Here is a 243,793-nt window from a genome sequence, read left to right as displayed (position 1 = left end):
AAAATAAAATCTTAAAAAAAAAATGTTGGCCAAGCTTCAGTCTTCTCACAGCTGGACTAGTTGCAGGACTTCTTCCAAGCTCAATCATGAGGGCGCTGGCAGGATTTATTCCCTTTGGGTTGCTAGCCTGAGGGCCTCAGCTCCTCACTGGCTGTTGGTGGAAATTGCCCTCAGTTTCATGGCTCATGGGCCTCCCCTTACAGCACCTCACAACATGGCAGCTGGCCTCTCCAGAGTAAACAAGATGAGGCAGCAAGAGAACAAGTGTGTGCAAGATGGAAGAAGTCACAGTCTTTCATAGCCAGATTTCAGAAGTGACACCCCATCACATTTGCCATAATCTATTTGTTAAAAACAAGGCACTTGGTCCATTCCACACAGAAGATGAGGAGATTACACAAGAGTGTCAGTATTGGGAGTTGGGATCATTGGGAGCCAATTTAGAAACTGCCTACCATATTCACACTCAGGAACTTGCAAAGATAAAATAACTCCAAATCAGGTACATGCTTGTTAAATTCCACATCCTCACTGAAAATATAAGAGGGTCAGAGTCTATCATTTACTGAGTAGTGTCAAAATCTCCTATAATGGTTTTGTGCTTGTCTTTTTTTTTTGTAGTAGAGCTGTCAATTTTTGTTTTATATATTTTGAGGATAAGTTAAGTAGGGCACACAAATTTGGTGTTTAACTTTCAGTAGAACTCAGTCTGCTCTCATTATAAAGTAATACTTTTTTCTAACATGGTTTTTGCTTTAGTAGTATTTTGATAATATGGTGATGGCAGGGTTTTGTTGATGTTGTTGTTGTTTGATGTTTGCACATTATATATTTTCTACCTCTTTATTCAAACTTCTCAATTTTTGATATGTTTTTTTGTAAACATATATGTGTTTCCAGATATTTTCATACATTCAGTCCATTTTCATTTAATCTTTTTTATTAATATTTTGAGCAAAATCCACCATGTTAACTGTGTTTATTATTCATCCTTTTTCATTCCTTTCTTATTTTGGATCAATTAAGTATTTTTCCATTTTCTCCCTATGTTAGTTTAGAGGATATATACTCTTTTTAAAAAATTGAGATACAATTAAAATACCATAAAATTAACCATTTTAAAGTATGGTAGTCAATGGTTTTTAGTATATTCACAAGGTTGTGCAAACATCACCACTAATTCCAGAACATTTTCATTAACCCAAAAGAAAACCGTGTACTTGTTAGCAGTCACTTCCCATTCTGTCTTCCCTCCCCCACTTCCAGTTCCCTGGCAACCACTAATCTACTTTCTGTTTCTATGGATTTGTTTATTCTGGACATTTCATATAAATGGAATCATACAATATGTGGCCTTTTCTTCCTGGCTTCTTTCTTCCACTTAGCATAATGTTTTCAATGTTCAATCCCATTGTAGCATGTATTAATACTTCCTTCCTCTTTATTGCCAAATAACAGTTCATAATTTGGATATATCAGATTGTGTTTATTCATTCACCAGTTGATGAACATTTGGGGTGTTTCCACTTTTTGACTATTATGAATAATGATGCTATGAAGATTTGTGTACAGTATTTGGTCGAGAACTTGTTTTTAGTTCTCTTGGGTATGTAACTAGGAGTATATTTAATTGCAGAATTACATAGTAACTCTATGTTTAACTTTTTGTGGAACTGCCAAGCTGTTTTGCATTGTGGTTGCACCAATTTGCATTCCTACTAGCAATGTAGGAAGAGTCCAATCTTTCCATATTTTCCTTGATATTTGTTATTTTTCATTACAGCCATCCTGGTGTTGTAAAGTGGTATCTCATTATAGTTTTGATTTTTATTTCTATAATGATTAATGATATCATCTTTTCATGTACTTATTGACCATTTGTGTATCTTTGGTGAAATGTCTATTCAGATCCTTTTCTTTTAATTGGGTTGTCTTCTTATTGTTGAGTTGCAAGATTTTTTGTATAGTTCCTGGGCACTAGAATTATCACACATATAATTTGCAAATTCTTTCCATTTTATGAGTTGCTTTTTCACTTTCTTGGTAGTGTTCTTTGAAGTACAAAAGTTTAAAAAATTTTAAAATACAATTCAGTTTGTTTTTCTTTGGTTGTCTGCATTTTTAATGTCATATCTAAAAAATTATTGCCTAATTCAAGATCATGAAGTTACACCTATGTTTTCTTCTAAGTTTTATACTTGTAGGTCCTACATTTAAATTTTGATCCATTTTGAGTTAATTTTTGTATATGGTGAGTCCAACTTGATTCTTTGGCATGTGGGTATCCAATTGTCCCAGAATAATTTGTTGAAAAGACTTTTCTTTTCCCACTGTGTGATCTTGGCACCCTTATTGAAAATCATTGCTTATAGATGTATGGGTTTATTTCTGGACTCTCAATTCTATTTCATTGATCTATATGTGTATCCTTAGGCCAGTACCACACTGTCTTGACTACTGTAGCTTTGTAGTAAGTTTTGAAATTGGGAAGTGTGAGCCCTCCAAATTTGTCTTCACTTTCAAGATTGAATTAGCTATTCTGGGTCCCTTGCATTTCTATATGAATTTTAGGACTAGCTTGTCCATTTCTGCAAAAAAGGAGGTTGGAATTTTTTACAGGGTTATCAATGAATCTGTAGATAAATTTAGTTTTTCCATTTTAACAAGGTAAGTGTTCCAGTCCAAGAATGTTTTTCTATTTGTTTAGGTCTTCTTTAATTTCTTTCAGCAGTGTTTTGTAGTTTCCAGTGCACAAGTTTGCACTTCTTTGGTTAATTTATTCTTAAGAATTTTATTGTTTTTGATTCTATTGTTAATGAAATTAATTTTATTTTCAGATTTATTGCTACTGTATAGAAATACAACTGATTTTTGTATATTTATCTCATATCCTGCAACCTTACTGAACTTATTAGTTCTAAAAGTTTTTTGTGTGTGTGTGTGTGTGGATTAGTGTTTTCTACATATAAGATCATGTTATACGCAAATAGATTTACTTCTTCCTCTACCACCTGGATGTCTTTTATTTCTTTTTCTTGTCTAATTGTTCTGGCTAGAACTTTCAGTACAGTGTTGAATAGAAGTGGCAAAGGCAAACATCTTTGTCTTGTTCCTGATCTTAGGGTGAAAGCTTTCAATTGCATCATTAAGTATGATGTTAACTCTGGGTTTCTATAGATGGCCTTTAACAGGTTGACAAAATTCCCTTCTGTTTAGTTTGTTTTTATTTTGATGGTTGTTGGATTTTAAAAATGCTTTCCTGCATTTACTAAGATGATCATATAATTTTATTCTTTATATATATATTTTTATGTTGAACCAACCTTGCAACCATGAACTCACTTGGTCATGGTGTATCATTTTTATACAGTGCCAGATTATTTTGAGAATTTTTGCATCTATAAGGGACATTGATCTATAGTTTTCTTGCGATGTCTTTGTGTAGTTTTGGTGTTAGAACTGACCACATAGAATACGTTAGAAAATGTTCCTTCCTATTCTATTTTTTGCAAGGATTTGTGAAGGATTGGTATTGATTACTTTTTAAGCATTTGACAGAATTAATGAATGAAGCCTGGTCCTGGGCTTTTCTTGGTGGGAAGCTTTTTGATTACTGAATCCATCTCTAGTTGTTATAGGTGTGTATGCAGGTTTTCTATGTCTTCTTAAGTCAGTTTCAGTAGTTTTCATCTTTCTAGGAATTAATTCACCTCATGTAGTTAACCTAATTTGTTGGCATACAACTGTTCACATAATTCCCTTATAATTCTTTTTATTTCTATAGGGTTGGTAGTACTGTCCCTCTTTCACTCCTGGTTTTAGAAATTTGGGTAGTCTCTCTTTTTTCCTTGATTAGTCTCATTAAGCTTTTCAAAGAAATTTCCTTGATTTTTTCTATTGTTTTTATATTCTCCATTTCATTTATATCTGCTCTAATCATTTTTATTTCCTTCATTCTGTTTGCTGTGGGTTTAGTTTGCTCTTCTTTTTCTAGTTTCTTAAGGTAGAATGTTAGGTAATTGATTTGGTGTCTACTTTTCTATTTTTTAAATATAGGTGTTTTGTTATTAATTTATTATGTTTTGTTACATTGTGTTTTCAATTTCATTCATCTCTGGATCTTTTCTAATTTCTCTTGTGAAGGTTTTTTTTTTAAGAATGTGAGGTTTAATGTCCACATATTTTTCTATTTCCTAAATTTGTTGATATCTAACTCCATTCCACTGTGGTTGAAGGATACACTTTCTATGATTTGAATCCTGTTAAATTCATTCAGACTTGTTTTATTGCCTAACCTATGTTCTATTCTGGAAAATATTCCATGTGCCCTTGAGAAGAATATGTATTCTGCTGCTGGGTGAAGAGTTCTATAGATGTGTGTGTTAGGTCTACATTTTTAAATTGAAGTACACTTGACATGCAATATCTTATTAATTTCAGTTGTACATAATAGTGATTCAGTATTTTTATACATTAAGAAATGATCCCCACAATAAGTCTAGTTACCTGTATGGTCTATACCGTTGTTCAGGTATTCTATTTCCTTGTAATCTTATGTCTAGTTGTTTTATCCAGGGTGTTTCACATGGGTGATTATATATATAGTCTGTATGGATATTGATATACATCTCCCGGTTTTAGAATACAATGTAAAATTAGGAAAATAGGAATTAATGTCAAAACTCATTAGACCTTAGCTTTTAATTTTAAAAATGTTTGTATTAAACAACTTATTAGTCTTCTAAGGACATGATATGGCTCTAAGATCATAAAGTTGGCTTTTAAGTTTCCACCTCACCAAAAAAGTAACTTTTAAACCAATGTTCAAGTCCATTTTCAGAGTGTCTTCAGAGATACTGTCAGGAATGTTCTCTAGAGAAGAGAGAGGAGTTTCCTGGGATATAGTCAGTCCTTCCTCTGTTGCCAAAGATTGGGGATGTTTATTTCTAGATGCTAGTATTGAAGGTTTTGTGGACTGGTCCAGCCCCTCCAGATGCAGAAATAGTTTGTAAACCATCAAAACTCTCTAGGTAGGGCCAGCCTCCAATGGAAAAAGCCCTAAATCCCAAGCTGCCAAGCAGCCTCAAACCATCCACTCTGCCCCACTGCCACCCACAGAATCAGGTCCATGAGATACCAGAATGCACTGAGTTCTCCAGGCCACATTCCTAACCATTACCACTCCCAGGCACAGAGAAGTTAAGCTCCCTGGGTCAAATACCCCAGATGCATGGATCCCAGCCCAGGGATTGTGATTTGTTTTCAGGTACAGTCAAGGCATTAAGAGTTTTCAAAGCTTTCTAGGTGATTCTAATGTGCAACAAAGTTTGAGAACCACCACTCTACACTACCTGTAGCCAGTGTTCATCTCATTCTGATTTTGGCCAGTAAAGGCGCTGAAGGCAGGTGGGCAGGCAGCAATGGAGTGTGAAGAACACTAGCTATTCCTGGATGCCAGGCCACTTCTAGGCTGTCCTCACAGGCTGTATAATGACGAAAGGGTCACCTGACACCTCTAGTTTCAGTCTTCTTGTGTATGAACAGATGCATGCCATGTCACAGATCCTCTCCCACTCTGCAGTTCTGGGCTTTACTCCAGGGCTAAGGCCTCTTGGAGGACTTTAACCTGCCCCGAGTCTCTACTCCTGTGAAGACCAGGGCTCCCCCTGGCATGTTCTGCAGGCCTCTAGAGTGCACTCTAGGGCAGGAAAGGCATGGACTGGGCAAAGCTGGTTATGGGAGGATAGAAAGGTCAGTAACAGAGAGGCCACCGGATGGGCTAGTTGGATTTGGGGAAAGCAGATGAGACTGAGCTTCCTGAGAGCAGTGACAGACTCAGCTGACAGAGCCCCATATCCCCAGGCTGTTCCTAAGATATGTGCTTGTATTTGGTTGGTTAAGTGCCAATTCTCCTGCAATGTACACAATTTCCTTCCTTTAAAGAATAACATTTGTTCATACTAGTATAAGTGAATAAGTAATGTAGGAGTGGGTTGAAGCCTCTGTGGTGTGGCTAAGGGAGAGAGTTGGTCATGGAGGCTGGCCCCTGCCCCACTGGGCTCCTGCTTTGCCCGGAGACCTGGGCTACCCCTCCTTCACTCCCAACCGAGCAATGAGGCCGAGGAGTAGGAGCGGCCTGGCCAGGAGCTCTCCAGGCTTCTCTCCTCTTACGTAATGGGCATGATTTCCTTCAAAGATCTTCAAAGTCCAGTGTTCTTCTGATTTCTTGTCTTCACTGGTCTTATCAGAGTTGCCAGGAACTAAATCAGCCTACCAAAAGATTTGGGAGCTCTCATTTTATAGTGATTGTGTATTTATGGCACCTTAATAAATATTCCTTGGAAATGGGAGTTCCCTCAAAAAAACCCATGAGCTAATACCCAAAAGTGTTTGCAACAGTGCCTGGCACATCCTGCAGGGGACATGCTAGCTGTTTCACCCTTAGCACAGCTGAGCAATGAAGACCAAGAAGGGTTGACCCTACTCAGAGGCCTAAGTGGGCAGCAGTGCCCGTCTCTGTCCGGCTTTTCACCTCTACTTGCCAAGGGCTGAGCAGTATCTAAACCCAGCAGCTGGGAAGCACTGGGGGAGAGGACCTCATAAGCAGAAGGGAGCCTGGTTTTTGTGCATAGCTTTTAAGCTTTTAAGCATATAATGGGTATTTTTGACAGAGGTTGCTCTATAACATGATTTTTTCACCTAAGGTTTATAATACTTTATTCTTTTTTTAATTTTTTTTTAAAGATTTTATTTATTTATTTGAGAGAGAGAGAGAATGAGAGATAGAAAGCACAAGAAGGAAGAGGGTCAGCGGGAGAAGCAGACTCCCTGCTGAGCAGGGAGCCCGATGCGGGACTCGATCCCGGGACTCCAGGATCATGACCTGAGCCGAAGGCAGTCGCTTAACCAACTGAGCCACCCAGGCGCCCAATACTTTATTCTTTTTTAACAGCTGTGTATTCACTGTGTGGTGTGGCATACGCAAACTCTACTGATGAATGTGTATGCCATTTCCAGCTTTTCACTGTTAGGAAAAACCCTGAGATGAATTTAATTGCCTATGAATCTTAATTCTCATATGTCCTGCAAGAATTCATTCCTTATGATGAATCCTTATACATGGAATTGCTGGATTCGGTCAAACTCTCCTCTGAAGCTGAACCAATATAGATTTCCACCAATCTGAAGGACAGCATCTCCTGCCACCGTCACCAACACTGGGCACGGACGTCAGGATTTAAAGTTGTCAGTTCTTCCTCCTAGTTGGGCTCAATTCATGAGCCAGAAGTTGGAACATGAAAGTTTTGCTTCAGAGAAGAGGGGAGGTGGCCAACATGGCCCAGGGAAGGCAAAATCCATGATGGTGTAGTCGGATCCCTAATTTGAGGAGAACCCAACTGAATTAGTTCCCTCTTTGTAAATTCTAGGAAACAAGATGGTATAGGGCTGTGGCCAGAATGCCGGCTGTGCCACAATGACCTGGACTGAAGCCAGATCCCACCCCAATGTGAAGTATTTCATACTTCAGGTTCTCTATCTATGAAACAGCAATGAAAACACCTCCCCTGTAGGTCTGGGCAAAGAAGAAAGAAGTTCCAACTCTCTTAATACTAAAGTAATCGCTGAAGCTTTCACGTGATACAGTGTACAGTTCAGAAACAGGCAGAAGTAGGGAATGATGTAGGAATATGCATCTCTGACAGAGGAGCGAGGAGGAGACAGACACAAAGTTCAGAAAAAAATGGCAGCCTGGGGGGAGTACAGGAGACGGGGCTTGGGACGACGATACTTGTCATATTCTAGCTCCTTTCCAGGTACAGTCCCACAGGCTTACTTACTCTCTAAATTCTACAGAAGCTGTATGCCCACGGGCGTTATCTCACAAAAAAGATTAAACGTCCCCTGAGAAACTTCAGGAGTGAAGAATGAGACGAACATTTCAAATGTGTTAAGAAATATTAGTTTTATTTAACCAGTTTTCACAGCTGAATATTTATTCTATAAAAACTTTACAGATTGTACAGTTTATTATATATAGTTCAAACTACTGAACGAAAAAGTAGGTCCCACAGATGCAAAAATACTGCACCAACCAATCCAAGGTAAAGGCGGATTTACACACTGTACAGCTCCCCACATGGCTGGGAGGTGGTCGGTTCTAAGTATAAACTTCCAAACTGTACAAAAATAAGGTTTTGATTTTATTTCATTCTTCATACATTCAATATGATTGCAAGCTCAGAAGCCTAACTAATAATAGGCGTCTGTAATCAGGAATCAGTCCCCACTCCTGAAAGGAATGTGAATGTCTATTTACACAGGGCACTCTTGGACACCACACTGTACTTCGCATAGTGCGTAGACATGAAAGCAGAGACCAGGAACATTAAACATTGAATATAAGGTAGTTCTTTTTTTTTTTTAAAGGAGTTTCTGCATTTAATAGTGTGCCAAAAGAATTTTAACTTATTAAATAAAATATATTCTAAGTGAACCTAAAAATTACACTTTATAAACATAAAAATATTTTTTTTGGTGTAATACATCAATCATATCTGCAAATAGAAAACCAAAACTGTATATAAAGTAGTATTTCTCACCCAGCAACAAGAAGCACTTATGTAGTTATTTTTTCAAAAGGGTCAGAAAAACTCTTTAAACTCCACTAAGACTAACTTATAACTTAGATATTCATACTTAAGCTATTCAGTGATTCACTAATACTGCAAACAAGCTTTCTTCTGAAGAGAGTGGTTTCTTCATGTTAACTGGGTAAGAACTGGACATACTACAAAGGAAGAATCAATGGATTTTCCAGCATGAATCCTGTGTACTTTACGGGTATGTTTGTCAGTCGGTTTTTCATAAGAAATACTTATCCTACAAGGTAAGTTTTCCTTTTGATTCAGGACATTTCATCTCTGAGGTACTGTACCTTTTGAGACAGAGGCACATCTCAGACCTTTCTGTATCTCTAACTGGGGCAGGAGAGAGGAGGCTGGCTAATACCTCTTTAGATTCTGTGTTCTAGAAGGAAAAAATCAGGAAAACATTATTCCAGACCTTTCTGCCACCCAAAACCAGCAAAACACACTTCGTTTCTTTTTTTATACAGTACTAGCTAAAGATAACAAAAATTAGAGCTTCGAAGAGCAGTCTAGAGCTCACCATTATACTTTTATACTTGTGTGTATATTAAGTATAAAATAATGACGTTCGGACAAAGGAGCTTTGTAGTTATTTATTTTAAAGTTACAGTACTTAAAAACTCCTTGATAATAAATAGCTTGGACGTCGCAAGTCCTGCTTCCAAGCGTGAGCTAAGAGTGAACTTGTTTCAGGCTGTGGGGATGGAGGAGGGCAACCTGGTGCGACAGATGTCCTGCTCTAGAATTCCAGTGTCACCAGCAGGCACCTGCCAATCAGAACTCATCTATCTTCCTCTGCAGGTACTTCAGCATGGAGTCCATCCCTTGCGCCGAGCCCCAGATCTTCTTCAGCACTTCACACTCCCTCTCGTTGGCTTGCTCCAGCTCCATCTTCATGTTACAGCGCACAAGGGCTTTCGATTCTTCCAGCACCTGGACCGGACGAGCAGTGAGTTAGCAAGGGTGTGCGTCTGCAAGTACTGGCTCTATCTGTCCCCAAATTTACAGAGGCAGTTATCCATCTTGAGTAATTACCTGTTAAAATTAGGCTACCATTTTTTTTCGTGATACACATCAGGCCTGAGATAGGGCTGTGGTATATCCACACCAGGTAGCGGGCAAATTCTCGACTTCTCAGCTGTTGAGCTGTTTCAGGAGCGCTGTGCTGCTTGCACCCTGGCCCTCCCCACCGAGACCAACCAGCCTGGGCCCCGTGCTCCTGCTGCAGACCAGCAAGGCCCTGGTGCTGGGCGTCGACCCTTGGGAGGCTCCTTGAAAACTCTATGGACACCTGCTGAGGGGATCTTCTAACCAAAATTTAATCTTAATCACGAGGGCTGTTATGTCAGGAGGAGTCTAGTTGGGAGTCATGTCAGTTAATATTCAGTAACATTTCATCTTCTAATTTGCTACATGCAATTCTGTTACCAGACTGAATATTATCCAGCACATTTATCAAAAAGAAGCTTACATCCACTGTGGGGGGTGGGGGGGAAGCGAACAAGATTATGGGAAAGAGCTTTGGAACCAGGAAAGAACCATATAGATGGTGTGTGGACAGTTTTATAGGACATTCTGAAGTTCCTACATTTCTGAAATGCATTCCTTTCATTCTTAGGCCTCTGCAACCAGGAGGACAAGGTGAGCCCATCTGGAGCAGTGGAACCAATTTTAGCTCCAGTGGCATTTCACATGCAGGCGGCCATGCAGGGAGGAGAGGCAGGGGACTCCAGAAACACCGCTACATGGGTGAGCTCTCTGGAGGAAAGGTCATAGGGGGGAGAAAAAAAGGTAACATATGTAAGAGAATGAATTCCACCTACAACTGGATTACAGGAGGCAAGCTCCTTGATGCGAACCATGACTTCTTGGGTGAAGGTCCCAGGCCAAAACACCTGGGAGACCAGGCCTTTGCCGCACGCCTCCTGGGCTGTCAGCTTCCGTCCACTCAGCAACATTTCATTTGCCTGAAAGGAAGAAGAGTTGAAACTGGTATGAGATGTGAGTGGGAGGCAGGCAGAAAAGACTCAACCTGAAAATTCATCTAAAAAAATTCAAACTGAGGACAGGTGTGTGAACGTGCGGGCCCCTCTGGGGACTCACTGTGCTTCCTCCAGGGTTCCAGCTAAAGTGCACTATTCTGGAACCTGTGCATGGCGAAGCAACCCAACGAGGCACAATCAACTACGGAGAGAAGTAACATACTGACAGGGAATTAAAAAAAAAAAAAAAAAGGCCTATTTTATGATGTAATACAGAATCACGTGGGCATAACCAAGAAATCTCACTTAGAGAAGGTCTACTTGTGGTGAGCTTGAAGTTCCTGGCATGTCCCTCTCCGGCTGCCTCCTCCTTCCCAGTGGCAGCCGTTCCCACATGGGAAGTCACTCAATACACAAAACAGTATCCTGGGAAACTGAGGCATAAGCAAAGCTAGAAAATGCGTAGTTCTAGGGATTGAAATCAGTCACAGAACTACTACTCAAGATTTTCTGTATCTGAGAGGCCAATGGTGATTTCTTCTCAATATACACAGACAATGTTCTAAGGGCAGTGAATGTTTCTGCTCGAGTCTATCTTGGAAGGCCACATTTTACCACTTGGACATTAAAGTAAGCAACTATTCAGGACCTGAACGCATCCAAAATGACCACTACTGTAGTCTCCTTAGAAGGGTCTGACTATAGTTACTTCAAATGACTCAATGGAGGAAATTAACACTTATTTTTGTTAAAGAGAAAGGATATATGTATGTGTATGTGTATGTATACATACGAAATTGACTTTGTTTTGGATTCTGTATCACTTAAGGTCTCAACATGATGTACATGGAGTTTAGCTCATTCAAATCACAGGCTCACAGATATCAAAATAGGGAGAAAATCTATCTGACAAGGAAACTTTGTGCTGTTCCGATGTGACAATTTTCTCCCTGCAAGTTTATCTTGCACTGCTAAGCTTCCCAAAGACTCGTGGTCACGATGAAAACCTGACCATAATCTACTGCGACTCAGGTAAAGCATACTCTTGGGAGGTGACCTTCCTCCCAAGGTAAACTAGGTAAAGAGGCAAACTATTGTTAAGAAAAGCCTCCTGTAAATGCATTGAGACATTTGCTGCACATGAACGCACAGCGTGGACGACACCCAAATAAAAAGAGCTGGCAAAGGAAATGTTTGGCTGACTCACTACCCTTTCAACACAGGCAGAGGATGGAAAACAGGGTGGAGAGCTGGGTCCCCACAAGAAGGACTAAAGTCCTTCACACTCATGACTTATTTTGGTGCCAGCTTGGACCTGTTATTTGTGCCAAGTCTTGGACAAAGTCACAGATATTTGAAGAGTTTGGAGATGTTTTATTTGAAAACCCCTGTACTGAACATCCTCTTCTCAGTGAAAAGAAGGTCTAAAATAAGCAATGCGTTTAGAAGCCTGACTTCACTTTACTATTAGCTGTTAAGACAGCTCTTTAGAAGACCGATCCAAATGCGATGAGAAAGCGTGAGAGGAGTGCTGACAGAAGGACTTGGTGGGAAGCACTCTACGGTGTTCCTAGTTTGTGCTTCTCTCACTCCCAACACACAGTGAAGACCACACCACAACTACATCACTTAAGCGAAGTGCAAAGTATGTTTTCAAGACCAGCCTGAACCACAGGGCCTTAGCTCGGGGTGTGGATGCGAACGTGTGCCAGTAGCCAGTGGGGCGTGGGGGAGAGCAAGCCTCCTTCCCGTGTTCCCTCTCCAGCCCCTCTGTGGGCCTGTCCCCCCACCCTGTCACTTCTCTGAGTATTACTCGTTGCCCTCTAGACGTAGAGCAGAGTCCTATCACTGTTCTCTTTCTCCCTTTCCCTTTCCTTGATTCCCACATGCCTGTGCTAGCCAACTGGGCTATCAGAACAGTCTCCTGCCAGGCGGTGAGCTGCCACTGCCACCATGTCGTCCTTTTGGAACCGGGCTAACTCCGTGGCTATAGTCCCTGGAGAGTCTTTCCCTACTTAGTCTTCTCTATTCCTGATGGCTGGACGTGCAGGACAACAAAGGGCATTTCTGACTTCACCCAAGAGCACGAAAGTGGGACTGACTCAAGGTTGTTAAAACGCCTCATGTAAGTACAGGCGGTGAGTTGGTTTAAATTACAGTCAGCAAATGATACCATAAGATTAGTAAGATTAAATACACTCAGTTTGAATGAGCATGTTCCCATATGCTCCATTTCCAGTAGTTTTAACATGAGAGGTTTCTAACTTCTACCCAAGAAACAGATTGGCAAAGATACAGTCATTGGAAATTTACTGGCTGCCATTTTGTTCCAAGATGGCCAACTGTTTTTTAGAAAAGTTATAGTGTAACTACCCAGACAAGTGAGAAATGCCAGAGGAAAGTAGAGTTCCTTTTTCTTTTCAGCCCAAAAGACCACATTAAGAGGTGTGGTGAGGAAACCTGACCAGCTTGGGTGGGAGGGGTTGGGGAGCTTTTTTTTTTTTTTTTAAAGATCTGTCCGACAGAGCAAGAGTGAGAGCAAGAGCGAAAGAGAGAGTGCGTGCACAAGCGGGGGTGGGGGAGGGAGAGGCAGGCTCCCTGCTGAGCAAGGAGCCCGATGTGGGACTTTACCCCGGGATCAGGACCTGAGCAGAAGGCAGAGGCTTAACCAACTGAGCCACCCAGGTGCCCCGGGGTTGGGGAGTTTGAACCTCATGGAGGCAGTGGTTTTGCCACTTACTCCTTTGGGTCAGGCTCCCAACTCCCCAGAGCAGCCGCCTCTCTGGTAAACTCGGGGTGAGGCCATCGGCCATTCACTGGCCTGCTCTCCAGCATTGCACCATCCGGAACAAGAGCTGCCAGCTTTCTCAGTGGGAGCCCGTGTTCACCAGCTTCGTGTTCTCCTCAGTGAGGCGCTGCCGGGTATCTGTCATAGCGCTGGAGCCACGGGACCATGACCATGCAGCGTTGGGCATGCCCTGAATGTTTACTGGGGACAAGGAGGGCTAAACTGTAGAAGATACCGTCTGACACTAACTTGCACATCTTGTGACTACAGCTTCGCTCCAAAGAGGCTTTGGCAGCTTGCTCCTTTTATCCTGGGAACAGGATCCTTCCTGGCTTAGCCTTCTTGCAGAGTTGTGCACAAACCCTAGGTGGAAAACCCAGCCTGCTGTAGCCTTGCCTCAGCCTGCCGGAAGCTCACCAAGGGGACTCTGCATCTGGGGGGTCGCTTCCAACGAGCACTGTCACAGCATGCCTCACCCCTGCAGCATTTACTTACTTTCTGCAGACAGGTTTTAGTCAAATGCTCTGCACTTTGAGTTGATTTTAAACTGTCTGCTCTTGCTTCAGGGCAGGGTTTCTCAGCCAGGCACTACCGACATTCTGGTCTGGACGGCTCCGCACTGAGGAGGCTGTCCTGTGACTTGCGGGACGCCGAGCAGCACCCAGCTCCACCTCCACTGTGACCGTCAAGTCTCTAGATGCTGCAGCGTGTGACCGCAGGGAGGGGGCACCCAGCACCCCAGAGGAGAATCACGAGTGGCACCGGAGATCACAAGGAGAAGCAAAATGTGATGTGTTTTCAAGACATGTCCAGTGAGGGAAAATGCACCCGCCGGATAAGCAGCCATTCATTTCGTCACGGCTTCCCGCACTTTATGGTTCTGAATGCAATGGGCTCAAAGCATTCCACCTCTTAGCAGCTGTTGGCCCAAGGACTTCAATTTCAGAATGTCTTTGCCCAGAATGTGTTTAAATGTCAGGTTTAGGATTTCCCCCCATCTGCTCTTCCTGTGTATCTGCATCAACATCAGACACCTCCTTGGATCACGCAGTTCTTTCAGTCTCCCCTAGAGTAATGACTCAGGATGCATGTAGGCGGCTTTTACCCACGACAAGGAGTCTTCACTCCCAGAACGGGCGGTAGCTGTTAGGAAACAATCTTTTACAATAATAACTCAAAATGAACTTAATTTTCCCGACAACGACTCTACCACCAGAACCAGGTAGTAATAACTGTTGGGTGGGTGCCGTGTAGTGAAAAGAAGACAAATGACCCTGACGGGGCCCACCTCTTCATCCATGAAATGTGAAGCACCACCCTGGGGTGGACATGGATGTGCCGCCCGGACGCCTCGGCCCAGGAAACACTTGCTGCCCTCCTGAGAGAGCTCCTCGGCACGGCCACACCCGCAGATGAGGCTCTGGATGCCATGCAGCCCCCAGAAGAGCGGGGGCTGCCTGTGGGCTCCAGGGTAGGAGTTCTGCCAGGGTGGTGCATGGTTCACCCATGCCCTCTGCCCAATCCTGCCTCTTCCCTGCCCTGCCACAGAGGTGGACCCTGTGCCCTGCTTGCCCAAATCCATCTCAGCCTCTGCTTCCAGAAAAACTACCGGTTTTTGTCACGGGTGGGAATGGGAGAGAAAGTGGTGATGAGAGGGCTTTGGGAGCAAGATCGCTCCCTTGGCTGGCTGGCAAAGAGCACCCCTCACGGGCTGGTGGAGCACCCAGAGTGCCCGGCCCTGGCGGTGGTTCGAGTGTGAAAACCCTCACACATGAGGGCACAGTACCTGCTCTTTGCCACTGATGCAAGCAGAGGGGCTCCTGGGTAGCAAGAAGGCAGAGAAAGCACAGATCCAGATCCAGCACTTATTAGTCTGACAAGGTGAGTCACCCACTAGGGAGGACCTGTTGGGCTCGGTGGGGAGGGGAGGAAGAAGGAGACCCTTAAACCTGGAACAGGGACTCCAGGTGGACACCCCCAAGTTGAACCCCAGACTCCTCAGACCGCTCTGTCCCCCATCAAGAACAAGTGTTGCCGTCTTGCCTGGAGACAATGCAGAGGTCTCTCTCCGCAAGACGGCATCGCTTCCCTCAAGTCCTGCTGACCTCCTCTCCCGGCCCCTAGGCCTGTAACTTGCTTCCTCCCTCCAAGAAGCTGCAAGAAGACACAGGGAGCTGAATTTTAAGGGTGCCTGACTTGGAGCCAGAACACAAAGCCGGACAGGGGAGTTTGCTGATTTGGGAGCTCTCCTGAGATACAAGATGGAACTCCCTGGCAAGTGCCCCAGGAGATGGTGTGACCTGGCTACTGGGATGGCTCCTAGAAGCACGGAGGGGATGGTGGCCAGGCTGAGTGGAGCCGAAATGTCAGAGCCGCCAGGCCTGACTGTGCAGCGGGCGGGATGAGAGGCCTCCAGGAGCTTGGGGCACATGCCAGAGAGATGACCATGATGCAGGCCCCTGGGGTTCTGGAGCGAGGCCGCGCCGTTCACAGCAGGGAAGAATGTGCCTCTTAAAAACAACTCTGGAGTGTTTACTGAACCCTGGCGGAGGCAGAACACCTAGCCACGGGACACCAAATGACCACACATCGGAAATGTCCCCCAAGAGTGGAGTCCCATCAGGCCGGCTAGGTGTAAGGTGAGACGTAAGGTGCACAGATGGGATCAGGCACAGACAGCAGAGGGCACAGGTGAGCCGCATGGGGGGCCCAGACCCCCACATCACCCACCACTGCTGCACGAGGGCCCTGCTTCAGCTCACACCGCCGGCCACATGGGGGAGTCCTGATGAGCGAGCTTGGGGTGTGGGTGGGCTGGCTCTGTTTTCAGGTGTGCAGACTGAAACACAGCCGGCAAGTGCCTGGGAGCCTCCCCCAAAGGGAAACACTCCCCGACAGGGGATACGCCTTGTCCACCACCTGCTGTGGAAGGAGAGGTGGCTCAAGGGGAGAACACGCAGTGACCCAGGGCCTGGCTGGCTGGTCAGGGGCCTGGAAGGTTGGGAACAAGGGGTCTGGCATGTCGATGGCTGGGGAAGTGTGTACATGGCTGTGTGACATCAGTGTCCAGCAGGGAGCATGTACCACAGAGAGGAACTGAACAGCTCTGGGAGACCAGCGCGGTCGCCGGCTGCCCCAGCGCCGGCACAAGAGACAGGTGTACGGAGTGGCTGTGGGGTGTGTGGGACATGCAGCTCAAGGGCATGGGCTCTGACTCACTGAGGTTGATTCAGTTACTGCCACCGCAGAACATCCAGCCTCCAGCAAGATAGTAATGCCGAGCCACCTGCTTGGCAATACTCCTGAGACCAGCTAGTCGGCCGCTTGGTGGCCGGTTGACTGTTGTCACAGGAATAGATGCTCACTCTGGTCTGGGTTTGTTTTCCTGCCTGAGGTCCTCACAAGCACCACTCTCCGAGGCTCATAACGTGCCCGGTCTGCAGGCATAGGGTGTGCCAGGCCAGATCCCCCTCGCAGCAAAGGGGCTGGGGAGAGCGGGCCCATGACCATGGGTCCTCTGACCGTGTCATATTCGACACTTCCAGAGGCTGCTGCTGATAGAGCGCTGGGATGGCCTGAGTGCAGGCGGAGTACCAGCCTAGAGGTGGCACCCCCTTCTGAGTTACAGTGTATGCAGTGCATCAAAGACCTTGATACGGTACCAAGTCCCCAACAGAAAGAACAGTCGGGACTGGGAAACGAGGGGAGGGAAGGGGCATGGCTGCACCTGCCCCCGCCCCTGCTCCCCACCAATGATCTGAGGGCCGTTTGCCTCCTGCCTTTAAATCAGGGCTCTACTGGCCCCCAAGGGAGCACGCTTGGCCAACGGATGCAGCGGGGGTCCCACCCAGCGTAAGGCTATGAATACTACCACCGGTGCACCTGGGGTCCCGCCGGGCCACAGCCACCAACGCACAAGTGCAGCAACTCTGGGGTGGGGGGAGCAGCGTCCCACCACAGGAGGGTCGCTGAGGCCAGAGGAGGTGGCAGCCGTGGGTGGGACCGGACAGGAAGGGAGAAGACGAGCACAGGGGTGGCTCTGAGACCAGATGGGGCAATGGGGGCTGTGTGGGCCCAGTAAACTCCTTCCTCTTTCAACTTTGTTTTGGGAGTAAGTTTAGACTTATGGGAAGATTATAAAAGCAGTAGAGAGATGATAAATGCTTTACTGAGCACTCTCCCAACATTAACATCTTCTATGACATCTTATAATGATCAAAACCGGACAACTACCATCAACAGAATACTATGAGTCAAATCACAGACTGTCTGCAAAGTTTGCGACTTTTCCGAGGAAAGTCCTTCCTCTGACCCTGAACTGCGTCTGAGATCCCTGCATCTGTACGGAGCTGTCAGGCCCCTCTGTCCCCTCCAGTGTGGGGCGGTGCCGAGGTCTTCCGGTGAGTTCTCCAACCTCTGTGGCCCTTTGGCAGGGCCCTGCATCTGCAGACTGTGCCACAGTCCGGGCTTGTCTGGTACTCTCTCCAGACCCGACAGAGGTGATGCCAACGGGGCAGGACTCTGGCAGAGCGACGCCATGTCATTCTCGCTGCAGCAGGTCGGGGGCCAATGACGGGTCTTATTTCTGGGGACTCGGACCACTCAGTAAGGTGATGCCTGCCAGTCTTCTCTACTGTAAAGTTAACTATTTTTCCCACCACAAATAATGAGAGGATGCAAACATCCATTTTCTCATTATACTTTTACCCGCCAACTTGAACATCTAGGTGGTTCTTGCCTGTACAGTCATCAGTGGCTAATCCTTCTCTACATCTTTCCCCGGGAAGAGCAGCTCCCCTCAATGTGTATGAAGAGGTGGATAGGAAGGACCAAAGGGTGGACTGTGGTGGACATGGGGATGTGCTGCTGAGGTCCGTCCGAGGGTGGGCTTGCTGTCCCAGCTGTTGGCAGTGCTGTCAGCAGCCAGCCCTCAGCTCCTTCGGGGATGCCCTCTGCTGCAGAGAGCCGCCTCATCCACGGTCATGGCGCTCTTCCTGGGCAGCCCACGCTCGGTGATGATGGACATAAAGGAACCAGCTGTTTCAGTCCACTGTGGGACAACTGTGACAGGCCATACATGCCCCAGAGCTCCCCAGACGTGCCCAAGCCTTGCTGGGCCTGCCTTCCTCTGTCCAGCCCCCTAACCGCTGCTATCCTACCAACAGGTGTGGACTATGGAATATTGCTCCACCATGACAAACTCCACCTCAGTGCTGGCTTTTGAAGACCCTAACCTGTGACACCTCTTGCCCTACTTCATGGAGTAAGAAATGCAATGTGCGTAATTGCTTGAAAAAAATCAAAAGCTACAAACATTAATTCTTATTATGCATGGCTTAAACAGTTAAAAAAAAATAAAGCTCCACAATCAGATGAGAAGACTTCTCTTATCCTAATCAACTTAGCTCCTTCATTGCTTTCTCTTAAAAGTGCAGCTCTTAGGTTCTTACGTCAAGAAACTTTTGGTGGCATACTCTGTTGTTTGGATTACAAATTGGGTATTTACTAATAACGGATATCAGTGTCAATTATGCAGAGAGAGACTGCTCACTGAATAAGGTCCTTCTCTAGAAAATGATGCAAGCCAGTGTCAATAAATGTTCTATGAACCAAAATATGAAAAACCTCCTATGATTTCATGAATTAAGAATATGAGTTAATGAAGAGAACTGAACTACAAGTGCATTTGGTAGGAAGTCTCCACAAAATGACACCCTATATATATTTAGAAAAACAATGACCAAACTAGATTTCTTCAGGAAGTCTTCTAGAATAATTTTAAAAAATAGAGGTACTCACAGATGCTCCTCCCATAATCTTGGGAAACATAACGGTGGAACAGCCATCTGGACTCTGTCCGAAGGTAGTATAGGGTGTTTGAAACCAAGCCTTTTCATTGGCCCAAACCACATCACAAAGAGGCAATATGGAGGCTCCTAGTCCAATGGCTGGGCCATTTACTGCTACAATTATAGGCTTCTTAAACTGAATGAAAGTATTCACGAAGTTTCTAAAATGAAAAATAAATGGGAAATTACTCAAAACATTGTGTATGTGAGCAACAGAAAAATCTATTATAGATTCAATATACCAAGAGGTAAACTCTACAGAAATCAATGTAAGTTGAGATTTGTTGAAGGCTCTCCCAGAAGTGGGCCATGGTCTTATTTACTGTGTGTTTAAAGGCCCGATGATTCCGTGGACGCTATGCTAGAGTGCCTACAGGACTTGTGTAAAGACTACGGGTGAAGTCCAGTCAGAGGCTGCTCTTGGATTTGCAGCTGGCTCCTGGGCTCTAGGACTAATCCATCTTTCTCCACAACCTTTTTTCCCTTTAAGACATAAGGAGCCCAATAAACACTGTGGGCTTCCGATGACCAATCTAGAAGCTCTCCCAAAGAAAACCTGGCACGGGGCCTCCCAAGACTGTCTGGTGTTGAGCAAAGACCAAGAGGTTGGGGTTATGACCCATAGGATCGGGGTCTGGACTTGGTATGTGATTTCAGGCAACTCATTGACTGGACACACCAGAGATTTCCTGAGTTTGTCCAGAATTAGATGGAATGACTTAGGGATGTAGAAACAAGAAATTTCCAGGCTGGTTTAAGACTGGAGATCCAAGGAAGGCCAGTAAGCAGCAGAGACACTGCCTGTACACCCCTGTGTACCGCACTGTGTGCTGGAGATTACAATTACAGCAGGATTGCAAAGGACAGCATGACTAGGGGTAGGGCAGCCTTCACAGAGGATGTGGATTTCAAAACCACGCCAATGCTCTTTTTGGATTTGTTTTAGGATCAGACTGGAGAGGCTGCTTTTCAATTTAGGGTAGGTTGGTGCCATGCCATACTGGGAATGTGCATCTTCTTCCTACCACTAGAATCTAATTTTATGTTCAGAGGTTGCTGCTCGTTATGATTTAACATGGTGAAGAAAAAGACAAACATGCACCAACAAAAACAGAAGGTAATTCCTTTAAGGCAGTCAGAGTTCTAGCTCAGAATTACAGAATTCTAAACCTGACCCCCATCTTCAGTACCAGAAATAACAATCTGGTTGCTCTCTGCAATTCAGCAATTTAAAAGCTACAGCAGATCTACTCAGATTACCTCTGGAAATCAGGACTTAACATCTTAAGTGGTCTCCCCATCTCCCCAAATAGTGACACTGAGGGATCATATAGTTTTTGGAGGGGGAGCAGGTTAGGGAGGTTTGGGGTTTGTGTGTGTGTGTGTGTGTGTGTGTGTGTGTGTGTGTGTGTTAGGGAGGTTTGGGGTGTGTGTGTGTGTGTGTGTGTGTTAGGGAGGTTTGGGGTGTGTGTGTGCGTGCGCGCGCGCGAAGAACAGAAGAGAGGACGCACTGCAGAATTTGGCAGTTTGCATGCCTAGCTCCAGGGAGTATTCTCAAAAGTACCCTGCAGCCAGTGCAGACCTCAGCCCAGCCCCCAAGGTTCCCTATGGTTGGTGGGCTCTTTACACTATGGTTGGTGGGCTCTTTACATTAAGAACTGACTCATTCAAATGAATGAGTTGCAGTAAGACTTTCTAAATGAGAGCCTAAGGCGTTGTTAGAAAGATCACACTGGGTTTTAATGATACAAAGAGCCAGACAACCTTTTAAATAGGTTCTTGAAATAATATAGACAATTTACATGAAGCTACTTCACTTGTGCCACCTTTTGAGGATTCTGGGTCAATGACATGATGGAAATACATTTACTACGCTCAGTTACTGATGACTCTCGAAAAGGTCTCCATGATACAGAGCAGACGTTTTCAAAATCTGTCCCCAGGTGCCCTGGAGTCACCCTGCTTTCATCTGCCTCATGTGAACAGGGGCTGAGGGGGAGCTGTGCTAGTGCTAACAACATCTGGAAACCATGAATGGGATGGCAGAGTAACATGAAAGAAATGAGCAAATATTGCAGTAAGAGAGTCACTTTATAGAGAAATGGTGAAAGGAATCAATCACTCCACAAGGCAGTGTTCCTTCTCACGTTATATGTTTGTATAAAAGAAAAAAGATGCTTCTAAAATAGATACTGCAAAATCAAAGCCTGGAGAATTGTTTGAAGCTGATTCCTCAGCCCCCCTCCCCAAGTTATTTTTATTTTTGCCTGGAATGATAACTTCATCCGAAATCGGTGGCTGCTTTTGGGAGGGGTAGGAATTCACTGGCTCGCTCAGCGAAGATCATCTTCCCCTTTCAGAGGACACAGCCGAACATTCGGGTATGTGAGCTCTGAGATGTCAGAAAGGAGCATGGCCTACAGAAAAATTTTTTTTTTTTTTAAAACAACAACAAACTTCATAGAAATACTTTTTTTTCTGTTTAGTAGAAACTTTGCAGAGCCACAAAGGCTTGGCCACACTGCGACCAGAGACAGGGAGGCGGGGGCTGCCTTCGGGCCCCGGGACGCCTCTCAGGAGCCTGGCCTTCATGGAGGGCTGGGCCACTGCTTTTAGGGGGTGTAAAGGCAAGTCTATTTCAGAACTTAAAATCAAAATGCATGAATGTTCCAATGTGGTCAATGCAACATACTGAATTTAATTTTCAGCTTTCTGGGAACTGTATGTGAACTGAGCTATAAAGTCTGTGGTGGGTATGGCAGGGAAGGAAAGAGGTCATATTTGTCATAGAAGGAGTTTAAAAAGACTTCTAATCTAATTAAACAACAAACTTCTATCCATTCTTTTGAAGACTATTCACTACTTCATGGATATCACCAAAAAAGTTAGAAAATCACCTACGAACAAGAGTGTAGGAACTGTTTGGGGAAAACAAAGCCAGCAGGATCTGCAGTTTCAATAGCTAGAGTTCACTGCAGGTTTTCAAGGGAGCTCTCCTTTCACTGTGAAGGTCTGGACAGGACTGAATGGGGAGAGGTCAGGTGCTTGTCAGCTTTGCTGTCTCCCCACATCTCTGCTTCTCTCACTCCATGGGGGAAGAAGATGCCTGCCTTCCGGGGCAAGGAGGCTCCCAGTCCTTCAGACACTAACAGGCAGCGACTGTTCCCACAGACTTCAAAAGCCTAATGTTATAGATGGATTTATTATCATTTTGTTTTTATCACTAATGTGAATGTTTTTATTACAATGAATCTGCAAGCTGGTTATGACCAGTAGTCCTGATAATGGAATTAGCTGTAGTGGACACCTGACAATCAAATTCAAACCTCATCTTCCGATTTCCCACTTTTTATGGGGGGAAACTTGCTCTAGCGATGTTCTTTGCCCCAAAGTTTTAAGAAATTCAAGACAAGACACACAGAAATAAAAAACATACAGCTTTATGTGTGTAAAGCCGATCTTACACATGTAAAAATTAATTTAAATGCAAATGAACAAGAGCAAAGGTTAAGTGAATCTGGTATAACTCATTATTTTTGTATCTTGCCAGAGTACATGAAGAAAAATTCACACTGATAAAAATATATTCATTTAAAGAAGAACCAACTGGGCTTCCCTAAAAATTTGGCCTTTTCCTAGGAAAGCTACTTTGTGGGGGGCAAGGAGAGTGACCGGGGAGAGGGAGGGTCTGGACAAGGGATGGGAGTGGGCGGCTGCTGAAGCTACCTAAAGGTTCCCCAAATGCGGTCTCTCCAACCATCTTTCCTCTGAGGTTTCTAATATCAACAATGCAAGCCTCAGCCACTGTCAAGGGCAATTCAGCTTGGGAGGAGGGGCCAGACCAGGGCTGTGACCCCGAGGTTTAGGAGTGGAGCTGAGGGAAGTGCCTCTGGGGAGAAAAGAGCCAGAACGCAGAAGGCCCGGGCAGATGAATCTGATTCTCTATTACAGCAGAACTCCCCCAAATCACAGTATTATGTGTAAAGTCAAGGTGAGCTTACAGAAAAATCTACAAAGTCACTGCCCGAGGCACAACAGTTTGTATTTAAAGAATGAAAATGAAACCCATGGTAATTCATCCTGAAAGGATGGGATAGGTTAACAATCAGGAATACCTACACGGTGTCTTAGAGGTGCTGACTGTCAAGTTAATTGTGTGTATTGATCAAGCACTTTAATTTGAAATTGAGTAATAAGATGGTCTTATCCAGTAAACTACAAATTTGAAATTATTTAGGAGACCAGAGACAATACTTAATTAAAACAGATTATAAAATTTCAAACTATTTTTGAAAAAACAATGATCATATGATAACCTAAAAAAGGAACCTCTTGCATGCATGCATACATCTGTACACAGTGACAAAATATATAAATTCTGAAAATTGTTAAAAATGTTATAAAAGGCCAAGGCAATGCCCTGAAATCCCAAGGTATGGGGTTCCAGGACTCCTCTGATGGGCTGATTAGGGCAGCAACCCATCAGAACCATCTTGGGGAAGTCTGTCAGAGAGATGCCCTGCCTCACTCTGCACCACCAACACAGAACTTCCACTAATCCCAACATGCACCTTTAAGGATGGTTTGGGGTCTAGGCAGCCCCATGCCCCAAGACCAGGTCATAGGGTCTCAGCCACAAAGAGCCCAATAACCATCCAAAGAAGCTCAACTTCAACTCTCCAGGTATGTGGGGATTTGGAGAAGATCCGACCAAGTTTACTTTGTACATCTGTGCGTCTTAAGTTCCTGTCCTCCTGTACCTCACCAAGACAAACGCATATGCAAGGGGTTCTTAGGGGTCACCCAGGGATATGTTATTTTAGGGAGGTGGGAAGGGCAGTACAATGGTCTTCCTGGTTGGTGACTGGGTTTCATTTACTTCAAATAAAATTAATTTCTAAATAATTAGATCTTTTTAAATTATACTTACAGTGATTAGCATGAGAAGTGAGGAATACGGAAACAGAATATGTCCCTGGGTATGCTTACAGCAGAGTTACGTGATTCTGGGGAAGCTTTTTGCAATGTTATAACAGTGGAAAATCCCCAAACAGAAGAAATGGAAATCTCTAAAGTCACACTGTTAAATGGAAAGGTAAGTTGCAAGAGAACACACAATATAATTCCATTTATTTAACAGAACTAAAAATAAATCTATACTATTTCTAATATGTATGGAATGAATATTTGACAGTGTTTAGAAAAAGCCTGGGAACACATAAATGAACGGTGGGTCCCTGGGGGAGGGGAGCATGTGAGAGAAAGGGAACTCTTACTTTTCACTCTACATGATCGAGTTTTATGGGTAGTTGGAACTCGGGAACTCGGGATGAACTTGAACAAGAATGTGTACGGCTTGTACTAAAACAAACTTTTCATGTGATGTTATGGAACCAGCTTGTCATAAAGCCTGGCCAATTTCTTTCAGAGTCAAGCAAATGGTAAGTTATTATGTGAAAGAGAACGCATCTTTATTTAAGGGCTAAAGACAGAACACGCTCATAGTACAAATAATGGAAACTCTGGCTATATGCTATTGTCCACGCGAATCATTAGAACATTCCCCGCGTACTCACTGGGTTTGAGCCAGCCCTGAAATCAGTTATTTGCTCAAGGCAAGTAGTAATTTATGCCAGGCCCACAGAAAAGACAGATGATTTAATTAATTTTGATACTAGTGTCTCTCAGTGGAAGGAGACATGCGTTTTACTCACAAGGCTTGCCGGAGCCTGTTCTCCCAGGGATGGATCCACTCAAACCAAGACACTCAAACCCACCATTAAAAAACACCATTTATGCATACCTGATAGCTTCCGCCATTTTAGTGCTTTCTCTTTTTCTGTCATCTGTTAACCGCCGGATAAAATAAATAAAGTCGAGGCCGCAGCAGAAGACGCTGCCCACCGCGCTGAGCAGCACGAGTTTGCTGTCGTCGGCAGCAGCTGTGCTCAGGGCACTCTGGACTTCTTTCATTACCTGGAAGTCACCAGAAGGGAAAGTGGCAAAGAGTATTTCTGATACGGAACCCTAAAAGCATTTTGTTCCTGGATAATCTGGACCCAGAGAAAGTGCAGAAGCCGGATACCGTCTCCTCTGTCTACCACAATTTAAATAATTCACAAACTTCTTCTTTTCTATAATCAGAGAGGGGGAATGCTGGGGATAGTGTAAGTTACATAACTAATTATGAACAGAGCATAATTAGAAAGACACGTAAATCTGAGTTACCGTAATATTCTAATCATTGGGACTCTCAGTAGATGAGGCAAGTTACACAGGATATCCACTTGGCATTTCTACAGTTTGGACAGCAGGTGGCACATTCAACCAGTTGAAAGAAACTAGGGTTCTCTGCCCTTTTTTTTTTTCCCCCCTTTTAACACTAGCCTACCACACATGGGACAGAAACCCCAGAAGTTTGGTGCATAGGCACATTAGCACGGAGTCGTTTTAGAAGGGCGTAAGACCACCGAAAATGATCTCTATAGAGAAGCATTTACAAATAACCAATGAAGGGACTCTGCAGTTTAAAAACGTACCAGGAACTAGCCCCGAACTGGTTTGTCATGTGACTTTGGCCAGACATATAAACTTTGTGTAGTTTGGTTTTCTTGTCTAGAAAAAAACTTGACTGAGCTGCTCACAAGTGGAAAACAACCGCCAGAATGTAGAATCTTATGGGGGCACAGCTCGGGTTCCAGTACTTCCCATCTTAGATAGTTTAGAGTTTGTTCTGAACCTCTGCAAGCACCTATCTCCTGGGATCCCTGAAAGCCAGCTTTGCCTGGTACTCCCGGCAACGAACATGTGCCCAGGTCCCTGCAGCGGGAACGAAGTTCCACGACGATGTTGAAGATCCGTAGGAATGAAGGGCCTGGGACCCCGGCCGTTTTAATCTTGTCTGAACAAAGCTAAAGAAAAGCATGTGCCCACATGCACTTCATATGCGAGTCTGGATAGGCCCCCGTGGCCCGCAGGCTGAGAGCTGGTGACCTGGAGGTGGCCGCTCCCCCTGCCCAGCACAGCCCCACCCCGGGGCACGGAGGTAGACCCCAGGCACGCTCGGCCCCAGCTGCACTGGCACGAGCATGCAGGCGCAGTGCGGTAGGGAGCAAGCCGGCCCAGCCTCACCCCTGCTTCCTACCTTCTGGTGGGACTGCGCAACCGCCCAGAAGGCGAGTTAGAAAAGGCCCAAAGAGCACTGATTCGGCAAAGCAAGCCCCGGACACAAGGGCGTGGAGAAACATGAAGCACAAATCAGCTCAAGGAACGTCTCTCACCTCTGGGTTTAGTGAGTTATTCTCTGATGATTTTGTTGACAACAAGATGTGGGTGAAGCCATCCTGCTTCCTGACGACAATATCTCTGTATCTGTAGGCACTTTCTGTTTGCCTCACACTGAAACGCAACCGCTTGTCAAAAGGCTGGTCTCTTCTGTCGTCAATAAATTTCCTTTTCCCGGCTGTCACTCCTGTAACAGATGTCTGTATGTTGGTTGTTCCATTGGCTGTTAACGCATCCATAAACGGAGACGAACCTGCCGAGAGTTTGAAATCACAGTGGTCTGTGATGTCCAGCTACTAAGTCCCTCCCCGGTGTCACCTCTGAATTGGGTAAAAGTGCTTATTATGAACCCCCAACTTCACGTATTAAAAGCGAGGCTGTTAAAAAGTCTACTTTTATTTTTTAAAAAGATTTTATTTATTCATTTGAGAGAGACAGAGACAGTGCGAGAGTGAGAGAGAGAAAGAGAGAGCAAGCACAAGCAGGGGGAGGGGCAGAGGGAGAGGGAGAAGCAGGCTCCCCACTGAGCAGGGAGCCCCATGCGGGGCTCGATCCCAAGACCCCAGCAACACGACCTGAGCCAAAGGCAGACGCTTAACCGACTGTTCCACCCAAGTGCCCCTAAAACGTCTGCTTTTAAAGGCTTTTGTTTTCCTTCAAAGTCTGACAAGGAAATCATCCTCTTGCTTATTTTGCCTAAAAAATAAAGATAGAAAGTACTTGCTGAAAAGAAGCTACAAAATTTGAGACCTCTCGAGAATGGGATTAAAAAAGAATGGGTCTCACGAAGAGTACCTATTCCAGGCTTGAGAAGTTGAAGGAAAAAAGGAAATTGGTTCAAGAAAATATTATTATTCGAGCCACAGCCATTCAGTTGAAATGTCTTTTTCTGAATGCAAGATCGGTGTGTACAGATGCGCCACGTGACCACCTGTTTCTGCTGGTCCACAGGTGGTGGTGCTGTAGCTGCCACTGCAGACCACGCCCCCTTGGGGGGCACTCAAGCCTCTCAGTTCTTTCTTCTGATGCCTTGGGATGTGACTGCTCTCTGCCCACTGGTCCCAGTTCCACATTTTCAAACAGTCTTCTAAGTACAATTTCAAGACAATGCTCTTTCCTGCCACATAAAAGTGTTCTGCTAATTTTCCCTCCTATGTCAGTTCTCAGCATCAATGTGGTTGTCTTAAACCATGTCTTAAACACATGGTCTCCTGATCTTAATATTTCTTATAATAAAGGCAAGAGATTCATTTAATGCTTTCCTAGAGTTATCAAGTTACATCAGAGTAAGAATTCAAGTATTAATGAATAATTATAGTCCTAGTCACATGAACCGTCTGAGTATTATCTCACCTGGTAATGAATATACAGAGCCTTCGGGTAGGAGAAGAAAGGGAAAGAAATGTAAGAAAACTGGATCAAGCTTTATTAATAAAATTAGCAGAGGTTCTTGGAGGGTCAGAAGTATTTCCTCCACAGCGAAAGAAAATAAGCCAAGGCCACCAGAAAACACTCAGGAATGGACATCTAGAGAAGTCAAATAATCTCCTTGGTAAAACAAGAGGACTTTCATTCAATTGGTAGAAATACTTCAGAGGTTTTTTAAAAAAAAAAATAAATTCAATTTTCTGAAATTTCGGAAGAGGCTATAGCCTCTAATATGTGCATACGGTTCAAGAATCTACAAATGTAAAAAGATCTATTAATGGTAAGAGGCCTCCCACCACCTCTGCTCTCCATCTGCCCAGGACCCTCACCCTCCAGTTAGCTACTGAGTCTGGTTTGCTGGGATTCTTCCACAGTGTCTTGACGTATACATAAGCAAGTAAGAATAAAAAGATTTCCACCCTCCTTTAAAAAACACAAGTGGTAGTTCACTAGACATAGTATTTTGTCCTATCTTGCTTTTATCATTTGACAGTATCTTAGAACTTGTCTTAATGGGTCAGTTTCCTTGTTCTTTTCTAAGGCCGCATACCAGTGCACTGAATGGATGTTCTATAATCCATTTTACCGATCCACACTGCAATAAATGCTAATACTACCTTGGCCTCTGTCATTCCAATGCTGGCAAGTATTTCCAATTGAAAGAGCATTTGATAGGCTGCTGTTACCAGGAACACAGGGTATCCTGAATCTGAGGAGGCTAGCAAGGATCCTTTTTCTTTAACTTTCAACCTCTCCTTCATCAGAACCTTCCTCATCTGTGTTCTCTCTGTCCACCATCCTCAACACACTCCACTGCAGCTAGAGGCAACATGACCAGAGGACTTCTTGGGTAACAGGGAAATGGATCACAGATATCCCTGAAACCATTAAGCCTGGGTGCCCAGGAGATGGGGCACCACAGGGGAGTCTCACATAGCCAGGGGAGGAGAACAATTTTATCTACAGCTATTATTCAGGTGTAGATGCCCCAGAGATCAGAAGTGAGGGCCAGAGAAGTCAGGGTGGAGATGAGTACTTGGGAGCTGGTGCCTGGAAATGATGGTTGAATCGAGAAGCAGGAGCTCCAAAGGGAAGAGCGAGGAGCTGGAGAGCCACGTGCAGGGCCAGGAGGCAGCGAGGAAGCAGAAAGGCAGTAAGAGGCTCCCCTCAAAGGAAGGGGAAGATGCTGTGGCCATGAGGATGTGTCAACGGTGGCATATGCCACAGAGAGGTGGAGGAGAATGGAGGCGAGGCAATGGATAGGAGGTTAGAAGCCATTAATAAACTCGGGCAAGCAGTGTCACTGCAGCGCTAAGGGTAAAAAAGCCAGACTGCAGGATATAATGAAAGACAGATAAAAGTTGTTAAATAAAAAAGCATGCCTGTTCAAATCAAGAATCTGTTAACATGCTGTTTTAAGGAGCACAGAACTACAACTGCCAGGTGAGAGGACGCTGACCTGGAGGAGGGGACAGCTGACGATGATGACTTCCCTGCCTAAAAAGAGACCCCACGGGGAGCCATCCTGCGCAGAGAGGCAAGCCGGTGGCCGTCTGACTCGGAGGCGAGGGTGATGGGACAAAAGCGAAGTGAGTGGGGACGGACTGGAGGCTGCAGTGTGCCCAGGAGGAGGGGGTTCTGGGAGACAACACAGGCCAGTATGCTCGGAACAACAGGTGAGAGTGTCTGGATTTTTAAGAGTTACTAACCCCGAAATGAATTAATTGGCGCTGTATCAGAACACAGTGAGAAGGACCCAGCAAACAGGGGAAGGGCTGTTGAGGGCTGGGTGGCTGCGTTCGGCCAGGACAAAGCCTGCTGACTTTGGATTGGCCCCCTTTCCCCCTGAACTGCTCTTGCTTCTCTCAGTCTCTTTTATTTCCCTGTTTAAAAGGCACTCATTCCTTAACCCTAGAGGCAGATTTCCTGGGGGCTTCTTTCCACAGAAGCAGGATTTCTAGGCTATGGGGTCCATGTCCCCTTTATATGTGCACTTCACCATAAGCCCATTTTCTTTTCTTCGAGGCAACAGGTCTTACGGAGCTATCCGTGGTTCTGCAAATGTGGAAATGGATTCATGCTGGCTCATGCTGACCAGGATTGTTGAACTTGGCCTTCATCTCCTTGTTAAAACTGCCCTGGCTCACTGCTGCCATCATGGTCCCTGCTGATTTCAGGCCCTGTGACCTTGCCGGTGCCTCAACAGCACACCCACCCCAGCAGGACTCCTGGGGCCCTCTGTTATTTCCCTCTGGGGGCCACGTGACATCAAAATGTGCCCTATGTGGGTAGAGAAGTGTTCACAGCAGGGCCTAGTCTTGGAATCAGACTGCCAGCATGAGCCGGGTCCTGAACCCCCCCCGAGTTCCTCCCCCACTGTCATTTGTACCCCTTAGCCCCTCACTCATGACAACCCAGCCATGGCGGTCTTTCACCCATTCCGGGTTTGTGCTCACCTCAACGCCTTTGTACTTGCTCCTCCCTCTGCCTAGAATGTCCTTGCCCTACAGCCTCAAACAGCTGGTTCCTCCTGCTCATCTGGATGGCAGCTCAAGCATCACGTCCACAGACGAGCCTCTATGGAGCGCCCCCCTAACGTGGGCCCCTCCCAGCACCACTCACGTTGCCCCCATTTGTTTTCCTCATAGCCCTCCTCACCAAAGGTACGTCTTCCTCATTTGATTTTTGATTCATGGTGTATATGTTATTGCCCTACTCCACTGAGCTCCGTGACAGCAGGGTCCCTGTCTCCTTTGCTAATGTACCCTCAGGGCTTGGAACACTCAATATTCACTGAGGAAATGAATGGAAGGGCCCTTCAAGTCCCATCAGCCCGGCTCCCTCCACGCAGCGATGAGAAGTTAAGTGGCTTGCCCAACGTCACACGGCTGATCACCTGGTGCCAATCTGGGGACAGCAAGCAGTATGCTTTAGAGCAGAATCAACTGCTAATGACCAACCTAAAAGGTAAACACTGAGATTCAGGGAAAAATGCCCTCCACATGTAAACTGTGTGAAAATTTACTGTGACTCCCTAGAGCAAAAGCTCTGATGACAAAGTGGAGCAAATGTTCTCAGTGAGCTGACTGTTCCTTCAGGATCTGGATTCAGAGACTACTAAATGCCTTCCTAGGATTTACTGGTGAAAAGCCAGCAAGGAACAAACCCATTTTAGTGCCTCTCCTAATAAATGGTATTCTTTTAACATGCTTGAGAGCACAAAGAATCCCCTCAAACATGTGTTTGTTAACCTGTTAGAATTCACTGCTTCAAAAAGCATGTCTCTCTAAAAATGAAACGTGCCTTCTGCTTCTAACCCTAAGAAATAGTAGCTGCATTTCTAGCAAGAAGTAGAAAACTGGGGAAAAAAAAGAAAATCTACCTAACAACTGTTTCAGATGCTGGACAACAGGCAGGGCAGGACCATGTTCCCAGCATGAAGGGGACCAAGCATGGTGAGCCCAACGACGTCCCAGGCTTCTGCCTGGAGGCCATTTCCACACTGTAGGTACAGGCAAGGGACAGCCCAGCAAAAGTCCTAAAATCAGGAGGAGCTCAGGAGGCTCTAATTTGTGGGGTGGGGTACTGAAAAGGAGGGAGCTCCACAGAAAGTTCCAGAACTGCCTAGGGATCCTCTTGAGTCCTTCTTGAACACCAATCTGAGTATGCACGAGGTGAAACTCCACAAGGTTTGGCAGACAACAACTTTTGAGGAAAAAATTACCTATAAGCCATATAATAGCCAAAGTGCACGTGGGGCTGGGAGTTGTCACCAGCCAGAGTGGAGAGACTTCACTGAACACCCCGGACACTGGATTGAGATCCCGGAACAGGCACATAACGGTAGTAGAACTAATCTAGCTCTAGAACAAAGGATACTCTAGAACTACACTAACAACACTTAAAAATAAGCCTTGAAAGGATCAAATTGATTTGCAAGTTAACAACTGGCTGTCAGAACAAAACTAACACTTTTAAAAGCGTACAAAACCAGTGCCCCAAAATGTAAAAGTCACAACATTTAGCAGCCAAAAAATTACAGACATGCAAAGCAAAAAAATCGGACCTATGATTAAGATTAAATCATTTAATAGAGATCTAAAAATGAGAGGCGATGGAGTAACAGAAAAGGACATTTCCAAAATGGTTGTAAGTCACCTCAGTGTGCTCAAGAATTTAAATGACAACATGAACATATGAATTTCACTGGTATGTTTAACAGATTAGATGCTACACAAGGAAAGATCAGAGAACGTGAGAACTATCACCGGATTCTATCCAAAATGAAGCACAGAGAGAAAAAAGAAAAACCAAACAGTAGAACCCAAGTGCCCTTAGGATGACATCAAACAATCCAGCATATGTATAATTTGAGTCCAAGAAACAGTGTGTGCATGTGTATAAAAAACATTTGCAGAAATAATGGCTCAAAGTTTTCTATATCTGGGGCTCCTGGGTGGCTCAGCCGGTTAAGCATCTGCCTTCGGCTGAGGTCGTGATCCCAGGGTCCTGGGATCGAGCCTCGCATCGGGCTCCCTGCTCAGCAGGAAGCCTGCTTCTTCTCCCTCTCCCACTCCCCCCGCTTGTGTTCCCTCTCTTGCTGTGTTTCTCTCTGTCAAATAAAATCTAAAAAAAAAAAAAAAAAAGTTTTCCATATCTGATGAAAACCAGAAGCTTACAGACCCAAGAAGCTTAACACATACCAACCAGGATAAACACAAAGAAAACAAAAGTAAGGCACATCATAATCAACCTGCAAAAGCTAGTGATAAAGAGAAAATCTTCAAAGTAGAGAGAGAGAAAAAGACCTACAGGTAGAACAACCTAACAACTGCATATTTATCTTTGAAAGTAGAGAAGACCGTGGAAAAGGCATGGCATCTTTAAAGTTCAGGAAGTAGGGGCGCCTGGGTGGCTCAGTGGGTTGGGTATCTGCCTTCAGCTCAGGTCATGATCTCAGGGTCCTGGGATTGAGCCCCACCTCGGGCTCTCTGCTCAGCGGGGAGTCTGCTTCTCCTTCACCCTCTGCCCCTTCCCACCACTCATGCTCTAATAAAATCTTAAAAAAAAAAAGTGCAGGAAGTAAAAAAATAGCATACAGCACACATGCAGCATATTTGTCCTTCAGAAACAAAGGAGAAATAAAAACTTTTCCAGACAAAAGCAGAGAAAATTGGTAGCCAGCAGACCTGCATTACAAGAAATGCTAAAGGAAGTTTTTCAAGGAAAATGAGAGCTGACAGAAGCTTGGACATACACAAGAATGCAGAGCACTGGAAGTGGTAAACATATGGGGAAAAGTGAACCTGCACAGACTGTAGCTAGGTTTAATTAACTACAAGTAGGAGGCAATAACTGGCTGCCTCAAAACCACACCAAACTGGGCGCCTGGGTGGCTCAGTTGGTTAAGCGACTGCCTTCGGCTCAGGTCATGATCCTGGAGTCCCGGGATCGAGTCCCGCATCGGGCTCCCTGCTCAGCGGGGAGTCTGCTTCTCCCTCTGACCCTCTTCCCTCTCATGCTCTCTATCTCTCATTCTCTCTCCCAAATAAATAAATAAAATCTTTAAGAAAAAAAAAAAAAAAACCCACACCAAACTAACCAGAGTGAGTAAAAACCACTCTGTGTGCACTACATAATACATGATAGTATCCTCAAGAAATCGACCACTTTCTGGAAAAATATGAATTCTCAAGGCTGATCTCGGACACAACAGAAACAAAGAGAAAGAATAACTGAGGAAAGATAAAAGTAAAGTTGAACAACTGCCTCTGAAAAGCGCTTTGGGACTGGGCACGGTAGGAGCCATGGACCACAGAGGAAAACGGCTTCAAAGTTCCGAGAAAAGGAGGAAATCTACCAAATTCACTTTGTGAAGAAGAGAATTTAACTCTGATGTCAGGACTTGACACTGATGACACAAAACAAAACCACAGGCCAATTTTACTTATGACTTGTGACACCACAGTGCCATTTTATTAACACCAAATAATATAAAGTGATCTATTTCGATTTTAATTCTAACAGACTTCCAATTGCAATCTCAGTGGCTAAGATTTGGCTGGAAGACAAGCTAAGAAATTTTTGAAGAAAATGAGTGAAATGCACCTTGCTAATTATATATTTATAGCTATTAAGGGCATGGTTTTAGTGTAGAAGATGACCAATTAGAATTAACCTAGGACTAGTTCCTATGATGATGACAATCTATGGCATTACAGATAAATAGAAGTCGGTAAGGATCATTCAATAAGTGGTAATGAAAAATCAAGTAGTTAATTTTCTTAAACAGTCTATGTCTTTACTCAAAATAAAACACAGAGATGAGAACAGAAAAATTCATTTGAAGGAATAAAAACGCCAAAACACAAAAAATTGATCTCATAAATAAAAAATGAAATGACCTTTTCTACCTACGGATTAGGAAACCTTTTATTTTTTTAAGATTTTATTTATTTGAGAGAGCGAGGAAGAGAGAGAGAGAACACGAGTAGGGGAGGAGGGGCAGAGGGAGAGGGAGAAACAGGCTCCCCGTGGAGCAGGGAGTCCAATGTGGGACTCCATCCTGGAACCCTGGGATCATGACCTGAGCCGAAGGCAGACACTTAACTGACTGAGCCACCCTGGCGCCCTAGGAAACCTTTTTAAATATGGCAGTTAGATCAGGACTGGTGACGAGCACACATACATAAATGGATACACTTCTGGAGAGTGATTTTTATAAGGTGTGTCCACCAACCTCTGCCCTTGTAATTCCACTCTTAGAATTCTATTTCTAACAAAAGAAAAAGAAATTAGATGAGGGCATGTTTTCACATATAAAAGCTATTCAAATAACTTTTTAAAATGGAAAAACTGTAAAGAGCCCTAACTTTAATAGTAAGGAAATGGTTCAATGACCAACCCATCCCCCTGACACATCATCAGGATGTTCATGAAGCCTGTTAACATCCAGGTCCATAAGTGTGTTACAGTAGCTACCATTTACATTATATGTTACATATGCCAAGCTTTTAACATAAATCTGATTTAAATCCATCGGGGGACACCTGAAAGTGGGGCTGTATCTGCAGATCTGTCTCTCAAGCTTGTGTTCTTTTACTTTGTTACTCCCAAAATTATACAGCACAGAAATGAAAATGAAAGATATCAAAAGGTGTAAGTGTAAAAAAAAGTGTAATCAACAATACTTACATGTGAGTTTATTAGAAATGCAAATATGTGAAAATGTTAGTAATGGCTCTTTCTTGGTGACAGAGATATGGGTGATTTTTATATTCTTCGTACTTTGTAAATTTCTACAATATACTACTGACGTCAGGGGAAGGACTACTTGAAAACAGACTATAGCAACCAAAATCCAGACAAACATTTCTGGGATATTATTTTTAAATAGGTAAAGATTTATTGTTATTTCTCTAAGTGTATTATAGTTTAGGGTTGTTTAATCCAAAGTTCGTAAACGTAGTATGTTGTTAAGGCAGTGATGGGTCTGAGTTGCAGGAAAAGTTAAAAACAAGCTGTTGCTTTCTTTAGTCTAAAGTTACAGAACAAGCACTACAGTGTCTATAGAATTATTAACCCTCCTTTACAGAGTTTAACATTTCAAAACACTGTCCTCCACATCTGCTAAACCTAATCCTATTTAGCCATACAAATGCCTACCATTTTATTCAGATTATATAATCTGCAAACTGAAATCATTAACAGAAAACTTTTCCAATGAACGTGGAAGTAAAAGGGAGGCTTTAAACATTAGTATCCCTTTTACCCATACCCTGTTAAATGAATGAACACTTTATAAATAATTATAAAAGTCTCTTTGCTCCACTTCCTTCAAATACAGGTCCCTGTCTGTAGGGAATCTCTGGGTCTAAGGCCATATATGCTTATTCTGAGCTGTCTTCATAAAAGACAGTAATGCATGGTCAGGGCTGCTATAATGTTTTGCTCCAACATGGCGGATCTATTAGGAACAATTCTGAGCATATTGCAAATTTCACCTTCTGTTTATGCCTGATTTTGTCGGGAGACAGCTGAATGTACGACCACAACTCAGGTGACCCTAGTTGGGCAGGAACACACAAAACCCACACCTCCACCAGCCACCCCCGCTTTCTGTGTGCTTTCAAGATGCCCCTTCCACTGCCTCACAATAACCCTTCCCACGCCCACTTCCACCAGCAAACTGCACGCCTCTTTCATGATAAAGTGCCACATTTATTGTAGTATTTATGTTTTTCTTAACCATTTCATATGTCCAACTATAGTACCACTTTTATTAGGGTCCTTCCTTATTTTTAAACATGCCAATGACACAGTTTTTGAGTGCTGGGCTCCCATCCATTTCCCACCTAAGTCTGGTGGTTTTTAGTGCATGATTTTGCATAGAGTCGTGATTTTCAAGAATGCATACGTTGCATTAAGCAGAACTGGCTGTAGGTCTTCTTTCCACTGCTCAGTATCAAAGTTATTCTTTTTGCCTCAGTCAAGAAAGAATTTATTCACAGTCACGTTTTAGACCTGGCCTTAAAAATAAAGCCATCGACTAACGATGTGCTTCAAGAGGCCGTACATAAACCAACAAGCAACTGCTCAATGGGGAATGAGGATGGAAATGTGTACAATCAAACTCCACATTCAGAGATCTTTGGTCTTCATTAGTCCAATCCTTCCCGGAAGAACTTCCTATGCCATGCAGGGGCTCCGCCCAAACGCTACTACTGTTGTCCTCACCCCACCAGAGTGGGCTTCCACAGCAAAGGGCCCCAAGGTTTCCGGAGCTGAAGGGAGATTCTCCAACTGGAGACAGCAAAGTGTTGTGTGTTTGTGTTCCAAAGCCTGTAAGTGTGCTCAGCTTTCTCTGTGTGATCCATTCCTTTTTTCTCAACAGCAGGTTGCTCCCAAATCTCTATCTCTACCCACGAATCCGTCTTTAGAGCTTCACGTTCACTTTCAAGCTAATTACATCCCTTTTTGTTTCAAAGAGCAATACCCGCCACCACAATCCTCCCCAGGAGACCTGTGTTTAAGGGCAATGGTACCTGAAAGGCCATCCCAGCCACCCTCGATGTGAGGAGCTCCTCCCCTCCCCTTCAGATCACATTGCTGGCCACAGCCACATCTTTCTCGTCCCACGTCAGGGGACATGTAGTCCTCACCTGTCACCCTGCAGGAGGGGTTAGGAGAGTGCAAATGGTCTTTAGAATCTGTCTACACTTGTTCTCCTGTGACTCGAAGCCTACCTAGACTCTCCCTGGTAGGTCCCTCAGGATTAGCCCACAGGACAGGTCCCTCACCACTGGTAAGATGTGCCTGACGACCACCTGCAGCTCTGGATTTCGGATTCAGAGATCAAGTGCAAGCTTACTTTTACATCACCACTGAGGCCCCTAAGTGCTGTGCTTGGGGATGCTTTATTTTTGTACAGTGTTAGGACAAACCCTAACTTAGAAATGTAAATTAGCCACTTAAGACATGGAGCCTCTTCATCATACACATTTAATGTAATCAAATTGAAATATAAGAATCGTTATCATTAAGAGTAAGTCTGGGGGTGCCTGGATGGCTCATCGGTTAAGCATCTGACTCTTACGTCAGCTCAGGTCATGATCTCAGGGCTGTGGGATCGAGCCCTGCGATGGGCTCTGCTTTATCCTCTCCCTCTGCCCCTCCCCCAGCTTGTGCTCTCTCTCACAAATAAAATCTTAAAAAAAAGAGAATAAGTTGGTTCAATTTCTTTCTTTTTTTTTTAAGATTTTATTTATTTGACACAGAGAGCACAAGCAGGGGGAGCAGCAGAGGGAGAGGGAGAAGCAGGCTCCCGTTGAGCAGGGAGCCCGATGGGGGACTCGATCCCAGGACCCTGGATCATGACCTGAGCCGGAGGCAGACGCTTAACTGACAGAGCCACCCAGGCGCCCCAAGTCTGTCCAGTTTCTGCTGCACAAACACATCTCCCTTGTCCTGTCCATTCCCAATGTTTGGCTATGCTGTGGATTCACCAGATTCCCTGCCTCCCCAGTGCCCAGCCCCGACCATGTATTCTCGTCATTACGTACTGCTGCTCCAGCCTCTGGACCCTGAAAAATAGTACAAGGAGCAGAGCAAATGTGAGGGAAGGCCAGACTATCCTTGGTGACCACCACCACACTTTCCACAAATGTGCTGGAAACCACAGCAATGTTCTCCCAGATGAGCTACTTGCCCAGGCCAGGCGAAACTGCCAGTCATTCCACGATCCTAATGCCCGAGGCAGGCGCGTTCCTATTCCAGCGGTTGCAGCGACTGTCGTCCACACTGGGTCTAGATGAGAAGGCCCCTTTCTCCTAACCATTTCAGTATGGGTACCCTACACCTAGACTGTTCATCAGCTCTGGGGTTCTTTGTCGAGGGGTAGACGGGTGGGTGCTGTATGACCTTCCCCCGTTCTACACAGCAGTGCTTTGCAAGCTCTGGGACACAAAATCCATTTCGTGGATACCAATCAGTATTCCTGTATTTAGAAAAGACTAGGAGACACCAGAGACCGTGGCCTAGCGGCACCCAGGCCAGCAGATAACATGTGTGTCTTAACTGCAGCTACACTGGAGAAGTTTGGGAAGGCTGCTCAGACTGCCGAGCACCGTGCAAGCAGCAACCATCCAGAGAGAAAGCCTGGGCAGTGCTTCTGTGCATGGCCCTCACAAGGGGTCTCCCTGACGGCCCCAATCGGGCCATGGTGTCGCCTGTTGAACCCTCTGGCACTTGTCACACTGGGCTGTGAGGAGCTGACTCCCCTGAGGAGGACACCTCTGTGCCTGGACCCCAGCATGGCACGTGACTCCTGGGTAGCATCTGATAAATGAATAAATCTGGGATCCAAGCACCCACCAATCTGATCTGCATGCTTCTGCTTTCTCAACAGCGTCACCAAGGTCTCCCCTCCCTGGCCTGCTGCCACCCTGTGCAGCAGGACACTGGGTCACTGTCCTGACTTTGGCTAGAGACCTGCAGGGTCACAGGCCTCTAGGGTCATGTCTTCCCTCATGTGGCAATGGGAAGAAGGGACAGATGCATTATCACCCTGCACCCTCACATCCAGTTTGTTAATGCCTCCTCAGCCCTGCCCCTGCATTGCTCTGTTGATTTGCCTGATTTTCACAGTGATTATTCTGTATCCTGACCACTCCATCAGCCTCACTGCTCCCTGGCTTCTAGTTTCGCGACCATACACTAGCCACGGCCAACTCTTATGGCCACAATGGCTTTCCCCAAACCTTTTTATTGGGTATTTGCCCTGTAAGACAAGAACCAAAAAAACCCTCAAACTTAAAACTTATCAGGCGAATAATTAAGGTTTTCCAGAAGTTGGGGCTCTTTTGCATCTCTGACATTATCTCCTAAGAATTAATCAGGCACTCTGCTCCAGGTTCCAGGCACAAGCATTTGCATCCCAGCTATTTAATATGAGCGAGGGCCACGCTAGCTGGCCGAGCGGGTTCCAAAACTTTGTACTGAGAGGCTACTGGCACAGTATTAGCACTCAGAAATACTCCGAACAACTCATTCTCTAAAGAGCAAAAGAATACTTAAGAATGGAGGCTGCATAAAAGGCATTTTAGCCTGTGAAGCATACAAATTATTTCCGTGAAACTACTAAATAACTCACAAATGCTAGAAATATACTCAAAGCAGATGAAGGGAAAACCATGAAATGAATTAGTTAAAAAAACTGAGAGTACACAGAATTAGGAAGCATTCTGAAAATCAACAGAAAAAAGAACATAAGCTGTGGTTTCTTCAATTAAAATCATCCTGTGTAATAATTAACTTTTTGAAAGAACCAACCTAAAAATATTAGGTATGAAAAAGCAATGAGGAGACTTAAAAAGAAAAATACTATTTGGGGATAAAAAGTAGCAACTGATGAGACTATGTAACTTTAAATAACCTTTAGTTGATGCCAGTTTTCTAAAACCTATATGAGATCAGCCTGATTAAACCAAAGAATTCTGAACCAGGATATACACAACAATATAGTCTTTGATATGGGAATTACAATGTTTTGCCATTGGTAGCAGGGGTTCTCAACAGGACTAGGCAGTAGAATCATGAGGCAGGTTTTTACAAAATGCTCCTTGGGCCACATTCCCAGCTCCCAGGGGCTTCTGGGAGTGGAGCATTGGCGCCTTTCCCATGCGATGCTGACGCACACTGAGGGCTGAGGACCGTGGCTGCAGGGTAAATGGGTTTGGTGTCTTCCACTGATGTAGCATACTTGTGGTCTGAAACAGGACATTCAGGGTAACCCAAAGGGAAACGCCTAAGTCAGAAGATGGAGACCAGATTAGCAATAACATTTCCTCCAAATCAGAGGAAGGGTCATTAAAGTCCAAATAATTGAAACAAATAAGGAAATGGGAAAAAAGAAAAATAATATGTGATTCTTAGAAGTAAAGAACACTGGCAAGAATATAAGGAGATGCTAAAACAGATTAAAGAGGGGCATTAAGAAATGTATAGAAACTCGAAATACTCAAAGATATTCAACGTGACTGGTTTTTCTCCAATAACAAATTTAGTAAGTCAAAGGAAACAGTAAAAATCCAGGATCTGGAAACCAAAAAGGAGTTTTCAGGTGCTGGTCAATACAGACAAGATCCTACTGCTTTCCTCTTTAAAGACTGCATTTTAGGAAACATGCTCACAATGTCACAGTTGAATAGCCTCAAACAGCCTAATGGTTGGTTCTTGTATTACTTGGATTTATAATTTTTCAGTAATATCATTTAGGAAAGGTAAAATGTCCATATTCCACTTAATCACCTTCCCTCAAAGTGGATTCCCCATTCACTGACAACTCTTTCTTCTTATTCTTCACCAAAAGCAAGGGGGGAACCCCAGCGATCAATCAGACCACTCTCTCAGAGGGAGGTAAGAGGTCAGAGAAACAAATGGAGGCTGAGGGACCACAACGGACACACACAGGCTCATCCATACTTGCAGGGTGCAGTATGGGGCTTGTCACTAAATCCCCCTTTACAAGATGAAAACTCAAGATCCAGAGCTTAACAGTCTTGCCTGAGGTCACTGAGTGGTGAGGAAGCAGAAAGTGGAGATCACACTGAGGCCCGTGCACTCGATGCACAAATGTGGTCTCCATCATGCCCAGCTTCCTGCTGTGGCATAAAGATACACAGGGGGAAAGCTAAAGAGCAGAAGGTAAATGATGTAAATGAGTGATTATTGACAATGACTGTCTTAAATTTCTTCCAGAAGATGAGAAAAATTTCCAGTAATGTTATTTAAGACTTCACAGAGTTGGATTTTAACTGGCTCAAGTACTTTTTGCACATAATAAGTGCTCAATAAATGTATTGAAGATACCTCATAAAAAAACAGAATATGGACTATTAGGGTACTATGCTATTAGCAAAGAAACGGATGGCCAGATATAAATTCAAAGGACTCTGATGAAGGTTTGCCATTAAAAAAACCAAGATGGAAAAGAACTGGCTGAAATCAGCCTTTTAAGGGGTATACCAAGTTAAAAATAAGAAGTTAAAAAGAAAATAGACTGAATGCTGGAGGCAATGGAGAAGGCTTACAGGGGCTCAACAGCTCACCTACCTGCCTGTAACACCTAAACATCCAGTTTAGAGAAAGAGGAACGTAGAGGACCTTCCAAGGGGCCAGAGAATGTATTCTAAGCCAGCTGGAAAAAGAAAAAAATCAAGGGCTGTTATAATTATAACTCCCAACACATGTCTAATCCATTGCTTATTCAGTGGTAAGGGTTCCAAACTAGAGTCGTCAGGTTACTGGCACCAACCTGGGAGGAAGGGTAGAAGGGACCGCTTCCTCACAAACGGAGAAAATCACACCGTGAGTCTAGTCATGTGGGCAGAGAGAACGCTGGGGAGGAGAGAGCCCATGCGCCTGGTAAATGCCTCCTCGCTGCGCTTACCACACACCCGTCTCCAGGCTGGAACTTACGTTACCTACTAACTCTACCTACAACAGGATCGCCTGAGGTCGGCACCACTCTTCAGAGGAACAGTTCAGGTATGTATCATGCCGGTGTGATTATCAAAAGGAAAAAACCCACCATGTACACAATTTAAAAACTGACCTATAATTTGGTGAAGAAACTGGCTTTGCCATTTCACTTGAACCACTCCTGCTTTCACCCCAAGTACCGTGGGAAGTTGCTGGGGGGCAGCCAGGAAAGGTTCTGCCTGCAGCACCCCCAACTGCTCCCAGGGCATACCCACGACACCCAGAAGCAGTTCTGCCTCCACGGGTCATCTGTGGACTTTGTGCTGCAGAAAACTACATGCCACACCGTGGGGCTTGTTCAGACAGAAACGACAGAGCCCCACATGGAGCCCCTATCCAGCAGGCCAGAGGGCTACCTACAACCCCCTTCCACTCCCACCACCTGCCCGCCATAAGAGAGGAGCTCCTATTAAAACAAACCTCTCCACTATACGTTACCATCTCAAAATTCTTACTACCTAGCCAGGCATGGGAAGGGGCATTCTGATACCTCAGAAATAGCCTAATCTTAATTTTGCTTTTATGTATCTCTCCATATCTTTTGCAAAAGTCTCAAATAAAATATAAGCAAACAATTTAAAATATTTTTTTTATCGTGCATATATCAAAAATTTACCATTTTAACTATGTTTAAGGGCATTAAGTATATTCATACTATTTGTGTAACCATCACTACTATCCATCTCCAGAATGCTTTCCATCTTGCCAAACCAAAACTCTGAACTCATTAAACAAGAACTCTCTGTTTCCCAAAAACCATCATTCTACTTTTTGTGTCAGTGAATCTGACTACTCTAGATACCTCCTCTATATGGAATTGTATGAGTTTGTCCTTTGTGTCTGGCTTATTTATAATGCCTTCAAGGTTCACCCTTGTTGCAGCATGTGTTAGAGCATCATTTCTAAGGCTAAATGACATTCCATTGTACATATAAGCCATGTTTTGTTTAGCCATTCAGCCATCAGTGGGTATTTCTGAGTTGTTTCCAACTTTTTGGCTACTGTGAATAATGCTGCTATGAACATGAATGCATAAATATTGGAGTCCCTACTTTCAATTCTTTGGATAGTTCACCTAGAGGTGGAATTGATAATTCTATGGATTATATAGAAATATCTATATCTGTTGATATAGAAGCAGATCATTTGGTAATTTCATGTTTGTTTTTTTTTGAAATTATATTTACTCTTTCCCTAAATTAGTTAGAATGTGTTTAATTAGTAATTATAATCAAAGTCCTGGAGAAGATCCAAATCATGGACTGGATGGTGATTACTTCCACTTCAGTGCTATTTTTTGTTTTGTTTTCCTGAGATCAGAAACCAGAGAATACAAGGATGTAAAATCCTTTACATGTTGAAGAGGAGTTAATATAATCAAAGATACATTGCACAAAGATCCATAGCCAATTCTAAGGGGCTTAGTTTATAGACAAAACCCTCATAAGATACATCATTTGTTTCTTTTTATGGCCAGAAATTGTTTTCTGCTAGCCAATCTTGCAGTTTTAATGTACATAAAGTGGTCACGTGCTTCCCTGAGGTTAGGATCCAGGCCTCATCAAGCTTGTGCCTCTGGTTCTGAGCACTAACCTTGTTATTAAGGTCACTCAGAGTTTGCTGAATGACACTGTGACAGAAGGAGAATAAGAAGAACTTAGGGATTTTTGTTTTTTAGAACAGAAACACTCCAATAAGCAATGTCACTGTAAACTATGCAAACATCTACAATCAGTTCAGAGTATAACTAGAGGCAATCAAGTGTCCTTGGCCATGTTTTAAAGTTCTGAGGTATAAAGGTCAGTATTCTATAGCATTATTATATGCAGAATAATCCTCTGTTTTAATCTTCATTTTGAGTTGTGTTGAGCTCCTGAGAGAGCATTAATCTCTGAAGGGATTTGGATTCCTAAATCTAGAAAAGCAATGAAGTCCTTAATAGACCAAAGGAAATTTAGGCGTCCATCTTTACTCAGCTCTTCAACACATATGGTGATAATATACAAAGCTATCAGCAACCAACATTTTAAAATGAAAGTTAAAAACACTGAGGAAACTGAAATCCTTAAAAGTGAAGTATATTATTTGAAGAGGTTAATGGGAAACTTTATTCAAGCATGATCAATCTTGAATTACAAATGCAAATTCAAGCTATTAAATTTAGTTTTACTACGACACACCAAAACAAAAAATGAAAAATTACTAGCAATATAAATCCTATTATTCTAACTAAGCATATCAGGATAAGTTCAAAAATAAATCCAGTAAGATAGGTGATACTTTAAATTTAGTATATTTTATTTCCTCATTAACAGCTCTGACAATAAGTCAAATATTCGAAAGAAAAAAACTCACCGAAAATCTGTACACTATAATGTCACCTTGAAATACCAAAAAAAGGAATAGAAAATACTGAGATTCACCTTCCTCTTTTGTGCTGAGAATAAAGAAGGACTGGCAAGAAAAACAAAATATAAGAAGGGTAACAACTATCTACAAGGTATAATTCTCCACCAGTGAAATCTTATTACTTATTACATACAGAATTTTATTGCCTGCAATAATGATTCTGCCTTATTGACAGAGGACTGAATTCTCTCAACACTTTTCCTCATAATCTTTACCTTGACTTTTAGGAACAACTAGTTTCTGCAACTATTGCTTTAGGAAGATAATGAATCAATTACAATCTAATTTTTCTATTTTAATAGTGCATGGCCATTAATTTCAAATCCTAGATACTAAAGGAACATACTATCTTGCTTAGATACCTGTAGAGTATAACCAAATTTCTACTCCAAATAAAAGGAACTGTCGTGCTCCCACTTCATCTTGTACCTTCCTACAATAGCCCAGAAAGAATTGAGTGGGGGCGCCTGGGTGGCTCAGTTGGTTAAGCGACTGCCTTCGGCTCAGGTCATGATCCAGGAGTCCAGGGATCGAGTCCCACATCGGGCTCCCTGCTCAGCAGGGAGTCTGCTTCTCCCTCTGACCCTCTTCCCTCTCTCATGCTATCTCTCATTCTCTCTCTCTCAAATAAATAAATAAAATCTTAAAAAAAAAAAAAGAATTGTGTAAAAAACCAATAGAAATCTTCCTCTAGGAGAGGGGCAAAAGTGTGGAAAGAGGAGTCCTCTATGACTCAGGCATATAGAGACAACTGAAAGCTTACAGAAGAGCACACTGAGAAAAATCTTCCAGCAACCACAGCCAAGGCAAAACCCAAACCCAGCTCAACTCCTGAGTAAAATGACTCAATCCCCAACCCTAGCTGCCTGAGAAGAACCATGCTCATTTCTAGGTGTACATATTATTTATGTCAGTCGCTCCTGTTTTTACAAGATGTCCAGCATTCAATAAAAAATTATAAAATACACAAAGATCAAGGAAAAAATACAACTCATAGTCAAGAAACAAAGCAATCAACAGAAATAGACTCAGAGATAACCCAGATAATGGTACTATCATATAGGGCCATTAAAATAACTACGATACATGTAAAAGAATCTACTAGAAAAGGTGGACAACGTGCATGAACAAATGGGGCAATCGAGTAAAGACCAGAAACTCTTAAGAAAAAGTCAGTGCTAAAACTAGAAATAACAACAATCCCTGGAGAAGGGAAGAATCGGATTTCCAGAGTTGCCATATTGTTTTAAAAGTCCTGTTTTTAACAAGTCACAAGACATGCAAAGATAAAGAAAACATGACCCATACCACAGGGGGAAAAGCAGTCAACAGAAACCATCATTGAGGAAGCCCAGACACTGAACTTAACAAAGATATTAATCAGCTATTTCAAATATGTTCAAGAACAAAAGAAAATAGTATCAAAGGATCTAAAGGGAAGTATGAGAAAAACACCTCACCAAATAGTATCAATAAAGATAGACTATTTTAGAAAACTGAAATCCTTGAGTTGAAAAGTGCAACAGAAATGAAAAAAAAAATCATTAGAGCAGCTCAATAGTAGATTTGGGCTGGCAGAAGAAATAATCACCAAACCTGAAGATAGGTCAATTGAGATCATCTAGTCTGAGGAACGGAAAAAAAAAAAAAAAAAAAAAGGAAAAAGAATAGAACCTCAGAGACCTCTGGGACATCATTAAGTATACCAACATACACATTATGGGAATCTTGAGAGGACAAAGGCAGAAAAGAATATTTGAAGAAATACTGGCCAGAAACATCCAAAATGTGATGGAAAACATTCATCTGTATATCCAAGAAGCTCAAGGAATTCCAAACAAAATAAATTGAAAGAGATCCTCACCTAGACAAATCATAATAAAAATGTTGAAAGATAAAGACAATGAAAGAATCTTGAAAGCAGGAATAGAGAACCAATTGTGTCATGTTCAAGGACCCTTGATAAGATTAACAGCTTAATTCTCAGTGGAAATTATGGAGGTCAGAAGGCAGTAGAATGAAATATAAAAAGTACTGAAAGAAAAAGACTGTCAACCAAGAATCTGATATCTAGCGTAATAAATACTTGGAAGTAAAGGAGAAATTAAGACATTCCCAGATAAAAACAGAGATTCAGTGGCTAGCCGACCTATTTTATAATACATACATACATACAAAACTACTAAAGGGAGTCCTTCAGGCTAAAATGAGAGAACACTAAATAGTAAATGAAATCCACACAAAGAAATAAGACACTGACAAAAGTAACTAAAAAGATAATTATGGAAGACAGGGTAAATGTGTTTCAGTTCACAATTCTCTTTCATCTAATTTAAAAGATAAGTACATAAAGCAATAATAATAAATCTGTGTTGATGAGCATATAAAGTAAAATGATGGATTTTGTATGACAATAACAGCACAAAGGAGAGAAGAGAGAACAATGTAATGCAAGAGTAAAGTTTTATGTAAAAATGAACTTAACATTTTCATAGACTAAAATGTAAACTGTAATCTCCAGGGCAACAACTAAGAAAAGAGCTAAAAAGATATTGTAAAAAAACAATAAAGGAATTAAAATGGTACATTAAACAATACCTATTTAACATGAATAATGGAAGGCAATAATAGAGTAACAAAGGGGAAAAAAAAGGTGTGGGCTATCAGTAACTACAAACACTCAATTTAAAAGGCAGAGATTGGCAGAAGGATAAAAAGACCTGGTTTAACTCTATGCTGTCTATATAAGAAACACTTTATATAAAAAGACACAAACAGGTTAAAAGATTGGGAAAGATGCCTGGTGCATAAACGATAACCGAGAGAGGCCTGGAGTACCTATTCCAAAAGAGGCAAAAACAGACTTAAAACAAACAGGGGTGCCTGGTTGGCTCAGGTCACAATCCTGGAGTCCTGGGAAGTGAACCCTGTGTTGAGCTCCTGCTTCTCCCATTCTTGCTCACTCTCTCTCACAAATAAAAAAATAAAATTAAAAAAAATTAAAACAAATAGTTATAAGAGAAAAGGAAGGCTATTTTGTAATAATAAAGTGTGAAACCATCAAGAAGACATAACAGTTATAAACTTACATGTATCTAACAAGCAAGCCCTAAAATGAAGCAAATCTGACAGAAGTGAAAGGAAAAATAGACCATTCAACAATAATCACTGAAGTCTTTAATATCGCACTTTCAATATGGATACTGAACTAGATAGGACAGAAAATCAGCAAGGAAAGAAGACTAAACACCACTATGAACCAACTAAACCTAAAAGACATCTGTAGAATAACCTACTCAACAACTGTATGACCTACGAACACAATGGAACGAAATTAGAAATCAGTAACAGAAGGAAATTTGGTAAACCCTCCCATCAAAAAAGATCTCAAACTATTAAGCCTAAGTATCCACCACAGGAAACTAAAAGTCAAAAAGTAAACTAAACCCAAAGCAAGCAGGAAGAAGGAAACAATAAAATTGAGAGCACAAATTAATTAAATATACACTAGAAAAACAAGAGCAAAAATCAAAGAAGCCAAAAGTTGGTTCTTTGAAAAAAATCAATAAATTCAACAAACTTTTTAGACTGACCAGGACAAAAAAAATATTCAAATTACTATAATCAGGAATGAAAGAGCAAATAGCACCAATGACCTTACAAAAATAAAAAGGATTATAAGGGAATACTATGAACAGCTGTATGTCAACAAATTAGATATCCTAGATGAAACAGACAAATTCTTGGGGAGGGGGGTGGTGGGATGGGTTAGCCCGGTGATGGGTATTAAGGAGGGCACGTACTGCATGGAGCACTGGGTGTTATACGAAAACAATGGATCGTGGATCACCACATCAAAAACCAATGATGTACTGTATGGTGATTAACATTATAAAATTAAAAAATAAGTAATAATAAAAAAGAAGAAATAGACAAATTCCTAGAACAATATAAATTACTGAAACTGACTCAAGAAGAAATAGAAAATTTGAAAAGACCTGCACCGAGAGATTAAATGAATAATCAAAAAACTTCCCACAAGGAAAAGCTTCACTGGTGAAGTCCGCCAAACATATAAAAAAGAATTAAAACCAATCCTTCATAAACTTTTCCAAGAAAACAGGAGAGGAGAAAACACCTCCACACTCATTTTATGAAGCCACTCTGATACCAAAACCTCACAAGGGTGATACAAGAAAACTAAAGACCAGTATCCCTTATGAATACAGATCCCAAATCCCCCCACAAAATATTAGCAAGCTGAATCCAGCAGCATACACAATTGATTTATATACCATGACCAAGTGGGATTCACCTCAGGAAGGCAAGGCTGGGTCACTATATGAAAATCAATCAATGTAATAAACCGTAAGAAAAGAAGAGAGGACAAAAACCACATGACCATTTAAAAAAATACAGAAAAAGTATATGAGAAAATTCACTACCCTTTCACGATAAACACTAAAAAAACTAGGAATAGAAGGGAACTTCCTCTACCTGATAATGGGTATCTGTGAAAAATCCACAGCAACCATCATACTTAGTAATGAAAGACTGAACACTTTCCCTGTAAGATCAGGAATAAGACAGATGTTCACTCTAGTCACTTCTATTCAACGCTGAACTGGAGGTCCTAGCCAGGGCAATCAGGTAAGAAAATATGAAATGAAAGATCAGAAAGGAAGAAGTAAACTATTTATTTGCAGATGAGACGTAACTATAAATATAGAAAATCCTAAAGGAATTCACATAGATATACACAATTATTAGAACTAATGGATGAGTAGAGCAAGACGGTAGATACAAGATCAATATATAGAAATTAACTGTATTTCTCATATAGTAGCAATAAGAAACAAAATGAAATTAAACAATTTACATTTACAATAGCATTAAAAAGAATAAAATATGTAGGCATAAATTTAAAAGTGCAAGACCTGTATACTGAAAATAACAAAAGCTCACTGAAGAAATTAAAGATCTAAATGAAAAGACATTCCATGTTCATGTATTAGAAGATTTAACATTAAGATGGCAGTTTTCCCAAAATTGATCAATGCAAATCCCAGCTGACTTTTAATAGTAATGGACAAGCTGATTCTAAAATTCATGTGGAATTGCAAAGAACCCAGGATAGCAAATGATTCTGAAAAAGAACAAAACAGGACTCATACTTCCTGATTTCAAAATTTACTACAAAGCTACACTAATCAAGGCAATGTGGTATTGATATGTGAACAGACATATAGATCACTGGATTAGAATTAAGAGTCCAGAAATAAACTCATATATCTGTGCTGACTGGTATCTGACAAGGGTACCAAGGCCATTCAATGTAGGAAAGAATACTCTTTTCAATTACTCGTGTTGGAACAACAGAACAGCCATATGCAAAAGAATGAAGTTGGATCTGTGTAGTGTATACCATATATAAAAGAAGTAACACAAAATGGATCAAAGACCTAAATGAAAGGGCAAAATCTATAAAATTCTTAGAAGAAGAAGGGTATAAATCTTCCTGACCTTGGATTAGGCAAGGGTTTCTTAGCTATGATACTAAAAGCACAAGAAGACAAAGAAAAAATACATTAGATATCATCAAAATTAAAAGTATTTTTGCTTCAAAAGACACTATCAAGGAAGTGAAAGACAACCAACAGAATGTGAGAAATGTCTGCAAATCACATGTCTCAGAATGTCTTGTAATATCCAGAATATATAATGAGCTTGTAAAACTCAACAATTAAAAGACACACACACACACACAAAAACCCAACTTAAAAAAACAGGCAAAGGATCTAAACAGACATATCTCCAAAGATATGCAAATGGAAAATAAGCACATGAAAAGATGCTCAACATCATTAGTCATTAGGGAAACACACACCAAAACCACAATGAGATACCACTTCACACCAACTAGGATGTCTATTAAAAATGAAACAAAACAAAACAAAACAAAACCCCCAGCTATAATAACAATGACAAGTGTTGGTAAGAATGCAGAGAAAGTGGGACCCTCCTCCACTGGTGGCGGAGATGTAAAATGTTATAGATGCTTTGGAAAAGTTTTGCAGTTCAACTTTTAAACATAAGAGTTAATATATCACCCAGTTATTCCACTCCTGTGTATAGACCCAAGAGGACCGAAAACATATGCCCAAGCAAAAGCATGTATCCAAATGTTCCCAGTAGCATTATTCACAACAGCTACAATGTGGAAGTAATTCAAATGTCCATCAACTGAGGGGATATAAATAAAATGTGGTATGTCCATACAATGGAATATTATTCAGACATAAAAAGGGGATGGTGTACTCATTCATGTTACGTGGATGAACTCTGAAAACATTATGGTAGGTAAAAAACACAGATACTAAATCCATTTATCTGCTTTCATTTATATGAATTGTCTCGAATAGGCAAACTGATAGAGGCAGAAAGTAAATGAGTAGTTACCAGCATCTGGGATGAAGGTGGAAAGGAGAGTGACTGCTGAGTATGGGTTTCTTTTCTGGAGTGATGAAAATGTTCTGGAATTAAAAATATTGATGGGGGGGGTGCCTGGGTGGCTCAGTCGTCTGCCTCCGGTTCAGGTCATGATCCCAGCATCCTGGGATGGAGCCCCACATCAGGATCCCTGCTCCACAGGAAGTCTGCATCTCCCTCCCCCACTCCCCCTGCTTGTGTTCCCTTGCTGTGTCTCTCTGTCAAATAAATAAATAAAAATCTTAAAAAAAAAGTCGATGGTTGCATAACTTTCTCATTTTTTGTAAATGCAACAAAAAAGCACCTATCAAATAGCAGAGCCTCAACAGACAACTGTTGATATAAATAATGTTTGCATTTTGCTAAAAAGGTATTACAAGATTAAAAATAGTGAAAATTAAAAAAAAAATGAATAGTCAGATTACTATTACATGAAGGGAAACATTAGAGGTCAATGTCAACAATGAACTAGAATCCTGTATCTATACCACAATTTTAGTAAAACAAATCCAGCCACATATAAAAAATATAAAATATCATGACTAACTTGGGTTCATTCCAGGAATGCAAGGTGACCTGGTGTTTTGGGTGGGGCAAGGAAGAGAATCCAATGCAAATTCACCTGCTTAGTGGAATAAATGAGAAAATCAAAATCTCAAAAGATGCAAGTAATTCAATATCCATTCACGAAAATTTTTTTTAACAAATTAGAAATAGAATGGAACTTCCTTAATTAGTGATGGCCCCAACTGTTAACTCTTCTTTGTATCCATATGCCTTCTGTCATGTAACTGTTTTTCTCTCATTGTGGACTGGCTGACTGTCGCCAGTGAATCTGGAAATAGAAGTTTGAAATGGGCTTTGCACAGGAGCTTGCTCTCTTGTATCTTTGATACTGCTGTGACAATATGATTGGTCTGGCCTGCTGGAGGAGGAAAGAACCAATCTGAACCACCCCAGCTGAGGCCATTCAAGATCAGAAGAGGATTTTAAATATTTACCCTTATCTGAAGCAGTATAGCTTGGGGTCCTGAGTTGGATTATTTCCAGTTCCTTTCCTAGCTCTGTCAACTAACTAGCTATGTGTCCTTGAGCAAGTTGCTACCTTTGCCCATCAACATATGGGAATGATAACAGCAGCAATGGCACAGGGCTTTTATGCAATCAAATCACTGATGTTGGTAAAGCACTTACAACAGTCTCTGACATACATTAAACAGTCAATGGGGGCGCCTGGGTGGCTCAGTTGGTTAAGCAACTGCCTTCGGCTCAGGTCATGATCCTGGAGTCCCTGGATCGAGGCCCATATCGGGCTCCCTGCTCGGCAGGGAGTCTGCTTCTCCCTCTGACCCTCTTCCCTCTTGTGCTCTCTATCTCTCATTCTCTCTCTCTCGAATAAATAAATAAAATCTTTAAAAAAAAAAACAACAGTCAATGGACACATGCTACAATTATTACATGCATAATATTCTAGTTATTCTAGTTTGCTCTTTTCAAATCTCCTTTGGAATTGAAGTTATTTCTCATCTTCTGGACTCTTTTTCAGAACAAATATGTTCATCTTTTATAACTCTAGAATTAAAAAAAATATTTTTAAGAGACTATCACTGTATTTTTATCTTTGGATTATACCTTTAGAAATGAGTCAAATTCAATACTAATATGTCCCTATAATAAAAAAAAGTAGGTTCTAAAGACAGTAAGTCCAGTGGAAATTTTCAGTACTTCATTGTCTTGTTGATCTCAGACAGCCAAACAGACCTGGAAGGAAGCCCAGCTGAGATCAGAGCTGCCCATCCAACAACCTAAGATGTGTAAATAATGTTATATGCCACTGAGGTTTTGAGATAGTTTGTTACACAGCAGTATTATGGCGATGGATAATTGATATGCCTGATACACAGTATTTGAAATCTCTACAGCAAACATTATTCTTAATGATGAAATCTTGCAATTTTCTTTCAGAGATTAGGACGAAGAGGACAATAAACATAAAAAGAAAACAAAATTTAAAAGACACCATTTATAATAACATCGAAAATATATTAAAAAAAAAACAACCTGAAGGAATCCATCTAATGTAAGACATGTAATAAGGCCTCTAACTCAGAAAATTTTAAGACACATTCATTTTTTTGTAACGATGCCAAATTCCCTAAATGATCTGACTGAATGTAATCTCAATCAAAATTCCAGTACGTTTCTTCCTGGGGAGTGGAAAATGAAAAGCTAGCTGCACTGTATAGCGACCTGGAAAGTGACAATAACAACCAAGGCACTGGAAGAAAACCAAGTAGGAGGGCTTTCTCTACTAGGTAACTACAAGATTTAAAGATACTGTAATAAGACAATGGAATCGGCGTTAAGGGCAGAAAACAGAACAGAATCCAGAACAAAGTGACCTGTATACAGACAGTCCCTGGTTTTATGCCTAAGGTGGTCATGCAGCAGTGGCAAAAATGGTGTAAAACTTGACTCCTACACATACAACACCAGGGCAAATTACAGATCTAAATGTGAAAGCTTCTAGAAGACAATTTAAGAGAATGAGTTTGGGGATTAGGGAGGATTTGTTAAGCAGCATAATAAGTAAAAGAAAAGACAGATATACTGGAGTACACTAAATTAGGAACTGTGTTCATCAAAAGACCTTCAGAGAATTAAAAAAAAAAAAATATCAAGCAAAAACTGGAAAGAGACCTTTGTAACACTTCTGACAAAGAGACCACACCAGAGACCGGTGCAGAGTATGCAGGGCTTATTTTCAGATTATGTTTGGAACTTTGACAAATCAGTAAGAAGCCATTCAAATAGCAACATGCATCCTGTTCATGTAGATGAGAGACAGAAGCAAGGGAGTCTAGGGTATTTGCAAGATCGTTAGGGCTGAGTGCCCTAGTTGTTGGATATCAAAGTATCCTTGTGAAAGTGGCTTGTGGGGAAGGAGATGGGAAAGAACTAGCCAATAGGCTAGATCAGGGGCCGGCAAACGAGGGTGTGTGGTCCAAATCCGGGCTGCTGTCTCTATAAACAAAGTTTTACGGAACACAGCTATACTCATTTGTTCACATGCAGTCTATGGCCACTTTCCTTGGCCACAGGGTAGTGACGAATAGTTGTAACAGAGACCGTATGGCCTCTGTTTCAGGCCCCCAAGGCCTGAAATATTCACTATCTGGCTCTTTATAGAAAAAAGTGTGCTGATTCCTAGGCTGGACTGTCCTCTCATGTCCAGTATCACTGTAGAAAGGAAGTGGAGAGAGAGTTCGGTCCCTGGAAGACTTGAAGGAGGTTAACAGTCCAGCTATTAGCAGGATTTTAAAGCAAAGATTATTTTTTAAAGGCTAAATTTGTTTTGTCAATGGGCAACCAGACTTTCTGTTCTCTGTTAAAAGCAGAAAAAGTGTGGCAATGTCATGGAATCACTAAAGTTAACAACTTATACCTAGAATTAGGGCTTGTATTTAAAAACTATTAACTTAAAAAGGGATTATGGGACTAGTTTAAGGAAATCACAGCGGCTCCGAAAATAGATAACCTCTGACTGACCTCTTTTCTTAAAGCAAGCAAACACAGTCAGGAGCTAGTAATGTTACTGAGGGATGAACCACCTTCCATTCAACAGGTAATTCAGTAATCTGGATTTTGATAGGACGCTGTTTGTACTTTGTGCTTATGCCTACCTGAGGGGCAGGTATGAAGTCTGTGTTCAAAACAATTCCCTGTCCCCTTCACAGTCCCAGAGCAACAAAGTTATTCCTTTTCCCACACTCCACCAGTATTTCTCATCCCTCCCTACTTTTTTAAACAACCCAGGTGCCCTTCTCAGTTGTCCTCTTAATTATATTAATTATATTTGAAACTTTAATGTACTTGAAAACCATTAGCATGATTAAAAACAACTGAAATTAATGGTGATTTTAAGAGAAAAACTGTATCTTGAAAACCATATAATTTTGACTTTGATCATATATCAGTGTGAATACAGGGTCTGCTTACTTTCCACAAACTTAAAAAGGAAAAAAAAAAAAAAACCCTGGCTCGAAATCAAATGTGTTTTTGCTGCTTCTCCCCACCCCAGTCCCAACAAGATTCTGATGTTTCTGGGAGTGGAATAAGTTCTATGCTCTCAGAATAATGAAGACTAATCTCATACCGTTCAAGATTCCTATAAATCTTCTCAAAAGCTCTTTTCCCACATCTTAAGATTTTTTCCACATTACATCCATCTTCAGAGCTTTCACCACCTAGATGTCCATTCCAACAATCTTCTAATATATAGTACCTTCCCCAAAGCCTACTTCAAAGAGGTGGGCTTCCTTTCTGTATACACAGAGAGAAGACAAATCAAATCAGTAATTGCTTATCTCTTCATACTAACAGGCATGTCATCTTTGAAAATAAATCCACTGCCTGAAAACTAAAACTAAGAGTCTATGTGATGTTTGAAAGAGGCTCTCCCACTCTTGATTAGAAACTAATTCTTCGTAAGGACTTGTAAGAAATTTGGCATGCATCAGCAAAATTCACTGAGCTGGCTCTGAAGTCCACCTTGACTGAGTCCTTTGATGGTAAAGTTCTGAAATCAACAATTTTGAGATATTTATGTCTGTCACGTGAGATTTAAAACGCTGATTTCAGTTTTTATTTTCACATGAAAAGCACACAATCTAAACAGTATTTTAAAAACTATGCCAACTTTAAGCTGAGAAGCAAAACAGGTGGCCACCAGACTCCAAAGGCCCCCCTTCTGACTCATAGTGTCTCCCCCAACACAGTTATCTCCCCCAATTTTAAGCAATGCCACATTTTTGGAAAGGATAATATCAGTCCTACTTGATAGTTTCCAAAAACCCAACACTTATGGTTAAAACAACTTCTCATTCATAAATGGGGCAGTACAGTTAACTTTCAGTTCTCCGTGGTAACAGGAGTTCTGCACAATGCTAAGAGCCTGAAAACAGGAACATAAAGAGGAGCCTTCTCCTTACTCCCTCACTGGTCTTATGCATGGCAATGCGAGGAGGCGTTTGGCAGTGTTAAAATACTGGCAGTGTTAAAATACAGGCACACCTCGTTTTATCCCGCTTTGCTTTACTGCGCTTTGCAGATACTGTGTTTTTTTGGTACAAATTGAAATTTTGTGGCAACTCTGGGTTGAGCAAGTCTATTGGTGCCATTTTTCCAACAGCATTTGCTCATTTTGTGTGTGTCACAGTTTGGTAATTCTTGCAATACTTCAAACTATTTTATTATCATATTTGTTATGATGACCTGTGATCAGGGACCGCAACTCGCTGAAAGCTCAGATGATGGCTAGCATCTTTTAGCAATGAAGTATTTTTAAATTAAAGTACATACACTGTTTTTTTTTAGACATAATGCTATTGCATTAACAGACTACAGTGTAAACATAACTTTTACATGCACTCGGAAACCAAAAAAATTCATGTGACTCTCTTTACTGCGACACTCACTTCACTGTGGCGGTCTGGGGCTGTACCCGCAGTATCTCTGAGGTGTGTCTGTACACCATGTCTTGTGGTGCCAGTGTGTTTTATTATTTAAATTATTCTGGTTGTTTCCATTTGGCCATTCAAGTCTGATATGCTTCCATTTCTTCTGTCTCCCATATACCATCATCTCTTTAAAGGCTTGTCCCACCAGGATGACCCTAGGAAGTCCCAGTTTCTGGCCTCCTGGTCCCACGCACCCTGAGATAAAATGCTAAAATGCTTCTTGCTCACCACAGTGTACGGCCCTGCTAAGTTACAAGAACCAGCAAGGTGAAAGCTATGGGAATGCTTCCTCCTGTTTTAAGATCTCGAGACTCTGTCCCTGCGCCCTCCACCCATCACCCCGCCCTTCTCACTTGGTTGCAGACTGGGAATGTCTGGCCTCTTACTACTTTGGAGAGAACATTCTCTCTCTCTTCACCTGTGGGTGGGCAGGCAGATGGCTGGATCATCTTTGCTCGGTGTGGAAGACCAGGGGCAGCAGGCAGCCACTTGCCTTCAACAAGGCTTTCTCTCTCAAGGACGTAGCTGAGAAAGGGCTCCATGTAGCCCCTCCCCACTCCTCCAAAATACACTGAAAACAACTTCCTTGGACGCCATCTTGGTTTGATCACCACCCAACCCCATTTCCTAGTAAGAAAGTAGCCTCTGCCTACAGAAAGGTTGTCTCATACTTCTGGGTTCCTGTGTACGGGGGGTGGGGTGGGGTGGCGGGGGGAGACCTCCCTGGGAATGGCTGTTTAACTTGTCATATGTCTGCACTGGCCCAACTGCGCCGCTGACACTGCTCTATGTTAAGTACGTTTCTGATATTCATGGGTATTTCTGGTCCATACTGCTCTGTTCAACGCAAAGAAACTAAAGGGCTTCATGAACTCCTTAAAACCATGTCCTTACGCACATACAAATATGACCATCAACTGAAAGACATAATCGCTCCTCTTGAAAAACCACCATTAACAACAACAAATAAAACAACACCCGACAGCTATCAATCTTCAGGTGAGGTCAGCGATGGAGAGGATGACTGAATTCTCAGCACAAGCTCAGATATTTCTTTTGTTACCTTGGGAGGCTGCTCTGGTTGGGATTTAGGATTTGTTTCTTTCCACCAGAGTGATTTTATTTTATGACACAGTGAAATGGAACCTAGATACAGATGTTGCTTGGTTTTTCAAAATGTGTAATCACCAAAACCCAAAACAAAACACCAGGTTGGCCACAGCCTCTCCCCTGGGGGCCCCTCCTCCACATTCAGGCCAATCTGGTAAGTGTTCTTTGAACCTAGCATGAAAGGCAGGCTATGGATGGTGGAAAGTCCACTTGCCCTGTTGTACACTTCCTGCACTGCTTCTGCTAGGCCAGTGTTCTTTGTATGGTGGCTGGCCATTACATCTTACCATGAGCTCCTCAGAGGGAGGGAAACTACACAGCACGCCTGCACTTTAATTCAGGTGCTAAGGGTATAAGCACAAAAACCCCTCTTTGTGGGAGTTGGAGGTCTGAATGGTGTATCACCTCACAGGGTCAGTGCTGAACACAAAGAACTCATTCTTCCACCATCACTCTCTCCACACAATACCATAACTAACTCTTTAGGGTCTTTTTGATAATATGGGATGTTGGTGCCTTTTAAATATTATTTGCATAAGCACTGTATTTTGCATATGCCACTCTGCTAAACAGAAAGCTTTAAAAATGACATTTAAAAGCAACTCTGAAATAATTCTTAAGTAATAAGGAACAGTGTCAAAGACTATAGCACACTGCAGAGATTTTCTTTCATTTATAGTTAGCAATCAATGTCAAAATGTCAAATTGTTCACATCATGTTTCCACTTCAACCCCTTCACCATACCGAAAAAAATCCAACCTCCTTTACCCTGCCCTACAAAGCCCTACATGATTTGGCCCCTGACGATCAGCTCTTTCAACCAGCACTTTTGGTCTCTTCCTTTGATGAACAGGATGCTACTTCTCTCATAAGCATCCCCTACAGAAAACAGATGACCCTCAAGGCCACATACAGATGACGATGGGCTGGAGCTGTCTGTATAAATGAGAGGTGGCCCTGCTATCCATTTACTCCTGGAAAGAATGGATCAGATCAAATTCTCCAAAACCAAAGCCAACATTTTTCATAATGGTCCGAGGGGGAAAAATCTCCAAACTGGAAACAGGCTGAAGGCTAAAACAGGATGCCCATGTATTATCTCAAGGTCTTGCTGGAGCACCGTGCGATGTGTCCACCAAAGATTATGGCCTTCTCTAGGGCTATGTACTTTCGTTGACTTAAGAATTTGGCATTGATTATGATATTCTATAACTCTGTAAGGGTAGATGTAAATTTTTGAAAATGCATAGTGATATACAATGAATAGCATGGCTTAGAGATTCAAAGGACAACTGCTCAGGAGAAGAGAACCCAAAGGCTGGCTTTATGGCCCTGAGGGACAGTCACTCGTCTTGTACTTCACCCTGTGACTATTCAGGCATTCTTTCAGTGACTATAGCCAGTCTCTTCAATTTTCTCTGAACCAACTTTACCATCATTTTGATTCCCGAAACAAATATTTGACACATATTCATTCGGTATTTAAAAGTCATGTGTTGACTTTTGGAAAATATTAATTTGACAGATGTCCCATAATAGTTACAGGTTTAAAACTAACAACACTATATACGGCAAGTTACTACAACTGGGAAGTTACTTAACAAGTTCTTTAAATTTTTTTTTTTTAACTAGGCTCTACACCCAGTGTGGAGCCCAAAGCAGGGCTTGAACTCAAGACCCTGTGATCAAGACCTGAGCTGAGATCAAGAGTTGGCTGCTTAACCAACTGAGCCACCCAGCTGCCCCAAGAAGTTACTTAAATTTAAATGCATCTTAACATTATGGATTCCTTCCTGATATTTTATTTTTGTTTCAGTGGGTTTTTTGAAACACCATCCTCTCTGACATGGAACACTGAGCCTATGAGCTATCGTTTTTCTCTAGAACAGATAACCAAATTGCTTGGGTTTATGCCTTTGGTCACAAATATCACCCTTTAAGAAACAACCCTGTGAACCTTATACTTACTGTGAAGATGGTGGTGTTCACTAAGCCAGGCAAAACTCTTTCAGGTCTTACAACTGTGCCTAATTGTACTGTGAGCAACGTGTGTGTGTGTGCTTGCACGCACGTGTGTATAGGTGTGCATGCGCTCTGTGAATCTGATTCACCTGCTCACTCTCAGGATATGCTACTAAGCAGCTTGAAGCCACATCTGTGGCCCACTGACAATGTTCAGTGTCATGTGTGCATTCTCTGTATTATCACACTCTCAGCTTCATCATGTTTTCGTCTCCATTTGTCTTGATGTCTTCACTTGGAAAAAACAAACCTTGTAGTTCCAACCTGTAAACTGTCTTAGGTCTTTTTCAAGTCGTGTATAAATCACCAGGATCACTCCACTACTGTCTCTTGGTCCTTTGCCCATGTTTTTCTACCTAGACCACCCCTCCCAGTCCTGCTGCCATTTAACAAAACCCTACTAATCCTTCCAGGTCCCCGGAGGCACCTCTTCCCTCTTCACTAAATTTCTGTTGATCTCAGCCAGACACACAAGCATTTGTACATTGCTTTATGTGATAGCTTCTGTAGCTGGCTTCTCATCCTAGCAAACACCAGCTCTTGGAGGACTGAGACTAGTTACATGTATGTCACCAGTCAGAGGACCTCCTAATACTTGCCACACAGTATGCAGGATGTTTAATCAATCAAGTTGAGGGAAGAAAACAGAAAGTACAAAGGTAAATGGTCATTAAATGCAGAGCATTAGAGATAATCTGGTAGGAAGAAAGACAAGAAAATCCAAACAGCCATTTAACAAGCCTAGGCAGGTAGCCATTGTCTGGTGCTGTTCTGGATTCTGAAGATATAGGGCTGAATAAGTATATCAAGTGACCTCCAGCAAATCACATTAATAGACACACTAAGTCTGCAAGTATAATTGTGGATGTCACAGAACACAGATGGTCTACTCTGGAGGTGGGGGAAGGAATGTGGGAGAAGATCAGGGAAGGCTTCTTGGAGGAAGGGCCGGGGGCCGAGGCCAGGAGGATAAGGAATTAACCAGACAATAAAAGAGAAGTACACGCGAGAAACCCTGAGGAAGGAGAGAGCTTGGCAAATTCCAGAACCTGGAGGAAGCCTAGTGCACCTGAATCAGATGCAGTGAAGGGGCAAGCCATGGAGGGCTCTGCAGATCACAGTAAGAAGTCTGAATCTGATCCCCAGTACATGAGGTAGCCAGGAAAGATATTTCAGCAGGACCTTAGTATCTCCAAAAATCCTTCTGGTGACTGAGTGAAAAATGGATTGAGAAAAGACAATTAAGAAAGATGCTGGGGTTGCCTGGGTGGCTTAGTTGGTTCTGTCTGACTCTTGCTATTGGCTCAGGTCATGATCTCATGGGTCATGAGATCTGAGCCCTGCGTTGGGCTCCGTGCTCAGAGGGGAGTCTGCTTTAGAGTCTTTCTCTCCCTTTGCCCCTCCCTGGCTAAAATAAATAAATCTTTAAAAGAAAAAAAAAAGATATTGGTCACCTGGACTAGGTGCTGGCAATGGTCACAGGTCAGGGAAAGAGATGGACGCAGGCGCACTTGGCTTAGAACAAGGTGGGCGTGGTGGCGGGCTGGGTGGTAAGGATGAGGGAGAGGGGCGGGCATGGCCGACCTGCGGCTTGCGGCTTGAGCTATTAGAGAGATGGAGGTAGCACTCACTGAGACGGGAAGACGGAGTTCCCTGTTCTCCCTGCCAGGATGGAGGAGGCCAATAATTAACTCAACTGTTTACAATGCTCACGGTAAACAAACTCACTGTTTGCCATGCTCATGATGAAATTTATCACTTTAAAAAGCGACTGCAAGGGCATAAGTAATGGCGTGACAAACACATCTTTCTTCCCCCCTTACATACTTGCTTCTCCTCCCTTTCTTGATGGGTTCCTTTAGGAGATTTCTCTTACTCTCACGAATGACAAATGTTTTCAGACGACTGAGAGCCTCTCGCGGCTCCGGGTGGTGAGGAGTGGGGTGTGTCTGGGGTGGTTAAGTTTGCTCATGCATACTCTAACACTCTGTGCACGGGCCTGTATCTGTCATTTAAGGCACAGAACCCTTTGTGGATTAATCAGGTGAGCAGAACCCAGTAAAGAACTGGGCATCTAGACAGACACAGAATGTGACCACGTGCCCTGAAAGGCGACCCCCCTAAAGAAAGTGTCACGGTATTAGTTAAAGACACACACAGCACATTTCCGTGTGGATGGAAAAGCTGCGGGTTGGAAGATTTACGGTGGGTCAAAATGTTAAAAGGCTGTGTGGGCTCCTGGTGGCCCCATCAGAAGTAAAGTTTCACTTTTTTATGGATGGAGAGGGAAAAACGAGGAAAGACCATGGTAAGCTCACAGGTCAGGCACTGTCTTTTAAGTAATAGCTCAAAAGTAACAGAGGGTTTTATGCTTCAGGAATCAGATCCTGCAACCTTGGGGAGCCAAGGAGGAAGGCCAGCTGGTCCACAATTCCAGCATGTGCCACGCGCAGGGGCCACCACGGGAAGACAAGTGCCTGAGGTTGTGCAATGCTGGCCCATGGCACAAGACCAGCCTCAAGAGCTGCCCGAGTGGCTCTCCTGGGGTGTTGTCACTAAGCAGCTAGCTCAATCTGCCAAGTGAAAGGCTAAGCAAACTACACCGAAATTACATATCTCCTAAAGCAAATTTTTAAGACAAATATCCAGCTTTAGTCCAGATGACCATTTCTCAAACTAGGGTCTGAGGACATACTACGAGTCTATGCAGTGAACAATTTTTAAATCCTATGCTTTCACCCTCGTGATCATCTACAAGGACTGATGGGACTCCCACCATGGGGCTTTCAGGCTCCGTTCCCAACAGGTGTCATCAGGCTGTTGCCAAGGATCGCCTTCCTCAGCTGTGATTCTGAGCCAGCCTTCCATGACAATCCCTGAGGAGGGGCGACATCCATCTCTGCCAGTAAGCCCAGGTATTCATTCCTAACATGTAGCCAGGACTGAGAGATGCAGGGACTCTCAACACAATATTCCTCCAACTGGGGTAGAAGTATTTTCTCAAGGGTGCTCCAAGTGTTTGGCCTTGAGAGGGGTCCACACCCTGTGCACACTGAAGAATGATGGCCCTTGGACCCCTTGACAACAGGCAGGGGCGTTTGTGTGTCTTTTCAATTAGGGATACCTACCAGGGTGGCAGGGGACTCAGAGCTCAAGACAGAACCACACCATAGCATGGACCACTCACTTGACAGACATTTTGGCTGAAGATTAGAATCACATGCTGAAATGCATGGGCTCAAGAGAAAACATTTAATGCATCATTTTACAGATGAGGACAAAAGCTACCTCAAAGGTCAAGATAGAGAACTGACCGAACACAGCAGACTCGAAATATACAGCAAAAACCTGAAATTTTAGAATCCAGTTTTGAGCATCGAGGACTACTTCAAAACTGTCCTTGAGCCAAGTTCCAGTAGTCAGCTTTTCTTTCAATTCTTCCAGAAATCAAGGAAACAGATACCGGAACTGCCACTGCTTTTTCTGCATTTTCCAGGAGCCCCTGCTTTCTGTGTAGGGCATCCTGGGGACATGCCGTCCCTCTGGTAATCAGGCTCTCAGGGGCCACCCTCGGACTTACTCAAGCTCCCGTTTCTAACGTGGACTGGTTATACTCAGTAACGCGAGCAACTCTGGAGATCATGGCAGGGTGCCACGCTAGGCGGTCACAGGATTACCCAGATGAAAGCAGCAGAAAACCCGGTGTGCAACTGCTCATTAAATGCATATCAGAAAATCCCTCGTGAAAACGGGATTACTTTGCAAGTGGAAAATTCACTAGGGCAACCCCTCCTTCCCCAAACAAAACAAAAACCAGACTGAGACTCCTCTTACGCCACTCCTCCTCACTTGCTGTTATAAAGCTGAGGCCATCCTGCCCCATCGGGTGAGCTTCGCCTGAAACCGCGGAGCACACACGTGTGATGGGAAAAGGGGGCATGCGTCCCACTTTCCCTTCAGAGCCCATAAAACAATTGGAATTCTAGGAATCAGAAACAGTGTCTCCAAAGCCACACTCTGGGTGAGACGTCACCTGTTCCAAGGCTGGTGTGGGCTGTGTGGTCCTACATGTGAGCCGCTGCTGGGAAGACATGAGGTGACGATGCTGGCAGACCTCACTCAGCTCTCTGGCAACACGGCAATTAAACAGCGTGAGCCCCCGTAATCATGTGCCTAATGTTCACATTACATTTGCACAGTGTTCCCACAAAACCAAAATGGCATTTAACCTTCACAGGGAATGCCAAGTATAAGAAATAGCTACCAAGTTTTGCTGAAAAGTGTCATCCAAAGAAGAAAGTGCTACAATTATGATACTAACACAGAATACATAATTTAAAACTGTATCAGCAAGACGATAAACAATCTCTGTCCAGTTTAAGGGCTTCCGGTAACGATGTGTGTTACATTTAATAAAAGTCACCCTGCATATCCAGACGACAGGCAGTGTCATTTACTGGATAAAATGCAGAACCCTCCCTCCGTTAGCAATATAAAACTTAATTAAAATTGAGCGTTCGCCTTCTCATACACCATGTCATCTTACTATTTGACTTTAAAATTTAATTAGAACCCACTAAGTTTTTTTTAAGGCTCCAACCACCACAGAGACACAGGATTCCCAGGACAGTGACTGTTAACACTAGAAACGGTCCTGTGAGTCTGAGGACGGGGGTCTTCAGCGTGAGGTGTCTGACACGTAGACACTGAGCTGTCGAAGAGTGATTAAGACAGCACTTAGGTCACCAAGGACTCCAGAGGGTTTAATATTCTTAATCAAGTCTCAAGGGGACTGAGAAGACAGAAACTCAGGTTAGTATCCCAGTCATTTAAACTGGCTTCATTAAGAGACTGTGATACACATCATTTTTATAGCCATGCTAATGGGGCTATTTTTTTTTTTTTTTAAAGATTTTATTTATTTTTTGACAGAGAGAGACACAGCGAGAGAGGGAACACAAGCAGGGGGAGTGGGGGAGGGAGAAGCAGGCTTCCCGCCGAGCAGGGAGCCCGACGCAGGGCTTGATCCCAGGACCCCGGGATCACGAGCCGCAGGGAGACGCTTAATGACTGAGCTGCCCAGGCGCCCCGGGGCTACTATTTTTATCCAACATCTACTTCTGAAATTCAGGTAATCTGGGGTGGGTGGTGCGTCTCAGGCTGGCAGGGGCACAGTGGATGACCTGGGGGCTGAGGAGACCTGCTAGGGATTACTGCCACTATTTCAGAGCATGGACTTTGTGACAACTCCTTCTCAGCACAGAGGTGGAGGGGGCCATCTACAGCGCACAGCTGAACTCCAAGTGTCTAAGACGGTCCTAAGTCCAAGCTGCGGCTCTACGGTGGGAACAGATTTACATCTTTTCCCTGACAGCGCACTTCCCACCCTCAGCTGCACATACATAAATAAGAACTTAAACTGCAGACAAAAATTAGAGCGGGCCATGATGGAGATAACTGGGCAGAAAGGAGGTTGTTTTCAGGTATTCTGAGAGCCTAGTATGTTCCTATTAAAAAAATATTTTAAGCAGAGTCAACTCTTAAATAATGAAGTAGGAAGGGCAGACCTGATGTTATCATAAATAAACGGATGATAAAGGCTCATATCCCCAAAAGGTGGGGAGGGCGGTGGCATGGAGAACGGAAGTGCAAATACACGGTTTGGAAAATAACCCGGAGGAAAAAATACCCCGGAGGTTAAGATTTAAAGTGTTTTCTTAATATTTCGTATTTTGAATGCCTTGGCAGAGCCTGTTTATGGTCCTAGACCAAGAGGCAGTTACATTAGATCCTTACCACTAGGGGAGATGGGTATTTATTACATGAGGGTAATCACTTTTTTATAGAGATAGTTTATCTCATTAGATGTCATCGTTTCAGCAAGAACAGGTCTGCACAAGGATTGGTTTATTATAATCTCCTTTTCAGTAGTCTGGTGTACTGCTCTTGCCTTAAGGAATGTTGCCTATAACCCTCAGGCTGGACTTTCAGCACCGTGGCCTGGCCAAGAGCACACTATGGCTCTGTGCACTCTGGACCATTTCACCCTTGACTTCAGCAGGGAGGCAGTTTTACCAGTATTGCTACTTCCTGTCAACTGCAATGCCATTCAAATGGATCCCTAGAGTCAGAAACAAAGGCTCTTTCACGGACACCGGTCCTACCAAGCTATGAGCTCCTAGAAGTCAGGGGCTGTCGTTCACTGGGCTCTGGATGATCAGCATCCAGCATGGAGCCTGGCACACAGCAAACGCTCACTAAGTGCCTGATAACAAGGCAGGGACCTTCCAGAAACCCCTGTGCAGAGGCTGTGATGGTCAGAGAATGGCATGGAACGTATTCACTCAGAAATTCAAAGCAAGGTTTAAAATGTGCCTTAAAACCAGAGGAAAAACTATTTCAGGAACTCAAAGTCACAGAAGACAGTTAATCAGGAGCCAGCAAGCACGCTTGGAGCCACGTAACATGAAGCAAGCACAGTTGTAGGGGCCAAAGCCCCTACAGAGCCCCTGAGAAGTGGGAGAGGTGGGGTGACCCGAGAGCCGTAGGGAACCCAGGCTCCTAGGGAGAAAGTAAATTAGAAGCCTCTTGTCCCCAAACACTCAGATAACGGCAAGCAGTTGTATACGTTTTACAGTACACAGCGCATTCTTTTATTACTGCATTTGTTCAGTGAAGTTGAATGAATTCCTTAACTAGATTTTGCCCAGATAAAACAATATTGTATTATTCTTAATACACAGTTAAAATGGTAACTTTGAAATTCAGTAACATCAGAAAAACAGTAATTATGAAGACACGTTAGGATGAGCCACGAAGGAAGAGAAGGCTTTATCCACCTCCCACATTTGGTGGCCACCTACTGCGAGGCAAGGAGGAGAAACCTCTGGGGACAGAGCTGTAAAGAGGAACGTGTCAGGGTGCCTGGCTGGCTCAGCTGGTGGAGCATGCGACTCGATCTTGGGGTCATGAGTTCAAGCCCCATGACGGGGGTAGAGATTACTTTAAAGAAAAAAAAAAAAAGAGGAGCATGTCAACTCTACTTAAAAGGACATGTGGAAGCAGAGGAGCTCAGGGGAATGGAGCAGCCTGCTGACCTTGACTGGGAAGAAGGACCTTAGTGCTTAGGCAGTGGGGGGGTGGGCAGGGCAGCTGGAACCCCCAGCGGATGGCCCTTGGCCTCAGCTGTTGCCGTCAGCATCCTCCCAAAGGCCCTGTGCACCAAATAGATATCCTTGTGCGCATGTGCCCAGCAAGCAGTCTTGGGGGCTGTGCCTCTTAAAGGGGGGGCAGAAGAACAGCCACAAAGGTGACTGGGAAAAGAAATACCCAGAGAGATAAAAGGTGTACAAAAAGTAGTAGTGTTCCAGAAACAAGTACTGGGGTGAGGATGTAAAGTGTGGCAGGAAAGTAACATGGTGCAGCTGCTACAGAAAACAGTATGGAGGCACCCCAAAATCAAAAACAGAATTACCATATGATCCTACAGCTCCACTTGTGGGTATTTATCCAGAAGAATTCAAAGCCAGGTCTTGAAGAGATATTTATTGCAGCCATATTCATTGCAGCATTATTCACAACAGCCAAGAGGTGGACGCAACCCCACATCAGCTGACAGATGAACGCATAAAGAAAATGTGGTTTATACACGCCATGGAATATTACACAGCCTTCAAAAAGAGGGAAATCCTGTACCAGGCTTCAACATGGATGAAGCTCCAGGACATCCCGAAGTGATATAAGCCTATCCGACGTAGTCAAAACCACAGAAACAGAAAGAGGAATGGTGTTTGCTGGGATGTGGGGGAGACAGGAGGGAGCATTAGTGTTTAAAGGGTAGAGTTTCAACTGTGTCAGGTGAAAATGTGATCGAGCCCAGGAGCACAGCAATGTGAATACACTTGTAATGTTTCTGAACTATGCATTTAAAGATGTTTAAGACGGTAACGTCAGGTGTATGTGTTTGCTGCCACAATTAAAATGAAAGCAAAAACGACATGGCGCTCATATTAAATGTGGCGGGGAGTGGCCTAGAGTGACCGTGGCCCGGGGACCAAGAGCCCCTGCAGTGTGGCAGGAGCCACACTGGGGGTGGGTGGGAAAGGAAAAGAGCAGGCAATCCTGAACGAAATGTCCCACAAGTGTGGCCTAAAAGGAAAATCAGAATCAGGGTGGAGACAAGTGGAACCCTGAAGAAAAGGTGCTCATGAGTTCTAGTCCTTCCCGTCTTTCAGCCTGGCGTGATCAGTAAAATGGGCATCACTCACCAGTCCCAGCTGGGGTGAGCAGCAACACACGCATGGAGTGAACCCAGGGACGCAGGGACACAGTAAACGCTAGCTGCCACCAGGATGAGTGATGTGGCTGTCGTGGCTTCCACGTGGAGATCAGTCCTCTGGGGTGACAAGGAAGGGTGGGACCCTAAAGCCTGTCTTCTGGGGAATGCTGACAGAGGACCAAGAGGTCAGTGAAACGGACAGTAAGGGGGGGAGGAAGGAGTCAGAAAACACAGGCCTCAACAGGGCAGGGTGTTCATCTAGGTCTGGAGGAGGATGAACGCTCTCCACTCCAGAGACTGTGAGGGAAGGCGGAGGACCCGTGAGCAGGGCAGGTGTCTGGTTTCAGGGAGGGCAGGAAGGTGAACGGGAAGTCCTCCTTCAGGAGGTTGAACTTGAGGAAGACGCAGCTATGAGCACTGCAGGGGTGCTACTAAGTTAGGCGCAGATGAGAAAGGGGAAGAGGCAGTTCAACTGGGAAGAATTATAGAGAGAGGCTGCAGGGCTTTCTTAGAGGCTGTAGCTTGGGAATGACAAAGAGGAAACGCACAGAATCACACAGCGAGGTTATTTTCATCTTAAAATGACCAAAAACCTAAGGCACTGGAAAGGCTCTAGTGGTCTGAAGCTCATTCTAGTGACACTGAGCTCTGGAAGTGCATAAATCTGGGTGAGGGGCCCTACTTATTACCCATAAAGCTGCCTCCTGGATACTGTCATAGAGAGCAAAATTATTCACTGATATTTTTAAAAGATGTTCTACACCATTAACCTACAGATGTTTTCTTGAGTTTTTCCAGCTCCAAGAATTACACATCATTCCATATTTGCAAGCAAGCTCAAAACTTGCCCCGGCTCTTACTTCCTCAGCAATTTCTCCCAACCACCCCCACAAACCTCATTCTTTTTCACACAGAGCCTTTTTTAGAAGACAAACACTAATGACGAAAGCAGAAGTGAAGAAAACTGCTCTGACAACTCACTCGCTCACATACAAATGTTAATTTAGCACCTATTATATGTAAACAACGGGACTAGACAATGTCAAAGATTCTAAAGATGACAATGTTTGCTACAGTGCTTTCCCATTCTACCATCTAAAGTTTTATTGAATTTGTCTGTTCTGGATCTTTTTCTGGATCTCTTCCGCCAGATTTTACTTTTTTGGCGATTCCCCTAAAGAATCAGTGCTCCTCTACATAGCCTAGGTGTCCAAGCTGCTTAAGACTCCACCCGAAGCAAAAGCACCTTGGGGAACAGCACTCTGTAGGGTCTTCTTTTAAGAGGTCCCTAATAAACTGACTCAAACATAGCCTTTCCTCATTTGTAATGAAAAATGTCACTGCCTTGGAAAAGGTGACACACCAACTTACGAGACAGACACAGCACCCAGTCTCCCCCCGCTTCAAACACAGGACTCTAATAGCTATGAAGGAAGAACAACACACAATGACACACAAAAACAGAAAACGAAAAGGTGAACACAGAGCTCAGTCTCATGGTGAGCAACATCTGGGTGTACTGGGAGAAGAAGATCACGTACGGTTTGAGAGGACTGCCCAAAAGCTAAAACATGAATTGAAATTACTATTCATTTACTATTCCATATTTAACACTCATGATATTCTGTAACTTAGAAAAGCACTGTTGTATTTTAAGGGTAATCTTAATTGTGTCAAGACTGTCAGGAGTTCAGTCTCTTCCACTCCGACTGGTAATCGTCCTGGGTTGTGCTTGGGTAACCAGAGTTTGGAGGAAGCCGATCTCCTCTCTTGGAACTTCTGGGTAAGAGAAACTCTTTTCTGCCTGGTTTGCTGTGAGGGTTGGGATGCCAGCTAGAACTGTAGATAGCATCTGCCTTCCCCGTGGGATGGGTTTGCCTGAATGAAGCCTAGAGGTGGAGAGAAGGGCTGGGGCTTGGTTACTTCCTAGGCAATGGAGCCACCTAAGCCTGGATCTTGCTCACTTGAGTCAACAGATGGCACTTTTGTTTGCTTGTTTGTTGAAGCCAATTTGAGTCAGTTTCAGTCGAGAGAGAGAGAGAGAGAAAGTCTCAACTAAGAGAGTACTGGCAACACTATGAATGAGGCTTATAAAAAATCCCTTTCACCAGTGTGACCAAGTGAGCACAAGCAGCGGGAGGGACAGAGGGAGAAGCAGACTCCCTGCTGAGCAGAAAGCCCAACATTGGGCTCCATCCCAGGACCCCGGGATCATGACCTGAGCTGAAGGCAGATGCTTAACCGACTGAGCCACCCAGGTGCCCAGAGACAAGTGAGATTTGTAACAGGTATTCGGTCCTCACCAGCAGGTGCTAACAAGAGCAAATATTTTCAAAAAGGGAATTTCACTTGAATCAGTGACTTGTTTTTATTCTGCCCCTGTGCCAGTTATAAAGTTCAAAAGGAGCAGGAACTGTAGTCAAGATTCTTTTCTGACATATGACCTAAAGAACCCAAATTTCTTTTAAACTATAAAACTCCAAGTTAATAAAATACACTTTAGTATATTTGAACCTGAGCAGGAACCGTAAGATTAATGCAAATTAATCTGAGGTTTTCTCATTAAACTGTTGTAAATCCCCTAGGGTGGGGACTCGATGGCACTATTCGTTCTAACCCCTGGCATGGAAGTTATCGTCCTGGAGTGGGTGCTGGGAGAGCCAAAGTCAGTGAGCTCTTCTGAAATGCTCCTGTTGAAAGGATGTACTTTCTGGCCCCAACACGCGTGATCAGTGTGGTCCTTGGGCGAGGAGGACACACATGTTCACAAAGTCTTCACAGTTTGAAAAGGTTGAACGACTATGTCCCCCCCCTCAAGAGGCAAGATATATAAAGGGAATTAACAGAAAAATAAATGCAAATAATTCTAACCTGTGAAACCAGAACTTCCACATTTTAAAATTAAAACAAGGAGATACCATCTTCTACTTTAAATATCTGACAGGTATTTAGAAGTTGATTAAGAATAATAGGAAAATGGGCACTCACAATCTTTACAGCTTGCTTAGAGAGCAATTTGGCAGCATCTAGCAGAATCTTCATTATAGCCCTGGCCTCTTGTTGACAGCAGCAAGTGTCCAGCTAAGGCTCACACAGGTGGGAGGGGGGTGCAGGGGGCACGCACACGCACATGCACACATGTGAGCACATGGACAGACGCACACCTGCAGGAGGGAGGACGTCAGTGAGTGAGGCTGAACGTGGACAACTGGGGAGCGTGGATGAAGCCTATGGGTTCTTCTTGGACTGATTTTGAAACTTCTCCATAAATATGAAATTGCAACCAAAAAGACAAAAATCAAGTTTAAAACTTCAAAAGAGGTAGAGATCTATGTCTTAAAATAGAAAGCTCTCCACAACATGATGTTAAACGAAAGAGGCAGATACCAGAACGATGTATATAGTATGATTCCATATCAAAGAGTATAAATATGTACAAGGTCTGAAAGGAAAGCTGTCAAACTATTAATGTTCCCCTTGGGGAGGCGGTAATGGTAAACTTTCCTATTAGGCTCAACGTACTTCTAAACTACTTGCATAAAAATTCATAGTATTTATGGATTACTCAGGTTTAAGACAGGAGGTGCATTAACATTTCTGCTGTTGCAACACTGATAAAATGTATTCATCTGTGTGTAAAAAAAATTCTTAATGTCTACGCTGAGGTTCTCACATAGTGGATGCACCCAGACACAAGCCCGGCGCAGGTGGATGGGAAGGACAAAGCAATCTGTCACGATGCCTGAGGCCATTACCAGCATCTTAAGGGCAGGGCCCAGGATGCTAAACCGGTAAGCATCCAGGCCCAAATGCCAAAGCGCCCCCTGCTGAGAAATACGGACACTGAATTGGGGGAGGGGGAGCAGGTACGTAGGCTATATACTCGCACAATAAATAGCCACAAACATGTTAGAGGAATGAGGTAGGGCTACTTGTGTGGATATGAAAATATATCCAAGATATATCAAAATTAAAAACAAAAGCCTAAGTTGGAGAGCTGTATGACAAGTATGAACTCACTGATGTATTTAAAAAATATGCATGTTTACAAAATTTCTGGAAGGAAAAAACCGTTAACAGCAGTTCTCTCTCTCTGGAAAGGAGGAGGCGGGGCTTGGGGGGGTGCTTCTATTTTTCTTTTCTTCTTTGAGATGCTTTATTTTATAATGCTTTCCTGCCATTTAAAACTTCTAATTATAAATATTTATTAAACCAAATCACAAAAGCCCGAAGACAATTTTAAATCAAGATATACTAAGGCTAACAAGCAATCTCACGAGAGAATAGGATCTAACCATAAGAAATCTTAAAATATACTATAAACAGAAGAATTTAGTAGTGTTTTTATTTATGTCCCATCTTGCTCTAGAAAACCAAATTTAAAATAAAGCATGGTACAGGGGGGTCGTTGCGACACTTTGGCAAGTACCAGAGCCACCCGGAGGGCTTGTGGGAAATAGGCTGCTGAGCCCAGGGGACACTGCAATTCAGGAGGCGTGAGGGGGGCTTGGCTGGGAACCTGCATTTCTAACAGACCCCCAGAGTCCCCCTGTCGCGGCTGCTTGGGGCACCACGCTTTGAGAACCACTGGTATAGGAAGAAATACTCAAGAGAGTGGAGATGAAAAGAGAAAACTAAACAGTCACAACGGCTCTGAAGTAGGTTCGCTGGGTCACCCCCTCCCCCAAGCCCTCATCACCTCTGAACAATGCCATCAGACCCTGGAAATGTAGGGGCTGGGGGGTGTCCTCTGGTAGCAGGCCAGTGTTGCTCCTGCTGGGATATGTGCTGGTCAGGAGCAGGCTGGCTTTATCCCCTGAACTTAAGCCAGCTGAACGGGTTATCATATTTAATCATTTTTACATAAGATCGGAGATATGATTACAAGAGGTGAGCTGTGGCCTCAAGGGAAATGATGTCTAATGCTCTGGAAAGGCTCTAAGTGAAAATAATTGTTGAATCAGGTATAAGTGAGGAAATGGGAAAAATGAAAAAAATTTTCCAGGACTGTACACTCAGATTTGTAAGCACTTAAGTTTCTGCTCCACTCAACGAAATCTGCAATGGCAACAGCAGATGCTGTGTTATGGATGCACTTCCCACACAACCGAACTCTAGTCCATGGATCCATACCCAAAGAAAAGGGCTTGACTCACCAAACAAATGGCAAAGCAAAGTACCCCATTCTTTAAAGGCCTTGGCTCTACATCAGTGGCAAAGAGGTGCCCATTTTTAACTTTTTAAAATGAAACGATTATGGTTGGTATGTCCTCAAAGATTCCTGGAGGTGACCAACTTTTTACGCTAACAGACTGCTGCTGGATGAGTAGATCTTCTCGAAGAGCTTTGTGCCTAAAACGCCATTCGATGCTTAAGCAGAGAAGAGTTCTGCAGCCCACTGAACTCCCCCTCACGAAGAAGGAACAATCTTGTCTGGGCCACCACATCATTCTGCCTGAGGCACCCCAGTCACCGCTTTGTGCGGCGCAGAGCTGCTATCTGCTTGCCTCAAAACTTGACTCCACTTTGGTTCAATTTTAGCTTCTGTAATCTTTCTACGTATAAGTAGGTTTGTTCCCGGTGAGATAAGACACACGGAAGTATCCAGCATGGAACCCATTTTACAACAGGCTCCAGAAAATGTTTGTTGGTTTCCAATGCAAGTCCTTTGTGATCAACCCCTCACTGGCATGGTCAATGGACTGCTTGCTAGGGACAGCTTCAACTGTGCTCTTTTTCCGGGTAGACTTCTCCTGTTGGGGCCTGCTGAGCAGCTCCTGCCACTGGTCTCCTGATTTCTTAACTTTCCCTGGAGCTAACTTCTAATCTCAGCACATCAATCATAAATGGCCCTAGGGGACCATGGGCCTCTTGTGTGGGTGGAGCTACTGATTTGGAACAACAACTTCCCCGATAATAACAGAGAAGGGAGACAGATGATCAGCTTCATATTCTTACTAAGGGGAATTTACACTCCAGCTCCTCAGAAAAAACCAAATTTTCCTGAACAATTTCTCCCAGGAGCCTCCCTGGATGGAAATGCTCACGGGATGAAAGACTTGTGGTATGTTAAGGTACCTCTTCACTTTCTTCCTGAATCTGCTGGCTTTGGCTTAATCCCTGGCAGCAACCCTACGCAGTAACACTGATGGGGTTTAAGGCCTCATTTTTTTAAAAAGTGTGTTAACAGTGTTTTCTCAAGTATCATACTTGTCAAACGATGAACAATTATATATTTGAGTTCATAAAAGAACAAAGTAACAATAATCCAGTTTTTAAAAGCAGTTGCTTCTTTTGTAGGATTAATTTGTTAGGCAATTAAAAGACCAAGAAAATACTATCATTAACTTATTAATATAAAGAAGACAACCATATCACCTAGGCTTTAAAATTTTTCATATTTCTGAAACAATATAGTCATCTTTTTAAACCTTTGTTTCATACTTAAAACAGTTACAAACCAAATATACATATGGTTATTCTGTAAAAGCAATCGTGTGTGTTAAAATTCTCCAGAAACATTTACTCTCTTGGTTAACAGATATTTAAATATCTGTTGTGTTTGGTGGCAAAAATATCCCTCATACACACATGATTAATGTTTTGAATAAGATGATTCATTTCCCAGTGACTCCACAAGTATCTGCTTCAATTAGTTTTAAAAAAACAAATCAGTTTTCTTATGTAGCCCTAAAATTGATGTGGAAAGTAAAAACAAACAACTACTTTAAGAAATTATGAGTGTGGACCAATAGCCTGACACAGCTTCAGTACCCTCTCTCAGGAAAGAAACACCCCAAGGGCTAGTAATAGGTTTTGGAGAATGTTCCTATACTTCTCACCTCCATACTTGGTCACTTCAATAGCATTTCTTCCCTCACACTGAGTGTGACCCAGCCACAGGGCTACAAAGAACTTACTACAATCCTTGTCTTCAGGGAGCACCCATTCTCCTGAATTGTTCCCTCCACAAACATTGGCAGAGCACCCACTATGCACAGGTACTGCTCTGGACATAGTAGGTTTTAGCCCTGGCAAAACAAAATCCCTTCCTGGAGCTTACTTTCCAGAGGAGGGAACAAAAGCATCTTTCTACAAAGGGAAAGGGTAAGGAGAAGCAAAGGCACTGCCCCACTTAAGCATCTGCCCACAGGTGGCCATATTGTCTAAGACATCATTTGCTTTTGCCATCATATTTCATTTAGAAAGGACACTCCAATGGGAGGCTCCAGAGGGAAGAGGAGATGGTTCTTTTCCCTTTTAATCTGCAAGCCTGATTTAGATCATGGCCATGTTACTTACCACTGTCCTAAAAAACCTTCCTGAGTGGCTTCCATTCTTCTAAGTGGAGAGAGTATTCTCAACAGTACATAGGACTCAGGGCCAGGAGAGAAAGGAGGTCACGAGGGCTTTGCACGTACAGTGGTACTCCCAACCTAATCAATGAATCTAACTCCACAGAACAAGATAAAATAATTCAAGAATTTATGTTTATGCATCCCTGGTGGTTTTAGCCAAAGCCACCTTTATGGACATGAAAAAATGTTTTCAAAATGGGAAGAAGAATAAAAAAGGAAACCACTAACTCCTTATTTAAACAGAAGCCATTACCCTCCTTTTATACGAAACAGGAGGCTTTGCTGAGGGCAGCCAAGCCTGCACGACTTGGTAAAGACAAAATGTGGAAATTTTAGGGTCAAAAAAGCTTTGAAAATCATGACCCCACGCCACCCATAAAAGTGTATATACACACAACTATTGTGGACAAAGTGGAACCACAGATCTTCTGAAGCCTTTTGTGTTCCCTTACTTTCCAAAAATACGGCCCTAGGACTGTGACTTCCTAGAGCAAGGATTAGCAAACTTTTTCTGTAAAGGGCCAGACTGCCAATTTTTTCAGCTTTGCAGGCTACACAGTCATAATGATTCAACTCTGTCCTTGTAACTAGAAAGCAGCGACAGACCAAAAGTCAATGAATGAATGTGGCTGTGTTCCAATGAAACTTTATTTATGGAGGGACTCCTGGGTAGCTCGGTTGGTTAAACGTCTGACTCTTGATTTCGGCTCAGGTCATGATCTCAGGGTTGTGAGAGGGAGCCCCGCTCTGGGCTCCACACTGGGCGTGGAGTCTGCTTAAGAGTCTCTCTCCCTCTGCCCCACCCCCATCTCTGTCTCTCCAAAAACAGAAAAACAGTCTCTGTCTCTCCCCTCTCTAAAAAGCAAAATAAGACAAAAAAAAACCCCTAAAACTTCATGGATACAGAAATTTGGATTTCTTATATTTTCAACATGTCATTACATATTATTCCTCTTGATTTTTTTTCAAACATTAGAAAGTGTCAAAGCCATTCTTAGCTTGCGGACTGTATAGAAACAGGCGGGGCGCTGGGCTTGGCCCATGGGCTGGCTTGCCAACCGCAGCCCTGGAGTCAGCAGACACCCAGCCCTTATCTGCTGCACACAGCCCAGCGGAGTGCCTGGCCCTGAGTCATCAACAGAGAAGTAGATTCTCCTCATCCAGTGGAGGCAGCAAGCAAAGCTGAGAACACGGGAGTAGGAAGTAAGGAACGTGTTCTGATTCCATCTCTGCCTTCAGTTCTCTCTGAACACCACAGTCTCCATGGACTCGACTGCCCTCTTTGTGAAACAGAGCACGCAATTCTATGGCTAATCATCTCTTCTGCCTCTGAGCCTCTATGATCCTTCATTTATAGTGAGGTAAAAGAAGCAGGCCAACAATTTGCGACGTCAACTCAGTAATAAACAAGCTCATACAAGTTCCAGGTGAGGGTGAAACTTCTGGAGTAAGGAAGAAAAGCAGCATTTGGGTAAAGTGTTATCTGAAAAATACTAGCCAGGGCGCCTGGGTGGCTCAGTTGGTTAAGCGACTGCCTTCGGCTCAGGTCAGGATCCTGGAGTCCCGGGATTGAGTCCCACATCGGGCTCCCTGCTCGGCAGGGGAGTCTGCTTCTCCCTCTGACCCTCCTCCCTCTCGTGCTTTCTATCTCTCATTCTCTCTTTCTCAAATAAATAAATAAAATCTTTAAAAAAAAATATTTGAAAAATACTAGCCAAATGGCAATTTATTGTCCAAAGGGAAACCCCAGATTTCAGTTTAGATCCCTCCCTCTTCACTGCTACACAAAAGGTCTAAACCAAAACTCACTGATGCACCACAACAAGATGGATAGAGCAGTGTCTCAGGTGAACAGTTCTCCTTAAGGGAAATAGCTCCCCTCCTTCCAAACCAACATCATTTTGTTTTATTTCACTAAGGGTGAGTTGGCGGGGACACTCAGACAGATAAAATTACAACACTGCAGCACAGAGGACACGGACGGCGTATGAGACCAGGGGATGCAGGAGCACGTGGGTCCTGAACCAGAAGGGAGAGTGGGAGCTCCAGAGAGGACCGAGGCACAGGGGAGGCATGATGCTCCTGGAAGAGAGGGAGCTGAGAGCGGTAAGGGCCAAGCAGAGACCAGGAGCAGGCCTGCTAACTAAAACAATGGTGGCCAGATCGGACTGCTGACAGGGATGCCCCTGCCCCACCACCCTCCAAGAACTACAGAAAATGGACAGAAACCATCAACAGGCAGGAAGCAGGGAGACCAATGAGAAAACTATGGCAGGTAAGAAATGACCAGGGACCAAAGTGAGGCCAAACTAGGGGGGCTCACATCAGAGAAACCCCTAATAGAACTCTATAAAAATCGGTGGTTCGCCGAGGCATGGGGACAGTCAGGGGAAGGGGGCTGTCTGTGCTAATCCCAGCTGTGCAGTCTTAGGAACTGGGGAGGCTAGGGCTCAACCAACTAAGCTGCAGAATCCAGGAGCCGAAACACAACAGAAAATACCCACCCCTGCTGACTGGACTCCTACTCTGAAAAAGGGACAATGGGATCTGAACAGTTGATGATTACAGATGAACAAATGAAAGTCCCGTAGGTTCTATTAGGTGACTGGTACCTTCACCTGAAAGGCATTTCCAGTTATTTAAATACGTCAGCAAAATAAGGCTCGTGACTTCTAATCAATACTGGTCACATTTAGAAAATTCAGATGGACCCTTAACCTGAGACTTTATACATACTAAGTTGTATGAAGGTTCACAAAGAAACCTGCTATAAAGGAAAATACCACGTGTAACGGATTTAGAGCGAGGAGCCACTGTTCAAAGCAAGTCGATGTGGTGGGACGGTTTGTGGATACAAATTAAACAGAGACAGCTAGTGCTGACTGAAGAGAGAAATGCCGAAGGCTTCAAGTAAAGAAAGAGGCTGCACCGGCTCTCCGAGGTTCCAGGCCACAGCCTCCCCAGACTTCCATCAGCCTGCCCTCTAGGGTAAGACCAACATGTAAGAAAGGGGTGCCTACACACCTTGAGAAAATCGCCAGCATGCTGAGAAACAGCCCGTGGCATCGACAGGGCCGCTGCCTGCTGAGCAGCTCACCTGGACACTCACCTTTTCCGTTAACAGCTAATCCCGTGGCCATGGCTGCAGTCACGGGGCCAGACACCTGAGGCACTAATGGGTGTATTCGGGGCCTGCTCCCCATTCTAGCTCGCTCTGCACCAGGGCCCAATAAGGCTCCGACTGGCTTTTCGGCTGCTGCTTCTGGTGCTACTGTGTCCTCCTGACCCTGTTCGACGGGGTCCAGTTTCTCAGGGCTCTCATTCTGAAAGCCGTCCACTGCGGTCCTGCTCTTAATGGGACTCTTAGGCACAAGTATCTTTATACCTGATTTTGCTAGGTCCATGTTCTTCCGGTTTGAGAGAGATGGAGCTGTGTTTTTCCTGAACTTCTGGCTGGCAGCAAATAACTGACTGTTTTTGGACTCGTGGTCTTTGCCAATCACTAGTGACTTAGGAGAGGTCTTAGAAAAGTTGCTGTTGGTGGATCTGGAGATCTGTTTCCTGGCATTGTTTGGAGAGGTCCTATTTGTTCTGGTTAGTGTGCTTTCTTTCTGCTTTTCGGTGTGGCGTCTGTTAAAATCATGAATGTATTCCTCACAGTTCACAAGGTGCTGCTCTGGTTCCCAAGTGTCGTCCTCACTGTCATAGCCTTTCCACCGAACCAGATATTCTATCTTCCCTTTTTTGTTTTTCCTTTTGTCAACGATCCTTTCAACCTGTTTATAAACAGAAAAGAAAGAGGTGTCAATGTATTATCTGGGAAAAAAAGGGGCAAGTTTCATAAGGAAGCATCAGAAATAATAAAAACCACAGATAAAGAAAATGACCATCTCTTTCCTAAGCTGAAAAAAGCATATGAACAGAACATTGGGGATTTTAGCAATTTCCCTGAAATTAAGTCAGACAAGATGCTAAAATTTTATGCCCAGAATACATGGATGTACATTAAGTAGCCTATTTTACTGTGATTCAAAGGGGGCTCTGTTTTTATTTTTACCTCAGACCCTGACCGCCTGAGTTGGTTCTCAGTTACAGCTGGAACAGGACTAGTCATCTGCAGCCTTCTGCCTGGTCATCCTCAGGGTACCAACGGCAGGCCCTCCTTGGGCACTAGCTAGGCTGTGGTAAACACGAGCTACAAAGGGCTCGGAGCCTCTGACGTGTGGAACTGGCTCACGGAAGAAACGGTGAGTATTGCAAGTATCAGTGAGAAGCACTCGGTTAAAACGGAGAAAGGTCTGGGATGCCTGGATGGCTCAGTCGTTAAGCATCTGCCTTCAGCTCGGGTCATGATCCCAGGGTCCTGGGATCAAGTCCCACATCGGGCTCCTTGCTCAGTGAGGAGCCTGCTTCTCCCTCTCCCTCTACTGCTCCCCCTGCTTGTGCTCTCTCTCTCTCTCTCTGACAAATAAAAACAAAACAAAACAAAAACAAAAAACGGAGAAAGGTCCATAGAGAATGTGATGCTGTATCAGTAACAAAATGGTCTGGAATGGTCAGTTATTTATTTACCTCCAAATATTGGTTTGAACTAATTTTATTATTTTATTTTTTTTTAAAGATTTTATTTATTTATTTGACAGAGAGAGATACAGTGAGAGAGGGAACACAAGCAGGGGGAGTGGGAGAGGGAGAAGCAGGCTTCCTGCCGAGCAGGGAGCCCGATGCGGGGCTCGATACCAGGACCCTGGGATCATGACCTGAGCCGAAGGCAGACACTTAACGACTGAGCCACCCAGGCGTCCCTGAACCTAATTTTACACTAACATCTTCAAAGGAAGATGCTGCTAATCTTTGAATTTGATGATCAATATATCCCATACCTAATTTATGAATTCACTAATTTATGAATTTGCCATAAAAGATAGTTACTGTGACATATGTACTACCTTCACATTAAGTGTAAATGGGAGATCTTTGATGACTCACGTGAACAAAATCTATTTGACATAATAACCCCATGTTATTGGGGAAATATTTAGAATCTGTCGGAACCTCTCTATAGTTAAAATAAAAACCATCAGTCTGCTTCCCCGGCGGCAGCATGCATCTCTGTACCTTGCAGGGAGAGGCCTACAGCCACAGAGCAGCTCTTTAATTAAGGATTCAATGTCTAAGCCCATTAATTACCAAGAACATCAATAAATTTCTGGCAAATCTACAGGTCAGGTCAGATGCCATAATGGTATACCTAGTTCTCCAACATTCCAAAATAACAGAAGGTAATTTAGAGTACAACAATAGACACTTTTGGAGAATGGGAGAATACCTTACCTCATCATTTCCCCCACTCTCAAAATCCACCCCCATCAAAAAAAACTCTCCAATATGTCTACCTGGGATATAGGGAATTAAAGCCCTTAACTACAGAAAAGCCTAAAATTAAATACACATTACTGCTTCCGTGCAAAAAGGACTAAGGGTAAAGAAAGGACTTGTTTCAGCAGGTGGCAGATTTCATGCCTAACAGGTCTCTACAGAGATAACTAATAATCTCTGTAGATTATTATCTAATAACTAATGTTGGATCTGCATATGCAAGTCCACACAGTCCATAATATAGCATGGAAAACTTTAAAAGTGATTTTTTTCCCCTGCTCCTTTGCTTGTGAAAAGTTTTATATAAGGGCTTAAGTATTTCAATATAAGTAAAAGACGTATTTCTGGAAAATTCCACATGAATCAATTTCATAGCAGAAATAGTTTAAAAGTTTTAAAGACAAGGTGTAAACAGATTCTCTCCTAAGAGGAAACTACATTTTAATACTTGTTTTCTTTCTAACTCAATTTCCAGTCCAGAAGCATGAAGTACAGTTGACAGATGTCCTTCTTCCCCCCTTTGAAAGCTTAAAGGAAAAGTCCTATTGATTCTTAGTCTGAGTGGCTAAAATAAATTAGTCTCCCAAAAAAAGGCATCATTACCCAGATTCAAAAATATTTGACCGTACTATTAAGCCTAAAATTATTTCCAGAGAGCTTTTATGGTGGTGAGGGAGGAAAACCTTGATTCCAAGAGAAACACATAAATAAATTTTCCTTCAGGTTTTCGGTCCCTTCCCCTTGTGTTCTTCCTCTCCTTGCTAACACAGCCGTTTCTGAAAACGAGTTTCAGTAAACAGTCTTTTCAAAGTATATGCACAGGTATCCACCTCTAGTTACAGAATTTCAATGCAAAGAATTTTATATAAAACAAACTTATTAACACAGAAGTATAGAACCGCAGACAAGTTCTACTAAGATTCTTAAAAGCCCAAGACAAAATGAAGAAAGGCATGAAAATCTTATCGAAATTACCTAGATTGTTTTGCTATGTTACCCACAATCACATGTGCCGTAAAATTCTGGTGAATCCAAATCACAATAGCCTTGACTACCTGTGGCACAGTAAACTGACCAAAGTTCTGTTAGGATTTCCTTCTAAAACTCAATCTAAAAAGCCAAGAAGTGACACAAATCAGACAAGGCTTTCCTTAACACTACAATGTCCTCTGATGGTTTGCAAAACTGTGAAATTAATCAAAAGATCATTCCAAACACCTAATTCATTTCACCTACCTCAGAGCACATCCTAATATCTGTGGCCCCAGGAATGTGCTGAAATGTGCTACAGAGTCACAGAAGCCAGACAAGGATGGACAAAGGTTCCCTAACACAGAAACAAAAACCCACAGAGAAGCCCAAACTGGTTAAAGAGCTCAGGATGAGTAGGAAGAAAGAGTAACTCTGCTATTGCTACATTAAATACCAAATAGCCTAGAAATTTTATCAGGGCAAGGCATGCAAATATATTGGCTTATAGGAAAAGACCAAAGTTGCAAAATACAGTAGGAAAAGTTTGGCACATTGTGTTATCATCGATAACCTTGTCAGCGATACTTGTTATGATTCCTCCCAGCCAGAACAGTGGGAGCAGGCTGCCAGGATAACTTTGAAACCACAAGAAATGCTGAAAGGTTTTCTCAGGTTTGGGTCTTACACCAATGGCTGGAAAATTTGGAACAACAGAGCATCACTATGGAAAAAATGAATAAACAAAAACCCTGCTTTTATCAAAGAATTCTACAGGACCTTTGAAAAGCAACAGCTCTTTATATGAGGAAGATAAGTGTTTCACCAGCCGTTTGAGAGTTGTGTTTACTATTAAGAAAAGTTGCCTGAAATACTAAGAACATTTGTTAACCATTAAAAACACAGGCAGACAGTTCCACTGCAAGAAGTAAAGGAGTAATATAAACATAAATATTTGACAACACTAAAGAAACCAAAAGCTGGTAGACACTGGAGCTTTGAACAAGGGAACCCAAGGGCTTCTGCACTCCCTGGTTGGCTGCTGGTAGGACTCACAGAGAAAGTACAGTCTTCCAGGGCGCCTGGGTGGCTCAGATGGTTAAGCGACTGCTCTCAGCTCAGGTCATGACCCTGGAGTCCCGGGATCGAGTCCCACATCAGGCTCCCTGCTCAGCAGGGAGTCTGCTTCTCCCTCTGACCCTCTTCCCTCTTGTGCTGTCTCTCATTCTTTCTCAAATAAATAAATAAATAAATAAAATCTTAAAAAAAAAAAAAAAAGTGCAGTCTTCCAGGCTTTGGGGGTCAGAAGGTCCGAGTCAGGAGTTGATAGAGTGCTAGAAATCTAGTGGAGATCACAGACAGAAGGGCCCCACAGAAGGGGGGAGTCCCCTGAAACAATATTATAAACCCTCTCAAATCCCAGTCGGACTCCTGAACTACAACAGGCTAGTGGAAAACAACAATGGGTGTGTTGGGGGCACCCAAGTCCACCTCCAGGTTTGAGGATTCACTAGAACTCCGAGGCCTCTGCATGCAGTTTCACTCATGGCTATGATTTAACACGGTGAAAGGACACTAAGCAAAATGAACAAAGGGAAAAGCATGTGGGGGAAAGTCCAAGGGAAAGCGAGCGCAGGCTTACAAGGGTCCTCTCCCAGGGGAGTCACAGAGGATGCGCTTCATTCCTCCAGCAACAAGTTGTCACAACATATGCAAAATGTTGTCTACCAAAGAAGCTCATTAAGGACTTCCTGCCCAAGAGTTTTGTGTTAGGGGCTGGCCACAGAGGCATCCTCTGCCTAGCATGGGTCAAAATTCCAGATTCTTGGAAGGAAGCAGGTGTTCAGCGTAAACCATACTAATGGACATCACAATCAAATCTAAACAAACCAAGACAAAGGGTAACACCAACTAACCAGTGAATAGAGGATAGGAGGAGAAGACATCACAGACAGCACCACAACAATGGGGGCCAGGAGACAAAGGAAACATATTTAAAGCACTGAAGGAAAAACCTGTCAACTCAGAATTCTTTATCTAAAAAAAAATATGCTTCAAAAGCAAAGGTAGAGTTCCAATTCTGGGATGGCAGTATAAAATGAGCTCTGTAAACACATTCTTCAACCAAATAAGCAAAGCTGGTAAACTATTACCAAAAAAACCCCAAAACAAACAAAACCCCCCAAAACCCCAAAAAACATAAAAAAAAAATCACAAAACCCTAAAGTCTCTGGAAATTGTCCTAAGGCCATAGAGCAAATGAAGGAACATTTATTCAAGAAAGTCTACTAATACTCGGTAAGAACAGAGAGTTCATGGCATCTGAGCCAAAACCCACTTCTTTCCCCACCTACCCTCCAGTTAGTGTGACAGGAGCTCACTCTGAGTGTAGCTAAGAATACAGGCTTTCTCTTCCCTCTCTCGGCTACCAATCAAGTCTTCTCAAATGTCACTAGGACAGATAGGCTACCAGCATTTCTCCTCTTTCACTCAAAGTAGAAGAGGTAAAAATCTCTTGTGAGTATGACTGAGAGGTCAGGGACTCATTTCCTCTACCTGACCCCTATCCATAAGGAGGCTTTATCCCAGGGGTAACAGGGCAAAAATATTGGGGACTGCGACCAATTCTGCCCCGAGTCACTCTTAGGGAGAGGTTTTATGTTGGCAGAGGCAAGCTGAGAAATCAGAGGCTACCACTCTACTCAGCACCCAGACTAGTGGTTCAGAGATTTTGCCCTGGGGGAGAGGTAATCCATAAGAAAAAAGAACTATTTCCCAAAATAAAATGACTTTGTTTGAGACAGAGTATGGGTAAGTTTAAACCCAAGGATGTTCTTGAAAATGATAATGAAGGGCAACAAGCTAAACCATAACTCACCCAGTCACCAGGGAAGGCCAGCTAATAAGAGCCCCCCCTAGGATACGTATAAATCTCAGACTGGTCTCAGAAACTATTCCTACCCAAATTAATTGGGTCAGACTGCTAAGCAATTAATGTACCAGACATTGTAAAACAAAAAAACAAAAAACAAAACAAGAGAGTAGCTAACCAGTAATCAGTTGATTCTAACAGGCTAGGTGTAATACCAAATAAAGCTAGCAGCTTAGAGAACCAGGGAAGGAGATAGCCAAAGAGAGCCTTATGAAAGCACTATTATTCCAGGACTTGCTCAAGACTGTGCCCACTGAGGAGTCCATGGAAGTCTTCACAGAGTAGGGGTAATGGATTTCACTAAAATAGTCAAGTCACAAAACAAACCATCAAGCAAATAACAACAAAAGTAAGTCCCAGAGAGGGGAGAGACAAACCAATATCTAGAACTGCTGCAATATATACCCTAAAATGTCCAGCTTTCAAAAAATTACAAGACATGAAAACACAAAGGATGATCAAGTGGCCTATACAACACTGGGGGAAAACAGGCAACAGGAACTGCTTGGGAAAAGAGAGATACCAGCAAAGACTTCAAATAAGGACACCATACTTAGAGAAGTAAAGTAAGAAGACGGTATTACCTTAAAGAATATCATTAACAAGCTAGAAATGCAAAAAGAACCAAATGGAAATTCTCGAGTTGAAATGTACAATGACCGAAAGAAAAAACTTTTTTTTTTTTTTTTTTTTTTTTTTTAAGAGGATGTGGGGCTGAGGCAGAGGGAGAAGGAGAGAGAGAGAGAATGTTAAGCAGGCTCCATGCCCAGTGCGGAGCCTGACATGGGGTTCGAGCTCACGACTCTGAGATCATGACCTGAGCTGAAATCAAGAGTCAGATGCTCAGTTAGACTGAACCACCCAGGGGCCCCTGAAAGGAAATACTTTTTAATTCTGAGTGCTCAACAGATCTGAATTGGCAGAAAAATCAATCAACTTGAAGAAAAGATGGATGGAACCACAGAAATGTGAGACATGCATCTGCACACCAATATCTGTGCAATGGGGAACACAAGGAGATGAAGCAGCAGAAATGTTTGTAAAAATGGCTGAAAACTTCCCCCAAGTTTAAGATAAATGCAGAGATCCAGAAACACAGGTAGTAGTCAAAATACCAAAAATCAGGGCAGAGAGAAAACCTGGAAGCAGGTAAAGAGGAAAATAACTCCTCAGTTACAAGGGAATTTGAATAAGATTAACAGCTAACTTCTTATCAGACATAATGGAAGAAAAAGGCAGTGGGACAACATTCAAGGTACTAAAAGAAAACCATGTCAGTGAAGAATCTTATATCCAGCAATGCTCTTTTACAAAATTGAAAACAGAAAAGGGTACATACTGTGTGATTCTAAATGTCTGACAATTCTGGAAAAGGCAGCACTATAGAGACTGTAAAAAGATCAGTGTTTGGGTTACTGTGGAAAGAGGGATGAAGAGGTAGAGCACAGAAAAGGTGTAGGGCAGTGAAATTATTTTCTATGATACTATTATGGTGGATAAATGTCATTATAGACTTGTCAAAACCCACAGAATGTACAACACAAAGAGTAAACCCTAATGTAAACTATGGACTTTGTGTGATAGGACTCATCAGTGCAGCTTCATCAGTTTTAACAAATGCACCATCCACTCTGGTCGGGGATGTTCATGATAGTGGGGGAGGCTGTTCTTGCACAGGGGCAGGAAGTACATGGGAACACTCTGTTCCTTCTGCTCCATTTTGCTGTGAATCTTAAAACTGCTGTAAAAAAAGAGTACAAACCACCCCCTCTCCTAAAATGAAAACAAAATAAAGATACTCTCAGATAAATAAAAGCAAAATTTGTTGCTTGCAGACCTGCTTTACAAAAAATACCTAAGTTAGTTCTTCAGGCTGGAAACAGATCAACCAGAATTCACACACAAAAACCCAAAGAGGACTGGTAAAGATAATTATGTAATTCTAAAAGTTTAAAATGCATATTTTTCTGCATTCTTCTTACTTAAAAAGCAACTGTATAAAACAACACATATGCAATTGTGCTGCTGGATCTGTAACATATAGAAATATGTAACTGTTTCAAGCATATCTAATAAGAACCAACAAAATACATGAAGCTAAAACTGACAAAAGAATAAGCAGAGAAATGACAATTCAACAGTAAGAGTTGGAGATTTCATTGTCCACATTCAGTAATGGATAGTGTAAACAGAAGATCAACAAGGTTACAGAAGTCCAGAACACCACCATATACAAGCGAGATCCAGCAGACATCCAGGGAATTCTCTATCCAGCAACAGCAGAATATAATTCTTCTTAAGCACACATGGAACATTCCCCAGCATAGACCATATGCCAGCCCATAACATGAGCCTCAATAAATCTGAAGGGATTGAAGTCATACAGTCTTACTGCCAATAAAGTTGAGTGAAAATGAAAATTAACAGAAAAATCTGAGAAATTCACCACTGTGGGACAAAGAAGAAATCACAAGGGAAATTAGGAAATCCCAAAAGATAAATACAAAAACACAACATACAGTGATGAAAGGGAAATTTATAGTTGTAAATTGCCTACACTGAAAAAGAAGAAAAATTTCAAATCAGTAGCCTAACCATTCACCTTAAGACACTGGAAGAGGGGCCTGGGTGGCTCAGTCAGTTAAGTGTCAGACTCTTGATTTCGGCTCAGGTCATGGTCTTGGGGTTCTGGGATTGAGCCCGGGGCCAGCTCTGTGCTCAGCATGGTGTCTGTTTGTCCCTCTTCCTCTGTCCTTCCTCCTCTGCTCAAATAAATAAAATCTTAAAAAAAAAAAAACCACTGGAAAAGAGCAAACTAAACCCAAAGCATGCAAAAGGAAGAAAATAATGAGAATTAGAGTAGAAGTTCATGGAACAAAGAACAGAAAAGCAATATAAAAAACAAAACAAAACCAAACCAAGTTTCCTTGAAAAGATCAAAATTGACCAAACTTTAGTTATATTAATCAAGAAAAAACAGAACACTCCAATTATTAAAATCAGGAATGAAAGAGGGAACTACCAACAGCACAGAAATAAAAAGAATTATAATACAATGAACAACTGTATGCCAATGATTTGGATAACTTAGATGAAATGAGCAATTCCAGGAAAGACAGAAACCCCTGAAACTAAATCTGAATAGATTTATAACAAATAAAAAGACTGAATTTGTGAAAAAACAAAAACAAAACAAAAAAACCAAACCAAAACAAAAACTCCCCACAAAGAAAAAGCACAGGACCAGACTGCTTCTCTGGTGAATTCTACCTGGCCTAACATGATCATCCAAAGCTGTAAGCAAATCTGCCCTAAGGTCTGAAGGGAGACACTATTTTTATCTCCAAGACTGTTGCTATACCAACATTACTGAAGAGAGCCAAGGACAAATGCACAGTCTCTGTTCCCAAGACATACAGAAATGCAGAGGAAAATGCATACGGAGATCCCCTGAGAACTGTCCCCCCAACAGTAGCCACCCCTTGTATTCACAGTGTCTTGGCTTCTGGCAAATTTTCCTGAGTATACCACTCCATCAGCTGCTGTGATCAATCTGACCATTAGAGGCTGGGACCAAATCCATTCAATTTGTCTCATACAACATTTAATTAAAGCTACTATCTGCAGGACTCCAGGCATCAGAATGAGCTACCCTGCAGTCCTGTCTTTAGCCATGCCTCCAGTGTCCTGGACCCAGCTGGCTGAACAAATCCCATAAACTCTCAGGATCTATCTCAGAAAGCCAGATGGCTTTCTCCTTAGGTTTCTGAATTGATTTTTCCTCTTGCTCTGGGGCATTAATACAGGTACAACAGGATGCATTAGTAATTGCACGAGCTCTGTCTTGGCCCACAAGGAGGAAATCCAGAGTAAGTCTAGCATTTATACAACCCTGACTAGTGAGTTGAGGCTGACTATCTTCCAGCCAAGGCATTTTTACTGCTCACTTCAGAGAAAGGCAGCGACAAATTTCCTACTGCCCTTTCTATGGTTCTGACAGTAGGGCCGTCTGCAGGCTGTATACACAGTAAGTCAATTATCCCTCCAGCAACCTGCTCTGAGTAATCAAGAGGAGCCTCATTTTGGAGATCTCCACGGTCTTATGAGGGCTCTATGACCTACTACTGGCTGTTTTCCTTAAACACCTCAAGGTCTTCAGTGATCACCCTCAGGGTGTAAGTCACCATGTTTGTGGGAGAGAAACACGCTAGTTTCTGGATTTCATACAAGCACAGTTGCAACGGTGCACATGTTGGTCCTGGAAAGTGTTGTTTACAGTGACTGGGGTTCCCCCAGTGGCCCTTCTATCATGGTGGCATCGGCTGAAAGTGCCTCCAACATAGCTTTCCAGCTGGTTAAGTTCAAGTAACTGTCTTGTCCTTGTTTTTGGAGGGGCTGCCTGAGAACAGTCAGTCCAACCTGTCCAGTTTGTCTAGTCAACCAGCCAGGTGGCAGTCATCTGCACTCATGGAATGACAGTGATGGCCCTAAGAATGGAGGTGGGCTGACATCTGAAGGTGTTAACAGGTGTTTTGTGGAGCAGGAACTGTTCTACGTGGCTTCTGATATTCCTCGGTTACGAGGAATGCACCAATTCATCATAATATGTTCTGGCCAAGGAAGGCAGATCCAAAAGTTACACTTAAGTCCCTTGCAAAAATTTGGGAGAACCACACCAAGGCTTTTCCATTACTGAAGACGACTCTAGGGGTGGTTCTGAAGGACAAGGATCTTTAATGTCCTTCCCTTTCCGGTACCTCCGGAGATGTAAAGTGCTCTCTCCCCACGTGTCAGGACTGGTGCCTTCTCTCCAATACCACATGTTCCCATTACAGCACCTGCTTGCCAATCACACTTTACCCACACCCAGTCCTCTGCAAGGTAGGGCCATGTGCTGGAGAAGTGAGGGCATTTTTATGCAGCTTACACAGATCCACTATGTCCTTCTACGTTGGCCAACGTGTGCCCTGCTGGGAACTCAGTGGCCAGAGGACTAAACTAAGTGATCATTATCCTAATAATCTAGGCTCCCCCTATCAGTCCAACAAGACAATTCAGGGGACCACAGCAAAATTAAATTCAAATTCCCAAGTCCCCACTGGCTGGGCTGTCACCCAGAGCAGTCTGTGGTTGCTGTTATGGGAAAAAATATACCCAGGAATGATCAGGATGGAATTCAGAATTTTCAAAATGGGTGTATATAAAATGTCTCACAACTTCTGTCCTAGTCATAACCCAGGAAGCAGCTAAGAGGAAATGATCCCTTCCTGGGGAAAGCGGTATTCAGTGACCGAACTGCTTTGCTATGTGTAGAGGAGGAGGGGATGAGATGAAGGAAGCCGAGTCAGAAACCTTTCTGCACGGGTTTCCGAGGAGGCTACTCCAGGGCTCCGTGATGCCACACACCATCTGTGGATGGTAGGGAACATGGAAGGCCCACCGAATACCTTAACTGAAAGTCTACTACTAAGTGGCATTTGAGATAAAGGTGCATCACTGCCAGGCTGCACATGGTCTGGACAGCTTGGAAACACGGCACAGATTAGTTTCAGGGGTCACTATGGTATGACCAGAGCTGGATGGTCAGTCTAGAACAGCAATACCATAACCTGAAAGTGTCATCAGTGGGGAGGCACCTGTTAGCTATGAGGAAGGCGCAAAGGTCTCCTGTAATCAGCCTGCCAGTGGGGCAGGTGGGACAAAGGCCCACGTGATGTGGCTCCCCTCTGTCAGGGAAACTGGGTAAACATTTGGCAGGAATCATACACTGGACATGCAGCAGTCAGGTGTGCGCCAGAAACACGGAAGTCTTTACAAGGAGTCCGGTCAGTGACGGTGGATGTGCGGTCATGTCTGGTACAAGGACAGCCTGGACGGTGCAAGCTCACCTAGCAGCCGGATGCCAGCCAGTCTCATCAAGAGCAGGCACTTACCAGGGGCGTCGACCTGAAGAGCTCAAAACAGTCCATCACTTTCCGAGCGGCAGACGGAAGGCTAGGCCATGCCCCAGAGTCCGTCCAAACCTCACGGCTCACCAAGGGGAGTACCGAGCAGAGCGCGAGCACTGCCCTGAGGTATGCCTAATGAGCAGAGAGGCCACGTCCCATCTCAAGAGCAGGTGCAGCAGCGGGACCTGATGCACACCACTGGTTTTCAGCTCAACTGAACCATTAGTGAACCAGGCCTGGCATCTCAGGGAACCCTGTGAAGCAAGGGTCCCACTGAGCCAGTGGCTCAAGCTTAGGGTGAAGGAGTGGGGGATACAGACTCCTCCCACTTCACATAAAGTTAACATGCCACTGGGACCAGGCATTTAGTTCTTCAACATGGCATTTCCACTTAACAATTGAGGCCTGCTGGGTCCTTCCCGTTGGGTTAGTCACTGATTCCAAATTCACCACCTCAAATTGAGAGTACCGGGCCTGAGAGTCACAAGACCTCCAGGGGACAGGCATTCAATTTCGACAAGAGCCTGGTAGCAAGGTAAGACAAGCTAATAATAGCTAGCTGCTTTTCAAAAGGGGGGTGCCTGCAGCCAAGACAGCTGCAGACCTCTGGACAGCTTCCAACACAACCTGCTAGATTTGGCCTCAAAGGATGCTGATTTGCAAGTTGGCCTATATAAAGGGCCAAGGAGAATAATGCCCAAGTGAGGCGCACACTGTCTCCAATAGCCAAAGCCCAATAAAGTGCTGGACTTCCTATTTCATGTGAGGCTAAGGAGAGAAAAATTACTGTCGAGTGCATACGGGGTTCCAGACCACGAGTCTGCCCATGGAGTCCTAAAAACCTTTACATAGCAAGTAGATCTCTCAATTTTGTTGGGGGCAAATGAGCCACTCTTGCTGGTGATGAGAACCCAGACAGGGCTTTGGAGACCGAGGCTTCTGACATGCCTGCCAACAGGACACCACCCACTGTGATTTCAGAGGGCAGGATCACTCAGTCTAAATCCTAACCCACCCACTACTGGGAAACTGTGGACAAACTTACATACCCCCAAAGATGTACTACATACAATCTACACACAGTTCTGTCTGATTGGGAGAATCCTTGAAACTTACAAGGACAGGGAAGTCCAAAGTATATAACAACACATCAATTCCTACTATACATTCGGATATATAGCAACAGTACACTGAATTGACCCAATGGGCTCTACCCAGGAGATCATGTTAACTTCTTTCCCCACTGTACAAAGCTTGGCGAAAGCCCATCAGTTGATTCAGATACCACCTACTCCTGCTAGACTGGAAAGGATGGTGACTTGGGTGGCCTTACCCAAGAGAGTCACAAATGTTTGAGCTCCTCCCCTTTCCAAAGTTCCCTAGAATACCAGGATGGGTGTGTATGGCCTGCAGTCCCCTTTGGGGACAGGGAAGGCTCAGCCAGACCTCCCTAAAGCAGCTGGGGTCAAAGCAGAGATGGAGAGAGGGTCAGGTGCTGCACCAGTAAATAAGCACATTCACCTTCCATTCAAGTGGCATGGTGGCTGCTCCTGGCTCAACCACACTTCCAGTGTTTTCAGTCCACTGTAATTAAGCCCTGTGTCAGGTGGCAGGCCATTACTGTTTCAGCAGTCTCATCCGGCTGGGGCAATAGAGTTTGCACATTTTGGTTGGTTCAGGCCTGACTTGCTCAGCAGCAACTTCATGGCGTGTGACTAAACTATGGGTATTCGATGCTCCACTGTCCTGACACCTCACATGGTTTTAGCAGAAAGGCCAGGGGAGAATTTTCCAGGCAGTGGGGCGAATGGTAACAATTTATCTCAAACTTTTAGGATTTCTCTTTCTCTAATGCATCACCTTCATCAGCATTGGAAATCCAATGTGAGGCAGCAAAAGCCCAACGAGTACTAATCAATGCATCATCAGTGTTTTCCCACTGGTATTTGTCTGTCTCTGGGGAATCTCTCTGAGAGGGCCAAACCTCTCTCCTGGCAGCCAGGACCCTCTGCAAAAAAAACCTGAGCCTTTTATTGTCATGTCCCAATGGACCGGAGGTTGGCATGACACAGTGTTGGAGAAATGGAGTAGCAAGGCTGCCCAGCTGTTTCTGCTTTAACAAGTCCCAGCCCCTCATCTCCCAAGGAAACCAGCCAAAGTCCTAACAATCTGCCTGCTTTCTGCCCATTGTGGTTGTGACTTTCCCTCCTTTAGCTTTTTGCCCACCAAACCAATGAGGATGTCCTCCTGCCCAGCAAGGAGGTACCATAACCAGAGTAGTGTTTGGCAGCCATGTTCAAACATGACCATGTAGTCAGGAGTCAGTCTGCAAGCATCTCCCACTTCTTCCTCATTATCACACAATTAAAGGAGACGACCATTTATTGCCAGGTTGAGGATTTGGTCAACATGTCAAGCTACTGATATTCCTGGATTTTCCTCAAATCTCCTCAGTTGACCCAGGAGGCTTTCATTTTCCCCTTTGAGAAAATCATAGCCTTGTCTGTGTCCTGTCATCATAACCGAAACTGTTAAGAACTGTGACCTGTGATTTTACACTATTTGCAAGCTAACAAATGAGCCTGCCAAGTTTCATGGATATGGCAGAAAGCAAGAGACTTGGAGTCCTAGATAACAGGACTCTGACTACTCACAGCAACTGGAATAGTCAGAGTACCAGCATCTTATTTTACAGTTCCCTGAGCCCCCAGTTCCCTCAGGACACATGAGGGCCATACAATGGATTATGGTACAGGAGAGGACACTGAGCTAAGAAAGCTCAATTTTTTAGGACGGTCAGTGAGTGTGCCTGCCCCAACCCCTGGCAAGAGAAACTACTGCTGTCCTCTACACAGACATCCTTAAATAATGTTCAAGGCAGGGGGTGAGGGAGGTGCAGGAACTGGATGAAGGTCGTCAAAAGGTATAAACTTCCAGTTTTAAGATAAAGAAATACTGGTGAATTAATGTATAACATGACTGTGGTTAACACTGCTGTATGGTATATTTGACAGTTGCTCAGAGAGTAGATCCTAGAAGTTCTCATCACAAGAATTTTTTTCTCCTTTTTTGCATCTACATAAGATGATGGCTGTTAACTAAACTTACTGCGGTAATCGTTTTGCAAAATAAGTAAGTCAGGTCATTATGCTGTGCACTTTAAACTTATACACTGCTGTATGTCAATTCTATCTCAATAAAAGTAAAAGAAAAAATGTTCATGAATTAAAATAAATAAATATTGTTAAACAATACATTTTCTCAGATTCAGACAATCCCAATAATAATCCCAGCAAACTTTTGTGTGTAAACTGCCAAAAAGATTTTAACACTCACGGAAAGGCAACACACCTGGAAAGAAACCCTAGGAAATCTTGAAAAAGAAAAAGTAGCCATATGTCATCACTTCAAGACCTACTACCATAAAGCAACAGTACAGTCCTTGATCCAGGGTCTACAGAGAGATCAATGAAACAGGGGACAGCAAGGGAGCCCGAAGGAGACTCTCACTGATAGATCACGGCCAAAGGATTCGTTTATTTACTTTTGGTGAGAAAGGCTTCCAAAGCAATCCATTTGGTTGAGTCCTTTCAGTATTCAGTGCTGGGATACTGGTTATCCACAAGTTAAAAAAAAAAAAAGTGAATCATAATCATTATCACGACTTTTATATACAGAAATTGATTCAAGATGTATTATAGGCTTAATTATAAAAGCTACAGGATGTCAACTTTGCATCTTCGGGAAGGCAATGCTTCCTTAGGTGACAAAAAAGCACTAACATGAAAGAAAGAAAACTGATAAACCAGACTTCATCAAAACACAATACTGACAAAATGTATAAAACAAGCCATATATTGGGATATACTATCCATTAAAGATATCTTCAAGGACTGGTCCCTATGTCTAATAAAAAAGTCCTAGCATTCAATAATGGCAATACAGAAGTAAGAAGTGGGCAAAAGATGTGGGCACACATTCCCAAAAGAAGACACATGAATGGCCAATAAACACATTGAAAAGTGATGAATATCATCGTTCTTGAGGAAAATACAAATTAAAAAATACAATGAGATACTACCACACATCCATTAAAATAGATAACAAGAAAACACACCAATGATGAGCAACTGAGATACTCACCCATTGTTGGGAGGATTTTAAAAAGGTACAGCCATTTTGGTAAAAGGTCTGACAGCATTTTATAAAACTAAACAAATACCTTACCTATAATCCAGTAATTCCAATCCTAATTACTTGCTCAAAAGGAATGAAAACATATGTCTACAAAAAGATCTGTACAAAGCTATTTATAGCCGCTCTATTCATAACGGCCCCAAACCAGAGACAGCCCAAAGTTCCAACAAGTGACTGCACACAGTGTGGTAAGTACAGACAATATCACATAATAACAGAAAGCAATTAACTAGTGATACATGCAAGAACATGGCTGAGCCTCAAAAACATGCTGAATGAGAAAATCTTACTCAAAAGAACACTCATTGCATAATTCCATTTAAATGGAAATTCTTGAACAAGCCAAAAAAACCCTACACCCCTTTAAACAAAAAAATGGAAACAAAAACAAAGGTTGGTAGGGAATTGACTGGGAGGGGACATCAGTGAACTTCCTGGGCTGACAGCTTTCTAGCTTAATAAGCACTTCTGGAATGCACAGGTATATGTGTGCCTTTGTTAAGCTCAGCAACTGGTATCATATTTAAGACCTGTGCATTGCCTTGTTGGAAAATTTTGTATCAAAAGAAAAAAGCTATAAATAATATGGAATTCTAGTTAATGACACGCATGCTAATGAAATTTTTTATGGGGAAGTGCCCTGAAGTCAGCGTTTACTTTAAAATATGTCAACAAATGAGATGATGGATGGAAACTGGGCTGAAAAATGGAATGTTCGTGGAAGAACATGTACTGGGCATACGAATGTTCACTGTAAAATTCTTTCAATTTAGATGTTTAAAATTTTTCATAATTAAAAAATGGTGAGGTGACTTTTCAGTCAATATTTATTCTTGATTTTAAAAACTCAGCAATAAAGGAATCTACAGACAACTGCTAGGAAAAATAAGTGAATTTAATAAAAGTCACAGGATTAAATTTTTTAAAAATCAAGTGAATATCAAAATTTTTTTAAAAAATCCGATCAATTTTTATATAATGGTCCTAAATGGTTAGAAAATGAAAAAATTTTAAATCTCCATTTATAATATAATCAAAAAGCAAAATATTAGGAATATAGTTAATAAAAATGCCTAAAACATCTACACTGAAAATGACAAAACACGGCTAAGAGAAACTAAATACCTATAAATTGAGTGACATATCATGTTCATAATTTGGCAGACTCAGTATTATTTAGTTGTCAATTTTTCCAAAATTGATATAGATGCAACACAATTCCAATACAAACATACCCAAAGCTTTTTTTTAAATAGAAATTGAAAACCTGACTCTAAAATTTTACACCTAAAATAGCCAGAACAATCTCGAAAGAGAAGCCCAAAGTTGGATGGCTTATGTTAATCTAAATTCAAGCCTGACTCTAATGGCTAAAATGAAAACAAGAGTAAACGTTGATGAAGATGCACAACACCTGGGACTCTCATGCTCTGCGGGTGAGTGTGGAAAATGGCACAATCTCTCTGGAAAACTGGCGGTTCCTACCTCCGCAATTCTCTTCCTAGGGATTTACCCAAGAGACACCAGAACACAGGTCTACAAAAAGCCTTATACAAGAATGTTCACAGCAGCTTTATCATCATCGCCAGAAAAATGCATCAGCCCCGGTACCCGTCAACAGGAAAGTGGATTAACAAAATCCAGTATATTCACACCATGGACTGCCGTTCCCAATAAAAAAGCACTACTACTGACTCATGCAACAACGTGGATGAATCCAAAAACCATCATGCTGCAAAGGACACGAGATGCCACGGGATCTGTCCTCTTAGGATTCTACTTGTAGGAAGCCCCAGAAGAAGCAAAACCAACCTATGGGTCAGGGGCCGCCTGTGGCTGGGGTGGGGGCCATGGTGGGGTGTGCAGCGAGGCGGGGGAGGAGGGGGATGGAGGCACAAGGAAACTAAAGTGAAAATGTTCTATCTTTAGCAAGACGGCAGTGGTACAGATGCACACGTTTGTTAAAATCTGTCGAGCTGTACATTTATGCCTCTATTGTATGGAAGTCGTACCTCACTGAACAAACTTAACAGGAGAAAACCTAGGCGGCTCTCAGCCTGGGATGAGTCAGGGAATGAAGAGATGCTTCTGGCAGATAACATCTGAAACTGCTGCTGGGCTCTCAAAGACCCACATCCTCCTCACAGGCAGCGCTCCCTGCCCTGCACAGAGCCCGCGAGTTCCTACAGCAGAGGTGTGTGGAAGGCCTTGCCAAGCCTAATCCCAAGGCTGGCAGCGGTGGGTCTGAGCAGAAGCACTAAACACATGTGACTATATATATATATATATATATACATATATATATATATATATATAAAGAACCACCATCAAATAAAACTGACAAGCTATGAGAAGTACGGATTAAGAGGCTATTAATCTCATTGCAGAAAAAGCCCCTTCAAATCGGTAAGGTCAGCATTGTGATAGAGCAGGTGCAGAACTGTGAGTAAGCAATTCGTGTAAGAAAATACAAACGGCAATAAGCCTAGGACAACGTTTAACCTCACCAAAGTAAGAGGTCACTTTGTCTGTCAGGCTCACAAGGATGTTTAGAAGCTACTTGCTTAACTGCTGAGGGGCTGCATGCATTATTCTATGGAGGGCAATTGAACAATGAACATCAAGGAGGGTTTAAAACAACCTTACTCTGTACGTGAGAATTTAGCTAAGGAATAAACTCAAGGAAATAACTTGAAGAAATGCTCACAGATGCTCACAGGCACACACAGCGGAGCAGATGAGATGCAATCTGCAGGCTGTGGAGTCTGTGACCACACCCCCTGGAGAAGGTACCTACTCAATGGCTTCAACCAGGTTCTCAGAGCCCTGCTCACTGGAAGATGGGTACCTGCAGGCACACTGCATCTCAGCTCTGAATTCTTTCAATAATGACTGGTAGAATCCTGTTATGAGGTCTTCATCAATTCATTCTTGAGGTAGGTGACAGAATTAAGGTATAGGAATTTTCAGTGGCCATGTTTTCCAAAGGAGTTAAATGGTAAGTTAACTTTCTAACGAAAAACAAAGGAGAAATGCATGATTTAGGTTATTAGCAAATGTGGATTTCCACCTGCCCCGTGAAAAAATGCACAGGAGTATCATCACTATCCATATCTTCCCCCTCCCATAAGAACACCAGATACTTGAGCAATGTAATGCCTCTCGGTACACACACACACACACACACACACACAAGTGTGTGTGTGTGGATACCATATCTACTATTTTCTTCCTCAACATGAGATTCAGAATTCTACCTGCATACAGAGTAAAGGGATTCCTTTTACTAGAAGTGGCAACACTCACCATATCTTATGGTGACTTCTTATGTGACTTACACAAGTAAACATGGATTAAAATTTTTTTTAAAGGTTAAGCCATTTAGAAATCTTACCAATAAGTCACATTTCTGGTGTTTTGTTCTGAATAAGAGTAGGATGGTATCTGGTACAAATAAAACCACTTGCTTCTTGCATACTTGACAAACAAATCACAAATTGAATCAAATCTATATGTGTGTATTGTATAAACAAGGGTGAATCAGAACTTTTCCTGCACAGCTGCTACAACTGAAAAACTATGAAAACATATTCATAACAACTGTATTATTCTTCAGATACCTCAAAATAGAATAAAGCATTTGCTGTTTTCACTGACAACACAAACCAAAAATGCTAAAGAGGGAGCTTGAAGAAATAATAAAGAAATTTCTGTTCGGAATCAGAATGTTTGCTGCTATGCTTTACTGTCTGGCTTTATTAAATGAATAGAGACAAAGATGAAACTGTTCAGGAACTGAAAATAGATAAACCAAGATTTCTGAGGTTGGGAGTCTGGTCCTATTTTCATAACAAAACAGCAAAGTTAGAAACTACAATGCTACAGGCAAGCCTCCACATATTTTAAATTATAAAAACCTTGCCAAAGTGTGCACTTTTAAACCTTAAATGCTCTATCAAAAAAGCCAAACTTAAATGCCAAGACATGCCAAAATTAAGTTAAATACGTTTGGAATATACCAGGCACACAGTAAAAGTAACATCTGTGACAGATTTCACTGATGCAGTTTGATGAAAATCTTTCTCATAAATTACAAGCTGACTCATCAAGAGGGTACCTTTGTGTTGAAAACCTCCTAAGTCCTCTGCTAACAGGAATGAGTACATCCACCACAGGAATAAAACCCATTCTGGGATGAAATGCAGCAAACTGTTCTATAGCCCACGAAAGACTATTAAAACTACACAAGAATACTCTTGCACACACATACTCAGACCAATGAAAAACAAATAAAGCATTTAGGAACCAGAATATAATTGCTCTGGCCAAAACCCCAAATCTCAACTCCTGCACAGAGATCCCAGGTGCTGTTATGGAAGTCATATTCCAACTCCACAATGTAGGCTCCTAGCAGCATCTGTCATAATGCCAATGAGGAATTCAGGGTCAGTGTGGGAAGGTAATGGGAACCTTGGTTTCTTCCATTAGCATGAACATTAGAGACAGCATGAATGTTAGAGACAGCATGAACCAGACTTGGGTATCGAGTACTTTCTGTGAGAAAGTACCCCTTTATATTTCCTCCAAAGCCCATCTAGGTAATACTATTTAAGGGGAGAAGCAACGTTGGCAAATGTAATTTTTACACAAGCTACAAACTATCATGGAAGTAGTAGTCAATATTTGCAGATTCTAAGTCTGACAAACTAGCTTTGAGATCTGCCAAATAAGAGATTCTGATCTCGAGACCGTGACAATCTGGCTGGAGGCCCCTGAACCAGATGGATTCTAAAATCCAGTTCCACTAATCACAGTCAATCCCATCAATGCCACCAGTACATATGGAGACCCTACATCAGGCTGTTTCTTTTACTGGGGATACAGAAGGAAACAAAAACAGTATTTCTCTCTATTATCTTACATTCAAGTGAAAAAGTCAGACTAAATAAATAGATACGGAATATATTACATATATATAAGCACTAAGAAGAGAAAACCACAGCAAGAGGACAAGGTAATGGCAGAGAGGGTGCTCAGGAGGAGGTGAGCCACTGCAGTGTGAGTGACGAACAGCAAGAAGGCCAGGGAGGCTCAAGTGGAGGTAACAAGGGACGAATGAAGACTAGGTCAAGAAGGCTAGAGTTGGGAGTGGAGGGTTGGAGGGGGTTACGTAGTGCCTTGTAGCCATTGTATATTTGGGGTTTGCTCTCAGTAAGATGGAAGCTATGGAAAGGTTTTGGGCAGAAGAATGGTATCTATTTTACATTTCAGAATCATGACTCCAGCAACTCTGTGGAATTAGGAAGAACAGCTGGTAGGTACTGTGATAACCCCAGTGAGAGATGGTGTCACGTGGACTAGGTGATACGGTACAGCTGGATTTGGAGTCTATTTGAAAGGAGTGTTAATAAGATTTCTTGATGGACTGAATGCAAGATATGAAAGAACATGAAGAGTGAAGGCCAACCAAGATATCTGGCCTGAGTAAACGAAAAGGGGGAGCTGACATTTACTGGGAGTGAGAAGACAGAAGAGTTCATTTTAAAGACATTCAGAGGAGATGTGGAATAGGCCACTTGATTCAGATATTTGGAATGCACACTAAAGAAAGAAATTGCTCTACATGCCCTGCATACAGTGGACACTCGAGAGAACTAGCACAGAGTCAAACCTAAGGGCAGCCCTGAAAGCTGTCTGAACTGTGAATGTACGCCCAAACCAAACATAAATCTAATGCAGAGGGTGGAAGCCTTATAGGCTCGAGGTATCCAGACCAAAACTTGGCTCACAGATAAACTATGCAGACAGAGGACTGACCCCTAGAAAGTCTGGCCAAAAAATAAAGATAAGAACTGGGAAGGAGACAGCTGAGCAGAGAAATCAGTGGCCACACAATGTAGGGTTGATAAGATTGTTCAGATTACATCCAAACAAGCGGCTTAAAACACACACACAAAACCAAAATGACAAAAAATTCCCAGAAAAAAATTAAAACCCTGAAACAAATGTAAAACACCAGGAAAGTATGAGTCACACTCAGGTAAAAACTGCCAAAGGAAACGTCTCTCAGTTTACCCATAATTTGGATTTAGCAGAAAAATACTTCAAGTTGATTAAAATACATTTAAAAAGTTGGAAAAAAAACATGTTTAAAGAAAACATGATGAAAATGACTCAAATAGGAAATAACAAAGAAAGAGACAATCAAATAAAACAAAAATTCTAGAGTTGAAAAACAACTGAAATGAAAAATTCATTAGCAGATTTGAGATGGGAGAAGAATGAGAGATCAAACAGACTTTATCCAAACTGAAGAAGAGAGAGAAAAAACGATGAAAGAGACACAGAGAGAGATGGTGCACAAAAATATTTTTAAAATAATGGCTGAAAACATTCTGAATACGATGGAAAGCAATTATTTACAGAGTCAAGCTCAACAAAGCCCAATTAATATACTATATCTCCAAAGAGCTCCTTAATTGATTATCAGCGGATGCTAAAGACAGAAAAAAAATCTTGAAACCAGTTGGGAAAATAACAAGGAAAATAACAAGTTAACATGTATAAGGGAAGAATAATACAATTAATGGTTGGCTTTTCATCAGAAACAATGGAAAGCAGAAAACAGGGGAATGACATATTCAAAGCACCATAAGGAAACCAAGAATTCTATATCCAGCTAAATTATCTTCCAAAAATGAAGGCAAAACAAAGAGATTCCCCAATAAATGATACCGAGAAAATCCACTGCTGTCAGAACTGCCTGAAAAAAATACTCAGAAAGTCTTACAGGTTAAAAGGAAGAAGACTCTAGACAGAAATGCAAAACCAGGAAAAGAAAGTAAGAGCACTGGAAACAGTAAATATGTGGGTAAATATAAAAGACTGGTTAAAAATTGTTTCTTTACTCAATTTCTTTAAATGAAAGAAGATTGTATAAAGCAAAAATTATAGCACTACACCCACCTAACAAATTAGATACAATTACATATGACTGTAACAGCACAAAGTGGGGGGGTGGAGATATACCAGAGTACAGGTGATATGGTTGATTGGAATTCAGGTCGTATTAAACTGAAGTAGATTGTGATAAGTTAAAATACATATTATAATCCTTAGAACAATCAAGAAAATAATCCAAAGACATAGTTTTAAAAATCATAGAAATTAATATGGTACGGGCAAAAAAAGAGTTTAACATAAGAGAAAATAGGAAAGGAGAAACAAAAACAAAACAATGAGATGAACAGAAAACAACTAGCAGATTGATAAACTAAATCCAGCCAAATCAATAATTACATGAAATGTGAAAGAATTAGACACTCCCAACAAAGAGTAGAGGTTGTCAGAGACCAGATTTTTAAAAAAAAAGCAACTATACACTATCTGTAAGAGATTCATTTTAGATTCAAAGAGAAAAGAGCTTATAAGTAAAAGGGTAGAAAAAGATATATCATGCCTACAGTAACCATATGAGAGTGACTGTATTCATATTCGACAAAACAGACTTTTAGCTGAGAAATATTACTAGAGACTAAAAGGAACATTTTATAATGATAAAAGGGTCAATATTTCAGAAAGATATAACTATGAATGTATGCGTATATCTGAAAGTCTTGAAACAGATAAAGCAAAAATGGATATAAATGAAAGGAAAAATAGAGAATTCTACATTGATAGTTAGAGATTTTAATATCCAACTACCAATAACTGATAGAATGAAAGAGAAAATCAGCAATGGTGTAGAAAATTTGAATGCTATCAACCAGTGCTATATGACATGACATTTACAGAAAACTCCATCCAGGAACAAAAAGATACACATTCTTTCCAAGTGCACACATTTACCACAACAGACCATGTTTGAGGCCACATAACAAGTTTTAATAAATTGGAAAGGATTCAAGACATACAAAGAGATCCTTACTGAAGACACATAACAGTCAAACTACTGAAAGCTAAAGACAGAAAAATCTTGTTCACAGACCACAAGGGATTAAATTAGAAATCAGCAATTTTGGAAATTTCCCAAAACTGGACATCAAACAACACACTTCTAAAAATAGGTCAAAGAAAAAAGTACAGGGAAACCAAAGTATTTGGAATTGAAAGAAAATGGGAAAAATAAAGACTTACGGGATACAGCTGATGTAGTGCTTAGAGGAAATTTTATAGCTTTAAACACCTATTCAGAAAAGAAGTTAATAAAGTAAAAAAAAAAAATCAATAATCTAAGATTTCTACCTTGGGAAACAAGAACAGAAAAGAAAACTAAACCCATGGCAAGCACAAGGTAATAAATAATAAAAGATCTGAGCAGAAATCAATGCAACAGCAAAAACAAGAACAAGCCAAAAAAAAAAATCAATGAAACCAAAAGTTGGTTCTTCAAACAGATCAACAAAACTGATAAACCTTTAACTAGACTAACCAAAAAAAGAAGAAAGAGAACACAAGTAGCATCAGAAATGAAAGAGGGGACATCACTATCTATCTGGCAGAAATTAAATAAAGGACTACAAAGGAAATACTGGGTATTATGAACAATGCTGCCAACAAAGTAGGAAACTTAGATGAATAGAGAAATTCCAGGAAAATATAAATGATCACAACTGACTCCAGAAGAAAGAGAAAATCTGTATAGATTAACAAGTAAATAAGTACATTTAGTAATTTGAAGTCTTCCCACAAGGAAAAGTACAGGCTCAGATGGCTTCACTTATGAATTGCACAAAATGTTTAAAAAAAGAAAAAAAAATCCTACAAAAATATTGTCCAAAAATAGGAAAGACCACTTCCCAACTCATTCTATGAGGCCAGTATTACTCAATAGTAAAGCCAAACAAAGACATCATAAAAACAAAACTAAACAAAAAGCACCCTCTAGAGAACAGTATTTCTTATAGGCATAGACACAAAAATCCCAAACTAAATTCACCAACATATAAATAGGATTGTACATCATGTCCATGCAAAATTTATCTGCCAAATGCAAGGCAGGTCAGTTCCAATCTGAAAATCAACGAATGCAATACACCATACTAATGGAATATAGAACAAAAGCCACATGATCATCTTAATGGCCACAGATAAAGCATTTGACAAAAAAAAGACATGACTAAACTCTCAACAAAGCAGAAGTAGAAGGGAAATTTTTTAACTTGATAAGGAAGTCTACAAAAACCCAGCTAATACCACACTTAATGCGGAAGGCTGAAGACATTCCCCTAAATATCCTAGGAACTAAAAGCAAGATTTTCATTCTTAGCACTCCTATTGTCCATCACCCTGTAGGCTCTACATAGCACAAAAGAGGCAAACACATATGGACTGGAAAGAAGTAAATAAAAGCATCTCTATTTTTGCAGACGATATGATTGTGCAGGAAAAAACTAAGAAATCTACAAAATAACTATGAGAACTAATTAAATGAGTTTTGCAAGGCTGAAGGATATAAGACCAATATATAAAAATCAATTGTATTTCTATGCGCTAGCAACGGACAATCCAAAAATGAAAATAAGCATTCCCATTCAAAATATCAAGAAGAAGAAAATACTCAGAAATCAACTTATGAAAGAAGTTCCAGAATTTTACACTGAAACCTTCAAAACATTACTGAGAGAAATTAAAAATGGGGCCTATAGGAACTGGACAGATCTGTAAAGTGATGGGTCCTCCCGTGCCCAGTGGAAAACAGACAACCAGTACTCTGGGTGCCTCTTCAAAGACTGGAAGCTGGGAGAGGGAAGGGTTTAAGGTTGAGGACTGCGGTGATATGGAAGAATTTTAAATACTTCTTATGCAAATACAATGTGGTATGGGGTCATGATGTTGCTGAAATCTGTGACTAGTCACAAACTGCAAAGCTGCTCATTCTGGGGAAGCAAGCCACAGTGCTTTGTGTCTTTGAAACACTGCTTCAGACTCCGATTTCTGTTGCCTTCTTGTGGACCAGGTATACAGCTAACACGCTGGAGAAGAATACCACCCTCAAGCAGCACTAAGGGTTGGTTAGTGAAGATTAGATCGTGAAGATAGTGAAGAAGCGAAGATTAGCATTAACCATACAAGTTTGGCAGTAAAAGTGGAGAATAGCACCATTTGATTCTAGAAAACCCATAGGTCAACACAGGTTCAGGACTTGTCCATGAATAAGCCTTAAGTTTTCTCTTCCAGGTGAATTAATCTGATTTTGCCTTATAAATATTTTGCTCACTTGCAGGACCAAAGCCAACCACATGCTAAGACTGGCCCCCGCTCGAGTAAGAAGCACAGAGAATACAGTCTGAATGGGACCAAAAGAAAGTTTGAGTATTTTCATTTTGGCTTATGTCCAGGAGCAGTTCCTGGCTGTGGAATCCTGCTTTACCAGTAGCGACCCCTTAGCTCTGGTACCGGTGATGTAGTCGTGTGACATTCCAGCTGCAAACAGATTTATACTCCCAGCGCTTGCCCTTCAATAATGTTTTAAAAGTCTATACTTCATTAGGAGTATTTCTTACCAGATAGACTACCCCTGCTTCATTTCACGGCAATGTTTTCTCCGGCCTCCCCAAAAGTAATATTTCAATCATACAGAAAAATGGGGGGGGGAAGGGAATGTATTATCTATTATTCTGACTGCCCATCTAGCTGATCAACCCTAACATTCTGCCGTATCTGACATAGGATTTGGTTTTTTTAAGTAGTATGATACAGTTGAAACCCACTGAACATCCCTCTGTGACTTCATCTCCCATCCACTCCTCAGAGGTAACCACTATTTCAAATCTGACGTTTATCATTCTCATACATTTTTGAAGAAGTGTATTACTTGTGTGTGTATTATTTTGCATAGTTTCAAACTCTATACACTTTATAATCTTCATCAGTTTTTGAAAGTAATCCATATTCATACATGTACACCTAGCTAATTCATTTTCAAGGCTGCACAGTATTCCACAGTATGAATAATTGACTCAGCTACATATCCATTCTCATGTACATTTGTGTTGCTTTCAATTTTTCTCTCTATAAACAATGTAACAAGTACTTGTTAATAATTGTTATGCACATGACTATTCTCCTAAAGTATATATCTAGAAGAAAAATTATTAAATCAGATGGTAGAAGCACTTTTAAATCAACTAGGTATTATCAAATTGTTGCGTGAAGTGTTGATTATCCATTATTACTCCAAATCAACACAGTTTCCTCACCCTCACCAGCAAACCACTATTTTAAAATCTGACTGGTATAGAATGCTAACTTGTTTTAATTTGCACTTCCCCAATAACAGCGGAGGACAGAATTCTTATAAAACTTTATTTTCTATTCTGGTTTCCTTTTCTGTGAAGCCCAGTTCACATATTTTGCCCATTCTGTGGATTATCTTTTTCATTTTGTTTATGGTGGCCTTTATGAGGTTTTTGTTATTGTTTTACTTTGACTAAATTCAGTTGTTTCTTTATAGTGTTTGGTTGGTTCTGATGTCTTGCTTAAAAAATTCATTCCCTTCCCTAAGGTCACAAAGATAGTCTTTAATACACATAGAAATGGCTTCTGTACAGTGTGAGACAGGAAATCTAACTTTGTTTCTTTCTCACAAGTTTCTACATGACTCACTTTTATGTTCTGTTTGCTTCCAACACCAATATCATACTGTCTAAAATGGCCTTATAATAAGCATTTTGTTCATTAAGTCATTCTACCTTGTTCTATTTGAAAACTATCTTGGCTATTTCTGGCACAATGTTCTCCCATATAAATTACAAGATCAACTAGTATCACACAATGATAACCCAAAAAAGGGGGTGGGGGGGGGAGAAGGCAGCAAAAAACAAGAATAAAACACCTGACTGGGATTTTCATAAAAATGATTCCAAATTCATAGATTTATTTGGGAGAACTGGACATTAGAGTAACAAGCCTTCCCATCCACAAGCATGGAACTTCTCCATTTATTTGGTTCTCTTTAATTTCCTCCAATAAAGCTTTATCAGATCTTGCATATTTTAAGTTTGTGGTTGTAGTGTTGATGTTATTGTAAATCTTTTAAAATTATGTATTCAAATTGGTATTCTGATATAGGTATGCAGTTGATTATGTTTGTCTACCCTTACTAAACTCTTAAGTTCTAAAAATCTATCTTTTCTATGAAATCATATTTGTGCATAAGTTTAGCTTTGTTTCTTGCTTTCTAGGGCTTCTACCTTCATTTGTTCCCAATTTTAAAAATTAGGATACTTCCAACATTCTGTTATTACTATGTTTAGAGTAAGGCTGGGTAGCTAATCTTTATCACTAATTTCCTAAGAGCTCTTATCAAGAAAGGGTGGTAGATTTTTTTAAAAAGTGTTTAACCTATCAAGATGCTGTTATGTTAACTGAGATTACATTAAATTTTCAAGTGTTGAACCATCTTTGCATTCCTGAAATACATTCAATTTGGTCCTGATCTTTCCTTAATATATCACTAAATTTTTAAATTCATACTTTGGAAAATTTTGTGTCTGTGTTCATAGCTATGATAACACCTGAATCTACTAATCAACCTTAACATTACTACGAGTGGGACAATGAGACATCATGTGCCTCCTGATATGATACAATAGGAAGGACACAGTACCATTTCTTAAGTATTCTTGCCCAAGTGATTTACTCAAATCTAACAAGCCTCTAAATCTAGTAATTATCAGTTTGTAGTAAATATAGGGGAGGTGGAAATGAATTTAAATGATACAACAAGGATACAATCTACAAGACCAAACTTGGGAAATTCTGCAAGATAAATGACCTGGTCCCTTCAATAAATGAGTAGGATGAGGGAAAAAGAGACAGGGAAAACTGAAAAATATTTAAGAGCCATGTCAACCAAATGCAAAGTAGAGTCATAATCTGAATTCTAATTCTAATTCTAACCAACTATAAAAATGGCATTTTAAAGTCAATCTTTAGTCAGTATTGTTGGTACAGTAACAGTATTATAATTATGTTCTTAAATCCTTATAGATTAAGATATTTACTGAAGTATTTATGAAAGAAATGACAAATCCTGGGCTTCCTTTAAAAGATCCAGAAATGGGCGCCTGGGTGGCTCAGTCGTTGGGGGTCTGCCTTCGGCTCAGGTCATGATCTTAGGGTCCTGGGATTGAGCCCTGCGTCGGGCTCCCTGCTCAGCGGGAAGCCTGCTTCTCCCTCTCCCACTCCCCCTGCTTGTGTTCCTGCTCTCATGATCTCTCTCAAATAAATAAGTAAAAATCTTAAAAAAAAAAAAAAAGATCCCAGAAATGACAAACAAAACTAACCAAAAAGGTATATACGTGAGGAGTTATAGACAAAACATGAACGGCAAAATATTCTAATTGTTGACTGCAGGTTTGTTTACCTTTGGTAGGTAACACAGCTTCAAAATACGCAGAGGAAGACAAATCTGATGTAATCTCAGATCTGCGGTCAGGGGAAACTGTTAAGTGACCGCCCCCGCGCCCCCGCCCTCCCCCCCGCCCCCGGCCCCCATAAGTAACTAGTCGATCAAGCAGAGAGAAATTGGAAAGGTTACAAGATTTGCATACTGGAGTTTTGTTTGAGCTAGTGAACCCTGCCTTTAGTAAGTAGATATGTTCTTTTAAAATATGAGACCTATTCTTGTATGATGAATGATGAATGATGGATGATGGGTTCACAAGAGCTTCTTATACTGTGATACAATTTGAAACTTCTCATAATAAACAGTTTAAAATGGAAAGAAAAAACCAGACCAGAAGATCAATCCAGTCTCTTTTCTCTGGAAATATCTAAACAAAATGTAGAGACTCCATTTCTTTGAATTTTTGGTTGAACACATCAGTGAGCTCCCTGGGCCTGGTATCAAGGTAGGGTGGGAGGTGTACAGATGGTTGTGACTGAATTTCTTTAATGGTTTCCTACTCTTCCTGAGTCCATTTCAAATTACAGATTTTCTAGGAAATTACAAAGCATTAGCTTCTCACACTTGTTGGCACACAACTTGTCTGTAGTTTTCTATATTAAAAACACCTGTAGACATAACCACGTGCTCATTCCTACTGCTACTGCATAAATTCTGTCACATGTCATGTCTTCAAAGAACTAACTTTTGGACTGGTATTCTTGTTTGGAGTTAGTTTCTATTCTTATTTTTATCATCCCCTTCTTTTTCTTTGACTTTTACTCTGCTGTTCTTTAACTCAGAAGTTGGACACTTCACTCATTTCCATTTTTTTTTTAAAGATTTTATTTATTTGACAGAGAAAGACACAGCGAGAGAAGGAACACAAGCAGGGGGAGTGGGAGAGGGAGAAGCAGGCTTCCCGTGCAGCAGGGAGCCCAATGCGGGGCTCGATCCCAGGACCCTGGGATCATGACCTGAGCCGAAGGCAGATGCTTGACTGAGCCACCCAGGCGCCCCTCAATTCCAAAATTTTTGATCACCATTTATTTCTAGGTGTTCTCTTAATTCCACTGTGATTTCCTCACTGACCTGTAGGTTATTTAGACAATTTTTAAATTTTCAGAAAGCACAAAATTAGAAATGTAGTTTCTAATTTAATCAATATTTCTAATTTAAATTATAATAAACTACTTAATAAATTATGAGAGCACATGGTACAATGTAATTTGGCATTGGTTCCTCTTTGCAGCTTTGTGGTTTATTATGTAGGCAGCTTCTGAATATGTCTCTTGTATTTTAAAAGAATGTTTATCTACTTATTAAAGGCAGAGCTCAACCGAAACTCTAGTATGCAAATCTTCTAACCTTCCTAATTTCTCTCTGCTCAATCTACTAATAACTTATGGAAGAGTCACTTAATTCCCACTGACTGCAGATCTAAAATTACATCAGCTTTGTCTTCTATATTTTGAAGCTCTATTACCAAAGGCAAGCAAGTTTAAAATTACTATAACTTCATGGAGAATTGTTCTTTTTATCACTGTTATACAATGACCCTTCTATGTTTGTCCCTTTATTGCCTTAAAGTTATATTTTCCAATCTGACAAGCTCTGACTTTTAAGACATGATCCTCTTTTATTTATTGTGATTACACATATATTTGTATTTATAGTTACTTTGACCATGTCATTCTATTTGCCCTTGCTTTTCCTATCATTCGTTCCCCCTTCTTTCCTACATTCTGTATATTTTTAGTAGTTACCCTTAAAACTTGAACATGCTTATCTGTTTTATTAAAATTTAAAGTTACTTCCTCCCTCCTAAGTAATAAAAGGGCAGAAGACAGCATTAGTTCTGATCACCTATCTTCTTTTTGAAGAATAACTTCTGATGATCTTCTTAGTGAAAATCTACCAGTGGGTAAAACTTCCAGGGCTTGTTCGTTTGAAAGCGTCCATTTCATTTTGCTTCTTGAATGATAGTTTGCAGTAGTAAAGCAGGGCAGGTTGGCAGCTCCGTTCTCAGCTCCAGCCTCTGGCTTCACTAATCACTTGTTGTCAGCGTCTGTGCTCAGTGCCCTGGTTAGTCCTTCTGAGGTCATCTTTCCCCGTGCGTTCTCTGTGTTTTTTCAAGATCTTCTCCTCTGCCTTTCATGTTCTGCAGTTTACTCTGTCAGAGTCTGGGCTCAATTTCGATTGGGTTTTAATGCTTCAATCTGAGGAACTTTAAAAAAATATAGTAATAAGGGACACCTGGGTGGCTCAGTCCATTAAGTGGCTGACTCTTGATTTCAGCTCAGGTCATGATCTCAGGGTCCTGGGATTGAGCCCTGCACTGGGCTCCCCACTTGGCACAGAGTCTGCTTGAGGATTCTCTCTCTCCCTCTGCTCATGCTCTCTCTCTAAAATAAATAAATAAATCTTTAAAAAAATCAATACTGATATCTTCTTGGACATTACCTTTTCCAACTTTTCCAATATTATTTCTCCAGTCCCTCAGTTCACTTTTCTGAAAAACATATTTGACTTAAGTTGGACCTTCTCTGGCGTGAGACAAGGCTTTGGGGGGTCTGCATGAGGCAAGGAAGTAAGATCTGAATTTATCCCAACACAGAAACATTAAAAACCAATTCAGTTTGAGACTGGCTTCTGTGTTAAATATTTGTTTCACAGACCTATAAATACTTGCAAAGTGTATTGTTTTCCTAATTTAGATGTTTGTGACACAAAATGGCTTTTTGGGAACAACATAACCTTATGCTTATAAGAAGTATCATTTTGCACCAGGAAAGGGTTGCATTGAAGCAATTTGTAGAAGAATGCCACTAAATGTAAATATCAAGCAATACCTAGTCGCTGCTAATTCCTTTGGGAGAATCATCCTTTATGAGCATAAAATTGACTTTTTCTAATCCAAAAAGCATAAGGAATCACCTGACTCAATAAAGTAGGGAAAGATGTTTTTACTAAAAGCAGTCTATCTGAAAAGATGTCTCACTCAGACCAAGAGACACTGACTAGCTGAGAACTGCTGGGTCTATAGCACCAAGTTAAACCAGAGTTGCCATAGATAATCTAAAAAATTACCATTAGGGAATTTCTCTTTGAAGCCAAGAATGATAAATGATCTAGGAATTATAAACTAAGGATGAGCGAATTAGGTTAACAGTCCTGATCCAAAAACTTAGTCTACTGAGCATAATGCCTGATAGTACATATTCACATGTATTAACTGGACTGCCCCCAAAAGCAGAAAACTTTGAGATCCTTATTTATTAGATCACATTTATAGCTATAAGCTACTTAGTTACATGAAACAATGCTCTGATATAATACTTACTATTATACTGTGCATTTTAAGTTTACATGGACAGAGTAAACACAATTAGGGTAAGTTGTCACCAGATGAATCTTGTTCATGTCTTATTCATGGTCTTATAGCCGACTTTATAAGTTTAAACCAAAATCAGAATAAGCTCACCCCTCCACACACACACACCAAACAAGAACACAAACACTTAACATTTCTTTCAAAGATAGTATGTACAGACCACACCAGGAAATCAGATGTAATTGCAGGGAAGGGGGACTTTTTACTTCCCACCATATAGGTTTTTTTTTTTTAATCGAAGGATAATTACAGTGTTATATCACCTTACTGTGTTTTGTTTAACCTGAGATATTAAAACAACAACACAGACCAGGCACAGACTCAGACCTGCTTGGTAACCAACCCAAGGAGGGCTATCCAGCACTCTGACAGTTCTTTCGTCTCTGGTTCTTAAGAGTTCCCTTACTTTCTGTTTATTACCAGAGCTATGGAAAGCTTGTTGTGACTTAACAGGGGAATATATACTAAAGTGTTCGTTGCTGGATTTTAAGAGATGGTCAAGATAACTTAACCAGATTCATGTACCTGTAACCCAGGAGCTTAAAGTTTTGTTGAGTGGAGGGACAAAATTGCTTGGGGACAGAAACACACCAGGGAGCCACTCCGCACTGAGCACAGAGAGACAGATCTCCAAAAGCACACCGCAACAAACCCAACTCAACAGAACAGTTTTCAAGGGCACCCAGAAGCATACCTTTCCTTTCTACTCTTTTTAGAGAGCAGTTTCATAAAACTAAATACCTTCAACATAATGTAGTAATAGCTTTATTAATGGAAATATATCCTTAGACACATTACACAGAGTGTGAACTATGTCTGAAGATGTAGGTTTCCATTTCTTATCCTACGAGCTTCCTCTTATTACTGGAGAAAGAGGGGAGTCATAATGTACTGGCCCTCTTGGTCCTCAAAGGAATCAGATGCAGAAAAGTGGAGCTCAAATGTGGCCAGGGCCCGGACAGCAGCCCCAGCTCAGGTACACGCATGACCACAAACACCACTAGGGATGGGTGACACACCAAGCTCCAGGAAGGAGTTCTGAGGTCACCTCCTCTCTAGCACCTGCCTGGCCGAGACAACTACAACCCTGTTCACACCTTAGTGCCTTTCAGGCCTGGGTGAACGTCCTGGAGGATGCTAATCAAAGCACTGTAGAAGCCACTGATACACATAACTAGAAAGAATACATATATTCTTCCATAACATTTTGCTCATAGCACTACGTTCTTCATTGACATTTATAGGTCTTAACTGTTTTGTATTTTTAGGTCCTCTGTGTCAGAAAAATAAGTAACTGCTGCTAATGAATTAATCCCACTCTATACCATTCTAATTACTGGCAACAAGCTCCTAACCACCCATATGCTAACACCTGTAGGTTACAGTATCATGAGCCCTTAACGTAAGCTCCTACCTAGTAGGTGGGGGGACAGGGAGGGAGGGAGAATGTGGTTGTAAGAGTGGCAATAACAGCCATATGCATTAGGTATGTGTCATAAAACTTGAAAGCTATAGTTCAAAAGAAAAAACAGGAAGTATAAACTTGTTATTAAGATTCTTACTAATTTTGTGTCTACAAAAGTCATAGTATCAGTCTAGCCCTGACACAGACATTTAGGACCTTCCTTTGCTCCCTGCAGTCAGAGCGTAAGGTGCTAAGAGGACAAGCAAAGCGTCAGGAGAGGTGATGCTAGTGAACAGATAGATACCCTTTTGTTCAGCGAACACCAAACTTAAATTTTGAAAAGCGCTCTATAAATGGAGACACCTAAAAAAAAAAAAACGATCTCCTAAATAAGGCAGAGAGTCCCTGAAAATGCAAGTTTTCAGAACTAGCACTAATCAAAATCATCTAATAAAATCCATAATAAAATGGTCCTTTCATGTAACAGGCACAGAAAAGAGCCACCATGAAATCAAGCCTCCCTTACAGTGAGAAGAAATGTGGTAAAGGGGAGGGAGAAAGCTCTGGAAAGCAACACCGGTTCCACCAGGAAAGCATGGCAGGTGCATAACCCTGCCCATGTCCTCATCAATAACATGAGGACGACCTTCCCTCTCTTGCTGTGTCTCTGTCAAAAAAAAAAAATCATTAAAAAAAAATAACACGAGGACGACCAACCCGAGGTGCTGAGGTTAAATGAAGTGTATCCTACATTAAGCAGTGCACCCAGAACACAGGACCCCCAACACACGAGAGCAAGTCATCCGAGATGACTGTAATTGGAAGAAAAGACTACATGTGGAAGCATACAGCTCACAGAACTGAGCTCACAACTGCAATAAAATTATCCTGTTGTTGTAATCCAAGGATAGGTCTGTTCCACAGAACACGCCTTTTATTGTGTGACTTTTGTGACTCAATGAAAACATCACAAAAGAGAAATTATTAAGTGTAACAAGACACTGCCCAGTAACCAAATCAAACACCTAAACAAGACTTCAAGAAATTGCATCATCAGTAAAAATATGTACAAATGTACTTGAACTCTGGCACTAGTCTGAGAGCACTCTAACAAATGATTCCCTAGTGAGTAAGCCCCGAATGATGTGAGCACATAACATACTATTACCATCGCAGGTAATTAGCATTTACCTACTGCTTATTTGGCAATTGCTATTTTAAGCGTTTTACACATATTTACTTATGTAATTCTTGCAAAACCCTGGGAGGTAAATCTTATCTACCATCCCCTTTTGACAAGGAAGGAACTGAGGCAGTCCTAGTGTAAACCAAGGCAACCTAATTCCAAAGTCTACGCTTCCCACCTTCAGGCTGTTGGCCTTAAATTTTAAGTCAATGTATAAACAGTGAAAGAATTCTACCATATCCCCAAATTAAAAAAAAAAAAAAGGCAGGTTACACAGAAACATGTATGATATGTACAGACACTCTGTAGGGGGCAACTCCATAGACAGTGGCTGGAGGGGCCTGGCTGCTCGGCGGGGCAGGTGGGTAGCAGTGGGTAGCTACCTTCCAAGGGCTGCTGTGGGGAATAACTGATGTGTGTGGGTGTAAAGCATTCTGGTGCCTGGCACCTGCTGAGACCGAACTTATGTCAGTCATTGTTACATATGAATAAGGAGATCATTGGGAAGAACGATCAAGGAAACAAACAGTGGTTGGGTCTGATTCAGAGTTTACACGAGTTTCCCCATCCCTGCTGTAACTTACTTTACTGCTTGAATTTTCTATGTAAGTATGGCTTTTTTTTTTTAATAAAAAAAAAAGCTATTTATATCTGAGGGAGGAATAAAAGTCTCACTTTGGATAAGGAGCATATTTTGAGATAAGAGGAGTCAGGAAAGAAACTGAATAAGGCTTCTAGATGAAATTTTTGCATTAAAAAATAAGTGTAATTTTTGAAGGAAAACAGTGAAGGGTACAAGAAACAGTGAGCTAGTACAATACAAAATAAGGAAATGGGACCAGCTGATTTGTGAAACAGACAAGTATTTAGATGAACAGATATAAACCTGTATTTTTAAATCATGCCATTTCACCAGAGAGGTGGTCTTTTTTTAAAATTTTATTTTAAATTCCAGTATAGTTAACATACAGTGTAATATTACTTTCAGGTGAATTACTTTCAGTGATTCAACACTTACATACATCACCCAGTGCTCATCACAACAAGTGCCCTTCTTAATCCCCATCACCTCTTTCACCATCAGTTTGTTCTCTATAGTTAAGGGTCTGTATCTTGGTTTGTCTCTCTTTTTTTCCCCTTTGTTGGTTCGTTTTGTTTCTTAAATTCTACATATGAGTAAAATCATACAGTATTTGGCTTTCTCTGACTTATTTTGCTTTAGCATAATACTCTCCAGCTCCATCTATGCTGTTGCAAATGGCAAAATCTCATTCTTTTTTATGGCCAAGTAATATTCGTGTGTGTGTGTGTGTGTGTGTGTGTGTGTGTGTGTGTGTGTGTGTGTGTGTGTGTGTGTGTACACCACATCATCTTAATCCATTCCTCAGTCGATGGACACTTGGCCTGTTTCCATAATTTGGCTATTATAGATAATGCTGCTATAAACACAGGGGTACATGTATCCCTCTGATTTAGTATTTTTGAATTTTTTGGATAAATACCCAGTATTGCAATTACTGGATACTGGATTGCAGTATAGTTCTACTTTTGAGGAACATCCATACTGTTTTTCCATAGTGGCTGCACCAGTTTGCATTCCCTCCAACAGAGCATGGGGTCCTTTCTCTCCAAATCCTCACCAACATCTGTTAATTTTTCTCCAACTCAGTAGACTTCCTCCAGGGTGGCTGAGAAAGGAACTGCCAAGAATTTAGCCCCAAATGAAAGCATGGAGGAATGCCATGGACAAAAAATATCATGACTATACTTGTCAGAAAGGGTTTATAGTTTCTCTTTCAAACTATAATGAGGAAATACCTGAAAATTAAACAACTTCTTGACTTTTCCAATTGGTGTAAAAGGCATATTAAATTTTCACCTGCCCCAAACTGAGCTCCTGATGCTCCCCGGACCTCCATCGACCCCAGCCGCAACCTCCAAGCTCCCAACTTGGTCACCAATTCCTCTTCTGGTTGGTGCCATCCTCGGCTCTTTTCTTTCAGAACACTTCCAGTCTTTCCATGATCCAAGCACCTCTCAACGTTCCCGTGGCCATCATCCTGGTTCATGTTACCACCTGTCTTCCTGCTTCTGCTCTTGAGACTTTTCAGGTTACAGAGCTTAAGTCCTCCAATGGCACCCCTCACTCTTCTCCTGATACCAGGCGGCTCTCGGCTCTTCCCACATATCAGGCATTTTCTCTCTCAGGGATTTTGCACTTGCTGTTGTCTCTCTGTAGAGTCCCGTCCTTGAATATCTGATGGTTAACTGCCTCACTTCCTTCATATCTTTACTCAGAAGTTACTTTCTCAGTGAGTTTAATACCCCAGCTATGCTACCTAAAATTTCAAGCTGTATCTCAACCCTTCATATCCCCCCATTTGCTTTATTTTTTCTCCTTAGCATTTATCATGACCTGACATACCACATATTTTAGTTTATAACCTTGTTGGTTGCTTATCTCCTCTACAGAAGGCAAAAATTTTTATTTGGTTCATTGCTATACCCTGATGCTTTCTGTATATGTTTGTGAGCACAGAGGCTGTGTGCTCACGGAGCAAGTGAGATTCCTACGGCCTATATGAATAATGTGGTTCAGATCTCAGTACTTTTAATCAGTCAGAAATTAAATTTTAACTCTCTTCTTCTAACTGCCTAAGATAAGCATGTGGCCCAGGCCCAACCTGTCCTTCTTAGCAACAAATGGACAATGGGCATAAAAGCGATGTCTCAACAGGAGACACTCTAATGCTAAACTTGACTATGATGAAACAAGGGTTCTACAACTTGGCAACTTTGCACACTGAGAGTTATATTTTTCTAACTGCAGGTGGGGACTCATTAAATCAATTCCATTGATGACCTTTTATAAAATGAACCAGAATAGAACAGAGTATGTTATACACAGAGAGGTTAATGTTCTTTGAAACTTTACATTTTATATACTTATATATGTGTATAGTGGAATGTGATATACAGTTCTAACTGTGGTTTGTGGTCAAGAAAACTTCTGAGAAGAAGGGTCCAGAAATAACTTTCAGAGGGGTTTGTGACTTCTCTGACTCTACCCCCAAAGCAATAAAAAGTCAGTGTGGGTGCCTCAGACATACCTGCCTGCTACATACACCCTGAGGGTAAACAGATCTGGGGGGTGATGACCTCCTGGAACTGAGTCTTCCCTGTTCTGCCACTGAGAGGCCAACCTTACCTTTTTAGCAGATACATGCTGAATGGAACAAGCTTTCACCTGCCAATCTTAGAACTACTTTTCTACTCACAAAGGGCCGTGAGAGTGCTTGGCATTTTATCCCAGGTGACTCAGTTTCTCACCACTTGAGAGCACTTACCATGCTGGAAGACTTGGTGTATTTATTCTCTAAAACACTTCTAAAACGAGAGCACACACACACACAGCTCCCAGCTGAGTATGGGCCCATGTCACCTCCTCAATGGAAATGATTCACTGGGGGCCTATGGGGTACACAGAGTTCTTTGAAATGGAAAGAACTTTCACGTTACAACTGTGAGATCTGGTGAAATATCAAATTGTATAAAATCACATAAATAGGATGGTGGGAACTGGAGATGCTGAGTTTTTTAAGAAAACTGGCATAAAGAGGAAAAATGTCTTGAAGATGAGCTCTGAGCTACACCCTGCAAGATGGCAGTCACTTGGAATAAACAGAGGCCAAGTGACAATCCCAGTGAGGAGAACCAGAAATAAATCTGCTCAAATGTGTATCAAGGGTCTTCTGTAGTGAGGGTTAAAACACCCAATTTGCTGGCTGGAAGAGCTGGGCTACAGGTCAGGCAGAGCTCTGCTCTCCAGTGGCCCTGCTGGAGGAGGCCATGTGCACAGAGAGGGCTGCAACCAAGGGAGACACTTCAAGGGGCATACTAGGAACAGACACACCTTGCACTGAGAATCAGGAAAACACATTCCCAGCAGGTGCCCATCTGTGCCAAGTTAAAAAAAAAAAAAAAAAGGAGGATTCCAAGGAGAAGAAACCAGGTGTGCAAAGAAAGGCACAGGAGTGAGCAAGGGTTCTGAGAACTGCACGCTGCTCTGTTCTGCACCTGTGCATGCTGTGGGCGGGTGGTGGTGGGGGAAAGGCCTGTGTGGCTGGCTCAGGGGATAAACCTTGAAGGGCCAGTGTGCCAGGCAGAAGAGGTTGGACTTTATAAGCAGAAGTGACAGTTGCCTTTGGAAAAAAAAAATGCTTCTGGAAGGAATATAGATATTGGAAGGAGAAAGGCAAGATCCTGGCAGAGAGTCGATGCAATAATCTAGAAGGACTCAAAGCAAGAAAGTAATCAGACTGATTAGACAAATGATTCAAGCAATCCTCTGGTACTGCACAGGGGCAGGGGGATTGGATATGGACTGACCTGGGTCAGTAACACACGATTTGGTTGCTTTGGAGGCTTTGATGCTGGAAGCGTGGATTCAGATGCAGGCTCTGCCACTTAAAAACTGGCTCTGGATAAATCATATCACCCTTTCTTAAGCTCTCTGAGGTCTGAGGTGCTCCTTTTACAGAGGAGAATAAATGTACCCATCCTCAGGGCTGCTATGAAGTTTGCATGAGGTAATGCTTTTAAAATATGAAGCAGTACCTCACATACAGTAAGTGCTCGGCAACGGTTATCTACAATTACTGTCATCAGTTACATGGAGGAAATGCAGGGAGAGCCGTACTGTGCCAAAATGCAAGGAAAACTCAAAGACTAATGAGGGGGTGTGGGCAGATGTCAAAAGAACAAAGGAACCCACTAGAAACAGTTCCTGCTGGCTGAAAATTGGGGCAATCCAAACAAAAAAGAATGACTGTATCAGAATCATGGAGTAAAAATCCAGAGCCCACAATGAGACCCACAAGAAATTTTAAACCTGCACTTATTATCAATGAAGCTAACTTTTACACCAAATCTAAACTTGGAAAATTGGTAAAAGAGAATTAAGCCTTGCCTTTTCCAGGAGAAACTGTAGTTCACCCCAGTTGAGGAGAGAAAGCTCTTCTTTACAAAATAATTCTACCTATTAAATACAGAAGAAATGACAGGATTAGAAAGTCATTATATTGCAATACCCACGAAGATTCAGCAAGGACCATCAGGGGATGCCAAATTCATAGGCTGAAACATTAATGGAAATGGGATTTCTGCCTGATGCCAAGTACGTTCCTGCCAGGTTATGTACTAAGAACAGAGGGGAATGCATCCCTTTCTCAATGGCGACAAGCTATCAAGGTCAGCATCCACCAGCGGGACAACCTGTCACTGGGGGCCTGGTAATGGGATGTGACAGCACAGAGTAGCTAGCCTTTAACCCAAACTTCCAATTTACAGAAAACACAAGAGGTAGAGAAATGAGTTACAAAACACCAACAGGAAACAATCAGATAAATCCAAGAGGCAAGCCATTCAACAAGAAACTGGCCTGAGCACCTCAAAAAGTCAATGTAAAAGCAAACAAATAAAAGTTAGGGGGACTGTTCTAGAAAAGGGTATAAAATAGCACTCTGTTCATTAGTATCCCTATCACCACAGCTTAAGTCTAACATTTCAGTTGCTGGTGGGTGGTTTCAACACTGTCTACCCCGCTATCAGACCATTCTCTACATTTGACTGTTAAGTCTCTCACGGTTAAATATGAAGAATGATGGCTGCGGGGTTCTATTGAAACAAGGCTGAGAAAGCCTGACTATATGCAGAGCCACATTCCCAGGTCTGTCGGTATCAGTGACTGTCCAGAGGCAGGTGGATGCAAAGCATCAGTAAAGGCAATGAAGAGTTCAACAGGGATTACAGTTTCCTGCTTGGTCCCGGGGGTGGGGAGTGCAAACAAATGATATCTGTGTTTCTACCTTCTCAAAGACCCCGTAGTAAGAGACAATCCCCAGACTCTAGCTAGCTTCCTGCACCCACAAGACAGGAGGAAGTGCCGTGAATCTTGCCTGCCACGGTGAAGGCAATGCAAAGGCTCACTCCAACCACAGGAAGAGCCTAAACCCTTCCAAGAGCAGAGCCCCTACAATATGGTGAAGTGCTCACACTTCGGAGAAAAACCTTCAGCGACACCAATACTGACAGCTAATAATCATTGTGCACCTCATGTATCTGTATGCAAACACTGGGTTAGGTCTTGAATCACCTCCAAGGAGTCCTACACTCCTGTTAATATCCATTTCTTAGGAAACTAAGAGCACCAAGAAGCTGGGTGACTTGCCTAACATTAGAGAATTAGCAACTGAGCTCACTCACAGGTGCTAGGCCTAGGTTACCTTCTAACAAACATGATGTCCTCTGGCTTTGAAAGTGAACCCCAAGTCCTCTGTAAGAACTATGCCCACGCATCCAAATAAGTGCTGTCACTGTCACTCATGGAGTTATGTCCCCCAAAGGAATGTCAGCATTTTGAGTCCGTGAGCAGACAGTGCCGGCTGCATGAAATCTGTAAGGGCCTCAAGATTAAATCACAAAACCTAGTCAGTCAAGTCTTCACTAGCCAAAGATCCTAGTACACAGCTGATCTTAATAAGTCATTGTGACACTGCTTGATTCCTATTACTTTTCCCCCAGTAATCATAAGGTTTTTCCCCGCCAATCAGCAGGATTTTCTAGTCATTCAATTAAGAACTCTGTATTGCCTGTTAATGCAAATTACTCCTTTTTCAAACATTTTAACTCTTGATAATCTTTTAAGTATCCAAATTACTTGTATCTCTTCCACTCCTTTTTCCCAGATAGAGAACTATTTACCTCATTTACCAGTCAGCATTTCATCAACGTAGCTAAATTCCAGTGTGTGATTTTCACAACCTGACTGCTTTCAATTATCAAATGACATATTTCTACTTCCTGATCTATACTGTCATCACAAAATTATATTTACTGTTTTTACTGAACACCATTATAAATTGAGAGCTACAGAATTTTTATAAGGAAAGGAATATAAGAAACTCCATGAGTACTTTTAAAATTGATACTTACCGAGCAAAAGCAATTGCTGTTTTAAGTGGTCCCAAGACCAATTAATGGGAAAATGAAACCACACTGAGTTTCCTATCATAGCCTTCACTAAAATATAAACTTTTCTGTTAACTGGCAAAAGATCGCCAAACTGAACTTTTAAATAAAATATACAATAGCAATTGTGAGAGATACTAAATGCTACATCTCTTCAACTACACCTCAACTAGAATGAGGGCAGAGATTTCTCTATTGAAAACCTAGCTTATATCACTAGTGTCTAGAACGAAGACACTCAGTAATAATCTGCTGAATTAATCAAGGAATTAATCACAATGGCACTAGATTACACACTGTAAGGACTCAATAAACTAATCCTAAAAAAAGGTTACCAGTTATTATATGAACTACTGATAAGGCCTTTTCACACTATTAATATTCCTTCTACCCACACAATCTTATGAAGTAGGTTGAACATAAACTATTTTTGTAGCACCCTCTCTCTCCATCATGGAATGTCTTTCTTCCTGATCCTGTGGGGTCTACATGTGAGCTTTATGAGGGCAGGCAGCCCACCTGTTTTGTATCTTGCCGTATCCCTTAAACTTTTAAGTGTCGAGCATTTAGCAGGTGCAAAATCATAGGATTACCTAACTGGTTAAACTCAGTGGGAGGGACTTCGTTCTGGCATGATCGATTTTATCATTTGGGGGAAATTTTATATTAAAAATAACAAATAAATGGATGAAGTTCTTTGAATAGTGAAGTTTATGTCCAAAAGCACTGATGTGAGAAAGAAAATAAGAACACTTATTTAGATGACTGCCCCAAATAAATGAGTAACATACCATGCAGAGAGCACTTGATTGTTGAGAATCTTCGAAAAAAACATACTGCATAAATACCATGTTGCTCAGTACTGACCTTTCTGTAGTTTCCTGTTTATAATTTTGTTACCCTCAAAAAGCACTTGTACTTGACAGATAATCATTAATATACGCTTCCAACGAAGACTCATTTTGTCAAAAATCAGTGTTATCTGTTCTAGTAATTGGCGTATCACCCCACATTTTAAAAAAAGCTTCAACACTATTACAAAGCCCCCTCACCCATAAAGTTGTGCTTTACCCAATTATTGATTTTAAGAAATACCAATACTTGGCTAGGGGAATTCAAAGAAAAGATTAAGAGTAAGTCAAACAGAGTTTTATCTAGATGACCCCAAATAATCAGGACATTCTGAAATAAGACCACTTTTCCAGACACCTGGGTGGCTTAGTTGGTTAAGAATCTGCCTTCAGCTTAGGTCATGATCCGGGGGTCCCAGGATTGAGTCCCGCATTGGGCTCCTTGTTCAGTGGGGAGCCTGCTTCTCCCTCTGCCTGCCACTCCCCCTGCTTGTGCTCTCTCTCTCTGTGACAAATACATAAAATCTTTAAAAAAAAAAAAAAAGACCACTTTTCTAAGGTAAACATGATTAAATTTAAAATTTGATCAATAAAAATATGGACACAATACATTAACAACAACTAGGGCCTAACACATTAAAATACTATCTTTTTAATATCTGAGGTTACAAAGAAAGGTTGGGGAAAACCAGTCAAATCTTAACAAAGTAAACAATAAGCTTCAGATATCCTATATGCAATAATCTTCTGCCCCTTGCCCTAAGGGGTTTCAGAGAGAAGCCTCAAAGTAACTGTCTCAAACTGTCACCCACACAATTGAGGCTTAAGACCCTCAACACGTAGTGCATCCTAAAAATCAAATAAAAGTGAAAACACAAACCACTGGGAAGATATAAATAGCCACAACCAAAGCTGTCCTGGGCTATTTATATACGCTATAAGAATTCTTCTCCTGATCAAAATATTTGCCTTTTCATTGACTTGAATGAAAAATTCAGGCCAGCCACTCATGATGCAAATGCTTTCCTGCAGGGAAGACCTTCATTGTTATCATTCTAAACAAGAAGCTGCACATTGTTCTTACATGCTTGCTCATTTATGCATTTGTCAAAGAGAGAATATTCTCTAAATCGTAACAGGAGGTATTAATCTAGCTCTAAGTACTAGCAACTGATTTCAAACTGATGGTTTAAGAAAGGATACCACAGATAATTCTGGCTATTTAAACATTTTCACAAAACTCTCCAATTTCTGTAAGAATTTGCCAGTAAGAAAAAAATTAAAGCATCAAAGAATCAATTTACTATACTCACACTTTACCATAAAGTTCGTTTATTCATTAAACAAATATTGAGTGCCTACTATTTGTCAGATGCTGTTCGAGATCATGGAATATCATACACCCCCTACACCCAGACAAAAAAATCCTATCTTATACAGATTGCTTTTTTCCTGGAGAAAGCCTACTGAATTTAGAAGGATATTAGGTAATCATGGTTAAATTTTACGAAACTTTAATACCGGTAAGCAACAGCATAAACAAGTAACGGAAATTTGCAGTTCCAACACTGGTTATTAACCAGACTCTTACCAGAACTTAATTCAAACTGTGACACATATCCCACTGGCACAGACTCTCAGGAAAGCTTGAGCAGATATTCCCTAACCAACCTGACAGCAACCCTGACTTGCGGAAAAAACTCAAGAACTCCCGCTGACAGCCCCTGTGCTATCCCCACAGGGCTGGAGGCTTCCAGCATTTTCCAGCCGTCATTGCTGAGCCCTATCCTGCATGTGGAAAGACATAGTTGCTATTACATTTTAAGATAAAGCAGCAGTTAACATTTAAGGGTGTTCATCTGCTCTAAAGCACAATTTTTAAAGTCTGAAATTAATAATCAGCACACTGATTAATCTTGGGGAAAGCTGACGTTTTAAAGGCAGAACTTGATAAGTACAATGAGCTACGTGAAGTAACTACACAAATCCTACTTTGATTCACTCTTAACTTTCAGCTCATGACAAGTGAACAACGGAAAGATCCTTACTTTGAACTTTATACCTATAATCATCATCACTAAACAGCTGCCAGGAGTTTCAGGTGTCAGGTTAAGAATACGGGAGGGATTAGAGACGTAGAACCTGCCATCAGAAGATGCTCAGTCTAGAGAAAAATGGAATCAAAAAGCAACGGACATAATTTCAACTCAAAGGTGTATGATAACAGCCCTCCTGGCTGATGCAAGAGTATGAAGAGGATGTCCAGGTCCATGGAACAGGCACAGGTAACTACAACATCTGAGTGGTTTCAGACTGTGGCACTGGAGGGCAATGGGAGGTGAGACTGAAGACAGGCTGATAAGGGCCCCAACTTCCCACAAGCCAGTGTTTCCCCAAGCGGTCCTGAATCGAAGTCTCTGGGACAGAAACCAGACATCTGCAATTACCCTCACATACTCAAGACTGTGGTGCACACAATCACTGTAAGACCATGAGTAACATCCGTGGGTAGTCAATGCTAGGTTTCTAAGCATGGGATAGACGTGACTGGGCTTGGGTCTTGTTAGCTTGCATGGCTGGGTTGTATAAAAGTAACGTGTGGAATAAGTGGACCTTTTTAGGAAGCTACTCTGCTGGCCAAACTGGGAAAAGGAAAGAGAAGAGCCATCCAAGTTACAGAAAAGCTCAATTTATGTATTGAAATAGGAGAGCCATATGTTCTGGTTTGCTTAAGACTGTCTTGGCTTACGCCTGTCTCAATGTCCAATCTGGTTTCGCATATATCCATTTTTCATCTTTCATTAAGTATTACGGCTCACCATCATGTTAAAATAATCCAGTTCCGGTTCAATATACCTCTATTTTCTGTATCTTGCTTCTGCTACAATCTCATCTAGTAGAATGCAAGACACACAGGCAGTGAACAGACTTCCCATTTTACCATGTGGCTGCACATGAACGTCAACCAGCAGGGGCGCCTGGGTGGCTCAGTTGGTTAAGCGACTGCCTTCAGCTCAGGTCATGATCCCAGGATCCTGGGATCGAGTCCCACATCAGGCTCCCCCTGCTCTGTGGAGAGTCTGCTTCTCCTTCTGCCTCTGCCTGTCACTCCCCCTGCTTGTGCTCCCCCCCCAAATAAATAAATAAAATCTTAAAAAAAAAAAAAGTCAACCAGCAGTAAACCACCTATTTTACAGACTCTTTTCTAGGTCTACAGTTACTGCTTCCTTTAAAGCATATGAGGCACTCACGGATGGAACAAGGTATACTAGTGTCATGACTCCTGCACATGAAGTTTGTGGGAAGGAGTTACATACAGACAGTAAGTTTGATCCTTCTTATTACAATGATTCTGGCATTCACTAAATGGTGTAAATAATTTTTTATTTTATTGATGACGTATTTTGCAATAAGCCATTTTATTAGCAATGAACTAAAAATTAAATATAGATTTAATAAAAAGATCTCATAAGTATTTCATTGCCACTTAAGAAAGTTCACGATGAACGTGTGATTTGCAAAGGTGTGCCCATATCTGTCATGCTCCATGGGACCAAACTGGGTGTTTAAAACACATGTGCAGACATATGCTCAACAAGCAATAGCATCCACTTGAGAAGCTACCTGTTTTTTTTATTTAAAACAAAGAGTGCCCAAAGAGAGGTAATTCAGGAGCAGCGTTACAGAAGAACTTCCATTTATGCAATTACAGAAAGTGTGCTTCTTTCTGAAGCATGACTTTTCATTTAGATCAAATAAGTATTCTAATTAACTGTCCTCATTTTTTCCCTAAATTTTCTCCTGGACATAAAAAAGTCAACAGAACACCGGTTCATTTAAAAGCTATGGGAGGACTTTACAAGTAGTAACCAGTTTTCACACAGAAAACCAATTTCCTTAGTGGTTCTATTTTTTTTTTTTTTCTTAAATCCAATTCATGGCACAAAGTTGAGCAGAGTGTGACCTGCAGGCCAAATGCAGCCTGCCACCTCTTTTGTCATGGACTGCAAGATAAAGACTTTTTTTTTTTTTTTCAGTTCTCAGTGGTTAGAGAAAGGTCAAAAGAGGAGTAATAATTTGTGATATGTGAAAATTATAGGAAATTCACATTCTGAGGTACATAAATAAAGTCTTATTGAGACACGGTTGTGCTTATTTGTTTATATATCATTTCTAGCTACTTTCAGGTTACAGCCGCAGAACTGAGTAGCTACAGCAGACCTTGGCCCTACAAATATGAAAGGTTTACTATCTGGCCCTATACAGAAGAAAAAGTTTGCTGAATTTTACCTAAACAACTGGTATTATTGTGAACAATACTGTAAAAGCTCAATGTAGAACACTTTCTGATTTTAATATGAATACAGATTTTTATATATACACAGTGAAAACAAATTTCTAAAAGGCTGAAGTTGAATTAAAAAATACTTCACCATGGCACCATGCATTCTCTTTTTGCTGCTTACTTGCTTAAACCTTTAAGAAGCTACCTTGAAAATCAATGCAGTATTACAAAAATGAGACTTTTTTTTTCTGGTGAGAATACAAAATTTTGGTTGCATTATGCTCAAAATCAGCTGGATATCTTTGGTCAAAACCTTTACCAAACAATTTTTTTTAAGTCAGCTTTTGAAGATTTTGGCAAACTGCAATTATTGAGCAAAACTTGCAAATAAGACAATGAAATTAATCCCTAATTTAAAAAAGCAAGGGATTAAAAATATCAGACATTCTGAGCTTAAGAAGGTGTATAATAATTTTGAAATTCATTGAGTGCTTTGGAATATATTAATTTATACAAAGAATCATTTTATAGAGCTCTCATTTTTAATTAAATTCATATTCTGTAAAAAGAAATGGAACAGAATAAACAGAGTAAAAATTTTATATCTAAATTTCACAAATACAATCAAAATAATCAGAGGCCATTTATTTGACAATTTTTATCTCATAAAATTATTTGCTGAACAGAGGTATTCTGAATGGAGGTAAAAATAACTGTTCTTGTGAAAGTATTTGAGCTGAAATATTTCTCATATCAGTTTTTAAAAAAAGACTGAAAATATCCTTCCTTCAGTACAAGTTGCTCTGAACTTACTAGCTACCTTAGTACCCAGAGTATTATTTCAATTAAAAAAAAAAGTATGGTACATGGAAAATAAACTCAAAATGTTGGCAATCTCAAACTTATTACTGAAAAAACAAAACAAAACAAGAAACAAAACTCTGAAGAAGTTTGCAGGCCATATAATGAGAATTTGGAAATAAAATCATGTTGGTGAAAAATAACCTTCAGCATAACATCAGTAACACAGTACGTGATAAAAGTATGTGAGACTATACCAAGAATAATTACTAACTCTTAAAATATTCGAATGATCAATTTAGTTATTTAACAAACGAAAGTTTACTTCAGATAATTTTATTTTTGAAAATAGTTTTTTCAACAGAACTATTTTACAGGCCTACAATAAATTTGGTCAAAAATATTTAGATGATTATATAACAATTTCTAGTCCCCTTTTCCTCTCACGCACCTCCATCTGAACGATAAATTATACAGTTGCTCTAATTATAAAAGTCTGTGAGGAGTATGTACGGAGTCAAATTGGTAAAATAAAATTACCGCCAATTTATATCCCGGAACATGTGGCAGTGCCTGCTCAGGTGCACGCCTCCCAGAATGGCTCAGCTAACTGATCTGGATACTGATCTATTCAACAAGGGAATGTCAAGACACTGGGGATAGAGAGGTGAACAAGCTGAATGTGGGCAGATGTGTGAGCAAGCACACGCACACACCCACGCCCCCCACTCCATGCCAGGGGCACCGTAACACAAACCCCATTTGTTCCATCAGGCTTTCTGGTTTCCAGCTCTAGTGATACATCCAGGACAAGGTCTATAACCTCCCAGGGCTGTCTCTAGCAAGGAGCCAGGAGCAGAGAAGGTGCTCCCCTTCTGTTCCTCACCTTGCTCCCCACATCCAGCACTAGCACCTTCTCAGGTGGCATCCCAAGCTTCTCTCTCTCAGGCACACCAACGACCAAACCCGCCCTGAAGTCACTAAGGGTAGTTCTTGCTGCCTTCCATCCTCTGCATAACATACGTACGACTTATTTTTTCCCTGCTGCATGGTGGCGTGCAGAGAAAAAAGCCTCTTATAGTTAACAGATTTAAAATATTTTCTCAATGGGAAGCCCTTTAAAAGACTTGTAAAGAACAAACTGTACTGCAGAAACAGGAAAGGAGACAGTGAGAGCCATGCTCCATAGTGAATGCGCGACAAGTGATATCATGGGAAAAGGGAAGTAGAAGGCCCAATTCCTAGGACTCTTGAGGGAGATACACAAATGAAAAAAAAAAAAAAGAAACTAAATCAAACTGAGAATTTATTACACCGGTTTATCACACCAACCCCTCGGCGGGGGTGGGGGGGGTACATGCATAAAATAAATTAACTAAAACCTCCTTTTGGTTCCATAGTATTCTTTTCTACTTTACATAGTTATGGGTAGCATTTGTAGCAGACTTGGAAACCTAAGGCTATGAATAACATCGATTTATAAGTTCCCAGATCCAGGGGCGCCTGGGTGGCTCAGTCAGTTAAGCATCTGACTCTTGATTTCGGCTCAGGTCATGATCTCAGGGTCGTGAGATCGAGTCCCGTGTTGGTCTCTACACCGAGTGTGGAGCCTGCTTATGATCTTTCCCCCACCTCCTTCACCCCTCCTGACTCCCTCTTTAAGAAAAAAAAAAAGTTCCCAGATTCAAAAGCACCAATTTAAAAAAGTTTAAGACCACAAAGCATGCATGAGTCGTTAAGTGTGAGTAAAGGTGGCTGTCGAGATATATAACAGTGCAGCCTAATCTAGAACGCAGCAGGGGCTGATGAAACAAAATAGCCAGTGCCATCCGAGTTCCATATGGATGGTAGGGAAGTACTTCCCAGAGCATAATATATGTCCTATGGAGGCGACCCTAGATAATTTCTAGGTGGCATAAGGATGACCATTTCAATTTATTAACATTAATATTTCAATGTGTATCAGAAAAGCCATACCTAGCGCCAACATAAATTTAAAGGGGTAATGTGGTCCCAACTTATACGGGCCCTTGCGCTGTAGAGACACTCTTGTGCACACCTTGAACATTTAAAATCTTGAGTGACTTTCCACCATAACCATTCAGAAGTACAGACAGGCTCGAGAAAATGCAGAGTAGGCAGCTCTGACTTTTCATCCCCCCAGAGAAATAAAAAACAAGCAGAGACTGTTAAAGCCAAGTTTGTCAGAACTCTGGAAAGAAGGCAAAGGCTTACAGCAATTCAGTGACACACCGAATAATGAAGAAGGTTAACTTCAAAACAGAAAGCTTTGTGGTGTTTTCACCTGGTCTTGCCCCACCCTCTCCCCAGCATGGCAGCAGTTTTAACAAAGGCAGCTTGCATTCCTGGTGTGGTCCCCGGTTTCTGATTCTAGACAGAGCAGAGCAGACTTTCTTCACAAATTATCATGTAGGTATGGTCTAATCTGAGAGGGTGGGCTGCCTAAAGGAGTGACACAAGAAGCTTGAACTTAGGCCAGAAAAGTGGTGGTCACTGCTCAGAAACACTGCAAGGTAAACCAACAACCCCACAGAAACCCAGGACAAAAGTTTACAGTTGTGACACATAACAAACTCCCCGCTAAAGCGTAGGGAAAAAAAAAGCTGGGGGAGAGAAATCAGGAAAGTCAAAAGCACTGTAAATGGGGAGACAGAAAGCCATGCACAGGCGCAAGGCAAGATGCATGCTCAGAAAGACCTAAGAAGACCTTTAACTTTCACTTCAGTGCAAAACTATTTAAGTGTTGAAGGAGTGCCCTATCACAGAGCCAATAGGCCAAGACTAGGAGTGGTGGTGCTTTGTCTGAAAAACAAAGCTCTCTGGTAAAGGTGTGTATATAAGCCAGTATTACTGTATTTTGGCGTTGTATGGTCTACTTTTTATTTCACACATGATTTAAAAGACAAATGCAAAAAACCCAACTATATATCTATTACTAGAGACACAATGAATAAAGATATAATTCATAACATCAACATAAAGCGGGCTGAGGAAGGTGCATAGAGGCAGACATTTGCATGTTATGGAAGTTGGTAACAAATCAAGCTACAGTATTATAAATTTAGAATGTTAAATGTAATCCTTGTGATAAAGAAAATACCTAAAAAGCACATACACAAGGGCGCCTGGGTGGCTCAGATGGTTAAGCGTCTGCCTTTGGCTCAGGTCATGATCCCAGGGTCCTGGGATCGAGTCCCGCATCGGGCTCCCTGCTTCTTGGGAGCCTGCTTCTCCCTCTGCTTCTCTCTCTCTCCCTCTCTCTCCGTCTCTCATGAATAAATAAATAAAATCTTTAAAAAAAAAAAAAAGCACATACACAAAAGGAAATGAGAAGAGTATCAAAATCATTCACTACAAAAACAATCAACTAATCACAAAGCAATAATCAAGGAAATGAGGGACAAAAGAGGTATAAGACATACAGAACACAGCACATGGAAGAATTAAGTCCTTTCTTAGTATATATTTTACTGTAAATGAAACTTTCCTATCAAAAGGCAAAGACTGGCAAAATGGATATTAAAACATGATCCAACCATATATTATCTACAAGAGACTCACTTTAGATCCAAGGACACAAGACTGAAAATGAAAAAAACAGGAAAAGATATCATATACAAATAATAACCAGGTGGTTACAAAATATCAGATAAAACAGATTTTAAGTCAAAACTGTTCACAAGAGACATTGGCAAAAAGGATAATTCATCAAGATACAACAGTTATACACATATATGCATCAAACAACAGGGCACCAAAATACATGAAGCAAACATCAACAGAAGAAAGAGCCAGCCAGACAGTTCTACAATAATTGGAGACTTCAATACACCACTTTTCATAAAGAACATCCAGACACAAGATCAATAAGGAAACAGACTTGAACAACACTGTAAACCAACCAAACCTAAGAGACATTTATAGAACACCACCTAACAGCAAAACACTCCTTCCTCTCAAGTGCATATGGAACATTCTCCAACACAGATCAGATACTAGACCTTAACACAAGTCTCAAATTTTAAAAGATCAAAGTCATACAAACGATCTCCTGGAATGAAGCTAGAAATCAATAGCAAACAGTAAACTAGACGATTCACAAATACGTGGAAGAAGTTAAAACAAACAACAAAAAAATCACAAAGGAAATTAGAAGTTACTCAGGAACAAATGAAAACAAAATCACAACATACAAAATGTATCAGATGCAGTGAATGCAGTACTTAGAAGTTTAGAGCTCTAAAAGCCTACACTAAAGAAGAAAAATCTCAAATCAGTAACACCTAACTTTACAAAACTGAGAAACTGAAGAAGATTGAACTAAACCTGAAGATAGCATAAGAATGAAAATAAAAAGATACCAGAGCAGAGATAAATAAAACGAACAGAAAAACAACAGAGAAAGACCAATAAAACCAAGAGTTGGTTCTTTAAAAAGAGTCAATAAAATAAACAAACCTTTAGTTGGACTGACAAAAAAAAGATTCAAATAAATAGAGTGCACTGTATTAAAATCAGAAATGTGGGGACATTACCACCAATCCTCCAGAAATCAAAAATATTTTAGGGGAAAACGATGCACAATTATATACCAACAAATTGGATAACCTAGATGAAACAAAAAAAAATTCCTAGAAACATACACAAATTACCTAAACTGCTCAAAAAGAAACACAATACCTCAATCAACAGACCTATAACAAGAGACTGAATCAGCAATCAAAACCTCCCAACAAAGAGAAGTCCAAGACCAGGTGGCTTCCCTACCAAACATTAAAGAAGAATTAGCAACAAACCTTAAATTCTTCCCAAAAATAAAGAGGAAGCACTTTCTACCTCATTCTATGAGGCCTGCATTATCTGATTCCAAATCCAGATAAAGAAGAGACAAGAAAAAAAAATTACAGGTCACTATCTCTTATGAATATAGATGCAAAAATCCTCAACAAAATACAGATTATCAATATTCACAGTAGTTATGTTTTATGAAGTTGCCACAAATACTGAATTAGTGAATACTGAACCACTGTTCCTCCAGAAGTATAAACACACACGTACCCTTCCCATAGATTATAATCTTAAATTCTAAAATGACTTTTCTTGACAGATTTTATTTTGCCAAAGAGAAAGTAAGGTTGAGAAGTGTTAAGTGACTGGCCTGAGACTACACAACCAAGTGCTGGAATTAGGATTCAAACTCCAACTGGCCCCAGAGTCAGAGCTTCTTGCATTATGTTGCACTGCCCCCTACTGTTTCCATCCTCCGGTCATCTCTATAAGAGCTGAAATTAGAAGGCATTGTCTCCTTGGTCAATTTCAAATGGGAAGGTACAAATATAGGCATATCCATGAATAATCATGAAAATGCCCTATATTCATTTTGGGGTTACAAATAAAGTTTATCAGAATGTAGGAGAATTCACAAATGCAGAATCCATAAAGAAGAATTGACGGCACAAGCAAACTGAATCTAACAGCATATTAAAGGGATTATGTACATGACCAACTGTGATTATCCCAGAAATGCAAGGGTGGCTCAACACAGAAAAATCAATGTAATATGTCACATTAACAGAACAGAGAAAAAACACATGATCATCTCAATCAATGCAGAAAAGACACTGACAAGATCCAATACCCCTTTAATGATAAAAAGCATTCAACAAACTAGAAATAGAAGGTAATTTCCTCAACATGATAAAAGGTATCTATGAAAAAACCACCGCTAACTTCATACTCAATGTTGAAGACAAAGTTTCAGGAACAAGACAAGGATGCCCCACTTTCACCACTGCTGTTTAACACTGTATTGGAAGATCTAGCCAAAGCAATTAGACAAGAAAAAGAAAAAGAAAAAGGTATCCAAACTGTAAAGGAATTAATAAAGCTATCACTATTCACAGATGACATGATCTTGTATAAAGAAAATAGATATAAAGAATTCATAAGAAAGCTACTTGAGCTAATAAATTCAGCAGAATTGCAGGACACAAGATAAACACACAAAAATCAATGTGTTTCTATACAACACCATTAGATAATCAAAGTGATCTACAGATTCAATCTCTATCATAAATTCCAACAGCCTTTTTTTTTTTCCCCCAGAAATGGAAAAGCTGATACTCAAATTCATATGGAATTGCAGAGGGCCCCAGAGAGCCAAAAGAATGTTGAGAAAGAAGGACAAAGTTAGAAGGCTCAAGCTTCCCAATTTCAAAACTTATTACAATGCTATAGTAATCAAAACAGTGTGGTCCTGACATAAAGGTAAGCATAGAGACCAATGGAATAGAATTGAGGCTCCAGAAATAAATCTATACATCTATGGCCAGTTGACTTTTTTTTTTTAATTTTATTATGTGATGTTAATCACCATACATTACATTATTAGTTTTTGATGACTCATTGGTTGCATATAACACCCAGTGCTCCATTCAGTATGTGCCCTCTTTAATACCCATCACCAGGCTAACACATCCCCCCACCCCCTCCCCTCTAGAACCCTAAGTTTGTTTCTCAGAGTCCACAGTCTCTCATGATTCGTCTCCCCCTCTGATCTCCCCCCCTTCATTTTTCCCTTCCTACTATCTTCTTCTTCTTCTTTAAACATATAATTAATGTATTATTTGTTTCAGAGGTATAGGTCTGTGATTCAACTGTCTTACACAATTCACAGCACTCACCGTAGCACATACCCTCCCCAACGTCTATCACCCAGCCACCCCATCCCTCCCACTCCCCACCACTCCAGCAACCCTCAGTTTGTTTCCTGAGATTAAGAATTCCTCATATCAGTGAGGTCATATGATACATGTCTTTCTCTGATTGACTTATCTTGCTTAGCATAATACCCTCTAATTCCAACCACGTCGCTGCAAATGACAAGATTTCAGTTTTTTTGATGGCTGCATAATATTCCATTGTGCATGCGTGCGTGTGTGTGTGTGTGTGTGTGTATACACACACCACATCTTCTTTATCCATTCATCTGTTGATGGATATCTTGGCTCTTTCCATAGTTTGGTTATTGTGGACACTGCTGCTATAAACATCGGGGTGCACGTACCCCTTCGGATCCCTACATTTGTATCTTTGGGGTAAATACCCAGTAGTGCAATTGCTGGATTATACAGGAGTTCTGTTTTCAACTTTTTGAGAAACCTCCATACCGTTTTCCAGAGTGGCTGCACCAGCTTGCATTCCCACCAACAGTGTAGGAGGGGTTCCCCTTTCTCTGCATCCTCGCCAACATCTGTCATTTCCTGACTTGCTAATTTTAGTCATTCTGATTGGTGTGAGGTGGTATCTCATTGAGGTTTTGATTTGGATTTCCCTGATGCCAAGTGATGTTGAGCACTTCTTCATGTCTCTGTTGGCCAGCTGACTTTTGATATGGGTGCCAAAGTCCATTCAATGGGGGAAAGAACAGTCTTTTCAACAAATGGTTCTGGGATAACTGGACATGCACAAGTAAAAGAAAGAAGTTGGAACCATATCTCACACCACATACAAGATAATTCAAAATGGATCAATAATCTTAACACATAAGAGCTAAAACCATAAAACTCTTAGAAGAAAATACAGATAAATCTTCACAACATTGGATTTTGGCAATGGATTCTTAGCTATGACAACAAAAAACATGGGCAGTAGGGAAAAAATAGACACACTGGACTTCATCAACTTTAAAAATTTTTTTTTAAAAGATTTTATTTTCAAAGGACATTATCAAGAGAATGAAAAGACATCCTACCAAACAGGAAGTATCTGCAAATCACATGTATGTTAAGGGTTTAATATTCAGAATATACAAAGACTGCAACAAAGACAAGGCAATTAAAAAATGGGCAAAGGACTAGACATTTCTTCAAAGATTCACAAATGGATAATAAACATATGAAAAGATGCTCAACACCGTTAATCTTTGGGAAAATGTAAATCCAAACCACAATAAGGTACCACCTTCATACTTATCAGGATGACTATAATTTTAATTTTTTTATTTTTTTTAAAGATTTTATTTATTTGAGAGAGAGAGAATGAGAGATAGAGAGCACAAGAGGGAAGAGGGTCAGAGGGAGAAGCAGACTCCCTGCTGAGCAGGGAGCCCGATGTGGGACTCGATCCCGGGACTCCAGGATCATGACCTGAGCCGAAGGCAGTCACTTAACCAACTGAGCCACCCAGGCGCCCAGGATGACTATAATTTTAGAAAAGGAAAATAAGTGTTGGTGAGTGTTGATGGAAATGTAAAATGGTGTTGCTACTGTGTAAAATAGTTTGATGGTTCCTCAAAAAGTTAAACACAGAATTACCATATGACCCAACAATGATCCACCAGGCAACCCTTATGATCCGCTCCTAGATATATAACCAAAACAACTGGAAATAGACTCAAACATACTTGTACATTAATGTTAATTGAAGCATTACTGACAACAGCCAAAATGTGAAAACAACCCACATGACTAACAGATGAGTGAATAAAATGTGGAATATATATACACAATGAACTATTATTTAGCCATAAAAAGGAATGTGATTCTTACACATGCTACAACATGAACTTCCAAAACAGCAGGCTAAGTGAAGGATGTCAGACACAAAAGGACAATTATATGATTTCCACTTATATAAAATGTCCAGAATAGGCTAATTCATCGAGACAAAAAGTAGAATACAGGTTTCCAGAAGTGGGGGGAAAAGAATAGGAAGTTATTACTTAGTGGTTATGGTTTCTGTTGGGGTGATGACAAGTTCTGGAAATAGTGGTGATTGCTGTACAACACTGTGAATGCCGCTGAGTTGTACACTTAAAATGTTTATAGTGGCAGGGGTACCTGGGTGGCTCAGTCAGTTAAGTGCCTGACTCTTGATCTCAGCTCAGGTTTCAATCTCAGGGTCCTGAGTTCAAGCCCCACGCTGGGTGTGTAGCCTACTTAAAAAAAATGATTATAGTGGCAACTTTTGTATTATAGTTATCATAAGAAAGGGGAAGAAAAAGTACACATAGATGGGACACTCTGTATGCCCAAAGGCCAGCCAAGATTCTGAACACTCAATCTCACAACATGTATGAATGCACTCATCACTGATACTGCCGACTTCTAGGAGTAACTTTCGGTCTACTTTATTATGCAAGTATACATAATTGGGAAATGGAGTTGGCACTGTTCTTTGAATATCTCTTCTTTCTGTTAAACTTACTATGGATAAGATTAAATTATTAAAAACAATCTTAAAGGTAAAGGTCATCATGAAAATATGAACACTTGTGGGAACTTATGAAATCTACTCCATGTTTAGACAGAGAAGCAAATTCAAAATGTTAACACTTATTAAAGAAAGATGCTGAATCCTCCTGTCTCTACTTTCTACAGAGATGGGTAGTGACTCCCACTGCCATTTAATACTGAAATTTCAAAGCTCTGAAAAGTCTACACTACTATACTCATTGCAAGAAGAGAGAGACTCACTCCGGTGGACAGATAGGTCCATGTCAGCCTAGGCACAAATAAGCAAAACTTCACAAATCATCATACCCTGCAAAGACATTGGCTCATTTAAGCCATCTGGATTTATCCTTACCTAAGGTAGTATTCTACATGTAAGATGAAATGAACTCCCCCGTGAGCACAGAAGTAGAGCTCTGGGCCTAGAGACTGATAAAAGCATATGGGGATCTTTTGTTATCTGTGTGATCTAGAGATAAATTGAAAGACCCAGTAAAAATATTTTACATATTAAGAGAACCAGAAAGACATAATAAAGGTTTCATTTTCCATACCAGAATGGCAACAATGAGTGACTATGGGACCCCCTTCCACTGTCTGACTGCTACCTGGAAAACTTGACACATTCAGACTATTTCATGGAGGATGGCTTCTTGTGGCTCCTTGAAACCAAAGTCACTTTCATCACCTGTTTTAGAAATTCTTGGTATTCTAACTCTATCAAAGAAAATGGTTAAATATCTTACATACTTCCAACTGTGTACATGTGAACCGGCTCTAAGTCTGGCTGACAAAATTACAAAACTATTAATCATTCAGTAGTATTACTGACACAGAGCATCTCACTTTTGCTCTCACTAGGGACTACTAAGCATTCTTATCCCTTTATTATTGACTGATTATGAAACAACTATATTCCCATTGATAAAAAACATCTTCAGGTATACATTTTTGTAAATAAATTTGCTATGGCTTTTGTATTTTTCCCCCAAACTAATATTGTTGCTTTGTTTTTGTGTTTTTATACTTCTACTTAAGCTAAATGACCCCGGCATGTATGGCAGTGAGAAAGTTCACCTTTAAAAGGGAAAGTAAGCTGATTTAAAGAAACAACTGTGTTGGTGGTACACATGTATTGCAAAAACCAGCTAACAAGTAAAGTTTGGGAAGTTATGATATGGCTGTGATCACCTAATGGATGATCCACATGCGTATTTTAATCTGTATAATCCCAAAGGAGTGTGCTTTATCAAGTTTTGTAAACCACACCTTTTAAGAACACATGAAAACCCAAGGAGCACTTTTATATAAAGAATTACTCTATGATAGTGATCATCCCCTCCCCTCTGTGATTCACATTTTGTCTTTCTGACCCTTCCCTTGGCCCACAAAGGCACTACAATTCATTAAGATGAAAAGGTGAGAAAGAGATGAATAGTGATAAGGTAAAATGAGAATCTACATTACATTATTAATAAGATTAATACAATCAAAAGAAAGATAAGAAAATTTTTAAACTGCTTCAACTGCTATTAACTCTGAGTATCTATTCTGTGCCAAGAGCTAAATGAGATGTAAGGTAGTTCTCACTATGGACTTTACATTCTGGATGGGAGGTAAGACCTTTTGGATTTTATTAACTTTCTTTCCTCCCTTTCTTTCGTTTTTTTACACAGATTTTAGGATGTTTCATTATTCTGGTCATTTGGCATATTCTAAGCCAGCCTCTGTATCTTACTACCTACTGCATTTTTATCTTCACAGGTGTTTGAGGGGACAACGTCCATCCATGCAAGTAAGGCAGCTCAGCCACCCCGTGGACATGGTTTCTAATCACCTGCCGATGCCCTCACCAGGGAATTGGTGGTTTAATTTGATCTTGTCTTCCTTCACCTAGCTCCTGAAAGTCTCCCTGTCTACACAGCCTCTTCTTAAACTATGCAGAGCCCTCGAGAAAGGACTGCGCAGAGTGCTAAATGCTCCATCTCCCTCACTGGGGAGGCCCAGTGCCTGATCTCAGCACCCTGAGAAGTCTGACGCTACCAGAAAGAGAAAAGGGAACAGCAGAATACAGCCACCAGAGGAACTGCTCTTTATTTCCACGATGAGGAATGGGTTTGGAATACTGAACTGCTAAGTAAATGCTGTCAGCCTGGTATGTAATACGCACAAGGTCACAGTGTGTGGGAAGGGAAAATCCCTGGCGTTAGAGCCAACCACTGGTGAAGGTTTGTCTTTAACATCTTTTATTTGAGCCCCACCCCCCCCCCCCCCCGCAAAGAGTGGACTGGGTATCTTTAGTAATCACTTCCACGTCACAGGTGTATATTCAAGGGCCCTGGAGCAACAGGGAAAGTGCCATGACTTGAAAACTTCTCATCCACTTCTGGTGGTGTTTATGCACTCTCAGGAAATATCTAGATTGTACATAGGTTACTGAGGTTCTTGGAGGTTTCTGTATATCTGTACGATTGCAGGACCAGCCACCACAGAGAACATAAGAGGGAGGCAATAACAGTCAGCCTGCCGTCCCACCACTACTCACCTATAACAGTCCCTTCTCCTCAGTCTCCCTGCCTACAGCCTTAATATTTTTTTAATTTTTATTGTTATGTTAATCACCATACATTACATCATTAGTTTTTGATGTAGTGTTCCATGATTGTTTGTGCATAACACCCAGTGCTCCATGCAGAACGTGCCCTCTTTAATACCCATCACCAGGCTAACCCATCCTACCACCCCTCTCCCCTCTAGAACCCTGTTTGTTTTTCAGAGTCCATCGTCTCTCATGGTTCATCTCTTCCTCCGACTTACTCCCCTTCATTCTTCCCCTCCTGCTATCTTCTTTTTTTTCTTAACATATGTTGCATTATTTGTTTCAGAGGTACAGGTCTGTGATTCAACAGTCTTGCACACTTCACAGCGCTCACCATAGCACATACCCTCCCCAATGTCTATCACCCAGCCACCCCATCCCTCCCACCCCCGACCACTCCAGCAACCCTCAGTTTGTTTTCTGAGATTAAGAATTCCTCGTATCAGTGAGGTCATATGATACATGCCTTTCTCTGACTGACTTATTTCACTCAGCATAACACCCTCCAGTTCCATCCACGTCGTTGCAAATGGCAAGATCTCATTCCTTTTGATGGCTGCATAATATTCCACTGTGTATATACACCACATCTTCTTTATCCATTCATGTGTCAGTGGACATCTTGACTCTTTCCACAGTTTGGCTACTGTGGACATTGTACAGCCTTAATATTAATACCCCCTTGTCCTGCTCACCTTACACTGGACCTCCCACTCCACCACTGATCTCTGGTACATTCCCATAACCTGGGTTTTATCAACCTCAGCATGACTGGCATACTGGGCTGGGGAATTCTTTACTGTGGGGAGTGTTCTCTACTGTCCGATGTTAAACAGCATCCCTGGCTTCTACCCGCTGGATGTCAGGAGCACACAACCCCAACCCAGTGAGGACCATCAGAGATGTCCCCAGACATTATCAGATGTCCTCTGGAGAATAAACACGATCTGCCTCCCTCCTTGAAAACCACTGGAATAAACACTTGATGCTAGATTATATAAGAGGAGAAACGAGAAGCAGAGGTGAAGGAAGAAATGGCATTGTGACTAAACTCTCTGATACTTATCTATAAACTGTGTCCATCTCAAACCTCATGATGTTGTCATGACGACACCTTTAAAGGGAGGAGCTCCACTACATGGAGGTTATCAATTAAGCAGCAAGAAAAGGGACAGAAGCCACCACTATGTGGGGGATGTCACAGGAGCTGGGCTCAGGTCTCAGCCTGACCAGTGTGACTCTGGGCAAACCCCTCAACCGGGCCTCCAATTCTCTCTGTCCAACGGTGAACCACGAGAAGATCACGTCATCTTCCAGCTTGAAAACCGGTATTACCTAAGCAAAGGAAGCTCTAGACCCAAAATGAAAAAATATAAATAATTCCATGTATTTCTATTAACTGACCATAAACAAAGCATCACCAAATCTCAGAATATGACCGAGATTTATTATAAAACACTAAATCCAACATGAATAACTCCCCTATTCAGAAAAAACTCTGAAGACCTACACACACCAAAAACAGAAAACCTTAAAGAAGAAAAATCCAGGTAGTACTATGATGACCAAAGTATATTTAGATTTAGATTTAAGGACATTTTTGTAGGGGTGGGGAAGCTGCATTCCCAACTCACAGGGATGGACACAGAGAACACGGCAGTTATACAGCACTTGTGTTAATCTTCAGACAGACACTTGGGACTTAAAGGCAGGTGGGGATCAATCCCTAGAAAACAAACCACAAACAACAAACATAGTCCTGGGGCCCCGTTCCAGCCACCTGGTAAAAGAATGACACTCAAGTTAATATGATTTTTAAAATCTGTGATTTTAATGCTAAAAACCTGTGGTAAGAGTTTGGTTTTATTACCTTCCCAATTTAGTGTTTTTACTAAAGAATACAACTGCTTTCTTGCTCTTGAAAAAGAAAAGTTAATATGGTAATAAAAGCCCCTAGATAAAGTACAATAAGCAGAACATGAGTAGGAAAACAGGGCACCAATAAAAGAAAGATCGGTTTGCTCATGGAAGACAAATAAATTATGGCTGACGGTCAGTAAACTCTGCAAGTCTAATGAACACATCTCCAGCCTCAGATTTACACTAGAGAAAGAAGTAGCACCCCCACTGAACACACAATCCACTAGGTGTAAAAGACTGCAACTTAATTCACCTGCATACCGTCCATAAATTATACATTATATGCAGGGAGGAAGGTCTCAAAGAGTCCTTTAAAAGGCTTCAAGATTCCCTCCCTTTCCTAGGAACAAATGCTCTTTCCTAGAAAGGTTTATCAATATCACCTATACTACACACTCCCTTTCTTGGTGTTTCCTATTTTAAATTTTAATAGTTACTACATTACTCAAAGATATAAAGGCTGAGAAAAGGTAACATTAGTGGTAGCCATTAGACAAGAACTGACAGTGTTTAAATCTACACTTCAAAATATTACAAAGATATTTTTTCAAAGTTCCTTTAGAGAAATGCTTTGTCCCAAGAAATGAGACAGATAAATTCATCTACATCTGACAGCAAATCAGTCCAAAAGATTCTAACACACACGGAAGCTTCAACTTCTGGTAAATGGGCATGAGGCATAAATAACACTGGAAATATTGCCTAACTGACCGAAATTTAGACCATCAAGACACAACATAGGGCAAAATAAATTCCAGGTAAATTATAAACTTAAAGGTTTAAAACTTGGGGCACCTGGCTGGCTCAGTCAGTGGAGCATTGTGACTCCTGATCTCGGGGTCATGAGTTTGAGCCCCAGGCTGGGGACAGAGACTATTTAAAAATAAAGCTTTAAGATGATAAAAATAGAAATTTTACACTTGGGAATGAACTGTTCAAGTTCAAATTATAAAGAAAAAGACCATGGATCTGCCTACATTTAAAAAAAGTAAAACTCAAATAAAAAGCATAGAAGTATAAAGAAAACGGAGAAAATATATTTGCCACAAAAGGTGAATGTCCTTAATACGAAGAGTTAATAGAGAAAAGATATTTTAAAATCTAACTATAAAAGGACTGCCAAAATTTTCAAAACCATTTAGCTTCCAGGGATTTGAGAAATACAAACTAAAAGACAGCTTTTCTATCAGGTGAGCTACGTTCTTGACTTGACTTGACGTGTAATACCCAACACTGGTAAGGAAGTGCTGGGACACCCTTTCAGGTCCTGCGGGGGGATGGATACTTGACTCCAACAAAAGCTGAAAACGTGCCTGGCTTCTGATCCAGTAATTTCACACAATTTTCAAACAAACAAAAACTTCTCTTAAAAGGGGGAGGACAATCAGAGAAACTGTGTAACTTTAATTAAGACTTTTACGGAAAGGGGCGCCTGGGTGGCTCGGTCGTTAAGCATCTGCCTTCGGCTCAGCTCATGATCCCAGGGTCCTAGGATGGAGCCCCGCGTTGGGCTCCCTGCTCCGCGGGAAGCCTGCTTCTCCCTCTCCCACTCCCCCTGCTTGTGTTCCCTCTCTCGCTGTGTCTCTCTCTGTCAAATAAATAAAATCTTTAAAAAAAAAAAAAAAAGACCTTTACGGAAAGAGCATACAGTTCCATACATGACTGTTAGAAAGGCTCTCATTGAAATTAGGTAGTTCCCAGGTGTTCCCATGATTGTTACACTCCATAATTCATATGTGACATACTCTTTTGCAGGTATCATAATTAAAAAATAAATTGCCGATAAGGGGTAACTAGATTTTGAAATATTCTAAGTATGATATAAAACACTTATTGGTTACATTTATAAAATTACTTTAATGATATGGGGAAATGCTCATAATCTGCAGAAAGCAGAACACAGATACAAAGGACAATCATGTTAAATGTGGCTGTACGCAAACTGGATGGGCACATGGAGGGAGTAAGACTGGAACCTCGGCAGGTCTATCTCAGACCTATCCTTGTATATCACTTATACTGTCTCTACTAAAATATACAGTTGTTGGCTTGTTAATGTTTTCTCATTACAGTCATTCCATCAGGCTAACTTTCTGCTCACTGAGAAATGAAGGTTGTTAATTGCTTCTCCGGTAACAGTATTTGCAAAGCACTTAAAACAATATCCAGCCCATGGAAAATAAAAATAAATCTTGGCTAAGTATTAGTTTCTCAGGGAGCTTTATATTTTTGTCTTTGTAGAAGATGAAACGCAGCCCCTTTACTACCTACAAAACCCGAAATAAAACTTTTTTTTAAAGATTTTATTTAATTTGAGAGAGAGTGAGCGAGTGCACGAGCGGGGGGAGCAGCAGAGGGAAAGGAGAAGCAGACTCCCTGCTGAACCGAGAGCCGGATGCAGGGCTTGATCCCAGGACCCTGAGATCACAACCTGAGCCAAAGGCAGACACTTAACCGACTGAGCCACCCAGATGCCCCATTCCAAAACAAAACTCTTAAAATGAACTTACATACACATACAAAAATACCCACAAAAATGCCCCAAAGAATTTTGACCAAAAGGAACAAAGTTGAGGGAAACTTGCATACTAGGTTATCAAAACATACTATGCAAGCAACTCTGTGAAGCTGCTGCAGAACAGATCAATTATTTAATGGAACGGAACAGAAACTTCAGAAATTTATGGAAACTTAATATATGCTAATTGGTAGCATTTTCAAACAGCAGAAATTCAACAGCCTAGCGGGACAACTGGCTATTTCATATGGAAAATATTTTAAGTGCAATCCTTGTGTTCCCAAACTGTAAATATTATTCCCCAATACAATAAACTAGCTAAAAGAAAAACCAACCTATAAAGATATTAGGGAAAAAATACAGGAGGGTGTTTATCACGTCGCCGTAGGAAAAGGACTTCTTGACCAAGACAGTTAACTATCAAAACATTCTGTAGAGCAAAAGATACATATATCTAAGTTGTGACAGATAGCAGGTTAGGAAAAGACACTGTCAACACAGGACTACTATTTATAACATGAAGAATGCCTACCAACTGGTAAGAACATTAACGAGCAATGCCTTGGAAAAGAAAAAAATTTTAATGACCAAAAGAAAAAAAACATGCTAAATCTCATTATTAAAACAATCACAAAGCAATTTTTTGTCCATTAGATTAACAAAACTTAAAGGCTGGTAATAATCAACATTGATCTACCTATAGGGAAATAGGTATTCAATCTGAGTGTGCACAGCTAGACTGTGTGGAAGGCAACCTAGTGAGCTAATGCAAGTATGCTGTGAAAGTTTAGGAGGGAGGAGGAGAAAACAAATGTCCCCCTTTCCATCTGCAAACATTTATTATGACTAGTGTATATGAGCGAGTACTACCCAAACTGGAGTTCCTACTGACAGGCTTAAAACGGTGATTCTGAGATCGAGGGCTGGGCAGATGGAACAGTGACACAAAGGGGAAACTGGGAATGTGTGTCAAGTACGGGACTGAGGTCTGTTACCACGGACCTGGCTGCTCTCTTCATTCTCTCCCACTTCTTCAAATGGATTCCACCTCAACTCCAGAACAAGCTGACATGAATCCCACATGGCAGATCCAGAGGATCTGCTCCCAATCCTAAATCTGCCTGTCTGCCCTACTCTTCTAATATTAAATCGTCATAGCTAGCTGAAGTAGAATTTCCTTGAATTATAAATTCCTTTGCTGTCTCTGGTTAGCACTGTCTGTACTTGATAGGACAATAAAACCCCAGTTTCATTTTCTAACAGGTTCAAGTCAGTTCCTTAAGGGTTGTTTTCTCCACCAATTTATTTCAACTCTAAAATAATTCACTAAACATAAAAACAGTTGTTTACACGAATTTTAAGAAAATGTATTACTCCAACATTTTCAGGAAATGCTGTTTTATTCCCAAAGCTTTGCTAAGAAAAATTTATTTCCACTAAATGTGGAAATAAAGATAATTTGAATGCCACACAGATCTGCCAAAAGTTAATGCTCATTGTTATTAGAAATAAAAATACTTAACGAACCACAGCACTAACAATCCTGTTTGAGTCTGGGGCAGAAATGTGAAGACAAATTCCACCAAAAGGTCAGAAATCAAATAATTACATTCTATGAACAACTGGTATCAAACCAAACCTGGATAGCACAAAGAAAAAAAAAACGTGTGGGTCAATCTCACTTATAGCAGAGACTTAACCTTTCTAAACAAATAATTTAGCTAACAGAATCCATCACTGGCAAAAGAATAAACGGTGACCAAGTAAGAGTGTGCCTCAGGAATACCAGGATTAATTCTGCATTAGAAAATCTATCACTGCCATCAAGACGCAGGAGAAAACATATTATCAGTGAATGCTAGAAAAGCATACCATCAAATTAAAACCCACTCATAATTTTAAGAAGTAATAAAGGCCTCTTTGCTAGAAAATCTGGATAGAAGAATATCTACTACAAGGTATTTTTGGAAACTATCATACTTTAATGGGGAATTATCATAAGTACTCCCAATAAGTGAAGAAGATGACAGCAGTGTTATCTTATCATGCTACTATTTATTCAACACTGTCCTGGCAATTCTCAGCCTCCATTAGATGAGAAAATGAAAGGGATGTATAAATACTAGGAAAAAAGTATAAAACCACAATTAATTAGAAGGCATATGATTGCCTACTCAGAAAATCCTAGAGATCTAACAGATAATTAAAACTATTAGCGTCCAGCAGAAGAAGCAGGTACAAGACTGACATAAAAAAAAAAAAAAACACACCTCCCACAGATAATTTTCTATACACTGGGAATCAATTAAAAATCAATTTTTTCACAGGGATATGGTTGATAGTACTTTAATGGCATTGCATGGTGACAGAGGTTAAGCTACCCTTGCGGGAAGCATAGCCTAACAGACTTGTTGAATCACTATGTTATACATCTGAAACTAATGCAACATTGTCAACTATACTTCAGTAAAAATATGTATAATAGACAAATTCAAAATAAATAAATAAAAAATATTTTCAAAAATCCAGCTCATAATACCTAGGAAAATTAGCAAAGAATAAACCTAAAAGAAAACAAGCAAAACTATAATGCAACCCACACATATGTATACAAGCATACATATATGCAACCAGTAATAAGCTTTATTAAAGGACTTAAGGATGCAATAAATTGAGAGAAATACCATGTTCAGGAATAAATATCAGAAGGCTTAACTTCTCCACCCAAATTAATCTAGAAATTCAATACAATGTCTTGTCATGGAAACTCTAAGAGAATTTTTCATAGAACTTGACAAACTATTTTACATTTCCTATAGAAGACAAATTTTAAATTTCTTTTAAAGCCAATATAATTTAAAATTACAATAAGAGGGGGAATTGGGCAACTTGATATGAAAACATATAAAGCTGCAGTAATTAAAACAATGCTATAAAGAATAAAGACTATGCAAATTGACACTGAACAAAATAAGTCAAATTGATAGAGCCACTTTGCAAGGCAAATTTAGCAGGATCTTTTTTTTAAGATTTTATTTATTTATTTGACAGGGAGAGACACAGCGAGAGAGGGAACACAGGCAGGGGCAGAGGGAGAGGGAGAAGCAGGCTTCCCGGCAAGCAGGGAGCCCGTGGCGGGGCTTGATCCCAGGATGCTGGGATCATGACCTGAGCCGAAGGTGATGCTTAAAGACTGAGCCACCCAGGCGCCCCTAGCAGGATCTTTAAATTAAAAATGTTCACACCCTTCCATCTAGTTATTTCACTGACACATGCACACCAGATATGCCCTGGAGAGTTCACTGCAACACTGGATGTCTCAAAAAAACAAAAAGCTGCAAACAACCTAAATGTCCCTCAATGGGGAAATGACTAGCCATTTAACAACAGTACAGAAGGGAAGTCAGGCGGCAGCTAAGAAAAGAATGAGACAGGACTACCATAACACCAACGTGGAGAGACTGTCTCTAGGGCACCTTGTTGATGGAAAAATGTTACAGCATCGGGCCATTTGTGTGAATTTTCAACACATACTGGCAGCATTTTCTATGTTCATTAATACAAGTAACATAAAACCACGTACTTCCAAAAACCCAAGGATCCTGTTAAAAGGCAGATTCTGGTTGACAAATGTATACAGTTCATATATCCCCTGCAGCGGCACTCCATTGTTGGATATGCCATATTTCTGTTGTTTCCAGTTTTTTTGCTATTATAAATAAAGCTGTTATGTTAAAAAAAAAAAAAAAAAGCAGATTCTGGTTCAACAGGTTTGCGGTGGTGCCTGAGATTCTGCATTTCTAACCAGGGCCCAGCGAGGAGCTGCTGCAGCTGGTCTGTTGACCACACTGTGTAGAGAAAGGTGCACAGATGACCTGGAAGGCTCCAGAGGAGCTGGAAACCAATGATGACTGACTGAAGTGGGATGTGGTGGGAGGGAGACGACAGAGAGCAGTGAGATCATGAGCAGGAGTAAAAGGGGCTTCAAGCCTTACCTACAGCATTTTCGATTGTTGAACAAGAATAATGTGGTTACACGTCCTGTGTATTAAAAGCTAGTAGACCATTTCTGAGTATACAGTTAACTGACTTCTAGGAATCGCAAGGTGGCAAGTACACAGAGAGGGTCAATTACCATTGGCCACCTCTGCTCTTCAACTACTACTCAGTAATTGGTTGGAAGAGAGCAGCAGCTGAGGGAAGTTAATTGATAACCTGGTGGTGACAGCCCGCCACTACTGCAGAGGTACTTTTAAAAACACCATTTTAAATCTGGCGTTCTAGTCTTAAACTTTTTAAGTCTAATAAGTTTATTAAAAATAAACAACTGCCATTTCTACCTGAAGTAATATCCATGCAACATAGGAGTTTTTCACATGGCCTACTAGGCTTCATCTCTACCACATATACTTGCTAATTAATCCCTCCAGAGGAAATCCTTCTTAACCACTAAAGAATTACTGAACATGCAGAAATGTCCTTTCTGTAATGACAACTATGAAAAAGTCTCCAGGCCTGGCCCTTGCAAGTGAGGGGACCTGAATCTGAAGCTTCATTAGCTCCCAGGAAACTGGCCTCTCTATGGCTGACCTGACAAGAGATGGTATGCACTGACTAACCATTTCGCTATTTATCGAAGGAGCTGTCTGCAATAATTGAATGTACAGAAATGGCCATTCAAGTTAACATCGGGACTTACAAATTTTATTATACCTTATAAATTTTATTAAGGCAAAGAAAGATTTTGGTGGAAATACATTCATGAGATCATAATGAATTGGGAAAACTAAGTCTCAAGTCTAACAGTTAATCATTCCATACAGACATGGCAGTGATGAAATTTGAAAGAAACTCTGACTTCGTTAACTAGTAGTAGTCACATAATCACAGAGAATCATCAAAGGGTACTGTGAGGATCAAATATCTTTTAAAAGCAGCACCCTCTGAGAAAGCAGAAGATAATTTCTTTCTTTAAACTAACTCATTCTAGTTGAGGAATCATTTGGGAGCCAATACCTGAGTTGAGACTTTGTTAGGAAGTACACTGCAAACAGGGTACAGCAAAGGTTTAGCAACTGTGTGTTTAGAGAACAGTATATTAATTAAGACCTCAACCCCTAGGAAAGAGGGAGTCATTAGGGTAAAAATAAATGCCATAATCAAAGTCAAAAGACAATGTGTCTGTTGGGGGGAGGGGTTGTTGACAAAAAATATCACCAAAAGGGCTGACATCCCTACAATACAGAAAAACTCTTAAAAATTAAAGGACGTAGAACCGAACTCTGATAGAAAAATGGGAAAAAGACAGGAACAGGCAATTCACATAAAAAGATATTAAAAATATTAATGTACATATTAAAAAGTCACTAAAAGATACAAAATATCAAATTTGAAAAATTATTGAAACTCATTATTAGAGAAATTCAAGTTAAAAACATGGAGATAACACCAATAAAATAATTAGAAAAAAGTATGACAATACATTCTGCTGGTGAGGCTGCAGGGAAACAGGCCCTCACAGACCCTGACACTGGGAATGCACAGTGGGGCAATCTCCTTGAAGAGAATTTGGCAACAGCTAACGAGATCACAACTGTGGGGCACCTGGGTGACTCAGATGGTTAGGCGTCTGCCTTCGGCTCAGGTCATGATCCCAGGGTCCTGGGATCGAGCCCCGCATCGGGCTCCTTGCTCAGTGGGAGTCTGCTTCTCCCTCTCCCTCTGTTGCTCCCCCTGCTTGTGCTCTGTCAAATAAATAAGTAAAATCTTAAAAAAAAAAAAAAATCACATCTGCAATTAGCTTAGCTTTCAACCCAGCAATTCCTCTTCTAGGAACCTATACTGAAGGTTTATATGGCTGAGGGCCACATAAAACTACACACGCAAAGGTTATTCATTGAAGCACTGTATGTAACTGCAAAATACTGGAAACATTCTAAATGCCACACACAGAAGGGTGCCTGAATTAACTATCAAACATTCACACAATGGAGCTCCTATACAGGTATTCTAAAAAGGGGAGATGATCTCTATGAACTGATTTGGAATGACTTCCAAGATGTACTGACCGCTAAGTGAAAAAACGCAAAGCACAAAGAATACCTATAACACACTACTCTTCTTGTAAGAAAGATGATGTAAGAAAATACACATGTATCTGCTAACTTGTACAAAAGACATACATGAAGGAAAATCAGAAACTAAAGAGACTGGTCACCCACAGAGGGTGGGTGGAAAAAGAGTAGACAGCATGGCAGAATGGGAATGGGGTAGCAGGAATGAGTGGGGAGGGCCATCTCTCAGCATCCTCTTTCATACAGCTCCCACTCCTAGAGCCAAAGTAATGTTTCATACACCCCCAAAATAAACAATTACAATCAACTAGGATATGGGGGAACCTAAAATGGAATACGTGCAGGAACAGATGAACCTAACTATATTACTAATTATTAACCTATAACTTTACTACACAGAAAGAGATGGAAGGGAAAAGTCACTTTGGAAAACAGTTATTCTTACTAGGACACTGTAAGGACAAAGACAAAAAGAACTGTATATAAAATCCATACATGAGTTTAGAAGTCAGCAAGCTTTTTCTATAAAGAGCCAGACAGTAAATATTTTCAGCTTTGCAGCCCATATGGTCTCTCTTGCCATTGTAGTGAGGAGAAAGCAGAGATGATATACAAACAAATGGGCAAGCTGTATTCCAATAAAACTTTATTTACAAAAACAGGAAGTGGGCTGGATTTGGCCCATGGACCATAGTCTACCAGTGTCTGGTCTAGTTAGTAAAGCTGTTTCTCACATTGTTTGGGCTAGCAATTCCAAACTACTAAAGTTGAGTGAATGTATTATAAAGGAGGACCAGGTTTCTCACTTTTGGAGGAAGAAGCTACAAATAAGGAAAGTATAGTTACAGTGAATGCTATGATGCTGGATTGGAAATGGAGGTTATCAGTATGAATTTGTTTTTTTAATACACACACAGATCCATGTAAAGATGTGTGGGTCTGTTGCGCAAGTGTACAAACATATATATATATAATATATACATTATACATACACATACATATACAGCTCTGTCCACTAGGAGGGTCTAGACACAATGATGCCTCAGTAGCAACCAAGCACATCTTGTACCCAGACCCAGGTTTCTAAATGTCATTCTCCAATGAGACTAAAAACAGGACTCTTTGGAGAAGTGGCTGATTCCAATGCGGGGGCAAGGAAAATTCAACATGAGCCTTGAGCATCTTGTGGTGGCTGAAAAGTAAGGAAGTGCTCAAAAAAGGAAGGAGGGAGGGACCGTGACAAAAGAACACAGGAGCCAAACACAGGAACTTCCAGTGGCCAAAACCAGAACAACGGAACAACGGAATGGGAGTGTAAGATTATAGCCCATGGAATTTTTAAAATATGTGTGATTCCATAAAGACACAGACAACCGAATGTATACAGGGGGAAAGCAACAGCTCTTCCTTACAGAAAAACTCCCAACTAATAAATGGGAAAAGAAAGAAACAAGGGAAATAGAAATCACCATTAAACACTGCAGAAATAACCACGGCAGGTAAGAATCACCAATGGAGTGTTCAAGTCAGTGGGCAACAGTTCCATTTGCATAGTCTCAAAGTGACCTCCCCCAAAATATGTATTAATTACAACGTACAAAAGTGTCACCTGGCAGCCACCACCTTAGCAAGTGATCAATTTTAGTATCACCAGTAATAAGGTAACAACATCACATACCCTCCTCCTGATGTGATGATGCACTGAGAAGGTGGTATGGGCTGAACTGTGTCCCCCCCCCCAAATTAATATGGTGAAGTCCCCAACCCCTATAACTTCAGAAAGTGACTGTATTTAGAGACAGGGCCTTTAAAGAGGTAATTAAGTTAAAATGAGGCTGTTAGGATGGGCCCTAATGCAATCCGACTGGTGTCCTTGTAAGAGCAGGAAATTCGGACCCAGAGAGAAAAGCCAGGAACATACATGCACAGAAGAAAGACCGTATGAGGACACAGAGAGAAGGCAGGCATCAGTAAGCCAAGGAGAGAAGGCTTAGAAGAAACCAAACCTGCCGATCTTGGACTTCAGCCTTCAGAGCTGCGAGGAAAAACATTTGTAGTTTAAGCCACCCGGTCGGTAGTATTTTGTTATGGTAGCTCCAGCAGACTAATACAGAAGGACACAACATTCTTCATACGGGATCCTTGCCAAAATATGCACTAACCTGAATTTAATCATGAAAAAACACACAGAAAACTAGAATTTAGGGACACTCTACAAATAACTTACAAATACTCTTCAAAGGTGACACGGTCAAGAAAGGAAAGACTATCACAGATTAAAGAAACCTGACGGCGAAATACAATGCCGAATCCTAACAGAAAAAAGACACTCATAGGAAAACTGGCAAAATCTGAATATAGTCTGTAGTCTGTCCCAATGCTGGTTTTGATAACTGTGCTGTGGTTATGCAGTTATGGAAGATGTTAAAATTCAGGAAATTGGGTGAAGGGTATAGGAGCACCCTTGACCATTTTTTGTAACTCTTCTGTAAGGATCAAATAATTCCATAATAGAACGTTAAAAAGAATTTTTTAAAAAATGTTGAGCCATTAAGGTATTTGGGTAGGGGAATGCTAGGAACAGTTTTAAATTTTAGAAAGCTCACTCGGGAGCAACGTGGAGGAGTTATTAACTTACTGTCACTCTCTGCTCTGTCCTGTTTTTCTGACGCTGGAGCTGCATTCCTCCTCCGCCGGCTGCTGTGCTCGGGCTTTGCCAACAGAGGGAGCCGAAGGGCCACTGCCGGAAGGTACCCTTCCTCTTCCCATCTCCTCCTCCTGCTGCGGGGGAGGCACCCGCTGGAGAACAGGGGGTGCACACCGTTCCTCAGAGGTGGGCATCAGGCCAAGTTCCTTCCATGCCCTCCTGGTCAGCCCACGGGGCAGGAGCTGCTTTCTGCCACGGCTGCCTCCCCGGGCACTGGTCGTCCTCTCCACCAGCCCTTACCACTTACTGATGGAACTCCTGATGAAACTCCCCGCCCCAGATGACCCCTGCGACTTCTGAGTCCTGGCCTCCTGGCCTCCTGGCCGAACCATGCCTGATACAGGTCCTAGCACCACGCCCCCCAGCCGTCACACCAATCACATTCCTTTATCCAACCATATTTCTTTTTCCTAAAGGAGCGGAATACATCTGTACTGCCACAACAGCTGGATTAACGGCAGCATCAGACTTGGTTTTAGAAGTTCAAAAAGTAAAGCAAAATTAACTCATCAGTTTAAAGGGAAAAAAAAAGCTAATTCGCTGGCTGATTTCGCATATTAATAGTTTTAGTGTCTTGTGATACGCATTAGTTTAGATACGTTATTCCCAATCAAAAGCACTTTCTAGTCTACTTTTGTGTGCAGTCTGACATTTTGATTCAACTCTTTATTCTAGCTAAAACCATTGTTAACCAATTTCTCTCTCTTTAATCATATTCAAAATAAATAGAACTTGGGGGGATGGGTTAGCCTGGTGATGGGCATTAAAGAGGGCACGTTCTGCATGGAGCACTGGGTGTTATGCACAAACTATGAATCATGGAACACTACATGAAAAACTAATGATGTACTGTATGGTGATTAACATAACATAATAATAAATAAATAAATTCCTAAGAAGCTACTGCAACTAAAACAAAAACAAAAAACTAATGAATGTAATGTACGGTGATTAACATAAAAAAAAAAACCAGAACTTAAACTTAATGTGCAACCCAATGTCGAATGAGTACAAACTACCTTCAGAATAGTCAAGGAAAATCTCTATCATCCCTTTTCTAAAAGGAAACTAAAAAAACGGTAGGAAAAGAGAGTATGGAGAATAACTTGGACCACAGGATAAAGCATGGAAATGAGACAACTATATATGCTAAATGGGCCAATAGTTCTATAACATTTTTCAATTTTATGTTTTCATTTAAGTGATGAACTAAAAAATAATCCAATTATTAAGTCTAATTAATCTTCTTGAGGGTTAATTTGCCACTGAAAGACATTTTCTCAAAGGACTGGGAATTTCTATAATTAGTAAGGGATGGAGAATGTATCTAGAGATGAACATAAGAAATTCTTCTTTTACCAGCTGTTTGGATGTTAGTCAAGTCTGAGAAACAGTGCCAGAAAAAGATCAGAGGGAGCGAGTGCGGTGTGTCATTTACAGGGATGGGGAGAGAGTGATGGGTAGGTCCCACTAAGATTAATCATGGGAGACACAATTTGATTTTACTAAAAATCTGAACAAATCAAGCAGCATGACCCATCACCTCCTTGGGGGTGAGTACGCCTACAAGGTACTAGGGGTCAGAACCCCATTCTCCCTGGCTCTCAGACCACTGACCTGGAGAAGTAGAACGGTGGTATCAGGGGTCTCTGAGAACTGAGCTGTAATTCCATTTCAATACTTAACTCTTTGCTTCAGCTCTAAACAGAGGTGATTGACATCTGCCTTGCAGTGATGTAAGGAACCTGAGGTACCTTCCTGGAGTCTTGCACTTCATCATAATTCAACAGTTAGCTTCTCAGTGTCAGTTACAGTATCCTTGTGTGTAAAAGTCAAAAGTGGATGAGGCAAGATCATTGCCAAAGACCTTTCTCGCTATGATATTCTACGAACTCATGAAACGTGGGGAGTGACCTGTATTTTCCTAGATCTAATAACACAAGTGTTATACTTCCTCTCTCCCTTTTATCTGTACTGGCTAGTCTGTAAGTGACCAAAAACCCAAGCTTCATGAAAATTACAGATCTTGCACTGGTTTCTTAAAGGGGAAGACAGCAAACTCCTAGAACCTGAACAGAAAACAATGGTATTTCAAAAACCACAAAGGTTAAGAGAGCAAAGATGTATGCTAAGCAACCAGACAGACAAAACATGGAAAAAAGAGACTAATTTCAAGAAAAAAAATGAAACTTTCATTTTCAGCAGAATGGTGGCAAAATACCTTACGAAGGCCTTCTCGAACAATAAACATACAAACAGAAAACTAAGACATTTTAAGAATACTTTTTAGAGTGCATCACTCACAAGTTGGCAAGAAGAGAAACCTTCAAGAACATAAAGATAAGAATCCAAAAACCAAGAAAGGTAAGCCAAATCAGAAGCCAGATAAATCCCCAAGGGCATCCACTGATGCCTGGTGATCTAGAGATCAGGAGACAGCCCATGGGAAGTTATGTCAGAGGCCCACATACAGAGGTGAGATTGCAGGCTTTCTCTCAAGTGAAAGAGTGGCTCGAGAACAGAATAAGGAAACACATCTTCATCAGTCTCAGCTGGAGGAGGGGACAGGAGTCTCACCCACATTCCAGCCTTCAGAGCAGGATAAAGCCCTGCTTCACCTCAAGATGGAAGGAACTATGGCAGAATGAGGACAGGTTTTCAATCTCCCCAATGCCCTAATAAAAACCAAAAATCTTCAGTTATTAGCCAAAAGAAAACAAGGTACCCCACACCAACTACAGAATACTATTGAGAAAGGACAAATCACCAAAAGCTGCAAGACTGAGATGTACCAGGATCCGCGCAGGAAGAAAGAGAGGGAAGCAACAGGGCATCTGACTGATGGGAACAGAAGAACCTCAACCCTGTCAACAGGTACTCACTGGAAAACATGGAGCCATGGTGAGAACAGCAGTCAAAACTGGAAGAACTTCTGCACACTCGATCTGCAGGTGAACATAAGGAATCTAGTCACATCCGAGGGGCCTAGAGCTGTCTAGGCCGAAGAGCTCTTGAAACCAGCAAGCTAAAGTTCCCCCTCTACTAAGGAAAACTGCTGGGAATAGAATACAAATTGAGAGGGACAGAGACAGTGGGGAAAATGAAAAGAGAAAGTCCAGATGATAGTGGAAGGATAAGGACCACAAAACAGAGCCAGACCTCAGGAAGTCCCAAGCCGTATTTTCAAATATGACAGAAGAGGGAGCTCTGGAGCTGTGACGTTAGAAAACCTCTCCTGACCCATCCCCCTTCCTAAAATACAGAATGACTAATTTCAAATAAAAATGAATAGAAAAAGGATGATAGCTGAACTTCATACAAATTACAAGAAAAAAGAAAAAAAAAGAATGATGACTACAACGACCCACCAGCAATGAAAGCACAGCAGAAAGACATGCTCATAAATCAGGTAAACTGTACACTAGTATTTCAAAACAAATGAAAAGAGTCAATTTTCTATAATGGGAGAAAGAGTGAAGAGGTCTTATGAACACCCACAGATAACACTCATGAAAACTGAATTAAAAAAAAAACTATCTAAAGACAGTGTTTACAAAAGCTAGGGAAAGGGTAAATCTCAAGTGCTATAACCCTAAGAGGTAACAACTGTTGAGTATGCGGTTTCTTGACTTCAGAGCACCGCAAACCCCAGAACTATAACTGCAAAAGTGGTGGCAGAAAAAAAAACCCAAAGCCTTACTAAAGGTGCCAGGTATCAAGAGTTTAGAGTTGGGGAAGCAACCAGAAATTTAGAGTTTTCTGACAACACAAGAACTGCAAAAATGACACTCAAATTCAGAGCATAAAATGCTAAAATCGCCGGCTGACAGCTGAACTACATATGCTCAGAGGAAACCACAAACAGCATGCTGAAAAGGCAGTCAGGGACCAGAAAGAAATCTTCTTTTGAAAGAGTAACATGGAGCCAAATCTGTGAATCTGATGCTTTTTCCCAATTGTGCTCAGCTAGGGTAGTAGAAAGCTTGAAATATGAGAATGGAGCCCAAAGCTGATAGAACAGTTAGAAACTAGGGAAATCCCCTAAAGAAAGAAAACCTCAGAGACTAAGTCCATCTCTATCCATATGCTTGCTGACTTGTAAATCTTACAGACACGGGAGAGACCCACAGAGCATCAGGCTAAAGAAACATCAGCAGAAAGACATAAGAACAGAGATCTAAGCAGCTGCATAACACAGGGAAAACTAAGTTTACAATTTGACTCCAAACAAGTTAACTGTACAATAAAACCCAATAATCCTCAGAAGAACACAAGAATTCAGAGTCACCATAACATACCTAATTTTCAACTATACAAGGAAAACAACAGGAAAGTGTGACCCATGAGCAGGTAAAAAGACTGTCAATAAAAACCAATTCCAAGATAGCTTGGACGTTGTATTTAACAGGCTCTGAAGCAGCTACCATAAATATTTCAAAAATTTTAAAAATCTGATGAAGGAATTGAAGGACAATATGGTATCAATGAGTAAACAGATAAGGCAGTATCAACAGAGAAATAAATAAAACATTTACTAAAATGAACTCACTAGGTTGGCTAAACAGATTGATGTGTTCTTCTGCCATCTGTTATGAACGTGAATATAGAAGAATCTGAATAAAAGAAAAAGAGATGGATGAAAAATGAATAGCATTCAAAACCATGCATGACAATAGAGGGCAGCATGATAACTGGAAGCCCAGGAAAGAAAGGAGAGAAAAGTATGTGAGGATGTAACCTCTGAAGCCCCCCCCGGAGCTCAGTGTACCTCAAACAAAATAAACACAAATAAAACTACTCACACACATCTTAGTCATACTGCTAAAATTCAAAGACAATCTTGAAAGCAACCGAAGAAAAAACATGTCATATACAAAAAAAAAAAAAGAAAAAGAAAAAGAAGAAGAAGAAAATGACAAAAATCATTAAGAATATGGTCTGACTTCTCATTGGGAACTATGGAAGTCTGAAAACACTGGGACCATATACTCAAATTGCTACATGGGGTGGGGGGCAGACCCTATCAACAGAGAATCTAGTATCCAGGAAAAAAAAAATATATATATTTTTAAGATGTTATTTATTTATTTGACAGAGACACAGCAAGAGAGGGAACACAGGCAGGGGAAGCGGGAGAGGGAGAAGCAGGCTTCCCGCAGAGCGGGGAGCCCAATGCGGGGCTCGATCCCAGGACCCTGAGATCATGACCCGAGCGAAGGCAGACGCCCAACGACTGAGCCACCCAGGCACCCCAGAAAAAAAATATTTTAAAAATGAAGGTGAAATAAGGACATTTTTTCAAATAAAAAACAATTTATCACCAGCAGATCTGTACTACCAGAAATGCTAAAGAAAGTTCTCTATTCCAAATGGAAATTACACTAGATGGCAACTTGGATCTACAAGAAAAAAGAGAGCCAGAAATGGTAATTATGTGGGCATATATAATATGTAATTTCTTAGTTTCTATAAAAGATGACAGCTTAAAACAAAAATTACAACACTACTGTCGGGTTAACAAGGTATATGGACATAACACACAACAATACTGAGGATAAGAGAAAGAAATGGAAGTGTATTACTGGATATAATACAGTATTAGGACAATAACACTAAGAATAAGAGAAGAAAATGGAAATATACTACTGGGAAAATCCTGTGTTTTACTCAAGATGATTCAATATTACTACTAAGTAGACTGGAGTAGAGCTAAGAGGCATACTGTATTCCCTAGAGAGCAACATACACCACCCCCTCAAAAAAGCAAAGAAAACCAAGAGAAGAATTAAAATAGAATTTAAACACCTTAATACAAAAACCAAAAAAGGAGGGATAATGATGAAACTCTCTCCCTAAAGAAGCACAAATGAAAGACCCAAATACAACCATACCAATAACTATTTTAAATATAAATGTATTAAACTTTCTAATCAAGAGACAGATGTCACATTGGATTTAAGAAAGCACAAACCCCAACTATATTCTAGTTCCCAAAAAGCCCTTTAAATATAAAGACAAAAACAAACTAAGAAGCTGAATAAACACATACCAAGACTGGAATTAATATGTTAACATAAAACAAAGTAGGGGCACCTGGGTGACTCAGTCCGTTGGCTGTCCAACTCTTGATTTTGGCTCAGGTCATGATCTCTTGGTTGAGGGATCAAGCCCCATGTCGGGCTCCAGGCTTAGCAGAGTCTGCTTCTCTCCTCCCTCTGCCCCTCCCTGAGCACTCTCTTGCTCTCTCAAATAAATCTTTCAAATAAATAAAGACTTCAAGGAGTATTACTACAGACAAAAAGGGACACTGCATAATGACTTAAAAAAAAAAGATTAACAGGCAGATATGCCAACATTATAAACATGCATGCATCTAATGACAGAGCTTCGAAATATACGAAACAAAACCAAAAATAAAGGAAGAAATAGGCAAATGCACTTTCATAGTTGGAGATTCTCTCAATGGACAAAAACCAGTACAGATAAAGATGATCTAAATGACATCAACCTTAATTAGCTGATACTTATAAAACACTCTGCCGGCAACTGAAGAATTGCATAACCTTTTCAAGGGCACACAGAACATTCAACCAAGATGGATTATATTCTAGGCCACTACACTTGTCTACGATTCCAAAAGACTGAAATCTTACAGAAAATGTTCTCTAACTACAACAGAATGTCAAATATCAAAAATCAAAAATAAAACATCTAGTAAACCCCCAAATATCTAAAAATTAAATATCCAAATTCTAAACAACCCAAGGATCAAAGAAAAAAAACACAAGGGAAATTAAAAAATATTTTGAACTCAACTAAAATAAAAGCAGATCAAATTTTGTAGGATACACCAACAGGGCTTTAAGGAAATGTACAGCACTAAATGTTCATCTTAGAAAACAAAGTCTTAAACCAATGGCCTAAACTTCATCTTACAAAACTAAAAAGAAAAATTAAAAGTGGAAGACGAATAATAAAGAGCAGAAACTGTTAATAAATTCAACACTTTAGATAAAGCAAATTCCTTTAAAGATGCAACACCAAACCTCAATATAAAGTTTGAATACCTTTATGTTATTAAAAATAGTGAATTTATAGTCTAATTTACCATAAAGAAAATTTCAGTACCACATGGTTTCACTGATAAATTCTAGTAAACATTCATGTAAGAATCAAAACCAACTTCAGAAAATAACACAACCAATTTCAGAAAATAAGGAAATGCTTCCTAACTCCTTTTATGAGGCCAGCATAACTCTGACATGAAACAAGGAGAGAAAATTACAGACCTATATACCTTATGAACACTGACAACAATTCCTCAAGGCATAAACATTAAAAAGACTAAACATACTCAGATCTAAAGTATATCACATCTTCTCTTAAACCCACTGTAATAAAACAGCAGAATTATCAAAGGTAAGAAATCTTAAACTACCAGAAACTCAAATGACCTATAAAGGAAATAAAGATTTTTCATCAGCTACAAAACTAATAAAACTTATTTGTCAACCAATAAAACTTATGCCCAGCTAAAAAGCCATCAAGAGTGATAACAGATTATCTTCAGACATACAAATACCAAGAATTTACTATCTCAAATCTTCATTAAAATAATCATTACAAAGACTTGATGGATATGCACTCAAGAGAACTGAAAGTATTATGTCCATGTAATAACTTCTACATGAATGTTCACTGCATTATTCGTAACAGAAAACAAGTAAAAACAACTGTGTGTCAGTTGATGAGTGGATAATCAAAATGCGCTATGTCCACAAAACAGAGTATTATTCAGCCATAAAAAGAAATGATGTACTGATACATTCTACAACATGGATGAACCACGAACATATTATGCTAAGTTATTAGCGTATTATGAAAGAGATCAGACAGAAAAGATGACATACTGTATGATTCCATTTATGTGAAGTGTCCAAACTCATAAAGACATAAAGACAATAGACAAATTCATAGAGACAGAAAGTAGATTAATGGTTGCCAGTGGAGATGGGAATTGACAGCTAATGAAAATGTTCTGAAATTAGACAATGATAATGGTTTCACAGCTCTGTGAATATACTAAAAACTACTGAACTGTATACTCAAAGGAGAAATTCTATGGTATGTGAAGTATAGCTTAAAAAAAAAAAAGATAAAATTCAGGGGGGGAAAGCCCACAAAGAAGGGAAGGGATAAACAAGTATTCAAATGTAATGTTAGAAAATTTAAATAACCTGGGATTTACAAAAAAAAAAAAAATTGGTGTATTTTTCAAGGCTAGAATAAATACAAAACAATCTTAATCTAGTGGGGGTGAAATTGGGAGATTTCAGTAGTTAGTAGTGTGTTGTGTCCTTGCTATATTCTCAAAAAAGACTAACTATTGAATATAGATCTCATTTTTGGTACACTGAGAAAAACCTTAAAATTCTGGATGAGCATAAAATGAAGTAGATATATTCAAAAGGTAAAGAATGCTGACATCCTTGTCACATTTCAGACGATGAGAAATTACTGAATAATTTGATTATTCAGGAAAACAGTTAAGCAGAATTTAAAGAAATTAATGGTAACCACAAGGTCAAAGAATCTGTATCTTCCAAACCAGCAAAGGAATAACCAGCAAATCCATACAGAATATTCTCTCAAACTAACAGCTGAAAAGAAAAAAATACACAAAGAAGGATAAACAGCAAACATTAACAAGTCCAAATATTTCATAAATCGTAACAAATATATGAAACTCATAAAAGACATCACACTGAAGTTTTTAAACTTGCTATGTGTTGCTTACAAGACACTTCTAAACAAAACCAGAGTTTTTTTTAAGTTAAAAGGGAAAAAAGATAACTAGTAAATACTAGCCAACATTAATACAATAATTAAAGCAAGCATATATAACATATAAAAACAAATTTTAGGGGCGCCTGGGTGGCTCAGTCGTTAAGCGTCTGCCTTTGGCTCAGGTCATGATCCCAGGGTCCTGGGATCGAGCCCCGCATTCTCCCTCTCCCACTCCCCCTGCTTGTGTTCCCTCTTTTGCTGTCTGTCAAATAAATAAATAAAATCTTAAAAAAAAAAACAACTAAAAACAAATTTTAAGGGAAAAATTCATTAACAGAGGAGTACTACATATTGAACAGTATAGTCAATACTTAATAGAACCCTGAACCAATACTGAACTCTAATCCCAAAATAGTTTTTTTTTTTTTTACAAGATCACAAAAGGAAACCTCCCTGATTTTCAAGGATTCATAAAGACCATTCTCTGATCATGATGCACTTCAATTAGAAACCAATAATGAAAAAGGTCTTCACCTTTAAAATATTTAATACATTTAAGTACTCAAATACACACAAAAATGCTCCTGGCTAAGTTTTTTTTTTTTTTTTAAATACTTTTTGGCTTTCAAAACATATGAATAGGGGTGCCTGGGTGGCTCAGTCCATTAAGCGTCTGCCTCTAGCTCAGGTTGTGATCCTGGGGTCCTGGGATTGAGCCCCACGTCAGGCTCCCTGCTCAGCAGGGAATCTGTTTCTCCCCTCCCCCCACTAGTGCTCTCTCTGAAATATTTAAAAAACACATGAATATAGTAATCAAAAATATGTTTTAATAAACAAAGGGAAAATCTAAAGAGACTTCAGATTGAAAAAATAAATGAAACTTTTATGATGTGGCCAAAACTATACTATAGGTCATTTTATAGCCTTCATTAAAGAACAAGTGAGCTAATCGTTCAACTCAATAACCTAGGAAGAGAATCTGATAACCTAGAGGCAGAATGAAATAAAGAGCAAGAAATAAAGTAGATGACAGAGATATAATCAATAAAACTAAAAAGTGGTTCTTCTGAAGGTATATAATCACAGAATCAGTACAATTTTTAAAGGTCCTAAGAATATTCTAATATAAAAAACTTTAGACCACAACTGACTTAACAAATAGCATTACTAATCAACGAGAGCTGATTTTTTTAATGGATAATCAAATGGTTCCTCTCCTATCTTAAAAGTCTGAACAGAGGCCCAGATGATTTTATAGGCAAGCAAACCAAAATCCTCAAAAAAACAAAAAGTCCAAAGATTCTGCAACTGTTTCAGAATAGAAAAAAAATAAAGTTGGTTACCTCTCCTTCAAGTGACTATTCCAACACTGATTCTGAAAAGAATGTAACGATGTACATAACGTAATACACTATGACTAAACTGGGTTTATCTCAGAAAGCCAAAGATAGCTCAACATCAGAAAATATATTAATATACCATATCAAATAGTAAAAGTAAAGGAGGTAAAATGACAATCTCTAATAAATGCAGAAAGCACATTCAATACAATTCATTAACCATGTATGATTAAGAACTCCTCACAAACTAGAAATAAAAGAACTTTAACCATATTTTTAAAAAGCGTATCTAGCAATGACCTACAGCTTTTACTTAATAAAATTTTATAGGACTTTTAGGATTAATAATAAAGTCAGAATGCTTGTTGTTTTAACTTTTTATTCAAACTGTACTGGATGGCCCAGGCTAACGTAATAAGAGAAAAAGTAACAGGTATGAGTGTGAAAAGAAAAATATAACTACCACTATTTGCACAATATGATTACATATGAATCTAAAAGAATCTACAAATTTTCAAACAACAAGATAGTTCAACAAGGTTGCCAGATCTAAAACAGACATAAATAGCCTTTCTGTGAACAAGTATTAATTTAAAAAATGTAACTTTAAAGAGATTCTATCAACACAGCGATTAAAAAGTATGGTTTCTAGGAATAAATCCAAGAAAGTCTGTGCAAAACTTTTTATTTTTTTTAAGTTTTATTTATTTATTTAACAGAGAAAGCGCAAGTAGGCAGAGCAGTAGATAGAGGCAGAGGGAGAAGCAGGGTCCCCGCTGAGCAGGGAGCCCAACTCGGGATTCGATCCCAGGACCCTGGGATCATGACCTGAGCGGAAGGCAGAGGCTTAACCAACTGAGCCACCCAGGCGCCCCTGTGCAAAAACTTTTTAAAAAGTTCGTAGCGTTACTGGAGAACGAAAAGGAGGCGAGAGAGATCGAATGACAGAACGTGTGTCCCGCCCCATGCTCTTGAATCTGCTTCCCTCCTGCCAACTGGGGAAAGCGTTCCAGTTAGTGCCCTCCCTCCTGCTTCCGATTTGATTCATTCATTCCCCCCTTCCTATTAGCTCTTTCCCATCATCACACAACACGCTCTAAGTGCTCCTATCTTAAAAACAAACTGGGCCTACCTCACCCTCCTGGCTCCCTTTTTCACAAAACTGGTCATGAGAGTTGCCTACAATCATCAATTCCTCCTTTCCCTTTCTCTCATCAGCCCAGGCCAGGCTCTCATCCCCAGGACACCCCCAAACAGATGCTGCCAAATCTTAATCAATTCAGTCCGTAGCTGCAGCACAGAACACACAGGGTCATTCCCTCCTTCTTAAAATGCTCTTCACGTGGCTTCCAGGATGCCTCTCTCCCGTTTCTTCTACTTTCCTGGCCACCTCACTTCTCGGTCTCCTTCTACTTTACCTTTATCTCCCGTAAGCTCTACACATGATTGCCCCCAAGATTCAACCTTCACATCTCTACCTACGCTCTACTCCCTGAAGATTCAAAACCACATACATACACTGATACCTCCCCAAATCCCCGCCGAAGCATAACGCCCTCACTTCTAAACTTGTAGAGCCTGTTGCTGCTCAACCCCTCCTCCACCTGCACATCTATAAAGCATCTCAAACTTAACATGTTTAAACTCCAACTCCCATTTATCCAACACCAGCCCTCACCCCCAATAAAACCAAAGCTGCAGTGACACCTGCCTGAATAAATAGCAAATCCCATTCTTCTAGTTACTCAAGCCCCAAAACCCAGGTTCTTCCCATTTTTCTTCTCATTCCCTCATATTCAATGTCCAATCCAGGAATAAATCCTGCTCAGCTCTACCTTCAAAATACACCCCCAGTGCAATCACTGCTCACTTACCCCCTTCTCCCCCATTATCCCAGCACCCAGGCTTCAAACTACCATCATCTTTTGCCTGAATCATTGTGCCAACCTCCTAATCAATTTCCTGGCTTCCTCCTGGTCCCCCTGCAGTTTATTCTCTATATGGCATTTTAAAAATGTTCATTTGATTACATCATTCCTCCAATGGCATCCCATCTTAGTAAAAATAAAACTCAAAGTATTTAGCATACCTGCAAAGACCCTGCACGGTTCCCACTACCACCCTGACTTCATCTACCAGTCTCTCCCTCCGTCTTCAGACACACTGGCCTCCAGGTTGCTGCTCAAACTTACTAAGCACATGCCGACCTCAGGGGGGAATTCCTTTGCTTTCAAGTCCCAAGTGTCACCTTATCAATGAGGCTTTTCTCTAACAATTTACATAAAAATAACACACACCCCAAGCCACCAGCAGTACCCTAATCGGTCCGCTGCCACCACTAGAATATAAGGTCCTTGGGGCAGGGACTGTATCTGTTAGGTCCACTGCAGCATCAACCCCAACCCCAACGTGGCTTCTTGTGTAATTCAACGTGACGATTCCAATGTTTAAGTGGAAGAGTGTGCCACCAAGAAGAGCTAAGACATTTTTTAGAAAAACAGAACAAGATAAAGATATTTGGTAGGGCAAGTTTCCAAGACGTATTATAAGCCCATACTAATTATGGCAGCGTGGTGTGATCAAAAAAAGCCAAATACCAACTGAGCAGAAAAAACTAACCCACACGTAAATGAAAGCTTTACATTATGGCAGAGGTGGCAAACTAGTGGGGGAGGGATGGACTATTTAATAAATGGTGACAATAGGTTACCCACATTTTAAAAAGAAATCAGATCCCATTGGCTCAGGTCATGATCCTGGCATCCTGGGTTCGAGCCCCGCGTTGGGCTCCCTGCTCGGTGGGAAGCCTGATTCTCCTTCTCCCACTCCCCCTGCTTGTGTTCCCTCTCTCACTGTGTCTCTCTCTGTCAAATAAATAAATTTTTTTAAAAAAAGAAATCAGATCCCAACTTCATATCATACAGAAAAGCAGGTGGATGTTCACCCTGTAAGTAACAAACTCTTAGATGAAGATAGAAGATAATGAACCCGGGGAAAGAAGGATGTCTTCAATAAGAAACAAAATGGGGAAAATAAATGTCTACTTTAAAATGTAAAGCTTAGTTAATACGTAACTTTGTTACAGACTCAAAATTTTTTAAATGAAGACACATCACAGATGAGAAAATGTCCTCAAGATATGTAACAAAGATAGCATCCATTACAAAGAACTCCAACAAATCAGTAAGAAAAAGGCAAAAGAAAAATGGACAAATGGGGAAAAAAGGTGTTTATATAAAATTCTACAATTCCTTCATATTCCTTTCTTCTACTGAAAAGCATGTATAGAATTCTATTTTTATGAAGTAACTGTTCTCTGTATACACCCATTCTTCTAACTGTACTTATGCATATAGATGTCCAAAATGGTGGTCCTGATTAGGGTGGTAGCTGATTAGGGTGGTAGAGCAAAGAGTAACTTTTCTTTCCCTCTTAGACTTCCCTCTTCTTTTCTCAGTAAACATACGTAGGGCCTTCACACACAAACCACAAGTTAAGGTGAGGAGACCATGTAATTTCTGACACTATGAAATTCAAAGGACCTGTCTGCCAAGCGGATGTCAGCTGGTTCAAGTACTGACTTTAAGAGGCCACACTCTTATTTCAAAGAGGCAGTTAACACAAAACATTCCCAGAACTTTCTGTCTACGACTGCCCTCAGACACAGTCTTTTGAATATCCTTCATGGCGCCAATTCTTTACTCCCTAAGGGAGAAATGAATCTTGGAATGAACTAACATAATTCAGAACTATAAGTCTAGTGAGTTATGCTGATGATATGTTGTAAATCAAAAGTGGCTGCCCACAAACAATATGAAGCATCCTAATAAAGAAACCCATCACTCAGGCCTCAGGTTTGTTCCCTCTGCATCTCATGATTCTCAAACTTTCTAATTTCCACATATTAAATCTATGTGGATCCCTATGGAATCAGTTATACAATGAACGGTGCTATTGGTGACAAAAATCACATTTATTTGACATTGTTCCTTTCTTGTTTCTGAGAATGTTACTGCTTTCCAGTGTGCATGAGTCTTTTAAAGTTTATATTGGACATGTCTTCTTTAATGTAGTCTCCAAACCCTTTACTTTGTTCTCTTTCTTTAAAAAGCATCATAGCAAACGTCAAATCATCGTTTACATTCATCTTTGAAGAAACTTTCAAATTCTCTTCCAAAGTGAACACCTGCTTATTTTTTGTGGACAAAAATATTGGACAAATGGAATCTCTGATCTTTTCTGTTTTCATCAATGTTTTATGCTTCATTATAAATACGTGTTTAACTTGAAATCTTTGATGACACTCAAAAATCACTATCCATGATAGAGCAGTAGGTTCATTCTCCTCGCAAATTTATTTAATCTCATGCAAAGCTTATTCATTTTCTACCCTATAATTAGCCCCTCATTTTTTAGGCCCATACAGGAGATTTTCAAGCAGCTGGGCACAGGAAGCCTATTGGCTGCCTTTGAAATTACAGGTAATTAGTTGAGCTTTCCTGTTCGGCTTCCACAAACTATCAGAAAATGTCATTGCTTTAAGTCACATCTGCTCTATGTTCTGCTTAATGATCTCAAGTATGGTGACCATGGAAGAAAAGGCAGATTAAAATATTGAACAGGATCCTGTCTATCTTTTACAATGGAGCTTCCATCATCTGTTAACTTATACTATAAAGAGTTTAAGAAACCTTATAATTTTAGTCCTCATAGCAAGGAAAATGAGTGGGTTTCTCTTGGTTAAGATGCAGCTGTATGTCTTATAGGACAATAACATCTCCCACAACTTAAAGTAAACCCTAAACCACAGAGGTAATGCCTCCTGAACTCGGAGAAGTTTTTATATAGCATGCTAATACAAAAGGTCACCTACGCATACTTAAATACAGTATTGAGTCACACTATCAAATGCTCATTAAAATTTATTAGGTAGAAGATTTTTTAATTTATCTTCCTATTTAAAAGATTTCATGAGTATCATTTGTAAACTTTCTTTAAGAAATCTTTCAAATGCCACTTCTAACAAACAAATCATTTAAGGATGTTTACTAGTTTTTTGCTAACATAGATCCAAAACAGATAAGGAGGGTGAAGACATCTTTCTGTTTGTTGCTCTTTTGGCTTTATTGATGCTTTATATATGATACATAAGCAAAAACCTGACTGGATGGCATGTCCTAAATCGATAATGATGTATACAGCAGGAGTGAGAAATCCATTTTCAAACAAACCACAGGGAAAAGTGGGGGGGAGGGGCAAGCAAAGAGTAGCTGAATTTAGTTTGAAAGTTTACTGTTTTAGAAAGATAGAAGGATTCTATGTTCACTTGGCTTTTTCATTAAGAACAGGAAACTAAACTTTTCTGAATAGTTCGATTCCATATTACATGGAGTGCAGCTGGGTAGGGCTCTCCAACAGGGGTTGGATGAGAAGGACAGAGTGGGCAGGTGGTAAAGATAGCAACTCTCAGTCTCATTGCCCTTGACCCAGAGTTAGAAAAGGCCAAAAATGCAAGAGAGCTAAAGAAACAAAAGAAAAACTAATCTGGAAACAAATCTTGGATCATTAATTTATCCTACAACCATGCTCAGTGACAGGAGCTTCTGACATACACCTCCCCCCGCAAAAGCTGAGAAATCACTGCACAGGGGTCTTAAGCCACTCCTTCTCTGTAGCTAGTAGGTATTACAGTTTGACCCACTAGAGTTCCTGTCCACAGGGATTCAGAGAGATGCCTGGAGGGGGGATGGAACCAGACTGGAACTAACTAGTGGCCCTAACAGGTGGGCGCAGGAAGGGAGCTCCTGTTTGTATGGTAGAAGGGCCCTGGAGAAATGGGGGGTCACGTTTCTGAGTGGTGGAAGTGGTGAAAAAGCACATGAAGGATGGAAATTTCCACCTTACTTTTAGTTCCCACCCCAATCACCCAGGAGAGTGAGGGGCTCAGCTGCCTATTGCCTCGAAGGAAAAACTGAAGTTCTCAAAGCGTTGGTCACATCAATGTCCTTACTTGTTCCAATGTTTCCTTCTCAAGCTCTAAGGGAACACTCTTCCTCAAGGGGAGACCTGTTCCACGATAGGTAAGGCTTTTTAAAAGCTTACCAACTTCAGGGTGTCTGGGTGGCTGAGTCGCTAAGCATTTGCCTTCAGCTCAGGTCATGATCCCAGGGTTCTGGGATCGAGTCCTACATCGGGCTCCCTGCTCAGCAGGAAGCCTGCTTCTCCCTCTCCCACTCCCCCTGCTTGTGTTCCTGCTCTCGCTATCTCTCTCTCTGTCAAATAAATAAATAAAATCTTAAAAACAAACAAAACAAAAGGCTACCAACTTCTAAGGCATGTCCCTCTACTGCAACAGAAATCAGCCAAAACAAAGACTTCGAGGTTTTAGCCTTCCTTCCAGTGGGATTATGCATATAAGGGACTTGGATTTTAGAACAATCCTTTCTCCACCTGACCCTCCACTTCCTGGTTTTGGTCTTTTTCTCTCCCAGGCCATCTTCTGACAAAGGCAGGGGTGCAGCATTGCTGTAAAGCTGTCCACTCGTGACCACAATCTCTTTTCTGTTGGTTTTATCAGGTTCCCGGGAAAACTGAACGTGTCTGGTCTTAACACATTAACTCCCTCCTGCCAAGGTGGACCCACACATCTTGATAAGATCTCATTCCACAATCTTGTATTTATTTTAAATACTTATTTACTTAAGTAATCTTTACACCCAACGTGGGGCTCGAACTCACAACCCCGAGAGATCAAGAGTTGAATGCCCCTCCGGCTGAGCCAGACAGGCGCCCCTCATTCCACAATCTTTTAAACTCATTCTACATAATCATTGCAACTTCATCATTTTTAAGCAGTCCCAACCTACAGTTACTTAGGATTGTCCCCCCTAGGAATACATTTTTAGATATGTATCCATCAATTTAATCAAGACATTCTCAAAAATCTCATTTATGAGCTGAAGCTAGTGGTGTTGAATGATGGCATATAAAATAATTCTGGAGAAAATTTTTGTCACATCTACACTCTGAGGGAAGACTGCCACAAATCATATTCTAGTTGGCACCCTCTGCCATATTCACTCTCTCTCCATCCTTAGAAATGATAATAAAATGGGGCACCTCGGTGGCTCAGTTGTTAAGTGTCTGCCTTCGGCTCAGGTCATGATCCCAGGGTCCTGGGATCGAGCCCCACATCGGGCTCCCTGCTCTGTGGGAAGCCTGCTTCTCCCTCTCCCACTGTTCCCTCTCTCGCTGTGTTTATCAAATAGATAAATAAAAAATCTTTAAAAAAATGATAATAAAATAATCATTAACCTCTTGCTTTAAACTCAAAAGCTCATCTGCATACAAGAGAGAAGTTAGAGGATTAAGACAGGGGACCTGTTTGCTGGCCAAGGGGTGGAGAGGTGGCTAACCTCCACCAGAGATGTCTGAGGTAAGACGGACAGAGGATTTCCCTCTGGATTGCACGCACAAAAAGCGAAGTAAGAAAAAGTGAGCAGCCAGACTACTGCTTCCTGGGCCAGAGCTTTACCAAGGCAACAAGCAAGTATGGAGGCTGGGGTCAAGAGTCAAAACAAACGAAGCCTCAACTCAAAGGGGATGTGGCAGAGGGATGAAAATGATGAAGGCACCAGAGCTGGCCATGCAGACAAGAACATTCAAGAGGGAAAGAGGAGATGAAAGACAGGAAGTTTACTAAGGGGGTATTGGCCTAGCCCATGGGTAGGGAAGAGTTCTACAGCCAGACAGGCCCCCATTCCAACAGAAATAATTCTTTTATCTAGCGTCATCATGGAAGATAACACAGCAAGCCCCCACCCTGCACTGGATGCACATGCCCAGCGGGAGATCAAGAGTTGTATGAGAACACTAACTCATCTTCCCAAAACATCAACCTGACCCAAAGTTTTATGGAGAAGTATGTACTGGTAGATACGTTTAAGACATTTAATATCAAACCAAAAAATTTTCTATGGCAGACACTGTTAACTTCACAAAGGTTTAGGTAACGTGAAAATCTGAAGACAGGCCAGGACTACAGCAGGCCATTCAATCCCCAACTTCCACCTCCAACTCTTATGAGGCTGTCTGATCTCTTGCTTCTGTTGTTAGGAATAGTTGGGTGGAATCTTTGGGAAAAAAATTGCCATTAAAGTAAATTGAATTTTGTTACTTACATGCCAAAACTTTTTAAAAAATCATTTTTGACAGCTCTTTTCAACATATGCCTTTTTTTTTTCATAAGCATGCCTTTCACATACTCTGTGGGGCTCAGGAGCCCCTGCTTTCCATGACCCGGAGGTGCCATCACCAGCTCATCTCACAAGCAATTTTATTACTGTCAACCCACAGGCCTTTGACAGCTCTGCTTCTCTTACCACGTATCTGTTCCTAACATGATAAGGAAGTTGGTGAAGTCCAAGCATATCATGCCTAAAATAAAGGAAAACAGTCTCCAAGAGAGACCCAGAGCTGTTCAATGTCTAAGGGGTGTGACCCCATTCTACAAGCCAAGAAGACTTTTATTTCGTCCTGGTGCTTGCATTCTAAAGAACTGAGGCACCCAAATTAGTTACATGTTAAAATAAGAAATGCTTCTGTATGCAACTCTATGATGCCCTAAAATCCTAAACATACTAATCCTAAACACACTACTGATGAAAAATGGGTATATTGTAACCAGAGATATTCATTACCTGCACATCAACATTGTTGGGCTTTATCAACAAACACTAAGAAAATATCAACCTCTTAAAAACTTCACATTGCAGTCCATTATAAACGAAAATAAGACAAAATACAAAGGCATTTCCTAAATATATTGTGGTTAACTTCTCCAACTGGAGAGTATTTTTGGACATCTCCCCCCAACACTTTTCACCAACAGCTAAACACAAATACTATGACGAACATTATTTTCCTCCAAAACACCATGTAGAGTTTTTTCCAAACAAAATGCACAATTCTCACATATATGGAATAATTTCAAACAATAGAACTCCAGTCACATTCAGGTCCTCAGATTAAGTACTGCAACAAAACAACAAATAGCCAACCATTCCTGGAAAAAAATACCTATGATATTATTTAATACCTAGAGAAAGTAACACTTAAAGTGCAAATTAGTAAGTCAATAGTGCAAAAGAAAAAAGTACATTATTCACACAGAGTTTGGAGGGGATGATTCCTGCTAGTTGTGAACTCTAATGAGGTCCTGAATGAGGACAGACACAGAAGCTAGCGAGCTGGGTGATCCACCTATTGGAAAAATGGCAACACAAAGGTAGGAAGGGATGGGCCGTGCAGGTATGGACAAATTAAGGCGACAACTATGGCTTTAGTATCTCAGACCACATGAACAGGCCAACCTCAGATTAAAAAAAGTTAGAAAAAACATGCTTATATATCAAGGCTGACAAAACAAAGATGTTGAACATTTTGCCTTAGAATCATTAGTTCTGTAACTATCATATCCATTTTCATAATCAGTCCTGTTGAAATCTAGTTTATAATTTATTTGCATTTTCAGTATCTCTAGGTAAATCTCAAGTGTTGGCTCTAGCCTTCTATCCCCATGCATGACACCACATATTCAAAAGCAATAAGGTTTCTTCCAATTCTGGCAAAAAAGCTAACAAGATTCCAAAAGGGCATTCTCACTACAAAAATAACTAGATCTTCAATAAAGTGTATTTCTTAATGCTTTATTGAGCTTGCAAGAAGCAAGGAAAATATCTAAATGCCCCGTAACTCTCTCCAACCCAACCATAAAGAATGATTCAATCATAAAAGTAGACAAATACCAAAGACTAAGAAAGCAAGCTACAGACTTGGGGTAGGGGAGCCCCAGATAATGTAGAAGTAAAAAATATAATTGTTGAAATTAAAAACTCAATGGGTGGGTTAAATAGCAGATTAGGCACACTTCATCAGTGAACTAGAAGTCAGATCCAAGGAAAAACCCAGAATGCAAACAAAGCTAAAACAAAAAGATGGAAATGAGAGGGTTCTTACCCCTTGATAGGGAGGAGAAAATGAGAAGACCTTATAAATAACCACTTGGTGAAATTCCAGAAGTGTATAGAAGAACAGCAGTATTTTATGATAAAATGGACAACACTTTGAGCACCAATAAGGCACAAATTGCCCAAAGAAGCACAACGTATATAAACCTTACCAACAGAAAGTCTCACAGAGATACACTATAATAAAACTAGAGAACACCAAAGTCAAAGACAGGATCTCAAAAGCAACCAGAGACAGAAGACAGATTTCTTGTAAGGTAACTACACCTAGACTGACAACAACCTCCTCCACCACAATGGGAAAGCCAGAACACAATGGAAAAGTATCTTCAAAATGCTTAAAGAAATTAACCAATTAACTGGTTTTATTTGGAATCAATTCTATTGTCCTGAAATGAAGGCAAAATAGAGACATGTCCGCACAATAAAAAAAAATAGACATTTCCACCAATAATACTTCACTAAAGAAATCTATAAAGGATATACCCAAGAAAGGAATCCCAGATGTTCTGATGATCAAAGAAACTGGTAAAGATATAAGTAAATCTAAACAAATATTGTCTGTATACAATAATAATGTCCTATTGTTAAGGTTTTTTCCATAGACACAAATAAACACTGGAAAATAACAGCATGTAAATAAACTTGGGGGGGATGGGATCAGAGTTAAAGGATTCTAAAGTCTTTATACTGTCAGAAGTGAAGCTAAAATACTGCTTAACTTCCTTTTTAACTGAAATACAGTCAACACACAATGTGACATTAGTTTCAGGTGTACAATATAGTGACTGGGCAAGTGAATACATTATGCTATGCTCACCCTAAGTGTACCTACCATCTTCACCATATAACGCTATTACAATACCATTGACTATATTCTCTATGCTGTATCTTTCAGACCTGTAACTCATTCATTCCATAACTTGAAGCCTGTACCTCCCACTCCCCTTTGGATTAACTTTAGACTTCATGGATGTAAAATTTCTCGAGAACAGCCACTTAAAGAAATAGTGTACAACTTCCAAATCCAATCAGTGAAGTTTTGATAAGATTTTACTGTGGACTCTGGCTAAGGCCGAGCTGAGTTTGGCAAAAAATGTCAGAACAGTCAATGAAGGGCAGTCAAAGTGAAATCTTAGCTCAAAGATCTCAAGAACAATTTTAATACTTGTTTTGGGCCACAGATCCCTTTGAGAAACAGAAGCAAGCTACTGATCCTCTCCCTCAGAAAAACGCTCACAGACTTGTACAAGTTTTCATACAAATGGGAAAGACTTTTCCCAGACTCCCAGAGAACACAGATCCCCAAGGCCTTGCACAGCTTAAAAGGCTAAAGAGAATTAAGTTTGTGTGGGAAAGTTAGTAAAGTTAGAAGTTCTCCTATCCAAGAGTTGAAACCACATATGCAGAGGAGGAACCAAGTGTAAAAGGAACAGCACAAGGCATAACGTCTGGGGGAGGAGGGGGAATTCTGGAGGGAAGAGGTCAAGAATGGAGAGTCAGTCCTATAATTCACTCTTTTATTGAAGTGTAATTCAACAATTATGCAATTACTGCAATACATGAACTTTGGAAAATAACGAGAAAAAAATTCCTAGTTTTAAAGATTGTAAGCATCAATCTTACAACCTGATGGACAAGTATGTCATACAATGAAGACACAAAATAGACATTAAAGCACCCTTAGCTAGCTACCTAGTGTTTTTAATACTCCCTTCGTGGAATGACTCAGTTAACAACCAGCAACAAAGAGCCTGCAAAAAGGACTCGTCTGGTCCACCTGGAGTTCTTCTGCAAAGGAAGATCCCAACCCCTCCCCACCTCAATGTGTAGTGTAGCCTCAGTGTCAGAAACACAGACCATTGCAATCGAAAGGCTCCTACATCCACCTGCATTCCATAAGGCAGCTTTTTGGAAATATAGATTCTGGTCTCCACCCAAACATTGAAAACTACACTCTCATGGTTTGGGCCCAAGAATCTGTATTTTAAAAGGACCCCAGATGATGCTGTTGCACCTAGAAACACACACACAATATAAAAACTACTTATTCACAAAAATTTGACTCATACTGGCTTTGTGCATCACAGATATTCAAAACTGTGAATCAGAACAGTGCAAATAAAGTATTTCCTATACACCATGAAAATATCTTTGATTACAAATTATTACAGAGCATGAAAAAAATTTAATGATTCTTAGATATTATAGCAAGAACAGAAAAACACTTACTCTAGTACACAGGAATTGAAAGCAAATTCAGAGGTTAAGCACGTGGGATGTCGCCACACTGTTTAGGCAAATAAATAATATCCTCAGCAATTCACATTCAAGATGTTAATTTTCAAAATACACATTTGACTTCACTGCCCCACAATCAACTCCAGAAGTCAAACAACTCTCTTTTCTTCTTCTTATCTTGGCCAATCTTTTTAAAAGCCAGCACACACACAACAGATGTGGGTTTATCTTGACCAACATCCACTGAAGAAGGTCTCTTGATCTTTGTGACTTCCATTTGAATTACACAAGCAGATTTTATTTATAACTGTGCTTTTGGTCAATGCATAAAATCCATGTGGTGCATAGGAGACAGAAGCAATGATATCCCAAAGCAGTAAGAAAAATTCAAGACTTACCTTTCCCCCAAATCCTGATTATCCTTCCAAACTGATCAACTTTAAGACATTTTTTAAATAAGCCAAATACAATTTCGTTCTTAAAAACTTACTTCCATTTTTGATAGACTGGAATATGCATGTGTTAGATAAAAATTTCTCAGAAGGCCAGGACTAGATCACTGAGATCTTACTAAAATTTAAATTAGCTATTATAATAGTTTTCAAGGGAAAAACCCCACATCCACTGAGAAAGAAGGAACTATTAAGATATACATATAAGGAGAATGCATCTCCATTTTCCCACAGTGTGGATTCCTTATTCAGTCCCACATGAATGAAGTCTTATGGTGGTAACTTGACCAGTAGGTAAAGTCCTTTTGATCTCAGTTTTCTTTGGTGATATAATCAATTTACCTGATTCTTTGAAATCCCAAATATCAAAGGAAAATACGCTTGGTTTCAGGTGTGAGAGCTAGATAGGTTTTTTTTTTTTTCTTTCTTTAATTAATAATGGAAGATAGGGTGCCTGGGTGGCTCAGTCGGTTAAGCATTTGCCTTCAGCTCAGGTCATGATCCCAGGGTCCTGGGATCGAGCCCCACATCGGTCTCCCTGATCAGCGGAGTCTGCCTCTCCCTCTCCCTCTCCTCCCTGCTCATGCTCTCTCTCTCAAATAGGTAAGTAAATAAATAAATCTTAAAAAAAAAAAACAACCAGAATGGAAGAACATAAAGATGTTTCCTTGAATAATATAATCATTTAACCCTTGGGTATAGCACTTTATCAACTATAAATTGCTTTTACATGCTAAGGTCATATAAGCGTCACATCCTACTGATGAGAAGTTCAGGAGAGAGAGTTTCTGAAGACACATAGCTATTACCTTCATTATACAAAAGGAAAGAGTGGAACCTAGTCTAGAGCTGGGATTGGAGCTGGGAGGACTTTCATTACTCCACAATCCACATGCCTCAACCTCAGTCCCTGAGCAGTTGGTCATCTAAAGCAGAGGTGAGAAAACAAAATCCAGCCCGTGGATTTTATGGAACCCATTGGCTAAGAATGATTTTTACATTTTTAAGTGATTGGGGAGGGGAACAAGATTATGACATGTAAAAATTACATAAAATTTGAATTTTACTGTCCATAAGCAGTTTTATTGGAAAATGGCACTCATTCGTTCAGGTATTGTCTACGGTTGCTTTTGCCCTACAACAGCAGAACTGAGTAGTTGCAACAAAGACTGCATGGACTGCAGGGTCTAAAATATCAACTGCCTGGTCCTTTACATAAAGTCTGGACCCCTGATCTATACGATGTTTATCTTTTTGTGAAAGTTGTGAAGTACTCAGCAGGAGTAAGTAAAAAATCTGTCTTTCCTAATCCCAGATGCTAGAGATACAGTTAGTAAATCCATTCTATCTTCAACAGACACTCTTCCAGTTTTGTAAGGCTTATTCTCCACCCCATCTTGTTCCCTTATTTTTTATTCACACAGTTACAATAACCACTTTAAACATTTACTGAGGACCTATTACCATATACCAGGCACCATGCTAAGTACTGGAGATCTCATTTCTTCTAGGTGACAAAACCTAGAGTTTTGCAATCAAATAATTCACCCCAGTTCACACAGCTACTGCAAACCTGTGCTCTTACTATACCAGGTTACATCAAGAAGACTTTGAACTTCCTCCTTTGTCAATATATCCCTACAGAATTGTAGAGTTTGAGGCCAAACATGAAACTTCTGTTTTAATTTAGGCAGAACCAAACAAAACAAGGCAACTAATGTCCATGACCTTATTACTAATGTACCTTAGTGTTCTTCCCAGCCTTGTCAAATAGCCTGTTAGACTGTAGTGTTTATTTACAATTGCATATCATTTCTGCCTCACAAGTAATATTGCCTCGATTAAAACAATACAATTCTCTATCTTTAGAAACAAAACCAGGCCTCAGGGAGGCATGTTAGATCAGTTAAAATAAAACAATAACCATCACTTACTGAGTGTTCACTATGGGAACTGTGGAGTATGATTTACATTTTCTTTCATCTAAACTTCACGGTTTTGTGAGGTAAGCACTGATCCCAATTTTGCAGATGAGGAAACTAAAGCTGTCAAGGTAATTTACCCAAGGTGACAGGGTTGGAATTCAACAACTAGGTTTTCTGACTCTAAACCCAGGCTCTTAACCACTATGCAGAACTTTCAAATATCAACTTTCAATTGTACTATAGTCATAGTGAAGTCAGTGTTGCCTACAAGTAAAGATCAAGAAGTTAGAGAACTTATCCTGAAGGATACCATCACAACATTTACTATCACTTCAACTATACTTCTATAACACTTTTTTTCAAAACTAACACAAAACCCAGAATCCGAAGGTCAATTGTACGCGAGTATCATTTCTTTGCAATGTACTTATTTCTTCCCCAATAAATGTTGAGGACAATGAACCATCCTCATACCTTAGGCCTCCCTATCTCCCCTTATGGAATCACCATAGAGAAGACAATGAACATGCTGAATGAACACAAATTTTCAACAAAATGTGACTTATACATGAATTCTGCCAGGAAAGTAGTGACTAGAAAACCTGAAGATAAGAATAAAGAACTAAATTTAGTTCATAAAGCACTGGTGGTAAATGTACTGTCTTCAGGAACACTTCTACACACATTAGATACAACTGATGTATAAGGTGCTACCCTCACCCAAACACTAATGGAATGACTTAAGTGATTATGTGTTTATAATCACACAAATTAATACAGTGAATACTCAAACCTAAACTAGCAAAGAACAATCTAATGTAGAAACCAAAATCCCTCATCTGTACTTTTCCAACTGTTTGTCAGCCTGGAAGACCTGCATCTATCTTAGCCTCTGCTTATGGACCTTCCCCATGCACACCACTTTCCCTCCTAGAAGGGAAACTTCTTGACAAGATTTTTTTCCCCTTTACTAAAATAGCCAAATGACCGAAAATAGTATCTTGAATACACTAGGGCACAGCTAATGTATAAAATGGCTGGAGAACGGAACGTTTTCAGTGCCAGCTAAGGTACATTGACCACATACAATGTAAGGGGAGGCAACAATCTTACCATTATTCCTGCAGAAGGCAGCCTCCTCCTGAGAACTTCTGCAAACACTTGCTTTTAATAAGCAACAAAAAGTTGCTAGAAGGCTATCATTGTCGGGAAGAGAGTGCCATTCTATGCCAAATGCAATAATGACACCTCAGAAGGTTCACCTGGTACGTATTAGGGGTTGACAAGGGCCATGGGGCTCTACTTGTTACATACGCTAACTTAAGCCCCTAAACACCCAGGTCCCTAAACGCATCATAAAGGTGAATCCAGACAGTATACGGAAGCTTTAAGTCTCTTCCGAAGATATATTTATAAATATATATAAACAGAAAATCATTTATCCAAAAGAACAGAAAGCCTTCCAAGCTTCTGTACTCCCAGGAAGTCTACTTTGAAATACGTCAAGAAGTTACACCGAGGCATACAAAATATGTCTAAAGATCCAAACAGATAACTCCAAAACTTGAAGCTGAAGCTGGCAAACCTATCGTTCATAACTTATAGGTCTGATTGTGCCCCTTCTTACTTGCAACGCTGCGACGCAAATGAATGACGGTGTATCAGCGTTAAATTTAAATTTCCTGGCTCTGGCCACAATGCTAACCTAATTAAAGCATGTGGTCAACGTTTAGCATTTTCGGTGCGTTATTATGCATCGCTTTGGCTAGCAACAGAGTCGAAGACAGTTGCACTCTTCCTCTCGGCCCCCCACTCCCCAAACCGGAGGCAAAACCCTCTCCAAAATGCTTTATTAAATGGACAGGAAAAACACCCCCGCACCGCCTACAGACCCCGCCAAGCTGTAACAGGGGCTTCACACCCATTGCCCTCGCCAAGAACACTTTGGGCTCAGTCTGAGCAAGTCACTGGTGTCAGCGCTACTTCCCCACGGCCGGAGCCCCCCCAGGCGCCCGACAACTCCGGGGAGCCCCCCCGCCCGCCGGGCCCCTCGGAGCAGCGTGGCTCGGGCTCCCCTCGCACACATTTCCCGTCCAGCAAACTGCGGCCGCGGAGGGGGAGGGGGCGAGGCGGGCGCCCGCGGCAGAGCCGGGCCGTCGGGCTGGACGCGGCCGGGCCGGGGAGGGGCGGCGCGGGGCGGCGCGGGGCGGCGGGCGGGGGCGGCCCGAGGGTCCGGGAGGGGGAGGGGAGGTACCTCGTACAGCTCCTCGGAAGCCATGGTGGGCGGCGGAGTTGCGGGCGGGCGGGAGGGGCAGGGTCGGGGCGAGGCGCCGCCGCCGCCGGGCGGCCGACACTTTGTTTCAGTTGGGTCCCTGCGTGGCCTGCGCTTCCTGCTCCCGCTCCCAGCGCCGGGAGCTCAGCACGGACGAGCCTCTCACACTCACTGCCAGTGCGGGCCGGCGGCGGCGGCGGCGGGGTTGTGCGCAGGAGCAGCTGCGCAACGCGCCCTCCGCGCCCCGCGCTCACTCCCCGGCGGGCCGGCTCGGGCTCGGGCTCATCGCGCCCCGCCGCGGGGCCGGGCCGGGCTGGGGCGGGCGCGGCGGCGGTGCACGGCAGCGCGGCTGGCTCCGTGGCTCCCCCTCTCCGGTGTAGTGCAAAAAGCTTCCTACTTGCGACCAAAAAACCTGCCCCGGCTACTGAGCATGCCCAGTGCGGCCGCCCGGGCCCGGCGGAGCCGCGCTCCCGCGCTCCGGGTTTTCGGACCGCCCGCGCGGGAGGGGCGGGGAGGCAGGCGGGGCGGGGCGGCCGAGGGGAGCAGTGGGCTCCGCTCCGGGCCGAGGCGGGCGGGCTGCCGCCTAGGGCGAGCCGGCAGGAAGGGGAGGAGCCAGGGAGCGGTGGGCGGGGCCGAGGCGAGGCGTGGGCGGGGCCGCGGGCGCGGTGGGCGGGGCCCCGACTTGTACGAGTCCCCTCCGGGGGGTCGGACTCGGCGGCCGCGCTGCCGGCCGGCCAGCCTCGACGTGGGTGCCGGGACCTGGGCCGGGCGGGACTGGGCTGCCTCGAAGGTCGAGGCGGACGGCGGTGGTGCTCAGTGGGGCAGGCACTGGCGGGCCCGAAGTTGGGCAGGGGGCCGTGGGAGCAAGCTCCTCGCGTCTGAAGCCCACCGCCCCGACGGCAGCGGCTGAGCCGCCAAATGCGCAGACTCCCTACAGGACAGCGCAGAGCTCCAGCTTCCGTGCGCCAGCCGCGGACGCCCGTCCCGGGCCAAGCTAACGCGCAGGGGCGGGCGGCGTGGCCAGGTGGAACCCCCCGCCCTAACACGTGCCCGCCTCCCCTGCGGCAGCCGCCAAGACCCGGAGCCCGAACCACGCGCCCCTCCGTGTGGCCCGGAGCGCTCCGGGCACGCTCGCTGGGCCGCAGGCCGGGGGTGGGAGCCGGGGGCGGGAGCCCGGCGCAGTCGAGGGCGGCGCGAGGGCGCGGCTGCCTCCACTCTGCCCGCAGCTTCCCCCACGCCAGGCCTCCGTGTTCCTCTTGGAGCGTCCACCTCCTCGGACCGAGAGCTGGGAGGAGGGGCCAGAATCCGGGCTCCGGGGAGGTCTGAGTTCTAATGGAACGAAGCTGTCAATGGTGGTTCTCCTTGGGGGGGAACGGTGAGGACAACAGATACGACACTCCCTTGGGTCAGAACAGCCATGGGCTGGCCCTTCCTCCACTTCATAGGAGAGATGGGCAAAGTGGGGACGGCCCGCATGGCTAGCTCCCAGGGCACACCTGCCGGGAGACTGGACGTTTCCCCGTCCGTGCTGAATGAGGAAGGGGCTTCCTGGCCTGACTCCCCCAAACAGCCGGCAACTCCAAACCGTCCTCCCGAACTTCTCCACGGGACACTACAGAGACATCGTTTCACATTCTCTCCTACTCCCTACGCCTGGAAGCCACCTCCAGAGCCTACATTTTCCCCAAAGGGTCCTCTGCTGCCACTGCGTTCCTGGTGCTCTATCTAGCGCTGGTTCCTAACCGACCTTCCACTCACCGCGCTCCTCCCACATTTTCTTCTTAAAACCCAATTCGATTGGGCCCCAAACATACAGTTTAATAACCACAGGGCTTTTCACAGACTCCGCGGAGTTTCCTTGCCCTCCCCACTCCCGGGAACAAGCACAGCACTTGCCCTTAAGTCACTTGAAGTCGAGTCACCATTCTCTTCCCGCCGGTGCCTCTACCAGCAGTTCCCTGGGCCCGGAATGCTCTCTTTCAACCTTAAACTCCAGCTCCGACGTCACCTCAAAACATAGCCTTCTGCCTTCCAGGGCAAAATCAGTTACTCCCTCTCCAGGGGCTCCTGAAGCCCTCAGGTGTGCCCCAGGGAAGGGTTCATCTCAGTGTGTTTTAACTGTTCCGTCCACTCTTCACTCCCACCCTCATTTCTAGACTGTGACCTTCTCCCAGATCTGCAAACTTGACTCTCCAACCCTAGCACCATTCTCCACATACGAAATAAGTTTTATTCAGTGAGTTGGAATTCCAATGTTCACAACAAAGTCTGACACCCACACATCCAATTTCCATTATCAAATGCTTTGATAACAGAATCACAAATTAATGGCCTACCCTCTCAAGCTCTGCCCCTTTCCCTCATGGCCCAGTCAAATTCTCTCTGTCTCCTCCAAATATTTGCTCCGTTTTCCTCTCGCTTAACATTGCCAGTATTTGCTGCATTTAATTGTTGTCTCTCTGGCCACACAAATTCATCAATGAAAGTTGTAAACTCCCTGAAGGCGAGGACTAGGACTTTAAATATAATCTGTGAAGTCTCAAAGCAATTTGCTCACCTACCTACCGCAAGTGCCCAGGTACTTGGCAGGAGATCGTTAAAAAGTCACACAAGTGTAAGAAAATATAAATAAAAAAGGGATCCTCGATACAAAATGAACAGACACATCTCACATATATAAACCCATATGCAGTGGGATGATACAAATATAAACATAAACATTTCTTCTCTCAGGGCCACCACCCTAATTACTGCCACCATCCAAACAAAATTTGTTAAACATTCTCAAGTTGCTCCACCAAGTGCTTAAGGGTCTGTAATGTTAAATACATTGTCTCTAAAGTCTCCCATACTACCACTGCTACCCAGGAGAAGGGAAGAAGAAACAAGGACAGGAAGACATCCACAGCAACCATACTCAGATATGGAGCTAGTGCATTTAGCGTATATATACAATCATAGTGCTAAGGTGACTTCCGTCAATGTGGAGAAAAAAGGGGGGGGGATTACAGATTTAAGAAAGGTAACTCCAAAAAGCCAGTTTACAGGGAACTTTAATCCTGGTGACCTGGATTATTTATGCTGCTATGATTAGTCATCAATATTAAAAGAATAACCACTGGGTAGAGATCACCTCCATAACAAAGTGAGAGTAAGCCATTCTCCTAAACTCAGCTCCCTCTACCTCTCTCCTCCAACAATTAGTTGCTTTCCATCGTAATTAAGAACATTGGCGGAGGGGACCAGTACTAAGATATCCAAATCAGTGACTGAGAACTTGAGCAAGTTTTCTACTGTCCATTTTGTTCCTTCTCATCTGCCCTCCACAGAAAACACCCACCACTTTATTGAATACTATTTTCCTTATGTATCTATTTTGCCTCAATTAGTTCAAACTGTCTTACTTTTAAGCAGATTTTGCTTTCTTCTTTCATTTTTTCAAATAATCAACATTTATCGGTGCTCATAACAGAAGTAAATATATCCAAGACCATATAATGTCTTTGAATTTATACAACCTTTCATGAAATAGTGAATCTTACAGTAGTTACCATGACCACGTGTGTGGGTGCTGTGAAAATAGGTTCTCAGTGAATTGAGAATAAAAGTGAAATCACATCCCCAAAACACATCAAGGAAGATATCTGCATTGTACCAAAAATACATGCAGCACAATAGTATGTACTGGTAAAATATATAAATCTTAAGGATTATAGATGTGGTCAACAAGTGAGATGACATACACACATGATTAAAATACACATCTACGACAATAAGCCTCAGCTCTTACCTGACTCGAGCCAGCGGTGGAGACCAACATAAGGCAGTTTACTCCTTTTCCAAATTTATCTGAACAATTGGTAATAGATTATCAGCATCACTTAACCGAAGGCTCTTCAGATCCAGAGTCGAAGCCATTTCCCACCTCAGCCGGACAATGACTAATCTTAAATTGGAGGGTCTCCTCTTTTCCCATTCAACCAACCAACCACTTCTTCCATTCTCCCAAGAATCTGCATTTCATCTACATTTGAATTCCAAGGCGCCCAAGAGGGGGTGGAGGGAGGGGCTGGAAAGACAAAAGAAGCCCAAATGTAGCAGTTACTACTACTCTCAGCCCAAGACAGGTTGGGTGGCTGTGGAAAAGCTGCTGCTAATGATTCCCTTCATTAATTTTGCACCCCAAAAGCATAATCTACCTTGGCTACCTTCTCCAAAACCCCAAATTTAACTGTGGTTTTTATGAAGTGACCTATGTTTGTGCACACTGTAGCCAAAGAGAAATTAAATACCATTCTTATTATAGAACATTCACTCCACAAAACATGGGGAAATTCCTAATTCAATCACCGACTCAAAAGTAAGTAAGAAATTTCAAGCCCGCGAAGCAAAAGAGAAACATAGAGAACCAGTCATAAGATGAATTCAGATGCTAGGTCCCTTACTGAACTTGGAGCCAACCAGTTCTTCCTTCCCCCAAAACTTAAATTGGATACCATTGCCCTTTTTCTTTTCTGGACAACCAATAATCTCTGATTCCTGGTTTCAGCTCCTGTTTCCTCCCCTGGCCAAATAGTCAATGTCCCCATTCTCCCTTCCGCATCCATCTTGGTCCCAGGTATTATTCTCTCTGGTATGTAATCCAGCTGCCACACTGTTGTTTCCTGGCCCAATGCCACCATTTATTTAATCTCTGCCCTAGTGATATCAATCCTGAGACTTCCTCACATTTGATTCCACCAATTTCTTCTTAGGCTAAAGTTCCACCATTGCCCAAACATCAATTCACAATTAAGGGTTATTTTCTTTCTCAACTAGATCTGGGGTTTAATTGCTGTCCCCCCCCCTTTTAAGATTTTATTTATTTGAAAGAGAGAGAGAGCACAAGTGGAGTGGAAGGGCAGAGGGAGAAGGAGATGCAGGCTCCCTGACGAGGGAGCCCGACTTGGGCTCAATCCCAGGACCCTCGGATCATTACCCCAGCCAAAGGCAGACACTGGACTGAGCCACCCAGGCGTCCCATTGCTGTACCTTTTTCTATTTAGCTAATGGTGATTCTACCAAAAGAACCCTTCTAGTATGTATTTGTTTTACCTTCTTTTGATTGAAACAATCAAGATTGAGAAAGTTTTCATTTATAATGTTATATATTACCCTGCCTTCTGGAAAAAGAAAATAACCAAAAGTCATAGAGAGGAAACAGCCTTGAGGTACTAGCATGACATTCTGGTCGACTTTTTACCAGGGCAGTAACTAATTCATTTTGGATTCTTCAAAAAAGCATCAAATGTAAATGTCCCTTGAATTCTTGTGGTGGATAATTATGTTTGTCACTCAAGTGAGACCATCCCAGTAAACTCATTACCTTCTGGCCTTTTCTAGGGAGAGAAATCATCAATAAGAGAGAGCCACTAAGCAGGAGATGAGTGTGGACATTCTGGCTCAAAGAAAATAGAAACACCGGGCCCATCAAAATCAGTAGAACCCAGAATTAGCCCAGGACCAGAAGAGGTGGGGGTTGAATCTAAAGCAGAGATAAGAGATTCAAAATGAACTAGAAAGTAAAGCTGGGACCACACAAGCATATGGAACCATGTATTGGTGCTTGTTTTTTTTTAATCACTAGTATTGTGTAGTGCAAAGGTTTTCAAACTGTAGTCCCCAGACCAGTAGCAACAGACTCACTCTCCATTTGTTAGAAGTACAAATTCTCTACCTACCACCCACCTACTGGCACCCAGAAATCTGTTTAATATGTCCTCTAGGTGATTTTGATGCATGCTAAAGTTTGAGAAGCAGTGGTTTAGAACAGTTTTGTTTGTTTCTTTATTGTTATTGTTTTTATCAAGCTACAGATTTCAAACCATTAGCGGATCTTTAGATCATTTTAGGAGATCTTGAATAGCATTTTTTAAATGAGACAAAATGGAATGGATAGAATGGAATGGACTTGGAAAAAGAATCAGAATGCATTCATTACCCTACTAGGGTGACTAGAGTGACTATTGTTTCCATTATACATACACACATATTTATATATATATACATATAATGTATATATATAAACACATGCATACACATACACACGTATACATGCATATTATTACATACTGGATCATAATGTAAAATATGTTTCTTACATTTTCATCCAGATCAAAAATTTTGAAAACCAATATTTGGGAGATGGGTAACAGACCCTTGCATGGTTGGATTGCTAATCATATATGAATGGTATTGCCAAAAAACCATTTTATTACATGGTTTAATGATCCCTTTTTGGTAGTACAAATTATTTCTCCATAAATACTACAAAGGTGTTCAGACCAGGTTCCTTTCTGAATTATCACATATTCTAGAATAATATATTTGGAACTAATGAGGATTTATAGTATGTATTTTAGGCATCTTCTTTCCAAAGACTATGAACGCATTTCCAAAGACTATCGCTAACAGATTGCACAAAGTGAATGCAGTTTAATTTGGTCAACAGCAACATTTAAAAAAAAATAAACACAAACAAGAAGCTGGGAACTGTTATAAGCATTTTACAAATGTTAACCTTTTTAATTCAACAAACACCTAATAAAAATTATAGCTCATTTGCAAAGAACCCTAAGCTAGCATGTCCATTTGTAATGTACTTTTGGGAATAGGCACTATTATTGGCCTGATTCCTAATAAGTGGGCAAACTGAAATTTGTACTCAGGCCCAGGTAACTCTAGGGCCTGAGCTTTGAACCATTAAGTTAAAGTCATTCATTCACCCAATAAATATTTATCAACCACTTATTGTGTGCCAGGCCCCTTGCTAACCAAGGTATATACAATCATCCCTGCTCTTAGGCAGCTAATAATCTACTGGGATGGATAGACATTAAATTGTCAGGTAAAAAGTCTCAATTATAAATCAAGAAAAATTTCAGGAAACTGTGAGCACATATGATCTGGAGATGAGCCTGGTCTGCTGCTTCCCCAAAGACAGAGTCATCATCCCTTGGCTACTCTAGACATATTTGGATACCAGCAAAGCAGGATCTTTGAAAAATTATTTTCAAATAATTTGATACCTTAAAAAAAAGCATCTAAGTAGCCATCATAGGAGAATCAACATCTCAACTTCCATGTAATTGCTTTATAATTTAGCATTTTAAAAAATGAAGTATTAAACTTCCAAATGACATAAGAGAATACAACAAAAGCCTATGTATCTACTCCCCAGCTTAAGAATAATATTTCTATACTCAAGCCAGTACTTGGCAAACTTTTGAATAATTTATGGAAGGTAGAGAGTATACTATATTCCATTCAGTATTTTGGGATTTTTTTCATTGTTGTTTTTGTAAACTTTTAAAAAAATAAATGATTTAGATTTACAGAAAAATTGCAAAGATAGTATAGAAATTTCCCATATACCCCACACTGTTTCCTCTGCTATTAATATCTTACATTAGTATGATACCTTTGTCACAATTAATGAGGCTAATACTGGTACATCACTATTAACCAAGGTCCTTACTTTATTCAGATTTCCATACTTTTTACCTGATGTCTTTTTTCTCTTCCAGGATCTCATTCAGGACACTCTATTACATTTAGTGATTGTATCTCCTTAGGTTCCTCTTGGCTATGACAGTTTCTCAGATTTTCCTTGTTTTTGATGACCTTGACAGTTTTGACAAGTACTGATTGAATATTTTGTAGAGTGACCCTCAACTGGGATTTGTCTGATGTTTGTTAGATGTTTTTGAGAGGAAGACCATGGAGGTAAAATGCCTTCCTCATCACTTCAGATCAAAGGTATGTACTATCAACATGACTTACCACTGTTGATGTTGACCTTGATTGCCTGGCTAAAGTAGTGGTTGGCAGATTTCTCCAACGTAAAGTCGCTCTCCCCCCACCCCCTTTCTACTCTATACTGTTTGGGAGGGAGTTACAATGGAAAGCCCACATTAAGTAATGAGGAGCTATCTTCCTCCTCCTCCTTGAGGGCAGAGTATCTACAAAAATTATTTGGAATTCTGTGTAGGAGATTTGTCAATTTGTTAATTTATTCAATCACTTCTATTCATATGGACTCATGGAAATTTATTCTATACTTAGGATTACAAATCATAAGCTTTGGCCAGTAGGAGTTCTTTCAGTTGGCTCCTGTGCCCCTTTGACATACCCTAATCATGGTTGGGGTATGTAAGTATGTGTACATGACCAATTCCTTACTTTCTGACATTATAAGATGTTCCAGCCTCATCTTGTATATTTTCTGCCTCAGTTCTAGAATCAGCCATTTCTCCATGTAGCTCTGGTTCCTTTTACTAAAGAATCATCTTAGAAAGCAAGATATGGCACTAATGTGCTGATTGCTACTGTGGCATCTTTGGGTTTTGACTAGGTTATACCTAAACTAGTGAGATAGCTAGGTAAGAGGATGGAGGAGGTGGTCCCAGCCTGGGGTAAAAGCCTGTGGAAGGGCCTAGATATATAAGGAGCCCATCTTTGAAAATCTGAAAAAAGCTGGCAGGGCTGGAATGTAAAGAACAGGAAGAGGGACATAAAATATGATTAAGAGGCAGGTGACTTTGGTGGGTCATGACAATGTCCTTGGTGTCTTAAGCAATAATCTAATTGGTATTTTTAAAAAGCACAGCTCTATGAAGAACAAGTGGTTGGGACAGAGTAGTTAGGGAATTGCACTATTGCATTAATTTTGATACTTTTTTTTAAGATATCAAATTATTTCAAAATAAATTTCTCATGAATGCTTTGCTGATGCCAGACACATTTTCAGCATGCCCATGTGGTTGTGGACACTGCCTTTATTGCCAATGCAACATTAAATAGAAATGGTGAGAGTGGACATCTTTTTACAAAAGGAAAGTTTTCACCATTAGAAATGATAACTGCTAAAGTAATTTTGTATTCATATTTAACCAGATTAAAGAAGTTCCTTTCTAATACTAATTTTCAAAAAGTTTAATTAAATCATGAATGGATATTGAATTTTGTCATCTATTGAATTGATCACAAGATTTTATTACTTCATTTTGTAAACATGTTGACTTTATATTATTATTATTATTTTTTAAGATTTTATCTATTTATTTGGCAGAGAGAGAGAGAGAGAGAGAGAGAGGGAGAACAATCAGGGGGAGCAGCAGAGGCAGAGGGAGAAGAAGGCTCTCCGCCGAGCAGAGAGCCTGACGTGGGGCTCGATCCCAGGACCCTGGGATCATGACCTGAGCTGAAGGCAGACACTTAACCGAATGAACCACCCAGGCACCCCTATTATTTTTCATTTTAAACCAATTTTCCTTTTCTGGAATAAGCCACATTTTCTTTGGTGCATTATCCTTTTTATAATTTGTTAAATTTGTTATGCTAATAATGTGTTTAGGATTTTGAATCTACACTTATGAGAAAGGTTGGCCTGAAATTTTCCTTTCTTATGTCCTTGTTGGGTTTTGATTTCAAGTTATACACGTCTCATAAGAGGAATTGGTATATACTTCCCCTTTTTCAATTTTTAGTTTGTTTGTGAATGCCATTATTTCTTCCTTTACTATTTGTGTGCATTTGCTTCTAAAACCATCTAGTCCCGAGGCATTCTTGTTGGAAGGCTTTAAGTTATAGATTCAATTTTTTTCTTTTTTTTGATTGAAGCATAATTAACATACAGTGTTATATTAGTTTCAGGTGTACAATATAATAATTCAACAATTCTGTACATTACTTAGTGCTTATCATAAATCTACTCCTTTTTTATTATGTTATGTTAGTTATCATACAGTGCATCATTAAATGATAAGTCTATTCTTTAATCCTCTTTTATAGATTCAAGTTTTTAATGAACAAATATTCAGGTTTCTTTCTATGTCAATTTACCCGCTTTATCTAAATTTCCAAATCTGATGGCATAAAATTGCTCAGAAATTTTAATATGGGTAGGGTCTGTAGTAATGTCCCATTTCCATTTTTCAAATTATGTGTGACTTCTCTCCTTTTTCTTTATCAGTCTTTCCAGAGCTGTATTAATCTATGAGGCTTGAAAATACCAGTTTTGGACATTTTGATTCTGTGTTTTGGAAGTGTCTATTCTATTTCATTAGGCTCGTGCCTACCATTATTTCTTTTTTACTTTGGGTTTTATTTATTGTTATTTTTCTTAGTTCTTTAAATGACTTTATTGACTTTGTCTTTTTTTTCAAATGTATGTATATAAATCTATAAATTACTCTGTCCCACAAGTCTTGATATTTTACATTTTCATTATCATTTCTTCAAAATATATTTCCATTTCCACTGTGAATTCTTCTATGACCTGTGGATTATTAGAAGTAAGTTTCTTAGGCTCAAAATTTTGGGATTTTTCTCATTATTTTTTGTTATTTGATTTCTGGCTTAATTGCACTGTAGTCAAAGAACATGATCTGTAGAACTTCAGTCCTTTGAAATTTGTTGAGACTTATTTTATGTCCCAAATATCTTAATTTTCTATATGGTACTTCAAAAGATTGTATTTTGCAGTTGTTATATACAGTGTTTTATATATATATATATATTAGTTATATATAAGTTATATATATAACATAATTTATTAGGTAAGTTATATAATGATCTATAAATTATATGTTATATTATTTATATAATACTATAAATATATATAATAATAATATAGTAATAGTATAGTATATATAATAGTAATATAGTAATAATAATGTATTTTTATATATAAATATACATTATAATATACTTTTATATATGGAGATATATCTATATCTATATATTTCAGTTTATTATTTACGCTGTTCCATTTATGTTCAAATCCTCTGTCAGTTACTGGAACTGATGTGTTCAAAACTTCCAATATAATTGTGAATTTGTCTATTCTCTTTGGTTCAGTTAGTTTTTGCTTTATATATTTTGACTCTATTTATTAGGTACATACAAGTTTAAACTGTTATATCCACATATATTTCAGTTTACAATTTACGCTGTTCTATTTATGTTCAATTCCTCTGTCAGTTACTGGAACAGATGTGTTCAAAACTTCCAATATAATTGTGAATTTGTCTTTGTCTCTTTAGTTCAGTTAGTTTTTGCTTTATATATTTTGACTCTATTAGGTGCATACAAGTTTAAACTGTTTAACCACCTGGTAAATGAAGCATATTGTCATTATAAAGATATTAATAATACTTTAGTATTATTAATACCAGTGTATTAATAGACAATATACTAGCCTCTTATTGATATATTAGTATTATATTAATAAAATACATTAATGCATTAATATAATACTAATATATCAATAAGAGGCTAGTATATCAATTATTGCTAGTATTATTAACACTAGTAGACTTTAAGTCTACTTTGTCTGATATTAAGATATTTACAACCAAATTTCTTTTGATTTGTGTTTGTATGATAGATAAATCTTGTTCCATCTTTGTGTTTTTAAAGTTTCTGTATCATTACATTTTTCGTATGTCTCTTATAAACAGGATTTTTTAAAAATCCAGTATGACAATCTTTGTCTTTTAATTGGGGTATAGTCAATTTACATTTAAAGTAATTACTGATATACGTAGTAATATTATTATACTATCATATTATTCAGTATTTTCTATTTATCCTGCTCATTCTATATGTCTTTTTTTTCCCTGTCATCAATTTGTTTCAGATTGATTGAGAACTTCAAAAAAATGTTCTGTCATTTTTTCATTATCTTGGAAGTCATATGTTCTTTATATATATAATGGTAACCCTAGAAATTATAATATTCATCTTTCTCTTAACTAAGTGTAGTATCAATACATTTATCCTTTTCCTGGATAACACAATAATCTAAGAACACTTTACACCATTTATTCAATATCCTCCTGACCCATATCTTATGCTAATTGTAGTTTTGTATTTTAATTCTCTATTTCAAATGCCAAAAGGCATTATAATTATTGGTTTATATAGCCAATATTTATTTAGATTCACACACATATTTAACCATTTTTATTGCTGCTTTTCTTTTTTTTAAAAAAAAAACTGTTGTTCTAACCTTCTATCTGGAATCATTTTCCTTGTGCTTAAAGAACAACTAATATATTCTTTATTGCAGATTGCTGATGATGAATTCTCTCACTTTTGTTTGTCTGAAAATGTCTATTTTACCTTTTTATGGAAGGCTATGTCACTTGGTATAGACTTCCAGGTTGGCAATTGCTTTTTTATATAAAATCATCAAGATTTTTTTCTTCCAGTTTGATTAAGATATGATCTACATTGCATAAGTTTAAGGTGTACAACATGATGATATGATACGCTTATATCATAAAATGATTACTACCGTAAAGTTAGTTAACGCCTCTACCACCTCACATAAATACAGTGTTTTCATGACGATAATATTTAAAATCTACTTTTAGCTACCTTAAGATATATAATACAGTGTTGTTAATTATAATCACCATGCTGTATATTAAGTACCCCAAACTTATTCATCTTATAACTGGAAGTCTAAATCGTTGAGATGATTGGTTTTGATGATGTTACAGTTTAGTTTGAAAAGGAAAGATTACAAACACTTGACCATTAATAGATATATGAAGTTCATAGGTCATATGTATTAGGAATTTATAAGTCTTACACATGTGTGTTCAGTATTAAGAATATACAAAGCAGAAACTGGTCTATTGTTATATAGGAGCTCCTTAAGAGACCTGATTTATTGGACATATTAGAATGATTGGTAATTAGTATATTAATTATCTTAAATGGTTCCTTTTCAATTACTAAGGGCTGTATTAAAGTATAGCAAGAACTTGATTAATTGGAGCCCAATTAACAAAAAACGCTCAGATTGTTTTGGGGCTTTACTTTTAGAAGTATGGGAATAAATCAAAAGACCACTCAAATGAGAACAGTTCAGAGCTGCTATAGCAAGGAAGTTAGCCACGATCACTTGTATGGGGGAGAAACTCAAAGGCAGTCAAAGGAATGTGAAAACTTATTTTGAGAAAAAGGGAAGTAGTCAGGTGTGCTCTGATTAGAGGTTGTTGGCATGGGGAAGTTGGAAACGGGCTAGCTAGAAGCAGAGCATCTTATGTGATTGGTTTGGAATTGGTTGTTTTTCTGGTTTTTCTGGTTGTTCTGTGTTGGAAGTGGGGGGCAAAATGCAGGGATCTGGCAGTCCAAATTCTGACTATTCTGGGACAAATGTTGTGGAAAACATTATTTGGCTTGGATTTGTTGTTTGACAGAGTGTTTCTTATTTTGTATTTTCTCTCAGTATTTTACATATTTTTTTGTCTTCTGATTTCCATTGTTTCCACTGAGAAATCTGCTATATTTTTCTTCTTTTGAAGGGAATCTGTCTTCTCTTACTATCTTAAAAATTTTCTCTTTGTCTTTGGTTTCCAGCAGTTTTACTATGATGTGTCTAAGGATTTGTGTATTTATTCTTCTTAGGGTTCAAAAGATTCATTTAATCTATGGATTGACATCTTTCACCAGTTTGGGAAATTTTCTCAACCATTATCTTTTAACATTGCTGCTGCCTCAGTCTCTTTCCTTCTTGAAATTCAGTGAACATATATTAGAATTTTTCACTGTAGTCCTATATACTTGCTATTTTTTCTGATTTTTCTATTCTTTTGTTTTTCTACTTCATTCTAGACACTTTCTTCTGACTTATCTTTCAGTTTACTAATTCTCTCTTCATTTGTGTCTGACCTGCTCTTAATCTTTTTGTTGTTGTTGTATTCTTTAATCCAGACTATCCATTTGATTTAATAGTTTCTTTGTTTTGGATAAAATCCTCAATCTTGTTTGATTTGTAAAAATCTCCTTGACCGTAATAATACGGTTACTTTGAAGTTAATGTCTCAAACTCCTATTTGTAGTCTCTGTGAATCTGTCTCTATCGTCTGCTCTTTCTATTGATTTCAGTTCATGTTATTTTACTCCTTACGTGTCTATTTCTTATTATGGATGAGATATGGTATTTGCAAAATTGTAGAAATGTTTGAAGTCCAGGATAATGCTATCTTTCTCCAAGGAGGATTTATCTTTGCTTCTGCCACCTCCCTAAGTGCTCAAATACTTGAAGGTCACCCAAAGCCAATATCATGGATTGAGATCATTCAAACCTGAGCTTCAGTCTCCAGGAGTGCTTTTTCTGCATTATACTTTTTTTTTCTAAAGTCACTTTGAACATCTCTATAAAAGAGAGTTCTAGCTTAATATTATAACACATATTTGGAAATATAGTCAGAAGGGTGAGCTAGATCCTGCAATTGCATAACACTTTACACCAAATTGAGAACATGTTAAATTTCCACATCAAGGAATGGCACAAGGCCAGTGGACTTTATTTATGAAGGGTAGGATAGGGATGGGATTTGGGTTGGTTGGGAGAGAATTACAGCAAAAAGCATAAAGTGAAGTTTTGCTGATTTATTTGTTTTTTTGAAAGTTAGCTTATATTTGATATTTCCATCTATAGTAAAGCCATGTTTTTCCTTCTTTACTACAAATCTTTTTACCAGGTATTTTCCATTCTTGCCAGGTTTCTTTTTAGACTCTTTGTGCTAATTTTGTCATAGCTTAGGTTCAGATTTCTCACCCTGAATAGCTCAGTTTCACATATACCTTCCTCTATACTAGAAATGGATGGCCTGTCCTCTATTTTGCCGAGACTTCTCCTTTCTTTATGCATTGCCGTGAATATTCCTCTAAATGAAGCAAAACTTTTTTCTGACCAATTCGTGAAGAACCGATGACATCAGTATTTAGCACTAAGCCCATCAACACTGCACAGTCCTCTGAAAGCAGCATAAACATTTATTCTTGGTATGTTTACCGCTTGAATAATCTTTTTTTTTTTTTTAATTGCCATGCTGTTTTTCATGCCTTTGGCCTTGTTGATGTTTGAATGCATCCCTTCTCTCTCCTTTGGAGAGAGAGCTCCGAATGAAGTTTTAGCCAATTATACTGTGAACCCATTGAGCTCCCAGTATAGGGTGCAGCGAGGATAGTGAGGCCAAAATACCATCAACTCTACTGGTGCATTCTTTTCTTTTTAATTTGTTTTATTGAGGTATTAATTGACATACAAAATGGTAAGATATTTAAAGCATACATAGTGGTGATTTGATAGACATATTTGATATGCATACACATACATTGTGAAAGGACTCCCCCACTCTACTTAATTACATACACATCCAATACTTCACAAATTTGTCTTTTTTAAATTTTTGTGGGAATATTTGAGTTCTATTCACTTAGCAAATTTCAATTATACAATACAGTGTTATCAACTATATTCACCATACTTTTTACATTAGATCTCAGTCCTTGTTCATCTTAAACTGAAAAGTTTGTTCTATTGGTGCATCCTTACAGTAGGTTTTTACAGTGCACCTAGGGGAGTGGGTATTCTTTCTTGAGAGAATAGGACTGTATCCAGCTGAAATCAGCTCATGTAGACAAAAGATTGTTTCAACCCCAGGTTGACTGACTAGCTTCAGTTGAAGAAACAATAGATTTGCTTTTGGGAATAGAGGTAAAATAAAACTGATCTGTTCAAGGAAAGTTATTGTTAAAGCCTTATAATGTCTAAAACAAAAAAGATCAATGATTCATTTAGTTTAAGCTATAGGATCTGCAAACTTATTAAAAATAAAAAAATGAAAACAATTTTAATGTGTAATATGTAAGCATGACTAAATAAATTATGGAATATCTACAAAATAAAATATTATATAGCCCTTAATAATATTTTTTAAAAAGCTGAGGAAATGCTTATGTCTTAATATGGGATGAAAGAACCTGAGCATAAGCATAAAATATTTCTGAAAGGATACACATACCAAAAATTTAAAAAAGTGGAAATGTTAATATTTGTTAAGGAAGAGAAGTAGGTGACTGCGGGTTAGGTCAGAGGAGAATCTTCACTTTATAGCCATTTGTACCTTCTGAGCTTGAAACTATATGAATGTATTACTTATTTTTTAAATTTTAAAATAATTAAAATAAAGAACCCAGAAATATAAATATTGCACATGGAGTATAATTTCTTTTTTTCTAAGATTTTATTTATTCATTTGAAAGGGAGAGAGACAGAGAGAGCACAAGCAAGGGGAGAGGCAGAGGCAGAGGGAGAAGCAGACTCGCCGCTGAGCTGGGAGCCTGATGTGGGGCTCAATCCCAGGACCTGGAGATCATGACCTGAGCTGAAGGCAGATGCTTAACCATCTGAGCCACCCAGGCACCCTGGAGTATAATTTCAACTATACAAAGATGTACATAGAAAAATATATAGCAGAGGGCTCATGAGTGGTTCAGTCGGTTGAGTATCTGACTCTTGATTTGGGCTCAGGTCATGATCTCAGGGGTTGTGAGATCAAACCCCATGTCATGCTCCCTGCCTAGAGGGGAGTCTGTTTCTTTCCTTCCCCTCTCCTTCTACCCCTCCCCCAATTGCATGTTTTCTCTTTCTCTCTCAAATAAATAAATAAATCTTAAAAAAAGAAAAATATATAGCAGGAATTATGCTCAAATATCAACATGATTCTCTCTGGAATAATACAGTTTTTATTCCTTCTTCTTATATTTTCCATAGTTTTTATGTAAGAAAATTTATTTTGGGTGGAAATAAATTTTATTTGAAAATAAATGGAAAATATGAAATTTTTAAAAACTTGGGAAACTATTTTAAATATCCTTTAAAGGTTTATAGCTTATCATCAAGTTTTTTCCATTTAGGGATAAAATCATCCTTTGGGAGGATTTTAATAAGTTTATTATAAATGAATAAAATTTACACAATGCATTTTCTTCAAAAGTCAAATGGCAAATAGTTTCCTGTTTCTATCAGTAGAAAAGATCAATTTTCACTTAAAGGATGAGGCACATTTTGAGTTCAGAGAGTTGAATTCTCACAGTGGGTCTGCAGTAGGTATGTGACCTTGAACAAGTAACGTAACTTCTGTAGGTCAAATAATTTTTAACTCTGAAACAAAGAGCTTGGGTTAGATTAGGGTTTCTAAGCATTTGGGGATAACCTGGACCTGTAACCTTTTTAAAACTACTGTGGAAATCATCATCTGTTTGCCAACTTTCTGTTTCATCAAGGAAAGTCATATCAGTCACCACAAAACTCACAACTGCTACCCTCTACTATGTATCATCAACATTGTTTTATAAAACAAAGGAATTTTAACGCATACATGAAGTAGGAGAGTCATAATCACAAAATGTAGGGTAATCCTTTAAATTGTATTATTTAGTTTTACCAAAAAAAATCATTATAAAAATGTTTTTCTCAGGGCATCTGGGTGGCTCAGTCAGTTAAGTGTCTGCCTTTGGCTCAGGTCATGATCTCGGGGTCCTGGGATCAAGCCCCGAGTTGGGCTGCCTGCTCAGCAGAGAGTCTGCTTCTCTCTCTTCCTCTGGCCCTCCCCCTGCTTATGCTCTCTTTCCCTTTCAAATGAATAAATAAAATCTTAAAAAAAATGTATTTCTCATTTTCTTGCAGACCTGTGTTGGGGAATCATGGTTTAGATGAGGACCATTTCCACTCTAAAATAGTATGATTCTAAGTATAGAAACATGCAACAACCTTATTTTTTTTACTATAAAAATAATTGACTTTATTAAGGATAGAGAAACTGCATATCTAATGACAAAAAGTCTAATTGACCAGGGAGGTCATTAGATACATAACTTTATGCACCTAGTTCTATACCCTCAAAATACAAAAAGCAAGAAGGGGAAGAGTGGCAGGGGGAAACTGACTAGTCATCATGGTGAGCATATTTCTATGTAAGTTCCTATTAACAAAGCAACAAACTTACTTGAAATAGTCTGAGTTTATATTCTATATATTTATTCATGTCAATCAATTATAGATACAGTTGTGGCCCAAACTAATAATTTATGCTCATACAGAGCTTAAAAAGACAGTGATTCTCTTCAGCTATCAAATAACCATAATAATTTCATTTTTCAGTACACACTGATGGCAGGTACTGGCATACATACTCTATACTTCACTGAATATCTAGCTTATTGTATTATATAGCTTATTGTAGCTATGAGGTAGACAGAAGTAACTTCATGTTATTAAAGAATTTGAAGTGATTGAATTTGCACAGTTGATTGGATTGGAATTCAGGTGTTATAAATTCTAAAATCCATGTTTTTTTCATTTCCTCTATCAAAGTAATTTGCTTTCCTTGAATATTATATTGTTTGTAGATGATTTATATAACTCATTCCAAACCTCCAAACGATATAGGAGGTGTTTGAAATCCATCCTTGCCCTCTAGGAATTTAAAATCTGACCACAGATTTTAAACACACACACACACACACACACACACACACACACACACACACACACACGAGAATTTTCCTTACAACATAAGGCAACATAATTGTGCTGAATAAGTAATAATAAATACAGTAGGCAAATTTTGAGGATGGTAAAAACTGCAGAACCAAATCTAAAGCTTGAGTTAGGCATTTCAAGGGCAAGAGGTGGAAGAAGAATATTTCAAAGTGGAAAGACTGTGAACAAAATTTAGAAGGAAAATAAAATGCCTACTTCAGGGAGAATGAAGAGAGCAGAAGATTGAAATGAAAATAAAATGAAGGCTGATAAAAGTGTAAAAATTGGTTGAATTGTGGAAGTCCTACCCTGTTGGGCAAAGGACCTTAAGACAATGTGGTCATCTGAAGGCTTCTTTGGACCAGCTAACGACAAGGCAAAGGCTACCCTCTGGAAGGTTCAACAGTAGTGAATCAGGGAAGGAAGGCATGCACGAGAGCAATTTATTGGAGACATTAATGAATAAGTCTGTGAAGTAGAGAAAGGAAGAATGGAAGAAAGAAAGGCTAGAAAGAAGCAACAGGACAGACCTTGGTGATGGATTTGATATGGAGAGTGATAAGGAGGGGGAAGACCAAATAAGTATCCAACGTTTTATGCTTCTATATTTAGTAGGAGAATTACGGTACTGTAGGCAAAAATAGGGACATTCGCAAAAGTTTATTTTGGAAAAAAAAAGAGAATTTAATTTTAGATATAAGTTTGGAAGGCGGCTTAATGTGACAGACTGGAGTTCAAATTTTATTTTTGTAATGTTGAGAAAAACTTGGTGAAAGACCAGGGCAAGCTTCTGTATCTCTTTCATTCCCAGTTTCCTAATAGATAAAGTGAAGGTCATAAAACCCACCCATAGGACAGTTCAGAGGATGGAATGAAATTTGTTTTTAAAGCAACTACTGTAACATGTAGTATATACAATCAATACAAAAGATTTTTTTTGTTATTGTTAAGTGTAATGATAGCACTAACAAAGTTGACAGTAATTATTAATGGCTGACCCAATGAATTTGAAGTGTCAGTGGAAGTATCCAGTAAATAATCTGAGCTGAGCAGTTGGAACTCAAGTGAACATTCAAAGTGAGAGTCAGCTGTTAGGAGTGATAGTTGATGCTTTAAGAAGGATTAGTTACACTAGCAAGCGTGAAGAAGGAAGCGGTCAGACCGAGTGCTGAACTTGGAAAATTCTTTCAGTCCAAGGGTGTTAGGAGGAAGAGAAGATGCTTGACAAGACAAAGACTTAATCAGAGAGGGAACAAGACAAGAAAGAGGATGCGATATTACAGAATTCCAGAGAATGCGGATTTCAACAAAAAAGTAGCAAATATCTCCAAATGTTTCAGAAAAGGCACCTACCATGTATTACTTAAATTTTAGAGCAATTACAAGAGCTGACATGATTGTCAAGACCATACATATTAGAAACGTTCTGGACATTTTTCAAGAGTACAGATTTATCACCATCAGTGTTAGACTTTCTAATTAGAGTAATCAATTATTAATTTAGTAAATAGGAAAGGTTTGTAATCAGCATATCAAAGTACTAGCCAGACCAATGCTGGGTTATGAAGGTAATCTAATGGCACTTTAATATGCACATAGGAATAAAAGTAGTTCAGAAATAACTCTTTAATATTCAAATATTCCTTCTTACAAGTTATACTCATTTGTTTAAAGTATCCAGAGAACAAAAAGTAAACTTCAAACAGTCTTTGTCCAAATTGTCACAAAATCCAAATGATACAGTCCAACAGAGATTTTACTATTCTGCATGTTGATGAGGCCAAGAGCTAAATGTCAAAGGCCAAGTGCCTTATTTAACCTTGAATATCTGATTATAAGTTCAAGAGATCTTATGGAGCTAAATACATCTTCTGATATAAAAATCTGTCAACTTCATGGTCTTGGAAATGTGATCTATTTACATTCATGATTTATATATGCTTTTGAAAAATCATAGTTGAGCATCATCCCCAATGCCCAGCTGCTGCAAGTACCTCGAATAAAGATTTTAGCTGAGGCTTTATTGGCAAATGATACCAAGGACTCAATTCAATCCAACTGAAATTTACAAAGTTACCACAACAGAATTATAAAAGTGAGTTGGTTCAGGGGCACCTGGGTGGCTCAGTCGGGTGAGCGTCCGACTCTTGGTTTTGGTTCAGGTCATGATCTCAGGGTCATGAGATCGAGCTCCAAGGTGGGTTTCACACTTAGTGGGGAGCCTGCTTGAGATTCTCTTCCTCTCCCTCTCCCCCTGCCTGTCCCCTGAACTCTCTCTCTCTCTTTAGAATAAAGAAATAAATCTTTAAAAAAATGAGTTGTTTACAAAACATAGGCAATACAAAGAGATAAAAGAAATTGTCAAAGACAGGACGCCTGGGTGGCTCAGTCGTTAAGCATCTGCCTTCGGCTCAGGTCATGATCCCAGGGTTCTGGGATCAAGTCCCACATCGGGCTCCTTGCTCAGTGAGGAGCCTGCTTCTCCCTCTCCCTCTGCTCTCCCCCTGCTTGTGCTCTCTCTCTCTCTGATAAATAAATAAAAATCTTAAAAAAAAGCAAAGAAATTGTCAAAGGGAAAAGAGGGTAAGGAAATCAAAGCCAAGAAGAAATTATTACAGAGCAATGTATTCCACTTGCTAAACAAATTTGGCTCTCAGTTTCCTAGTGGCCTGAGCAAAGAAGAAAACACTCCCAATTATGAAATCAGTGCTTCTGTTCATAAGATAAAAGGATGTTTAGTATAAGCCATGGTTCTCCTGAAGCTGCAACCCCAGGGGAATTTCTCTTCTGGGTCCTTGTAAGGAGGAATCCAGCAAGGCGGCAGACTAGGTTATCAGTAAAAATTCTGTGTTAAATACAGTGATACATTTCTTTGGGTTGAATCTGATAGCAACCCTCTATGTATGCACAGTTCATTCAAGTCCATTCTACAAGGAGGCAAATACCTGTGATCTGAACACAAAGTACTCTGACAATCAGGTTTGGTCCCAACGTAAATTTTAGGGTATCCGGCAGAATGAATAATTTGCATACCCTACAGGTAGTCCCATAAACACTATTTTTTCAAAAATCAGTATTTGCTAATGGCCTGGACAGTAGGGAGTTCGAGATTGTATTCTCCAGCACATGTGCCTTGACCACTGGCAGATCGAGGGGAAGGACAAGTTTCTTTTGTGAAAATGATCCAGTCCAGTTGAGCTCATGGTGGGCGATCACCTCTAAGGGGGAGTTCAGCACCTAGTGACTGTGGAGCCTGTTTTCTTAGTTTAAAACAATAACAAAGGGGCTCCTGGGTGGCGCAGTCAGTTAAGCATCCAACTTTTGGTTTCGGCTCAGGTCATGATCTCCAGGTCATGAGATTGAGCCCCACGTGGGGCTCCAGCTCAGCACAGAGTCTGCTTAAGTATCTCTCTCCCTCTGCCTCTGCCTCTCCCCCACACTTGAGCGCACTCTCTCTCTATCTCAAATAAATAAACAAATCTTTCAAAAAATATTAAAATAATAACAAAGATCACTAAAAATATTTATTATTTTAGTTTGTGGAGTTTCAAATGTAGTCTCCCATCCTGTCTGACTTGGTCCTTACTGCACGATGATGAGGCAGGCAGCTACAGTCCTCTCTTTATAGACCATTTCCCTCAAAAGGGAGAGGGGAGCTCTACAGATCTTCTTTGAGGGCTGAGATTCCATGATTTTCACTATGATATATCCTGTCTATCTGACCTTTCGGGATGGCAGCCTCGATTGTTTAAGATTCCCCCATGCTTTTTGAAATACAAAATTCTAGTGGGCAGGTGATGGCTTATGTTAGCGGAGCACCAAGAAGGTGCTTAGTCAATTTCATCTTGATTTCAGCCCACACCTACACTGAAATCTTCCCTGTTCTAATTCTTCTTCACCGAAGTTAGGATGAAAGCCTGCTTAACTGCAAGTTCAGAAATGTACATTTTTAAAGTTGTCCTACCAGCAGGCAAAAGAGACTAGGACTGAGTGACTTACAGCTTTAAAGAGCCATAAAAGACCTTCATTTGGAGGCACTCCCAACCCCCTCATCACCCTTCACAACATTCATCTTGGGCAGGAAGGAAACGAAGCTCTCACCCCACAGTTCCCAGCCTCAGGGATGGTAATGGGGCATTAGTGGAATTCTCAGAAGCACCCCGCCCAGGATACATTGCACATATTAACATGGGCAAGAGGCTGCTAGGAAGGCCTGGTGTCCCTGAGCTAATTGCCCTGCCCATTATTGTTGCTTCATTCTACAGGGGATTCATCGGGTCACATGTACAGCAACACATGCTGGAGATAGGAGAAGCGATTTAATGGCTGCAAAAATAGAGATGCCACGCAGGCCGGCACACAGCTGTGGCCTTGCCCAGTATTACCAAATTCACGCTGGGCCCAGAGCCAGCAAAGCAGTCGCAGGAAAGATGAGCCAGCCACCTCCATAGCATGTGACTATTCCTTCAACTTATGAAAAGATAAAGCCTCTGTGAAGCATTTACAATGAACGAAAGTGACGATCTCCCGGATTAGTTTGCATTTCCAAGAATGCTCTCCTCTTCTATCATTTTCCCCCTCTTACTGAGAGAAGTTTTAAAACCAGAATTGGTTGAGTGATGCTAAAGCTGGTCTTGTACCAAAATGGAGCATTTTGTGAATGTGAATGTTTTCCCTCCTCAGCCCTGAACAGGAGAGTGCCTTTGAGGGGATAGAGGGTGTTTCATCCACAGTTTTCCTGTTTTTTTTTTTTTTTTTGTAAACAACAGTCCTCTCCTCATTATCATCATCAAAGTTCCAGACACTGAAATGGCTGAAAAGCTAAAGGAAGTACACTCTGAACACATTTTGTAAAGGGAAGCAGGAACAAAGAAGGAAAAATGTATTGAAATGTTTAAATAAATGTTATTCTTTTGGAAGGATTAATGCGCTGTAGACCAACGCTTCTCAAACTTTAATGTGCCTACAGATCACCCAACGACCTCATGGACAGGCAGAGTCGGACTGTAGGTCTGGGGTGGGGCCAGAGAGTCTGCATTTCTAACACATTCCCACAGGATGCTTGCGCTGCTGGCCCGCAGACTACACTTCACATAGGAAGGGTGTAGACCTACCCATGTTAGCAACACTTCTGTCACTAAAAAGAGACTTCTGCACTATCCTCATTTGACCAGTAAAAAGGGCATTTTGCTCATTTTGCTTCTGTAATTAAAAATGCTAGAAAGACAGTTTTGATTTTTTCTGGTGAGATAGCAAACTCATCTCTACGGTTGTATGGCACATACAAAATCTCCGTTTCATTCTTTCTCTAGTCTCTGTCTCTTACATGCACTTTTCACAGCCATCTAGTGTATCATGCTTATTCATTTTAAGAAGACAAAGTGGTAGCCACGCTTCACTCTCAAAAGGGTTCCAGTTTAAAAAATAAATAATAGAATCACTCTACTTATAGCCCGTACCTGCTTGTGGAGTTATCTGGCATTTAGCAGACTGTTGTTCTGTACTTCTACTTGTGTCTACATCTTAGGTCTTTGATGAGGTTATAACTTATCTGAGAGCATCCCATTCATTCACTTTATCAATATATACTGAGTGTTCTTTAAAACAACCTGGGGTCATTGTCCATACACAATTGCAGATTGATTCAAATAGCTCATAAGATCAGAAAACATGTCTATTCAATAAATATCTGGGTAGCAGCGGCAGTCTTGGTAGAACACATTCATCCATCCATCTATCCATCCACTCATCTTTCTGTCCATCTGTCCATGCCTCCAGCCATCCATTCAAACCTTATTGAAAATCACGCTGCCAGGTGCTGGGCTAGGTCCTAGAAGTACAATAGCAATCAAAGCACAGCTTCTCCCTCCTAGACCTCTTGTTTATTTCTTCACGTGGAAATGTTTGCTGACTCATTTTAAAAAATAAACGTTCTTTCTTTCAGTTTATTCAGATGACAGAGATGTCCTATGTTGGGAGAAATAGGAACAGGAAATGAGTATCTATTGGAATGGGCACAGATCTGGAAATACACAGACGGCGCTTTTGGCTCAGGCTCCAATAATGGCCCAACCCTGGGGGAAGTAACTTCCATCCCCCAGGCCTCAATTTCCTTATCTGCAAATTGAAGGTACTCGGTGATTGCTAAGATCTCTGCTAGTCTTACAGTTCTACTAGAGAAGTTAGAATGTTTTCTGCTTTCCTATTAAAGACTTCTAGGAAGAGAAGAATTTTAGAAAGTTTTGAATAGCAGAGGGAGTAAGATTGTAGAAGCCTTTAGGGATGGTTCATCAAAGCCAAGAGACTTCTTGGCTTTTGGCACATTTTCTTTTTTATCTTTCTCAGCTCCATCATCAGTTCACAGTTTACCAAGTTCACATCTTCGCCATTAATCTCTCCCACCCAACCACATACTTTTTCCTTTCCCAGCTCCCCCTCCTGTGCTTGTTCATCCTCTTGACTTTCTTTCCTCACATCTCTCAATGCCATCCTACCTCAGTTTTGCTTCTAAATTTTCTTAAAAAAATGTATTGAGGTCTAACTGACTTATAATATTATATTTGTTTCAGATATCTGGCATAGAATGTATGGGGATAGCATGATTTGATGTTTGTATATACTGTGAAATGGTCACCACTATGACTAGTTACCATCTCTATTTCAACTCTTGTGATCAATTTCCATTTTTGTTCACTCAATCCTCTTTCTCACCAGAAGCCATTTGATATTTGCCACATAACATGTGTTATTAGTACACATTTTTCATACTTTTTTCCCAGTGGAAGGTGGACTGGTAGAAATCGTCTACCTCCTGGAAAATCTGCCCATGTGATTTGGTGTATCAAGAAGCTACCTGACATGCTCTGAAAGGCTTATTTTTCTGCAGATTCATTCATTCATTTGCTCAACAGATAGTTTTTAAAGATTTATTTATTTTAGAGAAAGAGAGAAAGTGTGGGGCTGGGGGGCAGAAGGAGAGGGAGAGAGAGAATCTCAGGCAGACTCCCCACTGAGACTGGAGCCCAATTCAGGGCTCAATCTCATGCCCCTGAGATCAGGACCTAAGTGGAAATCAAGAGTCAGATGCCCAACTGACTGAGCCACCCAGGCGCCCCTCAACAGATACTTGTTAAGCACCTGCTATAAACAGCATTGTGTCAAAGCACAGGGACAGGGATTGCAAAGAAGGACAAGATATGATTTTTCTCTTCTTGAAACATAACATATAAGAAGAAAGATTTGCAAACAGAAGAATTACAATGCAGTATGAAAAATGAGATAAGAACATGGGGTAGGAGCCCCTAATGGTTGCTGTACCAAAGCTTCTCTGGGGTATCGCATTTGACTTCCAAAACACCGTGGTTTCTTCTCTGCCACTTCCTGCTGTGTTTCTAACTTACGGGCCTTGCATTGGTGGAAAGTAGCTGCATGTTCTGATTGTGTTTTGGCAATGTTAAGCACTAAAATAGCCACAACCTGAGTTGCCATTTTGCAAATAAATACAGTAAATGCTTATCCAGGTTCTTTTTGACAAAAAGGATCAGGATTTGGAAAGGCAATTTATACCTGTGCTTTCAAAGCAAAAAACCAAATACTCAATTTTTGGCAAATCCATGGTTGAGGAAATGGGAGTTACAGTGGTAGTGGTGGGGTCCTAAGGGGCAGTACACCTCAGTAATAACCACCTATTCAGAAAGAAAGAAAGAAAGAAAGAAAGAAAGAAAGAAAGAAAGAAAGAAAGAAAGAAAGAAAGAAAGAAAGAAAAGAAAGAAAGAAAGAAAGAAAGAAAGAAAGAAAGAAAGAAAGAAAGAAAGAAAGAAAAAGAAAGAAAGAAAGAAAGAAAGGGAAGGAAGGAAGGAAGGAAGGAAGGAAGGAAGGAAGGAAGGAAGGAAGGAAGGAAGGAAGGAAGGAAGGAGAAAGAAAAGAAGAAAGAAAGAAACTTCTGAGATTTCTGTGGATTCAAATCCTATTGATTCTCTAATTAAAATTCAAAAATGTTTCAGGTAATAATTCATTAATGTCTATGAGTTTTTACCATTAAATCACTTATTAGAGTAGCTAGGAGAGAGATCCTGAGACAAAGAATCTAATTTTGGGTATGGATCAGGGCAACTTCTAGAATGGGGTAAGATTCCAAAGAGTAGACTGGGTGGGGGGCCACCACAGTGGGAAGACCTGGCTAGTGTGAGTGCAGCACAAGGTAAGGAAGGCCTGTGACATCTTGCAGGGAAGAAGGTCAACCTTACTCTCTGCATAAGCTCATCCTTTCCCTGGCTTTAATTACTGGCATGCACACAACCATACACCTTCTTTTCCTGGCCGGATCTCTCTGGTGAACTCTAGGCTCCTGTGACTTCTATTTGATATTAATCTGTCCCCAGACCTGCCCCTCTTCTTCCTGTCCCTGGTTCCACTCACCCACCTAATTTTCCAAGTGGAACCAAGTATGGAGCTAGACTCCTCCTTGTGGCTCACCTGCCATCCGTAAGCAGGCATCCAGTCCGCAGTCTTCCCCTCTACAGCAGCACTTTGGTGTGTCTGCTGCTGCCCATTCCTGTTGTTACACCTGAGACCTGGTCATCACCATCTCAACACTCCATCAGCTTGATAGACTACTCAGTGATTTCTCCACTTAACATCATGTTTCAAACTGTCCTCTACCCTGAAACTAGAGTGAACTCTCTAAAGCACAAATTGGTTGTATCCCTCTTGTGTTCAACATTCCATTATCCTTAGGATACAATCCAAACCGGTTAGTGAGGCACACCAGGACCTTCAGGATTTGAACCCAGCCTCAAGCTGACTCTTCTCCCATCCCTACTAGTGGCCTCTAAATTTGAGTTATACCCACCAATGCCCTGAATGCATGTTTTATCTTGCTTCTGGGCTTTACACATGTTGTCTCCTTGGCTGAGGTGGTCTTCCTGCCTGCCAGCACTTGGCTAACATCTGTTTATCCTTCTAGGTCTCTGCTTGGGCAACTTCTCCTAAAGGAAGGCTTTTCTCCTCCCATTGCCCCCCAAGACTGGGCATGACATGCCTCTTACGTGCTTATGCGGCACCTGACCCCACCCTTCCCAGCACTTAATGTCCTGTTCTGGGAGTAGAGCAGGGCTTTGAGCCTGGTGACATTTCCAGTCATAAGTGCATTAACTGGCACAGAGAGGACACTCAATATTTGATGAGGAAGGAACAAGGAAGAAAAGGGGTTTCTGAGAGTAGGATGAAAGGTGTTCAAAACCATACTTGGCCTATTTATTCATTTTCTTAACCTTTTGCCTCTCCCCTTCTGCTCATCAAGACCATAATACATAGTTTTAAAATATCAGTTAATCATCTGGAGCTGGAGTGACTTTCCTCCTGATGAAACCAGACTTATTATATAGGTGATGAAAGACTGTCTAGTACTGAAAATTTAACATGCTTAAGAGTCATTCCTTCGAGAAAAAAACCCTAAAACCTCAAAATCCCTCAGGAACAATATACCACAGTGGTCAAAGTCTACCTCTGATCTCTGAGAGACCTGAGTTCAAGTCTTGGCTCTGCCATTTGCTATGACCCTCAGTAAATTATTTAACCCAAGTCTCAGTTTCCTTATCTGTAAAGCGGTCATCATACGAATATCATAAATTTTTGAAGATTATGGCATATAAAGAACTTAATACATTGCCATTTACTACACAGTGTCAAAAAATGTTGGTTATTATAATAACCAGTGGCAGCAGGACTCTGAAAGACTGATTTATTTCAACATCTCTCTTTTTCTCTCACAATTTAGCAATTTATAGTCAGGTTCTGAACTGATGGGCTCCAGCCACCTCTCTCCTTCCCCTCCCCCCAATGTGCCCCTTCCAATTCCCATCTGACCTTTGTCCTGGGCATCAATGACGATGTCTCCCACCCTTCCATGGCCAATCTGTATTGGTCTGAGTCAGGAATTAGTCTACATAATCATGAAATCTTTGGAGTTCTCCTTATGAGGAACATCATCTCAAATCCTGTTCCAGCTTGAGAAAAGACTTAAAAATTATATATAGGAAAAGGAGTTTTATCTAAGTTCTATCTAAGTTATCTAAATCTCAGGTTTATGTTATTTCTAGGAACTGTTACAATTAGTAAGTGAATATGTATTACTTATGATATTCTACATATGACTAGTCACATCTTTAGGTGTAGCATCTTGTTCTATATTTAAACCACTTTTATTTTGCATTTTAATATTTGATATAGCTAAACCTCATCCTTTATCAATATGAGATGTGGCACCGGGGAATTGGGTGATATAAGCAATAAAATCCAACAGCGTCTTTGGCTTCGTGGAGAAGGGGAAGTTCAGGTATTGAGCAGTGATGAAACGGATATTGTTGGCTGAAAAGTTAGTGACTCTTGTTATGCTGTAGCAAATTGTTTGATCCAACTGTCACCTGCTGAATCATGTAAAGAAAACATGCAAACTGAAGGTGTAGCTAGGTGAAAACTTAGGAAATATAAGACTTCGGTTTGTATTGTTTGCTTCTTGTGGCTTTTAACCAACTACTACAATAAAGATAGGAACATGGGCTGGAGCTATCCTGCCTGCCAGCAGAAATGGAAGGGAATACAGCTTTGCTAAGGGATTGTCTCTGCCCGTGATCTAAATCGATTATGAGTCCTATAACTGGGAGTCTTGCCGGGGTGAAAAATCCAATTACTTTTTTGCCCAGACTGAAGCAGTAGTAAGAAGCAACTGCAAGCTCATCCAGCCTTGGCAGGAGATAAGAACATGGCCACAAGCCCTTTTCAAGCATCTTCCCTATGTATTCAGTGCCAAGTCTGGCCATAAAGACAGATGAAGGGTATTGCCATCCCACCCAACTTTTTCATTCTTTGCTTTGAAAGGTCTCAAGAAGAGTCAACTTCAGTTTGAGAAGGAAGGGTTGGCAGAGCATAAAGACCTATAAATAAAAGATCAGAGTTTTCAGGCATAGAGTTTCCAGACACAGTTTTAGGCTGTAGTAACTCACACTTGGAACTGACTGGAAGCAAATAGGTTGGAAGCTTCCTACATTTGGACAGAAATCTCTAGCTTGGCTTGCAAAAACTTCTAATTATTCAATTCTTAAAAGAATCCCTGGGTCCCTGCACCTGCACAAGAGAGAAATGGCTGTGGAAACCATGCAGCTTCAAAGAAGATCATATCTTCCAACGTCCATGACTCAAATATAGCTATGGAGGAAAGTGGACAAGGAAGAATCTCCCAGAGGGCAAAGCCAGAGGTCATGGTGGACATTGGACAAGGGAGTTCTTCCAAAGCAGCAGCTACCAGCGGGGCCAATCAAAGCATGTACTCACTGCCAGGAAGGGAGTGCTTGTCATTCCTATCCAGCAGGATTCAATAATTGCTATAGATCCATATCCATAGGACTTCCTTTTCCTACCCTTTCTGAAGGGAGTTTTATCGTGGTTATTCTGCTCCTACTTCAGCAATTAAATTGCATGTAAACTCAGATCACTTATTTTTTGGTTTGTGATTTATCAGACCATGAGGAGCCACATCTGGTTGTGATGGAAATGACATTACCCAGAGATTCTGGATTTTGAGTGAAATGCAATAACTGGATGAGACTTCGGGATCATCTCTTTTGCAGATAGAGACGCATGTGTCTATGTAGGGGAAAAGGCATATGCATGATTATTTGGGAAGCCAAATTGTTGGCTGCCTTCCACAGTCCACTCTTCTCTTCTTTAATAAAAAAAAATCCTGATTTATAACTTGGCACATTGTTGCCCAGCTAGAAATCTTTGTATCCCTGCCTCCCTTACCATTTAGGTATAGCCAAGTATTTAAGTTCTGATCAAAGAGATAAATAGTTGAGCTGCAAGGAACCCTCTGGATGTCTCCTGACAAGGGAAGGGCCATGCCCATCCCCCTTCTCCATCGTGCTGATTCGAATGTAGATGTTCTAGTTGGATCTTCAGTGGCCATCTGGGACTATGAGAAGGAGGGCCACAGAGAGCTCAGAGAAGCATAATGATGTCATGAAACTAGCAAATTAGCCCTGAATTGCCTTACCTTTAAATCTTTTAAATGTGAAAGAAATAAAGTTCTATCTTATTTAAGTGATTGTATTTTGGGGTTTTGAACTATGAAGCTGAATTTAATCATGATTGATATACTCTCTATGTGTGATTTGGCCAGTTGAACTTTAATAGAAAGTAGTTGGTTTAGTGTTGTGGATTTGAGGTCTGGCCAACTGACCAGCTAAACTATTCCTGGGAAGCTGAAAAGAAATGCCTATGTTGTTTTAGCTTGGAAGCAGCCAGGGTTGGACTGCATTAGGATGCAAAGCTGATAAATTTTTAGAGTTGGAAAAAAATTCCATAATGTTTTGCCCAATTAAAATGATTATAGAGAGTACACTCCCTCTGGCAGATGGCATCTTGCCTACTGTGGAGACAGAGGAAAAAAATTAAGGGTTATGGTCTGGGGAGGAGCAGCTCTGGTACCCATGCTCTCTGATCTAGCCCTAGTGTCCAGTATTAGAAAGAAGGAGTGGTTTCACAGGTCTGATAATTTAGAAAAAAAAAAAAAACTCGTCAGAAAAGTAGTCAAATTTAATATATTCAGTTCGATGGATATTTATTTTACTTTCTACGGGCTTACATAGGGTTTCTCAACCTCTGCATTATTGACATTTTGTACCAGATAATTCTTCGCCACAGGGGGCTCTCTTATGCACTGTAGGAGGCTCAGCAGCTTCCCTGGCCTCAATCCGCTACATTCTAGTTGCAATGCTCCCCATTTCAGTTGTGACAATCAAAATGTCTCCAGACATCCCCAGTGTCCCCTGGGGGTCAAAATTGCCCTCAGTTGAGAGCCATTGGATTAACATGAGGCTCAACACTAATTTCATGTTGTTTTACAAAACACGGAGCCTGCCATTAGCTGGTGTGCTGGGTGGGGAAAAGCTACCAGCTTCCTATAGTTGCGACACAGGACCAAAGTACATTTTAGTTACCTGTACCGATAGAAAATTTCAAAAATTGCTATAATTTAATAAGGACTTAATAAATAAAGGTCATGCACTCTCTTTAGTACTTTCCATTTACTACTTTTTTGGGGGAAAAGTGTTTACAAAATATAGGAAAATACAACAAAACAAAACCTGGAGCACAGAGATACAGAAAAGAGGTTAGTGGTTGCCAGAGGTGGGGGATGGGCATGGGCAAAATGAGTCAAGGGGGCCAAAAGGTACAAACTTTCAATTATAAAATAAATAAGTCATGAGGTTGTGACTTATTTATACAGCATGGTGACTTATACAGCATGGTGACTATAGTTAATAATACTGTCTTGCTTATTTGAATGTTGCTAAGAAAGTGGATTTCAAAAGTTCTCATCACAAGAAAATTTTTTTAACTATATGTGGTGATGGATACTAACTAGACTTATTGTGGTGATCATTTTGCAATATACACAAGTATCAATTTATTATGTTGTGCATTTGAAACTACCCTAATGTTATATATCAATTATACCTCAATTTAAAAAAAGTATGGGAAAGTACAGTAATCATTTTTCTATATTTCCTCCCCGATTTCCTTTCCATTAGAAATTTGGTATGTATCCAGTCCATATATTTTTTAAAGATTTTATTTATTTTAGAGAGAGAGAGAGAGCACAAGCAGGGGGAGAGGCAGAGGGAGAAGGAGAGAAAGATCTCAAGCAGACCCTGCTGAGTGCGGACCCCAACACAGGGCTGGATCTCATGACCCTGAGATCATGACCTGAGCCAAAATCAAGAGTTAGATGCTTAACCAACTGAGCCACCCAGGTGCCCCAAGTTCATATTTTTATACTTTTACTATGGAGATGTGCATCTCTAGACAATATTCAGTATTGTCTAGTATTTAAGTATTTAAGAATATTTACAGAAATGGTATCATAGTATATGTAGCATTTTTGTACTCAGAGTTATATTTTTTGTGATTCCTTATGCTACACATAAATCTGGTTAATTAATTAATTAATTAATTTAAAAAATTTTATTGTTATGTTAATCACATACATTACATCATTAGTTTTGGATGTAGTATAAATCTGGTTAATTTATTTTAACTTGCATATAGTATTCCATTGTAGGCATGTACCTCAATTTATTCTATTCATCCTTCTACAGATGGACATTTGAGTTGATTCCAGTAAATCTCTATTATAAAACAAGACTATGGTAAACATCTTTATATGTCTCTCTGTGCACATGGGCAACATGTATAGGGGCTTCTTCAGAAGTAGAATTATTGGATCGGAGGCTGTGATTATTTTTAACTTTACTGGATAATGCCAAATTGTTCTCCAAAGTGATTGAATCAATTTACATTCCCACTAGCAGTGCATGAAAATCCCTGATTTCCCACAATCCTCTCCAGTGCCTGGTTTTATCAGAATCTAAACATTTATCTAATCTTATGGGAGTGAAATGTTTCACTCTGGATTTGCATTATCATGTTTTTGGTGCAATTGCACTTCTTTTCCTCTATTTGTTGGCTATGGCGGTTTCTTCTGTGGGTTATTGTTCATGCCCTTCGCTCATTTTTTCTATTGGGTTTTCATTAAAATGTTTGTTTAGAAGAATTTTTGTATGTTCCATACTAATGCTTTGCTTATTTTATATATTACAAATATCTTCTTCCAAGTTTTTGTTTGTCCTCACTCTTTAAAAGATATCTCTTTTTGTGTTGAAGTTTTAAACCTCAGTGTAGTCTAACTCAGGTATATTTTCTTTGATCATTTGTCTTTTCTTGGACCTTACTTAAGAAATCCAAGCTCATAAAGACGTTAGCTTATATTTCAAAAAGCTTTCATGTTTTATTTAAACCCTTATCTCTTTGAACCTTCTGGAGTCTTTTTGTATATATGCTATGAGCTAAGGATCTCACGTGTTATCTCATGTTATCTACCTTACAAGAACCCTGTGAGGTAGGCATTATTCCCATTTCACAGATGGGAAAACCAATATTTAGATAAGCAACTTGGCCAAGTTTCATAGGTAGTAGAAGGCAGAAGAGCCAGGACTTGAATCCATTTGTTTGGTCTCCAAAGGCCATTCTGTTGAGCATGTGGTATGATGCCATTCCAGAAAGCCAGATTCTAATAAACATAGCATTTTATTTCTCAAGAAATTTTCTTGCATCCTTTTGGAAGGATATCACCTATCTCTAGGTATATCCTAGATGGGAGATTATGAGATTAACTTATTTTCCTTCCCGTGTAGAAGTTCAGGTCCAGTTTGGTCCAGGGTTCTCCAAGCCTTATCTGCCTTGAAGCACCAGTGGTCAGTAACCAAATCTTTTTTTTTTTTTAATTTATTTTTTAACAGAGAGACACAGCGAGAGAGGGAATACAAGCAGGGAGAGTGGGAGAGGGAGAAGCAGGCTTCCCACCGAGCAGGGAGCCTGATGTGGGACTCGACCCCAGGACTCTGGGATCATGACCTGAGCCAAAGGCAGATGCTTAACAACTGAGCCACCCAGGCGCCCAGTCAGTAACCAAATCTTGGACTGAACTGGGAATAAAAGAGAAGTGGAAGTGGCCTCAGCCACCATGGAATCTTGGGATTTCATCTATATATTTAGGATTCTCCGTAGGTGGATATGGTGGAATCAGGGCAGAAAGAAAAAAGGGTACTGAAAAGTCCAGAACAGCTGTTGATAGCACGTGACTATTTTTCCCATCGATTTCTAAGATTGTTTCATAATATAAGACTATTATCTCCTTTTCTGTAATTTTTATTGCAAATATTTCTTCAAGTTTGTGTTTTTTTCTTTTGGCTTGTGATATCGTTATGTTTTCCCTTATCTTTGTGTGTAGCCAAATCTGTCAATCTGCTCCATCATTTTCCTATTACTTTTATGCTTAGAAAATCCTTACCAGCCTTAGATCAGTTCAAATCACAAATAGTTTCCTTTAGAAAAAACATTTAAAATTTGCTTTAAAGTCAGTTTTTATCATATAAACAAAATATCTTAAACTTTTTTTCAGACAGTACTAAACAGCTTAATATGAAAAGTAATTCCCTTCCCTTTATCCCAACCTCCACCTCCACTCCCTGGAGGTATTTACTCTTGACAGCTTCTTGGGTACCAATCCCAGAATATCTGCATGAATGTAGAACATAAACTACACTTGCAGCAACAGGTCAGGTAGTGGACTTGTTCATGTCGATTTGGAATTATGTGTCCCAAAGCTGACGACTCTTGGATTTCATTTTCTCCAATCTCAAGGGAGCTGCAAGCCTCACCAAAAGGCCACCAAACCGGCCCTGCAGCCACCTCCCTTTACCCTCTCTGACCTATATAAGCAGAAGGCTGTGGGAGGAGGGTTCTCCAGACCAGGAGTCCCCATCCAGGGCAAGATTTCCTGATCTGGAGTCCTAAGGGATTTGTGGATAGAATTCAGGGGGTTTATGAACATGCATGGGGAAAATGGCCTGCTCTTATTTTTACTATCTTCCGGCTGAAATATAGCATTTCCTTCCGTTATGAATGTAGGCAACAGACCACAGTAGTGTGGCAACGAATATAATTTTGGCACCAGTAGAGACCATAGATGTTTTCATATTATATACAGTTGTTGCAGATACCTCAAAATATCATTTATATGCATCACCACTTACAAATCACTGCTAGAACTTGTTACATAATGTGTTAATAAAGCAGCATACATACTAGAGTACAAATTTTTAAAATGTTTTTGCAAGCCGCATCTAAGAAGTTTCCTTTGTAATACTGCATATTTTATTTTATAAATTTAAAAACATTATTCTAAGAGGGGTCTGTAAGTCTTTTGACATAAGACTACCAAAAGAATCCATGCCTAAGAAAGACCTAGAAAGAGAGTGTGTGTTTTGGGGTGCTTCACTTACTGGTCCGTTACAGCCAAATGAGAAGCTTCAAAGTTGTCGCTAGTAGAAACTGAGTTTTGCCATCTTGCTGGTGCCCCACCCAAGGTGGCTGGTTGGGGAGGAGTCTCCTATCCCCCACCCTCAGGCTGGGATGGGCATCGCTGGATAGGAGCCTGGGGGTGAGACCATGAGAAGAGATTACCCTGGGTGCATCTCCAGGGTCAGACAACAGTGCCACGGAGAGACTCCTGGGCCCCCAGAAGAATTCACGTGGGTGGGCCCTCTAGGCACTTGAGCACCAACTACCAGGATAGGAGGAGGCTGCAAGAGTCAAGTGAAAGTGCTTTTGCCCTATTCTAGCCCTCCATCCCCCCAACTCCTGAGGGGTTAGAAGCAGCAGGGAGAGGGAGAGAAGGGGAGAACCATGCAAAAGGAGAACTCCCCTCTTCCCTCCCAGATGGACCCTGGGGCCATAAGTCTAGCCCGGGATGGATGGAGGGGAAAAGTCTTTGGATGTGAATGGATGTGAAATTACTCTTTGACTTAGCCTGGCTTTAATACACAAAATAGAGTCTTAATGACCAGAAGGAAGCTGCTCTTGAAGCTGAATGACTAAAGAGCTGTGTGTTCAGACCAAGGAGTCAAGAAGAGACAGGAAAGGAAGATTTGAAGGCAGAGGTTGAAGAAAAAAAAAGCCATTTCATGGTGTCCACCACACAGTTTAGACTGTCTATTGTACTGGTCTCATGCACCTATTTATCCATTTGTTCTTTTTTTTTTTTTTAACACAACTCACTTGTTTTACCTTACTTACCTGAGTCACATACATTTTTACGGTTTCACTTTTTAAAAACACGTAACTCTTTAACTCAAGTGGAATTTTGCCATGCTGGGGGTTGGGGAGAGGGTGGGGGAGGAGGGAGCATGACTTTTACCCTGAAGTTAGGAGTCCCTTTGTGACCAAGAAAGTCCTGGAGAGTCTGCACACCTACCTGGCCGGTTTCGCTGGAAACATGTCGCCATTCCTCCTGAGACTTGTAGGGCTCTTGTTGATTATAGTTTGGCAGGCTGCTGCTCAGGCCCTGGGGGAGGGAAGGAAGGACAGCAGGCTGAGTCACGTGGGAGACACTTAATGCCTACCAAGAATCTGCACCAGAGCTGGGAGGGAACGCCTGGTGGGACACTTTGGCAGGACCTTGGCTCAGTGCCTCCTGCCTGTGGACCATGGTCTAGGCAATAGGGGGAGGTTGACTACCTCAGATGGCTGAGGCCATTAGCCAAAGGGTGGGGTGAATTTGCTGAGAGCTTTTGGAGGATCTGAGGCATCTTCCTGTTGCTCCCAACCCCCATCTCTTCTCAGTGGTGTGGATACTTGGTCATATTCATCTGCCCATCTCCTGCCTCCCTCTGTGCCCACCAGCCAAACAAAACCTCCTCCCAACCCCACCATTTCCGCCTGTCTTCCCAGCTTCTATCTTTTTTCTCACTTTCTTTCTTTCATTTACTTTTTCCATCTTAAATCTTTTTATCTTCCTCTCATTTTGCTTATTTAATGCCTTCTCTCTCATTTTTCTCCACTACCGCTTTCTTTTTAAACTCAAAACTGAAGGAATATTGAGAATTTTCTTCCCACTTTAAACCAACCCCACATATCCCTTTTAAGTTATTATATACTTAAAATTTTTTATCATGGAGTACTCCATACATTACAAGAGGATATAAAATAAAAGGGTGTCCTTGCATTTGACACCCAAAATAAATATTACCATCTCCCTCCTTCCCCTCCACACATTACTGCTACCCTGAATTTTTTTACATATTCATTTTTGCAAGAGGTAATACTCCAAGGAATATTTTTGTGGATTAATGATGGAAGTCTGGGAGGTAGAGGGTGCCAAGGTCAAAAAGCCCCTCTCTGCTCACAAAGCATATACCTTAGACTGATGCCTGGCCCAGACCCTGGTTTCTCATCACTTGAATTAGATCATGACAGCCCCCTTTAAAAGCCATGCTGGTTGTTTAAGAAATCTAATACATTAGTACCCCTTACCACTGTAGGAAGGACTTATATCTAAGCTATTCCTAAAAATGAAGAGAGGATGGGAGATTCATGATTTAACAGCACTTCATGCAATAACCTGGGAGCTTTCGTTAACTACAAGGTTTATATCAGCCAAAAGTGTTAAGTGGCTTTGAAAGAAATGAGCATAATCACAGATTGTATTAGCGAAAGTGCAATGTTCCACACACAGGAGACACCCGCAAATGCTGCCTTCACAGGACAGCCGGAAGAGCACCCGCGATGCAAAACATCAAGTTGGAATGGTCAAAGTCAAGCTTGGTCAATGCCCAAACTTGGAAAACACACGATGAAGAAAATACCCCTCTCCGGTAATCTCACAACTGCGAATAAACACATGTAACATTCTGGGGAAATAACCTCCCAGCAGGTTTGCCAAATAGGAGCTACAAATGAAGAGGGGCAGCACCCACCACGCAGAAGCGCCGTCAGCCTAGGGTGAGGCATGCGGGTGTTTCCCTGGCCCGCCTGGGTCCGGAGAGCTGCTGGCCTGGATTTTGCCGGAGGCCCATTTCCTTACGTGGTCTCCACGTTCTTAGCTCCTCTCCATTCCCACCCTCCTACAACGTGGTCACCAGGTTTCTTCCTGTAGCACTGATGGGATCATGTCACGTTCCTCCTGAAAAACAGATGCAGGCTCCTCTGACTTCAGGGTAACCACGAAACTTCTTAGCCCAGCATTAAAAGTCCTGCATGGCCTCGCGACAGATTCCAATCTCCGCTCAACTCCAGGGACATCTCCAGCGACAGACATCTCATGCACGCAGGGGCCTGATCAGAGAGCCTGCGTCTCTTCTATCCTGTAGAACGTGCATTTCGCAGTCCTTTGCTCTTACAGAGCCCATGACCAGACTGATTTTCCTTGCCTTCTGTCTCATTGAATTTTTTTTTTTTCTTTCTTCAGCATCGGATTCACATGCTACTGCCTCTCTGGAACCTTCCTTCCCTGAGTCCTCTGGCTCAGGTGATACTCTTTCCTTTGCTCTCACTCAGCAGTTTGTCTTTGACAGAGGCATTGGATTTGCACATCTGTCTGGATGTTAAGTTCCTTAAGGTCAGGGAGTCTGTGAGATATATATTTATATAACATATAAATATAATATATATTTAAATATAAATATATATACACTATGCTAGATATACTATATATTTTATATTTTTAACATATATATTTTGTGTATTACATATTTTTATATTCTTTTTTAAATTATATGCTATATATATATAATTTTTTTGTAGCCCCTTTCCTCCATCTGAGGACAGACACACTGTGAATGCACGTTAGCTTCTTTGACTGCCTAGTGGAGGAGAATGTCTACAGGAAACACAATGGATGTTTCACTGACTTTACTTCTGGCCCCCGTAATCCAATCCAGTGTAGCTCATGAACAAGACTTAAAATTGACTCGCTGGACAAGAAGACATTTGGTGCCAGTGCCAAAGCCACTCAGCTTTGTCTCCCAAAGAATTTCCTTCCCTCACTCGGGAGCATTAAGTTATATTATCTGGACACAGTTTTGGAAAAACACAGAATTAAGTCTCCATTCTCAATTCTAGAGTTTACCTTCAGCAGATGCTTTTTATCTCATGCTGGTTTCACTGTGCCACCCAGAATTCTCCTTGATCATTTTGTAGACTACCCGTGGTTGTAGAGACTTATTCTAATAACATCTCAATCCAAACATCATCAGGAAAATATGTTGGTTGGAAGAAAATTGGCTGATGCTTTCAGACCAGAAAAGCTTTTGGATTTTTGGATGTTTCAGGTTATCTGTACTACTATCTCTACCTTTTAATCCTAATGGTCAAAAGGTGATTGGGTCATTCACCTTTTTCAATGACGGATCCATAATTCCTGAAGGACTGAGTCTTCTGCATGTTGATATTTACGTCTTGGTGTGACAAACATTCCTTCCTCCAAAACAGTGAACAGACTGAGTAACCCTGTCTGTTTGGACTATGGATATACAAGAGGTCTGAGAATAGTCTGGAAATATGCATATGGGTTCCATATTCTCAGCATGACTTGTTGATTCTGGTGTGTTTGCATATGAGCATGTGTGAGTGTGTGTGTGAGCATGCATGAGTGCACCCACGCAAAATGAGCTTTCAGGGAAAGTAGATTACACAAAGCTTGAAGGAGGACTGAGCAAGAAGAGGCAGCAGGGCCTCTTTCAGATATTTGATCTAGGCTGTGTGCCAGCAGAAGGGAGAGTCTGGTTTGGGGACATTCCAGGGGTGGAAAGAAGGATGCTACAGAGGTGGGGTTCTTGTGTTTGGAGAAGAGGGAATTTTGTCCCACTTCAATCATTCTGATCACTGTGTGTTATAATTTATGATTTTACGTGGCTGACTACCATACTGGACTGAGTAGCTGCACAACAGATATTAAATAAAGTTGATTTTCAATGGACTTGATACTTCGAGGGAGATTGGGACTTAGGAGGAAAGAAGAGCTCTGGGAAGGTTCACAGCTGGGACTGGGCTTGGGAAATAGAACTGAGACCAGGTCCAGGCCTGCGTACATATGGGTTTGTACTAAATTAATGGGATATCCAAGTTGTTTAAGTCACTTCTAGATTGTACCCAAGCCTGCTTTGGATTGGAGAGAAATCTTTTTTTCCACTTCAAATGGCCACCTGACCTTGTTGCTTTGGAGTGGACAAGATGTGAAATGCACGGAAAGGTCCTGAACCCATGACATCTCTTTAAAGATGAATAGCTCTTGGATCTCTTTACAGTTGGAAGCAGAAAGCTGTCCCAGCGGCCAAAGTCTTCTGTCCAAGGGCTTGCTGGAATTCCTGACAAGTCCTCAGTGAAATGTACTTCCTTTCCCTTTATAAGCAAGAGTCCAGGACTCCCCATCAGGAGTAGAGTGGACAATGTCCTTTCTCAGACCTTCGGGTGCAGCCATTTTTTTTAGTTCAGCCAATAGTTAGCTCAGGACCTTGAAGCAGAAATAACTGGAAATGTCCAGAAACCACAAGGGATAAGGACGAAGGCAGTGTAAGGAGAGGGAGGGAACAGAATAAAGCTGGGGTGAGAGAGACATATGCAAAGATGCCTGTCTTTGAGAGCTGCCACCAAGCCTAGGGAGGGGACTACAGAGATGGGAAAGGTGACATATGAGGGGCTGAGCTTGAGACGGAGTCCATCTTACCAGTGAAGCCACTGGGATGTTGAGCGAGCAAATGTGACTCAGATGTGGGTCTCTGGCTAATCATATGGACACACGACTCATTTTCCCGTGTGTGACTGGAGATAAAGAAGGAGCAGTCAAGGGACATTTCATGTGAGGTGGAGTGATAACAACCTAATGAAGAAACATTTTTTAGCTAGTTGAAAAAGAAAACCCTTAAAAAAAAATAAACATAAATTCAGAGCCATGGACTAACTGTGAAATCAGTCCTCACCAGTAGTCTAAAATATAAACCTTCTACTCCACAAATGGCTTCTGTCAACAGCACAGAGCTTGCTGCCAGGACCCTGAAGGGGAGGCAGTAAGAGGCTTTAAATGTGGAAAAGGCTGGTCACACGGAGGGAAGAGCCAGCAAGACTGAAACCAACTAGTCCTAAACCACAAACACCAGAAAAAACGTCAACATACCATTTGTCACCATTTCACCACTAGCCTTGCTTAAATAGCTTTCATTGAGTGCACTGAGCCCCCAGGTGGCCGCTGAAATCCTCAGCAAACACTGCATTTTATTGTGGTGGCGTCCCACCCAAGAGGGCAGCTGGAAGCAGTTTGTCAGCGAAAATTCAAGAAAGAGAATCCATGACTACTCAAGGCTTACGTTGAACACAATATCAAATAGAGGTCCTTGAAAATTTTAATTTCTTTTGGTGGGGCTGGGGGACTGGATGGAATGGAGAGAGAAGGAGAAAAAAAAAACACCAGGCTTTGGAAAAAAAAAACAAACGATATTTGGTCAGAGGGATGACTTGGATGACTTGGCCATTTTCCTCATTGTTCTGTATTGATTCATGTTCTCCACAGCAGGTGAGCTTGAGTCTCTGAAGGGATGTGTATTGCCAATCTACCTCACAGATGGGCAAGAAGTTCTTTTTGTGTCTGAGAGGACCCCTAAAATTTTCTTCTCAATAAATATGTAAGATTTCTGCCCTTCCCCCCATCACCTGAATGCGTGTTGCTGGGCTAAACTTCATTACTTGGGTTAAAACAAAGAAAACTCATACTTCTCTGAAAACCCTTTGTTCAACGGAATGTCCTACTTGTCTCAACTCATCCCACATATTTGCCGATGGCTACTCAATGTCAAAGAGCAGAGATGAGCAGATAACATTCAGAGATTCTATGGCATACATTTCTTAAGTTACTAAAATATAAAGATACTAAAATTCTGTATCTAAATGTATATATAATGTGTAAGAGGATAAGGCAGGGAGTGTGAGTGTGGACATCAGTTTTGGGCCTACTTCCTGTCAGGTGTTTTTTGAAATTATGTTACTCCGTAATCCTTACGACAATCATTGAGTTATCCTTTAGTTCCCTCATTTTATGAAGGAAGGAATGGAGTCTCAGAGTAACCCATTCAAAATCACGTTAAGGATAATGAGCACCTTGTACATGAGAACTCGAGGTCTTTTCGAGAGACATTGGCTGCCATGATGCTGTGATTGTGTGAGGAATTTCAGCAGTTTGAATATTACCAGAATGAGAGCTAATTTTATGATATATTCATTGTTTTTTTTTAAATTTTTATGTATTTATTTGAGAGAGAGAGAGCACACATGAGCGGGGGGAGGGGCAGAAGGAGAGGAAGAAACAGACTCCCCACTGAGTAGGAAGCCCGATGTGGGGCTCTATCCCGGGACTCCGGGATCATGACCTGAGCAGGAGCCCCCATTCATTGGTGTTTTAACCTCTAGAAATTGGACTAATGGTGACATAGGGGATAATACTAGAGAAGCATTTTGGGGATCACATTGGTAATGATTTCCTGTAATGTTTCTTCTGTAAGCCTAAGTTGCCACGTAGAAAAGTGATGCTGCAGACAGTATATAATACAGTTATTTGCATTACTGGGTGATCTGCCCATTTGTTTCCAGCTTTGACAAGAATGGACACACTTTGGAAAAGCATGAAGACTCTCACTTTCAATAAGAGCAGGTTGCTTCAGAGTAAAAATGTTGGCAGAATACTGTAGAGCCAACCCAATGGTGTAACTCCATGCCACCCAATAGATACCCTCACATTATTTTGTTGGAGTTATTAAGGGAGCGAATAGATGCACGACTCAAACTCAGGCCCAATCATGAAAGTAGCAGAGGTAAATACTTTAATATTTAGACAAATATCTCTTTAACTCTTAGGATTCATTCATTTTAACTTAACTAAAGACAGACCAAGCCCAGAGGCATAAAGAACTAAACTCAATTTCTATTTACTTCAACAAGGACTAGTTAGATCTCAAAACTCAGTTTTTTGGTACTAGCAAGTTATCTCAGGGAAATGGTATGCGTGTGTCTAAAATAATGCTTTAAAGGGCATCTGGGTGACACAGTCATTTAAGCTTCTGACTCATGCTTCCGGCTCAGGTCATGACCTCAGGGTCCTGGAATTGAGCCCTGTGTTGAGCTCCTCACTTAGGGAGTCTGCTTGTCTCCCTCTCCCTCTGCCCCTCCCCCCTCATACTCATTCTCTTTCTCCTCTCTCAAATAAATAAATCTTTAAAAATAAAATATAATAAAATAATAATGCTTTAAGGGGCGCCTGGCTGGCTCAGTCAGTAGAGCATGCTATTCTTAATCTCAGGGTCGTGAGTTCAAACCCCACATTAGGGTTTAGCCTACCTAAAATAAAATTCAACAAAAAACAATGCTTTAAGATTTCTCCCATATTTTAAAATCTAATTTTTTAAAAAGATTTTATTTATTTACTTGAGAGAGAGAATGGGAGAGAGAGAGAGAGAAGCAGACTCCCTGCTGAGCAGAGAGCCCAACGCGGGGGCTTGATCCCAGGACCCTGAGATCATAACCTGCGCTGAAGGCAGATACTTAACCGACTGAGCCACCCAGGCACCCCTCTCCCATATTTTAAATTGCTAAAAGCAGAGACCAGGCTTATGTCTCTTTGGACCCCTGCAGACCCACTCTCTGTTCTGCTCCATGGCCTGGCATGTTGACAGATGAGAACTCCATCTGAAGGCTTCCTTCCTCTGCTTTCTAGTTGGATTCAGACAAGGGGAGGCATTGTTGCAAATCTGGAGGGTGGGAGCAGAGAGAGGTTGAGGTTCCCTTCCTCCTGGGTTATGGTGAATTCAGGAGGACTGCCCTCACTGAGCAGTTGCCTTGAGTTCTGATAATTATTCCCTCCCTTACCTCTTCAGGTCTAGCGTCTTGCCACTATTGCTAGCCCAGGATCCTGCCCGACATCTTGTTGGGTTCCCTAACTCTGCCCATACCTCTGTACATAACCTCTTCATGAAACTCTCCTCAAATCACCCTGTTTGGCTGTACCATCTGTCACTTACTTGAACCCTGACCAGCTCCTGTTCAGCACGGGGCTTTATACACAGCAGGGCACTCAATAAAGACTTTTAAATTCAGTGAAAAAGAGTGGTCTTGACCCTTCTGATATTTGCATTTAAAGATTATTTATACTACAGTGACCAATTGTCCCTGTTTGGGTCTCAGGGGAGCTCCCAGGATGCGGGACTTTTTGTTTTGGGCAAACCAGATGAGTTGGTCACTGTAGCATATACTCTTAAAATTTCCCATTGGGGGGGCGCCTGGGTGGCTCAGTTGGTGAAGCAACTGCCTTCAGCTCAGGTCATGATCCTGGAGTGCCAGGATCGAGTCCTGCATCGGGCTCCCTGCTCAGCAGGGAGTCTGCTTCTCCCTCTGGCCCTCCCCCCTCTCATGTGCTCTCTCTCTCTCATTCTCTCTCTCAAATAAATAAATACAATCTTAAAAAAAAGGAAAGAAAAAAATAAAATTTCCCATTGGTTTTGAAAAAGATTACCTTATCTTTGAAAAGATTTCTAGAATCATATTTAAGCTAAAGTTATTATACTAACTAGAGTATTTCCCACTAATGAGAAAATGTATGTCTGAAATGCTTCTCTTAAAGCACATTGGTATAACATGGACAGAGGATGCATTATTTTGTTTTGTCTGTTCAACTCTGTTTACTCTCCAGAGGAAGTCACCCAAGGAACTAGTGAGACATCAGGAGTGATGTATAAATGCTCACTAAGAAGTTTTGAGTGAATAGAGTGGCAAAGTACATTGCAGTGAGAAACAGGGCTGTTTGAATAGGGTTTCTGATTTAAAAAACACTTTTGGGCATTTTAAATGATAGTGTTCTGTATCCCCATCCTTCCAGTGTGCTGTTATCTTGAGAACATAGGAAGATATTTGCATATTATGAAAAGCATATTTTATGGATTTGTGTAACTAATTCCATTTGTTGGTATATTTTAATTCCTAACAGAATTAAGGAAGAGAATTCCTAAGAAAAGAAAAGCAACAACCTCAAACAAAGCTAACATTTTAAGAAGAAACCTTTATTTACGTGTTGGAATATAGTTGGATTATTTTATTTTTTTTTCCAAGAGAAACGTGTTTATTCAATGACAGTATGAACAGCTCTCACACTGCTTTAGTAAATAGGCTACCTGGGAGGAGGAAATTTAATAGGGTTAGAAATCCACCATGAGCTGAATGCTTTTCAATTCAAGATATTATTTTCTGGTAGGAGAGCTTTTGACTATTCACTGCAGGAAGCCAGAATTGCAAATATGTATCCCTTTACTCCTGCCATTTACTCTCCGTTTTCTTGATCTACTTGTTCCCTAATCGTTGTTCCCTTCTAAGAGTTGGACAAGTTATTTAAAACAAATTGGTAATATTGGCTGTGGTTAAATTAGAATTTAATAATTTACCTCCAGTGTCTTAGGAGAGCTCCCTTCGGTATTACCTCTACACTGAAATGGCTGTTGTCAACATGGTTTTCCAACTATAAACTATTATCAGGCATGTGTGAAAGATATCGACCTAAGTGTCTGAACTTCAGCTCATTGTAATAAACATTTATTGAATGCCTACTATGTGTAAGATGATAATAGAAAATCAAATTTCACAATAGGAAGGTACGAATTCAAACATCAAACTAATGGAAAGAAGACAATCAGTAATCACTCATTTTGGTTACATTTTTTTAAGCGTATAGATATTTTTAGACTGAATTTTCAGGATCGAATTCCTTTTTTCTTTCGTAACCTTGTGAAATTGTAAGAGTTTTACTCAGTGTTCATAAGTAACATTTTTTTTTCTTCAGAGAAAGGTGAGAACATGAAATAAGATCCTAGAGTCCCACAGTAAATTTTCCATAGCTCCCATGGCTTGCCCACAGATGTGCTTTGCAAGATTAATATGTGATGCTTGTGGCTGAAATGCAGCGGAGTTTAGCTTTACTGGACTTAGTAATTATTGGGTCATAATCCTGAGTTGTTATTGTCATTGAAATGGACTGCAGAAAGGAACACAGAAGCCAAAGAACCTATGCTTCTGTTGAACAGAGGGGAGGATTTGGTCCAAATCCAAATTTTCTTTGGTGGCAGAGACCGTTTTCTTTCTTCATAATGGCAATAGAAGGTATGTTGGGGAAAATGACAAAAGATCTTGAAAATGGAAATTTTGGTGACCATTTCAGTCAAGAAATTGTGCTAATGAAAGATCAAGAAAATCTCACATTGCAGATGGACAGATTATCTGATCTTAACTCAAAATGCCTCATCCTGGCTAATAATGGTGTGCTTTGAGGTTTATCAGCCAAGGGTCAGCCCATCAGAGTTCCCCTGGCTTTGTTGTCTTCATTACAGCATCATTCCTTTGGCTCCAGATGTCATTTTCATGTTCACGAAAATGGGTCTTTAAAAGCCATACAAAGTGAATATCTTATTGATTAAAGTAATTAGGTAATAGTCAGCTCAGGTCTTGTAAGAATGGAGGTCAAGATCGGTGTATGGATGGGGCCTGTACCACCTGACATGTGAGGAGTTCTTAAAAGAGGCAAGATGAGGACAAAGTGTAAACTGATGTTAAATTTCATCCAAGGACAATATGTATTAATCCAGTGACACATATCTTTTGATCCTGGAATTCGACTTTTAAAAAATGTATATTAAAGAAAAAATGCCAAAATACATGCACAAAATTGTATGCACAAGGATGTTTATCACAGTATCATTTAAAAGCAGTTTAAAAGTGAAAGTAACCTGAGTATCTATCAATAAGGGGTTGGAATTCTCTGCCAGAACCCTAAATGATGATGCAGTTGTGTATGTCAAGGAAGACCAGGGTGTATTATTTACAGAGTTAAAGAGGAAATAATTCCAAAAGTTATGTCTAACATCATCCAATTGTTTTTAAAAAATATTCAAGTAGGGCGCCTGGGTGGCTCAGTGGGTTAAGTGTCTGCCTTCGGCTCAGGTCATGGTCCCAGGGCCCTGGAATCGAGTCCCACATTGGGCTCCCTGCTCAGCAGGGAGTATGCTTCTCTCTCTGCCCCTGCCCCCTGTTCATGCACCCACTCTCTCTCTCTCTCTCGCTCTCACTCTCTCACAAATAAATAAATAAAATCTTTAAAAATATTCAAGTAAAAAACCAATTAATATGTAGATATTAATTTGCATTAATTGCATTAATTACATAGCAAACTTGGTACTTTAAGTTATATTATTTCTGGGTAGTAGGAATATGAATGAATGACTTTTTAAAAACTTGTTTGATACTTCTAAGATAAAAAAATTGTACAGGTATTACCTTAAAAATCAGAAATACAACAAAACCAAAAAACTTTCCATTTTAAAAATTGGAAGACAACTGTGCCTAAGCAGAAGTCCTTGACTGTAGGTCATGGGTGCCTCAGCCGCAGCAGGAAGTCTCTCTGGTAGGAAAATAAAAGCCCCAGCTGCACATGGGCTCTGGAAACTGTAGCAGTAAAAGCATCCCTGTAGTCCGACAGGAGTCAGGGAACTGAGAACACATTCTTTCCAACAGGACTTTGGACTCTACTTCTCACCCACCCCTCTCTTCCTGGTTTCTGACTCATGTCCCCACTGCCTTCTGGTGCTTACATCTGAATGCCCCACTGATTTCAAACTCAACATTCCCCAAACTGACTTGGATCCCCACTCTTTTCTGATGGGATGCAAGCTCTCCCTCATTTGACCTCCCATAGTTCTTTGTAGCCTCTACTGGGACACCTGTCTCCGGCAACCTGTATCATATTGATTTGGATACCTGTCTTATTCCGCTTGCAGAATGAAAGCGCCTTGAGGCAGTGTTTTTGTTTTACTCTTGGCTGTCTCCCCTGAAGCCCCAAGGTCCATGCTTTTCTGATGGGAGGCACCCAAAACCATATATAGTAAATCAATGAAAGAATGGACAGATGATTTCTGCAGGTGGCTAGCTCTCATGGCATCAGGGCTTGCTTGTTATTTCTTAGCAAGCTAGAAAACCACTTTCTCATTCTATTTTGCCCTGTCAAAAAATCCAGGCATGTCTTAGTGGAGATAAAGCAGAAAGAATTAGTGCTGCCTTCTCTAATACTTGTAAACACAGGGTGTAGGATGTGCTATCATTTGACTTGGAGGAAGTGGAAAATGGAACCCAGCCAACTATTTCTTAGGTCATTAAAAGTTATTAAAGAAAGCAATAAGAGACATTAAAGTAACCATTGCAATAAAGTGGAAGCTCTAGCTACAAAAAAAAAAAAAATTAATTTAGAGAAGCCAGATGGGAAAAGATTCGGAGAATGGAAGGAGAAACGCAGGAGAGGAGTCGGCGCCGGAACAGCTCCGGAATGACGGCCATGGAATAACCAGAATGCTTCTGTCCAGCCATTTCTGCACAGGTACCAGTACAATGACTATTTTTAAATAAAAGGGGTCCCTCTAGGAGTTCTGCCCTACTGCATCCGAACCACTTCGGGTGCTGGAAGGTCTTACCATTGTTTCTCCTCAGAAATCTCTTCCTAGCAGTACTCCCTGTATTGCCCGTTCTTATTCCTGCTTTTCCCCAGGCTGGTCTGTGTCCTGCCTGGAATGCCATAAAATTCTTCTGGGGTCTCTGCGTTCTCTGATCACCACCTGCAATTACAAACCCCACAAGGGGAATTTACTAAAGTAATTGGAAAACAAAGTCTTACAGCATCTAACTACTTTCTCAAGGTCCATATTGAAATTGAGAGTGAGCCAGCATTCTGTGTTTGTGTCGGCGGAAGCAATAAATACCATTAAGCACTGCATCAAAGTAGCAATGCATTTAAAATGATAAAGGATAAAACACAATTTTCAAAATTGTCAAACCTGCTCTTCTTCACCACAGTAGATGTCAATATTTTGCTTGCCTGCCATGTGTAATGAAGTATTGTAATATATATTGAAGAGTTAGGAAGCCAAGTGGCCTGATATTCACCATGAGGGTCAGAAGGCTGCCATTTGCAGTTATGAATATTTGTTGGCATAACACCTTAAGGACCAACTCGGTGCCTCTCTTTACCTTTTCTAATAGACTAGTGGAGGTAACGATGACAAGAGATGGCCCCTGTCCTCAAGTGTAGTAGGGTGACAAAGACATGGCTGAACATCTCACACAAAAGTTCTGAAAATGAGGAAGTCAACTGGTGTTCAAACAGCGAGAAGGAAGTGCGTCATTCTGAGGTAGGGAGAGCAGTAGCAAAGATCCAGGGGCATGGGCAAGTATGTTGTGTTTTCAGAACAGGGAGTGGGTTGGCATGCTTGTGGCAGAGGGTATATGGAAACATGTAGTCGGAGATGGTGCTGGAAAGCCTATACCCTTTGGAATCGGTTTTGGATAAATAGAAAAACCTGAGGTCATTCCCCTCGGCTTTTAAGACGCTCATCTTGAAAACTATTTTAACTCAGGTCATATAGAGCTGAGCAGAACCCTAACTCAGATGGTACATTAAGATCACTGTTGCCAACACGGGGAACTGGGAGAAATGAGGTTTCCCTAAATTAGTAAGAAGGCTTAAGGAATTCAGTGGTAGTCCACGCTGCCCTACACTCCTGGCTGGTACTGAGGTTTGGTGAGAAATGTATAACAATGACCTTAATGGGCTAATATCATCCCCCAACTTGTCCAACTGTCCTGACTGGGCTCCATATGAATGGCACCTAATCTCTCACGTCATAGTTTAATTTGAGACCAAATCGTGCTTTTCTTGGAAGCTGCCTTCCCGCTCTAAGTCAGGGAATGTTCAGCTTTCAGCTGAAGGAGGTGATGGCTACAGAGCATGACCCCTCCCGCCGGGATTTATCAGCAGCAAAGCTGTAAAGGGGCCCAGATTGGTCTTTGGCCTCTTGAACCATCATGATAATACATTTATTGAGAGCTTATTATATACTAGGCATAACATGGAGCATTGCATACGTATTCTCTAATTTAATCTTCAAAACAGCTCTGTGAGCAAGATTCTATAATTCTTATTCGACAGATGAGGAATTGTAGTTTATAGAAGTGAACTTCCTTGAAGTAATGCTGTTAGTGGTGAAGCTGGGACTTGAATCCAGGCACTCTGATGTTTTTACTCTTATCCCCCCCCTTCCACTGTCAAAACCTGATTTCAGAAAAGGCATTAGAGACATACTGAAGCCAGGTATAGGTACCTATGGAGAGGCAATGTGAGGTTGGGGTTCAGGACATGGACCGTGTGGTTAACCTGACATGAGTTTGCGCACTGGCTCCCTGTCTTCCCTGGGTGACCAGACAAATGACCTAACCCTGCAGGCTTCAGGATCCACATCTGTAAGATGCTGCTAAGAGCTGCACGTCCCTCATAGATTGTCCGAAGTGTGAAATGAAATGGCATACCTGCCCTGCCACATGGTGTGTTCTCAAGAAACGTGAGCTCTTGTTGTTATCCATGAGGAGTTATGTATGCATTGTCCACCACTGGGATTTTTGTGTTTTACCAATCAAGTACTACTTAAGCTGAAAGAAATGACTCTAATGGTAGAAGTTGTAAGAATCTGTACTCAATTATTTTTTTAATTAAATAATATGCAAATATCTACTCAATTGTGAGAAACTCAAATAATACAGATGACCAGGTTGTCTTTAATCACCCACATGGTGGAATATGACTCTTCCTCAATTCTGTGAGGGAGCCCTGTGAAAGGGGCAGAGAGGTCCTTCCTTGGCACCTGGGAGTGATGCCATGTAGTCTGCCTTCTTGGGGGCTGGTTTTCCTCCAGCCATATTGTTCAAGGATCCTTCTCTCACTGCTCCTATTAAAAGCACAGCTGGGGGTCATGTATGTAAGGAATGGAGGTGTCTGGTAGGCAGAGAAGTACCAGATTTGAGGAGGCAGTTCCAACCCTGCTCTGTCTGCAGCTGGCTATGTGATCTGAGCCCTCACTTCCTGACTGTAGAATGAGGGTTTGAAGCTAGAGAATCATCAGTCCCGCCTCCAGGGGCCATTTTGCTTGATGTCGTCACGTGATAAATGCAGGAATGATGAACCACTTCCACACTAATGGAGTTTCCCAGGGTCACATACTTAGTTAGTGGTAGAGCTAAGACTAGAAAGAACCCCTTACTCCTAGTTCTCAGGGCCTGGATAGCTGTAACAAATGAGTGGTGAATGCTGTTCTTTGTTCTCTCATCCCATTTCTCATAAACGGGAGTCATTTTAAGTTCTCCAACCCTCTGGTTTTACCACTCTAAAACTTCTCTTTCTCTCTCTCTGAGACAAGCAGAGTTGTCCCAGGCATGAGTGAGTATATAAATAAAGCCTCTTTCTGCCTGGCTTGGAGGATCCCAGTGTGACAGGACACAGGGCATGAGAGAACCCACCTTCAGCAGCTGTCTTGGTCACAAGTGCCCTTCAGCTGTGCCTGGGAGGGCGGCCCTACCCATCCACAACTGTCCTGGCTCTCTAATCAAACCCATCAACTGCTGAGAATGGGGATAGCAACCACTTGTGTAGACCCAACCCTTTCTGTCTTCTTCACTCCCCTTCTTTATTTCTACCTTCACCTGAGACTCTGCCAACAGCCTTGCCCAGGAAGAAATTCAGAGGAATTTCTGGCATCTCTGCCTCCCCCTTGCCCCTCCCCAGGAATGGAAATTACTTCAACATCTGCCAGTGACTTGGGATAACAGAGATATTATTGCTCGAGTGCAGAATTCTGGTTCTCTTGCTGCCACACGCTCCTAGCCTGAAATCTTTCAGTTTGATGGCAGCAGTCTCTTTCTACTAAACTGTTGTTTTCAAATTTTCTACTGTAATGATGACCTGCCTTCCTATAGCCTCTGCTGAAGCCTCTCACCAGGCCAGCTCAGGTAAGTACTTCCTCCATCCTCCCAGAAGACAAACCCACATACACACAAAAAAATGATCAAAGAAGATTTTCAGAAAATAGTCCCAGTGTGTGAATTACCCTGAGCACTGCGGTTCTGGGCTGTTCTCTGGGCTCTGTCACCAAATCTACTGGGTGAATGACCCACTCCTGAGAAAGACATAGGAAAGACCCACCCCTGAGAAAGACGTAGGAATCTGAGGAGATCCTAATGTGACAAGACACAGCAAGGAGGGAACCCAGGAGGAGAGAACAAGGAAACAGTCATGATTAAGCAACAACAAGAGCTATGGGGCTCAGTAGGCTTGAGTAATTTTTATCTTAACTCTGCCATTTACTAGGTGTGGGACCTCTAATAAATCACTTTCATCATTTCCTCATCTGCAACAGGAGAGGGTTGGGTTAAAGTGGCCCTTCTAGAGAAAGCATTCAGTTAGCACACCATCTCTTCTCCACACAGGCTGGGGGCTGGGGTAGAGGGTGGAGGGGAGAGAATCCTCGGCTGTGGTTCTTGGCCCTGGGGAGTTTGTGATCTTGTCTCGGAGACCAGGACATGGACTAGCAGTGGTGATAAATTTGTTGTGTGGGATTTTGTGCTGAATCGCAAGGCTTATTTCCACCATGGGAATTTAGAAAGGGGTGAGAGCAGAGGTCTGGAAAAGCTTCTTGAAGGAGGTAAAATGTGGGAAGGGCCTTGAAGCGTGGTTAGAATGTAAGGAGGAGAAAGGAAAGAGGAGAAAGGAAACTTCCAGGTGGGAGAAGCGAAGAACAAAAATAGGAACAGAGCATGTCTGTGGAACCGAGGGGAATGTGTGGAGTGAAGAAGAGGTGCCTACTGGAAGAAGTAGCTGAATATAGTATACAGATGGGGCCCATTATGCAAGGCTTGAAAGCCATTCGATTTCTTCCTTCTTTCATTCATTCATCTATCTTGATTGAATATCTATTATGTAAGACATCTATAAGTCTTTGGCTGGGGAGATTTAGGAGTAAAGTGTGCACTGAGAGTTCTGTTCTTAAAAGATTTGTTTCTGGTATCAAGGTTTAGAGGTAAATTTGATTAAATTAAGAGGGACCAAACAAGTAGTGGTTCTCAACCTTGGTGGCACATTGAAAAATTATGGCTCCCTTGGCCCCTTCTCTAGAAATTCTGATTTATTTTGTCTGGGGAGAAATTCTGAGCATAGTCCCTTCTTTTCCTATTCCTGCCTCCCTCCTTCCTTCCTTTCCCTCTCTTTCTTCCTGCAGCTATTTGAATGTGAGGGGGTGAGGGCCTGAAATAAAACAGTAGCGACTGAAATGGAGAAGAAATTAAGATAAAGACATATTTTAAAGGTAAAAGTGCCAGGTGCCATGCTAATGAAACATAGGGAATTAAAGAGAGATTCCATTCATTTCTTCAAAATATTTGTTGAACACTTACCCATATACCTCATACTGAATCAGAAGCTATAGGAAAATCAGATGGCAAGACCCTGGTCCTGCCTTCAAGGAGTCAATGTCTAGTAGATGACAAAGAAAATAACTATAATACAAGGAGAATAGGGAAACGGGATGAAGGGAAATGTTTTTAAGGTGTAAAGATATATAGAGAGGAGAGGGGTAGAGGGTCCAACTAGCAGACACAATGAAGAAAGTTCTCCACAAAGGTCCCATTTAGTGGCAGCTTGACGCATCAGCAGGTGGGGTTGGGGGGAGGGGTCCCCCAGTGGGAGTCACAGTGAAGGAAAATGTGTGAAGACAGCTGGGTGTAATGAAGGGCAGAATTAATGCATGGCCATGAGCAGCCTGATCCCTAAGAGGCATGTGGTGTGTGGAAGGCTTGGTGAAAAAGGTAGATTATTGCTGGGAAAGACTAGATTTTTTGGGTTGTTCCCTCTTGATTTTTAAATGTTGGCAATGTTTTATTTCTCGTCCTTAGTTATGGTTAAATGAGTGTTCATTTTATAAGTATTTCTTTAAATGCACATAAAAGTTTATCAGTTTCCTGCTTGTATATTATCTTAGAGCTTTAAAATGTTTAATTAAAGAATAGTAGATATAATCAATGTGATGTAATTATTATAAACATAGATGTACCTAACAGTACAATCTTATGTACTGTGTCAAGTAAATAAACAGAAAAATATACATAAATTAACAACTGTAGTTGAAAATGTATTAACATGCATCTCTAGGAACTGTGGATCAAATAGAAATAAAAATAGCATGATATGAATGAGCTGAAAATACAATTTAAATAGGACACATGTATCCAAAAAAAACCAGACAACACATTCTTTTTAAATATACATGGCACATTTACAACAGGAGACATGTATTAGGCTGTAAGTTCCAAAGAATCAATCCCATTCAGACAATGCAACTGTGGAATTGTTTTTTGAAAGATAGCTAAAATAAAATCCCACATATTTAGAAACTAGGTGACATATGATTAAGTGACACTTGGTTTAAAAAATAAATATTTAGGACTAAATAAAACACTAATGATAGAAGTTGTGTAACATAGCTAAAGCAGTACTGAAAACCCAACTTATAGCTTTAAATAAACACATTAATGAACAAGAAAGTTTGAAGATTAATGAGTTACTACTTTACACCCATTAGGAAGACTACTACCAAAAAAGCAAATAACAAGTGTTGTTAGAATAATATTAACTTTTTAATTAAGGTATTATTTGTATAAATAAAATTCACCCATTTAAGAAGTCAGATTTTTTTAAGGTCTTGAATGCCAAGATAAGGGATTTGGATGGCCAGAGCTCATATAGTGCAATAAAAAATCCAACAGACTTGGCATTGAATTGTATTGCCAAGTATGTTGACCATGGACAAATTACTTGATCTCAGGGTCTCATTTTCTCATCTTCAACCATGATAGGACTACATCTCCAGGGGAATGTGAAAAGGATAAAATAGTGTCTATAAAATGTTTGGCACATAATAAAGACATAGGAGGTAGGAGTTCACTTTCTATTTTACTCATCAGAATCTTCAAGGGAAGGACCATATTCCAAGACATAGGGGTATGAGTTCACTTTCTATTTTACTCATCAGAATCTTCAAGGGAAGGACCATATTCCCTGAATATTTGAAAAGTATCTTAGGTGGTTCTGATGTACAGCTAGAGTTTCAAATCATTGGTGTAGGCCCTGGGGGCCATGGCAGGCTTTTGATCAGGGAAATGGCATGATTAGGGCTCTACCTGGGGACTGTGAGTCTACAGGAGCACTCATTGGGCCTAGAAGCCTGGGAAAATGTGGAAAGGCAGAGTGTGGAGACCAGGAAGAAGATTTGATTCAGAGCGGACAGTGATGAGCTTGGTTTTAGTTAATGTTTGTTTATTCATCAACAAGCAAACATTGATTCAGGCCTACTTTGAGTGAGCCCCTGTATTTCATACAGAGATAAATGCATCTCCACTTCCCTGACTCATCGTTTAAGGAACAATTCCTGGAAGGCTTTCTGTGGCCTCTCTCTTCTTTGTCTTCTGGCTGACTCAGTGGTGATATTGGTAGCTGCAATTTAGGAAAGGTTAGGGGTTTCTAGCTGACTGTGGGATTCCACTGTGGCAGAGGCTGTTCGGATAAAAGCTTTCATCTTTCTTTTAGGATCTTCTAGCCTGAGACCCACAACCACTTCTTAGTCTAGATCTCATTCTTAATACAAATCCCTAGACTCAGGTGCTGATTCTTCTTTTTTATAACACCAGGAACTGCCAGGCAGAGTAGAATAAACATGAAACCATGATATCATTCATTTAGCATGATTAGGTAGCTGGAACAATGGTCACCAGAATGGGCTGCACCCCAGTTTCTGCTCATTTCCTGGACAGGCAAGTTCTTGGGGCACATACATGCCACCACAGAAAACTTATGCTTAGCTACCTATCACATTATCATGAGAAGATAACTGTCATCAAACCTCGAAAGAAGGAACAAAATATTCCTTGTATCTTATTTATATCCCCATTTTGTCTTGACTTTAGGTACATTGTCCCAAGATAGGGGGAATTAAAGTAGGCAAGGTGGTTCAAGAGGGTCCCAAGGAAGAGATTATTGATGTCATATTGGGAGGGAGAATGGAAGCTAACGCTGGCAGGGTTCGGGGTTGGAGATTGCAGGGTGGGCGGAGAGCGTTCAGCCTTATAAGCATGGAAATACTCAAAACGTAACTAGCACTGTGTAAGGGGAGTTTGGAGAGATAGATAAGGAATGGAATAAGGCATCTAGCTAGCATAACTTTATCTTTGCCCTAAGATCAATAAGATGGTATTGAAAACTTTTTAAAGCAGGGAGGTAAAATAAATCAGATTTTCACGTTGAAAGGATCACGTAACTGCTGTGTAAAGACAAGATTAGAGAAGGGATTAGTTCAGGAGAGAGATGACGGTAGCTTGGGCTATGCGATGTCCTAGAAATAGAAGTAAACCAAAGATTTAGGAAGCAGATTTGATCGTCTTCGGTGACAAAATAGAAATGACGATGTGAATCAATGAAAGTGAAGACTGACTGCCTGTAAGTGGTGACCCTTGTGTCCTGTTGTCAATTCAACTCCATAGACTTAAAATAGGCTGCCTCATCTTTTCTCCATGAATCTCCACCTGGCTTGCTGTCCATGGAATATTTGTTTCTCCATAATTCATATTTTGAAACCTAACCCCTAATGTGATGGTATTAGGAGGTGGGGCCTTTGGGATGTGATTAGGTCAATGGTGGAGTCTCCTGAAAGGGATCAGTGCCTTTATAAAAGAGACCTCAGGGAGCTTCCTTTCCCCTTCCACCATGTGAGGGCATAGCAAAGAGACAGCTGTCTGTAATCCAGGAAGTGAGCTCTCTCCAGACACCAAATCTGCCAGTGCCTTGATCTTAGACTTGCTAGCCTCCAGAACCGTGAGAGATAAATGTCTGTTGTGTAAGCTGTCCAGTCTATGGTATTCTATTATAGCAGCCTAAGTGGTCTAAGACATGACTTGTATCTGTTAACGACATTGTCATTTGATCTAAAATCTGGATGTAATTTTGGACTTGTACCTTTTTCTCCAAATCTATGATGAATTGGAGTCCAAAATTTTCTCCTTTTGGAATGTCTCTTTCATTTTTCTCTCTTTTTAAAAAAATTTCAGTTCAGGCCCTTACGAAATACTTGTCCTTTGGTGCCTACATTTTATCTCCCAGTTCTGGTCTCCACTGTGAACACTGTAATGCAGTTAGTCTCTTTTAAAACATTGCTCTCCCCATTCTATTCCTTCCATAGAACTTTGCAGGGATTCCCCATTGGCCTGAAGTGAAAAATCTCAGTGCCTTGGTTTAGGATTCAAGGCTTTCTGCAGTCTGTTCCCAATCTACTTTGCCACTTTCTGCTTCCCTACAATAGTAGTTTTTACAACTCTTTTAAAGTTACAGAACCTTTTGTTCAGATGGAATCTTTTGTTCAAAAACATGGCAGCTCCATATGTATAGCATGTGAGTGGAGCTTTTGGTTGAAGTAGGGATGGGGTTGATTTCCTCTCCCTTCCTCCCATTGCCTCCTTTCCTTCCCTACCTGCTTTGTCCCCTGAGATGAGTCTGTTCAGAATGTTGTTTGAAATCCATAGCCTTCCAGGAATGCTCTTAGGTAGAAATAGATGTTCTCCTCAAGGAACAAGTGGGTCACTAAATTCAACATGTGTTTCCCTCTGCTGAGCCTCTAGTCTGCCTCTCCTCTGGTTGTTTCCTCATCAGGCAGGGACTCTGCCTCATAAAAGACCCCCTCTGTGATGTAATATGAGCATTTTAACCACACCGCTGTAGTGAGCACAAGAGCAGTTTTGACTAGGCTGCTTCTTGTAGCATCCTTCGAGAAACTGAGACCATCACAACAAACATAGTCCTGCAAAAGCAGTTTTATAAGGACTATCCAATGTGCTACCAGCACTCCCTGGGTCTGATTGATTTAGAAAATGTTATATCCAGAGCAGTGGTTTCCAAACCTGGGGATGGGGCCTTGGAACTTGTGTTTATAAATAGCCTCCTGAGTTGAGAACCAATAAAATGAGCACTAGGAACAGTGAAGGAGGATGGAGACATTAAGCTAAGTCAATGGTGATACCCAGTGATAATACTATGATAGCTCTCTATGTATATATCATAATTCACAATATATTTTTCTTATGAAGAAATGAATTAAAAGAGTGGAAAAAGAACAGGTTTGCAGGGGATTGTCTTTCAATTTTGAGCAGATGGAATTTAAAACACCTGTGAGCCAGCTAGGTGCAGGTGTCCAGCAGGTAGATGAAAATTTGGGTCCACGACTCAAGAATGAGATTAGGTCTAGACTGATGTGAGTTTGAGAGTCATCTTTACGGGGGAGATAGGTAGAGCTGTGAAGGGAGGTGAGATTTTATTTTTAGAAGATTGATTAAATAAATAATAGTTTATTCCTACTTTGAATTCTATGCTTCTATTAAGAAAGAACAAAAAATATTTCTATGTGGCAATAGAAAAAAATAAAATCCAGGATAGCATGTTCATGTGAAAAGAACAAGGGGTAGAGCTGTAAAATAATATCTTTTGTCTAAAGAGGTTGGGAGAAGGGGAAAAATATATATCTCTATGCATAAAGGAACTACAAAAATACTGCAGAGGTAGGTGGGATGCCAGGGAGACCATTCACTTTTTCCTTCTTTATTTTTAAATTGTTTAACAACATGAATTATTGTCCATATAAAAATTAACTTACAACATGATAAAAATGAAGGGGAGATTGTAATAGTCCTGCCATGTTTACATTTTCCTGAGTGATAAAATAAAAAAAAAAACAACCTTACCATTTATTACAATTGTTACATCATAAAAGAAAAGAAAGATCATCTTGAAACAAACAAAAAGCAATAAAGAATTACCATTTTTAAAGAAAGTCTTTTAAAAAATTTTTAAAAATATTATTTATTTATTTATTTGAGAGACAGAGACAGAGATAGTGACAGAGATAGTGAGAGAGAGGGCAGGAGCAGGGAGAAGAGGGAGAAGCAGACTTCTCACTGAGCAGAGAGCCTAACACAGGACTCGATCCCAGGACCCTGAGATCATGACCTGAGCCGAAGGCAGACACCTAACCAGCTGAGCCACCCAGGCGCCCCAAGAAAGTCCTTTAAATCAATACAATATCACTGTGTTTTTTGTACTTGTCTACAGACCAGTGGACACTTCATCACTGCCTGGCTGTGGTCCTGAAGAAGTTGTGGGAACTTCCAGTTAATAAAGTAGTAAATACAATTTTCTTTTTCTTTTTAAAACTGAAGTATAATTAACCTGTGGTGTTATATTATTTTCAGGTGTACACTATAATGATTTAACAATTCTGTACATTACTCAGTGCTCATCAGAAGTGTACTCTTTAATCCGCATCCCCCCACCCCCATCAGTTTGTCCTCTACACTTAAGAGTCTGTTTCTTGGTTTGTCTCTCTCTCTTTTTTTCCTTTGCTTGTTTGTTCTGTTTCTTAAATTCCACATATGAGTGAAATCATACGATATTTGTCTTTCTCTGACTGACTTATTTCATTCACGTAGCATTATATTCTCCAGCTCCATTTACATTTGTGGCAAATGGCAAGATTTCATTATTTTTTATGGCTGAGTTATATTCCACGGTGTATATGTACCATAAAAGGGGGTGAGCCTTTTAAGGAAGAGGAGATTGAGTCTTTGTGAAATGCCTGCCTTAGGTCTCTGGAGGAAGGAAGCAGGGTGAGTAAAGGAGGTGGAAGATGTGGCCAGAGAGATAGCATATGCTCAAGTGCAGTCTCATGGTCCAGGGAGGGAAGAGCTTCAAGAAGGAGGGAGTGGGTGGTCGATGGGGCTGATACTGTTAACTGCAGTTACTGAGAAGGATAAGGGGTGAGCAGAGGCCAGGGACTATGGAATTCAGGATTACCTTGCAATTTTTTAGGGGTATGTATCCTGGGGAGAATTGTTTTTGCTGGCCTGAGCACTGATGGGAAGTGAGAGGTCCCCTTTTCCCTTCAGGGATTCTGCAAAGAGAATTTCAATCTGAAAGCCTCCTGTCCATCTTCCTCCTGCCTTATAAAGAAAATACTAGTTTTAAAGGGATCTAATCACCTAACAAAGATGGGTGAAACCTAGAAACACGGATTATTGTGGGTGATTCTGAGAGTTAAGGTCCTTCAAAGGGGAGATTCAACTCCTTTTCTAGGGAAAAGAATTACCTTGAAAAAGAAATCTTTCAACCTTTAAATCTTACATGTAATTGAGGTTCAGATGAAGAATTTACTTCTGAACTTTTTAGTAGTTTAGTAGGTACTTTCAAATTACCATTTCTTTTGATGTATGCTTACCAGCAAGAGGAATGTCTCCAGAAGACTCAGAATCTGGTGGGTTGATCCCAAACCACCTAGAAAGGCTTGAAACAACGGATTCAGAGTGAGATGTTTTTGTGAAAGGAATGTGAAAATAGGTCTGTTCAGGAGCTGATGTCATTTTCTATCTATTGGTAACTTGGTCTTTTTTCTCTTTTTCTGTGCTTAGTACATATATCTATACTGAGAACCACCTGACCAGGACAATTTTATCCTCATATTAAAAATATTGTGTATATGTATGTGTCAAATATTTGCTTAATTGAAAAATTTTTGATTGTATTATTTAGCACTTCCATTATTTTTTTGCATTCTTATCCTTCTTTTTAATTTTTTTATTATAAAATATTTCAAATGATACAGAAAAGTAGAAAGTAAAGTACAGCGAGCATGCATATAATCTATACCTAATATTTGACCATATTTGCTTTATATGTAAACATTTTATATGTATATGCACATATATAATATTTCTCAAGACTATTTAAAAGTTAAGTTACATCCACGCAGAAGCTTCACCTCTAAATACTTCAGCATACCTCTCTAAAAATGACATTCTTCCACATATCCACTATACCACTATTGCATCTAACTAAACTAACAATTTTCCAGACTATATTTAAATTTCCTCAGTTGTTCCCCAAATGTCTTGTTATATCTGGTTTGTTCAAAACAAGATCCAACCAAGAACATCCCACTTTCTCTAGAACTGTCGTTCCTCCCCCTTCTCCCAAATATATTGATGTGCTGAAGTGATTGGACCACTTCTCTTAAGAAGGTCCCACATTGTGGGTTTGTCTGATGGTTTCCTTGTGGTACTGTTTAGCTTGTTCCTCTGTTCTCTGTATTTCTATATCTGGAAATTATAAAGATGAAAAGCTTGATTAGATTAAAATTAAACAGGTTTGTCAAGAACACTTCATGAGTGATGCTGTGCACTTCATATTGTTTCAGAACAGCACACTTCCAATACCTCTGAAGAGTCTGTGTTTCCCTTTCCAAAACCACCCCTGCCTTTTCCCACCAGAGACAGTGATTATCCTGAATTCTCTATTGACCACGTCCTGGATTTTCTTTACAGTTCTATCACATACCTATGTATCTCCAAACAATATGTTGTTTAGTTTCAAACTTGTATAAGTGAAATCATAGTGGATATATTTTTTTGTGAGTTATTTTCATTCAGTGCTAATTTTGCAACTTATCCATGTCAATAAGTGAAGCTAGAGGTCATTTATTTTCATATCTGTATAGTATTCTCTTGTATGACTATACCACAACTTATTTATTCATTTTACTCTTGATGGACATTAGATTGCTTCCAGTTTCTTGTTATTAGAAACAATGCTGCAGTAAATATCCTCATGCATATTTGTGGTCTGGGTATCTATGATTTTCTCCAGGGTGTATATCTAGGAGTATAATTGCACAGATGTATGGTTTATGCAAGTACAACTTTGCTAGGTACAGTTCAAGGTACAATTACAAAGAACACAATACACCCTGACTCATTAAAAGAGAAAGGGATTTGCTATAGGTTATTGATCATTTACAGAATTGTTAGGAGGGTAGAAGGAACAGATTGTAGGCTGAGCTTTTTGGAATGATTTCGTAAGCTACACCAAAAGACTTGGCCACCAAGAAAGCTACAGCTTATCCCATCAACAGGAAGCTATGTTTTGAATCGAAAGCTGCCAATGTAGTTCTGGCTCCAAAGCCATACTGCCTTAGGTACAATTAGGAAGCTACTTCAGCTAAATCAGGAAGCCACTGTTAGAACTGCTGGCTCCAAAACCAAGCTGCCTCTGCTCTGAAACCACCTTTTTAAAACTGAGAAACCACCATTATAATTCCTGCCAACAAAACAAATGCCCCAAGCCCCATCTTTCCCCCACTGAACTCTGTTCAGGTCTCACTGAGCACATGGGTCATGTCCAACCTCAGTCGTATCTGGAATCCCAGCAATAGAGGTGTCTTGGAAATGTAGATTTTAGGATTCTGCCCTTTGCAATGTATGGTGGCCACTAGAAGGAGGTTGGAACAAGAGTTGAGCAAACTAGTTCATAGAACGTCAAATTGTTCTCTGTTCTGATGGAGCCCGCGTGTGCTCCTGCCAGCCCCACATGAGAACCCTTGTGCTTCTACATTCTTGCCAGTTTTGGCTTTTGTTGGGTTTTTGTGTTTGAAAAGCTATTTTATTGTCATCTTAATTTGCAGTTCCACGGTTCATTATGAGGTTGAGCACATCTTCGTGTATACATTCATATGTATTGGCCATTCATGTTTCCTTTTCACAGATATGCCTGTTTATGTCTTCTGTATATTTCCTGTTCTTTTTGTTTCTTATTCATTAGGATTCTTCACATATTCCGGATAAAAATTCTTTGTTTGTCATATCATACAATTGAAGCTTGTCTTTTCATTTTTCAAATGGTGATTGTATTGAACAGAAGTCCTTATTTGTCAATTTTATTAATTTTTTTCTTTAAGGTGTGTGCTTCAATTGCTTGTTTAAAAATCTTTCCCTATCCAAAGATCATTAGGATAGTCTTTTGTATTGTTTTAAAAAGTTTCCAAGTTTTACTTCTCCTGTTTTAGTTCCTGATCCCCCTGGGATTGGTTTTTATGTATGGTGTGAGGCAGGAATCCATTTTCATTTGTAGGATAACCGTTCTGATCTGCAATGCCAGATTTATCATAGATTGTGTTTTAAGTGTGGATTAGTTTCTGGGCTCTCTTTGTTCCATTGGTCTGTTTTTCATCCTTGTATTATTAAACACACAGTCTTAATTAGTGAAATTTTATAATACATCTTGATTCTGGTGGAACACATTCACCTGTCTCAGGTGTACTTGGCTTCTGGCTCTTCTTTATATATTTTAGAATTAGATTATAAAATTCTACAAAACATCTTAGTGGGATTTTTATTGGGATTTCATTGAATCTATAAAATAGCTTGGAGAGAAATGAGATCTTTGAGATACTCAATATTCCTATCCATGGAAACATTATGTCATTCTGCTTATTTAGGTCTTATTTAATGTCTTTCATCCAAATTTTATATCTTTTTCCAAAAGGTCTTGCACAACTTTTGTTAGACTTATTTCCTAGTACCTTATTTCATTGTTGCTATTGTAAGAATTTTTTAAAACTTCATTTCCTAACTTCTTTTTTTGCTGGTATGTAGAAATGCAGTTGATTCATATTGATCTTATACCTAGCAAACTTACTAAACTCTGTAACTCATGCTAATAATCTATAGATACTTGGAGTTTTCTATATAGAACATAATGTCTGCAAATAATGACAGTCTGGTTTCTTATTTTTTGAATCTGTATTCTTTTCCTTATTCTTGCCTTAGTGCACAGGTTAGGATTCTAATACAGTGTTGAGTAGAAGTAAGGATGGTGTGTAATCTTATATTATTCCTGATTTTAAAGAGTATGTGTTAGTATTTCACAAATGAGAACAAGGTTTGCTTTTGTTAATTTGAAGATATCCTTTTTCATATTAAGGACATTTCTTTCTCTTTCTAGTTTGTAAAGGATTATCATTATTGTTATTTGCTTTTTGTCTTATGAATGCTCTTTTGAGTTTTATCAAATGCTTATGCTACATCAATTCAGATCACAACATGGTTTTTTCTCCTACTAATGATATAAATTTAATCAATATATGTTCTAGTGTTGATCTAACCTTTTACTTCTGGAATAAACTCAATTTGGTCATGAATTTTTTTCATTTTTTCAATTGCTAGATTCAGTGTGCTAATATTTTGTTCAGGATTTTTTTCATTCACAATGGTGAATGAGATCAGTCTTCAATTTTCCTTTCCAATACTGTCCTTCACTGAGTTTTTATTCCAAGCTTGCAATAGCACATAAAATCAGGCTGGGAAGTGTTCCTCTTTTTTTCTGTCCTCTAAAGATTTGTATAAGGTTGGATCAATGGGTTTTTAAAGATGCCAGAGGCAGCCAATTTGGAAGACAGACCAGTCCTTGGGGTCAGAAACATGTTTGAGCTTTCATCTTTACCACTTAGTAGCTGAGAGCTCTTCGGCTGGTAACTTAAATCTCTGGGACTCGATTTCCTCATCAGTCAAGTGGAAGTAGAAATACACATTCTCCCTACCTTAAAGGGTTGTTGCACTATCATGAGCATTACATGGGATACTTTATGTAAAAATGCAGTATAAATCCTATAAGTAAGATAACCTCTGCCAAAGCTGGCCTTAGGGAAAACACTGTCCTCTGGATTATTTATTATTATATTATTATATTTGGCATTTTAAGATGATGGTTTTAGGTGTGTGTGTGTGTGTGTGTGTGTGTGAGTGTGTGTGGTGTGTTTTTTTTTTAAAGAACTTTATTTATTTATTTATTTGAGAGAGAGAATGAGAGATAGAGAGCACGAGAGGGAAGAGGGTCAGAGGGAGAAGCAGACTCCCTGCTGAGCAGGGAGCCGGATGCGGGACTGGATCCTGGGACGCCAGGATCATGACCTGAGCCAAAGGCAGTCGCTTTAACCAACTGAGCCACCCAGGCGCCCCGTGTGTGTGGCATTTTAATTCATCCTTTTCATGACTTAGTGATGTCTATAGACTGGTATCTTTCTTTTGCTCTGGAAAAATTTTAATAAT

General features: G+C 40.8%; 1 protein-coding gene across 2 annotated transcripts; it reads right to left on the bottom strand.

Moving 5' to 3' along the window:
* Nucleotides 1–7,944: 7,944 nt before the first annotated feature.
* On the bottom strand, nucleotides 7,945–179,400 carry CDYL (chromodomain Y like). 2 transcript variants are annotated; one of them, XM_028122876.2, is made up of 7 exons: nucleotides 179,071–179,400; nucleotides 78,315–78,981; nucleotides 26,548–26,804; nucleotides 25,071–25,243; nucleotides 19,218–19,428; nucleotides 10,472–10,615; nucleotides 7,945–9,581 (listed from the first exon to the last, which is right to left on the bottom strand). In XM_028122876.2, the coding sequence occupies exons 1-7, from the start codon at nucleotides 179,092–179,094 to the stop codon at nucleotides 9,423–9,425; spliced, it is 1,635 nt and encodes a 544-aa protein (XP_027978677.1). In that variant the 5' UTR covers nucleotides 179,095–179,400; the 3' UTR covers nucleotides 7,945–9,422. The 2 variants fall into 2 exon arrangements, with proteins under 2 accessions (XP_027978677.1, XP_027978676.1); XM_028122875.2 differs by having other exon boundaries at nucleotides 78,591–78,981; nucleotides 179,071–179,394.
* Between the last annotated feature and the right edge of the window lie 64,393 nt (nucleotides 179,401–243,793).

This window comes from Eumetopias jubatus, unplaced genomic scaffold (genome assembly GCF_037043125.1).
Source record: "Eumetopias jubatus isolate StellerSeaLion01/CBP00866 unplaced genomic scaffold, mEumJub1_p1.0 scaffold_6, whole genome shotgun sequence".
Classification (NCBI taxonomy): Eukaryota; Metazoa; Chordata; class Mammalia; order Carnivora; family Otariidae; genus Eumetopias; species Eumetopias jubatus.
The sequence above is the reverse complement of the archived record's forward strand: the minus strand, read 5'-3'. Positions and strand labels throughout refer to the sequence as shown.

Bases quoted from the DNA above. Each gene is read 5' to 3' on its own strand.
- CDYL (XM_028122876.2), bottom strand. From the start codon at position 179,094: ATGGCTTCCGAGGAGCTGTACGAG. The intron at 78,982-179,070 runs GTACCTCCCCTC...GTTTATAAACAG, and splicing joins CTTCCGAGGAGCTGTACGAG to GTTGAAAGGATCGTTGACAA. The intron at 25,244-26,547 runs GTGAGAGACGTT...GGTGACTTCCAG, and splicing joins ATAACTCACTAAACCCAGAG to GTAATGAAAGAAGTCCAGAG.